At 44.4% G+C, this 288,358-nt stretch overlaps 3 protein-coding genes, 1 long non-coding RNA gene and 2 other non-coding genes across 13 annotated transcripts; 2 read left to right on the top strand and 4 right to left on the bottom strand.

The window, feature by feature from the left end:
- Positions 1-75,826: 75,826 nt before the first annotated feature.
- LOC114815856 lies at positions 75,827-75,964 on the bottom strand. Its single transcript, XR_003763657.1, has one exon. It is a non-coding gene; the product is annotated as a small nucleolar RNA SNORA7 (small nucleolar RNA).
- Positions 75,965-89,594: 13,630 nt separating this feature from the next.
- On the bottom strand, positions 89,595-159,117 carry ANAPC10 (anaphase promoting complex subunit 10). Of its 6 annotated transcripts, XR_003763264.1 has the most exons (6): positions 159,034-159,117; positions 149,489-149,614; positions 141,626-141,716; positions 138,772-138,892; positions 114,996-115,132; positions 89,894-89,968 (listed from the first exon to the last, which is right to left on the bottom strand). XR_003763264.1 is itself a non-coding variant. In XM_007668432.3 (5 exons), the coding sequence occupies exons 2-5, from the start codon at positions 149,601-149,603 to the stop codon at positions 89,738-89,740; spliced, it is 558 nt and encodes a 185-aa protein (XP_007666622.1). In that variant the 5' UTR covers positions 149,604-149,614; positions 159,034-159,117; the 3' UTR covers positions 89,595-89,737. The 6 variants fall into 6 exon arrangements, 5 of the variants coding, with proteins under 5 accessions (XP_007666622.1, XP_007666623.1, XP_001514225.1 ...); XM_007668432.3 differs by lacking the exon at positions 114,996-115,132 and having other exon boundaries at positions 89,595-89,968; XM_007668433.4 differs by lacking the exons at positions 114,996-115,132; positions 159,034-159,117 and adding an exon at positions 152,955-153,000 and having other exon boundaries at positions 89,595-89,968.
- Positions 159,118-159,485: 368 nt separating this feature from the next.
- ABCE1 (ATP binding cassette subfamily E member 1) lies at positions 159,486-180,274 on the top strand. 3 transcript variants are annotated; one of them, XM_029076569.2, is made up of 18 exons: positions 159,486-159,586; positions 166,133-166,303; positions 167,581-167,666; positions 169,135-169,232; positions 170,255-170,372; positions 171,180-171,317; positions 171,449-171,518; positions 171,779-171,875; positions 172,885-172,974; positions 173,686-173,807; positions 174,896-175,117; positions 176,171-176,230; positions 176,331-176,389; positions 177,340-177,450; positions 177,536-177,678; positions 177,819-177,941; positions 179,396-179,507; positions 179,842-180,274. In XM_029076569.2, the coding sequence occupies exons 2-18, from the start codon at positions 166,201-166,203 to the stop codon at positions 179,887-179,889; spliced, it is 1,800 nt and encodes a 599-aa protein (XP_028932402.1). In that variant the 5' UTR covers positions 159,486-159,586; positions 166,133-166,200; the 3' UTR covers positions 179,890-180,274. The 3 variants fall into 3 exon arrangements, with proteins under 3 accessions (XP_028932402.1, XP_007666625.1, XP_016083096.1); XM_007668435.4 differs by lacking the exon at positions 159,486-159,586 and adding an exon at positions 162,401-162,423; XM_016227610.3 differs by lacking the exon at positions 159,486-159,586 and adding an exon at positions 163,263-163,380.
- Positions 180,275-187,173: 6,899 nt separating this feature from the next.
- Positions 187,174-237,117, bottom strand: OTUD4 (OTU deubiquitinase 4). The gene is made up of 21 exons (XM_029076658.2): positions 237,015-237,117; positions 225,834-225,917; positions 221,673-221,723; positions 217,916-217,962; positions 216,464-216,536; positions 215,739-215,820; positions 212,007-212,148; positions 209,523-209,580; positions 209,064-209,181; positions 208,844-208,908; positions 207,555-207,649; positions 205,884-205,999; positions 205,597-205,783; positions 199,674-199,836; positions 198,589-198,709; positions 198,239-198,294; positions 197,912-198,004; positions 196,182-196,320; positions 195,401-195,670; positions 194,364-194,404; positions 187,174-192,428 (listed from the first exon to the last, which is right to left on the bottom strand). Exons 1-21 carry the CDS (start codon positions 237,099-237,101, stop codon positions 191,223-191,225), a joined length of 3,294 nt encoding a protein of 1,097 aa, XP_028932491.1. The 5' UTR covers positions 237,102-237,117; the 3' UTR covers positions 187,174-191,222.
- Positions 237,008-257,692, top strand: LOC114815511. Its single transcript, XR_003763296.1, has 4 exons — positions 237,008-237,089; positions 249,888-249,938; positions 255,684-255,792; positions 257,274-257,692. It is a non-coding gene; the product is annotated as an uncharacterized LOC114815511 (long non-coding RNA).
- Positions 257,693-260,808: 3,116 nt separating this feature from the next.
- LOC114815816 lies at positions 260,809-260,946 on the bottom strand. The gene has a single exon (XR_003763618.1). It is a non-coding gene; the product is annotated as a small nucleolar RNA SNORA7 (small nucleolar RNA).
- Positions 260,947-288,358: the final 27,412 nt, after the last annotated feature.

Below are 288,358 nucleotides of genomic sequence, written 5' to 3'. Positions count from 1 at the left end.
ACAGTGCTTGACACGTAGTAAGCGCTAACAAATGCCGTCATTATTATTATTATAGCTTCAGTTACCTTTCCCTGGGACATCCTTCTCGGACACCAGGCGGAAAGGGCTAGACCAAAAATCACTCCAGGTGGGAGCCAGAAGATGAGACATCTCGAGTTTAGATTTGAAACTCTGGACTTCGGCGCCCCGAGCTGCCATCGCCGCAGTCCGGGATATACGGCTCACGTCTTCCCTGTTTACAGATGAGTCAGGGGGAGGTTACTATTGCAAAGAATCTTTGTGTGAGAGGCTCTGTGTGAGGGCACCACACTGCTATTAATTAAGGAGACAGACGGGCTTCATTTCGTTGCAGGCATCCCCGAGGACCGGCCCTCGCGCTCTCCATCTGAAGTGTAAAGGGGCCAATTAGAAAGCCATGTCTGGAACCATTCAAAATGAGTGCCATTCACTCCGCATCACTTCCCCAGCAGTTCAACCAGACTCTCAAGATGAAGGAGGCGCAGAGCACCAGAAGATCAAAAACCAAGGGAGGCTAGAATTCTTGGCTAACATTCTCTCACCAGGAACAGAAGAATTCTCAGAGGAAAAAACAAACCCCAGCCAGAACCAAGACTGCTTGGTCGCGGGTGAAACGTGGTCACCGCTTTGTAAGAATCCGCAGGGCAAGAGGGCTCCCTCGCCTCCCTTCCCTCCTTGGTGCCTCAGCCCTCAGCAGACAGTGTGAGTGATGCTGTCGGTTGCCTGGGGGACTCAGACGAGGCCACTTGAGTAGCAAAGGCTGGGCCGACCTTCCTGTGCAGAGAGAGCCTAAAGTGGTCTCCGGGGAGGGGGTCTGGCTGCAGGATTGGGATTGGCTCCGGTGAGGGTGCGAAGTGATGGACTAGAAAAAAGGTTAGTTCGCATTCAGGACATCTGGGGGGGCTCCAGAGGGGATGTCTGAGAAGAACACTCAGGTCTTGACTTAAAAGAGACAGAACAAAAAATATCTTACCTGCTTCTCTTTGTTGTACTTCCAAAAGCCTTCTGCAAGCATTTTAAGAACTTCAGCCGGGGTGAGAGCGTGCAGCCGACTCATTCTTACCATAACTGTTTCATTTTCATTTAATTTTTCTTCAGTGTTCCCAAGTGGCGGGCAGTGTGATTTGATGTGGGACACCTGGATTCCTTCTCTGAGGGCTCCAACTAAGCCCCGAGAAGTATTTACATTTCTTCTATCAACTTGAAGCTAAATGGAGCAAAAACATGCCTGCAGGTTAAACTCGGTCTCCAGGGGATTGGGTGCCATCAAGAAGGGGATCTTTCCATAATTGCAAAGAAGTCTCTCTGCTGTAAAGTTTACTAATCATTAACCCACTCCAATTAGGTCTAATTTATTGAATTAATTACACCATTTATTGGCATCGATTCCCCTTCGTTTAAAGGCTAATTGGAAACCTATCAGCGATGGCTCTCCCTTCCACTTGGCCTCATAATGAAGCTGAGGAAGAAGTGTGGCCTAGTAGAAAGAGCACGGGTCTGGGGGTCAGAGGACTGGGGTTCTAATATCCGCTCTGCCACTTGTCTGCTCCGTAATCTTGGGCAATTCACTTAACTTCTGCAAAATTCATCTGTAAAATGGGATTAAATTCCTATTCCCTCCTTTTTGGACGGACTGTATCCAACACGGTTATCTCGTAGCCACCCCCAGCATTTAGAACAGTCCTTGGCGCGTAGTCCTAGGCACATAGTAAGCCTTTAACAAGTATAATGATTATTATTATTCTCTGTGCCTCACTTTCCTCACCTAAGCCTCCAATTTAGACTATAGTCCCTCGTGGGACAGGGACTGTGTCCAATTTGTATCTCGTAGCTACCCCAGGGCTTAGTACTGTGTCTGGCACATAGTAACAGCTCCCCAATACCCTTAAAAAAATGCTATATGGTCAAGATGTTAATAATGATAATAATAATAATATGATTATTATTATTGTGGTATTTGTTAAGCACTGGTTAATACAGTGCCAGGCACATAGTAAGTGCTTAACAAATACCATAATTATTAATATTACAAGTTAATCAGATTAGACACATCCCTATCCCACACGGGGCTGACAGTTTAAACAAGAAGGGAGAACAGATATCGAATCCCCATTTTTCAGATCGGGGAACTGAGGCACACAAAAGGTAAGTGACCCGCCCAAAGGTCACACGGTGGTAAGTGGCACAGTTGGTACTGGAACCCTCTAACTCCCAGGCCTGTGCTCTTTCCACTAGGCTACACACGCACATCCACCACCCAAATACTGGATCTGAAAGCCGCACACCCCGGCCTTGGTGTAAGCCTTCGGTGTTAATTAATCAGCACAGCATCACTTCACTCAATCCAGGCCAATTCCAGAATCCAGAGGGTTTCCCCCGATAATAGGTTTGGGGATTTATGACCCTGAGTTCACACAGTTCTTCTTTAAGGCATCGCGTTCTCCTCTTGTGCCTCATGTTCCTCTAAAGGAGTGAGGCCCTGAATTAAATTAGGAATAAGCAAAATTAGTGAATTTCTGCTCCTTTTGATATCCTGAGAGAAGGTCTATTTACAGAAGTCATACAGAAAACTTTGGGGGAATTGATTCTCTGCCATGCAATGACATGTTAAACTTCAGATTTCACAGAAAGCCAAATTTTCATCTCCCGTCTCCGTTTCGCAAGTTCCACTACACATAGATTAGTGGTTCCAGAAGAAGGAGGAACCAAGTCAGTCCGGCGGCCAAAATAGTCACAGCCCCGCCCACCCACAGGCCGCCCTCGCAGGCTCTCTTCCATGCCCTCTCCCCTGCCCGGGGACTCCCAGCTTCCCTGCTGCCCGCGCCTCCTGACCAGAGATGACCACCCAAGGAGAGCCCGAGAGCTGCCAGATATCCTCGTTCCTCTTCTCAGTTTTTCTACCTCTCACTTGGCCTCCCATTGCCCACACTCTCTATTCCTCCTCTTACAGTGTTCGGCTTTCTGCACCGGGATAGGGATACCAGTAAGCAAACGGAAGAGGACCCATCTGTGTATATCAGACCTACCGACCTCAAAGTAACTTTATCTACTCATGGGTCTTCTCCAAAATTTCTAGCGACCGCTTAGTGGGGACCATCAGTTTCCTTAAAGTCAAACTAGAGCTAAATTCAAGGTCCCAAAAGAGGCAGCCTGTGTGTCTCCTTAGTTTGAAAATCAAGAGAGAATGTCACGTTTTCATGTACCCCAATGTGCTTTCTGCACTCTCGCCCGAAAACATCCGGCAGAAGGACAAAAATCTGTACAGGAGACTATTAGCGTCTCATTTATAATCACAACTTAGTCGGTGCAAGACTGCAGCATTTTGCTACTCGGATGTGTAGCCGTAATCGAAATTTGAATAAAGATAACTAAGTCCTTTTCAAGTGTGCTTCAGAGACCCGATGGCCCCTTTCATCTAAGGACCTTAAAGCACTCGATCCACATTACCTCACCGATCCTTGAAACCACTTGTGTGAAACAGAAGAGAAAAACGAGTGTCTCTTTCCCAGATGGAACGAGGCTGAGACCCAAACGATTTGCCCAGGGTCACTCAGAGGCTGGGCTTACACCTCCGGAAGTGGATTTTTTTCTGGTAAGGAGGGGAGGTCGGGGGAGAGCGGCAGGAATGAAGTGAGCTAGCGACATTGTCCAAATTCACCAGTTAATTAACTGGTGAGCAATTGCTCGGCCCACTATGCTTTGTCTGAGTTGGTCTGGACAGAGAGCCAGAAAGCCAGAGAGCCAGAAAGCAAAAGCAGGATTTCTGCTCTCTCTCCTAATACCAACTTTTGCTTATTTCCTCTGCTTTTGTCATTCATTTTATACTTATGCAACAATTACAGGATCCCCCCAGAGGGAGACTGTTATCAACAGTACCTAAGGGAACCTGAAGTTCACATTTGGAAGTTTTCAGAGTGGTGCAATGGCCTCTTTTTTCCATTTTAAAATGTCAAAAGCTTCCTGACATGCTTAGACCCATGGAAATGGAACATATTTTCTCATTAGGTTAATTAATGGCTCCGCTTGGGTGGCATAATTTGGTATAAGTTTCCTTTCAGAATTCTGTCATACCTAAAAAGGATCTTATTTTTGTTATGTTTTGTGGTGTCTTTAAATTTTTATGACTTCTACTTTGTTTAGTCTGTGTGTAATCCTTCTTTTGAAACCTAATGTTCTAGAAAATTTACAGTTTTCTCTCAAAATTGGCACTTTTTAATATTTTATGGTCATTCCTGTTTCTTTCCTTCTCTCTGAAATACCATACAGGTCCTTAAGGTGTAATTCGCCGCCCAGGGGATTTACGATCGCATCGTCAAAGTAAACTCTCCGAGTGCAATACATTAAACCTGACATGATGCTGTTCATTAATCTCTGAAACGTAGCCAAGTGTGATGTCGTAAAGAACGGCTCCCAGCTGGGAACGGTTGAGCGGCCTCGCTGGCTCAGGGGATCGAGGTTTCCCTTTACCTCATCCGAAAGAGAAGCTACCTGGGTGGGGGCTGACGGGAGCGGGAATCACTTCAGAAAAACGTGGTTCCCCACCTGACCATCCCGAGTCTTGTCAGCCGACGTTCCCTGGCTCCGGCTCCTGCCCTTTCTAGGTTAGGAGAAGAACTTGCCTCCTCCGATAAAGAAAACGCTTTCCCTGGGGTCGACGCTGATTGGCCCGGCATCGGGACGTGATTCGGTCTCTCTCCCCATTAGGGTATGACCTCCTTTGGGGCAGGGAAATCCTTGTCATGCTTCTGTTCTTTCCCAAGGGCTTGATAATTAGTCATAATAATTATTATTCACTACTGCTTACTGTGTGCAGAGCCCTGTACTAAGAGGCAGTGTGGCCTAGTGGAAAGAACACGGATCTGGGAGCTAGAGGACCTGAGTTCTAATTCTGACTCTACCACTTAATAACAGTAATGATAACGACTGTGGCGTTTGTTAAATGCTCACTGTGTCCCAAGTGCTGTACTAAGTGCCGGAGTGGATGTGAGCAAATTGCGTTAGACACAACCCCCTGTCCCACATGTGGCTCACGGTCTTTATCCCCATTTTACAGGTGAGGTAACTGAGGTACAGAGAAGGTAACTGACTTGCCCAAGGTCACACAGCAGATAAGCGGTGGAGACGGAATTAGAGCCCAGGGCCCTGTGACTTCCAGACCCACGCTCTACTCGAGAAGCAGCATGGCTCAGTGGAAAGAGCCCGGGCTTGGGAATAGTCCGAGGTCGTAGGTTCGAATCCCGCTCTGCCACTTGTCAGCTGTGTGACTGTGGGCAAGTCACTTAATTTCTCTGTGCCTCAGTTACCTCATCTGTAAAAGGGGGATTAAAACTGTGAGCCCCACGTGGGACAACGTGATCACCTTGTATCCCCTAGCGCTTAGAACAGTGCTCTGCACATAGTAAGCGCTTAACCAATACCAACATTATTATTATTATTGTTACTTGCCTACTGTGGGATCTTGGGCAAGTCCCTTAGAGTCTCTGTGTTTCAATTTCCTTGTCCACAAAATGGGGATTCGATATGTGATCTCCCTCCTACTTTAACCGTGAGCCCCAAGTGGGACAGGGACAGGTTCTGACCCGACTGTCTTGAATCTATCCCCGCATTCAGTTCAGTGCTTGGCACATCATAAGCCCTTATATCACAATTATTATTATTATTTCTAAGTGCGTGGGAGAGTGCCGAAAGAGTCGGTAGCCATGATTCTTGCCTCCCATGAGCTTACATTCTAGTACGGCGCACGGCGCAGCCAGGGGACGCTTACTATTACAAAACAGCTCACACGTAGGGACGACTCTAACGGTGGGCAGCCGACCTTTCTGGTAGCAGCCCCCAGCCTGGCCCACGGGATGTGGGCACTCAAATTGCTGCCCTAGCGAGTGGGAGCACCGCTTGGAGAAGAAACATGACAGAGAAGGTAAATATTTGGCCTCCAAAAGGAAAGATCTCTTGACTGTAAGCTCGTTGTGGGCAGGGAATGTGTCTGTTACGCTGTTATAGCGTACTCTCCCAAGTGCTTAATACAGTGCTCTGCACACGGTGAGCACTCAACAAATACGACTGGTTGATCGTGGACGGGGAATGCGTCCACCAACTCTGTCGCAACGTATTTCCTCAAGCCTTTAGCACGGGGTCCTGTGCACAGAGAGCACTCGATAAATACCATCGATTGGATTGGTTTGACCAAGGGTCAGTGTTCCAGCCACTGAGAGACTCTGAGGGGCTTCGTCTTTTATGCTATTTTAAAATCTTTATTTCTTCTTCTCTAATGTGTCTGTCTCCAAACACCTCTCAACCTTATCCTTACATTCGGAGCCCCAGGAGAACACCTGTGCGTTGGTTTTCAATACAGTGTTCTGCACACACTAGGTGCTCGATAAACAGTATCACCATGACTGCCATTACTCCCACTCTCTGGCCACGCTTCTGTTTAGCTCCAGCTTTTGGAGTGGGGTGACCAGATTTTGGGGAATTAGGACGGGAGTGGGATCGGGCAGGGCCCAAAACGGTACGGGGCCTGAAAAGGAAGGAAAGACAGAAATGCAGAGAGCTGGAGAGATAATGAAATGGGGAGACAGAGGGAAAGAATAACGACAATAACGATACCAATGGTATTTGTGAAGTGCTCAGTATGTGACAGGCATCGCGTTAAGCACTAGAGTAGATACAAGACAATCAGGTTGGACCCACTCCCTGTCTCACATGGGTCTCACAGGACAGAAACACGGAGAAGTTAAGTGATTTTCCCAAGTGGCGGAGCCGGCATTAGAACTCAGATCTCCTGATTCCCAGACCTGTGCTCTTTCCGCTAGGAAATGAAGAGAAAGAAAACAGAGGGAGAGAGAATGGCAGAGGGAGGGAGAAACAAGCAGACTGGGGGACAGAAATGACACCCACACACCCCCACACACCCCCTCCCCGCAACGGTTGCTGTTGCTCTGCCAGGGTCCGGCGAGCAGGGGTCGCAGCCTGTCCCGCTCCCCAGCCCGCGGGCTCGTCAGGACCCCGGGGGCAGAGGCAGCAGAGAAGCAGGGTGGTGCAGTGGAAAGAGCCCGGGCTTGGGAGTCAGAGACCGTGGGTTCGAATCCCTGCCACTTGTCGGCTGTGTGACCTCGGGCAAGTCACTTAACTTCTCTGTGCCTCAGTTCCCTCATCTGTAAAATGGGGATGAAGACTGTGAGCCCCACGTGGGACAACCTGATGACCCTGCATCTACCCCAGCGCTTAGAACAGTGCTCTGCACATAGTAAGCGCTTAACAGATACCAATATTATTATTATTAGAAGCCCTTGGATCGGGGCCCAGACGGTAGCAGCAGTGGCGGGACCTGAATTTGCCCTTCTTTTGGAGCATCGCCCAGGCACCCTACCAGTACGACCCAGTCAGCGAACGGCGCCCGGCCGGAGTGGTGGCTGGAGGCCGTCGGTCACCTTGGCCACCCAGCCGCCCCACCGCAGCAGAACTGGCCCTTTCTGCCCGGTGATGCAATTTTCCTGGCCTGGTGGGTGGCGTTTTTCCAGCTGTGTTGGAAAACCCTACCACCGGCCCGGAAAGCTTGGTTCAGTCACGATGTTTATGGCGGCGACAGCTGCCGCCGGGGAAGAGTAGGAAGAATATACGGCAGCGGGAAGAGCCTCTCTCCGTCCCCCGTCCCCGCCACGGTGGCTGAGGGGAGGGGCTGTCTTCCATCACCTTAACCAACGAGCATCCCTAACGGAGTCGTACCTTAGGCTTCTTGGGCGGCAGGACGGAAACCCCAAAAACATAGTCATCCCCACCGAAATCAGGCCATCCGGTCACTCTCTTCCGGCCAGGCTCACGTGGCTGCTGGAGGAAAAGAAAAGGTGTTTATGAAAATCCACCACAGCTCAAATGGTTTTCTTTTTGACGCATCGGGAGGCGTAAGATGTCCTGACCCCACCGAGGCATAATAATAATAATAATGTTGGGATTTGTTAAGCGCTTACTATGTGCCGAGCACTGTTCTAAGCGCTGGGGTAGACACAGGGGAATCAGGATGTCCCACGTGGGGCTCACAGTCTTAATCCCCATTTTACAGATGAGGTAACTGAGGCACAGAGAAGTTAAGTGACTTGCCCACAGTCACACAGCTGACAAGTGGCAGAGCTGGGATTCGAACTCACGACCTCTGACTCCAAAGCCCGTGGTCTTTCCACTGAGCTACGACGACCCGACCGTGCTGAGGAATAGTCGCCGGAGCGGGCGTGTCAAACCTATAGACTGTGGGTCACCTGCGGATCGTTGGGAGGTTGCCTGAGGCTTGCGCAGGATTTTGACTCCTGGCTCGGGTTGGGGGCTGAAGTTTGGGCACTGAGGCAGTTACTGGGGGCTGGTCACCAAGGGCCCAGGGGACGACTCTGGATCCCTGAGAGCTGCCGCCCAGCTCTTCCTCTTCATCCCGGATGATGTAGCAGCGAGAAGTTAGGCTTCCGTCAGTGGGAAAACAGCACAGTTAGTTGTGTGTCTTCCTTTTCTGCTCTGGCCATCTGGGTGTGCATACTTCTGAGTCTGAGAATGAGTGGGTGATGTGAAATAGAGACTATCTAGAGCGTGTATGAGAAAGAGAAAGTGTGTGGGCACGTGCGTGTGTATGTGCTTGGTGTGTATGCATGCATGCGCCCAGGACAAGACTGCCTCTGACACCTTTACTAGGCCATGGGACATAATAATGTTGGTATTTGTTAAGCGCTTACTATGTGCTGAGCGCTGTTCTAAGCGCTGGGGTAGATACAGGGTCATCAGGTCGTCCCACGTTAGGCTCACAGTCTGAATCCCCATTTTACAGATGAGGTAACTGAGGCACTGAGAAGTTAAACAGCTGAAAGGTTGGGGAGCCAGGATTAGAACCCACGACCTCTGACTCCTAAGCCCAGGCTCTCTCCACTGAGCCACGCTGCTTCTCGACATGACTTGAATGGAGTAGGTTGAAGTGCAGAAGGCAGGAGGGGAAGTTTGAAGAGCAGGAGCATCTCTCTTTCTGGCAGTCGCTCACACACAGTTCTTTGTAGTTTTGGGACAGTCCCTCAGTTAAAGATAGCTCCATCCGTCCGTTCATCCCCTCCAAGACAAGTCAACGCGGCCCTGACGGGCACTAACCCGTCAGGAATTTGCCAGAATTCTGTAGGCCAGATCAGCACTGTGTGCTGTGGTTTGTTATGGGGATGTGTGTGTTCTTCTGTGTGGATGTGTGTTTATGTGTTTGCAGAGGAGTGTGCGATACAGAAAGAGAGAGACTCTGAGAGAGAACTCTCTCCCTCCTTTTGGTTCTCTCTCCCTTTCTGACCTTTTTCTTTCCCTAAATTTGGACCTCTGTCCCTACCTCTAGGGGCATGCGCCCAAACTCTTTCAGCAAGGTATTAATAAAGATAGTTCCATTTGCCAATTTCAAAATTTTTTAATTTAATCATAATGCATTCATTTGGGAATGAATTAACAAAGAAATGATTAGTACTCTTCAGAGTTCGTTTGGGAGTTGCTCTCCTGAACGAATTCTCTCTCCCTCCCTTTACTTTCTTTCCCTAATCATTCTCACCTCTCTCCCATACTGTCTTTCCCCTTCACCCTCCCACCCCCACCTTTTCCTATTTCTTTCCCTTCTCCCTCTAGGCTTTCAAAAGTCACTCCACACCAATTACTAGCTAATTCACTTACCTCCCCAAGAAGGTGTGTGGCAAAGAATCATGTGCAAAGGACGCATACTAAAGGAATGAGATTACCATCTGAAAATAGACAGTATTTTATTTCAGCAAAATCCTCACAGTTAAAAGCACTGATTATCACAATCATTTTTCCCTATTAGATCATCATTTCAATATCGTACAAGTAGAAATATGTTAAATATAAAGATATAGACACAATTACCTCTGTTCATTTTGCTGTGCTTGTGTGGCCCTATAGAAATTTCCTCTAAGTAATATTGCAGAGACAGAGAGAGAGAGTGTGTGTGTCTAAGGATTGGAGACATTTCTGGTTTGGGATTACATTCAAGAAGACTTGGCTTATGGCATCCAATAAGTGGTTCTTGTTTTCGTTAGACTTGTAACACAGTGGGGCAGTTACACAATACTGTACTCACAGTACATACAACCATTTCAACCTTTTCCTAGGGCATTTTCTGCTTTCCAAATAGAAAATTTGGCCAAGAAATGAATATTTTTCTAGCTAGCTGCATACTTAGAAAGATAATGATTTGGGGAACTAAGCTTGGACCTCGGAAAGAAATGGTGACTTCAGCTCAGATTTCCAGGGGGAGGAGAGCTGGCCACTCAAACATTTGGGGAAGAGGCAGTTTAGCTCAGCCAGCTGAGAGTTAATCTTCCCAGGGGCCTAAGAAATGGATGCTCCAGTGTTGGAGGCCAAAGAAGATGGATAATAACCTGGGAGTTTTCTGTCCAAAGCAAAGGCTACCCTTGAGTTGGGTGCCAAGACATGTGGGGGGGGGGGGGAGATTTCTGCCTCACCTGAAACTTGCCTTCTGGTCCACTGCCCCACCGCCTTCACGACCGTTGTTCCCCCGTGTTCTCTCGGAGATGTTGCGATTCTTTTCCACATGCCAACGAGGAGGACTCGTTAGCGTGCCGAGTGCCAGTTTCTAGAAAGGCTCTGCAAATAGGAAGTAAAACCACACCACCCTGCCCACCGGCCAAAAGCAATAAACCCAGATGGTCCAAGCACCTTCTTGGCTTTGTCAGCAACTCACCCTACTCACTTCTCCCTTTCCTAGCAAAGGAAAAGGGAAAAAAATAATGCCAGGCAGAGAATGCCAGGCAAATCAAACCATGGGAAAAATAACACCTTCAAACTCGGGACAAAACCCTCTTTTCCAATCCCCATGGCGGATCTCCCATCCGGCCTCCTCGGCTGCATACTTTGCTCTTGGAATGAGATTCGCAGTGCAGGTTGGAGAGAAGATCTCTGGGTTGAGGTGCTTTGCTGACTTTCATTTCATATTCGAGACAGAGCACTTTTCCCTAGGACCCTGTCTCCACTGAAACCCGCACCACAGCTTCTCAGAAGGATTCTCCTCCAGTTCATCCTCAGACAATACCTCTTGGGCACCCTCAGCCCCATGACACTCTGGTCTAGGTAAACAAATACAGCATCAGGATGTTCCCCTAGGGCTTGAACTAGCCTGCATCTTCGCAGAGTATTTCTCTCACAGAAATGCACCAGGGGAAGAGATAGACTGTGAGAATTTGTCTCACAGAAATTCATTCATTCATTCAATAGCATTTACTGAGCGCTTACTATGTGCAGAGCACTGTACTAAGCGCTTGGAATGTACAAATCGAAATCAGGTTGCCCCACGTGAGGCTCACAGTTAATCCCCATTTTACAGATGAGGTAACTGAGGCACAGAGAAGTGAAGTGCCTTGCCCAAAGTCACACAGCTGACAAGCGACAGAGCCGGGATTCAAACTCATGACCTCTGACTCCCAAGCCCGGGCTCTTTCCACTGAGCCACGCTGCTTCTCTACGCACCAGGAGGCCCACATCTGCCCCGAATTCATGATTTGTTCCCTTTTCCCGAGACCTGGTCTTGACGGGGGCCAGTCAAGAAGTGAAACCCCCAGGCCGTCTTTGATAGTCAAAAAGTTATGCGTAGAAACCACTCAACTCCTCCTCCTACCCCAGAAATGATTCTGAGAGCTGGTAGATGGGAAGTCAACAGCAGCCACCTAGAGTCTGACAGATAATACCCTCCAAGCAAAGCTGAGGCCCGTGAAGAAAACCAGAGGCCTAGGGACATTCGCAAATATCCAAAGAAAGCACCTGGGGGCTCTACTGTTGGAATCCGTTCAGCTAGATACTTCTTGAACGAGGTGTTTGGAAGGAAAGTCAGAGGACATCATCACTCTGCTGTTGTCTGTGCCCTGGGAAGGTCCGGGAAGAACCCGGACTTGGGAGTCGGAGGTTGTGGGTTCTGATCCCAGCTCCGCCACTTATCAGCTGTGTGACTTTGGGCAAGTCACTTAACTGCTCTGTGCCTCAGTCACCTCATCTGTAAATTGGGGATTAAGACTGTGAGCCCCACTTGGGACAACCTGATTTTCTTGTATCTACTCCAGCACTTAGAACGGTGATTGGCACATAGTAAGCCCTGTATCTACCCTGGCGCTTAATGTCTCCCAAGACATTTTTGGAAGTAGGCTATTATTTGTTTCGGCTTCTTGGGTCTTGGCGTCTTGAAGAGCAGCGTGGCCTAGTGGAAAGAGCATAGGCTTGAAAGTCAGGGTACGTGGGTTCTAATCCTGGCTCCGCCACTTGTCTGTTGTGTGACCCGGGACAAGTCACTTAACTTCTCTGTGCCTCTGTTTCTTCTCTGTGTGAGATGGGAATTCAATACCTGTTCTTCCCTATTACTTGGACTCTAAGTCCTGTGTGGGACAGGGACTGTATCTTACCTGATTAAATGATGTCTACCCCAGTGTTTAGTACAGTGCTTGGCACAAAGTAAGTGCTTCACAAATACCACGATTAATATTATTATTATTATTCTTGTATGGGCCTGATGACTTTTATCTTGTGGAGTTAACTGGTGGTTCCCATTGCTCACTGGCTGTAAGTTAGAGCTCTGACTTCTTCATCCAGTGAAGCAGTCAGATGACAATGATAATAATAATAATTACAGTACTTGTTAAACCTGTACTTTGTGCCAAGCACTATTCTAAGCAGTGGGATAGATACTAGTTAATCAGGTAATCAGCTCACACTCCATTTTTTACAGATGAGGTAACTGAGGCACAGGGAAGTTACGTGACTTGCCCAAAGACATATTACCGTCATCATCTGCGTCATCATCAGTACCTACTGAGCAGAGCACCATGCTAGAAGCTTAGGGAATGTAAAATAGAAGTGAAAGGTAACATCGAAAGCTGTGGTTTTTACCTTCCAGGGGTTTACAGGCAAGTTGCTGAATCAATCTAAAGAACGTGCTTCCCGATGAGTGGGAAATATAAGGACTTAATAATAATAATAATAGTGATATTTGTTAAGCCCTATCTGCAAGGCACTGTACTGAACACTGGGGTGAATACAAGCAAATCAGGCCGGTCACAGTCCCTGTCCCACATAGGGTTCACAGTCTCAAACTCCATTTTACAGATGAAGTAACTGAGGACCAGAGAATAACAATTATGATAATTGTGGTTTCTGTTAAGCGTTTACTGTGTGCCAGACCCCGAACTAAGCACTGAGGTGGATAGAAGCAAATCATGTTGGACACAGTCCTTGTTCCACATGGGACCCACTCTCTCAATCCCCATTTTGCAGATGAAGGGGCCGATGCACAGAGAAATGAAGTGACTTGCCCAAGGTCACACAGCAGACAAGTGGCAGAGAGAGGATTAGAACCCATGAACTTGTGCCTCCCAGGCTCATGTTCTATCCACTGTGCCATGCTGCTTCTCAACTTATAACCTCACAAGGAGTAAAATGATTGCTTCTCTTCAAGAGAAGCAGCGTGGCTGAGTGGAAAGAGCCCTGGCTTGGGAGTCAGAGGTCATGGGTTCGAATCCCGGCTCTGCCACTTGTCAGCTGTGTGGCACTGGGCAAGTCACTTCACTTCTCTGGGGCTCAGTGACCTCATCTGTGAAATGGGGATGAAGACTGTGAGCCTCACGAAGGACAACTTGATTACCCTGTATCTACCCCAGCACTTAGAACAGTGCTCTGCACAGAGTAAGCGCTTAACAAATACCAACATTATTATTATTCAATCTGCCATAGGTTTGCTAGTTGCCCTCAAAAGATCTACGCTTCACCTCCAATCCGGGGCCAAAATCAGTACAACTGCTACGTCCAAACACCGCTCCAAGTACTCGTGTAGGTTCCTAGCTTTGAAGGAGAGCTGAGCTCTAGGATGTCAGGTGTCCTTCGCTTTGGAGGGGCATAATGCAAACGGCTGAATCCACGACCAGATTCTTCCTATACCATCAGAGAAAACCAAGCGGTGAAGACCGGTAAAGCCGTGCCATCTGCCATACCTCCCTTTCCAGTGTACTCACACCCCTCAAATAACTGGGAAAGACGAACTCTAACTCTGCTCGGGTTGCTGGAGTCCATCCCTTTCCCCTCCCCAAAAGGCAGGGAAACACATATGTTTCCGCTCAAAGATCTGTGATTAAAATAGTTTCGGCAATTGGGACGTTACGCCGAAACTAAAACACATTCTTAATGCGTTGTTTGCCTGGAAAAATAAACTGCATTACACGGGGGGAAACGCGGGGCAAGGTAATCATATCGACTCCCAGGCACATGCGAGTTAAAACCCTCGTCCTTCGCAGAACGTTCATGTTTGCATTGCAGCTGCTCTCTGCAAAGTCCGTGCAACTGGGAAGGCACAGTCGCATTATTCCTTAAAAATCCTGCCACCTTGTGGGGCACCTGGGTAGGTTGGACATTTTACCACCGCCCCTCTTCATGAGGGTCCAGGGGTTGAGGGATGATGGAGGTCCCGGGGGGAAACCGAGGTGCCAAGCGGCCTTATAACTTGAGATGGGTTAAAACGCTCCTTACCGTACAAGTCTGGAAATCTCACCAAACCCTACTCGCCCTGGCCTAAATGGAGCTGATGAAGGACGGGACCGAAGACCTGTCGATGGGCTCCAGAGACCATGTGGATCCGTTTTTCGATAGGACGTACCGACTAAACGCGCTTCCTCCTCAACGACGGGCCTTCTAACAAGATTGCAGTCATCTATGGGCTGTGCAGAAAGGATCGTTCTATAAAGGCCTTCTCGGGTTGGCCCCAGGACAGTATTCTCACTACAGGCAAGGGGATCCTCAGAACCGCTGGGCCTGATGAAGAAGCTACTCAACTTAACACAATTTCAATTTCTTAAGAATGATCATACTATAAAGAGCCTTCATGGTTGGGCCGAGGACAGTATTCTCACTACTCAGAACTGCTGGGCCTGATGAAGAAGCTACTCAACTTAACACACTTTCTTAAGAATGATCATTCTATAAAGAGCTATCATGGTTGGCTCAAGGAGAGTTTTCTCACTTTAGGCAAGGGGATCCTCAGAACTGCTGGGCCTGATGAAGAAGCTACTCAACTTACCTCAGTTTCTTTAGAATGAATTTAGCCATTATGTTGCAAAACCCTTGCGACCTTAAACCCTCAGTGGGACCAAGGAAGACTTGGGGGAGAAGCAGGGTGGCCTAATGACACATCTGACTTCCAGGCCCGTGCTATTTCATTCATTCATTCATCCATTCATTCGTCTTTATTGAGTGCTTACTGTGTGCAAAGCACCAAACTAAGCACTTGGGAGAGTACAATATAACAGCAGACAGACACATTCCTGCCCACAAGTACACAGCCTAGAGGAGGAAGACAGACATTATGAGTAAACAGACAAATAAACTCTTGCCCCTAGGCAATATGCTTCACTGATTTCCATCAGTATACTCCCTTTTATTCTCCTGCTCCATTCCTGCTCACACTCTTTGCTTTTCCCAAGCAAAACTTCTAAATGCACTCCATGGGCAATGCTCACATTTCTAACGCACTGATCCTGCTTTTTCTTTGGCTTGAAACACCTTCCTTCCTCAAATTTGCGAACCACACCACTTCCCTACCTCCAAAACCTTCCTGAAAAAACACCTCCTCTATTTTCTAGCCACACCACCTCACTTGCCACTTTAGCACACATGCGTCCGTTTATTTCGTTGCCTACTTTTGTTTTAGTCATTCTTATCCATGCTCTCTCTGCTTCCTTGCTAGACTTGGGCAGTTGGTGCCTGTTGGTCTCACCCACTAGGCTGTGAGCTCCTCGGGTGCAGGGACTGGATCTTTCCCTCGTCTGTATCGTTTGTCCTCGAGGGCCTCATCCAGCACGTTGCACACGGCACAGGTGCCGGGTCCACGGGGGCCGATGGGGGCCATCACCCCCCCATAGCTTTGGAGCTGCCCTCCCTCCCCGTCTCTGGTGTCGTCTCAGGTCGCGGTCAAGGCCGGAGAGTTTTCAGACACGTTTGAACATCCCCAAAATGGAGACCTATTAGTTCTTAGAACCTTGTCCCCTGAATCCCCACACCTCAATAAACCCATCCCATTCCCCCCGCCCCCAACCACACTCAAAAGACCAGGCCCCTGGGAGTCAGAAGGACCTAGGTTCTAATCCCGGATCCATCACTTGTCTGCTGTGTGACCTCGGGCAAGTCACTTAACTTCTCTGTGCCTCAGGACCCTCATCAGTAAAACGGGGATTAAGACTATGAGCCCTATGCGGGACAGGGACCGTTTCCAACCTGATTAGCTTGTGTCTACCCCAGCGCTTAGAACAGTGTCCGGCACGTAGTGAGCGCTTAGCAAATACCGTAATTATTAAAAGGAAAAGTTGACACTTCTCCTCCAAGAGGTCTTCCCAGATTAAACCTTTTATTTCCTCTATCTGTCCTCCCCTCCGCAGGGATTACGAATTTGGCTGTGTTCCCGACTGAGCCCTCTGATAGTCGTCCCAGTCCCACATTACTTACGTAAATATTCTTATACTGTACTATTTCTTCTCTTCCTAAACTCTTTTAATGTCTGTCTCCCCCTGTAGATGTAAGCTCTTGATGGGCAGGGATCCTGTCCATCCAACTCTGTTGTACGGTACTTTCCTAAGCCTTAGTACAGTATTCTACACATGGTAAGCACTCAATAAATACCATCGATGGATTCACTGAATGATCAACAGATGCTGCTGATGACAAAAATGACATATGAAATCTGTTTCTGGTTGCTTTTATGTTGTTTTTTTTTTTTTTTTTTTTTACATTTCAGCTCGTATGGACTCACAGCTACTCATAGCATCTTGTGAACATATCACTTATAATGGGGCTATTTACTGACTGTTTCTTTTGTACTCAGCACTGGAATGAATATAAAATGATCAATAAGGTACAAGTGGCTCACAATCCAGGTAAGGAAGAACAGATCAATCAGCAGTGATAACAAGCAAGAAATAATAAGAGCAGCTTAAATAATTTAATAGCCCGCTTTATAAAATTACCCTTTTTTAGATTTTTACCTTCAAATTTCAGGAAGAGATTTACATCACAAGGGAATGTGTGTATATGGGGAGGAAAGGTTTTCAGGCTTAATTAAAGCTTGGGGAGCACTTTCATAAGTGGATCCGAATTGCAGAGTATTATTATGATTACCATTATTGCCGACATCCTCCTCCTTCAGGGGACCATCCTTTCAACAGATCTCGTTCAACAGTATGCGGCTTTCTTGAGCTGCCACGCAAACCCTGTACCTGTGGGGTAAAAACCAGGATATTAACTCTGTGCCAAATTTTCTGTAGCTATTCCAAGCGATTACTTTCAAAGGGACAAGTGTAGATTACCCTTTTGAATCCACAGAAGGAATTAGAAAGAGGCCCGTCTTTCAAAACTACTTCATCTTCCTCTAAAGTCTTTCATCCACTCCCTTCACATCAGGATTTTAACTTCTTTTTAGACTTCTCCAATTCCATTTTTTCTTAAACCCTCAAAAGAACTATATGTGGTAATCAAGGAAGTGTCTCTGTCCTTATCCCAGGACATCGTTGAATGACCTACACTGATACATGGGGGAATGTTTCATGACTTTTTAGAAAGTAATGTGGTGGATTTTTTTTTTTAATCATAGACATAGTTTCACAGGCCTGAAAAATTGGCATGTTAGTGGCATATTTTGTATATTCAATTTGTTTCTACTTGAAAAAGAATAATATGGGTAACACCGCAGATTATGGGCAATTAATATTTGATCAGACTAGACAAAAGACTGAAAAAACAAGATACTGAGTTATCTAATCCTGGGAAGAATTAGATTTCTCATGTTCTGGAGATATAATTCTTTTCTTATGAGCCTTCCTGCTGTTAGCCTTCCTGCTGTTGCAAAACAAATAACTGAATTTTAAAAATAATTTTATTCTGAAAATTATGAAACAGAGTCTCTCTGAAATAAATTATGTCTGTAAATGGACCTGTTCTATAATTACTAGAAAATTTGGATAAAGTAACAACTGATTTCCAAAATAATAAATAACGCAGAAATCAACTAAAAAATTTGCGAGAGTAGACCCACTTTATGTGGAATCAGAGCATATATAATTCCATAACTTTCCCAATACGTTACTCCTCCAAAAGACTGTTAGCCAAGCCCAGATTTCATCAGTGAAATGACTGATCTATCAGCAAATATTAAATGTATTTTCATCAGTACTAGTTCAGGTCGGAAACCCCACCCCACCCAAACACACACCTCCCCCTTTGAAGAAGTTTCATCTTTCCAAAATGTTCAGCAGATGCAAAATTCAAAGCTGATTTTCCTCCTAACAACATCATACTATCTAGAGTGACTATGACGTCTTCAACTGTGGGATCTGAGATGATTAATGACTAGAACTGAAGCTCTTTCTGAACCATGTTGGGGAAGAAAGGGAATTCACTCAGCACCAGAGTGCAGAAATGGGCTGGTAGTTCTGGAGAGGGGCAATTCTAATTGGCTCCGTCCAGCAGGAGATCAAAGAAACAGTCCTGGTGATTCTCATAGGAGCTGAAGGACCTCAACTCAGTCTGCATGTAGTGATGATGACGATTATTATTCATCATAATAACTGTGGTTTCTACTAAGACCTTACGGGACGCCAAGGACCGTTCACTAGGTGCATCCCCATAGCATAGATGAAAAAGCTGAGGCACAGAGTAGTTTCTCTCTGATCTCCCTTCCTCCTCTCTCGCCCCGCTCCAGTCTATTCTTCACTCCGCTGCCCGGCTCATCTTCCCGCAGAAACGATCTGGGCATGTCACTCCCCTTCTTAAACAACTCCAGTGGTTGCCTATCGACCTCCGCTCCAAACAAAAACTCCTCACTCTAGGCTTCGAGGCTCTCCGTCACCTTGCCCCTTCCTACCTCTCCTCCCTTCTCTCTTTCTACCGCCCACCCCGCACGCTCCGCTCCTTCGCCGCCCACCTCCTCACCGTCCCTCGGTCTCGCCCATCCCGCCGTCGACGCCCGGGCCACGTCCTCCCGCGGTCCCGGAACGCCCTCCCTCCTCACCTCCGCCAAACTGATTCTCTTCCCCTCTTCAAAACCCTACTTAAAACTCACCTCCTCCAAGAGGCCTTCCCAGACTGAGCTCCTCTTCTCCCTCTACTCCCTCTACCACCCCCCCTTCACCTCTCCGCAGCTTAACCCTCTTCTCCCCCCATTTCCCTCTGCTCCTCCTCCTCTCCCTTCCCATCCCCTCAGCCCTGTACTCGTCTGCTCAACTGTATATATTACCCTATTTATGTTGTTAATGAAATGTACATCGCCTTGATTCTATTTAGTTGCCATTGTTTTTACGAGATGTTCTTCCCCTCGACTCTATTTATCGCCATCGTTCTCGTCTGTCCGTCTCCCCGGATTAGACCGTAAACCCGTCGAACGGCAGAGACCGTCTCTATCTGTTGCCGACTTGTTCATCCCAAGCGCTTAGTCCAGTGCTCTGCACATAGTAAGCGCTCAATAAATACTATTGAATGAATGAATGAATGAGTGACTTACCAATGCTCGGACAGCAGTCCAAGTGGTGGGTCTAGGATTAGAACTCAGGTCTCCTGTTTCCCAGGCCCGTGATCTTTCCACTAGACTTTGCTGCTTCCCATAGTCATGCTCCCTGGTCCTTTCTCTGGAAGGTGAGGCAGAAGCACTTCAAAGATCCACAGAGCACTAACATGACAGTTACATAACAACGAGGAAGCGGCGTGGCCACTTGTCTCCTCTGTGTCATTGGGTAAGTCACTTAACTTCTCTGTGCCTCAGTTACCTCATCTGTAAAATGGGGATTAAGACTGTGATCCCCGTGTGGGGAAGGAACTTTGTCCAACCTGATTATCTTGGATTTACCCAAGGGCTTAGAGCAGTTTCAAGCAGTAGACGCTTCCAACAAATACTTTAAAAAGAAAAAGGTGGTTAATTCATTCACCTTCCTAAAGGGAGAGGAATACTAGACACCTTCTCGACATCATTTCCAGCTCTGACTCTCTCTTTACTCACCTAGTAGAGACACAAACTAGATCTAGCTACTTCTAAAAGGTGCCATTTCTCCCGACTCAAATAAAGGTCAAATGGAAAGCTACGCTAAAGACAAGTGGCGTTTGGCAAAAACAAGGGGAAATTTCTCTGCTGTATCTAGGGAAATAGGGTGGGCTGTGCGAGTGTGTGTCTCTTCAGCAGTTCTTACCGCTTCAAAAGTAGCCAACCTTCTCTCTTCCCAGGACCTGGGCAGAGTGTGAGAAACTCATCTCGGGCACGAGTTCAAAATCAGGGTCATCCATATCGGATGGCGGTGAGTTTCTCACGACTGATAACCCATCTACACTGGATGGGGGTGAGTTTACTATGAATGATGCCCAGCTACTTAAACTACACTGGATGTAGTTTCTCACGAGTGATGCCCATCCCTTTAACTCCGAGTAAGTTCATCTCCGCAAAGTAGGACTGAGGCTACTCTCGCTGGAGCCAGGCAAATCCGAGTCTAGAGAGAAGGACGTTAGGAACGAGGAGGAGTGAGCCGAGCACCTCCCGGACAAATTATTTGTGATCTCCCTGAGTAACGTAAGCAGGCTCTTGGCAAACGGCCCCACCGGACCCCTGACAGCCTGCGGCATTTCTGCCCTGCCGTCCCTGTGTAAGCGCCAACAGCACTGGTGGTCCCTTCCTCTCCGCGACTGGAGGGTCTCCCGTGATGCGAACTCCTGTTACTGCTCGAGATGATATTGCGAGTTCATTCCTCAGCGATCTGAAGGAGACTGAGCAGCGGGCCGACGGGTAACATTCAAACCCATGTGCGAGGGCTACGCTGATCGGCTCACTCTGCATTCTTTTGAAATGGATAGGGAAAGTTATGATTGGCTCCATATGACGGGAAAGTGTGATGATAGCATGATTTATAGCCGACTGTGCTGACGTAGCTCTTATTCAGTGCCGGGGACCGAACGAAGTGCGAAAGAAGCTTCTCTAGCGGCACCGCGGCCGAGGCAGCCGTCCAAGGAACGGCGGTGACGGTGGGACCCTGAATTTACGAAGATTCCTCGGAGCAGATCTTGGCATGCGAAGACATACACGTTACGATTAAGGAGGCAACGAAATGCACTCTTTGCGGCCTAGAGAGCCATCTGTCATTTGCACAGGCTCATCTTAGCACCTTTCCCTCTCTGTGTCATCACAGTGCCATCTTTGCATTACCATGGGAATTTCTGGCTCCTCCTGACCTTTCTCTTGCACATATTTCACAGCTCTGCAGGCATGGTGAAATACAGATACAGCTTGCTTGGCCCGGCCGCCTCTCCACATTTGTTTTTCTCTTATTGCATGTCACTCCACCAAAAGATCTTTTTCAGGGGACTCTTCATCTTTCCAGTTGGGCCGCAATCTGGTTCCTGTTTTCTCTTCCTCAGTTGCACTTTCAGTTGTTTCCTCTTTTCCGTCAACTTCCAGATGTTGTTGCTTATCCATTTATTTTCAGCGGATTGTATCCTTTCCTGAACCTCCGCATGATTCTTCCAATGGCACCTCGCGCCCCAGCCTCTGAGCCAAGGCGAGCTCTGGAAACCTGTTCTAAATTACTGGGACTCGAATTGGCTGCTCTTTCCCCCAGCTGGGTGTGCTCAAACTCTTCTTTCTTTTCACCCTTTGAGGCGCGTTTTCGATCCGGCCTCAAGTCGGAGCCACTTCTAAGGTCAGCTCCCAGCTCAGGGCAACATCCTGCTGAGGTCCAAGCCGGGAAGATTCTACTCCATTGTGCAAAAATTCCCAGCGGGGAGGACAAGCCCAGTGGACGTTCAAAATCCAAACCACAATTTGTTTTAGACGGTTTTATGATCTCTTTGTGCAAATGTAAAACCAGAAACCAACAATATTTTAAATTGTCACGAGATAGAACAAAAATACATAGTGCTGAAGAGAATCCCCATCTTGCCTTCTCGAGCTGACATACTTTCTATCATACTTTGGCATTTATTAAGCTGAACCAAAATTAAATTACTAAATATTTGAATGCCTGGGAAAAATGTTGAAGGCTTCTCTTTTTAATAGGTTCTAGTAAAGAACATGCGGTGCTCATTTAGTAGTAGTGTCATCTGAATAATATAGAACATCGAATGACACTAGACAGGGTCATTTTTCAAATTCTTACATTAAAATTCCGCAGGCAAAAGTGAATCTTTACATATAATCTACAATTTCTTGCTAACAGATTGATGATTGGGGTTATGATCCTATCTGTCTGTAAACTGGAGCCCCCGATGTCCCAAAAAAATCAGCCTTAAAATTCTGCCATCGTTGGCAAGTATTTCTTGAATTAAAAACTGCATTTTTTTCCTTTCTATTACCTCTGCACCGAGAGGAATAACATTAACATTATGATTTTTGGAGGTCACTTGTGATCTAGAAAAGGGTTTTTTGATCGTTACTGAATCCCCCTTCTCCTGCAGAATTCCTCAGTCAATAAATCAATGGCATTTATTGAGCTCTTACTGTGTGCAGAGCACTGTATTAAGCACCTGGGCAAGTACGACAGAGTTGGTAGCCGTGATTTCTGCCCACGGGGAGCTTACAGTCTACAGGGGGAGACAAACATTAAAATCGATTACGTACAGGGGAAATAGTAGAGGAGAGTAGATTCCTCCCTATCTTGCCTACTGTCCTGGTTTTGGGGATCTGGTTCAGTGAGGGTAACTGGGTATGAAAGATCAGAAAAGAACAAATCAAGGGACAGCCATCATAAAGGTAGCCACAGTGAAACTCTGCCTCGAAAGCTGCCCAAATATAGGTCAAAGAGTCTCTACACCAAAGAAAATAGGATAGCGATGCCCAAGTGGCATTTTGGCCCTCTTATTTCACACAACCGATGGTAGCCCCAGGAAAATCTTGGGGTTGAGTGAGGGGTGCAGAGACCATATCTCAAATGTGGTTTAAACAGGCATATTTACATATTGTATAGTGGACAATGTGCCAAGCACTGTACTAATCTCTGGGGTATTCCATATCTCACATGATGCTCAGAGTCTTAATTCCCATTTTACAGATGAGGCAACTGAGGCACAGAGAAGTTACATGATTTGCCCAAGGTCACACCATAGATGAGTGGTGGAGCCAGGATTAAAACTCAGGTTCTCTGATTCCCAGACCCATGAGTTTTCCACTAGGCCACGCTGCTTCTCATTTGGTTTTAAAAGTTTTGTTTTAAAAGCGTTGAAGGTCAACTGGAGGTCTAACCATAAAATTTAGTGACTTTAAATATAGTCGCTGAATTTAGCGGCTTTGGAGGGTGGAAGGCATCTCACGTGTCTCATTTTGTTCATTTTTTGCTTGAGGGTAGGTAGGGTGGAATGAAGCAGCAAGGGCCTAGCCCAGTCTCCTCTGATTCCTCCCCTTACAGAGACTTTCTTCCCATTGCTAGACAACAGGAATTGGGTGATTCTCTTTTTGTTCATATTATTTTGCTAGAAAGATGAAGTGAGGAACAGTGAAAAAATGTAGGCCATGGGAATGGAAGGAGAGCAAGTGTGAGACGAGAGAACAAAAAAACCGAAAAAAAAAAAAGAAAACCATCCCAAAACCTTTCTAAAGTGAAAAGGAGACAGGGGTGAACAAAGGAAAGAGGAAAGGAAGAAAAAAAACAAAACTGGATGAAGATTAAAGGGAATTAACAGGAGGTCCCATTTAGCCCTTAATGCCTGTGGGTTTTCTGATGAAGATGTGGTATTAACAGTTTCTGAGTTAATAGGAGACTGATGTGTCTGACAACTTAGAGAAAAGCCAGATGAAGACTAGGATCCCACTTAAGTTAGATTTGGAAGATATGGAGGCTTAAAGAAAAACAAACTATGCAGAGTAATAATTCTTTCATTATTTAACCTTTACTTGACACTCTACATTGCAGATCTATCGCAATTGATAATTAGGTCATCAATCAATAGTATTTATTGAGCGCTCGTTGTGTGCAAAGCACTCTACTAGGAGCTTGGGAGAGAACAACACAACATTTATTCAATCGTATTTATTGAGCGCTTACTGTGTGCACAGCCCTGTGCTAAGCGCTTAACAATAAGCGGACATATTCCCTGCCCACAACGACCTTACAGTCTAGAGGTAGCGGACACGTTCCCCGCCCACAACAAGCTTGTAGTCTAGAGGGGACGCAGCCGCACAAAACTTCCCCGACCGGGCCCTCTTCTCCCCTTTCCTCTCACTCTTCTGTGTTGACTATTCAATTGGTTATGAACCCCTTGAGCACTTCGCTACTCTCCCCAAACCCGACTGCACTTAGTAAAATATCCTTATACTCTATTTCCCCTATCTGTAATTTCTTCTCATGTCTGTCTCCACTCATAGAAACTGTAAGGTCCTTGTGGGCAGAGACTGCATCTACCAACTCTGTCGTTCTGTACTTTTCCAAGCACTTAGTACAATTCTCCGCACAAAGTGAGCGCTCAGTCAATATCATTGACTGATTGATATATAACAGTCCGCCACTCTCCCCACCTTCAAAACCCTCTGAACACCACCTCTCCTCCAAGAGGCATTCCCAGATTAAGCCTTTTATTTCCTCTAGACATCCCCCTCGCTGCATCAACTATGAACTTGGCTGTGCACTCCTTAAGCATCTTTATACGCACTCCAGCTCCAGGCTACCTAGGAAAATATTCTTATATTCTGCTATTTCCCCTGTTCCTAATCTAATGTCTATCTCCTTCCAAAGACTCTAAACTCCTTGTGGTCAAGGATCGTAACTATCAATTCTATATACTGTACTTAACCAAGCACTTAGTACAGTGCTCTGGACACGGTGAGGGCTCATTAAATATCACTGATTGATCGATTCTTGTAGCAAAAAAAGGTAGGTTTGCTTGTATGAGAGCAGATGAGTGCACGCCAGATTGGGGTACATTCCAAAATGAAGAAATCATTGCTTGAGAACAAAAGGAGCAGGAGTGAGCACCTGGGCTTCCAACATTCCATAATTAAAACTTCAAGGGTTAATCGGGAAGTGGACATATGCCACTAATTGCCATTTGGTTAAAATAAATCTGCAGTGCTTTGTTCTCTGCGCCTATTGATTGGTTGGGACAATTTGATTCTAGCACTTGAATATTTTATTTGCCCCGCTCCTCAGCACTTGTATCTACAAATTAATTCAATGATATTCAATCACTTATTTTAATTTCTCTAGCTGTACAGAGTTTCTTATCTGACTCCCCTGTTAGAGTGAAAGTTCCCTGATGGAAAGGAACATGTCACTTCCCCGGGCTGAACTTTCCCTGTCACATAACTTCTCTGTGTCTCCATTTCCTCATCTGTAAAATGACAGCTGAATACCCAATCAAAGACTGCAAAGACTGTGTGCAAAGGCCGTATTAAGCACTCGGAAGAGTACAATATAACAGAGTTGGTAGACACATTCCCTGCCCCAAAAGAGCTTATATTTAAGAGCGGGGAGACAGACATTTATATGAATATAGGATATATTTATGTGTCATAGGGCTGAGGATGGAGTCAATAAAGGGTACAAATCCAAATGCAAGGGCAATACAGAAGGGAGTAGGAGAAGAGGAAATGAGGGCATAGTTGGGGAAGGCCTCTTGGAGGAAACATTCTTTATAAAGGCTTTGAAAGTGGGGAGAGAGATCGTCTACAGAATATGAAGCGGGAAGGGGTTCCAGGTCAGAGTCAGGAAGTGGGTGAGGGGCCAGAAATGAGACAGACAAGATCGAGGTGCAATATGCAGGTTGGCATTAAAGGGGTGAAAGTTTGCGGGCTGGGTTGTAGAAGGAAACAGAGAGATAAGGCAGGAAGGAGCAAGACGACTGACTACTTTAAAGCCAGCGGTAAGGAGTTGCTGTTCGATGCAGAGGCAGATAGGCAACTCACTGGAGGTTTTTGAGGAGTGGGGATGCATAAACTGAATCGTTTTGGAGAACAATAATCCCGGCAGCAGCGTGAAGTATGGATTGAAGTGGGCAGAGACAGGAGAGAGAGGTCAGCAAGGAGGCTGATCCAGTAATCAAGGCAAGGTAAGTTCTACTTGGACTGTAGGCCCCGTGTGGGACGGGACTGTATCTGTCCTGAGTATCTTGTATCCCTCCCAACGCTTAGTACAGTGCATGGCACAGAATAAGTACTCGATACCACAGTTATTATTAAGCACATAGTACAGGGCATTACACCCACTACTCAAATACTATTAATATTACTACTGCTATTCAGATCATTTGAATAACTTTTTTTTTTAATATCCACCCACCTGGCTTTGCTTCTAGTTCCAGAACACTACTAGCCGCTCTAACTGAGGTCCGCTCTCCCGTGGGGCAGAGACAATCGCTGGGACGGCAGGCTGGAAAGAGGGCTCTCAAATTTTTGCAAGAAACCACTTCAAGGATCTGGGCTGGAAAAACTCAACTTCATTTTGTGAGGTCTTTCACAAGGGAGGAACAGTACGTAACCTTTCAAAATGAACGCAGACACATTTGTGCTGTAGTTTATTCAGCTCTTGCCAAATTCTAAACTCTTTTCAGCCAAAAGGTTCTTGCTGATGAGATGAAGGAGGAGACACGGGAAGGAATTGCAGTGGGGCACGTCGGGGCAAAAATAGAAGCACGGGTGGACGCTGGGTGAAACGATTCTCGGAGACACATTTCCACTTCTCTGGCCGGCGAACCGGCACGTTGAGGGACAGCTGAATGAAAGACAGCCACATAGCATCTGTGGTCCCAGCAGGTGTTTCTCAAAATCCCAGCTCAACACCTGAGAGCCACGGAAGGAAACAAAACCCAAGGTTGAGTCTTCCTCTGGCTCGCAAGGACGAGGTCATCGGGGAACGGGGACCATGCCTGTGGCCTTTTCAATGGACCTGAATTTGGAGACAGGTGACCTTGGAAGATGTTGTGTTCAGCTTGGACCGTGATCTGAAAGGACGGGGGTTGGTTGAGGGAGAGAGTGTGACTCATTAGCTAATTCTAAACACATGCAGTTTGGACTCCGGTGGGTGGGTTCATGGCAAGACCAAAGGCTTCTGAGCCATTTTCCCCGGTGACAGCTACGTATGTTGCTTTTTCCACAGGCATCTAGCAGGTGGTCAGCCTTTGGAGTCTCCATTTTCCATTTCTTGAAACAACAGCGAGCAGTCATCCCTGAACATGGCACTTGACGTACAGGATTTTCACGTCTGACCATCTTCTGACGGGCTGACAAAAGTGTCAGCACCACCTCAAACCCACAGAGTGGAGGAATTTACAAATCCACGGATGGGCTGTAGCTGGATTCAAAGTCACCACAGACCGTACCTCTCCCTTTCCTTCCTGGCTTCCGAAGTTCCCCAAATTCCTAAAGTAAAACCAGCAGCTGTAGCAGAGCGTGGTACAAGGGATTTCTTTTCCACCCGCTTCTCCTATTAAAAGCACATATCAAAAGGAGAGCCGATGAGCATCGAGGGAGCAACTAATTGGTTCAGAGTCAGCGCCCGCCACCCCCCCACTCCAGAGCCCAAGTGGACACCCTGGCTCCCCACGCATTCCACGGGGGAGGGATGGGCGCCACCATGGCGACCCTTTGAAGCTAATGACGGACATGGGCACACACCAAAGAAAACCAAAATCCTGGAAAAGAAACCGTGCTAATTCTTGGCCTTTCTTCTCATAACACTGAAAGGTCAAGGAGAACCTGGAAATTATTGCCTTGAGCAAGCCAGGAGATAGGAGTGCGGCAAACACCGTTTGATGGCAAATTTAGGTATAGTAGGAAATTGCTTTAGCTCTTTCTGGCCGCCGTCTTACTCTTCAACAGAGCTCTATAGAGAGAACGGGAGGAAGGGCAGGCAGCTTCTGATCAAGCAGAATTTAGCTTTAAAGTCCACAGTCTTGGACATCAAGAGTCGGCCCTGAATAGGATACTGAAGGCTTTCCAGTTTTTTCTGAAAAAAAAAAAACTGCCATTGCCAATGTGATCTTAGACAACATGACAGAGAGGGTTCATTGTCCATACATCACTGAACTGACAGACACTCTGAAGAACATCTAGGTATCCCTAGTCGACAATTTACACTAGGATTCCGCCAGACAGAGCCCATGGGTGGGCCTCCAGTGGCACATTTAATCAACTTGTTGGTGAGGCACTGTGGGCTGTGATAGCTTCCTCTTGCCCCTCTCTCCAGTATTTCCTTCAGGGAGGAGAAAAGGGAAGAGGAGGTTCCCACTGACCCAGTGTCGACTAGAGTCCTGTTACCTAAGTGGCAGATGGATTAATGTTAGCATCGTGACTGCTTTTCAGAATGTCCGAACTAATAGCTGTAAGGTCCCCGTTCCTACCCTTGGAACTCAGCAACAGAAAAACAAACCACAACAAGCACAACGACTGCCCGTAGCTGTTGAAGGGCTGGAATCCTATCCTGGAAAAGGTCATGGTACTGGTGACATCACTAAGACAATGATGTTGGAGCATCTGAACGCTACTGTGTCCTCCTCTGTTACGTCTAAAACCGAATCCCTCATCTCCCAAATCTTCTCCTCCACTTAGACTATCCCATCACAGCTAACCACAGCCTCAACCTCCGGCCTCTCAAACCCATCACCTGGGCGTTATTCTTGACTCCTCCCTCTCTTTCAACCTCTCCACACAACATTTTCAGAATCTGCCCCTTCCACTCCAACCATCTGGCTGCTTTGCTTGTCCAGGCACTTGTCATATCCTAGCTTGATTACCACGTCGGCCTCCTCGATGATCTCCCTGCTCCAATCTCTCCCTTCCTGAATATGCAGCTTGACCTGGAGGAAAGAGCACGGGCCCGGCAGGGAGAGGACCTGGGTTCTAATCCTGGCTCCGTCACTTGTCTGCTGTGTGACCTTAGGCAAGTCGCTTCACTTCTCTGTGCCTCAGTCATCCTCGTCTGTAAAATGGGGATTCAAGCCTACTCCTCCTAAATTAGACGGTGAGCCCTAAATGGGACAGAGCGTGTCCAGCCTAAATATCTTGCGCCCACCCCAGGGCTTAGTTCAGTGCTTGGAGAAGAGTATGCGCTTAACAAATACCATAGGTAATTAAATTCATTATGCTGCCCATATCATTTCTCCAAAAATCTGTCCTGGCATATCACCCCACTCCAATGATTACCTATTCCTTTCTGCATCAAGCAGAAACTCTGGACCATCGTTTTAAGGCTCTCATATATCTTTCCCCTTCCTGTTCACTCAATTTTCCGACGACATCATATCCTGCATTTTTTGTCCCTCTCAAACTACTCTCTGTGCCGTATTCTTGTCTCTCCCACCACCAATCTCGTGCTCACACCTTTTCTTCTGCCTAGATCTACCTCTGTCTTTACATCCAGCAAACCACTGCCTCTTCCTCATCTCCAAAGCCCTTAGGTATCTCTTGCCTCCCTGTGAGCATTTTTGAACATATCTTTATAACCGCCTCATATCTGTATGTCCATCTCAAGAATCAGTTCTGGATCCCCTTCTGTTCCCCATCTACACCCACTCCCTTAGAGGATCCATTCGGTCCCACAGCTTCAACTACCATCTCTCTGCAGATGATTCCCAAATCTACCTCTCCAGCCCCGATCTCACTTCTTCTCTGCATTCTCTCACTTTCTCCTGCCTTCATTACGTTGCTACTTGGACAGCCCAGTGACACCTTAAACTTGACACCTCATGTCCAGAACAGAACCCCTCATCTCCCCACCCAAACCTGTCCTCTCCCTTTTCCATCGCTATAGACGGCACCACCATCTTCCCTGTCTCACGAAACCGTTTGACATTATCCTCGACTCATCTTCCTCGTTCAATACACACGGTCGATCTTTAATCAAATCCTGTTGGGTCTCCTTTCACATCATCGTTGCTAAAATCTGCCCTTTCCTCTTCATCCAAATTGCTACTACATTGATACGAGCAGTTATTCTATCCTGGCCTTGACTACCCCATCAGCCTTCATGCTGAACTCCTTACGTCCTGTCTCACCCTCCTTCAGTCCATACTTTACTCTGCTCCCCTGATCATTTTTCTAAAAAAAGTTCATTCCATATTTCCCCACTCCCCAAAATCCTCCAGTGGTCACCCATCCAATTCTGTATCAAAGAGGAACTCCTAACCACTGGCGTAAAGCACTCAATCGCCTTACCCCCTCCTATCTTACCTCCCTGATTTCCTACTATAACCCAGCAGGCACACTTCACTCCTCTAATGCCAACCTACTCACTGTGCCTCAATCTTGCCTTGTCTTGGCACATAGTAAGCGCTTAACAAGTAGCATCATCATTACTATTATTATTATCTCACGGCTGACCCCTCGCCCACATTCTCACTCTGGCCTGGAACTCCCTCCCCATCCACCCACAACAGACCACGACTCTCCTCACATTCTCATCTCCTCCAAGAGGCCTTCCCCAACAAAGCCTTCATTTCCCCCACTTCCTCTCCCTTCTGCGCTGCCCGTGCATTTGTATCTGTACCCTTTATTCACCCCAACCTCAGTCCCACAGCACTTACGTTCATATCTATAATTCATTTTAATGTCTGTGTCCACTTCTAGACTGTAACTTCCTTGTGGGCAGCACTTCCTACAGTGCTCTGCGAAAGTATTCAATAAATACAACTGATGCATTGATTTGCACACGAGCAGCAGTGGTGTTTAATTCTAAATCCTTCTGGTGACACTGTAATATTCCTAGGGAGTTTGTGAAACTCTAGAGTGAGTTCTTGACAGAGGTTATCCTCAAACCACTCTCTTACCTCTCTGGGAATATTAGGCATATTCCTGCTTGGAAGAAAGGAACTTGTATTTAATAGCCTCTTGTGGTTCTTTCCAAGTCAGAGTGGCCTTCTAGGAAGAGCACAGGTCTGAGAATCAGAGGACCTGGGTTCTAATCCCGGATAGACCATGTACCTGCTATGTGATCTTGGGCAAGTCACTTAACTTCTCTGTGCCTCAGTTCCCTTATCTGCAATATAAGAATTCAATACCTGTTCACCCTACTACTTGGACCATGATCCCCATGTGCAACTTGATTATCTTGTTTCTACCTCAGTGTTTAGAACAGTGCTTGGCCTAATAATGATAATAATAATAATAAAATAATAATTACTATTATTATTGTACTTAAGTGCTTACTTTGTGCCAAGCACTGTTCTAAGCACTGGGGTAGATACAAGTTAGTCAGGTTAGACATAGTCCCTTCTCCCACGTGGGGCTCACACTCTTAATCCCCATTTTACAGATTAGGGAATTGAAGCACGGAGAAGTTAAGTGACTCACCCAAGATCACACAGCAGACTTGTGGAGGAGCCGGGATTAGAAACCAGGTCCTTCTGACTCCCAGGCCCGTGCTCTAACCACTAAGCCACAGTGCTTCTCAGTAAGCACTTAATAAATACCGCTCTTATTTATTATTCCAGCTTTTTAGCTCCATTGATCCCTACCTACCAAGGAGTCAGTAAGAAAGGAATCATCCCCACTACCTTTAACCCTCTGAATTATAAACTTTCTGCTGATTAACAATTTTTCTCTCAGCAACTGACTTGTAAAAACCTTTGTTCCAGTACCAGTTGAAATCTACTCTGTTCTGTTTTCTCTGAAGTTCTTTATCCTGAATATAGTTTTCACACCAGTGTTAACATTATGTTGGTGTCTCTAGGCAGCTGGGAAAAACTCAACATTTCCCTTCCAAACCTAGGAAGACCTCAAATCGTGATCCAGAAGAAGAAATGGGGAGCAGGTGACCTGTCCAATAAGCCAAGAATAATATCCACTGAATAACACTCACGTTCTAAATCTGCACTGAAAGCCAAGGCCCAGTGTCTCACTGAGTGGAGATCCTCAAAACCCTACGACATGGAAATTCAGCTCTGAAGTTTTCAACTATCTGGAGGAAAAGTTACCTGTCCCTGTCAACCTCCCCTACTAACAAAACTCATGTCAGTAATATTGCAACCAATTTTATTTTCACACTATAGCAGAACTTCAGAAAACCCCTGATAATATGAAATGTTATTGTAGTGCATTTTGGCCAAGACCAGTTTACTCTAAAGTCTGACTATCACTGACTGTTCACAGAATAAAATGAATTTTAAACCCGTGAGGATAGCCAAACGCAAACCACAAATCAGAAAACCACCAACGCGGGCCGTGCTCTCTGCCAAGGTTTAATATGAGCTAATGGGAGGACAACAAGATGTTAGAATTTGATTTTACAATGTTCCATGTAACATTTGGCAATACAAAGGGGTTGGGCCCAACCTCCTGCTCCTTAAGTAAACAGCTGATGTAATATTTCACACTCGCCTCCCAGTCAATCGCAATCTCGCTCTCCAAGGGGATCAGATTTAGAACCTCCCTACTTCACTCACCAGTGGCATTTGCCTCAGCTGGTTCCAGATGTGCTGTTCCTCCATCCACATTACACTGGGAAGGCCAGGTGGGGGATGGGGCCGGGGAAAGAGCAGGAGGGAAGGAGGGAGCCGTGAGCCGCAGCATAACGGGCTTGCACCTCCCCCAACCGTCTACCATTCATATCACTGGTGGGAGGCAGGGGGGCAGGGCTGACGTGAGCAAAATTCCTTCAGATGTGCAAAGCCCATACCAGTTCCACACCCGGGCGAGAGAGAATCAGATCTGGGCTGGGCTCTGTGGCTTCATCCTATTCCAACAGGGTTGGAGGTCAAATGCAGCTCTCTGGCACCATCAACCCCAGGCAGGAAATGCAGGCTCGCCCACGCCCCAGAGACCTCGCACACATTTCACATGCACACATTCACCAGGACACAATGAGGTGAGGGGATCCACTCAGCAAAGCACCGGTAGAGCCACGTTTACAAACACAGATCTCTGAGCCACTTCTATGTCTTTCGGCTTGGGATTCAAATGATTTTAAGACTCGCACTTCTGACTGCTCTGCTTTGAGAAAACTACTTTTCTCCCAGTGTTCAGGAGTCAAAAGATTTTAAGACTTGAATTTCTGACTGCTCTGCTCTGAGAAAACTGCTTTTCTACCAATGCTGAGTCGACAACACTAGGTCCCGAATGGTTTAGACATTTGCCGGCCTGTACACGGGGAACTGGACCAGACCATCTCTTGATTCCAAGATGTCAGCACTGAAATTCCAGTTCATTTCAAGGACAGAATTAACTGAACGAGTGAACTGAAAAAATCACCAACTCTAATGCAAATTCCTGCAAATGAAACCTTCGGAAGTGATGAAAGCATTCCAGTTGCTTTCGTTCAGCTGGGTGGATTTTTAGGAAAAAGAAAGAAAAACAAAAAGAAATGCCACTCCAGTCCTTACTTCACAATATTGCCTGGATCGTTTTTCTAAAAAAAATTTCATTCCACGTCGCACCATTCCCTGAGAACCTCCGGTGGTCATCCAACCACCTTCACCTCAAACAGAAACTCCTTACCATCAGCTTTAAAGCACTCATTCAGCTCTCCCCCTCCTACCTTACAGCGTGGCTCAGTGGAAAGAACACGGGCTTTGGAGTCAGAGGTCATGGGTTCGAACCCATGCTCTGCCACTCGTCAGCAGTGTGACTGTGGGCAAGTCATTTCACTCCTCTGGGCCTCAGTTACCTCATCTGTAAAATGGGGATTAAGACTGTGAGCCCCACGTGGGACAACCTGATTCCCTTGTGTCTACCCCAGCGCTTAGAACAGTGCTCTGCACATAGTAAGCCCTTAACAAATACCACCATTATTACCTTATCTTACTGATTTCCTTCTACAAACCAGTCCGCTTGCTCCATTCCTCCAACGCCAACCTACTCACTGTACCTTGTGATCTCTATCTATCCCGTCACCAACCCCTTGTCCACGGCCTCCCTCTGATTGGGAACTCCCTCCCTCTTCATCTCCGACAGTCCACCACCCTCCCTTTCTTCAAAGCCTTACTAAAATAGGCTATTATGACTAGATAAGTTTCAGGCTCATCGTGGTTCAGAGTTCAACAGTGACAACAGTTGCAGCCATAGCAGAAAGCGTGGTGGGGGCAAGACAAAGTGAACTCCTGAATCCAGTGAGATTTTCACTTGCCAGTGTTCTAAAGGTTCAATCAACCATACTCAATAAATACTTATATACTGGATAATACTTATGTGTGCAAAGACTGCCCTTGGGTAAGTACAATATAACAGAGTTAGTAGACACATATCATGCCCAAAGAGCTTGCAAACTAAAGGGGGAGACAGGCAGTAAAATAAATTGTAAATAAATAGAGAAGCAATGAGGCTTAGTGGATAGAGCACGGGCCCGGGAATCTGAAGGTCATGAGTCCTAATCCCGGCTCTGCCACTTGTCTGCTGTGTGACCTTGAGCAAGTCACTTAACATCTCTGGACCTCAGCTACCTCATCTGTAAAATGGGGATTGAGACTGTGAGCCCCATGTGGGACAGGGACTGTATCCAACCTGATTTACTTGTAACCACCCAAGTGCTTAGAATGGTGTCTGGCATACAGTAAGTGCTTAACAATTACCACGATTATCATCATTATTATTAAATATGGATATTCTTTTTATAGTATTAAGTTCTTGTTACATGCCAGACACCTTACTAAGCGCTAAGGTAGATACGAGATGATCGGGATGGACACATTCCATGTGCCCCAGAGGGTGCTCACGTTCTTAATCCCCATTTTTCCGATGCGATGTCTTGAGGCACGGAGAAGTTAAGCGACTTGCCCGAGATCATAGCAGGCGAGTGGCGGAGCCAGGATTAGAACCCAGATCCACGCTCTTTCCACTAGGACAAACTGCTCCTCTCATGCTTATGTGCTGTGGTGTGGGGATGGGGCTAATAAAGGGCACAAATCCAAGTGCAAGGATGATGCAGAAGGGGAGGGAGTAGGGGAAACAGGGCTTAATCAGGGAAGGCCTCCCACCGGAGGCGTCTCTTTACCCAGAAGGGGCCGAAGCAGAGGCCGCTGGGAAGTCCCACTAGCATGGGGGCAGGGTATTTTCTCTTTCAGATGTAGGTCTTGGCAGCACAGTGGTATAGGGGACTATCGGGGCAAGCCGTCTGGTGGGCAGACAGCAAAAACTTCCCACTCCCTGCACTTCCTTGACGGTCTCCTTCCTGTTCATCTTCCTCTAGCCATTTTATAGCTCTCCTTGGGACAGAAAATCTGGGCGTGATACCAGTCACAATCACCTTTGCTACAGCAGTGCGCGCGTTCTCACATTTGGACGGTTCCAGTCACGGAACACGAACAACATAATCGCTTCACTCAGCAGTATGAAGCTGTCCAAAGCTGCCTTTCAAGTCTTTGAAGAATGAATTGATCTCAGTAAATCACTGTCCTTCCCTACCCCAAGCTTCCCAGCTCTGACTGGGTGGAAAAATACTTTTTTAAAACCACAATTTTTTTTAAAGGATTGTAGAGCCAGATTATTGACATATCTGTGCTAAAAAAAAAAACCAAAAACAGTAGCCCAGAAAAATTTAAGAAAAGGGATGGTGCAACGTCCCTCTGAAAGAGGTATGCGAGTTCTTAATTTACTTGAATGGATCGTCCTTTTCTATCCTCTGATCTCCATCGCAGGAGGAGATTTAGCTGAAACTATTGCTGGCTCGACCGGTATGAGCTTAGTTTCGAACTTGGTGTGATGAAGTATTCTGAAAGAGGAAAGAAAGAGTAAATTTATGAAATTTTCCAGTGTCAGAGACTCAGATTCCTCTTCAGATCAATATCAATAATAGGGCATGTTCCTGGTATATGTAATTGGTAAGATTGGGAAATAATGACTGGCTTTTTGCCTTTTCTTATCTTTTAATGAGAAGTAGCATGGTCTAGTGGAAAGAGATCAAGACTGGGTGTCAGAAAACCTAGATTCTTACTGAGATTCCTCCACTTGCCTTGGGCAAGGCACTTAACTGTTCCGTGCCTCAGTTTCCCCATCTTTCAAATGAGGACTAAATACTCGTTTTTCCTCCTTCTTCGACCATGAGTCCAGTGTGGGACACAGACTGTGATCTGATTATCCAGTGTCTACCCTAGTGCTTAGTACAGAGCTTTGCCCATTCCAAATACCACAATATTAAATATTAAATAATAATAATAATAATAATTTGCTGTCTCAATTTCCCAATGTGGAATTTCCTGCCAGTTGACACAATTTAACTTTAGCTTATTCCCAAAAAGAATGTCTTCTTCTATTCCTTGGAGACAACAAAATGCTTTCTTTGGACACATTATCCCAACTTCATTGACGGAATTCTTCTGAGAGTTACTGGTCAGGAATGAAAAATGGTACGTCAGTGACAGCAACAAACCATTTCTCTTCCTTTATTTGTTCATGGAGCTGCTGAGAGTGTAATCAAATTGGGAAAATGTCAACCAGACAACTGTTATTCAAAGATATCACACACCCCTACACACAAAATCAATTTAGCACAAAAGCTGAAATGGAAAAATGCTATAATCTGGCTTCCAATCCATGTTCAGCATATTTTGTACTCGGAGAAACACTTGAAAATATAATATCTTTTCATGCAGAGTCTAAGTGAATCACTTACCTCAATGACTGTGAAAGAAGAAGTCTCTAATGCCAATCAGTAAAACAAAAGGAAAAATTTAAGAAACTCAAAATGCTGATTAGGAAAGAGCCCGCCTCCTGCAGGTTCTCTATCTGAACCCAAGGAAAGGAATACCAAACCTGAATATCTTAACCTTTTCAGTTATCTGCAGGAACTTCTTAAACTAAGGCGTCATCCACTCAGTCAGCATCTGATTCTTGCCATTCAATTAGAGAGAGTTTCCGGAGCACAGTGGAATTCCAAGCCCAACTTCACGTGAAATGAGGGTTTATAAAGAAACCAAATGTCCTAGAGGGCAGATTGTTCATAGCCGACCACAAAATTGGGGGGTAGGGGCGAGCCACCTCAACGGCAGCTTAAAGTTGGAATGAGGCAACAGAGAGCACAATTGAACCTAGGCCTCTCCTGGGGAGGCAGAAGAGCAAATGCCCTCAATTAAACACCTGGAAAGAAAGAGAACCAACACCAATCCTTCCACTTGCTGCTGCCCACCATTACGGGCCAGAATGAGAGTGGGACAAAACTAGAGGACAGTGCATCAGGTCCCCTTCCTACGTCTTCTAGCTTTACGGGTGAACTAGCTGAACACACCAGCCTCAAGAAACCAAGCCACGCTATGTGACTCCGGCAGCACAGGGTTCTAGTGGAGCGTTAAACGGTACGGGGAGCCTTGGCCGAGATACATACGTAGATCTCAAATAGCTGAAGGATTAGGTATTTTAGAATTTATGATATTTTGTGACCAAGCTGGCAACTGCAGAGGGGCTGTGGCTGTATTATAGTGTAATAAAAACCTAATAAAACATTTAAGCAAACTCACACATCTGTGGACAGATGGGAGGCATTATGTAATACAGGTCATTGCTACAGCCCCCTCACCGGTCTCTGGCTGCTGGTGGAGCAAGGTTCGGGGTAAAGTGCCTCTGTGAGTTTTCCTTCATTTTCGGCATTCGGTGAAATAATTTCTCGCACTCTCTGAAGAGGGCTACCAGAACGGACAACCTTTGACCCACGCCCACTCAGACAAGGCACACCAACACGGAGAGTCTTCAACCTAAGACCAGGGCTTTTGTTTCTTGTATTTGTTTTTAGAAAACACAACACCTCCATGACACACGCTCCTCTGGCTGCCAGAAGTTTCCGTCTCGGTCATATGCAAATGCGGAAAATAATGACGGGGGAGGAGGAAGGGGGCTCCACGGAGAACCCCGGGGGATTAGTGCAGAAACCGTCCAATGATCAGCTGCCCAAACCGCAAAACAGAATGAGAGATGCGTTTGGAATTTGAAAAAAGTGGAACGTGCCAAACTATGTGAACATAGCCTGAAACGGATTCTTGGCCATCTGCAGTTTTCACAGGGTTATTTATTTCGTTTGGTGTATATTTATTCCGATTAATGTCAGCGCAACATTGGCAATTTTCTCCTTACTGTCATCTCTTCTTCAGCGTGGTTCTTTCTGATCAACTCCACCTGGCCCTGAATGAATTACTGTCACTGCTTCGGTCAGGGCAGAGACAGAGGAATACATCTGAGATGAGAGACCCTATTGGCTTGAATCCTGGTGGAAAAGAGAAAGGTGAAAACACTCAGCTCGAGAAGTCACCATGCAGCCTTGAATTCGCTCCTTATCGGGCATCAAGATAACGAAGAGTGAGAGAAGAAGGTTTACTCGCTCTTGTTCCGGAACCCTTTTAGTCCTATTTTGCCTCATAGACAGATTTGTCCCTTAATCTTCTAAAGTAGTCTGAGAACTGAAAATTTCTTTCATTTTTTTCTCTCCAATTCGTACCTGTGCCCCTTCAAAGGGATGATAGGAAAGTCTCCAGAAATGGGATATAATGTTGGTATTTGTTAAGCGCTTACTATGCGCAGAGCACTGTTCTAAGCGCTGGGGTAGACACAGGGGAATCAGGTTGTCCCACGTGGGGCTCACAGTCTTTATCCCCATTTGACAGATGAGGTAACTGAGGCACAGAGAAATTAAGTGACTTGCCCACAGTCGCACAGCTGGCAAGTGGCAGAGCCGGCATTCGAACCCATGATCTCTGACTCCAAAGCCCGTGCTCTTTCCACTGAGCCACGCTGCTTCTCAGATGGGAGATCATTTTTCACCTCCCTACTGCCTGTATCTCCCCTTTCCAGTCCATACTTCGTACTGCTGCCCAGATTGGTTTTCTGAAAAGTCATTCAGTCCTCAACTCCCCACTCCTCAAAAACCTTCACTGGTCACCCATCGACCTCCACAACAAAGAGAAACTCCTTACCAGCGACTTTCGCAACTTTAGGGCACTCAAATCAGTGCTCTCTCTCTCCTATCTTACCTCAGTGATCTCCTACTACAATCTAATCTGCACGCTCCACTCCTCAAATGCCAACCTATTCTCTCTACCTCTAGCTCATCTATTAACTGTATTTTTGAGGGCTCAGTGTGAGCACAGCACTCTATTAAGCACTTGGGAAAGTACAAAATAACAATATAACAGAGATGGTAGACACATTCCCTGCCTACAGCAAGCTTAGGGTCTAGAGGAGGAGACGGACATTAATACGAATAAATTACAGGTGCTGCGGGGCTGAGCGAAAAGTAAATAAAGGGAGCAAATCAAAGGGCTGGAGTGCCACAGAAAGGAGTGGGCGAAGAGGAAATGAGGCCCGAGTCAGGGAAGGCCTCTTGGAGGAGATGTGCCTTCAATAAGGATTTGAAGCGGGGGAGAGTCATTGTCTGTCAAAGGGAGTTTCAGTCCAGAGGCAGGACGTGTGCAAGAGATCAGATGTGAGATAAGCGAGATCGAAGTACAGTGAGTAGGTTGGCATTAGAGGAGAGAAGAATGCGGGCTGGGTTGTAGTAGGAGAGTAGGGAGGTGAGGCAGGAGGGCGCCAAGGTGATTGAGGGCTTTAAAGCCGGTGGTAAAGACTTTCTGTTTGTGGCGGAGGTGGATGGGCAACCACTGGAGGTTCTTGAGGAGTGGAGAAACATGGACTGAATCTTTTTGTAGAAAAATAAACCAGGTAGCAGAGGGAAGTAAGGACTGGAGTGGGGAGAGACAGGAGGCAGGGGGGTCAGAAAGGAAGCTGATAGAGTAATCAAGGCAGGATAGGATAAGAACTTAGATTAACACGGTAGAAGTTTGGAAAGAGAGAAAAGTGAGGATTTTATTCATTCATTCGATGGTATTTATATTGAGCGCTTATTCTGTGCAGAGCACTGTACAGAGGGCTTGGAAAGTACAATTCAGCAATAAATAGAGGCAATCCCTGCCCACACGAGGCTTACAGTCCAGAAGGGAGACCTTAGCGATGTAGTGAAGCCTGAACAGACAGGATTTAGTGACGGATCGAATACGGGCGTTGGATGAGGGAGATGAGTCGAGGATCGCGCCAAGGTTACTGGCTTGTGAGACAGGAAGGATAGTGGAGCTGTCTGCAGTGATGGGAAAAATCTCACTACCGACCCCTTGACCACATCGTCCCTGAGCTGTAATTCCCTCCCCTTTCATAGCTGACAGACCACCTCGAACTCCACCTTCAAAAGCCTCCTAATAACATATCATCTTCAAGAGGCCTTTCCTGTCTAAGCCTTCTTTCCTCTACCTGCCCTCCTGCGTTGCCTATACATTTCGATCCGTACCCCTTTAACACTTAATATTGACCCCATGCTGGCCGACAGTGCTTATGTACATATCCTTATACTCTTGTATTTCCCCTATCATCTGTCCTTGATTTTTAACGTCTGCCAGTTCCTCGTGAGCAGGGATGGTGTCTACCAACTCTATTATATTGTACTTTCCCAGCACTTGGTAAAGGTCTCTCAACGTGAACATCTGAAGGGCCCTCACCCATTTCTTTACGATTTCCCTAAGAACAGCTTTAGAATGAGCATAATTGGGGGATAGGTTTCTATTTTATGCTTGGTAGTCTGTCCTTCAATTAACCAGGTGGTCAAAAGTCCTAGCAGATCTGTTGCCGAATTGTCCATTCCAAGCGCTCAGTACAGTGCTCTGCACAGAGTAAGCGCTCCATAAATACTATTGAATGAATAAATGAAGCATCTTCTAACTCTAGTAAACTCTCCCAGGTGCTTTCTACAGAGCTCTTTACACAATGAGTGTTCAAAAAATACTGATTGATTGATCAAAATGAACTACTTTCTTCAGCACCAAAAGATACCAAAAACCTTAGGAAGTAAATTCCTCAAGAACAGAACCTATGCTTGTTACTTGTGGGTTTTTTTAATGGTGTTTGTTAAGTGTTTGCTTTGTGCCAGGCACTGTACTGAGCACTGGGTAGACAGAATCAATCACTGGGATTTACTGAGTGCTTACTGTGTGCAGACGACTGCACTCAGCACTTGGGAAAATACAATACAAAAGAATCAGCAAACACGTTCCCTGCCCCCAACCATCTTACAGTCTAGAGACAAGCTTACAGTCACAAGCTAATAATATTGGACACACTCTATGTGTCCCACATGGGGCTCACATTCTTAATTCCCATTTTACAGATGAGGTATTTGAGGCACAGAGAAGTTAAGTGACTTATCCAAGGTCACACAGCAGACTAGTTGCAGAGCCAGGATTAGAATTCAGATCCTCTGACTCCCGGTCCGTGCTCTTTCCGCTAGGCCATGCTGCTTCCCACTGTACTCCACGACATCCCAGTATACTGTTCCGCGTACAGTCGGTGCTCAAATAGTTTGATACCTTTGTCCGTTTCACATAATTAAAAACCCCTCTGCACCCCTCCAGCAGATCCCAATCAACAGACTAAGGGCACCCATCCATATTGCAATGGCCTCTCTCTGCAGAGACAATAATTTTGAAATCCACGGTTTTTATTTCCAAATGGAATTACTGAAGTGCTAATGCCGGGTTAGGGGAGGACGATCATGACAATGATATTAATCAGTGGTAACTGTTGGGTGCTTACTGTGGGCAGAGCACGGTACTAAATATTCGGGAAAGTACAACACAACAGGGTCAGCAGACACATTCCCCCCTCACAAGGAGCTTTCAAGTCTAGAGGGGAAGGCAGATATTACTTTAAATAAATTATGTATATATACATAAGTGTTATAGGGCTGAGGGTGTGAATATCAAGTGCCTAAAGAGTTCAGATCCAAGTGCAAAGGTGATACAAAAGGTAGAGGGAGTGGGGGAAAAGAGGGCTTAACTGAGGAAGGGCTCTTGGAGGAGATGTGATTTTAATAAGGCTTTAAAGGTGGGAAGAATGATGACCTAGTGCATAAGGAAGGGGAGGGAGTTCCAGGCCAGAGAGAGGATGCGGGAAAAGCGCCGGCGGTGAGATAGACGAGATTGAGGTACAGCGCAGAAGCCGGCACTAGAGGATTAAAGTATGGGTGCTGAGCTGTAGTAAGAGATCAGTGAGGTGAGCTGAGTGCTCTAAAGCTGAGGGTAACGAGTTTCTCTTTATTAATAATAGTAATAATAACAAGAGTTAGAATTACTCCATTTGTGAAGCAATTACTATGTGTCAGATACTATTCTAAATGCCAGGATAGATACAGTTAATCAGGTTGGACCCAGTTCCTGTGCCACACGGGGCTGAAAGTCTATGGAGGAGGGGAACACACATTGAATCCCCATTTTACAGATGAGGAAAGTGAGGCACAGGGAAGTTAAGTGACTTGCCCAAAGCCACACAGCAGGCAAGTGGCAAACCGGGGATTAGAGGAGACAGGTCTTCTGTCTCCCAGGCCCACGCTATTTCCACTAGACCACACTGCTCCTCTGGATGGGAGAAATGTCGATGAGAAGAAAGTTTTATCTCTCTGTCAAGCCCCACGTGGGGAGGACACGACCACCGCTGCCTCCCTCCATCCCTTCCCATCCAGACTTCCGCCCACCCACCTGCTCTTCACGGCCCTTGCCGGCAGCAGGGGCGGGAGACCAGCCGTGACGATGGTCAGAGTGGTAACATTCAACGTTCTAATGTTCATGCCAGGGGCAGGCTCACAGGAGGGAGAGTCTCATATCCATAGCCAAGATATTTTGGCTGCTTCTGCAGAGGGGTGAGGTGATAGCTTGAGGTTGGGCCCATATATTTAACCTAAAAAACTCGGACGTCTTGGGTGTCCCAAGAACTGTTCTTGGCACCCTGGGACAAACCTCCCAAACCGGCATTTATCCCGGCAAAACCGGGCCTCCCGATCGTCCTACAAAAGGCCCCAGCTCCTCCTTTTCCTTACTAGCAGATTTGTTCTTCTTCTAGGTCATGCCCAATGTGGTAATTCCCTCCCTTGGCACCCAAAACTAATCCTGCCATTTTGAGGTAAGCGAATTAAGCTTTGAGAACCAGGGTGCCACGAGTACACTCATCCAACTGACAGCTTTTCCAACTAAAAGGTTCACTCTCATCTTTTCTAGCTTTTCCAGACCAGCACTGTACAGCTTAATTAAAATACGAGCGGCTGGGCCAGCTGGGCCCCAGCAATCATTTTCTCTGGAGAAGGGACCCTCTGGTCACTTTGCGGGTGAGCACAATAAGTTCTTTCTCTCCCAAGTAGGTAGTGTATCATGTGTAGTACTCACCGATGGAGCTATTTCTATATTTCTTAATGGAGAAACAAGCTGGTGAGGTGGAGTTTCCCTCTTTCATTATTGTTCTACGTTTTATTCTCCTTCCCGGTTCAAACCCGAACGTTCAGATTTGTAAATTTTCGAGCCTGCTGCCAATAACGGTACTGTATACTTCAACATGTTTGCAGGATTTTCTCCAGACACCTGCTGTCAAGGACCACATGTACAAGGCCTGTGCAGTAAATGGCCTCTCATTAGAGAGATTTGCCATATGCCATCATAAAGGAGCCTTTCTTCAGCTCCCTCACTTCACACTGCATCACACTCAGCAGCGCAAACGTGCAAATGATTGAATGTTCCAAACCGTTCTCCAAATAGAATCTTAACCAGTATTGATCAACAAGGAAAGACTATTTTCTTTTGGGGAGTGACTGGTGTCAATGAGCTGCAGCATCCAAACAGCGATGTGGAGTTCCATTTTTTTTTTTTTTTTTATCTCCACACAGTCCTCAGTGTGACGACGTGTGTGTTCCAAGCGCATAAATAGTGGCTGCTGTCTTGTTTATCTTGCAGTACACCTAGTCACTAGGCAGGCATTCATGGAATAATCCAAGCCCACTCATCAGAAATCATACAAAGTAGTCTGACACCCGAAATAAAAGTAAATAGATTGATGTTGAAAGAAAAAGAGACTCACTAGTTCCCAGGAATGATCCACGTGATATATACACTTTTTTTGTTTTTTAAACTCTGGGACAAACAAAAGACATCCCCTGATCAGAGCAGACTCCTTGTTGGCTGCTCACAAGAAAAGTTAAATGGGTCTGGAGTTCACCCAAGTATTACAGGATGGTCAGCCCAAGTTTCCATTTCAATGTGGGCCAAGCTGTTTCTAAAGACTGAGCGCTCTGGGAATAGCCCAAACGTGGAGGGCCATTTGAGTGCCAACCCGTCGACCCAGCCCATACTCCATTTAATGCCCCTCCCGCCCCCCCCCCCAACTAGGTTGGCAACACGAGTGGCCACCAGGATTGAACCGCCTCTGCCCAGAAGGCCGAGCAAACGATAAAGATGCCAGGCCACTGGGTGGACTTCAGAAGGGGTACGGTTTCTGTGGAGTGGAACTCGTGCAATCGGAGTTTCTGTGGATTGGTGATCTCTTGACTGATGTCACTAGAGGCAGGACGATAAGTAGGAAAGGAATAAGAACTATTCCTCCTCCTCCTGCCTCTCTTCTCTAGAACATTATTCTTCCCAGAAGCCTTCTGGGGTCACTGGCCCTATTGGTCTCCCTCCTTACCACTCCACTGGGAATAGTGTTTGCTGGCTGTGAACGAAAGATGAAATAAAAGGACAAACTACAGGGTCAACGTCACCAGATTCAGAAACGGGGCAGGAGGCGACATTGTCTATGCCTGGCTATGAGACAGTGGGGAGGGGAGGTCAGGTTTATGCTTGGCTATGAGATCGGGGTCCCGCAAGACTCCTCAAAGTTGTCAGTCCCCGAGACCGAGGTTGGAGGCACGGAACAGCTGCTTGGAGGAGGCCAGGGTAGGTTGGGTCCTGAAAGACCTCCTCCCTCCAGCTTCTCCTACCCTAGGTGTTTGCTTTCCTGTTTTGACTGAATTTTTATTGAACATCTCCTGTGTGTGCTTTTATTCCATCATTTACAGAAGTATGGAAACTCCTACACTAAAAAACAAAAACCAAGTTAGAGTAAATTAAATCATCTGAATGTCTGAAGGAGGATAACTCACTCTACACTCTTTGATTTAAAAACCACTTTTTCACCTTGAGAAAACCAAGGCTTTATAATGCAAAAATGAAAAGTGCTACATAAAGGCTTGATATGAATGGTTAACAGCAAAAACAAAAACCTATTGACTGAATGGCAATGGGGTCAACATTGCAAGGGGAAAGTTCGTAAGTTTTCTGAGTTAGTTTTCTGAGGAAAATAGAAGCTTAACCAATTGCTTGATCACTGGGCAAATAGGGTAGGTTTGTGGGGTCATTATTCCCAAATTTTCATTCATAGTCCATAGCTCTGACTAGTAACAGAGAGATGAAAAAAGAACTTGGAAATTAGCAGTTGCCCCCTCCCTTCTTCACTCCCTGACTGCCATCTTGAACCACTCATTTTTCAAATGCTTCTTCCCCACTGCATTCAAGCATGCCCATTTATCCCCATCCCCCCCAAAAAACCAAAACCCTCTCGACCTCATGGAACCCTCCAGATATCACCCAATCACCCCTCCTACCATTCCTCTTCCAAATCCTCGATAGAGCGATATACACCTGCTGTCTCCATTTCCCTCCTCCAACTCTCTCCTCAAACCTCTGCAATCTGGCTGCTGCCTACTCCATGGAAACAACCCCCCTTAAGGTCACCAATGACCTCCTTCTTGCCAAATCTACTGGTCATTACTCCATCCTAATCTTCTACAACCTTTTTGCTGCCTTTGACACTGTGGATCACCTCTTTCTCCTGGAAACATTAACTAACCTTCACTCTGACTTCTGGTTCTCTCCTTATATTTCCACTTGTCTGTTTGTGTGACCTTGAGCAAGTCACTTCACTTCTTTGTGCCTCTGTTACCTCATCTGTAAAATGGGGATGAAGACCGCAAGCGCCACATGGGACAACCTGATCACCTTGTATTCTCCTCAGCGCTTAGAACAGTGGTTGGCACATAGTAGGTGCTGAACAAATGCCATCATCATTATTATTATTAGCTTTAAGGTACTCAATCAGCTCTCTCCCTCCTACCTAACCTTGCTAGGCTCCTACTACAACCCAAACCACTCACTTCGCTCCTGTAACGCCAAACTACTCTCTCTACCTTGACCTCGTGTATCCAGCCACCGACCCCTTGCTCACACTTTCCCTCCAGTCTGGAACTCTCCCTCCCCTTTCATATCTGACAGCCCACCATTCTCCTCACCTTCAAAACCTTCCTAAAAATCACAACTCCTCCAAGAGGGAGGGCAGGTACCTTATCTATAATTTACAGATAGGAAATTGAGTCACAGAAAGGTTAAATGAGTTGCCCAAGGTCTGGCAGTAGGTGGTGGAGCTGGGACTAGAACAAAGGAGTTGTTCTCCTCGCTCGGGTCATTCAACTAGAACATGCAGCCTCTTTCTGATAAAACTTGGTGGGGATTGGATTCAGTGCTATACCAAAGATAATAAAATTTTGCTCCTGAATCTTCCCTCTTTCTCTAGAACCAGCTTCAAACATAAAGCCACAGAGTTTTCCATCACCTCCCTAAGGTGGCCACCCCAACATATGTGATACTGCGTGGATTATCCAGTGCCCACAGTGTAACACAATGGTATCATTTAGGACATTTTGGGGTAGTCCACCTCAGCCTACGTCAAGATGATGGTAATAGTAAAAATGAACGATAATTTCTATCTACTCCCAACTAAAACCTTACTCATTGCAGGTTCCAAAATTGCAGTTCTCCAAAAACCCCAAAGAGAAAATCCTCATACAGTGGTGAAGGCCTGCCGTCCCCTCTGACTGTGCATCCATCGGGGAGCAGCAGCCTCTCTTGCTTAACATCTGAAGAGGGCCCCAAATGCCTCTGGGGAGTGAGCAGAAGGGCGATACTCATTCTGCTCTGTTTCACAGACGGAGGAGTTAAGATCTGAGAAGCTTCACTTATTTCCCTTTCTGATGACAATTCAGCAAAAGAGCCAGAATTTTAAACATGCTCCCCCATTCAAGACTACTGTTCTCTATTGAGCACTTACTGTGCTATACTAAGCGCTTGGGAGAATACAATAGAAGGTGAAGACAGGATCCCTGCCTTCAAGGATATTACAATTTAGTGAGGGAAAGAGATGCTAAAATAAGTTGCAGAAGGGGAAAGCAAGAGAGTATAGAGACATATTACTAATAATAATTACGGTATTTGTTAAGTTCTTACTATGTGCCAAGCACTGTTCTAAGCACTGGGGTAAATACAAGGTAATCGGATTGTCGCATGTGGGGCTCACAGTCTCAATCCCCATTTTACAGATGCGGTAACTGAGGCACAAAGAAGTTAAGTGTCTTGCCCAAAGTCACACGGCAGACAAGTGGCAAAACCGGAATTAGAACCCACGACCTCTGACTCGCAAGCCCGCGGTCTTGCCACTAGGCCATGCTGCTCCTCTAATAATAATGACCTTAATGAAGGTATCTGTTAAGCACCTACTACGTTCCAGGCAGTGTACTAAGCGCTGGGGTGGATCCAAGCATACAAGCAAATCAGGTTGGACACAGTCCCTGTCCCATGTGAACCGAAGCCCAGGGAAGTGAAGTGACTTTCCCAAGGTCACACAGCAGATGTGGCAGATATGTACCTAAGTGCTGTGGGGTAGGTTGAATATCAAAATACTTAAGGGGTACAAGGCTTCCTTTGAATTCAGGAACGTTCACTCTGGTGCACATGATTTGCCAGCCCATTTGCTCCAGAGTTAAAACACTAGTTTCAGTTAAAAATATCTCAGTGGAATATGAGCGCTCACTACGAATCTCTTCAAATCTAGTCCAGCTGGGGCTAGAGGATCCCTAGAATGTCCCTCTGCAATGAGATCTACGTAGCCTTCGTGGTGGACCCAGGACCAGAGTCCCGGGCACACTTGGCAAATATTATTTTGCAGTTTAAGGGCCTTCTCAGCCCTCAAACAGCCAAACAGCCCCTAAGATAAAGAAGGACACGTAAAGAAGGAAGGGTGGAGGTGGCTGAAAAGACATGAGTTGCTCAAAAGTCTAACTTGGGCTAGTTCAAGAGGAAAAACTGAGAACATTTTCTTAAAAAGTAAAAAAAAAAAAGTAAAACTTCAGTCTCAATTTGTGCTTAATCCATTTGTGTGGGAATTTTTGTTCCAACATGTAATCACCATAGCAATTCTTACATCACATGCATCTTCTGAAACTCGGAGCAGAACAACATGTGGTAAGTGTTTTTTCTGAAGGACACAGCACAATCCTACACACATTGAGCATCGCATCCATGGCTCTAGTTTCATCGCCGCTTTGAACATAGGTGGCGGTTTCCGCCTAGAGGATGTTTCTCTCCTCATTTCGATCCTTGTTTCCAGTACCTCCTTAAGGACTTGGGAGGAAACCTTCCTGGTCACATTTCAACATCTGAGTTTCACAAAGAGCACCAGGGCCAGAAAGAGAAGAAACCTATTTTGACACCTCGCACCACAGGGTGTTTGGCAATCTTGGCAGTTTCTGCTGGGAAATCTCACGAGAAATCTCCTCAGCGTGTGTGGTGAGCTGTAAAGTTCAAGTTGCGGGCCTGAAGAAACGACCTGTTATTTTACGGACAGAGAGAGGGTGTCTCTCCGGGTCCTCTGTTACACCTGTTATCCCTCACTGAACTCGGTCCACACATCTCTCAGCTCTTCACCTGTGGGATCCCGGCTGGCCGAGTCGCTTCTGGAGGAGAGATGAGGAGATACAAATATCTCCCCCTCTGGATCCCTGAGTAAACATCAATTCCCTCTGCCATGCGTTCTTTGTGTGAGAGTGAGTGAATTCGGGGGCCAAGCCTTATTACGGATTGGCCCGGGCACCTGGGCTTTAATTGACAAAAAGTAATCTGGCAACATGTTTTGTTTTCGGCATTAGAGAAATGTGGTTTAACAGTGTCCTTACTGTAGTCTTGCCTGCAAGTAATCACTTTTCTGTACTTTTCCTATGACAAATTTATTTTTCCTATATGCTTTTATTGGCAAGCGGTGCTGGCATCGCTTGGCTGACGATGAACCAGGAGATCAGAGTGTGGGGAAAACGCACGAATATCGAGCCTTGGCACAGTGGAGGAGAAGCGCACAGGAGAAGCTTTGCATTCCAGCACAGCCCTGTGCACCAGCTTCCCCGCTCAGCCTGTTGGCCTTGGATAAGAAATTTCCTGCCCCGTGTGTTCTGCAGAGGAGGGGGGCTGCAGGTTTACTGTAAAGGAGCGGGGGAGGTTTTAAGAGAATTTCACAATGATAAACACTAAATCTATTTAATCCCATTCCAAGCAGGGGTCATGAATGCCTGGGCTGACTCCACTGGACACTGATTCTATCCTCTAGTTCAGAAGCTAGCCAAGAACTTTAATCAATCAATCACTAGTCTTTATTGAACGCTTTACTGAGTGCCCAGAACACTGTATTAAACCGGTGGGAGAGTACGGTAGTTAGTAGATCCGATACTTGCCCTTAAGTGCTGAGATCCTCTAGAGATCTGTTCTGTATTGTCCACGCCAAACCTTCACCCCAGTTAAAATATTTCCTTGAGTCCTGCTGCTTTTTCATTTTAATCTCACCTTGGAGATTTTGAGGCCCACCCCCACCGCTCGAGCCTCCCGTCGACTACTCAACCCCTGCTGTTCCTATATATCAGTGGACTCCATCACGACTTCCGGAGGATCACATTTGCATTTATACAAAACTGGCATGTAATTCGTTGAAACCACCAGCCTCAGACAATTTTCAAGAGCACTTTTTCTTTGACTCCTGGAAGCTGTTTCACTCACCCACAACGGCAATGCCTGATTTCTCACCTCAGAAATACACCCTGAGATCACGGAGCTGGGAAGACCCAGAGCCAGGGAGAAGACGAGGAAAAAAGTCCCTCTTAGGATTTTTGCTAACCCCTTAGGTTTAGTAACAAGGCTTCAAACAATCTCTGCCTTACTTTCTGTAACTGGCTTTTCTTTAGTACCTACACTTCTCCTTCGTCGGCTTATCTTGCTCACAAGCTCAATTTCTTTTCAAAATCCAACACGTTTCTACTTTCCCTTGCCTGAACATTAGAGCTGGTTTTCCTTTTGTCTTCCAGTTTCATTCAATAATTCTTCTCTCCTGTTTCATCTCAGTGTTTCTACAATGCTTCAATTCATCGACCTCGAACTATGCTCGGAAAAATCATCAATTCAAAGTATATGTAGCATGGCACAGAATAAAGGATACCTTTCCCTGCAGTGCTTTACTTCCCCCCAACAAAAAGTTCCCAGATCTATCAATTGCTCTGAGTAGGAGTATGGTTATTTCCCTGAAAGGAGCCCAAGTGTTCTGAACAGCTAATGTCGGAATTTAAGCGCTTACTATGTGCAGAGCACTGTTCTAAGCGCTGGCGTAGATACAGGATAATCAGATTGTCCCACGAGGGGCTCACTTTTTTTAATCCCCATTTTTGCAGATATATTAGTGACAGGGCAGAGGGCTCATTCCAGGAAACCTACCCTCTGCTTGGATTTTTAACTTGAATGCCATCGCCTCTATCAAGACTATTAGTTTTTCAGTTTCCCCACTAACTATGGAGACTCTATTTGGACTCATTCTCTGAGGAAAACAATTTCATACTGATTAGGTAAGAGGTTAGAAATGGGCCCTACTAGATTTTCATGAAGAGTGAGGAAGAAACTACTACTTTTTCAATATTATTCCCACCCAGATGCAACCTCACCACAAGCAGAGCCATGTTTAAATGCAAAGGACCCCGTGGAATGATGTTCTAAATCTTCATTTGTTCACTCTGGAAGAGCCAACTGCTTGCCTCAAATACAAATTCTGGGAAGCAAGCTAAAAATAGACTTGACAGAATCATAATATGTCAAGATGCAGAGGTACAACTCTTTCTCGAGAAAGGAATTGAACTCATGAGAAGATAATACAACAGGGAAATAAAGAATTGGCTTTAAAAAAAATCCCAATACCTCAAAAGCCAAGATGGATGAGGTAAAATATTTCAGATGCATACAAACTGCATATCAAGAGAACCCAACCCATTTTAATAATGTTTTGAAGTGAAAAAAAAAGTCAGAATGAGAAAGATTGAGAGAAAGACAAGAAAATTAGGAAATCGCCAAATGTATTTCTGAGTAGACAACAGTGAGAAAGGGACAAGGAGCAAAAAATGCAGTTATTCTGTGATTATTTTGAAGAGTGGGAAATGACAAGTTTTTGTGGTGAGAGAGGTTTAGTTTAATGAAACAGCATTGAAAGAAATGACAGTACAACCATTTTGTGTGGTCCTGCTTGTATTGCCATTGGATAGCACAGTGCTGATTTCACCATATACTTTGACAGCCAAATCCAAAAAATGTGATTTTAAGCAAAAATATATGTAAAATATTGTTTATTATTTAGATTTCAAAACAAGCATTGCATTCAGATGGAGAACCACACAGCTGCCAAGTACAAACCCTTTCTTTGGTTGTAGGTTAGTCTACAAGTTTTCTATGTGTTCTTTGATGAACAGTTGAATTTTTAGCAAGTTTTATTTTACCAAACTGCTAGTGTTCCCTCTTTCCTTCAAACGGTCCCCAAATTCCTCACTGGGAACAGCAATACCTCATCTTTTATTGAAGTGCACTCTGTTACATTTAGGATCAACCCTCAATGCCCAAAATTTGAGGGATCAGGGACTCAAAGCAAAGCATCCCCTCTCATCTCTTTATTCCTGGGAATGGTGAAAAGAGAGCGAGAGACAGAGAGAGACAGAGAAGGTAGGCAGAGTGAGCCAATTTTTGGAGTTTGAGCCTGTACAGGAAATAATTCAAAACATTATTTCATTGGGGGTTTAAAAAGGATTGGGGAAAAGTTTTTTTTCTTTTGGTAAATGTAACACAGTGACTACATCTCAGCAGGCTCTCACAAAAATCATACCATAATAATGTTGGTATCTGTTAAGCGCTTACTAGGTGCAGAGCACTGTTCTAAGCGCTGGGGTGGACACAAGGGAATCAGGTTGTCCCACATGGGGCTCACAGTCTTCATCCCCATTTTACAGATGAGATAACTGAAGCACAGAGAAGTGAAGTGACTTGCCCACAGTCACATAGCTGACAAGTGGGGGAGCCGGGATTCGAACCCGTGACCTCTGACTCCAATTAAGTAGTAATACAATTAACTTTTCAGCCACCTCAGCCCTTTTTCTTTCTTCACCAACACCTTAGAGGTGTTCTAACTTCTTACCACGTAACACGGCTCATAGTGCAGCAATAGAAGGTGGGTGGGAAATCAATTGGTCAATAGAATTTTTTGAGTGTCTCCTAGGTGCACAGACTGGCTTAAGCATTTGGGATTAGACAGTAGATAGGGGGACCCTATCTCTGGCCATGAGGTCCTGACAATCTAACAGAAGAGACTGACATAATAATTCAGAGCTAGGTGGAAAGCTCCTTCCCATGCGATAGATATCCCCATTAAAATTCCAAATGTCCTGCCTACAGTTTCACTCTCTCTAGCGTTATTTACCAGACGTGCCCTGGTTTCCAGAACTGACCAACTATTCATAATTCTTGTATCTGATAGACCAAGTGTTTCTAATTCAACTAAAATACTTTGGAATCAAAGTGTTGGTACACGCTGGGTTCCCACTAGCTCTTGGTCACATTATAAATGCGAGATATACATATAGTACATTAAACTATTTAGACGGAAGCTTTCAGATTAACAGGGGTCAGAGAACAGGAAGGTATCAGAAGCATGCTCCAACTTCTCTCTTCATGCAGAGGCAATCAAACATACTTCTTAAACTCTTACTGGATGCAGAGTGCAAACTAGGTGTGAAAAAATATTCCTTGCCCTGTGATTCCACAGCCGAGTAATTAAAAACAAAAATGGAGACCAGGACCCAAACTAACTTGTGTGGAAGGTGGCCAAATTTAAGCCAGTGGGTCGAAAGGGCAGAGATAGTCATTGGTGTTCTTGCTTAGGGAAAATATTTAGGGAATAAGGGTGGACAAGGGGGATGCAGGTAGCTGGCTTTCATGTTGGGGAAACAGCATGGCTCAGTGGAAAGAGGCCGGGCTTGGGAGTCAGCGGTCATGATTTCGAAACCCAGCTCTGCCACTTGCCAGCTGTGTGACTGTGGGCAAGTCATTTAACTTCTCTGTGCCTCAGTTACCTCATCTGTAAAATGGGGTTTAAGGATGAGCTTCATGTGGGACAACCTGATTACCCTGTATCTACCCCAGTGCTTAGAACAGTGCTCTGCACATAGTAAGCGCTTAACAAATACCAACATTATTTACACCTCCTTCTTCCAGTGGAATAGGCAAAAGATTCCTTGATAGGAGGATAGGGAGAAGGGCAGGGAATTTTTGGGAAATTGAGGCCATTTCTATGGGCCCCAGGGCCTTCAAGGGAAGGCTCAACCTAGACCCTTCCTCCACCACCCCAACTATATCTGTCCCTTGTACCTCTAAAACACACACACAGAGCAAAATAATGTAAAGCGAATAGTCCCATGTGGATAGACTGCATTTACTTTCTGTAATCATACTTGGCCAAGTTTCCAAAACACAGCCTCCTTTCTTCCTCAGGTTCAAAAAGTGGGTGGTTCTGTCCAGGCCAAGTGACCCAGCTGGTTAACTGGCTCCACGTGGAAAGCCCAACCGTCGGAAAGTGTGGGGGAATGAAAGGGGTAACACCAAGGCTGGGGAAATAGAGTCTGTAAAGAAGAGGGAGTGACAGATTTATGGTGGCAAAACAAGATAAGGGAACTAGGCTAGGATGGGGAGCTGGAAAGGCACGCGTGAAGGAGCAGAGACAGAATAGACAGTCCCCCGATTAGACCGTAAGCCCATCAAACGGGAGGGACCGTCTCTATCTGTTGCCGACTTGTTCATTCCGAGTGCTTAGTACAGTGCTCTGCCCATAGTAAGCGCTCAATAAATACTATTGAATGAATGAATAAGGAAGGAATTCCAAAATAGCAAATGCATTCACCGGTGTAATCAGTGATATCTCCTGAACACTTTGTGCCGAGCACTGTACGACACACTTGGGAAAGTACAACAGAGTTGGAAGACACAATCCAAGCATCTGTACTCGCCACTCTCCAGGTTTTCAGGCCATCACTAAACCCAGATGTGAAACGTTTTATTCTGAGTCCACCCACCTGCCCAGGTGCTTACCAAACACCATGGGTTTCCCCATCAGCTCCAACAGAGCCCTGGAAGTAGAAGGGGAAGGTGAGGGGGGAGAGGCAGATAAAGGGATCCTAGAGCTTGCTTAGTTTGTGGGGCTTTTTTTTGAGGTATTTGCTAAGCGCTTACTATATTTCAAACACTGTTCTAAGAGCTGGGGTAGATATAAGTTTATCAGGTTGGACACGGTCCGAGTCACATGGGGATCGCGGTCTAAGTCGGAGGGAGGAGTTAATCCCCATTTTACCGATGAGGTAACTGAGGCACGGAGAAGTTAGGTGAGTTGTTCAAGGTCACACAGAAAGCAATTGGGAGGGCCGGAACTAGGAGCCAGGTCTTCTGACCCCCAGACTGTGCTCTTTCCACTAGGCCATGCTGCTTCACAGTTTCTTGTGGACAGAGGGGTGATGGGGGAGAGGTTTGTGAGTCTGCCTGAGGGTCTGGGCATGCCCAAGTATGGTAAGCCTTCAAGTAGAAAAGTCAGCCCCAGAGTCAACTCCCAGAAGAAATTAACTCCCACGAGCCCATTACTCAAGTGGGGGGGGTAGGGGCAAGAAGACCCGGATAATTCATATTGCAGGGAGAGCTTCATGCACATGAAAAATCAGCACTTTGCTAAGTTACTGAGTCGAAAGAAAACATTGATTGTGCAGAGAAGCAGCGTGGCTCAGTGGAAAGAGCCCGGGCTTGGGAGACAGAGGTCATGGGTTCGAATCCAGGCTCTGCCACTTGTCAGCTGTGTGACTGTGGGCAAGTCACAACTTCCCTGTGCTTCAGTTCCCTCATCTGTAAAATTGGGATTAAGATTGTTAGCCTCAGGTGGGACAACCTGATTAGAACAGTGCTCTACACATAGTGCTTAACGAATACCAACATTATTATTATTAAATGCGTAGCTTGGTTGCAAAGAAGCAGCACAGTCTAGGAGAAAGAGCCAAGGCCTGGGAGTCGGAAGACCTGGGTTCTAATCCCAACTCTACCACTTCCCTGCTGTGCGACTTTGGGCAAGTCACTTAACTTCCCTGTGTTAAAAGCTTCATGCTCTTCCTCTCCTTTAGACTCTAAACCCCATGTAGGATTGGGACTGTGTCCGATTTCATAAACCTATCATCTCACAACCCCAGCGCCTACTCCAGTGCTTGACACACAAATGTTTAACAAGTACCATTATTATTAATATTATTACTATTACAGGACATTCCTCTGGACAGCACCATTGTGATAATATGACTGCATCTCAAATAAAGTACACCAGTCCTAGCTGCGCTATTTATTTACTTCAATTTTCTCACCAGGTTTTATGAGGAGAGAGGGAGGAGGAGGAAGACGTTAAGAAGGCGTTTGAAATCTGGACACCAGAGCTAAATTCACGCACCTGCTAGACCACGGAATTCCATATGGAATTTAGTACGTTTAGTAAATATTTAAATATATTTGTTTCACAGTGAATTCAGTCAAGATTCTGGTCCTCTCTTCAATCGGTTAATATGTAATACATGATTAGCATAACTTTTTCCACCTGGAGCTTTATTTGATCTTTTTCCCTATTAAGTTAAAATACATTTTTTAAAAAAGCTGTGCCTGTTGATTAGCTGTTCGGGCAGTTCGACGTACAAAGGTCTGAACACCAAAATAAAACCTGCTGCAAGCAATTATTGGGGTGATTCTTAAAAGAACTCATTAAAATGCCAAACTGCACTACAGCAAACATGTCAAGTGAAGGATTTAAGTTTACTTTATGAAAAAAAAGTGTTTAATGAGGGTTTATAGGGTTTTATAAAAACACCTTAACACCTTACAGACCTAAGGGGGCGGGGGGGAAAGCCCCCTTTAAGTACCCTCCACCAAGAGCAGACCACCCAATTCCGATGCCTTGAAACCTCAAACAGACCCATCCTTGGGAACCCATGGAGAGACCCTTAATTTTATGGACACTTTAATTGTATTTGGGTTATTACCTCATGCTCTAGCAAACACCTCCAGTATTTAATAAAAATGAGAGTAAGAACACTGCTCTAGTTAAAGTATGTATTAAACAAAATCATAAAATAACTATGCTCCGCTTATAAATAACTGAGTGTTTAGTGTTCCGTTGCCTTTAACTTACATTTATTTTATTATGCTGCAGTAATTCTTAACTGTGCACTGAATCAACGTTAATTGACTCATATTCATTTACATGCACTGTACTGAGAAACATATGTGTGTGCGTAATTGCACACAAACACAGGCACTATGTGCTACCCACCACAAAATGACTAAGCAAGTTCAGGTCCTTAAGTACGTCTTTACGCCCTACCTAATTTCTTGCCATCTACTCACTGGGAATCGAAGAGAAATATGACCCAAGACAGAAAGCAGTGTTTACACAGCTCCCACGGGGTGCGGATCACTGTCCTACATGCTGTGGGGAGTTACAAAAGTAGCAAAAGATTTGGTTTCTGTCCTGCGGAAGTTTAATGAGAGTGAAAGCACAAACACATGGGAATTTACGACAGATGAAGTTTCAGGACTGAGAACTTTACAAAGGAATTGATTAAAGAGACACTGGCCCGCCTGGTATCATTTATCTATTCACGCTCGCTTGTCTCTGCCAGTCTTGCCCTGCCGGGGTAGAGAATGCAACGGTGAGCGGGCGACCAGAGGTGCAGCACACTGTGAACGTCCGATCTCTGCCCATATTAGCTAGCTACAAGAAGACCCCAGGTATCCTAATAATAATAACTGGGGGTTTTCTTAAGTGCTTACTAGGTGCCAGGCACCGTTCTAAGTGCCGGGGTGAATCCAAGCGATTCTGACCGGACCCAGTCCCTGTTCCACGTAGGGCTCACGGTCTTAATCCCCATTTTACAGAGGAGGTAACCGAGGCACAGAGTAGTGAAGTGACTTGCCCAAAGTCACACGGCAGGCAGGTGGCGAAGCCGGGACTAGAACCCAGGTCCTTCTGTCTCCCAAGCCCACTCTCCATCCATTAGGCCACGCTGCTTCTCCTGATCCCCAGAGCACTCTCCTTTCCACCAGATCAACAGCATGACCCACCCAAACATATAAATAGGGACAAAAACAAATTTCAGATGCACGAAAACTTTCAAAGTCCGCGAAGGAACACAAAGCACAAAATAAATACAGAGCCAGTCCTTATATGGATATTCTTCTATGCTATAGGTTAAGCATTGAATTATTGCAATATTCTAGAGAATTTTGGAAAGCGCTAAGTCCCCTGGTGTCCAGAAGAACAGAGCTGACTGGGAACCCAGCTATCTTCGGTGGGAAGGAGATGGAGAGGATGGAGAGGAGGGTGGGGAAGGGAAAATAGGAAGAGGAGAAAGGAAGAAGAAGAAATGGGGAGAGGAGGAGGGGCCAGGCCAATACTTTTTCCCCCTTTTCCTGGATGGACCTGTTCCCCCTCTCAGGCTGTGGTGGGTGGGCAGAGGAGGGGGGAGAAGGGCTGTCCCTGGATAAATTGGTCCATCCTGCATTGTGTCATGGTAGCTGAGCGCGGCCTTGATCCACTGAGTCCACGGTTCTGGGACTCCGGCAGCTCCAGAACTCCCAGAGTTCGCAGGGTGCCAGAGCTGTCCCACTCTGTTCTTTCCCCCTGCCATCTCCCCTCCCCACCAAAAGCTAACCCCTTTGCCGCAGAAAGGAAAGGGTGCGCCTGGGTGGACATGCTTCTCTCTCCCAAAACCGACCCCCCTCCTCAATCTGCTGAGATCTCACCAACCGTTTTCCTTCCTTTAGATTTTGCAGGAATCAGAAGTGCCCTGGGAACCTAGAGCAGAAGGCAGTACAGACCCCCGAATTTCAGGACCGCCCCACCTAAATCGGGATGTCGGCTCACCTCAGGGAGGCGATCACTACTTCCCTAACAATAGCCCGTTAGCCGCTGTGATCTGGGAACCAGCTCCCTCCTTCAGAAGGTCTGGTTAAGAAATCAAAGCCCATTTTTTTTCTCGTGGTTCCTCAGTTGGCTTTACATTCCACAACGCTTGAAACCTTGAAGTCGGTTCATCTGAGAGTTGCCCCCCGTCTGATATTTGTCCAGACAGTCTTGGAAAGAGCTGCTGCCACGGAACTTGGCCACCCCCTCTTCTGCCTCCCTGACTCACCGGACAGTGGCAGGATAGAAGGCGACGGGGTGGGTGGCTGCTGCCGTGACCTCAGACCTCACAGAGAACCATTTCTGGTTCTGCCACCCTGGAATCTCCGGCTCAACCGTAAGCTGGAAGTTTCGGTCCGACGCTGCCTGTCTGATTCTGCCTCAGGAGACTCTCGCCCTAATAGCACATTCAAGTGAAGCGAAGTGAACTGAAGCAATTATCTGGATAAAGAAAAAACAGATTATTTAGACTGACATCATAACTCAATGCTTTGGTCTTGTCTTGCTTGGAAAATGCCAATAAAATTAATCACGGAAAAGCATCATCAATCTTGGAGGGAGAATTTGAGAGATGATAGATTTTGTAGGGGGGTCAAATGAAGAGAGAGGATGTGAGTCAGATGGAAATTATAGAAAGAAAACATTCCCGGGCCAGGTTTCCCCTCACAAAATGAAATGATGGATTGATTGATTAGTGAATTGAAAACATTATTCATATTATTAATACAAAATAAGGGAGGAAAAATAATAATAATAGTAATGATAATGATGAAACATAGGGAAGCAGCATGGACTAGGAGATAGAGCACAGGCCTGGGTGTCGGAAGGACCTGGGTTCCAATCCCGGCTCTGCCGCTCGTCTGCTGTGTGACCTTGGGCAAGTCAGTTCGCTTCTCTATGCCTGTTACCTCCTCTGTAAAATGGAGATTAAGACTGTGATCCCTAGGTGGACGCAGTCCAACCTGATTAGCTTGTATCTACCCCAGTGTAAATCGTAAGCACTTAAATACCATAAGGAGGCCACAGTAAATTCAAACTTTGAGAGAATTTAAAGGTCTCTCCTTGAGCATTCAGTTATTTTACGATTTTGTTCAACTTGTACCTTAAATTGATTAGTGGTCTATCATCTTAATCTTTTGCTTTGCCTCGTCTGGTCCTCGGCCTGGTCTGTGGGCCAGTGGGCAGGTCAGATTTGGGCCCAGGTGGGGCATTCTGTAACCATCTCCTATGGCTGGCTTCTTCGGATTTCCTGTTGGTGGAACTGGGCGGTGACCGGGGACTGGACTAGATAGAGACTTTCCCCCACAGCAAGTATGGTAGTCATGTTACTGCCACTCAGGCGTGCATGTGAAATCCATTGCTGGGAAATTCATGGTCCGCTGAGACTAAATCCCAGTGGCACCAGGGAAAACTACCCACATACCCGGAGCATTGTCCAGTTTGAGCTCGACCCTCCTTCTCTTCCCTCCTGCCAGTCAAAAAGAAAATGGGGTCAGGCCAAGTAGGGTCCCCCACTCAACAGATTCAGCTCGGTCAACAGCCTGGAATTTTGGCCTGTTCAATCATATTTATTGAGTGCTTACTATGTGGAGAGCACTGTACTAAGTGCTTGGGAGAAAACAAAGAACTGGTCGATACGTTCCCTTCCCCCAACGACCTTACAGTTCAGGACTCTAAGCTTGTGGACATCTGGTCCCAAAATATTTCCCTTCTGCCGGGAAACCCTAGTCTACTTTCCCTAGTTCTCCCTAGTCCCTAGTTCTCTTTCCCTCTTCAAAACCTTACTTAAAAATCACCTCCTCCAAGAGGCCTTCCCAAACTGAGCTCCTCTTCCCCCTCTACCATCCCCCCTTTACCTCTCCGCAGCTAAAGCCTCATTTTCCCCTTTTCCCTCTGCTCCTCCACCTCTCCCTTCCCATCCCCACAGCACTGTACTCGTCCGCTCAACTGTATATATTTTCGTTACCCTATTTATTTTGTTAATGAATTGTACATCGCCTTGATTCTATTTAGTTGCCATTGTTTTTACGAGATGTTCTTCCCCTTGATGCTGTTTAGTGCCATTGTTCTCGTCTGTCCGTCTCCCCCGATTAGACTGTAAGCCCGTCAAACGGCAGGGACTGTCTCTATCTGTTGCCGACTTGTTCATCCCAAGCGCTTAGTACAGTGCTCTGCACATAGTAAGCGCTCAATAAATACTATTGAATGAATGAATGAATGAATACTTTAGCCTTTCTCATGAATCTTCTCCCAAGTGAAATTCACCTTCTTCTGTACATTACCCTCAGAGACTCAAGATGTTGTCTTGTGATTCATTTAATTAACTATTTCCAAGCTGGGCAAGACTGAGACACTGAATTATGTCAGCATTCTCTGGCTGAAACAAATAGATGAACTTAGCACAACAGCATAGAAAAAGCTAGTAGGGAACCCATGAGCAATGACCAAGTAGAGAGGTAAAGCTGGAGTTTCCACGAGCAAGGAATGGCTTGTTTGTCTCACTAATCAGAAGAGAATGAGCCTCTTCAAACTGGTAATGTTCAGACACCAGTTCTGCTGTGAACTGCAGTCCTTTGGGGGACATAGCCTGCTCTTAAGATAAGTAGAATGTTGCTTTAATGAATTATTCATTCAATATGCCACCCACTGTCTCTCAGAAAATTCACATTAACTAGATTTAATTCATTTGGATTTATTGATTTGTAAAAGCCAAATTAAGCCTTCGGCATTGAGTGCTTCTTGTTTGCAGAGCACAATACTAAGTACTTGGGAGAGCACAGTACAATAGAGTTGAGAGAGTTGTTCCATGCCTGCAAGAAGCTCACAGTCTAGAGGTGGAGACAAATGTGAATATAAACAGATCACAGATATGTCCATAATTGCTGTGGGGTTGAGGGTTGGCTGACTATCAGGGGCTCAAAGAGTAAAGATCCAAGGACTTAGGCGACTCACAAAAGAGAGAGAGCTGAGAAAAAGAAGGCTTAATCGGGAGAGGCCTCTAGGAGAAGATGTGGTTTTAATAAGGTTTTGAAAGTAGGGAGAGTGGTGGTCTGTCAAATATAAAAGGGGAGGGAGCTCCAGGCCAGATGGAAGATGTGGGCAAGGTGTTGGCAGTGAGAAAAGGTTTAGGTGCAGTAGGTGAGGTGATGTTAGAAGACGTGTTAGAGGAGTGAAGTGTGAGGACTGGATTTTACTAGAAAATCAGCAAGAAAAGTAGAAGGGGGCCAAGTTAATGAGTGTTTAAAAAGCCGACGGCAAGAAGTTTCTATTTGGGGCAGAGGTGGAGGGTAAGCACTGGAGGGTCTCGAGGAGTGGGGAAACAGGGACTAAATTATTTTTAGGCAAATGATCCGGGCAGCAGGGTGAAGCATGGACTAAAGCAGAGAAAGTCAAGAGGCAGGGAGTCAGTAGGGAGGCTGATGCAGTAGTCAAAGGTGGGCTAGGATAATAATAATAATACCAATGGTATTTGTTAAGCACTTACTATGTGCCAAGCACTGTTCTAAGCACTGGGGAAGATACAAGGTTATCAGGTTATCCCAGGTGGGGCTCAGAGTGTTCATCCTCATTTTAGAGATGAGGTAACTGAGGCACAGAGAAGTTATGCGGCTTGCCCAAGGTCACACAGCAGACAAGTGGCAGAGCCAGGATTTGAACCCATGTCCTCTGACTCCCAAGGCCATGCTCCTTCCACTAAGCCACGCCGCTTCTTGGATCAATGTAGTAGCAATATGGAGTGGAAACGGTTGATTTTAGTGATACTGTGCAGGGAGAACTGACAGGACTTGGTGACAGCCTGAATTTGTGGTTTGAATGAGAGAAGGATAATGTCAAGGTTACTGGCTGTGAGATGGGGTGGATAGTGATGTCGTTTACAACGATGGGAAGATGGGGAGGGCAAGGATTGGGCAGGGAGTTCTGCTCTGGACATATGCAGTTTGAGGCGTCAGCAGGACATCCAGGTAGAGATGACCTGAAAGCAAGAGGAAATGCAAGACTGCAGAGGAGAGAAGTCAGGGGTGGAGAGGTAGGTCAGCAGTTCAATTTACTGAGTGCTTATTGTGTGCAGAGCACTGTAATAATAATAATGTTGGTACTTGTTGAGCGCTTACTATGTGCAGAGCGCTGTTCTAAGCGCTGGGGTAGATACGGGGGAATCAGGTTGTCCCACTTGAGGTTCACAGTCTTAATCCCCATTTTACAGATGAGGGAACTGAGGCACAGAGAAGTTAAGTGACCTGCCCACAGTCACACGGCTGACTAGTGGCAGATCCCGGATTCGAACCCATGACCACTGACTCCCTCTTTCCACCGAGCCACGCTGCTTCTCTAGTATAACAGAGTCGGTAGACACATTCCCTGCCCTCAAGGAGCTCATTGTTGGGCAGGGATTGTCTCTATCTGCTGCTGAAATCTACTTTCCGAGCGCTTAGTACAGTGCTCTGCACACAGTAAGTGCTCAATAAATTCGACTGAATGAAGCAGCTTGTAGATTTGGGAATAATCTGCACAGAGATGGTAACTGAAGCCATAGGAGCAGGTGAGTTCTCCGAGGAGTGGAGATGGAGAATAGAAAGGGACCCAAAACTGAGCCTTTTGGGACTCCTACTGTTGACCTCTCAATCAAATTTATGTCAATCAAATTTATTGAGCACTTACTGTGTGCAGAGAGCTGTACTAAGCACTCGTCAGCTGCCTTTGACACTATGGACCACCTCCTCCTTGAAACATTATCCAACCTGGGCTTCACTGAGAAGGAGTGGCCGGATAGACAGGAGGAGGATCAGGAAAGGACAACGAGGTCAGTGAAACCAAAGTTAGAAAATGCTTCCATGAAGAGGTTGTCTACAGGATCAAAAGCATGTGAGAGGTCAAGGAGGATGAGGATAGAGTAGAGGCCATTTAATTTGACAAGGAGAACATTGGTGACCTTTGAGAGGGCAGTTTCTGTGGTTCAGGGATTGTGTCCAATCAGTATATATACTGTATCTACCCCAGCACTTACTTCTGGGCTTGGCACACTGTAAGTGCCAACAGTTATCACTATTATGATCATTAATAAAACACACGGTGCCAGAGCACTGTGCTCCTTGCCAGAGTAGATACAAAAATAGCAGGCAAAACACAGTTCTTTTCCCATATAGGGTTCACAGTTCAGCAGGACCCATGACTTCTCATTTTTGTTGCTTACTTCAAAAGACAGTGATTAGATATTATCGGAGAACAATTTTTTTTTTTTTACTCACTCGTGAATAATGAGTAGCTCTCCATGGTTCTCCTCTCTTGTCATCATTAATGCACTATGTATCGAGAAACCAAGCCCAGCAGGAATTTAGAGGCAGGAAATTAACCTGAAGACAGTCTCTTTTTAGTTCATTTTTATCCAAGTTCATAAGAGTAAAATCTCACAAGGGTGAAGAGAAGGTTACTTCCTCATTTAATCCAACTGGTCTTTCCCTTGAGCCTATCAAAATCTCAGCCCTCAGTAATGGTTCAGATAAAAGAATACGCCTATGTTCCGCCTCAATATTTTTGTAGTTTGATAAACCGGTAGCCATAGGAATTCATTATTAGGGCTGCAAACTTTCAGTTACGCTTTTTGTTCTGAGCCAAAAGGGTTGAGTAGCTTCAATAAAGGACGGAGTATCATAGCTCCTACATTTAACTCTACTGCATGGGTCCAAACTACTTCACATATTTGGTCTCTTCCGGGTCTAATTCTAATCTAAGAGACAAGTGGGTAGAAGGCTAGTCAGTTCAATCAATAGCATTGATTGAGTGCTCGCTGTGTGCACTGCACTGTATTCAAGGCTTGGAAGAGTGCATTTCCTGTACTCAAGAAGTTTCCAAATTAGGTAATTAATCCAGGTATCCCTTCAGGGACTCTGAAGACAAGTACCTGCAAAATTTTACTCAAGCTGATCTCCCCACTAGGAGATCCAGAGGGGATCCACTTGCGAGTGGAGCCAAGCCCTGCCCCCATTTTCACTTCCCAGAATCAGGGTCATCTCGGGTTGAGGGAGTTGGCTCACTGTTTAACAGTCCCAACACATAGAGGTAGGAGTCAGGTGGGAAAGGGAGGGTCGGAAGAGAGACAGAAGCAGGAAGGAATTGGGGAGGTGGCTGGAACATGCTGATTTAAGGAACCTTAGAGGAAGAAGGGCATACGTAGGAATTCCTGATACCCAACAAACATCCACGCTGCATCAGTAAGGTAGATTACGAAGGGCCTTGAGCTTGAATGTACTAATTATCATCTAAAAAGAATAAGCAAAAGAGGATTTTCTAAAGCAGATGGTACTGGTGGGGACAGGAAAGCCAAAAAGAATTGAGAGATCGACAGTCAGAATTACCTAATCCCCTCAGATCGAGAAACACAGAACTATAACTAGCAATTTACAGTATGAAAGATTCAGAAATAAAACTACACGGCTAATAGCTACCATAACACTTCACTCATGGGCCTGCTGACATTAACATTCAATAGCATTCCACTTTTCCACTGAAAAACCACCCGATTTAGCACCTCTAATACAAAAATGGAAACTCAAAGAAGTCTGGCTATGGGTGGACAAATGGTGAAATCCAGAGTCTAGCTAATGCCATAGGAAAAGGGATTAACAGTCTCAGTCACCAGAGAGTATGAAAAGTGACAACAGCTCATCTAAGGCAAGTGCAGGTCACGGAGGAGGTGGGAGAGATTTTGTTGCCATTTTCTTTTCTCTAAGTTTCATTCAAATCAAGAGGGGAGAAATGTATTTTCAACAATCAACTTTCTTACATTTAGCAACAAGCAGGTGAAAATATAAACAACGTCGGCTACTTTCCACCATACGTATTTCACTTCTTGGGTGGCTGAAAGCCCTCAGATCCCCTGTGAACCCAAAGGGTATATTAATGGCCTTGAACAATGAAGTATTTTAATGCTATATTTACTGAAGCACTTAATCTACTCCGTGGAGGTGAAGAGATCAAGTGTATTCCTGTTAAACTACACGTGCTCACCAAAGACAGCATAATGGCTGCTGCATTCTGGAGTCCACAGAGTCGCTGGGTGGCATGTGGATAACCTTGACTTGTCACCGTTGTAATTTGTCACGAGGCATTTCGAATTGGAGCAGGAGACACATCATCAATACCTGTCAATTCACACTCGGCAAAGAAAGCCTTACAGTGTAAAGCAGAGGATTTAATTTAACGGCCCTGAACATAAAACTGTCAGGAGTTGCTTGTGTGCGTGTTCTTTCTCTCCATCTGTCTGTCTCTCTCTCCTCTCTCCCCCCACCCCCCCGTAACAACCACCTCCTCACCACTACCACCAAATACTCAAAAAAAAATAAAATAACCCCACAGGATTCGGAAGATTTGCTTTCTGATCTAGAAGAAATCATTAGCGCTTAACAGCACTCAATGTATCTGGTCCAAACTTGTTAGACCAAATAAGACATCTGATACCCTGCCATTTTCTCTTGGGTTTATCCCAGATTCAATAACTCAAAACTGAGCCAAATTTCCCCAGTTTCAACCAGATTCGGGGACAACACCCCAGAAATACTTTTCAAAATGTTGGAGCTCTTAATGCAAGCATACAGGTGAGGGCACACGATTTAAATTCAATTTACTGCTCTGAGTATGTAAAGATTGGAACTAATTCATTGTGGTCTTCAGAGAAGTAATCATAAAATAAAAAGAGAATCTAAATAAATATCAAAATTTAGAATTATTCCTCAGTGAAAGAAAATCATTCACAGCTTTCCCTTTTCTTTCATATAATTTACCACAGACATAAGAATGAATGGATATTTGGGCCCATAGTAAAGTTACACTCATTAAATTTTGAACACGACTCCCATTTCGTTATTTTTAAGCACTGTGTTTTAAGTCAACTCCCAGAAAATTGAATCCTCTCTGAGTAATTCCGGAGTATAGTTAGGATGGGCACGTATCAATTATGATTCTACTTTCTCTGGTGTCCATGCTAAACTTCTAACATTCTATCACTAATTTTTGCAGACATCACCAATGAAGAATACCACAAAATACTGGCTTTGAGGGGCTCTTTCCGAGGGTCTCTCTAAATCCTGCTCTCCTTGGACATCTGTGGGATGCACAGAACCTGTAGAATCTAGGTAGCTCAATAATAATAATAATAATATTGGTATTTGTTAAGCGCTTACTATGTGCAGAACACTGTTCTAAGTGCTGGGGGAGATGCAGGGTAATCAGGTTGTCCCACGTGAGGCTCACAGTTAATCCCCATTTTACAGATGAGGGACCTGAGGCACAGAGAAGTGAAGTGACTTGCCCACAGTCACACAGCTGACAAGCGGCAGGGCCGGGAGTCGAACCCATGACCTCTGACTCCGAAGCCCAGGCTCCTTCCACTGAGCCATGCTGCTTCCCCTACGGCTTTTGCCGCCAGTCTCCCATTCACGAGGAGGTTGCATGGTTAAGTCTCTAGGCAGTGACTTAGAATATCTTCTGAACTTTGAATTCTCACATTAGATTGTGAGCTCCATGTGTGAAACTTAATTGTTTAGTATTTACCTGGGTGCCTGACACAAACCAAGGACTCAATAAACACCATTACTTCTTCTCAATTGCCATTACTGATTTTAAAATTACAAACTCAGCAGTGGGGTTGGGCTATACCAGAAGGAATTTGGGCATTTTCCTAGTGGCCTGAGAAGCAGTGTGACATAGCGGAAAGAGCACGGGCCTGGGAGTTAGAGGACCCGGTACTTATTAAGTGCTTACTAGGTGCCAGGCACTGTACTGAGCACTGGGGTAGATTCAAGATAATCAGGTCAGAACAAATCCCTACCCCACATGGGGCTCAATAAGCCCTTATTTCTTCTTCTCTCACTCCCTTTCTGCATCATCCTTTTACTTGGATCTGCACACTTTATTCTCTCCTCCCTTAACCCCACAGCACTTCTATACATAAGTCATAATTTATTTAAATTATTGTCTGCGTCCGCCTCTAGACTGTAAACTCCTTGTGGGCAGGGAATCCTTCTACCAACTCTATTATACTGTATTCTCCCAAGTGCTTAGTACAGTGCTCTGCACGCAGTAAGCATTCAATAAATACCACGATTGATGGATCCCCATTTTACGGATGAGGTAACCGAGTCACAGACAAGTGAAGTGAATTGCTCAGGGCCACACAGCAGATAAGCGGTGGAGCCGGTATTAGAAACCAGGTCCCCCGACACTCAGGTCTTTGCTCTTTCCACGAGGCCACCCACCCTCTCAATTGCCTGCTGTGTGACCCCAGGCAAATCACTTAACCTCTTGGTGCTTCAGTATCCTTATTTGTAAAATGGGGATTTAATACTTGTTAATCCTTCTACTTGGACCGTAAGCCCCATGTGGGACAAGGATTGTATCATCTTGCACGAACCCCAGCACTTAGCACAGTGCTTGGCACACAATAAGCCCTCAACAAGTGCTATTATTATTACTATCATCATCATGTCTAACAGCCCTTCTATGTTGCACTTTCCCAAGGATTTACTACAGTGCTCTGAATGCAGTAAGCACTCAGTAAATACCACTGCTTGATTTATTGCCTAGTGGAGGTTTTTGACTCTGCCTAAATAGCCAAATTCCTGGATTTTTGTTTTGCAGGAAATGTTGCACAAGACAATCTGCGGGTTTATCAATGCCTTGGACACCCAGAACACGTAGAGAAAATGAGAGATGAGATGGAATTCAATGACTGCCTGCTAGCAGAGTATCTCTCTCTGCCACTAGTTTGTCCTCCATCCCACATAAACCTTATTACAAGTTTGGTTTCCATAAATTTGAATGGATACCAAATATTAACAATGTGACATCACATAAATATATTTCCAGATACTTGAAATCGAAGAATAATATTTGTAAAACACTTAACTCTGAGCAAATGGGAGCACATGATAATTTTCATATTTATGTTTTGTTTTTCTGGTTTACATAAATAGAAAATGGAAAAAAAAGTGAATCAGTAAAGTGCTGACCCACTACTAAACCAAAATACTTGATTTGGACAATGTCTCCAGGAATTCCCCTTTTTCTATTGTTCTTTTGAACAACATTTTGGGAGGGCATCAGCCCTTTATTCCTCCAGATAACCAAGTAAATAATAAAAATAACTTTTACGCTTTGCATTTCATGGGGGTGAATTTTCCTTCAATAGTACCATTATTCCTTTAATATATTTTAAAATTCTATTTGTCTCTATTTGTAATTTCAAGTTACCATATTTTGCACTGCTTTTAACACACGTTTAGTGACAGTCAAGTACAAAATTTGGAGACATTTAAGATGAATCTAAAAGATAAAAGCTATTAATTGGAACACCCGTATGACTTTTTTTTGGATATGTGAACCTCTCCATGAACGTTAAGAGAAAAAAATTGCTTCATGGTCCTCCACAGGGTCTAGTTTAAACTGAATTAAGTCATTATGCTGATTTGTAGCTAGTCTTAATAACCTAATCAAAATCACAGAAACATAAAATGGACATGACTCTGTTGTGAAGGTTCTTTCCCAAATAAGGACCTTCAGCAATATACCTGGAGAATATTTTATTAGATGATTTTTTCTTCAGACAAGCAATCAGCTTGTCTAGCCAGAAATGTGGAGGGGTCATGTAGTTGGGCAAATGTCACCATCTTACATACTCCCTCCCCAATTCCCAACCCCAAAACACAAGTAAACTAACAGTGGTGTGGGAAGTGAATGGCTTACATTTTTATATTTGACTAGGGCACAGTTGAGAAATCCAGAAAAATGTTCCCCTTTCGTTCTTCTTTCGCACAAAAATCAACAAAGCTTGAGTACTATGTCTTCGGGAAACCATGTCTACTATTATCAGTAGTTACTCTTCCACACTTCAGGCTGCTTAATTGTCTTAGATATTAATTTCTTCAATTACTCATAGCTTTCTTTGGTGACCTCACATATTCTATATCTTGATCCCACACCTCATTCAGCGTCACATTTCTTCCTGCCTCTAGGAAACCTCAATATGGTGACCCACCAGCACCTTAAACTCAGGCCCTATGCCAGCTAACTCCTCACCTTTGCACTTTCTTCTTTCTCTACATCTTGGTTTCTAATCTTTGCTCCTACTAAGATAACCTATGAGTCCTATCTCACTCTTGATTCTCCTATGACCACTACTTTCATCTTCCCCACTGCATCCTACCCCACCTTCGAGGCCCTCCTAAATATACACCTCCTCTAGGATGTATTAACCCTCTCCCCGCTCTGTTCAATCGATTAGCCACCTTGATAGATGCATAAATATATCAGCATATTTCACTTATCAATTTTTTTGGTTGCTTTTACCAGATATAGCTATATTATCCTTTCCATTCCCAATGTATATTTGCTATCCTTGACCATCTCCACCATCAGATTTTAAACTCTTCTAAGGCTGGGCCTGTGACTTTTACTTTTATAACCCATCTCGGAGGTCTTCTTTAATTATTTTAATAATAATTTCACCTTTCTTTAAAATGGATGCAAGACTTCTTAGTCCCAAAAATATTAGCTGGTGGTGGAGGACCATAATTTCTTCATCTGTTTTGGCATCCCATCTTGGCCAAGCATGAAGACACAATTCTTCTCACATCAATACAGTGGTATTTACTGAGCACTCACTATGTGCAGAGCACTATGCTATGCACTTGGGCGAATACGACTGAATTAGCAGTCACTTACTCTGTCTATAATGTCCTTACAGTCTAGAAGGGGAAAGAGACAGGAATATAAATAAAATACAAATATATCTCACATCACCGGTAACCTTTGCCTTTGGTAAAATGGATGCCCAGCATTGACAATGCAGTTTCAGCGAGCCTCCTAGGTAAGGCCCCAGACTGGCAATGTGAGAGTTAGTATCCTATCCTCTGTGTTTGTATATATAGTATCTGTGAAATGCTTGCTATGTGCCAGGCACCGTACTATGTGCTGGGGGTAGATACAAGCTAATCAGGTTGGACACAGTCCCTTTCCCAAATGGGGCTCACATTCTTAACCCCCATTTTACAGATGAGCTAACTGAGGCACAGAGAAGTCAAGTGGCAGAGCTGGGATTAGAACCCAGGTCCTTCCGATTCCCAGGCCTATGCTCTATCCACTAGGCTTCTCGTTGTTCATCACAATTGCTACAGCCTTTCTGTTTTCACAGGGAACAGCTCATCTTCCTCTACGCTTCATCAGCTTCGGGACACTTAAGCTGACGCATTAACGCATACCTTTCACCTGAAGCCACCTTATCAGACCTCTAAGAACGTACCTTAACGAGTAGGAAAGCGAAGTGCTGAGCTCCGCGCTTTGGGAGCTATGACCGACTGCTTTCTCATTCTAGGGTGGGTCAGGGGAACCTGGAGGCCCCAACCCATTGCCTCCAAGTAAAATCTGCTGACGCTCTGACTTTGGCAACATTTGCGACTCTCAGCCTTCCCATAAAAACCTAAAAGCGTCAAGGCAGGAAGTGACAAGGCAACTGATTCAGAGAAAACGAGACGGCCTGCCCTGAGACATTCGTAAACTGACATCTTGGCTTCAGAAGTGCCTGCAAAAACACGGATGGGTAATTTAGATGTCAAGCAACTGCTCTTACTAGGGATCCTCGATGCCAAGGGGGTATCGGCTTGCGTGTCCAAAGCTGATGTGTGGAGGGGGTGAGAGACGAAGTCTGAGGAACTGGAAACTGGGCTGGGCTTACATTTTAAAAACCACATCTGGTCCTACAAAACCAAATGTGGCACTAGAAGAATACCCAGCAGTTTCAGATGAAATAATACTCAATACACTAGGCTGCTCCTCGTAATTACATTCATCCATATGGGCCTTACTTGCATGAACTTATGCTCTCAGAGGGCCAAGGGATGTTATCAACACAACCTTTTATGCTTAGAACCTGAAGGAATACCAAAGGAAGAGGGGATGCTCATAAAACACATTATGGTAGTTTTTTCTCAGACTGGTGTTTGGCTGAGGTAACTAAACATTCCCCGTTGATTCCCTCTGACCCTGGTAGCAGGGTCTCCAGTTTTAGAGTTTAGAAGCAGCGTGGCTCAGTGGAAGGAGCACGGGCTTTGGAGTCAGAGGTCATGGGTTCGAATCCCGGCTCAGTCACTTGTCGGCTGTGTGACTTTGGGCAAATGACTTAACTTCGCGGTGCCTCAGTTACCTCATCTGTAAAATGGGGATGAAGACTGTGAGCCCCACCTGGGACAACCTGATTCCCCTGTGTCTACCCCAGCGCTTAGAACATTGCTCGGCACATAGTAAGCGCTTAACAAATACCAACATCATCATTATTATTATTATTATTATTAGAGAACAGCCACCTCAGCCACGTTGACTGGCACAAGGAGAAAATCAGGGCAGCACCTAGCTTCCTTCCCCGTGAGGGGATTTTGAATCTGGAGTGAAGCCCTGCGTGGGTTTGTAAAACCCAAGTTTGAGGCTTTATTGCCCAAGGATTTGGCTAAACAGAGAAAGAGCCAGGGACAAGCTACAAGTTGGGTTTCACTTGGGAAGAATCACTGTATCCATGTGTTTGTTTCAGGGGCTCCTGGCAATTAAAAGGGGGCTATCACCAAGCTCGGCATCTGCTGGTCTCAATTCCATTTTAGCTTCCCCTTGGTCTCAGTTAGACAGCCTCCTGCTGTCTCGCTGCATCCTCCCTAGAGAAGCAGCATGGCTCAGTGGAAAAAGCAAGGGCTTAAGAGTCAGAGGCCATGGGTTCTAATCCTGGCTCTGCCACCTGGCAGCTGTGTGACTTTGGGCAGGTCGCTTAACTTCTCGGCACCTCAGTCACCTCCTCTGTCAAATGGGGATTAAAAACTGTGAGCCCCACGTGGGACAACCTGATTCCCTCGTATCTACCCCGGCGCTTAGAACAGTACGTGGCACATAGTAAGCGCTTAACAAGTACCAACATTAGTATTATTATTCCATCATCCAAAAGGAAGAAAGAAGAGGAAGAGGAGAAAGAGATGATGGGAAACTGGGTCTGGACTTGGCTCAAGCCCAACTGGGTTCAACTTTGTGCTGGTCTGACTTGGCAAGATCACTTCAAGGTCTGTTGGCAAGGTCTGTTGGCACTACAGTCTCCTGGTCAAAACCCACTGATAAGCCCCTCAAACCTCTTTGTGATCCTGAAGCAGGATGGCCTTGTGGAAAGAGCATGGGTCTCTGCGTGTCTGAAACCTGGGTTTTGATTTGCGTTCTGCCACTTGCTTGCTGTGTGAAGTTGGGCAAGTCACTTAACTTCTCTGGGCCTCAGTTTCTTCATCTATAAAAGGAAGACTCGATATCTGTTCTCCTCCCGGTTAGACTGTGATCTGTATGTGGGACAGGGACTGTGTCTGACCTGATTATCTTGTATCTACCCCCGCACTTAATACAGTATTTGGCACACAGTAAGTGCTAAATAAGTACCACGGTTATTTCTCTGACCCCGATAGCAGTGTCTCCAGTTTCAGAGAACAGCCACCTCTGCCGTTTTGACCATCACAGGAAGAAAATCGGAGCAGCGCCTCGCTTCCTTCCCCGTGAGGGAATTTTGAATCTGGAGTAGAGCCCTGCATGGGCCTGTAAAACCCAAGTTCTAGGCTGCATTGCCTGAGAGTTTGGCTAAACAGAGAGAGAGAGACACAGTTATTATTCAGTAACATGTAATCATCCTCAGGCCCTCTGCCTCCCAGGCTCGTGCTCTTTCTACTAGGCCATGCAATGCCCAAACTAAGGAAATTGCAATCTGGGATTTTGACTTTGGCTCCTCTGTGTCACTTCATTTTTCCCCACTTGTGTTGACCTACTGGTTAAATAGCTAATAATGTAAGTCCACAGCCCAGGAGTAGAATCATTATTTTATGGTATATAGACTTCAGTTCCAGAAGTCTCTTTCTCCCAGCACAAAATACATTCAGAAAGATCAAACTTAGCACAAAATTCAGACCCATCAAAGACTCACCTTCATACCTACGCTAGTCACTAACACGCTACAGTACGACAATGCCATTTGTCAAGTAAATAACTATTTTGCCATCAGCCACTTCAGTGCCAATTATGGAATTGTAAATTATTTCAGGAGGTTTTTCTAAGAATTCCAGATCTATCTAAGCCTCTGGAATGGCTGAAGAATCCTGGAGTGATCCATACTAATAATAACGGTATTTGTTAAGCACTTACTATGTGCCAAGCGCTGTTCTAAGCGTTAGGGTAGATACAAGGTATTCAGGTTGTCCCACGCGGGGCTCACAGTCTTAATCCCCATTTTACAGATGAGGTAACAGGCACAGAGATGCTAAATGACTTGCCCAAAGTCACACAGCTGACAAATAGCGGAGCTGGGATTAGAACCCACAACCTCTGGCTCCCAAGTCTGTGCTCTTTCCACTAAGCCACACTGCTTCAAGACCAGAAGACCAGGCACCCTGACATTGAGACCTCTCAAGCATGCTCCCTTTCAGAAAATAATTCTTCACTTAACAGGGTTCCTGTCTCCATTATTATCATGGTATCTGTTAAGCGCTTACTTTGTCAAGCACTGGAGAAGATACTTGCTAATCAGGTCGGACAAGGTGCCTGTCCTATGTGGCACTCACAGTCTAAATAAGAGGGAGAACGGGTCTTTGAATCTCCATGCAGCAATATGAGCCGCAGCCCTTTAACACATAAATCGATTGTATTTATTGAGTGCTTACTGTGTGAACACTGCACTAAGCACTTGGGAGAGTACAATATAACAGAGTTGGTAGACACATATATATATATCAACTGTATATATCTTTATCACCCTATTTATTTTGTTTAATGAGATATACATCACCCTGATTCTATTTATTTGCCATTGCTTTTATGAGATGTTCTTCCCCTTGACTCTATTTATTGCCATTGTTCTTGTCTGCCCGTCTCCCCCGATTAGACTGTAAGCCCGTCAAAGGGCAGGGACTGTCTCCATCTGTTGCCGATTTGTACATTCCAAGCGCTTAGCACATAGTGAGCGCTCACTAAATACTATTGAATGAATGAATGAACACATAAACAGCCACCCCACAAGAGACAGAACTGAAACAACCTCTATGGTCTTGGTATCATATCCAGGTTACGGCCACCACATGGCACATATAGCCCATTATTGACACTGTGACAACACAATGCACAACTGCAAGATGCCAAAACAGATGAAGAAATTATGATCCGTCCACCCCCTGCTACTATTTTGGGACTAAGACGTCTCGCATCCATTTCAAAGAAAGCAGGTCAAATTCTAAAAATCTTTAAAGAAGACCCCAACGGAGAGAAGTGTTCAAAAGTGTGAAGAGATGTTCATTGAAATACCAAGGCCCACTCCTGACAACGAGAAGGTTGTTGTTCACTCTACCATGGACAAACTTGTCACTAAAGCTGAAAAATCTCTCCACTGTCAGCACAAGTTTCTACTTTAGCAGCCTCCTGCAAAACCATATAACTCCTCATTTAGTTAAATGAGATGTTATCATTCAAATTACTTTAAAAACCCTTGAACAATATTTTAGTGAAGTTCATTGCAAGTGTGTAGCGTGCAGAGCAATTCCATATTCTCCAATGGGATCCAGGCCAAAAAGTTCCGGAAAAATATGAAAGTCCACAAGAACAACCCGCGTGACAAAATCATCCGTAACACACTGACATTGCCAAGGGAGATACTGCCTCTGTTTCATGCTGAACGTACCTGGCAGCACACATGGGGTAAATGCAGGCTGTAAGTTCCTTGTGGGCAGGGAATGTGTCTTCCAATAGTGTTATATTGTACTCTCCCAAGTGCTCAGTACAGTGCTCTGCATACAGTAAGCACTCAATAAATGCCATCGATTGACTGAACGTGAGCTTGTCTTTAGAGTGTGCTGTGGGCAGAGAATGTGTCTACTGTTACGTTGTACTTTCCCCAGTGTTTAATACAGTGATAAATACGACAATGAATGAATGAGGTGTCTACCAACTCTTCTACATTGTCCTCTTCCAAGTGCCTAGTGTAATGCTCCGTTCACTCAATAAACACCACTGACTGATTGAATACGGTGGATATTTAAGGGGAACTGGGCTGAGGCAAAACAAGCACAACATACAGCTACAAAAATTGATGAAAATCTAGGCAAAACATTAATGCTTCTACACCTGCCTGGTGCACTTCTGTTTCACCTCAAGTGCAAAGAACAAGACGATGGAGGCTGTAGTGCCTCTCCTGAGTTCTACTAACGGTCTTCAAAGGCCGTAGTGCCCCTGACTTCATCAAGTTCTAAGGGCATTCTGGGTCCTGATGTTAGGGATCTGGGCTGTAGGCATAGGCAGAGGCAAACGAGAAAAAAAAAGCAAAACGATACATAAGGCTGGGAGCGGGGCCTCCGACCTGAAAGCTTCAAACCTTCTGGCAGAGCCTTGGCATTTTCTGAGGGAAAGCCTCTACTTTTTTTCTGGATAAGTGGTAACGGTGGGGGCTGGATGGCCAGGCGCTACTCCAGGGAGCAAAGAGGCCAGAGTAAGAAGGTTTGGAGCCCTGGCACAACGGACAGAAGTAGCATAGTGGAACTCCTGTTCTTCAATCCCCATCCCACTCCCACACAAACACCCCCAAGGCCGTTTCAGTCAGGGGACACCGGAAGAGGCATCAGTCTCCATCATCTCAGCACCCTGCCTCGACTCCGACCCGTAGCGACTCCGTGGACACATCTCTCCCAGGATGTTCCGCCTCCATCTGCAAACTTTCTGGTAGTGTATCCGCAGAGTTTTCTTCGTAAAAGTACAGAAATGGTTTACCATCGCCTCCTTCCGCGCAGTAAACTTGAGTCTCCGCACTCGACTCTCTCCCATGCCACTGCTGCCCGGCACAGGGGAGTTTTCCCTTGAGGCAGATTGCCTTCCACTTGCTAGACACTGGCCAACCTAGGAATGGAATGGATATGCCTCTGCTTGACCCTCCCTCTCCTAGCCGAGACTGGGAGAGTACTGGAAACTCTCCAGGTGCGATCCTGAGAGGAGACCTCAGCATCACTCCGGTATAAATTAAGTACTGGGGGAGAAGAGTGGTGCGCTGCAGGCAAATACAGAGATTTCCTGAATGTTACGAAAGGGCACCGAGCCATCGGTGGGGATTAAAGTTTCCCAAGCATAGCAGGTTGCTAGAAAGGGCAGTGATGCTCTCTGCAAAGAATTTCAGTAGATTCCTTAGAAAAGAATAAAGGTCAGGGGACCTCTGGATGTGGACTTTCCCACACTAGAATCCAGAACATCAGGGGGTACCAGGTGCCGGAATAGTATAGCAGCAAAAACCCTGGGGGGCGAGATTCTGAAGGAAAAAAAAGAAAATCGGGCCATTAAATTCAAAGCAGCTGTTCAATTGTCCCCGGCTTCAAGTTAGTCACTGGAGACAGGTGTTGATCCCGCAGGATTACAGAAGTAGGATTGAGAGCACCAAGTGAACCTCCTGATCAGGACTAGAGTAGGGTGAACTCGGAGTAACAATATTAAAATCACTTGGTTTCTACTTCAGCTGGAACATGTGCAAAGATCATTTATGTCTTTCTGCCACCCACAAATTATCCTTACTTCCCAGTGATTCAAGCCACGGGTTCTCTACAGGAAGATATACAGTGTGCCCACGTAACGACTTGTCAAAAGTTAACTTTTAGGGGTTCAGTCTCAGTCAGGCAACCCAATTATCTAAAAAAACCAAACACCTATCCTAACCTGGGCTCAACTCTGGCTCTTAAGAGGTTTTTTGATGATGGAGGCTGATAAACTGTCATTTTCAATCTGCAAAAGGATGTGGCTTGAAGGGTGCCCAGTACCTGGACCTTACATTTTTGGTGGTGAACAATTCACTGCCTCCCTTCCCGCACAAGTGCTGCTTTAACCGGTTTCCCAGGATCAGAGCTGGAAGGAAAATTACACTTTTCTCTGAAGGCCAAAGCATTTTACCTAAGAGAGATTCTCTACATTCAAGAAGAGTACACACTTCTCCATAACCTGAGGACAGAAGATGACTTTAAAAAAAAATGGTATTTGCTAAGTGCTTACTACGTACCAGGCACTGTACTAAGCGCTGGGGTAGATAAAGTTAGTCAGGTTAGACACAGTCCATGTCCCACATGGGGCTCACAGTCTTAATCCCCATTTTACAGATGAGGCTACTGAGGCACAATGATCTTAAGTGACTTACCCAGGGTCACACAGCGGACAAGTGGAGGAGCCCAAATTAGAACCCAGGTCCTTCTGACTCCCAGGCCCACGCTCTATCCACTACGCCACGGCTGCTGTTTTGGTAATCCAGAGGTGAGGCGCCTTTACTCACAGCTCCAAAGGCTGCTGACATTCCAGAACAAATCTGTGTAGCTTTCTCTTCAAAGAAACAGCATGGGAACCAGAGGTTATGAGTTTTAATCACGGTTCCGCCACTTGCCCGTTGTGTGAACTTGGGCAAGTCACTTAACTTCTTTGTTCCTCAGTTACCTCATCTGTAAAATGGGGATTAAGACTATAAGCCCCACGTGGGACATGGACTGTGACCAACCTGATTAGCTTGTATCGTTCCCAACGCTCAGTACAGTGCCTGGCACGTAGTAAGTGTTTGAACAAATACCCTTTTAAAAAAAAGAGCCCGATCAATAATAATTGGAAACTCAGCTTTTTCCAGAATTCAAAGGAGGCAGTCAACAAATATTAGTGATTGGTGTGGCCAAGAAGGGAGAGATGGAGAGCAGGGTGCCAAGAAAGGCTAATGAAGATGGCGGGCTCCAAGTATCTACAAAAAGAGACCGAAAATAAGGGAGGGGTGCAAACTGGCTGGTAGAGGGAAAGAAAGAAAATTGAGATTTTAGGGTTACCACAAAGCCTTTGTGGGTTTCCAGTTAGCTGAGGTTATTGAGAAAAACAATCATAAACCACAGGTAGGCATAAAAATACATCTACTTATAGCCAGACCCACAGATTAATAAGATACATGGCTACAGTTACTACTTGGCACAGAAAAATGTGTTCTGATTCCATGAGAATTAAATACAAGTAAACCTTCCAGTTACATTTAAAAAAAAGTAAACTCTTTCTGGCTATTTTCCAAGGGTACAGTTAATGAAGGCTTAACAAGGAAACCACCTTTGGAGGAAATTGGAAAATTGGAAAAGCATGAACCCAGAAAGAACACGGCTCTCATGAAGACTTTAGGAAAGACAGAGCAATTTCTAGTACCACCCCTTTCTCTTTGGGACCTGGGAGTAGTGAAGGAGAGAAGGAGTTCATTTTAAAGACTGTTCAGGGCCTGGCACACATCAGAGGAAAGATTCCATATACATTTTTGCACATAAAGTAACCTTGTTAAAACCAAATTTCTTTATGAAAAGGCTTCTCACACCAGCATGGATTCTGAGTTACCAATTAAACCCATAGTGCTCTATCTATGATCTCTAATTCTCTTGGTAGCCTGAGAATTAGGTGTATCCAGTCTGGGAAACTGTCAGGGAGTTAGCTGAGTGATTCCCACTAGTCACATGGTAAATCAATATAGACCTAGGACGGTGGTCTAGGATTAATTCCAAAGTCTCTTGGCTCCCAGTTCGCTGCGTTACTAAAGAACTACTTTGCAGCCTTGTACTTGAAAAAAAATGAAAGAAAATTTGAGCCAGAGAGGCAGTTTATTTGATCCATCATTCCTTCTAGAATGTTTCCTGCAAAAATAGAATTGGTTCATCTCTAAAGAAATAGAGCACGGTCCCATTTCTCTTTTCTGGTCATAAAGGGCCATAAAATACCACATTTTGACTCAGAACTGCAGTAGAGCAACATTTAACCAAGATGACCAGCCACTTTTCCAGTCTCTCTGTCTCTCCCACAATATTAATCTGGACGACTATTTAACATGCAATTCTTAACGACGATGCTTAATGAACTAAAAACGGGATGTGCATCAGTTTCTTGGACAGTTTGTTACTTGGTAAACAATTAGATTTTGATACTGCTACAGGAATAACAGGAAATGATCTGTGATAATCTTAGTCTCCAGTTGTAGATGAGTGCCAGTGCAAAGAGGATATCTGGCCTGATAATAAAGCCTGTAAAAACAGTTTAGGGAGTTATTTATGGTTCTATTAGGATGGGATTGGGATCCAGGCTGAACAGAAAAAAATGAAAAGCAGAAGTTAAAAAAAACCAAAACATTCCTGGCTTTTAATGATCATCTTTGGAATTGAGCAAACAAAATATTGTTTACCTAAGATGTCTATGCACTAATGAGACTGACTGAATCAGCACAATATCATCGTTTCCAGGTTTTATATTGGTATTACTTATAACAAGCTTCCTGAAATACAATGAGTTTCAGAGAAATCCTTTAGTTGGTAAAATATGAACCTTAACTTTCCTATCTGCTGAAAGATGTGACATTTATCTAAGCACAATATCATACTGAGAAGATGTGCCCTATGCTTTCTAACCTCAATATGAAAAAAACCCCAAAACCAGTGTCTGATCAGGGATTCCATTACCAATCTTGAGTTGGGCTCAGAATAATTTCCTGGGAGCTCATCTTCAAGATAAGGAATAGGGTTTCAAAGACACCATCCATCTTGAACACACTCCATAATCAAAAATATTAGTAGCCTGCTTTTTATGATGAAAAAGTACACTGGGTACTCTGCTTTTATTGTAATCCAGCAGCGTGGCCTAGTGGATCTGGGTTCTAATTCCGGTTCCCCCACTTGCCTGCTGTGTCCTTGGGCAAGTCGATTAACACCTCTTTGCCTCAGTTTCCTCAACTGTAAAATGAGGATTATTTGCCTGTTCTCCCCATTTCTTAGACTGGAAGTCCCAAGTGGGACAGCCATTGTGTCTGATCTAATTAACTTGAATCTACTCCAGTATTTAGAAAGGTGCTTGATACATAGTAAACGCTAAACAGATACCACAATTATTTACTCATCCCCCAGTAAGTATATTTGACTAACAATGATGTAAAAATTCATTCAACTTCATTTTAAAATGGCACAACTATGCAATAGTGCACATTTAACCTTCATCTTGTGTGTTTGTATTTTTGTTTTTTCCATAACTTTAAATTTATGGATAATTATATTCTTTAGGCAGCTATTCACTCTCCTTTTACTTTGATTTTTGTCAAATCTTTCATTAAACGAAGGATGAGTGTCATCCTCAAGTGATAATTTGATTAGTCTACATGTCTTGTTTTAGTACACTAGTATCAGTATCATTGGTATCATTTGTAATCTGTTATATTTCCCAAATGATAAGCTTCACAAAACTTAGATGATTAGAGTATCTATACTCAATTTGCTGAAAAAGGCTTTCAAACAGATGGAAAATATCTATAGATGGAAAAGCTAAATGTCAATATTTATAATGTGTTACCTACCAATTAGGCTGTTAATAGGACTGTGTCCAACTCAATTTGCTTGTATCTGCCTCAGCGCTTAGTACAGTTCCTGGCATATAGTATGTGCTTAACAAATATAATAATGATAATAAAACAGTATTTTAAACTGTAGCCACAAACTTCATATGTTAAAAAGTATTACTCAGGATACAGTGTATCCTTATAAGACACACTTTAATTTGTTTAAAATATATCGTTATTTTTTGAATTCATGATCTTGTAACGGTGACTACCCATTCGAGTGGCTGGGTGTTCTCAAAAACCTCTTAATCCTTTTCTCTTCCAAAATGCCAGAGATACTCAAAATACTCAGAAATTAGGCTATGGGATAGTAGTAACATGAGGCAGAGCCAGGCAAAAACAGCTTTAAAATATTCCATGCAGTCAACTGCCAAGAAAATGTTCAAAAACTCACATGGCAATACAGATGTTAAATACAATATATATTCTTACAAAAATATCTTGAAATCATTCAACGCCCGAGAGATTCTGGACAGTTTTCTTTGTTGCCCTTCCCTATTTTGACACTGTAAAATCAATTAATCGATCACTGTTATTTATTGAGCAGCCATGTGCCCTGTACTAAGCCCTTGGGAGAGTACAATAGAACAGTTGGTAGACATGTTCCCTGCCCACAGTGAGCTTACAGTCTAGAGGACAAGCTTATAGTCTATGGACTATCTGCCTCTTCCGATAGAGTGTAAGCTCCTTGGGGGCAGGGACCCATCTCGGGCTTCTGATGCACTTTCACAAGGACTTAATACTGTACGTTGCACCCAAAGGGTCCTTGATGAACACTATTACGTAACAACATCAAAGAACAATAACACATAGTCAGAATGTCAAATTCATTCTCAACCAGATGATTTTGTTCTGAATGTAAATACTTCTATGAGCATAGTGTGGAAGCACAATGGCCAAGGCCCTGCAATTGTCCCCCCTTTTTTCTCTGACCTTTCCCCTTCGAGTCGTTTCAGTCTTAGTTCTGCTTGACCACCCTGGGTGTGCCTGACGACTTGGTTTACTTAAGCCAAGCCTAGTGTGACAGACTCGAATAGCTTGGTTATTTGATTCGCTCAAGTCGAGCAGCCAAGCTCGATCTGAGCCAAGGTCGCTATGACGTATCCTAAACATGATGAGGCTACCCCCCAGGAACTAATCAAGACTTCTGGCCCTACTTATCAGTAGTGTTAAATCACCTAGAACAAAGCAGGTCTGGGGAGGAACAGAAAACGCCCAAGGGATTTATTGCTTTCTATCCTAAAGTATTTCTCTTCTACTGTTTTTTTCTGATCATTATGAATGTTACGCCAACGGTATATAAAGAAACTCTGTAATGCTTGAAGTTGAACTGGCCTTGACTAGCAGGGGGAATCTCTGCCGCTCAACCGTCTCTCCCTATTAGTGCTGGAAGAGCTAGTAGTAATAAACCTGTCTCTGACATACCTTTTTAAACACAATGCAGACTCTGTGAAGTTTTTCTTCCACAATACAATGGAAATACAATGTATTCTTCCACAGTACAATGGAAAGGATGGCCAACCGCTCACCATCTCGCTGCTCATGTGTCTGGAGATACCACCGGGTTGGGATTGGCTGGGAGAGATTGGGTCAGCAGCACGCATTACGAGTTCACGAAAACTAACCTTGCCCCTTTCCGCCTTACCCAGATCTGTCCCTCGGAGACCCTAATCAACATAATTTGGAGGGAGAGCTAATTATATCTTTTCCCATTCCCACTGGCTGCAGCCCCACTCCTACTAATGATCGTGGCATCTGTTAAGCGCTATGGACCAAAAACTGTACTAAGCACTAGGGTAAATACAATATACAGGTCGGACATAGTCCCTGTCCCTCAAAGGACTCGCAGTCTAAATAAGAGGGGGGAGCAGTCATTTAATCTCCCATTTTACAGATGAGGAAACTGAGGCACAGAGAAGCTAAGTGAGTTGCCCAAAGTTACACAGCAGGCCGACCCAGACTCTTATTAAACTGTAGAGAATGAAGGTCCACAGACCCAATAAGGAGCCGCCTCAGCCTCTTCCTCTCACATATCTCAAAAAGATGCCAGCACCACACAGAGTCACACAGCCCGATACGCTAGCTTACAGAGAGATCCACAGCACGAAGCAGAGTTTGAGTCAAGGGAACAGGAGATGTTCAAGTTAAAAGAGACAAGAGCAGTTATCACCATTATTGAAAATATCCCTGCAAATAATTACAACAGGCTCTGTTGAGACGTGTGAATACACATCTGTGGGTTTTTCTGTCGTCTTCAACTGTTTTTCTGTCATCTTCAACTGTGTTTCCCCCTTTCTGGTCTGGCCCTCTGATTAGAGAAGCTGCGTGGCTCAGTGGAAAGAGCATGGGCTTGGGAGTCAGAGATCATGAGTTCGAATCCCGGCTCTGCCACTTGAAAGCTGTGTGACTGTGGGCAAGTCACTTCTCGGTGCCTCAGTTACCTCATCTGTAAAATGGGGATTAACTGTGAGCCTCACTTGGGACAACCTGATGACCCTGTATCTACCCCAGTGCTTAGAACAGTGCTCGGCACATAGCAAGCGCTTAACAAATACCAACGTTATTATTATTATCTCCCTGCTGTCTCCTCATCCTCTAGTACTTTGTCCCTCTCATACCCAGACAAAACACGGCTATTTTTTAACTCCCTCCCAAGGAGCTGAATAATATGTCTTTCTCCCTAACAGGTGAAAAATGGCAGGCATAAGATATTCACTTGATTAAAGAATCTTCAAGTGTCTGATTTCAGGAAAGATTATGAGTCAGACTGCAAAAATGCTTGACAATTTCAATGTCATATACACTTGCCAGGAACTAAGGAACTTCCCAACACTTTAACAGAAGTTATACACTTATCATATTCAAAATGATAATGGGGGTTCAACCATTAGGACAAGAATGAGAACTCATCCACTGAAATTTCTTTGTGTCCCCAACTTATCTACTGAAGGTCCCATTCCACCAATGGCTCTGGTAAGGGGTGGAGGGGGAAAATATGGGTGGAGTTAGATATATGTGTGTGTAGAGAGAGAAGTGGGTGGGGGGGAGGATGGTGGTAGTAGGAAGAAGTGACTGAACGGTGCCTGGGTGCAAGGGCAAGTACTGGGAAGGAGGAATGTATGAAATTGGAAGTGGATGATTGGGGTGAGGGAAAAAGTGGATTTCAAGGAAAACCTTGCAACTACAGGGGATGGTTTCTAAGAATATTGCCCAGTAGAATCCTGCAAGGGATTCTGGTCTTCAAAAACAGGTGTTTAAGATTATCTTCAAGAGACTGAGGCAAAAATAGCAGCTGGCTTTAGAGCACTGTTCTAATATTTTTTTTTATAGTTGACATACTTACCAGTATATTTTGCACTTATAATTATTTGAAAGTATATTTACCAAATATAAATCACATAACTCTAATATGTCTATAATATTTGATTGGGGGGGGGGGAATGAACCACATAAGAATTGAATTCATGTCTAAAGTGCAGCCATTAATATCTTTCCACATGACCATAAAATCAATGGTACTTATTGAATGCTTATTATGTGGAGAGCACTTTGTTACTGGTTGGGAGAATACAAAAGCTAATAGTATCCCTGCCCACAAGGAGCTTACAATCTGTGTTAAAGGTAATTATTTAGTAAAATAGTGGTAACAAAGTTTCAATTTCTACTTTTAATCATCTTTAATACCCAAATTGTGATAGAGTTGTGAATTCAGTGCTTATGAACTTTCAAGTCAGTCATCACTTCTGGGTGAAAACAGAAGGTTTTAATAATGACTAAATAGGCTTTTCGCCCTTTCCTACTGTTTCAAACAGCTCTATCAAATTGGACTTGTATACAGGATTTTGGCTGACCATGAGCACACAACGGCCTGCTTCAAAATTAACTGCAGCTTTTTCTGTGTAAGGAGAGGTAGGACTATCCTCAAACTGTAAGCCGCACAACGGACAGGGACTGGGTCAGATCTGATTGACTGTATCTACCCCAGTGCTTGGCACACAGAAGGGTTTAACGACCACGACAATGATAATGATTACTATTATTATTACAAGGAACGTGCAGAAACTCAAATGAGGCATTTGAGGTAAACAAATTGGACTGGGCATGAAATGACGAATCTTAGCACATGTGGAAATTGGAATAAAATGAAAATATCAAAATATGCATATACCTCTACACTAATGTCGAGGGTGTCTTCTTCAAATACAAGGGACAACCATATAGACTTATTTTAAAAGCCCAGAAAATTAGATAGGTGAAAGTGTTGCCTTGTTATAAACTCCATATCAAAGGCAGGGTGGGAGTAGCCACTTTATGCGAAGAACAACGCAGACGGTAATAACATTAAAAAAGTACAGGAGAGACATGGATCTTTAGGAAGAAATCATAAATTTAAAAATATTTACAGTGGCCAAGCTACGGAACATGCATAAGAAATGACAAGACTGGGGAAACTGCAAAACTCTGGTCAGTAACAAGCGAGGCATTTCAATTACTGCCATGTTGATTAACTGAAATGTTTATCAGGATGACACGTGGGGGAAGTTTTTGGCTGGCCTCGGCGATCGTTTTCTGGAACAACTAGTCCTCGAACCCATAAGGAAAAATAATTTCCAGTTGTAGTATCTGGTGAAGGATGTTTGTGGAGAGCCACTCTTGTAATAGTGTTCACAGAACGATTTGTTTGAAGTCCTTGCCAGGGAAGAAAGGCCAAAATAACTCAACAAATGGATACTGCGTTTTAGAAAAAGGAACTAAGGATAGAATATGAACTTGGGATTGGAAAATAATTGAAAGAGGACTGGAGGTGGTTTAATCACATTAGAAACTCAGGTAAAATACGTGGCTCAAAACCAAGAAGCATGATGCTAGATTGGGGAGATGGGGGGGGGGGGGGCCTGTGGGAAGCAACGTGGCCTAATGGAAAGTCAGGACACTGGATTTCTAAATGCAGCTCTGCCGCTGGCCTGCTGTTTACACAAGTCATAACCTCTCTGGTCCTGAGTTTCTGGCTGGGCATCTCCCCTCTACTGGCCATACTTCACTGAAGTGCCCAGATCGCTTGCCCTAAACGTTATTTTACACGCTTCTCCCAACTCCTCAAAATACGGTTACCCATTCATTCCCCTCAGAGAAGCAGCGTGGCTCAGTGGAAAGAGCCCGAGCTTGGGAGCCAGATGTCATGGGTTCTAATCCCGGCTCCACCGCTTACCAGTGTGACTTTGGGCAAGTCACTTCACTTCTCTGTGCCTCAGTGACCTCATCTGTCAAATGGGGATGAAGACTGTGAGCCCCACGGGGGACAACCTGATGACCCGTATCTACCCCAGCGCTTAGAACAGTGCTCGGCATATAGTAAGCGCTTAACAAATAACCAGCATTATTATTAAGCAGAAACTCCTGTGCGTCGGCTTTACGGGTTTTGCTCTATTCCTCCTGCTTATACACTCTTTGCTCCCACTCCTCTCCCTCTGACCATCTTCACTTCTATCGGTTTAACCTTCGTAATTGTGCCTTGTGCTCATCTCTCCCAACGCTATCTTATCCTTGCCCTTTGTCCCTGCCTAGGATTCCTTCTAGACCGTAAGCCCGACGTGGACAGGGAATGTATGTGTCATATTGTTGTATTGTACCCTCCTATGGGATTAGTACAGTGCCCTGCACACACACTGAGCGCTCAATAAATTTGATTTCCAGTTCAAATGCACCAAGACCACAGTTCTATCTTTAAAGCCTTTCTGAAATTCTATTTCCTTCAGGAGGGCTTTCCCAATCGACTAGTGCTGTTCTCTCCAGTTTATATGCCTTCACAACTGCCTCTGGTACTTTTGCACTTATTTCATATGCCCTATTACTTAAGCACTAATTTATGTGGATATTGTTAGATTGTGCTAGTCACTCCGTGGTGACAGCTGTGTGTTTTTGAAACAAGCGATCCGAGGTCCTGTGAGAAAGTGGCAAGTTTTCAGGGAAGGAGGGTGGTCCTGGACAGAGCAGAGCATCAGCTTTCTCTGGGGAGGGACCGAGACCAAAAATCTCAAACTCCTTTCTCCTCGTGCTGCTGGAGTGAGGAGTGACTCCCTTAGGCTCTTGGAAGCAGGTTCTACATGGTAAAGATGTCTCTATCACCTAATTAAGATGAATAAAGGAAGACAACAGAAGCGTGGGTTAGTAATATATTTGAGGGGCTTCTGGTTTAATCTTAGTTTGTGGTTTTAAATCTCTATTTCAGTTTACTTTCCGTTCTTTCCGGTTGTACCTTCGATTAGAATTATTGTGTTAGTAAACGTTTAACCGGAGAAGCGGCTTGGCCTAACAGAAAGGGCATGGTTTTGAGAGTCTGAGGATCTAGGCTCTAATCGTGCCTCCACCGGTTGCCTGCCGTGACCTTGGGCTAGTCCCTTAACTTTTGTCATTTCGTCATCTGCAAAATGGGGATTCAATGCCCGTTCTCCCCCATTCTCAGATCGTGAGCTTCACGTGGGACAAGGACTGGGTCCGACCCAGTTGTCGTGTCTATCCTAGTGATTAATGCAGTGCTTGGCGCGCGGTAAATGTTTAGCAAATACCACAAGTAGTTATTTTATAGCCTTCAAAGGATTTAAGCAGAGTTCCCCTTCAGTTTCAGATCAGATCCTACATCCCCTTTATTCCTTTGGAATGCCTGGATTGGAGAATGGCTCTTTTTACTTCTCATTCAAGATACTTTAGCCAGGTGCCCCTAAATGACAAGATATATGCGTATATCACAGGTTCACTTTTCCTTCTACCCACCAATAAATTATTGTAGAGTCTGCCTCGCCGGTTAGACTGTAAGTTGATTGTAGACTGTAAGTAGAGTATGCTTAGTTTCCTACACGGCCATTCATAATTCTATCTGACAAAACTAATGCTCTTAATTTGATGTGCTTTTGATTAATGGGGCAGTTTTCTCTATTAGGTAGCAATTTCAGAATAGTCTATTTTCCAAGAGTTATGATCACCACTCAATCATTACTACCGGCCCTCATCATTTGCGCAGATCATTAGTCGGGTGTCTCTCCGAGGAAAACAGGCAAGCATACTATTCTTCTGTTATTATTCTGTCCCAGTCACTGGTTAGATTGTAAGCTCCTTGTTACACCACTGTACTCTCTCAAGCACTTAGTTCAGAGCTCTGTCTACTGGAAATGTTCAGTAAAAACAGTAATGATTGTCTCAAGTGCAAAATGGGGATAAAATGCCTGCTCTCCCTACTTCTGAGCCTGGAAACCTCTGTCCTATCTGACCATCTTGAATCTTCCCTATTGTTGTGGACTCTATCTAGACGGAAAAATTCAGCTCCTCTAGCCACAGCTAACTAATGACTTTTGCTTTTATTTTGTGTACTGCCTATTTGTCCTTTTTACCATTTTATCGCTTCGCCGGTCCCGTGTGGCTCCCTCCAGTCCTCCCCACCTCCACTCGCATAGATAATCAATCAATTGTATTTATTGAGTGCTTACTGCATACTAAGCACTTGAGAGAATATGAGCCTCTCAAGGGATAGGGTTCATGTTTAATTCCCACCTAGATATTCTCTCCCAGCACTCAGTACACAATAACTGCTTAATAAGTACTATCATTACTACTTCCCCCATCTTGTCACGGGGAAACCGCGTAATAAAAACCATAGTTATTATTCTATGTCCCTTTGTTTTGCTGAGGGTCAATGGTATGAACACACACCTTACGGTAAGGAGCTTCTTCTGAAGTTACTGAAGGAGCTTCAGTTTGCAGCTTGACTTCCTTTTGTAGAGAAAAGGAATCTGGAAAGGTTGAGCTGCCCTGCTTGGAGCCCCTGGGAGACTAGGAATCTCCTGGAAAGTCCCTGATGTCCAGGAAGGCTAGTTTTGCAGCTTTTTACGACGGCACCAATTCCTCCGCAGTCCGGATACTTCACTGATAAGCTGATAAGAGCCAAACACTCCTATGAAGGAGAAGAACAAGAAGGTACATCCATGCCTAAAATACTAAAAGCAGTTCTGTTCACCAAATTTTAGGAAGGATATAAAATAGCTGGGGAAGATTCAGAGATGGGCAACCATGATGATTAGTGAATCCATTTAAGGAAAGACTGAAGAGATTAGGTTTGAAGGGTAATCAAAAGGAAGGCTAAATGAGACGTAGCTGAAGGGTACAGACAGGGAGAACACAGAATCGCTAGTAATAACTGTGACCTTGTTGTTGAGTAAATCCCAAACCATCAGGATGAGGAAGAACCCACTGGAGTTCGAAGGAGGCAGAAATAAAAACCAACAAAAGGAAACTTGTCACACAAACAATATACAACAGAGTTGCACAAGGAGATTAAAAGCAGGGGGTGAAATACCTGAGTAAGAAGTCCAGAATCGTCTGACAGAAGAGAAGATATAATAAAAGTCAGAGACGGTAACCCTCACGCTGCTCTCCAAGCGGAACAGAACATGGCGATAAAACACAGGGTTGGCTGAACGACTGATCAGCCAATCTGGCTTTGCTTCTGAACTTATTCTCTGTCCCTCACCTTCCCTCAATGCCTTGTGTGGCTCTCGACTCAGACACAATAGTCAGGACTTGTATCCAGTTCAGAAGTGGACTGCTTTGCATTTCTGCTTTAAGATATTTCAAAACAATTTTCTAGGAAATAGGAGTATGTGGTCTGTACATTCCTTAGATAACATTTACATCATTAACCAGTCTGTAGGAGCAGGCCATATGGAATACTACTTATACAGGAAATATAGGAAATACAATTTAATAATATGGCCATATGAACTACAATGAACTTCCACTTCCACTTCAAGGTCTACTACAGAAAAAAAGAGTAGTTGAAATAACTTTCTCTACAGAAGACATGCATCACGCCGCAATGGATCCTTTTCAAAATATACAATTGCTAAAGGATTCATTCTATTAAAATAACAAGCCTTTCCTAGACAGAAAAAAAACAGAAAGTGACCTATTAACTTTGAATTTTGATCCAATTTAAACCCAAATGTGAAAGCATTTTCAACCATCTGGTAAGTGAATAAAAACGTACACGGTTCACACTGTTTCATTCCTCAAACTTTATAGTGTAAAACAAATACGACAATTTTTGTTGCCCTGTTGCTGAAGTAAATTATTTTAACATTATTCATAGAAATTCAAACAAATATGTTATTCCACACAATGAAAAAATCAAAAAAATAGCCATTTGTAACCCAGAAATTGTTTTGTCATATTATTTATTAAAATTACAAAACCAAAAAAATGTACACGTAAAATTACAAACATGATTTTAAGAAAACTGAAACTGACAGTTAAAGAAAACGGGGCCTTTTTCTTTGACGACTTCCTATTTCCAAAAAAATTCACCTTATTGAACGATACATCATGAAATCAATCGTTGTGCATCTAGGAAATTTACCAATAGAGCTCTCTTCCACAGGAGTATATACTTTAATTTGTCTCATATGAGTGTCTCTTCCATTTTGATGATTAGCTAAAACGGCAATCTGTATCATAAATGTGCGAATTGGCTTCTTATGAGCATCAGTTAGAGGAACATGAATCCACCCACTTGGTTCCACTAATTCAAGTTGCTGCCAAGAAAAAACAAAAGCACAGATTATGTTTTCCTACGATGAATATAAATTATTGCATAGCAGTAAATCAGATCTACAAAAGACTGTGTCTTAGGGTTAATTATATCTTCAATGATAGGAGTATTCACATAGCCCCTTCAAGCCACTTTCAATATGTCTAAAAACTCATTTCTTCCATAATCCACTCCACGAAGCTTCAGGATGAAGAAATCAGGAAAATTCCATCTCCAAAGGTGATCAAGGTCTTAGTGGTTGTATATGAATGTATGCTTGTCTATCTCATTAGAATATAAACTCCGCGAGATCAGGGAAAGTGTTATATACTCCTTCTGCGTATTCCCCATGTACCTAGTGAAGAGCTGCTCCACTCAAAGTTTTTCGAAAGATGCTAAGTGCTTTCGACTCGTGATCAGACTGAAAGAGACTGAAGATAAGCTTCAACCGGTGCCTGACATCACTATTCCTACTCCAGTGGGATTCACTGAGCATACGTAGCTTAAAGCCACGGCTTCGAAGCAGCCTGGCTTAGTAGAAGCAACCTGGTTTAACGTCAAGAGCCCGGGCTTGAGGGTCAGAGGTCGTGGTTTCTAATCCCAGCTCCACCACTTGTCAGCTGTGTGACTTTGAGCAAGTCCCTTAACTTCTCTGTGCCTCAGCTACCTCATCTGTAAAATGGGGATTAAGTCTGTGAGCCCCACGTGGGACAACCTGATTACCATGTACCTACCCCAGTGCTTAGAACAGTGCTTGGCACATAGTAAGCCCTTAAATACCATCATTATAATTTTTATTATTATTATTATTATTAAAGCTGCTCCCTGGGCAGCATGATTTCACTTCTTTTATTTAATGGTATTTGTTAAGGGCTTACTATGTATCAAACACTGTTCTAAGTGCTGGGGTAGGTACAAGTTAATTAGGTTGGACACAGTCCTTGTCCGACATGGGGCACATATCTCAGTAGGCAGGAAAACAGCTACTTAATCCTCATTTTACAGTTGAGGAAACTGAGGCCCAGAAAAGTGAAGTGACTTGTCCAAGGTCTCACATCAAGAAACGGGCCGAACAATTGGCAGAGCTGGGATTAAAACCCAGGTCTTCTGACTCCCAGGCCTGTGCTCTTTCCATTACTAAATGCTGCTGCTTTGTTTGTCTTATTGATAACCCCACCTCATGACCAACCGACGTGGTCATCACAACATTTGGAAAGCTAGAAGCTTGTTCTTGGAAAGGTGAAGAGCGAGGTCTACGCTTGCCATGGTCATAGCGGCACGGTTAGGGAGCTGGGAGGCCCGGACAGCATACCGACAACATATAAAACAACTCAACTGTGTTCCATCTGCGATGAGGCAGGTAGCCCCGCAAAATATGGCAACGGCGCATCCCAAATCTGAACTCCTGTAAACTTGCCGCATCACGGGCACTGAGGAAATGATGATCAGAACTCGGATACGATGGGGTGGTCTAATACAGACGTACGACAGATAAAAAGATCTCCGGGACAAATTTTTACGGAAAGCTCAGCACTGAAGAATGGGATCCAAGGAAAAGATCCCAAGAGGTTCTGCAGGTCAATCAATCGGTCAATTAATGGTATGTACTGAGTAGCTTCCTGTGTGCGGAGCACTGCACTAAGCACACGGGAGAGTAATAATAATAATGTTGGTATTTGTTAAGTGCTTACTATGTGCCGAGCACTGTTCTAAGCACTGGGGTAGGCACAGGGGAATCAGGTTGTCCCACGTGGGGCTCACAGTCTTCAATCCCCATTTTACAGATGAGGTAACTGAGGCACCGAGAAGTGAAGTGACTTGCCCAAAGTCACCCAGCTGCCAAGTGGCCAAGCCGGGATTCGAACCCATGACCTCTGACTCCCAAGCCCGGGCTCTCTCCACTGAGCCACGCTGCTTTACAACACGACAGAGCCGACAGACCCATTCCCTTCCCGCAATCAGTTTAGAGAGGCGGACAGAATATAAATAATTTATGGATAGGTACATAAGTGCTGAGGGGCGGAGGGTGCGGCGAATATCGAGTACTTTAAAAGACACGGGGTCAAACTCCGGAACTTCCAATGATACTAGTGTTAGGGAGCTTGCAGCTTGGGGCAGGTCCTTTCTGGTATCACACCGACCATCTGGCTAGTCAGTCCTCTCGGGACAAATGCCCTGTGGCAGAGGAGGAGAAACGGCTAGGGAAAAGGTTGCAGAGCAATCAGAGCTGACCTTCGCCTACACAGCCTGCAGTCAGCTGGGTATCTCAGAATAATAATAACTGTGGTATTTGTTAAGCGCTTACTATGTGCCAAGCACTGTACTCAGCACCGGAGTAGATACCAGGTAATCGGTTGGGCACAGTCCTGTCCCTGACCCACATAGGTCTCACAGTCTTAATCCCCATTTAACAGATGAGGTAACTGAGGCCCACAGCGGTTGAGTGACTTGCCCAAGGTCACAAAACAGACAAGTGGCAGAGCCAGGATTAAAACCCAGGATTAATCAGGTTGGACCCAGTCCCTGTTCCACATAGGGCTCCCAGTCTCAATCCTCATTTTACAGCTGAGGTAAGTGAGGCACAGAGAAGTTCAGTGACTTGCCCAAGGTCACACAGCAGACAAGTGGAGGAGCCAGGATTAGAACCCAGGTCCTTCTGACTCCCAGGCCTATGCTCTTCCACTAGGCCACGATGTTATACCTCAGCCTCCTTGCGCACCTCAATACATATTGGAAGCAACATTGTTGACAGAAGACTCGATTTGGTTTCATCGTGGATCTATACTGCTTGAAAAATACTGTAGATTACAATCTCTTTGGTTATGCCAATATACATTCTAAGACAGCAGGCACTGCATACACTGATTTCACCCCTACTTCCAACTCTTGGTAGCCCAATCCAATATTTTAATCATCCATTCGGTCTGGGACCTTCTTCTGAGGCCTAGATAACACAGCAACATAAGCCCAATTCCACTTTGAACATGGAGAAAAAATTCATCTCCCCCACCTCTTCATAAAATTCTTGGAACAGTCAATCAATCGTACTTATTGAGTGCTTACGGTGTGCAGAGCACTGTACTAGGTGCTTGAGAGAGTACACTATAACAGAGTTGGCAGATGCATTACTTGCCCACAACAAGCTCGTCATTCATTAGTTTTCTTTCCATCATGCCAAACTATTCCCTTTTTCCAAACTCTCCCTACATAAGCCTTCAAATACAGGACTTGGTTTCTAGTCCAATTATTTTTGTCACGTTTCTCTGGCCTTTCAGTTTCTCCTAATTTTCAAAAAGCGTTCATTAAAAGGGGACACAGTTCATTATCGAGAGTCAAATAAATGTAGAGAATTCTGGAACAATTTATTCTCCTGCATGGCATATGTGTATGCTTATTTATCTATATTAATGTCTGTCTCCCCCCTAGACTATGAGCTTATTGTGGGCAGCAAGCGCTTAGTACACTGCTTTGGACATAGTAAGTGCCCGATAAATACAATGAATGAATGGCATTATCCTACTAGCAGATCCCTCTCTCATGTCTGTGTCTTTAAATTATAGCACCTCACTCCTGTCTCAACTATGACCAGGTGGGTGTTTTTAAATACATACTTTTGCAATGTCACACTTTCCTTATCCTCTGTTTGAGACCGAGTTTTATACTACCTTCCTCTTCATCCTGCTCTTGAAGGACCATTTCCTTTCATTTAAGATGTCCTTTCAAGAGTTTCCCTCCTGTCTTCCTACATTTTAGCAGTCACACCTAAATTAGGATCACTTGCAATTTAATGAGCATTTTCTCAATTCCTTTTTCAGGTCACTGATACAGCACCCTCTCTCCCAAGAAGCATTTTGATTATTGGATGAATAATTTGACGATTAAGCAACTTTGCATTTCATGTGAAACTAGTCTGCCAAAAGGTAGCATTTTTCAACCAAATATCAAGCGCTTTTGAAAATACGAATTATTCCTCTCTTCACCCCTTCAAGGTATCCTCACATCACCCATCCGAAAGGGGAAATGGAAGAATAATGAAGTTAAAGGAATCTAGAACACTTGATTCCTAATCTTGTGCTTTAATTACCAGAGAGATGAAAAAAGGGAAAACTAGGTAACAAGATATGTAACAAAGAATAAACTTCATATCCCAAAGTTCTTACGGTTACAAGTATGTTTAAACTACACCTATTTTTTAAAAGCCAATTCAATTATTTATTTACCTTTTATGCATCGGGTGCAAGGTCTGCTTACTTAACACCACAGCGTGGTGGAGAAGCAGTATGGTCGAGTGGATTAGAGCCCGGATCTAGGAGTCAGAAGGACCTGGGTTCTAATCCTAGCTCTGCCACTTGTCTGCTGGGTGTCCTTGCATAAGTCACAACTTCTGTGTGCCTCAGTTATCTCATCTGCAAAATGGGGATTAAGACTGTGAGCCGCACCTGAGACAGGGACTGTGTCCAACCAGATTAGCTTGTACCCACCCCGGCATTTAGTACAGTGCTTGGCCTGTAAAAAGCCCTTATCAAATATCATTAAACAAACAAAAAAAACAACACCCGCCAACCGAACACCAGTGAGTTCAAAAATCAGTCAATGGTATTTATTGAGTGCTTACTGTGTGCACTGTGTACTGTACTAACTGCTTGGGAAAGTACAATATAATAGAGTAAGTAGACATGATCCCTCCCCACAAGAAGTTGACAGACTACAGAGGGAAACTGACATTAAAATAAATTACAGATGGATACGTACAAGGTACTGTGGGGGTGGGGTGAGTCACTCTACCGGACATAATAGTAGATTCTGTTCTGCTCCATGAGTTATTACGATGACCAACAATATGTTGCTGAGTCTCAAATATTCAATTGGATTTTCAGATCTCAGGATGATATTCCCACTTGTGGTTTTGAAAAATCATCTTTTGAAACAGTAAAATGAGGCTGATATGAAAGTCATCACATAAAATAAAAGTCAGCCCATATTCGACATGACACCTTTAAAAATAAAACTGCCATTTTAATTGGTGAAAATTAGCCCCACGACACTTTACATGTCTTCGGCCTGTGCAGTAAATCTCTTTTTGGTAGTCTGGGAGAAATCAACCAAAATGGGACGGTGAATTCCAAAGAGTACCCCAAAAAAAAAAAACCCAAACAAACTTGGGACTCTCAGTCCAATTCAGAATTGAAATGCTTCTGCCAGATTTACACATTATTCCTATTGGGATTTCACAGATACACTCTGTATATTTTAAATATTTCAGTATATTAAATGCCATGTCATGATTTTTACAGTATGTAGGATTTTAGCGTGACATTGCAGGGAAAGTTGTACAATATAGCTTATAAAACAAATACCACAGTACAAATGAATTCTTCAGACCACATCATAAAATTAGTCCATTTCATTTAGTGTAAATACATAATAATTTAGCCGTTAACCTGCCTCAAATTGCCTCACTATATGGAAGTAATAAACACCTATTCATACGTTACACTTCATTCTATTGTGCCACGGTTATAGTTCTCTGGAAACAGCAGTCGCCAGCAAAAAGCCATTATTCTGACATTGTCCCATTTTAAGTGCTTTTCTGGATTTTTTTTTTTTGAAACTCAGACCACGTGGCTATCAGTTTTTATGAAGCTTTTCATCACATTAACTAAAGGTCATGGAACAATTTTAAAAGTCTGTCCAGACAGTACTATTGTAATCACGGTGGAAAATAAAACCAGAGATCAAATTTTAATTTAAAGTATTTTAATAAAGAAGTCCTCCCAAAAGGACAGTCTACCCAACTTCAAGTGTATTCCCCTTCATTCCTCTCTCAGATATGTAAAATGTTCATTATCTTTTAAAATTAAAGGTATTTCTTTCCTCCTTTAGCCATGTTGCCTAGTTTTCCTTTCACTTTGAAGCTCTTTTCTACTAGAACAGCGTAAGTTGTCCATTATCTATTCTAGCTTAGATGCTTTTGTGTATTTTTCGTAGTTCATTTCCCTCTTCACTGGTGCCTTCAAGCTGTGATCTGGGGGTCCTTGAGGGCCCAACAGAGTTTCCAGGGGTTCTTTTTCATCTCCCAGCTGATACGTCTCTCATCTCCCCTCTCTCTTCAGTCCCGCTCCCTCTCGTATAGGAGATTGGGACCCTCAATAGTGAGTGGCCGAGAAAGGGTGGACACAGAAACGGATGTTTTGTGGGTAGCAATAAACAACACTGGGTTTGAAGACTGAGGTGAGCAATGCAAATTACTGTACTCACACATAGCTTTTATGTTTAGGGTACCATGAGAAAATCCTAGCGAAGACCATGCATCTAACTGAATGAATCATTTTCTTGGTGTTACTAAAACTTGATCCTTCTTTACAATAAGTTTATGACCCTCTTCTGGCACGTGTAATATTGGCTCATAGGAACTACTCCTGAAATTCCATTTATTATATTTTATGTCCCAGTTACTCATTTTTATTATCCCTTTCCCTACGAATAAGGAACTGGTTGCAATAGAAATGTCTACGATACCTCAGCTCCTTCAGTTTTTGAAGCCTCTCGCTATAATAGAAAATTTATCTACACGACAACAGAGCTTCAGCAGTTTGGAAAATAGTACCACAACCCACTCCCCTCCAAAAATACAGCCGTGGGTCATAATGCGGGGAATTCTACCTTATTTCAACTTCGAAGGTTATTTAGAGACTATTTAAAAGTAGAACGTAACTTTTACGAGAAAAATTCTGTCTGGTTTCCAAAAAAACAATTATGTATACGTATGAGCATGTGTTGAATTTTGTGAAATGCCAAAGAATGCTGGGCTAATTATTATGATCCTAGTGGGGGCCACTCCTCTGTGGTTCCTTTGGCTGCAAATTAATATTCTATGCAAATTTCTTATATGTACTTTGCAGTGTCCTGCACCCACTAGTCCCGTACTAACTTCGGCTCTCTCAATGGGGAAGGCGACAGGCAAGGACTAGCAGAACTGTAATCAATTCTGGCACTGTAATCAGTCCCCAAGAGCATAATAATGTTGGCAGTTGTTAAGCGCTTACTATGTGTCAAGCGCTGTTCTAAGGGCTGGGGTAGATACAAATTAATCAGGTTAAACACAGTCCGCATGGGACTCACAGTCTTAATAATATTTGGTGACTGGACTGTTGCTCACGTACTTCCGGTAATAATAATAATGATGGTATTTGTTAAGCGCTTACTAGGTGCAAAGCACCGTTCTAAGCGCTGGGGGGCTACAAGGTGATCAGGTTGTCCCACGTGGGGCTCACACTCTTTATTCCCAGTTTACAAGATGAGGTAACTGAGGCCCAGAGAAGTGAAGTGACTTGCCCAAAGTCACACAGCTGACATGTGGCGGAGCCGGGATTCGAACCCATGACCTCTGACTCCCAAGCCCGTGCTCTTTCCACTGAGCCACGCTGCTTCTCTTCATCTTCAACAAAATTAGGCTAGAAAAGGCATTTTTCAACCTCCTGCGTCTACTTTCATCCCATTTTAAGAGAGCCACTATTTCTCAGAAACCAGGTTGCATAGCGTTTGTAGTATTCCAACAATACCCGCTCCGGTGGGCCTGGGTCTCTCTAGCCACTAACTCCATTCAGAAGCATTTGCAGCTGAGTCCTCACACAGCCAATCAATCGACCACCTCATCAATAGCCTTTGAGGAGTGACTACTACGTGCACAGAACTGCACTAAGCGCTAGGGAGAGAACGACTCGAAGACGTGATCCCTGCCATCGAAGAGCATACAACCTAGTGGGGGGCAGACACACAGACGAGACATCTAGAATTTAAGATGGGGAGAAAACACCTAAGCTTTCTTTGAGAGACTCCTGAACGTTAGCAAGCTCTGGAGAGCTGAAAGATATCGGGAAGAGGCCAAAAAGAATTACAGAAATTCACTGGGTTCCAAGCTCTCTCCCTATGCCTTCATCCTCCCTTCCATATAATTCAGTGCCTTTTTGATAGGTTCCAAGTAATTTCACTTGGTCCTCGCCAAAATGGGTTCTCACAAAAACATATCTGCAAAGGTATAAGATTGAAATAGTTTCTCATATCAACTTGAAATGAATACTTCTTCAAAACCTCAACCCATCGCTTGACCACAGTTGCTTCTGAATGGCCATACGACGTCACTGCATATGTTTTTTAGGTGATCTCCTGGGGCCTACTGAAAGACAAGGATTCGCTCTGTTGGCAGGAAGGTCCTAATGTCCTGAACCACAGTGCAAATTCCGTGGCCAGTACTGGGAATGCTGGATAACGTCTGGGCAAATTAGATACCTTCTCCCACTATGCACAACTTCCTTCCTCACTTCAGCTACCATTGAGAATCCTCCCCGCATCCCTGCACTGTGGGAAAAATCTTGCAAGGGATACTGGTTTCAAAGCAATGCCATTAAACTGGCCCTCAGCCTAGCTCTTGGGCATCCTGTATGCCACCGATACTATGCTTATTCTTTACTCAACAGTCAGACTAATCTTAATTTCCAAAGCAGTAGGTATTTCAGTAAACATTACGTCCTTCCAAGAAGAGAGTGATATATATATATATATATCATACGTATATATGTATATATATGTGTATGTATAATTCACCCCAGGGTAAAGAAATCTCACTTTCAAAAAATAGAAGGCAGTATCAATGAACTAAACCTGTCAATTAAGAAAGAAAATAAACGATGGAAACTGGGGGAAATTTTCTTTTTTCTGTTTACTTGTCCTTTCTTGTTGCTACACACACAGCAATCTCCCTACCCCCTGCCCCCAACCAACAGTGAGGGGAATAAAGGCCAAATACCAAGGTTGTTAGTGAAAGGTGATTTTCTTTTTTCCCCTGAACTGCCATCTTCCCCCATGTAGCTACCACAGCTGAGCCTCAGTGGGATACTGCATAATTCCAATACTGGAACTGTCAACACATGAAGTAGCACATTCTGGATTTCGGCCATCTCTTCACTTAGGAAGGAAGAGAACCAGTTAATAGCAATGATGCACCGGTTCCAGCAAAAAACGTTACCTGATCCAAGAGAAACTTCAGAAGTTCCAAGTGAGTCAAAAGGAGGAACACCACAAGAGCGGCTTAACAAGAAACACAGAAGCTTACTCCGTCAAAGAGCCTACTGTGAGCAGCAACATCTTCTGCCTAGTGAATAGACGACCACCTATGAAGGTGAGTTTGTGACCATCGCCAGTCCCCTCCGCCCTAGATGGTAGAGACATTCTCCTTGGACAGATAAATCTGGGGAGGTTTCAATGCAGAGAAGAGTTCCTGGAGAGTCTCAGAAGGAAAACGTCCAGCTTTCCAGACTTGGCTGATGTGAAAGTGATTGCGGAAGGCACAGTAGCCTCAACCTCACAGCACTTATGTACATATCTTTAAATTGCATATTATAAATCCTTGATTTATGCTGTCTGTCTCCCCCTCTAGACTGTAAGCTCACTGAGGGCAGGGAACGTACTCATTGAGGCCCCCAAGGAACGTACCTGCTAACTCCGTCGTACTGTCTACCCAATGATCTTATATCTACCCCAGCGCTTAGAACGGTGCCTGGCATAGGGTGAGCGTTAAACAAATACCACAATTATGAGAGGTAGCATAGCCTAGTGACCAGAGCACGGGCTTGGGAGTGAGAGAGCCTGGTTCTAATCCGGCTCTGCCTCTTGTCCGCTATGTGACCCTGGGCAAGTCATTTAACTTCTCTGTGCCTCAGTTACCTCATCTGTAAAATGTGAATTAAGACTGTGCGCCCCACGTGGGACAACCTGATTACCTTGTATCTACCCCAGTGCTTAGAACAGTGCTTGGCACACAATAAGTACTTAACAAATACCACCGTTATTATTACTACTGTGCTCTGCACTTAGTAAGCACTCAATAAATGCCATTGTTTGATTGGCCAGCAGCATCCCTAAGAATTGAAAAATAAATACGAGACGAAAGTGTTACTGGGCAAACCATCTTGGCAACAAAAGAAATAAATGAGAACGAAAATCAAGGGATTGGAGTTAAAAGTTCCTGTTGACGGGTCTTGCTTAACCTACAAACTGGTCTGCCGAAGAGAGGAAAGTGGCCAAAAGAAACGAACCGTATGAAAAAAGCGTAACTACGTCTAAGTAACAATTTAACATTTCAATAAGGTAGCAACTGGTAAATGAAACTGACAGATATGAAGTAGTCTACTAAATGTTTGGCCCAGTAATGACTCAAAGAAATATCAAAATGAATGGGCGTTACTGAGACCCAAAACGTTTGGAAAGGGATCCCTAAAAGTAGATTAAGAAATGGAAACATGGTATTTGTAATACTGCTAATTTATAGAGTACTCCTTGACTTTTTTCAAAACGCTGGCCCATCAGTCATTTTACTTGTCCACACAACTTCCTGGAAATAGGTGGAAGAAGGAAATTGAATTTGTCATCTTACTCATGTGGAAACTGAGGGAGGGAGGTTAGGTGACTGGCCTGAAATCACCCAGGGAGTCAAATGACAGGATTTGAGATTATAATCCAGGTCTCTTTCCAAACAGAAACTCCCTCCTCAGACTACTGAGCCATTTCGGCTATGACGAAGTGGTTGAAGATGCCAACACTGTGAAAGATGTTTGGGAGTTAAAAGAAAAAAAGTGACTCTTACCACATAATAACTGTGGTATTAGTTAAGCGCTTATTATGTGCCAGGCACTGTACTAAGCACTGGGGGATACAACCAAATCAGGTTGGACATGGTCCCTGCCCCACGTGGGGCTCACAGTCTCAATCCCCATTTTAACACACCTCCAGGAGGAACTAGAATATAAATTCCTTGAGGAACGGGATCTTTATTATATTCTCCCAACAGGTTAGCACAGGGTTCTCCACAGAATCAACTTTCAGTAACTGCTACTGCCTGAGGAACTGGCATTTTTCTCAGATGAACGTCTCAGGAGAAAGTTCTATTTCTGGACAAACCTTACCCTTGGAATCTAACTCACATGCACCGTGAGAGGCTGCGTAGGTATAAATGAAGATATACATCCGTTCTATCTCTTAAATCCTGGACTACAGATACAGAGACCTGGGGCAGGGGAAGGAAACCAAGAAAGATCAGCAGAAAATCAGAGCCTTTTCCCCCTTTTTTCCCCGAGCAACACGTCTCTTCTCAGAAACCCTGTCATCACTACTTTCATCTCACTGATGGGAAACATTATGGGTTTTCCCAGATTCCCCACCCCTGGAGCAATACTCTGCCGCTACTCTGGGTGGCCTTAGGACACTCAGAGTCTAGCAATCAATCATATTTATTGAGCGCTTACTGCGGGCAGACTGTTTGGAAGAGTGCTTGGGAGAGTCGATAGACATGTTCCCTGTCCACGAGAGGCTTACAGTCGACAGGAGACACAATATAAATGAATTGCAGATACGTACCTAAGTGCTGTACGGTTGAGGGTGGAGTGATTGAAGGGTAGAAATCCAAGTGTAAGGACGACGCAGAAGGGAGAAGCAGTAAGGGAAATGAGGGCTTAGGTGGGGAAGGCCTCTTGGAGAAGATGTGATTTGGGGGAGAAAAGGTGAGCGAGGAGCCAGTGCCTTAGATCATTATTACCAGTTGAGCTTAGTTGTAGGTCATTCTGGGAGACAGGCATAGAAGTTACACAAAGGACCTGGTGCCTGGCCTGCCAAGGCCAAGCCAGGTGGAACTGCAACAAACAAAATTAGGTATCAACTTTCCCTTTGTGGGACTGGTTTGGGGACTAGCTCTATGGGGAGCCTTAACGACCACTGGTCATTAAGTAGCAGGCAGTACCCACTCAGATTTCCCTCCCCTCCGCCATAAACTGCCACGCAAACTGCTTGGGCAGACACAATAATGGTTCAGTTCGGTAGAGAGAGCGCTGTCGAGAGTCTCGGTCAGGACTAATCAATCCTTTTAAGCTCACGGGTCAGCCACCCCTTTTTGCACAGCCGACAATGAAGAGTCGGAAAGCGGACGTTTAAACTGGGGAAGTGCATCCCTCTCAAATCTCTCCAGGTCCGATCCCACCGCAGAAACATCAGGAACTGCTGCACGTCGCTATTCTCAGAGTTGCCGCAGGCCAAGAGGTTGCTGGCAAGGTAGGTGCTGTTGCAGATAGAAGCATCCGCGTCAGGTTTACCCGAGACGAAATATATAGCTTCGGGTGGGTTCCTTAGTTTCTGTAGCCCTTGCTCATGATACAGGAACAACGATTCCTATCTAGTTCATTCCTCTCTGCTCTAATGCATGTTTTTATTATGCCATCTGGATAGAAAGCGGTGGAGGAATAGGAAGCATCATCCTCCACCATGTGGTTGAACTAGTTCACAGTCTGGTTCTGCAAGAAAAGCTAATCCATGCAGGTGATGGGACATCCATACCGACGTCCCGCCAGCATCCTCCCTTTCAAATCCACACTTCCCCCTAGCTTTCCATCATAGGTCTCCTGGTGGAAGTCCAAGTAGTAGGCTGACCTTCTCCATAATGAGAATAACTATGGTACTTGTTAACCACTTACTATGTGCCAAGCAGTGTACTAAGTGCTGGGGTAGATACAAGTTAATCAGTTCTCACATGGGGCTCACATTCTAGGTAGGAGGAAGCACAGGTATTGAATCTCCATTTTGTAGACGAGGGAACTGAGGCACAGAGAAGCCCGGTGACTTGCCCAAAGTCACACAGCAGTAAGGGGCAGAGCTGGGATTAGAACATAGGAATCCTCTGACTCCCAGGCCCGTGTTCCTTCACTCTTTTCACTAGGCCACACTGCTTTACTGGGCCCATTTGTCCATCTGAGATGCCGTTCATCTCCATTTCATCCTCACCTCCTTTAACTTGGTCCTCTGCCCTACCCAGCATTCTCCATCCTTGCTGACTCCCATGCCAATGCCCTCACCACTTGTTTCAGATGTTTAACTCCCTTCTCAAACCCCCATCCCCTATTTCTTTCCCCTAAGGCCTTGACCAAGTACTTTAATGAGAAAATTGAAATCATCAGGCATGCTCTCTCTAAAATTTCCCTTATTTCTCTCCCGTCCCTCCTCCTGCCTCCCCTTTATTTGACTCTCCCATCTTTCCCAGCAGTATCCAAAGAGATCTCCCACCTCCTCTCCAAATCCATCCCCTCCACCTGCACCGCCGACCCCAGTCCTTTGCATCTTACCAAAACACTTGCCCCCTTCGTCCTTCCTCACTGATGGCCATCTTCAACTGTTCACTCTCCAAAAGCTTCTTCCCACTGCTTTCGAGCATGCTCAAGTATCCCTATCGAAAACATCTCTCCCGTGACCCCCACGGCTCCCTCCAGCTATCACCCCCCCCCCTTTTTGCCTCCTACCATTTCTCTCTAAACTCCCTGAGTGAGTTGTTTATACTTGCTGCCTCCACTTCCTCTCTTCCAATTCTCCCCCCTCCGATCTGGATTCTGCCCCTTTCAATCCACGAGCTGTCCTTTCAAAGGTCATCAATGATCTCCTTCCAACAGTCTCTCTCCAACCTAATCCTCCTTGACCTCTCAGCTGCCCTTCAACACTGTGGGTCACCCCCTTCCCCTAGAAACATTATCTAACCTTGGCTTCATTAACACTATCCTCTGCTGGTTCTCCTACTAAGTTAGGACCAAACTGCAACGGTAACGAGCTTAGCGATGGAATCACCCATTGATAATGATGGATATATCTGGGTCCTCAAATTCAGGACCAAAACTCAGAGCTATGATCTTTCCACTGAACCGACATCAAGGCTATGGAGAGCGTCGGTCCATCATACTTATTAAGCACTGACTGTGCAGGGAGCTGTACTGAGTACTTGGAAAAGTACAATATAACCAAGTTGGTAGATGTGCTGCCTGCCTAGGAGAAGGGAGGATGAGGAAGACAAAGGTAAACGAAGCACCTTGGGTAAAGCCCACAAGCACAGAGCAAGGGTTCGAACCTAAGGACCAGATATTCCAGAAAGTAAATGGAGATTGAAATCCCAGAAAGTAACTGGGATGCGGGAGGGCAAAAAAAAAAAATTGTCTATCCGGGGCAAAGAACAGTGTTTTCTGAAAGGATGATCTGTGATGTCGTGCCCTGAGATTTATGCTGTGAATGGAAGGACAGCCCCCATAAATGATTGGTCCTAGGGTTTTTAGAAGTAAAGAAAACTCTGCCAGTCCAGACATCAGATATCGGCAGTTTTTTCCAAGATAGGCACAAGTATCACATATGCCCAGGGTTTCTCTCCTTCTCCTGTGGCCAAGGTCAGGGGCTAGCTAAAAATACCTCAACTCCTAAACAAGCCCAGCGTTGGTGGGGAAAAGGGGGACTCCCTCCTAAGTGATAAAGTCTCACCCTCCCCTATGAACTCTCTCTGTCTCTCTCTTGGATTACTCTTGGCCGCAAACCTTTCACACCACAGAGAATCCAATAGTGAAGCAAGAGAGCCATCCAAGAAGGAAATAATTTCAAAGTTAATACTGCTGGGAAACAATGGCTCTGGACACTTAAATAGAAGCAGTTGTGAAGTTTCTGATGTACTGTTCATTTATTTGAAACACAATGGTTCCTGAAATGAAGCTTCTCAACCGTATTCCAAATATCATCATGTCCTGATGGATCTGTCAAATACATTTCCGAATGAACACATCAATTACACTTTATTTTACAAATGCCGCAGCAGAGTAGCTAAAGCACAGAGACCTAAACAGATGCTTTATGCACTTAAAATCTTTCATCATAAAAATGGGATGATTTTAGGCTTTTAGACAGCTGAGCAATCTCAAAGAAATCCCTTAAACCAGTCTATCCCAAATGGTACCCTCTGAATAAATCCTAAGCTCACGAAAGACTAAAACTACCATCCCAAGATCACATCTTATTACAATCAATGGGAGAGGAAACTAAAGGCACACAACTAAAGCAATCCAATCCAGTCTCTTTGGACAGACAGCTCCTCACTCCACCAAACCCTCTGGATGCTCTTTTAAAATATTCACAGGCATTTTTAAGAGAGCAGATGATTACAATAAAATACACTTTTCATACACAGTAAATCTCATCATTTCTGAAATACCCACCACAGCAAGGCATGTCAACAAGCAATAGCTCAATCTTAACCAAAACGAATCTTAGTGATTAGTATAAGAATATCACAAATCAGCATTATTATAACTCCATAAAGATGCTGCCCATAAAGCAGTTTTGTGACATCGCAATATAGAGACAAGTCCCTTTTTAGACAAAGGACATAATGGGTTTCCTCAATCTGAACTAATGAAAACTGATGCTATAAAAACTATTTCACTTTATAATTTTTCCCCGAGACCCCACGAAGCAATGCACTTGTTCAGTTCCGAGATGCGGATGTGACTCCACTGAATTACGAGGCTATATAACTCAATTCTAAGAGAGCTTACTGAGCAAAATGTGATCACAATACAGAAAACCATGCCAATCAATAGGCATCTACATCTCCAAAATCCAAAAGGTCATGCTATCTAAAGGCAGAAATGTGTTTATGGTCCATCCATACAATTCACCATTTTTCAACAGTACTATTCAAATTTATATGGTTTTCACCAACATGGCGTTTTCGCCAGATGGAGCCATTCAATTTGCTTATTTTACATTTTCCCCGATCGGTGGTTCCCAACCTTTTTTGTGCATTACATAACTAGCAGAGCACTCCTAATTTTTAAAAGTTCCTTTCTGCACCATATACATACCCTTCCCCCATAAGAAACTAAATTACAGGTCACTTTGGGCTCAGTTTACTAGTTACCTAGGCCAACTGCATATAAGCACATGCAATCCATGTAATTCGCTTGCACGGAGACCAGCTTTTCGGTAACTTTGGGAGTGAAAGGAGAGGCAAGGTTTAGCTAGGGGAAATGCGGGAAGGAGTCTGGGAGTGGCTGGCTTGGAAGCTATCAGTCTTTATTGGATTTCTTCTTAGATGGGCGAGGTCTAGGGCCTAACCCAAAAAGAGAGTGGGCGGGGAGGGAGCATGGGGGAAATCAACGGTTTCACTCACTCACCCACACGACTGGAAATTTAAAGAGGTAAAGGCTCCCATCACTCCACGACGTTGGCTCCTCTGCTTGTTTGAGGCCACTTCTAATGCGGCGCTTGCGAAGGAAGTTCCATAAGGACCTGCTTAAGCTACAGGTATTTTTGCCGGGGGGTTAAACGGAACGTGTTAAGGACTTACTACACGTCAGGCACTGTTCTAAGTCCTGGAATACATTCAAGACAATCAGACTGAACACAGTTCATGTCCCATATAGGGTTCACGGTTCTAATCCCCATTTTACAGATGAGGTAACTGAGGCCCCGAGAAGTTAATAATAATAATGTTGGTATTTGTTAAGCGCTTACTATGTGCCGAGCACTGTTCTAAGCGCTGGGGGAGACATAGGGGAATCAGGTTGTCCCACGTGGGGCTCACAGTCTTAATCCCCATTTTACAGATGAGGGAACTGAGGCACAGAGAAGTGAAGTGACTCGCCCACAGTCACACAGCCGACAAGTGGCAGAGCCGGGATTCGAACGCATGAGCCCCGACTCCAAAGCCCGTGCTCTTTCCACTGAGCCACGCTGCTTCTCCTAAGTTAAGTAACTTGCCCAAGATCACACAAAGAACAAGCATTAGATTAGATTAGAACCCCGGTCTCCTGACTTCCAGGCCCACGCTCTTTCCGCTGGGCCACGCCGCTTCCCATAGAGGTTCCCAATAAGCAATGTTTCGCCAGTTCCCGGCCTGATGCATTTCTTCTGACTTTGTCTGGGCTACCCCTGGTTCGCCAGGTAACGACTGCCTAACTGTACCTCACTTTTGCTCACACTGTTCTAACCTGGAACGCCCTCTTCAAATCCAACAAACCACATTCCTCCCCACATTCAGAGTCCTCCTAAAAGCCTATCTTCTCTAACGTGCCATCTCAGCGTGGCTCAGTGGAAAGAGCCCGGGCTTGGGAGTCAGAGGTCATGAGTTCTATTCCCAGCTCCGCCACTTGCCAGCTGTGCGACTTTAGGCAAGTCACTTAACTTCTCTGGGCCTCAGTTATCTCATCTGGAAAATGGGGGTGAAGACTGTGAGCCCCATGAGGGACAACCTGATCACCTTGTATCCCCCCAGCGCTTAGAACAGTGCTTTGCACTTAGTAAGCGCTTAACAAATACCAACGTTATTATTATTATTTTTCACTCCCTCCATCCTAATCAAATGAGTCTATCAGTCATCTCGAGCATTTTCACGTGTGCTTACGCTCATTCAATCATATAGTCACTTATTTTAATTTGGCATTTATTACTTTCCTCATGTATTACCTATCCTAAAAAAAAGCCTCCTTTGACCACATGGCTCCCTCCAGTTGCCTCATCTCTCTCCTACCATTCCCCTCCAAACCCCTTGAGAGAGTTGTCCACCCCCCGCTACCTCCACTTCTTCATCTCCTATCTTCTCGTTGACCCCCTCCAATCTCCCACCCTCTTCGTTCCACAGAAACTGCCCTCTCATAAGTCATCGGTGATGTCCTACTTGATGAATCCAATGGCCTCTACTCCATCCTAATCCTCCTCGACCTCTCAGCTGCCTTTGATTCTGAGGACCAAGCGCTTCTCGCGGAAACCTTGTCTAAAGTTATCTAACCTTGGAGTCACATCTCCACCAGGTGGCCTTCCCCAAATAAGCTTTTTTTTCCCCGGCTCTCTCTCCCTTCTGCATCTACGCACTCGGATCCGTGGTGAAACCTCGGTTCACAATGCCCTTTGGGCATTTGATATTCACCCACGGCATTTACGTAAATATCTTTAAATCATATATTTTAGATTATTTATATTAACGTCTGTCCACCCCTCTAGACTGTAAGTTCGTTACGGGCAGGGAACGCGTCTGCCGACTCTGTTGTACCGTACTCTCTCAAGAGCTTAGTACAGTGCTCTGCACATAAGTATATGCTAAATAAATACCACTGACCGATAAGTTTGACTTCACTGACACTGTCCTCTCCTGTTTCTCCTCCAATCTTTCTGGCTACTCATTCTAGTCTTTTTTGTGGGCTTCTTCAAGGTTCATGTCTGGGTCCCCTTCTTTTCTCATCTTCACCCACTCCCTCCCCTCTCTATATGGGTGATTCCCAAATCTACATCTCCAGTTCTGATCTCTCTCTTTCTCTGCAGTCTCGTATTTATTTCCTCCTTTTAGGACATCACTACCTAGGTGCCCGACGCCTCAAACTTAACATGTCCAAAAGAGATCTCCTCATCTTCCCACCCAAACCTATCAATGAGGACAGCAACACCTCCCTCCCTGTCTCACAAGCCTGTAAACTTGGCATTAACCTCGGCTCATCTCTCTCACCGAAGACCCACAGCAAAATCTGCTCTGTTGAAAATCTGACGTCCTTTTTGATGCAGTTTAGTAAAACTCTGGCAAAGATTTTGTACGCTTGTAAGGAGTGCTATTAGGCAGAAATTTGGAAATTTCAGGCAGTGTCCCCTCGTATCAGACAGGTCACATCTCCCCCCACATTCAAATTCCTCCTAAAATTCCACCTTCTCCAACAAGCTTTCCTCAACTGATTTCCCATCACCCTGAACAACATCATCGGGCCTGGGAGTCAGAAGGCCATGGGTTCTAATCCCAACTCCGCCACTTGTCTGCTATATGACCTTGGGCAAGTCACTTCACTTCTCAGTGCCTTAGTTACATCATCTGTAAAACGGGGTTTGAGATTGTGAGCCCCGCATGGGACAGGGACTGTGCCCAACTTGATTTGCTTGTATCCATCCCAGGGCTTAGTACGGTGTCTGGCAAATAGTAAGCACTTAACGAATATCCCAGTTATTATTACTCAAGCACTTATGAAACTTATGAACTTACTCACATCCTCCTCAGCTCCCCTGTACATATGTCCTCATTATTTATTGCTGACCTTTTTGGTTTTAAATACCTGAATGTCAGTTCCCTGCATTGGAGCGTAAGATCCTTATGAGTAGGGAATGTGTCATTTAATTATTTCTGTACTTCCCAAGTGCCCAATATAGTGCACTGTACCAAGTGGATGCTCCGTAAATGCCACTACTATTAATATCATCTTTGTACTTTCCCCAACAATTGAAGTCCACTTATTCACCATAGATAGAAACCTCCTGCTATGACTTATTTCTGTGCCACGTTAGCCCCGACTCTGCATCTTCGAGGTTTCAAACGGCATTTTCGACGACTTACTAAATCACTCTTGGCTGAATGTGACTTTTGTGATTTTTAGAGGAATAGGGTCATTATGGAATACTTTTTACATTTTGTCTATATTGAGTCTGTTTGCCATCCTCTATCCATTACCATCTCTTAGTGCCATCAGGACATCCGCTTTAGCCTCGGATCTCTTGCCACTCCCGCAAGTTCTCCATTTTTCTTTCTTAACTCTCGGTCTTTTAAAAGGGTCCTGTGTTTCTAATTTTGCTGGGGGTTCTCATGCCTGCTTTTTGCAACTTCATTGGCAACGTCTTCCTCCTGACCCTTCATTTCTTTTTGGAATGATCTTTACTTTGGTCTTACTTATAGATTGGGTTTATTTATGGGGAAACAAGTCAAAATCATTGCTATATTTGAATAATATTCAAGTCTTGATTCACAATATTCAGGACTCGATAGCCCGATGTGAACTGTCAGGGTTCTTCCCGTGTCCAAAACCTCTCAGAGGTTTTCCCTCCTTGGGCTGGGGACAGTCATGAACTGAACCCCAATGGTTAGTCCTCGTATTTTGCTGTCACCACCGCCCTGACTTTCCGTTCAGAGTCCTGAACCGTAAGGAGATTAATCAGGGCTCGGCCAGTCAGGCCCTGCTTCTAGAGGGCTGGTTGCTGATAACTTGGGGATGGTTTCTCAGCTTTCCCTCCTCTTTCTCAGTGGTGGGATTCTTCCCCAGCAAGCCTGGATCCTACAGTTTTTCTGCTGTTTTGTTTTTTGTTTTTTGGATTGCATTTGTTAAGCGCTTACTATGGGCCAAGCACTGTTCTAAGCGCTGGGGTAGATACGAGGTAATCAGGTTGTCCCACACGTAGGGTTCACAGTCTTAGTCCCCACTTTACAGATGAGGTCACTGAGGCACAGAGAAGGTAAGTGACTTGTCCAAAGTTACACAGCAGACTAGTAGAGTAGCTGGGATTAGAACCCACGACCTCTGACTCCCAAGTCCGGGCTCTTTCCACTAAGTCACGCTGCTTCTCTTAAACATCCACGTGCCCCGGTGAGTCAAGCCATTGTCAATTTAAATTGTGAACATCATAAACCTGAGAAGCAGCGTGGCCCAGTGGGAAGATCCCGGGCCTGGGAGTCTGAGGACCTGGGTTCTAATCCCAGTTCCGCCAATTGCTTGCTGTGTTACCTTGGGCAGGTCACTTAACTTCCCTGGGCCTTAGTTCCTTCACTTGTAAAATGGGGATTAAATACCTGTTCCCCCTCCTACTTAGACTGAGAGCCCCATGTAGGACAGGGACTGTGTCCAACCTGATTAACACTGTATCTACCCCAGCGCTCAGAACAGTACTTGACACATATTAAGTTCTTATTACTGCCATTATTATAGTAATAATAACTGTGATACTTATTAAGCACTCACTGTGTGCCAGGCACTGTACTAAGAACCGGGGTGGATACAAGCAAATCGGGTTGGACACAGTCCCTGTTCCACTTAGGGCTTCCAGTCTCAATCCCCATTTTACAGATGAGGTCACTGAGGCCCAGAGAAGTGAAGTGACTTGCCCAAGGTCATACAGTGGACAAGTGGCAGAGCCGGGAGTAGAACCCATGACTTTCCGTCTCACAGGCCTATGCTCTGTCCACTACACCACGCTGCTTCTCTAATCATCCTCTATTTATTCTCTATTATTACTATACCAATTCATTCATTCGAGAATATTTATTGAGCCCTTACTACGTGCAAAGCACTGTACCAAGCGCTTGGCAACAGAGACGATCCCTGCCCAATGACGGGCTTACGGTCTAATCGTTGCCTAGCCCCAGCTTAAATAGTTGATAAAACATTTATTAAGGGAGTAACTCTTCGACTTGCCTTCACTATTCCAGTGCCCTGCCTACTTTCCTGCCAAGCAGTCCAGGTTTCTTCCTGCTGGACACTCCTCTCCTGCGACTTCCAGCTTCCCCTCCCGGGACCAGCTTCGTACGTGCCTTTCCTTAGGAACCCCTCGGGTAGCTCAGGATGGTCATGTTGGAACCTGTGGGGAATGAGGTCTCTTGCCCAGAGAGCCAGAACCTCCCTAAAAACTACAAGACTTAAGCCCTCCTGACTCTCCTCTCTGATTAGCTTTTCTCTGTCAACTGGGGATAGGCCAGCAGATGAATGACGTAATTCTAAATGATTTATTTGATCGGAGCGGTTTTAATGGTGGCATTTGCTAAGTGCCAAGCCCCGTATTGATTCCTGGGGTACATACAAGATATGCAGGTAATCACCATGATGATATCTGTTAAGCGCTCACTGTGTGAGCGCCGTTCTAAGCGCTGGGATACAAACCAGGTAATCGGGCTGTCCCACGTGGGGCTCACAGTTTTTTACAGACGAGAGGGAACCGAGGCGCGGAGAAGTGACCTGCCCAGAGTCACACAGCAGGCAAGTGGCAGGGCTGTTATAAGAACCCAGGTCTCCTGAATCCCAGGCCTGTGCTCGCTCTGCTAGGCCACACTGCTTCTCAGTATCCACTGTATTAAAATCAACCTATTCAAAACAGATCTCTTAATAACTGAAATCTGGCTCCCTACCTGCTACGTTTCTCTTGAATAAGCAGCGTGGCTCAGTGGAAAGAGCCCGGGATTTGGAGTCAGAGGTCCTGGGTTTTCGACACCCGGCTCTGCCACTTGTCAGCTGTGTGACTGTGGGCAAGTCACTTCACTTCTCTGGGCCTCAGGTACCTCATCTGTAAAATGGGGATTAACCGTGAGCCTCACGTGGGACAACCTGATTACCCTGCATCTACCCCGGCGCTAAGAACAGTGCTCTGCACATAGTAAGCGCTTAACAAATATCAACATTATTATTCTACCCATACTGTGCCATTGTATTTCTTTATAAACAGCCCTTCTAATCAACACCTGACATCCTGCCAGTTCTTTATGGGTAGGGAATGTATCTGTTTATGGTTGTATTACACTCTCCCAAGTGCTTAGTACAGTGCTCTGCACACAGTAAATGATCAGTAAACACAACTGAACGAACGGATGAAACTTTTACGTTTCTTTTCTCAAGAAATCCTTATTTCTCCTTTTTCTGACGTTTCGCCTTTTCTCATATACCTCATTTTCCCGTCCGCTTCCTCCCTGTCTCGTGTACAGGGCCATCTAGGTCTAATAAGGACGCAGTGCTCGGGCACAAGTACTTCCTCAGAGTATGGAAACCGTGGCGCTGCCATCATTATTATTATTAGCTTTAAGAAAAAAAAGCAAAATAGACTGGATCAACTGAATCCCCCGTAGGCCAAGCATAGCAGAGCCCCGACTTCAGAAACGGTCCAACTCTGGTGGGAGGCCAAAGCGGTCTGGAATCAAACGGCGCGCCTGCAGCCGTGAGGAATGTGAAGGAAGACTCCTCTTTCCAAGAACGCTTTCGGCTACTTGGTTTACACTGCCACCTTGGATTTTTGATTTTGTCATTTATTTTCGTTTGCCGTTTCACCGTTCCGGTTCCATGGCTCTCTTTTCCTTCGTTTTAGGTTGTGTGACCAATGTGGGAGGGGGATGGGTTCTAATCTGGCTACCGTGCAATTACCAAAGCGTCCGGCCTAGGGCTTCGCCTACCGGGAATGCTTGAGAAGCACCACTACTAGTATTCTACTACCAGTGACTCGAACGGAGATCTTGCCCACCGAGCCCCTCTGGGATCTGAAGCTCCACCTCGTGATTCTTCGGCAGTCTGGCTCGGTGCCGGCAGTGCAGGGTAATGAGAGGGCTGGAGAGTTGCTGCGGACGGTGATGGTGGTGGGGTCGGTGATATCTGTGAGATTTGGTGGCACTGAGAGAGCCTGTGTGGAAGCAGGGTACCTTCAGCCGCTCACCATCTGATGGTCTCTTCCCCACAGCCTTCAAACATACTGCTCCAACTTCTGCTAAAAGAGCCCACTTCGGGTTGTCTTGCTTCCTCCGGCTACTGTCCCATCTTCCTCCTCCCGTTCTCGCCCGAACTCCTTCAAAGAGCTCCATCCACCCGCTGCCTTCGCTCCCTCTCTGCAAACTACCTTCCTGACCCACCCAAGTCAGGTTTCACGAGAAAGAGACGTACGCTCCAAAGCCACCACTGGCCAGCCGAGTCCAACAGGTTTTACTCTAGGCTAACGCTCCTTGATCCAGACGGTGAAGTACTGCAATACCCTCCTTTGGTTTCCGAGGTCTTTGGAAAACTGGCAAATCAAGGCAATGGGGCGCTAAACTTGCTCACCGAGAGGGAAATGAAAGCCGTAACCTTTGCTGTCATTGAAAAGAACAGCCCAAACAATATGGAAGACATTGGAGCAATGAGAAGGATCAACTGAGAACTATTTTTTCAAGCAAAACACATGCAGTTGCATTAATATTTAAATCCACCTTTGTTCCACTTACGTATAAACATTATTTAGTATTTTTAATTTTATTTCCCCACAATTCAGCTTTCACGTACGAAATCAGGTCACTCCTACACCAAGAGAGAAGTCAGTAAGTTCATAATAAAACCTACATAAACACGTACAATGCTTTCGGGACTCTTTTCCTTTGATGTGCGAATGGCAATTTGTGAAATATATCTCGTGAGATTACCCCTGTACACAGATCCCTTCACCAATTTTAAAACACAGGAACAACAAATGTCCCTCTACACTCAGAAAACACAGAGCCTTTATTTCCAAGAGGAACTTTGGGTAAAAAATGATGTGTGAACAGCAGACACTGATGTTCACACAAGCATACTGCACACAGACCAGCAGGCGATTTTCTGTTATTTTTGGATCGTGCTTTGGAGGTGCTTGGCACAATGGAATTTCAACGCCATAATTACTTATTTCTTTGTGTGCCAATCTTAGAATTTACAGGTAAAGAAGAAAAGTAAAGGAATCATCAAATAAAATGCCTTTAAACTCTCTTCAAGCAGTGTAGTTTATAACCATTACACAAATAGAGACATACAAAAGGGAAAGAACTGAAATAAAGTAATGTTCCAAAGGTTCAGTTTACAAGGACCTCACACAAAGTTTTTTTTTTTTGGTGTGTGTGTGTGTGTGTGTGTGTTGGGTGGGTTTTTTTTCCCCCCAACTCTTACTAGAAACAGCATTATTTGCTAGGAAAAAAAAAAAACCCTGGCTGCCAGAAGCTATGGTCCATCTAAAGCAAACATCTTTAAGATGGAAATAGTGTGTTAATACTGAAAAAAGGCAGGACTGAATACACAAATTTCTGTAAAATCTGTTGCAAAACACTGCACTACAGTTCGAAGTTCGGTTTTTGCGTCTGAGAAAAAGCGATTGTGTTTACGGACAGAGTGCCTGAAACATATAGCACTGTATCACAACAGTACTAGAAGTAATCAAATTTTCAAACTTTCTAATTAAACCTTTTCTCGTAGGTTATTGGGAATTCAACACTGGTCTTGGTTCACAGGATAGAACAATGGGAAAATTTTCCGAATGGTTGAACACTAACCCTGACAAGTGTGGAGAGCCAACTACAATACATTATATGGTAGCATAACCTGCCACCCACGTTGCTGAGAGAACAGCTTTCAAACACATGCACTGAGCTGTAAAACCACAAAATCCCTTATTACACATTGTCTTTTTTACTCTGGGTGCAATATACCATCAATTCTTTCCAATATAAATCTCTTTTCTATTTATTTTTAAAGCTTACTCACAATCACACATTGTCCCCTTCAGACTGATGCTAGCTAGCTTTTTCAAAAAGGACATACAACAGGAAAACAAATTATCATTTCTAACAGTATCTCAAAGAAGTCTAACATCTGCAGCAGTTTCCCATAGCCTAGTTTCTGGAGCCCTATTACCTTACGGGAGTCTTTAGCCCGGCTTCTCTTTGCAAAAAAGGACAAAACTCCGAGGTAGGTGAGCCAGGCTCCTCAGAAAGCATCTGAAATCACTTGTTTCAGGACCGAAGAGTATAAATTTGCTTTTGGAATTCGTTCTTGAAAGAAAAAAAAATAGAGTCCTACTCAACATCAGAAAACAAAAGAGGAAGGCAAATCTTGGAAATTGGTCACGGTGTATTTTCCTTGATTCTAGACATATATGTCGCTTAATTCTCTGGGGTAGAGAGACTTTTTACATATTCAGGGGCATCCTGCAGGCATGATTTGTATGGCATTGGATATTAGTGTGCTTATGTAAATGAGCCAAGACCGTATAATGACAAACATACTCCAACCTCATTAGAGCTTCGGGCTTGCCAACCAAGCGTTCTTGTCTTTCAGAGGAGGATGCATTTAAAAAGGCAAACTAACAAGGCAAATTTATAAGAAGAGGTTTGAGACACAGCAGTGACGCTTACAGGGAGATCAGATGAAACGTGATCACGACTGCAGTTATTTTATATATTTGTAGAGTCGACGCCCTAAAATTACTCCTAAAGCTATTCCCACCCCCCCCACACATCTTGCCTATTTAATGATTTCCCCCTGACCCCTGCCTCCAGCCCCCAGTCTGCTGACTGAATCATAGCATTCCAGGATAGCCAGAGGACATAACACAGTTTCTTTTGGGGTTTTCAATTGCAACTTTTACTGGCAAGAAGAATTTTATTTGTGAGTGTTTCTATTATACTGACAGGGTCAATTAGTCCAGTGAACTATTGGTCATTCTGCCCGATAGCTCAGCGAATTATTCGAGTGAGAACTTTCGTAACCTATAACTGAACGCAGCCAATTACCCTCGTAAACATGACAGTCTTAACCGTCCGGAGGGATTTCAAGTTTATCTTGGTAGCATACCACAGCAGTGTTATTTTCCCAGACTGATAGCATAATTAGCTGATTGGATCTTTAAAAAATTATAAGACTTTAAGGAGACTGACTCCTTCGGAAGTAAAGGAAAAAACACACATCCACGGAAAGCTGGGAATCATGAGTTCTTGCTTCTCCCCCAGGAGGGGCTGGGCTGGGGCTGGGTTTGCCCTTGGGCTGGGAGGTCTCTTGAGAATATGGTCCCAGATATATTGGCAATAGGTACATTACCTTGGAACATGTGGCCTAGTGGATAGAGCAGGGGCCTCGGGAAATCAGAAGGACTTAAGTTCCAATCCTGCCTCTGCCAGTTGTCTGCTGAATGACCTTGGACAAGTCACTTAACTTCTCTGTGCCTCAGTGACCTGTAAAATGGGGATCAAGAGTGTGATCCCCCTCCCCCAGCCCCGATGTGGGACATGGACTGTGTCCAACCTGATTAATTTTTATCTACCCCAGCATTTAGTACAGTGCCTGGAACACAGTAAGGGTTTAACAAGCGCCGTTAAATAAAAAAAGGGAACACTCTCTCACTGCAACAGACAGACAGTCGTCTCAAAGAGGACAGTGGCTTTGATTCCTGCTGCTCTCCTCCCTTCTCCACCAAGGATGCTGCCGATAGTGTTTTAAAAGAAGGGATGAGGAAGAGAAGTGCGTGCACATCTACATGTGCACTTCTGAAGACCAAAGTCAGATGAAATCGATTTCTAAGTTTCCGCCCAGTGCTCTATTTACTTGCTCGATCTCGAGTCGAATATAATAAAAATAATAATAACGATGATATCTATTAAGCACTTACTATGTGCCAAGCACTGTTCAAAGCGCTGGGGTAGATACCAGGTAAACAGGTTGTCCGAAGTGGGCCTCACAGTCTTAATCTCCATTTTACAGAAGAGCTAACTGAGGCACGGAGACATGAAGTAGCAGAAGCGGCGTGGCTCAGTCGAAAGAGGCCGGGCTTGGGAGTCAGAGGTCATGGGTTCGAATCCCGGCTCTGCCATTTGTCAGCTGTGTGACTGAGGGCAAGTCACTTAACTTCTCTGTGCCTCAGCTACCTCATCTGTAAAATGGGGATTAACTGTGAGCCTCACGTGGGATGACCTGATTACCCTGTATCTCCCCCAGCGCTTAGAACAGTGCTCTGCACATAGTAAGCGCTTAACAAATACCAACATTTTTTTTTTTTTAAAAGCATCCCCTCTCTTTTCCCGCTACACCACAGCACACACAAACACACACTTCATTCCAGTCATGCCAACCTACTCACTAGCCTCATTCTCACTTTTCCGACCTCTTGCTCACGCCTTTCCTCCTATCTGGAACTCCTCTCCCATCACATCTAGCAGATCACTGCACTCCCCATCTTCAAAGTCCAGGTGTTTACCAACTCCGTTGTACTGTACTCTCCCAAATGCTCTATCACGCAGAAATTAGCCAGTAAACACCATTGATTGACTGATCTGAATTACCTTCAGGCAGCTTTCCCTGATTATTCTCTCAAACAAGATTTATTGTACACTTACTCTGTGCAGAGAACCACACTTAGTGCTTGGGAGGGTACAATGGATTTGGTAAGTCACCTATCTCATCCACCTTGCCACTGACCCTTCACATCCCTTCCTACCTCTGGCCTGGAACACCCTCCCTCTTCATATCCGACAGATAATTACTGAAGCGTGGCTCAGTGGAATGAGCCCGGGCCGGGGAGTCAGAGGTCATGGGTTCGAATCCTGGCTCTGCCACTTGTCAGCTGTGCTCTGCCACTTGTCAGCTGCGTGACTGTGGGCAAGTCACTTCACTTCGCTGGGCCTCAGTTACCTCATCTGTCAAATGGGGATTAACTGTGAGCCTCACGTGGGACAAACTGATTACTCTGTATCTACCCCAGCACTTAGAACAGTGCCCTGCACATAGTAAGCGCTTAACAAATACCAACATTATTATTATTACAGTCAAAACCTTATTAAAAGCACATCTTCTCCAACAGGCCTTCCCCCAACTAAGCCCTCATTTCCTCTTCCCCCACTCCTTCCTGCACTGCCCTTTCACTTCGATTTGCACCCTTTATTCACCCATCAGCCCCGTAGCACTTACGCACAGAGCCGTATTTTTTTAATTCATATTACTGTCTCCCTCTCTAGACTGTAAGCTTGTTGTGGGAAGGGAACATGACTACCAACTCTTATGTTGTACTCTCCCAAGCACTTAGCAGAGTGCTCTGCACACAGTAAGGGCTCAATAAATACCACTGAATGATCGACTGGTAGACATGATCCCTATCCTCAGGGAGTTTACAGTGTAGCAGGGAAGACAAACACTAAAATAAGTAATAGAGTATAAAGATACATTCAACAGTGCTACTGGTGGGGGCAAGGGGGGACAACAGAGGGTAGTGAGTAAAGAAGGGCTTGGGTGACAAAGAAGTTCTGAAATGGCAGTAAGTGGTGGTAGGTGCCGGGGAGGGAGGGAAGAAGGTAGAGAGATGAAGATTAATTGCCCCACCTTATTTCCCCCAACTACTATTTCGGTCCTTCTTGCATCACTAACAGATCTCCCATTGCATTTATACCCAATGTCTTTCTACTCTGCTTCCTTCTACCAGCAATTGATTTTATTTTAAGAGTCTCCCCTGCCAGATTATCATCATCTTAAGGGCAGGGATCATGTGTATCAATCCCTCTGTACTCTTCCAAGCACTCAGTACAATGGTCTGCACACAGTAATTCTCTATTAATGTTAGTAATTAATGGATTTTAGCTGGGCTGGAAAGATGGGATTAAAATTGATCCTGGCTGCGGGGTCCTGGTCCCTGGGTATTTTTAGCATGTTTCTAAACCCTACTTTCTATCACACCATCAGCTGTGGGTTGTATGTCATATTATTTGTGGAATCTGTATAGTTTTAGATTCAGGAGAAGCACATTGGCTTGTTTGGGTTTTTTCCCCTTTAAAAAATTATGAAAGATTAATTTTCAGGTGGGAGCTTGTTCCTGATCCATCCCGAACATCTTCCTTTCAAATGGGATGATTGAAAGTCCCACGAGGGCAGGGATTATGCCCGTTTACCCTATAGTGCTCTCCCAAGAGTTTAGTGCAGTATTCTGCACAAAATAAGTGCTCAGTACCACTGACTGAGTGGCGTCGTCATTATTGACACGGCCGAGTGAGCAGTTACTGGGGGCAGAGTATTGCCCTGGGAATTTGGAGGACAAAGAAATAACAAAAGACAAGACCCTGGCCCTCAAGGAGCTCACAAACTGCCAGGAAATGGACAGATGTTTTATCTTTTCTCTGGATCTTTTAACTACAGATATACAATTCCACAAGTTGTACAACCCTGCGATATTGCCCCCCCCCCCTTTTCTGATGTACTTGTAACCAATCATATTTACTGAGGGTTTACTGTCTGCTGAGCACTGTACTAAGAGGTTGGGAGAGTACAAGGTAACAGAGTTGGTTAACACATTCCCTGGTCAGAAGGAGCATACAGTCTAAAGGGGGCAGGGAGATATTAAAATAAGAGATATGTCCTAAGTTCTGTGGGGGTGGGGTGAATAGCAAGTACTGAGAGGTTACAGAGGTTTCAAAGGAGGCATAAGTCACGCAGAAGGGAGGGGGAGTAGGGGAAATAAAGGCTTAAACGGGGAAGGCCTCTTGGAGATGTGATTTTAACAAGGCTTTGAAGGTGGGGAGACCGGTGGTTCGTCAGATATGAAGGGGTAGAGACCTCCTGGTCAGAGACCACATGGGTAAATACTGACAATCAACAGGCGAGGCTGGCTACTGGTTAGTGTTTTTGTTCAGGGAAAGATGAAGTGGTTGGCCTACTCAATCGATCATATTTACTGAGTGCTAACTGTGTGCAGAGTACTGAACTGAGCGTTTGGGAGAATTTAACCCAGTTGGTAGACATATGCCCCGCCCACAGCAAGCTTACAGTCTAGAAGGGAGACAGACATTAAAATAGATTTAATTACGGATATGCATGTAAGCGCATAAGTGCCGCAATAATCAGACACGGCATTGCAGAGTGGAATTTTACGTATACTGGGATAAGGTATTTCTTTCCCATCGCCTTCTCTATTCCCAACAGTATTCCTGCCCCTCTCAGGGTTCCCTTTATATTGACTGTTTTGTATGATGCAGCGTTTCCTCCTTTTCTTACTTAGGCGCTTGTTCTGCTCTCCGGAAGTGGACAGGTGAGCCCACTGCTTCAAATCGTTATAGGTGGCTACTTTAAGTCAGTCTTCTTGAGGAGGGTGGGGTCACTCAGGGGAATGAGTTTCTCAGCCAATTTTAGCCGAATCTCTAAAGGGTATGGGCCAAGTCGGCTTTAGGGCCGGGGGATCTTGAGTTTACGGATTGGCACGGACCGGGCCAATTCACCTCTAGCATCCCTACAGTCTCCATTTTTAAGGACATTCAGGTTGAGGGGGTGGAAAGATTTGGGGGGGGGGGGCAGCGACTGAATAAATTGGCATCCAGAAAGCAGATCCATTATTAGATCCATGCCCAGTGGTTTCAAATCAATTTATCACATTTATTGAGCAAATAATGTGCAAAGCACTGTACTCAGCACTTGGGAGAGTACAGTACAAAAAAAGACACATTCCCTGCCCACAACGAGCTCACAGTCTAGAGCTCATTGTCTCTGAGGTCATGGGTTCGAATTCTGGCTCTGCCACTTGTCAGCTGTGTGACTTGGGCAAGGCACCTAACTTCTCTGTGCCTCAGTTACCTCATCTGTAAAATGGGGATGAACTGTGAGCCTCACGTGGGACAACTTGATTACCCTGTATCTACCCTAGTGCTTAGAACAGTGCTCTGCACATAGTAAGCGCTTAACAAATACCAACATTATTATTATTAGTTTCAAACATGGCAGTTACTTTGAGCTGTTGAGATAAGAAGCCAGGAGGCCACTGTACTCTCGGTCAATGGGAATAAGGAGCAGCGTGGCCTAGTGAATAGAGCACGGGCCGGGGAGTCAGAAGGACCTGGGTTCTAGTCCCGGCTCTGCCATCTGTCTGCTGTGTGACCTTGGGGAAGTCATTTCACTTCCTCAGTTCCTCAATGAACTCATCTGTAAAACGGGGATTGCAACTGTGAGCTCCTTGTGGGTCAAACTGTGGTATTTGTCAAGCGCTTACTATGTGCCAAGCACTGTTCTAAGTGCTGGGGTAGATACAGAGTAATCAGGTTGTCCCACATGGGGCTTTTAATCCCCATTTTATAGATGAGGTAACTGAGGCACAGAGAAGTTAAATGACTTGCCCATGGTCACACAGCAGAAAAGTGTGGAGCAGGGATTAGAACCCATGTCCCCTGACTTCCAAGCCCGTGCTCTTTCTACTAAACAGTGCCTGGCACATAGTAAGCACTTGACACGCACCATTTTTTAAAAAAAATTTGCACTGGTTCAACCGAAGCCAGGGCCTACTGTTTATCCCACGCAGGCCTGGTCTGCACGATTCTGAGGCTGCACTTGAACCGGGAATCTTTAGCCCACACAGAGTTCCGGGACCTTTTCCTTCCCAACTTCACGGGTCTGTGAGATCCACCGACGAGGAAATAGACTGCCCGGCCGGTGTCAAAAAAAAAAAAAAAAAGAATGCCTTCAGAATAATGCTAATAATAATAAGTATGGTATTTGGTGAGTGCTGAGTGCCAAACACTGTTCTAAGTGCTGGGGTAGATACAAAATCAGATCCCACGTGGGGCTCACAACCTAAGTAGGAGGGAGAACAGGTGCTGAATCTCCACTTTGCAGATGAAGGATCTGAGGCACACAGAAGTTCATTCAATAATATTTACTGAGTGCTTACTATGTGCAGGGCACTGTACTAAGCGCTTGGAATGTACAATTCGGCAACAGAAAGAGACAATCCCTGCCCACTGACGGGCTTAGAGTCTTGAAGTGATTGGCCCAAGGTCTCACACAGCAAGTATGCCGCAGAGCTGGAATTAGGACCCGGGTCCTCTGGCTCCTAGGCCCCTGCTCTTTCCACCGGGCCATGCTACTTCTGAAGTGCTGCTTCGGAGGTGGGTGCCGACTTCACGGTAAGAACCGCAAATTAAACTGAATAGCATTTTATATCCATTTCCATTCATTTCAAGAGGTGAGTCTTAGGGCCGCGTTTTCCCGATGCAGCACGATACCCATAAATTTTCAGCAAACAAAAACATACGAGGCAGCATCCAACCGGACATTTCCAAGGCAAACGTCTGAATCAGGTGCAACTGTCTTTAAACAAAAGTACGTGTTCACCCGAGGCAAAACCGTTCTGAAAGCCAAAGGTTTGTTTAGGCGATACCTGCCCGCTGCTTAAATTTCTATGGGTTAGTTAATGCTATTCTCTCACTCCCACCTCTGGGAACTGTCCCTTTGATTAGATGATCTCGTTAGCATTTTCAAAAATGACGTTGGCTAAGTTCGCTGACAGTATGAAACACAAACACTACAGTTTTGTAAAGGTTCATGCCTCGCCGCAAAGCTCTGCCAGTGTTGACCGCGTATGGTTCCGCTCAAGCATAAGGGTTAAGAAGTAAAATTCAGTATGGCCAAGGACCGGCCTAGCTCCTGAGACTTCCACAGCTGTCCCATAAAGAGGCAGTCCTGTTTTATATTTATTTTTATGTGGGCCCACTGACGTTAATGAGCAGACCCTTTAGTCAGGTGCAGCATAAAACAGGAATGTCAGATTGAGTCACAATCTGCTTCACCCCGAGTCCCAAATACAAAGCTTACTTCTCCCCTGAAATAAAACGTTAGCATGAAACGAAAATGACTTCATGAACAGTCTCTGCTCTGGTTTCTCAGGTACTTTTACTCCTGACTTTAGGTGTCCCGAAGGCTTGGGTGAAGATTCCAATTTTCCCAATGGTCGAAGATTTATGCGTTCATTTTAATCTCGAAAAATCAGCCCTTTTTTTAACCTATGATTGGCCTTTGGCTACCTCTCCACACGATCTCCTTTAAGAATAGGTCGGTGAATAACGGAACCATACATTATAAATGGTGGCTGGTCTCTTAAAGATCTCTAGGGATGGGCATCTCTTGGCTAACTACTTAAATCCTCTAGACTGTAAGCTCCTCATGGGCAGGGAACAGGTGTACCCACTCAGTTACACTGTCCTCTCCCAAATGCTTAATTTGGTGCTCTGCACTCAATAAATTCCACTGGTCGACTGAAAAGCTTCTCCGTTACATCCAGTCTCCCTCGGTTTAATTTAAGCCTACACGCTCTTCAGTCCTCGGTGGATATGGAGAACAACTGGCCGACATCTTCCCCATTAAAACATTTTATCAACGAGAAGCAGCGTGGCTCAGTGGAAAGAGCACGGGCTTAGGAGTCAGAGGTCGTGGGTTCTAATGCCGGCTCCGTCACTAGTCAGCTGTGTGCCTTTGGGAAAGTTACTTAACGTCTCTGCGCCTCAGTTAGCTCCTCTGTAAAACGGGGATTAAAGACTGTGAGCCCCACGTGGGACAACCTAATTACCTTGTATCTCCCCCAGCGCTTAGAACGGTGCTTGGCACATAGTAAGCCCTTAACAAATACCATCATCTCATCATCAAGCATACTCCCAATTCTAGGACATCAATAAGAGCACTGAAATAGACTGGATTCCAAGACCAATCTCTGTCATTATGTCACCAAACCACTGTCAGTATGTCTTAACTGTTGTACTCAACTCTTAGTGTTCTCAAGCTTAAGTGAGTTTACACAGATTACATCTACTCTGTCTCCCATGTCTACATAATCTATTACAATTACAGGAAATAATAAATTAGCCCGGGGCGATTTGTTCTTCAAAGGGCTTCTCTGGTTACCCCGGTATCTTATGCTCTTCTAAGTGGTTACAGATTCATTGTTTGAACATTTGTTCCAACTCTTCCCACCTATCGGATTTTAAATTGCTTATGTGATTTCTAGGGCTTGTCCTTTAAAAGATGACTAGGTATCCTCCAAATTCTCAAAGTTCTCTTCCATGAATTTACTGCTTCTGAAATAACACATGCCAATTTCTGATGTACTCTAGGCTAAACTTAAATACAGCTAGTGATGGGATGTTGTGCCTTTTTAAAGATACTCTTTAACCTTAAACTGACTGATTAAATACTCCTATTTTCAGTTTGGCTTTCCAACCTTCCACCTCAGGCAGGATCCTGAGTAGGAGTACTCTTTGGTTCATTTTCATCCGGCGTATTCACTAAGCGCCTGTGTGCAGAGCACTGCACGGTGTTGGACCATCAAACAGAAGTTGAAAACTGGGTCCCTGCCTTTGAAGAGATGGTTTAAAGATGATTTCTGTTAACATGAAAAGCCTCTACCTTTCCCAAGTCACCTATAATAAGCTTCTTTCTGATCATCCTCTTCTGAGAATTGAAAGTTGTTCCGGTTACCTCTTACGCTTCATAAAGCACTCAATCAGCTCTCTTCCCCATAATTACCTTCACCCTTCTCTCAACACACCCCACCTCACAGGCTTTGTTCCTTTCAAGTCAACCCACTCATTGCTTTGACTCATCCTCTCCTCTTTTGCTCTCAACTTCCTGCTTCACCCTCCCTTCTTGGAACTTCCATCCCCTTCAAATCCGGCAGACTCCTGCTCTCCCCAAACAAGGCTCTTCTGAAACCACATCTTCTCCGGGATGTCTTCCCTGATTCATCTCCCACCTCGCCATTCTATTCACCACACCACAACTTTTCTGCATCACCAATGCACTCGAATGCTCGTTCTCTAAGCCTCCCTTTATTTCTCTTTCTAGGAAATTTTCCACAAAGCAATCCAAAACGCTATATGACAATCCGCGGAACTGCTTCTTCGGTAAATAATGTCGGTCGAGTCTCTTAAGGCTCCCAGAGCTCGACTCAAAGTTGCGTTCGTGTGGTAACGAGGAGAGACTTTACCCAATTATCTGGTTTGAAGAACTAGAATAGGCGCCCGCTGTAACATCACTCCTGTTCCATTTTTTCCACTTTAATCCAGACTCTCTGCCTCTTCTCTGAGTGTCCACCCAGGCGTAGCTATCTATGTTAAACAGCCAATACCACCTTCCTCTCCCCCCGCTCAAGTGTACCGAGCAACCGGTAACCTCGACAATTCAAAACACCAACTCTCTCCATTAATTTACAACCCCACTGTTTGTCCCCTGCGACTCATTTCATACGTTCATTAATATGTACATCCGAGACCTTGGTAAATAATCTCCTCTTGCACTCTGAACTCTCAAGTCTCCTTGACAAATAAGTAAATAAGCGTAAAGTGCTAAAAACGCTTTAAAAAAGACTAACCCCAAAGTATCCAATAACAAGAACGACAAACAAAATACGCTTTCAACTTTTTGAGCGCCAAATCCAAAGCAGCATCTAAATGACCAATTTCTCAGTGTACATAAACCCCATAATATCTTGACAAATTGGATGCAAGAATGAAAGCGAATAAAAATAAGAGCTATAGGTTAAACTGGTAAAATTGTGATCCGTGGACCTTCGTGCCATAAGCCTGTACTTTCCAACCAGTGTGCTGAGCACGTTGGCAAGCCTCAGAGAGCTTCCTGGTGCGCTGTGAGAATTTTGGAATAAGAAGAAAGCTCTCCAACTGCCTGGTGCTAATGAATCAGGCACGTCTGCGAAACACTCCCGGCATGTGTTGGCTGTTGGGGGATGAGCAGTTTGCAAGTTTCTAAGCTCTCAGTTCACGCCATAAAGCTGAAAAACGTTTACACGTGTCCCACAGAATGAGAAAAAGTTTAAAAGCATCCCTACATGTTATAGCTGTTACCAAACTGTTTGAGAGTGCTAAACTGTTTCCGCTTGTATCCAAACCAGTAACATCAATGATTCTCTAGTTGCAAGATGTTCCACGAAGACCTTGTAATACCTAAAATGGTAGACTTCACTTCTAAATAATCCCTAAAACAAATTACTTGATAAAGTCAATATGGGGGTGGGTGGAGAAGGAATACCTTCTCCTTTGAAGTTTAACCACACCATACATATTGTGTATTTATCTATAATTCTATGTATCTATTTACCTATTTATTTATTTTGATGGTATTGATGCCCGTCTACTTGTTTTGTTGTCTGTTTCCCCCTTCTAGACTGTGAACCCTTCGTTGGTTAGGGATTGTCACTATCTGTTGCCGAATTGTACTTTCCAAGCGCTCGGTACAGTGCTCTGCACAGAGTAAGAGCTCAATAAATACGACTGAATGAATGAAATGAATGAACCGCATCTTTAACCTATTTCAATCACCAAGGAAGCTATTTTGTGAATTAATTCAATTCTGCTACTCTTCCTACAGAATGAATTTTAGAGTACAGACAAGGAGAGGAGGCAAGCTATAGAACAGGGCAGAGAATGTGCCTGTTTACTGTTGTATTCTCCCAAGCGCTTAGTACCATGGCTTTGCACCAAGTGCTCAGTAAATACTGATGAAAAGTGCTCACTAACATATTCCAAAAGAGATGGACTGATGAGGTCAACAGGGGGAAAAGATGAAAACAGAACTAATCACCCATCTCTCTACTTCTCTCCTAAAATCGTCCACAGTGCTCTTCACTGAAAAATAGTCAAAAACCCGGACTCTAATTTCTAAAACTGACTGAACCAATTTACTTTGCTCCACATTTGGGGAACTCTGTGTACAGTGGAGAGAACCCCACATCTCTGGGGAAAGAGCAGCTACAACAGACTAGAGACTTTACTTAGGTTGAGTGGAGTTCAGCGATCAAAGCTGTTCCAGACACTACTCACGCTCACGGTCTTAAGGAACATAAGGATGAATGATCCCACAGAAGGACGCAGAAAAAAAAAGTTTTAAATGTGTATTCACTAACAAAATTATCCAAGCATCACTCTCAGTAACATGCCACCCAAATACCATTATTGTTGCTGGCTAAAAAGAATTGAGATATGGCTATAGGGAAGTGAATTAAAGCTATTTCACGATTAAAATGAACATGTAAAAACAAGACTTATATTTAATAGCTACAACCGAAGCACTCATTTTCTTCGATGAGGTTTTTTATCATTCTAAAAGTTAGGAACACTGAATCTAAGCCCTTGAGCCCTTTTTATTAGTCAGGGACTCATTCCTCATCTTGTTCCCAACTGCAAGCTTAGAGATTCTTTTTTTTTTTTTTTTTTTTTTTACAGAGGTGCCATCTCCATTTTAGTCCAACTGAGGAAACTGACGGCATAGTAGAAAAAAGACTGCTTATTCGTTCTTCAAGATAGTAAGCATTCCTGTAGTCATCACCAACTCATATCACAGAGGTGTGCTTCTGCTTAACTGCTACTTTAGCTCTTCTGGAGGACAATCTCAAGGACATTCAAAGGTGATCAAAGTTAATTACATTGAAAGAAGCAGCATGGCCTAGTGGATATAGCACAGGCCTGGGGGTCAGAAGGACCAGGGTTCTAATCCTGGCTCGGCCATTTGTCTGCTCTGTGACCTCAGGCAAGTCATTTCACTCCTCTGTGCCTCAGTTGTGTCATCTGTAAATTGGGGATTAAGAGTGTGAGCCCATGTGGCACAAGGACTTGTGCCCAACTTGACTGACTTGTATCTACCCCAGCACTTAGCACAGTGCCTGGCACAAAGTATGCATTTAAGAAATTTCATTAAAAAAAAGACCACACTGAACAAACTATTCAGGTAAAATGGCTATTCATTATTAAATGGTCCCCTCTCTTAAAAATCATTAAAAATCAAACTATCACCACAAAAGTTATAGATTTTTTTTCGAAGACTGAATATAAGCCTGAAGATTCTAACCCTGGTTTTCTTTTGATGCTGCGAAGAGTGATGTGCTTATAGACAAAGAATTAGAGAACTCAAATTAATAACTAACAGTCTGGCATACCCTGAAGCCCTGAGTCCTCTAATCTTCTCATACTCTAATTCCTCTCTTTCGGAGCTCATCCGCTCAGGGTTTCAACTATCACGGGTACCCAGATAATAAAATTATTGGAAGAAGGGTTATCACTGTCCTTCAATCCAGAATTCCACCTTCCGACCTCTTGGCCAAATCCCTTTCCCCTATTAAAACTGTAACAAAAACTCATCTCCTCATGAAAATTTCCCAAATTAAATGGACCAGTCCTGAGAACCCCAATTTCCATTAACCACTGGATACAATCTCGTCAATCTCACCGCCGACCTCTCGCCCACATCCTTTGACCTATACACCCCTGGTTTTCATATCTGACAATTACAGTCCCCACCTTCAAAACCTTAATGAAGACACACCTCCTCCAAAAGGCCCTCCCTGACTAAACCCTCATTTCCTTGTTTCCCACTCCCTTCTGCATCGCCCTGACTTGCTCCCTTTATCGACCACCTCCCTCCCGCCAGCCCCATGGCACTTGAGTACATTTCCATTATTTATTTATTTATATTAATGTCTGTTTCCCTCTCTAGACTGAAGCTCGTTGTGGGCAGAGAATGTGTGTGCTGTATTGTTGTGTTGTGCTCTCCCAAGCACTTATTACAGTTCTCTGCACACAGTAAGCACTCTATGAATATGATCGATTGACTGATGTCAGTATTTGAAAAACTGTAATTACAGATTGCAAAATGCAAGTCCTTCTCTCGAGAACAGAGGTAGAGCCTCTAGGCAGCACCTACTACTATTCACTTAAAGTCAGCAATTTCCATCAATCAGTGTGGTTGGGGCCTTCATGCACATATTTACGTTCTTGAAAATCAAGAAAACGGTGTCAGTGGTCAAGTAGGCTAAAGACAAAAAGGAAGATGCATATCCCCTAAAGAGTCCACTTATTTTTCTGCCACATTAAATGGCTACTGTCTATCCCCTCTCCGATTAAAATAAGGTAGAACTACTAACCAAACAAGATGCTTTCGGGAGAAAAGTACTGTAGTGCCATTTCAGAAAAACATTTTATGGAACTGGAGCCCACCAAATTTTTATGGAAGTTATCTAAATGAAGATAAAGGGCCAACTGAACCACTAGGGAAAAATGAAACAAAACTGCCTGATTACTCTTACCCTGATGAGTCAGTTCCCTGGATTTGTGCTCAATGAACAAATATCAGATGCTGAAAACCTCATTTTAAAAAAGTTGATGTAAATATATAATATTGAAGTTTTTCCAGAACATATGCTGAAGATTGGCAGTGCAGAGTTAAAATGTGCAAACTTGAAAGGAAAATAAAATTTGGAGTCTATCAATCTCAGCCCTCTCAATCTTTGACTTCTCTATGTAATCAGCACAGGTAAGGAGCTAAGAAAGAACTGCTCTGCCTTTCTGGACACAATTTACCACAGAAAGCTGAAATGTGGTACTTCAGAAGTTCCAAGGGATCTAAACCTTCTTGCATTAAATGGGTCATCGCAGAGGAGGTAAGATTAATTAGATTCTAAGTTCAATGGACAGAGACAGCACCTTTCTCTGAACCTTGTTATTGCATCACTAAAGCACTCAAATGTAATAATAATAGTAAATGTTATTGTAACTGAAGAACTGATGGATTAACCACTTTTGTCAGAGGACCATATATGGATTTCAGCAGTAGTGTTACTCATTTAAGACACAAGGTAGTGAGCCAGAAGGCTTTACCGAAAGAAAAAAATGGGAGGATGGAAGGTCAAGGGGAGGGGAAGAGGAACCACTATAGCTCTTTAGAATAGGCCTATTGCTTGAAAACTTTAAAGAAAAAAAACCCGCTCACGGCTTTTCTAAAGAGCAATTGAAAATGATTTCCTATATTATTAACAGTACAACTGTTTTATAACAAAACCTTTTACAAGTTTTACATATGTATCAGGAAAAAAAAAAACTTTGTTACCTCCTAAGCATTTTGAATATTTATTACCTGCTTTCCTCCTATAATAACATGCACACTAAAGCTGCATGAATTCATTTCTGGCATTCCCAGCCCTCCCTCCCAATTTGATACAATCAGGTCTAAAGAGAAATTTGTATTTAATAAATTAAACTGGTTTCAAATAGTCACTTAAAATTTTGAATCATCTGGATACCATACAGTAAACTAATGAGAAAAGACCTTGAACACTGTTCTGGCTTGAAAATATTCCATAAAAAGAATTACTGATTCATTCACTCATTCGTAGATTCCTACTACTACAAGCATGTAGAAGATCTAATAATACTGCTTAAGCAATTAAAACAATAAAACTATAATGGCTCAGTGGAAAGGGCAAGGGCTTGGGAGTCAGAGGTCATGGGTTCGAATCCCGGCTCCGCCACTTGTGAGCTGGGTGACTGTGGGCAAGTCACTTCACTTCTCGGTGCCTCCGTTTCCTCATCTGGAAAAGGGGATTAAGACTGTGAGCCTCACGTGGTACAACCTCATTACCCTGTATCTACCCCAGCGCTCAGAACAGTGCTCTGCACATAGTAAGCGCTTAACAAATACCAACGTTATTATAAGCTTTCATGTTTTCATGACAAATTTTGATCTGGAGATGATCCTAGAGGCGGTAGAGATGATCACATTTTAATAGCTAAGGGAAGGGAAGCAATGCGGCCTAGTGGAGAGAGCCTAGGCCTGGGAGTCAGAGGACTTGGTTTCTAATCCTGGCTCCGGGATTTGCCTGCTGTGTGACCTTTAACTTTTCTGGGCCTCAGTTTCTTCCACTGTAAAAGGGGGATTCAATACCTGTTCCTCCTGAATTTGGACTCTGAACCCCAACTGGGACCTGATGATCTTGCCCCAGTTCACATTACCCCAGAATTTAGTACAGTGTTTGGAACACAGTAAGCCCATGATACCATTATTATTATTACTATTAACTCTAGACTGTAAGCTCATTGTGGGCAGGGAATGTGTCTACCAACTTTATTTTGTACTCTCCCACGGGCTTAGTAAAGTGTTCTGCCCGCAGTAAGTGCTCAATAAATAATTGATTGATGGATAGCTTGGCACAGTGGGTAAAAGAAGAGCGATCTGGGTAAGGAGAATGGCTCAGGGGTAGAACATCGAGCGTTGGTGACAAGGAAGCTTGCTTAAGTATAGCTGAACTGAAATGGGGCATTCGCAAAGGATGGTTGCATGAAATACCTGGCCAGCTTCTCTAGTTTGTATTTAATATGCCCTAAACACTGTATGCAGAAGCATCTAATTCAGAGACTGTTCTCAAAATGAGCCCCTTTATGCCACCTTATTAAATAAAATTAAATAATTTACAAAGGGGCCCTGCTATATACTGCTCCCGACTACAGCATGTGATGAAAGCAAAACTTTTCCCCCGAGTTCACCAATCCCGGCGTGAAATTTAGTATCGGCTTGCTCTGGCTCTGTCTTGAGTTCGGTAACCATCTTCTACTCTAGATTCTCACGGGATGGAAAGCCTGTGCCCCCGCCCCCCATGCTTCTTATCAACTGCCCTGCTCTCAAACCAAAACACTGAGCCTTCTTTCCCTGAAACTTTTTTTTGTTTCGTTTTCTGAGAGAACAGAGCTTGTACAGTGATATGGTAGGACTCTGCGGTATCGTGGCCTCGGCGAAAATTTCTTTCAAAATCGGGAAGCCCATAAATAGCAGGATCCTCCTGTATATGACATTTGGCAATCAGATTGATGTTTCTCTCCCAAAATGGTCTGTTTGAAATGAAATTCCAGCTGTAAATACCTTTAAACTGTTAGAGCAGGGAACCCAGACTTCATTTCCATTATAAGTCCTTCCCCAGGCTTATACAGTTGGAAGAGACACAGAAGTAGTGTATTTATTCAGTAGTGTGAAAGGAATTGCCTCATCTCCCAGCAGTGATCGCCCCAGCTTACGAAAGGGTGGAACAAATTTTGAATGAATACCACACACACCTCGGTGCCACCATTTCACTATCATCATTCCAGTTAAGAAAAGGAGTGGATAAATGGAAAAATAAAAGAGGGTGAGAAAGAGATAAAAAGAAGAGGGAAAGAGACTCTGACTCCCTGTGGCTCCCAAAAAGGAGAAATTCAATTTCTCTCCACTTCCAACCACAACTTGGAAAAAAAAAAAAATTAGAAATACAGCAAACCATGGGGACAATCCAGTCTTGAATTATTTTTCAAATAAATGTATAATTGTTGCTGTTCAAAAATAAAATACATTAAGGAACCATAGATAGGATCCCACCACATTCTTTGCACTGGGCTAGCATTCATGGAAAAATATAAAAAAGATTTTGTTGAATTTTCCACTCAGTTTTTAATCAGTCCCGCAACCAATGTAATGAGTCTGTGTGGTTTTGCTCTAAAGATCTCATTCACCTTAATTTAAAGACTTGCCTTAGTCATTGAGTCGAAAGAATCAGAGGTAAAGAAAAATTAAGAATTTGAAAGTTAAAACAAGAACCTTCTTTTCTTTTTGAAGGAAAATGGGTTTGCCACAGATTTTTCTCTTTCCCAAACTAGTGGAAAAGAAGTAAAATGGAATAAGTGATATGGTACACAACTATTTAGCCAAATGATCTCCCACATTAAATGGCACTAAGGTGTTAGCCACTAATATTTTGGAACAGCACCGAATATTTTGGTCATCAGTGACCAATTGAAATGTTTGTTCTTCAAGCTTGGCATTAACAAAAAACAAAGCCATATTATCTCCTGGCCTCTGGCATTATTGGATTCCCGAGGTGTGCCCACCGAAAAGAGACATTCACACACTTCTTCGACGAAAATCAAGGCGCTACCTAAATACGGCGTGGCTCAGAGGAAAGAACCCGGGCTTGGGAGTCAGAAGTCACGGGTCCAAATCCCGGTTCTGCCACCTGTCAGCTGTGTGACTGTGGGCAAGTCCCTTCACTTCTCTGTGCCTCAGTTCCCTCGTCTGTAAAACGGGGATTCACTGTGAGCCTCACGTGGGACAACCTGATGACCCTGTATCTCCCCCAGCGCGTAGAACAGTTCTCTGCACATAGTAAGCGCTTAACAAATACCAACATTATTATTACGGCTTAATCTTCGGTGGGAAAAGATGTCCGCGACTCATCCCGGCCAACAGCCTCAAAAATTCTGCCAACGATGAGGAGCACTAACCTCAAAGGCACTACCAAGACCTTTCTGAATATAATGCAGGGATGTCTTTTCTAACGGTAACCAAGAAGGGGGAACTAGGAGAGTTTTCTGAAAGAGCGCTCCTCCAAAACCATACTGAAACTCATTTGGCCATAAAGACTGCAAGCCCGTCGATGGGCAGGGACTGTCTCTGCTGCCCATTTGCCCATTCCAAGCGCTCAGTACAGTGCTCTGCACATAGTAAGCGCTTAACAAATACCAACATTATTATTATTACGACTTAGTCATTGGTGGGAAAAGATGTTCGCGACTCATCCCGGCGAACAGCCTCAAAGGTTCTGCCAAAGATGAGGAGCACTGACCTCAGAGGCACTACCAATATAATTAATGTTGGTATTTGTTAAGCGCTTACTATGTGCCGAGCACCGTTCTAAGCGCTAGGGTAAATACAGGGTAATCGGGTTGTCCCACGTGAGTCTCACAGCTAATCCCCATTTTACAGATGAGGGAACTGAGGCACAGAGAAGTTAAGTGACTTGCCCACAGTCACACAGCTGACAAGTGGCAGAGCTGGGATTCGAACTCATGACCTCCGACTCCCAAGCCCGTGCTCTTTCCACTGAGCCACGCTGCTTCTCGTAATATATTCTTTGAATATGTGTATTTTATATGTAGGGGTATAAATATATATAATGTATACATAATCGACTCTGAATATAACGTAGGGATGTCTCTTCTAACGGTAACCGAGAAGGGGGAACCAGGACAGTTTTCCGAAGGAGCGTCCCTCCGAAACCGTACCGAGACTCATTTGGCCGTAAAGACCGGAAGCCCGTCGATGGGCAGGGACCGTCTCTGTTGCCGATTTGTCCATCCCAAGCGCTTAGTACAGTGCTCTGCACACAGTAAGCGCTTAACACATACCAACACTATTATTACGACTTAATCTTTGGTGGCAAAAGGTGTTCGCGACTCATCCCGGCGAACAGCCTCAAAAACTCTGCCGACGACGAGGAGCGCTAACCTCAGAGGCACTACCGATATATTTTTTGAATATACGTATTTTATATGTAGGGATATAAATACCTATAATGTATAATTGACTCTGAATGTAACGTAGGGATGTCTCTTCTAACGGTAACCGAGAAGGGGGAACCAGGAGAGTTTTCCGAAAGGGCGTCCCTCCGAAACCGTACCGAGACTCATTTGGCCGTAAAGACCGGAAGCCCGTCGATGGGCAGGGACCGTCTCTGCGGCCGATTTGTCCATTCCAAGCGCTTAGTACAGTGCTCTGCACATGGTAAGCGCTCAATAGATACTACTGAAGGGATAAAGGGTCAGCACTCGCCTTTAATGCTGCAAAATTGACTTTCTCTCCAATTAAGCCAAGAGACGAGCAACCCGGACCAACAGTGACATCTAGTGGCCATTTCCCAAATAGCCCGCGCAAACCACACAGAAATTGCCTCAATTTCCCCCCCCCCGCCACCCACACGATGCCACCCTGGAAGAACACAGACTTATCGAAAATCTTAAAAAGCACCCTATAATCACGCTGGTATTCGTTAAGCGCTTACTATGCGCAGAGCGCCGTTCTAAGCGCCGGGGGAGATACGGGGTCAGCCGGTCGTCCCACGTGAGGCTCACGGTTAATCTCCATTTTCCAAACGGGGTCACTGAGGCCCAGAGAAGCGAAGTGACTCGCCCACGGTCCCCCAGCCGACAGGTGGCAGGGCCGGGATTCGAACCCATGACCCGTGACTCCCAGGCCCGGCCCCTTTCCGCTGAGCCACGCTGCTTCTATAGTAAATCACAAGATCGGACAGCTGCTTAAAACAACTCGACTGCTTCGACCAGGCCTCCGGCGTTCAATCTCGGATCTGCCCCCGAGCGATTTCCGATCATTCCTTCATTCGATAGCAGTTACTGAGCGCTTGCTATGTGCGGAGCACCGTACTAAGCGCTTGGAATGGACAATTCGGCAACAGACAGAGACGATCCCTGCCCAGCGACGGGCCCACGGTCTAATCGGGGGAGACGGGCGGACAAAAGAGCAAAACAACTTAATCACGGTAAATAGAATCGAGGGGATGTACACCTCATTAATAAAATAAATAGGGTAACAATAAAAAATAAATGGTGGTATTTGTTAAGCGCTTACTATGTGCAAAGCACCGTTCTAAGCGCTGGGGGAAGCAAGGTGATCAGGTTGTCCCATGTGGGGCTCGCGGTTTTAATCCCCATTTTACAGATGAGGTAACTGAGGCACAGAGAAGTTCAGTGACTTGCCCGAAGTCACACAGCTGGCGAGCGGCGGAGTCGGGATAATACTATCTGGCATCGAATGTTCAGTCTCAGATCTGCACCTCAACGATTTCACATAATAATAATCATACTACACGCTGGGCACCGTTCTGAGCGCTGGGGTAGAGAAGCAGCGTGGCTCAGTGGAAGGAGCCCAGGCCTGGGAGTCAGAGGTCATGGGTTCGAATCCCCCCTCTGCCATCTGTCAGCTGTGTGACTGTGGGCAAGTCGCTTCATTTCTCTGGGCCTCAGTTCTCTCATCTGTAAAATGGGGATGAAGACTGTGAGCCTCACGTGGGACAACCGGATGACCCTGCATCTCCCCCAGTGCTTAGAACAGTGCTCTGCACATAGCAAGCGCTTAACAAATACCATTATTATTATTATTACAGGGTAATCAGGTCATCCCGTGTGAGGCTCAGTCTTAATCCCCCTTTTACAGGTGAGGTAACTGAGGCCCCGAAGAAGTTAAGTGACTTGTACGTTCCAAGCGCTTAGTACAGTGCTCTGCACATAGTAAGCGCTCAATAAATACTATTGAATGAATGAACTTGCCCGAAGTCACCAAGCTGACAGGTGGCCGAGTCGGAATTAGAACCCATGACCTCTGACTCCTGTACCCTTGCTCCTTCCACTGGGCTGGGCCGCTTCTCAGATGCTCCCTCAGATAATCACCTATCTGCCTAAGGGTCTCAGATGAATGAGGTATGTTTCTGAATATGTTTTGAAATTTGTTGTAAAAAGAAAAGCAACGGTTCCAGAGGAGAAAGCTATGTACGCGGACTTAGAACAGTGCTTGGTACACAGTGCTTAACAAATGTCATCATTATTACTAAAGGGTGGAGACTGTCTATTAGCAAATGAAAGTTCTTAGCTGATTAATGACAGCTATGGTGATCAAATAATCACTATCTCTACAAAAATAACCCGGCTTGAAATTCAGCAGAAAAGATTTAGATTAGGCCCAAAACAGAATCTTTTGTCAGAGAGTAGACTAAAAACTAGAATGGGTGGTGGAACTTTAAAACAGGATAGGTATTTGTTTGGGTGAAGCTTGTCTAAGGAAGATGAACCCTGGAGTCACCTCAGGTCTCCATATTCCTATGTTTAGCAAAAATGCGGAAAGAAATCAAAGGTTTTATATTTTCAAGAGCCCGGGCTTCCAAAAAAAAAAACTCTAGAATCGTCTTGTTACCCTGGAATGAGTGAAACTCAAGAAGCAATGAAAAAGGGGAGAATAATAATGTTGGTATTTGTTAAGCGCTTACTATGTGCAGAGCACTCTTCTAAGCGCTGGGGGAGATGCAGGGTCATCAGGTTGTTCCACGTGGGGCTCACAGGCTTCATCCCCATTTGACAGAAGAGGGAACTGAGGCCCCGACAAGTTAAGTGACTTGCCCGAAGTCACACAGCTGATAAGTGACGAGGCTGGGATTAGAACCCATGACCTCTGACTCCCAAGGCCGGGCTCTACCCACTAAACCACGCTGCTTCAAATTTATCCAACAGCCTATAATTCAGCAAGTGCTCAGTCACTTCAGTCAAATTCAGTAGCAACTGTAACAGTTCTCTGCTGGAAAAGAATAAAAAGGAGGTGAGGGAACTTCTCAAAGTAAGATAATCTTGGTTTTAATTGTTTCGCCCCAATGTCCTGAGGGAACTTATTGGGACACCTGCTGGGTTACCAACAACTGAGAATGCTTTTTACAGACAAGATGAAAAAAATATCGATTTTTAAACCTTTTAAGGACAATTTTACATACCGTTATATGGTAACTAGGTATCATCGGTAGGCAAAGCCCAGTGCCCAGAAAACAGGGTTGGAGCTGCAGGGCATGCAAACCCAGGCGTGGAGGAAGAACTAATCTAAAAATTGTCTACAAACCAGAGTGTGTGTGTGTGTGTGGTGGGTGTCCATCACCCCCAACCCAGTTTCTCCCCTTCCCACAGAGCTCTCAAGTGGTTATCCCCCTGCCAACTGACCCGAGGGAAGGAGAAAAAGGTTCCGAAGATGCTGGGAGGAAATAGGGAGAATAGAGGGGAGGATGGGAGGATGGAAGAAGTGAGGAGGGGAAGGAAGGAAGGAAAAAAAAAAGAAAAAAGGGAAGGGGAAAAGAAGAGAGGGGAGGGAGGAGAAAAAGAAGTGGAAAGGGGAAAGGCAAAAGGAGAAAACAAAAAAAGATGAGGAGAGAAGAGGGGAGATGAATGGGGAGGAAGCGAAAGGGAGTGTGTAAAGGATCCCCCTTTCCCCTTCCCTCTCCTCACACCCTGCAACCAGAGAGGGACACAGGCCGCGCCGCATCACTTGGTAAATGGGGAGGGGAAGGCAGAGCCAGGGCTCCACAAGACGGGGGGGGGAGGGCCGGGGTGGGTGGGAAGAGGAGGCGGGGAGCCAATCTGCCCCTGGGAAGTGGGAGCCGAGGCCCGCGGCACAGTGGGAAGGCAGCGACAGGCTCATCGGTCCGAGGCGCAGCTACGGCGACGGGTCCGAGGGTGGAGGGGACGAGGGGCATTTTGGCTCAAGCTCCTGAACCGGTCCTTCGGTCGCCGCTGGCTGGCTGGGGAGGGCCGGGGAGCACGTGGAGCTCCCTCCCCGGCTTCCAGGAAATGGAGTTGCCTATTGCTCACCGTAGCTCCAAGCAATCACCGCCACCCCACACCCCCGGGCGGCAGGGTTCGCCGCAGGGAAGCTTCTAGGCCGGCAAATGGGATTCTTCCGGCCACCACCTCAATATGGAGGCCGCCTGAATTTATGACCGTGACCAACCATTTTTGAATCAAGACACCCAGGGGGCCTACCTGACATTCCCAGCCAAAGTCCACCACTCCTAACCGCCAAACCCGGGGTGGCTCTGAAGCTCCATCCCACCACCACAAGGAGCGAGAGAAACCAAGAGTTGGATTCGGGCTGACCGGCACCTCCATTAGGCCAGGCCAAGGGGCCAGGAGAGGGAAGAAGGGAGAAAGGTCTGAGGGCCCAGGCCAGTCTCTTTGTCCCCAACCCGTTGTCCTTCTTCCCCCCACTCACCTTCTCTCTCCTCCACCCATCCCTCACCTCCCCCGCGACCTACCCGCAGTGACAGAGAGGCACAACTTCAACCTCCCTGGGAGGGACCGGGTGCACCTCTTACAAGCGCCAAGGGGAAAGGAGAGGGAACGGAGTGCTGAAGCAGCATGGCATAATGGTTAGAGCACAGGCCTGGGAGTCAGAAGGTCAAGGGTTCTAATCCTAGCTCTGCTACTTACCTGCTGTGCGACCTTAGGCAAGTCACTTAACTTCTCCGTGCAACTTGCCTCCGTTAGCTCATCTTTAAAACGGGCATTCAGACTTTCGGTCCCATGTGGGACCGGGACTGAGTCCAACCCAATTTTCTTGTACCCACCCTAGCGCTTAGTACAGTGCCCGGCGCATAGTATGCACTTAAATACTATAATTATTAAATTATTATTATGACAAGGAGGAATCCCGATTTTTCCTTTGGAAAACCTGTTCACACGACACATCTCTGGAACTAGAATCAACTTACTCGGATTTCTTGAAGGTTGTGAAAGTTATTTCCTACTCTGACAGATATCTTGCTTGGAGTGTAGCTTTCATCTGATTTGTAGTCTGCATAAATACATAATGTCTTCACTGTGGTTTTTCTTCTGTAAGTAGTTAAGCAAAAGAAACCAATAAAAAATACAGAAAAATAATAAAAAGAGCCCGTTTACATTTTAAGTGTAAGACAATTACGTTTCGTTCTTTCAGAGGACAAAAGTAAGTTTGGGGAACTGAGATTGATGGAGAGTTTGCTAAATAGTGATAAGTGTTCCCTATAGCCAAATGTGTAATGGATAATTTTTTTAAAACACATCGAGAGAGTACACACCATGAACCTAATTCTTTCCTCACGCACTGGGGCTGATGAAACTTCTACAAAGAAAAATTCAGTTTAGTCCCGTCTAGAGGGTGCCTGGTACTTCAAACAATTCAATCGTATTTATTGAGCACTTACTGTGTGCAGAACACTGTACTAAGCGCTTGGGAGAGTACGAAATAATACAGCTGGTAGACACATTCCCCGCTCACGACGAGCTTAACGTCTAGAGGAGGAGACGGACCTTAATATAGAAAAATTAGGGATATGAACGTAAGTGCTCTGGGGCTGAGTGGGGGCGGCGAATAGAGGGAGCAAATCGGGTCGATGCAAAAGGGAAAGGGGGAGAAGGAAATGAGGGCTTAGTCAGGAAAGGCAAAGGAGATGTGCCTCGTATAAGGATTTCAAGGTGGGGAGAGTGACCGTCTCTCAAATATAAAGAGGGAGGGTGTTCCAAACCAGAGGCGGGATGTGAGCGAGGGGTCAGAGGTGAGATAGAAGAGATCGAGGTACAGTGAGTAGGTAGAGAAGCGAATTGGGTGGGCTGAGTTGTGGTAGAAGAGCTGGAAGATGAGAGAGGAGGGAGCCGGGCTTTAAAGCAGATGGTAAGACGTTTCTGTTTGAGGCGGAGGTGGATGGGCAACTACCGGAGGATCTTGAGGATTGGGGAAACGTGGACTGGAAGTTTCTGTAGAAAAATGATCCGGACACCAGAGTGTAGTAGGGCCTGGAGACGGGAGAGATGAGAGGCAGGGAGGTCAGCAAGGAAGCTGATTCAGTAATCAAGGCGGGAGAGGATAAATGCCTGGATTAACGTGGCAGCAATTTGGATGGAGAAGAAAGGACGGATTTTAGCAATGTCATGAGGTTGGACCGACAGGATTTAGGGATAGATGGAATAATAATAATGGTATCTGTTAAGCGCTTACTACGTGCCAGGCACTGTATTAAGTGCCGGTGTACTTACGAGATAATCAGGTTGGACACAATCCCTTTCCCACACAGGGCTCACAGTCCCAATCCCCACTTTACAGATGAGAGAACTGAGGCACTGAGAAGTGAAATGACTTGCCAAAGGTGACACAGCAGGCACGCGGCAGAGCCGGGATTAGAACCCAGGTCCTTCCGACTCCCAGGCCCATATTCGATCTACTAAGCCACGCTGCTGTGGGCTGAATGAGGAGAAGTCAAGGATAACAACAAGGTTACAGGCCTTTGAAACAGGAAGGGTGGTGGTGATGTCTTACAGTCAGATGGAGGACAGAGTTCGGGTGGGAAGATGAGGAGCTCTGTTTTGGACAAGGTAAGCCTGAGGTGACAGCAGGAAATCCAAGAAGAGACGTCTTGAAAGTAGGAGGAAATGCAGAGAGGGAGAGATAAGGGCTGGACATGTAGATTTAGGAATCATCTGCATAGAGGTGATAGTTGAAGCCAGGGGAGCGAATGAGTTCTCCAAAGGAATGGGTATAGATGGAGAATAGCAGGGAAATAGCGGAAATGAACTCTGAGGGACTCCCACAGTTGGGATGGGAGGCAGAGCGGGAGCCCGTGAAGGAGACTGAGAACGAGAGGCCGGAGAGATGGGGGGAACCAGGAGGGGACGGTGTCAGTGAAGCCGAGGTTGGATAGTTGTTTCCGGGAGAAGGGGGTGGCATGGAAGGCAGCTGAGAGGTCGAGGAGGATAAGTAGAGGCCGCTGGATTTCGCAAGGAGGAGATCATTTGTGACCTTTGGTGGTTTCTGTGGAGTGAAGGGGATGGAAGTCCAATTGGAGGGGGTCAAGGAGAGCACTGGGGGAGAGTAAGTGGAGACGACGGAGCGAGTGGTAGGCTGGTAAGAGGGAGATATGGCGATAACTGGATGGAGGCGAGGGTCAAGGGAGGGGTTTTTTTTTAAAGATAGGGGAGAGTATACAGCTCTTAATCAGCTAGAGTGTACTATGGGCCTAAGCAGCCTGGAAAGGGATAAGAGTAAGCACAGAAAGTATGGAGCAGAGCTGGGTACAATGAATTGGGTACACACAGCTATGACTGTTCATCAAACAAAAATCATCACTCAAGTGCTTTCTGCCTTTGCCAGTGAATTATCACTGAGTAGGGGACACAGTCAATGAAAATTACTAACAGGAATTCTGCGATCCGCCCAATGCTTAGTACACTGCTCCACACAAAGTAAGCTTTCGATAAAATCCCACTGATCGATTGACTCGACGACCAGCAGTTGCCCGCCTGATACCCCAAGAGTTCAACCCATCCACTCCAGCTCCTTTTCAAGTCCCAAAGGCACATACCCAGGTAATATTGGGGACGAACAGCCCACTGAAGGACCCTACACCCCAGAAGAAATGAGAACACCCTACCACCCCCAGGCAACCCCACAGAAGGAAGCCCTAAAAAGAAGTCACCTCAACTAAATTTAAAAGACATTGTGCCAACCGTTTTACTCGTCTGTAGCAATGAAACTCTGTGCAGATCACGGTTTTGGAGTTTAATCACATTTTTTTAAATTAAATAATTTAGTACCTGAATTGGATGTTCACCAGATGAGGCTGTGACCCATCAGACTGCCAGTAAGTTTCTAGATTATCATCTCGTAACTGATCCACTCCAAATCCTAAAAATGAGACAGACGTTAACGGCGAATAGACTACTCTGTGGCTAAACTCTCTCAAAAGGTTCTATTTTCATACAATAAGTGTCAGAAGTTACTATTTTCTGCAGGAATTTCAAAACTAGAATGAATTACCCAAATATGGGTTTCTGTACGGGTACCACATCTATCAATCACATCACAGTTCATCCAACAGCATTCGTTACAGTGACAAAAACGATACGAATCATTAAATATTATTTTAAGACTCCCCTCGACTCTTAATAAGCCACTCTGATTTAGCAAATTCGACAACGGTTTACGGAACGGGTGAGACCTTGGTGATATTCGCTGCTTTTGAGGTTTCGCGATATTATGATCTGTGACCACAGACGGCACCGTTTCTCCCTTCCAGCTAACTTACGGTGCTTTCCGCTTAGCGTCTGACCGATGCTCACCTCAAAAGGCATGGAGCCAGAGAAGTTGCATTACCATAATTCAACGGACAAAGTGAGTAAGGGTTCCTCTCAAAGGCACGCTCGTACGCCTTAACGATGCAGTCTACCATTTGGCAGGATCATTCTCACACCGAAGAACTACTGCTACAAAGAAATGAATCGGCCGGTACTTTCTATAAGTAATTGTGCTTCTTTTTAAGTACTCACTATGTGCCAAGTACTGTACTAAGTGCTGGGGTAAGCACAAGATAATCAGGTCCCATATGAGTTCACAGCTTAAGCAGGAGGGAGAACAAGTATTGAATCCCCATTTTGCAAATGAGGGAACTGAGGCAGATAGAAGTTTAGTGACTTGCTCAGGGTCACACTGCAAACAAGTGGAGGAACGGGGATTTGAACGCAGATCCTCTGACCCCTACGCCCATGCTCTTTCCAGCAGGCCAGGCTGTCTCTCAAATAGTTTCCCGGCAGGACCCCAAATAGTCACTACTAGAAGAAGGAATCAGTGAACTGGGTACAAACAACTATGACTGTTCATCAGACAAGAAATATCACTCCTCAAGTGCTTTCTGCCTTTGCCAGTGAATTATCACTGAGTAGGACACACACTCAGTCAATGCAAATTACTAAGATCTACTAAAAAGCAAATGACCACACTGGAAACATTTCTAGTTCCCGAATCATTTTTCTACAAAACCATTCGGGACATGTTTCCCCACTTCTTAAAGAGCTCCAGTGGTTGCCCATCCACCTCCGCATCACATAAAAACTCCTTACCATTGACTTTAAAGCACGCGATCAGCTCGCCCAGACCTTATCTTGCTTATTTCCTACTACAGCCCAGCCCACAAACTCTGCTCCTCTAGCGTGTAACCAGCTCATCGTGCCTCGATCTCATCTATCTCGCCGCTGACCCCTTTCCCAAGTCTTCCCTCTGACCTGGAACTCCCTTTCCTTCATAGCTGACGGACCACCTCTCGGCCTACCTCCAAAAGCTTATTAAAATCACATCTCCTCCAAGAAGCCATCCCCGATTAGGCCCTTTTTTCCCTTACCTTCTCTCCCTTTTTGCATCACCTAGGCGGGATTGTGTCCAACATGATTATCTTCGATCTATCTACCCCAGGACTTAGCACAGTGCTGGACCCATGATAAGGACTTAAAAAATACCACAATTATTACTTTTATTCTTCTCATCTTTCCCTCTTACTTGGAAAGATTGAACAAAGGCAAGGGATGGGATTTAAGGGGAAAACAATGAAGGTTCATTTCATATAGCGAACCCAGACATTTCTAAAATGCAAAGTTGAAACCAAAAGACAAACCACCAAGCCAGTCAGATTTAACACAAACACAAAAACGCTTTTAGGTATTAACCTATCCCTGATTCCTGAAAATAAGGTGGGCAGCTATCTGCAAAAGAACAAAAGAGAATTCTAAGGATCAATGGGAACAGTAAATTAGATGAATACATTTTGTTTTAAGAATACTGGTGTGAGACTCACGCCGACTGGAATGAGCAAAGAGCTGGGGATTTCTCTGAATTGAAGGAATCGGAGGGAGTATTGGTGTCTCTGGAGATAGAATAAATTCCTCTAGAAGTTTAACATTCTCCAGTAACTCAGATGATGTTATACATCCAAACGAAATAAACCCCCTTTCATCTCATTATAAAGACAGCGCTGCAGTCGGTACCACGTTAAATGTGGAAAAATATAAAGGCTCATGATCGAATGCCACGTCCCCAGCAAAAATTTAGGTCAGAATGCCTCAAGAGGGATGAAGGGTACCAATAGGGGAACTAAGAATCATCCAGGCACTGATGACTCTATCGCCTTTAGAAATACAGAATACTAAATACTATCCTAAACTGATAATCTACAAACTCGAGAAGCAGTGTGGCCTAGTGGATGGAGTACGGGCCAGGGAGTCAGAAGGACCTGGGTTCTAATCCCGGCTCTGCTGCTTGTCCGCTGTGCGACCTTGGGCAAGACACTTCACTTCTCCGTGCCTCAGTTGCCTCACCTGTAAAATGGGAATTAAGACTGTGAGTGAGCCCTATGTGGGACAGGGACGGTATCCAACCCCATTATCTTGTATCTACTCCAGCGCTCAGCACAGTGCCTGGCACGTAGTAAGCACTTAACCAATACCACAATTATTATTATTATGTAACTCTATATGAAGTCCTTTATCTCAACTCCTGGACGCCATAGTCATAATAATTAAGATGGACTCTCCTGTCAGGAAAGATAGAGGAGCTTCTCTCCTGAGGTTTCAGGACTGAGAACCCTGCACGGAGGAATCAATTCTAGTGCTAGAGACTTAAAAAAAAAAAACCTTAGTATTTAAGTGCTTACTTTGTGCCGGGCACTGTACTAAACGCTGGGATAGCTGCAAGCCAATCAGGTTGGACGGAGTCCACGGACAAGGGGCTCGCAGTATTAATCCCCATTTTACAGGTGAGGTGCGGAGAAGCTTAGTAACTCGCCCAAAGTCACGCGGCAGAGGAGTGCTAGAGCCAGGATTGCGCAGGAGGAGTCACAGCATTTCAATCAACGGTATTTACGGAGTGCTTCCTTTGTGCACAGCACTGTGTGCTAAGTGCTTGGGAGATTACAGTATAATAGAGTACAGACATGTTCCCTGCCCAAAAGAAGTTTACAGCCTAGAGGGGATTCTCTCTTCCCTACCAGGCATGATCCCACTGGGGCACAGATCACACCAAGGGTTATTAGGCAGGAGAGGGGTAGGTGCAGGCTTCATCCGTGATAAGAATCTACCGGCAGAACCGGACCATCACTCAGCTCTCCTAATCCCCACACCGGTACTCGGTCCATCGGGCCGACAGCACGGCCTTTGTAGGATGACGTCTCGGGAGACGCTGTATGGCCGAGCTGAAAAGGTACGGTCCTGGGTGTCACCGGGCCTGGGTTCTAATCCTTCTGCCTGCAGTATGACCTTGGGCAAACTACGTAACCTTCCAATGCCTCAGGTTTTCGCATCTGTAAAATGAGGGTTCCCTCTCGGGGTCGCACTGGAGATTTCCGGTACCAGTCTCGACGACAGGAGGGAGAATCAAGCGGAGGCATACCCATTCCAGTCCTAGCCTGGGCTAGCGAGTGGAAGGCAGCCTGCTTTAAGTCAAAACTCCCCTGTGCTGGGCAGCAGCGGCACGGGAGAGAGCCGAGGGCGGGGGCTCAAGTCTACGGCGCGGAAGGAGGCGCCGGTAAACCACTGCCGTATTTTGACCAAGAGAACTCCACGGATCCACTACCAGCACGACTGCAGATCGGAGGCGGGGCGTTCTGGGAGAGATGCGTCCATGGCGTCGCTACGGATCGGAGACGACCCGACAGCGTAAGACGAGACAAAATGAGAATTATATACCTGCTCTCTCCCATATGGGGGACGGGGACTGTGTCTGACCTAACTTGCATCCACCCCAGCTCTTAGTAAAGTGCTTGGCATACAGTAAGTGCTTAACGAATACCAGAATTGGCCACCATCACCAATGGTATTTACTGAGCGCTGTGTTCAGAGCATTGTACTCGGAACAGTGTTTGGCACAAAATAGGGGCTCAACAAATACCAGGATTATTATTCTACAATTCTTACTAAGGGAAAACCCAAACTGTAATCCCCATAACGTCCAACACCATGCGCACGCGCACAACCATTTCTCCCAGCGCCATGTCGCCTCGTATCTGAACAGGCTCACGCTGTCGGGTCCAGGATCCCTATCGACAGATGGTATTTTTTGAGTGCTTCCTGTGTGCAAAGCCCTGTGCAAAGTACGTGGGAAAGTACGCCAGGATTGGTAGACACGATAACTGCCCACGAAGAGCCTGCAGCCTACGGTCCCTAATGCTGCCCTCACATTCTAACCAAGGGATGCAACGCGTATTTCGGGAGAAGTGCGGGAACAGCAAAGAGTTTCCTGGGGAATTCGGGGCAAAAATCCGCATCCACTTGCTCGGGCCGCCAGAGAGAACCAGTGTGCAGTCAGCAGGCTTACTCCCTACCAGACTGCACGGGTTTTATCCCCGCCCCTATGACTACTGATCAAAACCTTGCTCATTCTCCATCCTTATCAGCTCAAGCCCAGTACCACTCCTCGTCGCAGCCCACCGTGGCCCCAGGCTGATAAAGAAAAGTACAGAGCGTCACCAGGCCTTCTCCTCTTTTCTGGGACAGACTGTTTTTCTGATGGGCAGCGAGGATCCCGTTTTGCTCCTTCTTCCCAGAGACGACCCTGCGGTCAAGTCACCATTGGGAAGACAACGATCCAGACAGCGAAAGCGGGCAACGGGGTGAGCCATTTCACACGCTGTATCCTTTTCCATCCCACTCCATTATAGATACGACGGGCACTCCTGTGTCCCATCCCCGGGGGCAGCGCGGAATCAGCCGTTGAGAGCGTGCGCAGAGCGATTCTGGTTGCCAACAATTACACCTGACCTCCCGATGAACGCTCTGACAATTAGTACAGCGGATGGGAGTGTCGCGCTCAACAGTGTACAAACCAGACGAAGTCCCAACAGAGTCAGGTGCTGAGAGGGCGCAGAGACATACGCCGTACCGACCAACCGTCTTGCAACATGTGCTGTTGTCTCCCGGGCAGCTGGGGAAGAGAGTGTGGCTGGCTCGGTGCCAGCGATCGCCACTGATGAAAAACGCAACCAACTCTATTTAAAAAGCTGCACCCAAAGTCCTACGTGAGTAGGGGGATCAGGATAATGATGGCATCTGTGTCGCTAGGCGGTATCCTGGACGCATCCCCACTGAGGAGCGCGGTGCTCACACCAAGCGGGGAAGGGGAACAGGAAAGATGTCCCTACAATTGTCTGCCTTACCCAGACAAAACTGAGCTCACTGGAGGACTGCAACCGGTAAACCGTACCCTTGAGATGCCAAAAACATAACTAAAAAAAGACATCCTGCAACACAGAATACCAGGATGGCAGTGACAATAAAAATACTAAATAGCCTCTAAGAAGCCACAAATCGAAGGGCTCGCTGTCTTTCCCCCCATTTTACAGATGAGGTATCTGAGGTTCAGAGAAGTTCCCTGATCTGTCCGTGGTCACACAGCAGACAAGTGGCAGAGCCGGGATTAGAACCCAGGTCCTCTGACTCCCAGACCCACGCTCTATCCAGTAGGCCACGCTGCTTCTCAACCCCGCATCCCAACTAGAAACCGGGAGCCGGCTGCTGCAGTTTAAAGAGCCGAAGGTCCGCGAGGATCACGAGACGATGGATGAGGCGGCGGCAAAAGCAAGTGCGGAAAACACCACACAAAATATTACAGCAAAGGGCCAGTCTATGTGCGCGCACGACGTGTCTGGGACCGGGGGTCCTACCTTGGCATCCACTGGGAAATTGTACGTTAACGGCTTTTCCATTCAAATACGAAGGCCAATGTTTATATTCTGATATTTTCACTTACATTCTCTTAAGCTACATAAACGTGTACGTGTATAGACACGATTACGTCATTCTTTTCTGATCTCATTTCTGGAGTTCAATCACTCTTCCTCTACTTGCTCGTTGAGCTGTAACGCTCTGAAGTGGGTTAAAAACAGTTCACAAGAGAGTCCGAATCAAATCCAATGAAAATAAAACCAGGGCAAAGTCCGAAAATGAAAGAGATGCTAGATAACCTCGGGCACGGGCATGAGGCTCCATCATTCCTTCGTTTCTACTGTTCGGAGGTTTCCTTCTGGGACCGGCAGCAGCAAAGGCAAACAGGTACAATCTCCTTTTTTCTGCTACTCGATTCAGAAGTAGAGCAGCCTGGCCCTCCGGAAGCCACGCCGTTTCCTTTCTTCTAGCTCGCGTGCCCCTCGGCCCGTGCCCCTCTGCAGGTACAGCTGAGGGAGAAGGAAGCCCACGACGCCAGCCCATCGAGCGGCTTAATCCGGTCCGGCTCCCGGCCAGCCCGCTTCCCCACCCAGCCGTTCCTCCCCGACCGGGCGCAGATAATGCTCGGCAGCCTCCTGGAATGCAGTCTCCAAAACCAGTGAGAATGCAGGGGGATTCTGAGGGTCTTCATGGTTCATTCAACGGTATTTACTGAGCGCTTACTATGTGCGGAGCACTGGACTAAGCGCTTGGAATGTACAAATCGGTAACAGGTGGAGACAGCCCCTGCCCTTCGACGGGCTTACGGTCTCATCGGGGGAGACGGACGGACAAGAACAATGGCGATAAATCGTTGGCTCAGACCCCCATGGAAGGTCACCACCGCTGCATTTCTGCAGTTTAAATTCCTCACTTCCTCACTGCGTGTCAGGCCAGGAGACAGGCACACAGAGAACTATGCGACCCATGAGCCAAAACAACCGCTCACCACTGAGGTAAACCCTTTCCACCAGGTGACTCCCCGCCTCTACTAAAATGGGCTTTTTTTGGGGGGGGGGGGGGGTACTATCTGCCAGCCACTATACTAAGCCCTGGGGCAGAAATAAAATAATCAGCTTGGACATAATCCATGACCCACCTGAGGCTCACAGCTTTAATCCTCATTTTACAGCTGAGGTAACTGAGGCACAGAGAAGCTATCTGCCCAATGTCACAGAGCAGACAAGTGGCGGAGCCAGGATTAGAACCCAGGTCCCCTGACTCCCAGGCCTACGCTCTTTCCACCAGGCTATGCTTCTCCTATGACTCTGTCGGAGAGGACACCTCATAACTTTTCTTGTCCGTCCGTCTCCCCCGATTAGACCGTAAGCCCGTCAAAGGGCAGGGACCGTCTCTATCTGTGACCGATCTGTCCTTTCCAAGCGCTTAGTACGGTGCTCTGCACAGCGTAAGCGCTCAATAAATACTATTGAATGAACTCCCGAAAAGTAGTACCGAGGCATTCCAATGAAGACAAAGGCATAAAGATGGGAAGGGACAACATGTGTCTGGCTGAATCTAGTGTGGTGTCAGAGAAACGGCTGTGAACACGCACATACCGCGGGCCACGGGATCGGGACTACTGAGAACACTTTCCTTCCCACCACGTTCCGCAAAAATGCAACCCTCCACATTACAGGAGGACTGAGAGAAGTAGACGTCTGAACCGAAGAGGTGGTTACCGATGTTATTTTCTGTCCCGGATCTTCTTCTGGCAGAACTGCGTCTCTCAAGTGGTTGCAACGCCCACTCGGTTTTATCCCTGGATTTCAACAGTTCACGAAGGGCAGCGGGGATTAAAATTTAATCTACGAATAGTCATCGAGAAGGCAGGTTTCTTCTTCGGGGCCATCACGGCACAGTTCAAGGTGGAAGGAAGCGCCTAACTCCGCCCTGAGTTCAGTGGAATAATGATTCATTAATTTCTCAGTTTACCTGGTTTACAGGATGACAGTGACCAGACGGCTTGGGATCCTATTTCTCGGACTGTCCCCGTCCTTTCCAATTGCTTGGGGTCGGCACCGGGCGGTGTCTTGTTTGGGGTAGACATTTTTCGCTATTCTAAGAAAGAAAAAATAACCTTTCGATCAGACCAAAAGGAAACGTCGACCAGCTCGATTCATGTTTCGGTACCAGTAAATTCTAGCAATACTTCAGTACACCGGTCCCCTCTCAGGAAGGATGAGCTTGTCGCGGCCACAATCTTGGCCCGGAGGGGCCGGGGCCAGAGTGCCAGAACCACATTCTTTCCGCCATTTCTAGAGAAGCAGCGTGGCTCAGTGGAAAGAGCCCGGGCTTGGGAGTCAGAGGTCATGGGTTCTAATCCCGGCTCTGCCGCTTGTCAGCTGACTGTGGGCCAGTCACTTCACTTCTCTGTGCCTCAGTGGCCTCATCTGTCAAATGGAGATCAGGACTGTGAACCCCACGTGGGACAACCTGATCACTCTGTATCCCCCCCAGCGCTTAGAACAGTGCTTTGCACACAGTGAGCGTTTAACAAATGCCATCATCATCATCATCATCACCACGCCACCGCGGGATGCAGGATCTACTGGGGTCCTTGGCGTCAGAGCGGCTTCCCGCTCCTGACCATCACGACAGGACTGCGGTCCCTGCTCCCACACGGGAGCCAGAGAGCAACCGGAGCCTGCCTTGTCGATGACGGGGACATCGGCGAGGCTGCGGCAGTTTGGTTACAGAAACTATTCATCTCCTCATCTAATCTTTTCAATTTTTATATGGCTTAAATGCTCCCACTGTCTGTAATTTGTTGCCTCTATTTTATTCCATTGTTCTCTAGGCTGTAAGCTCACTATGGGGGGGGGGGGGGGGGGCTTATCTATCAATCGCTTGCACCGCACTCGCCCAAGCTCTTAGCACAGTGCTCTGCACACAGTCAACACTCAATAATTTTGATTCTTTGTGTCTTTCCCCTCCCTTTCCTAGATTGTGAATGGCTTGAGGGACGTGGGCTGTATCTGAACTGCTTATCTCCTTATTTTTACCAAGCGGCTTAGCACAGTGATTGACACACTGGGGACATTTAACAAATATCAAAATTAACATCCAGGTCCCGAGTCAGAGAAGATGCGAGTCCTTTACTGGTAACTTTTCAGGTACCCTTCGTGAAGTTTGAGGGGTTTGGTCCCTAGCCAGAAATACACCATCTCAGACGAGCTGGCTGGCTACTCAGACAAGCCTCAGCAAGGGAATGTACCTTTCGGTTCCTAAGGGGATACATTTTTCCAAAAAAAAAAAACCCAAAAAACTAAATAAATTTAGAAATAATTTAGTTCACTAATTTGGAAGAGATAAATGATCAATTTTTAAAAACTCTCCTTAGGGCTAACATTCCCCTACCTACCCAGTAATGGATTGTGAAAGTGCTTACCATTCATATCCATATCCAGAATTTACTGTTACTTAGGATCTACCTTGTATATCCAAATATTTTTGATAACTGGAAAAGGAGGAGACATCAGACCCTACCTTTTCACACGGAATGACATCTGGGGCATCTCCCTGGACCTCTACCAGGACCTCCACCAGAGAAACAGACCTCCACCTCTATGTGTCGGAACGAGGACTCGAGACATCCCTTCTTTTGCCTGCGGTTACAGCCTCGGGCAGAGGTGGGTTTAACACAATAAAATTTGAAAAAGGGATTTATCCCCCTAGTCCAAGTCCAAAGTTGGCAAGTGAGTTCCCCTACCCCCCTTTCTGATCCAATTTCCGTCTTTCGTCTTTAGCTACTCATCTTTTACTGTGTGCTCTGCACATGTAAGCGCTCAATAAATACGACTGAATGAATGAATGCCCTCCCTCCTCACATCTGCCAATCTCTTCCCTTCGTCAAAGCCCTAGTGACAGCTCACCTCCTCCAGGAGGCCTTCCCAGACTGAGCCCTCTCTTCCCCTCTGCTCCTCCTCTCCTCCCCATCGCCCCTACTCCCTCCGCCTACCCCCTTCCCCTCCCCACAGCACTTGTGCATATTTGTATATATTATTTATTACCCTGTTCGATTAATGATGTAAATATAGCTACGATCCTCTTTATCTGTTTTGACGGTATTGATGCCTGTCATCTTGTTTTGCTGTCCGTCTCCCCCTTTTAGGCTGTGAGCCCATTGTCAGGCAGGGATTGTCTCTATCAGTTGCCGAATTGTACATTCCAAGCGCTCAGCACAGTGCTCCGCACAAAGTAAACAATAAATACGACTGAACCAATCACTAACCAAACCAATCTGTTCAGAGCACTGTACTAAGCAGCTGGGAGAGTAGAATGTAACAGAGTTGCATTTTTTCTTTGAGAGGAAAAAAATATACAACATACATAAGGATATTCTTAACATCCTCGATTCCTCCTGCATCCTATTACATCTATCCAATTTGCTTCAATCCACTACAACGTCCAGCACAGTGCCCGGCACAGAGTAAGCGCTTAACAAAAACCATAATAATAAACGAAAAGAGTATGGGGCAGAAATGGCATAGATCAGCTTAACGCGTCGCTCGGCACACACACCTCTCTCCACTCTTCAGAACCTTCCACAGGCTACCCGCGTCCCACTGTATCGAACAAAAACTCTCAACGACGTTTGATTTCGTGGGTCTCTCCATCAGCTCTTCTTCTTACACGTCCGCTTTCTTCATCTGTAACTCCCCGACTGTTCACAGACCGTGAGCCGCTCGAGGGGCAGGGTCCACGTCTAATTCCCCCTCGTCACTCTTTCCCAGTGTTTAGTAATAAATACAATTACTGTTACCGCTTCCCTCGACTCTCCTGCCTCCATTCCCTCGTTCTTTCGGCTTGGGATTTCTCCCCTCCCCTACTCCTACGGACCCCAGCCATATTCAGAACTCCCCTAAAATCCCACTTCCTCAAAGGAGGCCTTCCTTAATTAATTTCCACAACCTCGAACGACAAACTCATCGGTCACCTCTACTGCCTATGTATTATCTGCACCCATCCTCAGATCTTTGGAACGTGCTTACTCGTACAATTGCTTTATTCTGGTGACCATATTGGTAAATATTTTTGTCCGCCTCCTCCATTGAAGTATCAACTCCTCGGGGGCAGGGAGTATAGGTCGCTTTTCTTCCTTTTGTACCTCTCAAAGCGCTTAGCGTGGTGCACTGCACCCCGTGAATACTATTACTACAACTAAATAACAAAACGCCAATAAAAATCCTCTGACGTGACCGAACATCTCTGCTGTAATTCGCACAGTAGACGTCGCTCAAATCCAAGAGTCTGGATTTCACTACGTGCCCGAACCTACTTTTATAAGCCTGTTGCATCACAAGAAAGTCACCGATACTACTGACCCGTCACATCCTAGACAAACCGAGCGGTGCTCCGGAGTTTTCAAAGAACTGCGCCAACTGAACGAGATACGTACCTAGGCTGTAAAACATGAGAAGCGGCGTGGCTCAGTGGAAAGAGCCCGGGCTTCGGAGTCAGAGGTCATGGGTTCGACTCCCGGCTCTGCCACCTGTCAGCTGTGTGACTGCGGGCGAGTCACCACTTCTCTGTGCCTCAGTTACCTCATCTGTAAAATGGGGATTAACTGTGAGCCTCACGTGGGACAACCTGATTATCCTGTATCTACCCCAGCGCTTAGAAGAGTGCTCTGCACACAGTAAGCGCTTAACAAATACCAACATTATTATTATTTTACCTCCCACTTCGGCCAGGTTTCTAGTACCGACTTAATCCCGGGCCCTCGAATAACTTCTGTGACCCCGTGGGCGATCCACAGCGAATCTGTCGTCGCAAGCATTAAAAACGCCAGAGCGGATGCTACTGGAACACAGTAAACCGATTTGGCTGGGGGAAGAGTTTCAACTTTCAAGTGGTTGGGATTTACGGCTATGCTCTGTCCCCTCGTGCGCTCCCACACTCGGTGGCTCCTAGGTACTCATCATAAGTAGTCTGGTCTTCATATTCAAAAATGAGGCCGCTGACAGCACCGACCCGTTCGTGCCTGTTTGGCTGAATCGATAATCCCTTCTAGTGTGACGTGAAGCCAAGGACCCCCCCCGCCCCCCGTTTCCGGGGAGGAAAGGATGAGTCGACGACGCGACATACGACGGAGAACGTGCGGCAGATGAGCGCAGCTGTGGACGGCACGTCTCCTCTGCACAGAGTTCACGCTCTGTAAGCGCTATAGATTGAGTAATCGGACCTCCTTAACCTAACCCACCTGGAAAACCAAATCACGTGCCCGTCCCTTGGAAGCTGGGGCGGATCAATCGAAGGTATTTACTGGCAGTACGTGCACAGCACTGTACTGAGCGAATGGGACAGTAAAATGTCACGGAGTTTGCAGTCGCGTCCCCTCCTCCCAACGAATTTACGGCAGAGCGGGGGACGCCGAGAGAGCACAGGCCGCCAACACCCGGACCCACCGCCTGGCGAAGGGCCAGTCCGTCCGCTGGATTCCAAAGTCATAAAGACCCGGGTTCTGATTCCGGCTCCTGATTCCGCCGCTCCGCGACCCGGGGCAAGTCACTTCACTGTGCCTCGCTCGCCTCCTCTGTGAATAACAATAATTAGAATAATGGCATTTGTTAAGGGTTTCCTATGCGCCGAGCACACGGGTTGGACACAGTCCCTGCCCCCCATGAAGCTCCCGCTCTTAAATCCCCATTTTCCAGATGAGGTAACCGAGGCCCAGAGGAGGTACGTGACTTGCCCAAAGCCACACAGCAGACAAGTGGCGAAATGGGGATCAAGCCAGACAATTACTCCTCTCCCCCCCGCGGTTCAAAGCCTTTATTTAAGGCGCATCGTCTCCGAGACACCTTCCCAGACTGAGCCCCACTTTTCCGCCCCCTCCACTCCCGCAGACTGTGAGCTTGCTGTGGGTGGGGACCGTCAGCCCGTCGTTGGGCAGGGACCGTCTCCATCTGTTGCCGATTTGTCCCCTCCAAGCGCTTAGTACGGTGCTCTGCACACAGTAAGCGCTCCATCAATACTATCGAATGAACGACTGTCCCTATCGCTGTACTTTCCCAAGCGCTCAGTACAGCGTTCGGCAAACAGTAAGCGCTCCGTAAATACCACTGAACGGAAAGGACTGCGAGCCCCATGCGGCACATCGACTCTGTCAACCAACCGTCTCTATTATTAACAACAATAATAACCGCGGTATCTCTTAAGGGGCTTACTACGCGCTAAGCACCGGGGCAGTTACAAGGTAATGAGGTTGCCCCACGCGGGGTTCAAAGTTTTCCTTCCCATTTTACAGATAACTGAGGCCCAGAGAAGTGAAGTGGCTTGCCCCAGGCCACCGCAGCAGAGAGGTGGCGGAGGCAGGATTAGAACCCACGTCCTCCGACTCCCAAGCCTGTGTCCTTGCCACTGAGCCACGCTGCTTCGCGTGGCGCTGTAATAATGATGGCATTTGTTAAGCGCTTACTGTGTGCCGAGCTCTGTTCTAAGCGCTGGGGTAGACTCGAGGCAAAGAGGACGTCCCAGGTGGGGCTCACAGGCTTCATCCCCATCTCCCAGATGAGGTAACCGAGGGCACGGAGAAGCCGACTAGCTCAAACTCACCCAGCTGACGAGTGGCGGAGCTGGGATTAATCATTAAAATAATAATGACGACGGTATGCTGTGCGCTTTCTATGTAATAATAATGTTGGTATTTGTTAAGCGCTTACTATGTGCCGAGCACTGTTCTAAGCGCTGGGGGAGACGTAGGGGAATCAGGTTGTCCCACGTGGGGCTCCCAGTCTTCACCCCCATTTTACAGATGAGGGAACTGAGGCCCCGAGAAGTGACTTGCCCACAGTCACCCAGCCGACAAGTGGCAGAGCCGGGATTCGAACTCACGAGCCCTGACTCCAAAGCCCGTGCTCTTTCCAGTGAGCCACGCTGCTTCTCTATGTGCGAAGCACTGCTCTAAACGCTGGGGAGGCTACAAGGGTATCAGGTTGTCCCACGTGGGTCTCCCGGTCTTGATCCCCATTTTACAGAGGAGGCAACTGAGGCCCAGAGAAGTTAAGTGACTTACCCAAAATCCCACAGCTGACAAGTGGCGGAGTTGGGATTAGAACCCGCGACCTCTGACTCCCAAGCCCGGGCTCTTACCACTGAGCCACGCTGCTTCTCGGCATTTCTTAATGATGATAATGTTGGTATTTGTTAAGCGCTTACTATGTGCCGAGCACCGTTCTAAGCGCCGGGGGAGACGCAGGGGAATCAGGTTGTCCCACGTGGGGCTCCCAGTCTTCATCCCCATTTTACAGATGAGGGAACTGAGGCCCAGAGAAGGGAAGTGACTCGCCCAAAGTCACACAGCCGACGAGTGGCCGAGCCGGGATTCGAACCCACGCACTCTGACTCCAAAGCCCGTGCTCTTTCCACTGAGCCACGCTGCTTCTCTTAAGCGCTTACTACGTGCCGAGCACTGTTCTAGGCGCTGGGGGGGGGGGTATACAAGGTGATCAGGTTGGCCCACGTGGGGCTCCCGGTCTTAATGCCCATTTTACAGGCGAGGGAACTGAGGCCCAGAGACGTGAAGTGACTCGCCCAAAGTCACCCAGCTGACAGGTGGCGGAGCCGGGATTAGAACCCGCGACCTCTGACTCCCAAGCCCCTGTTCCTTCCACTAAGCCGCGCTGCTTCCGTGCGTACGGCCCTGTCATCCCTTCGGTAGCATTTATTGAGCGCTTACTATGGGCGGAGCACTGTACTAAGCGCTTGGAATGGACAATTCGGCAACTGAGAGACCATCCCCGCCCAATGACGGGCTCCCAGCTGTCCTAAGCGCTTGGGAGAGTACACTGTAAGAGACGCATTCCCGCCTGGTGAACCTGCACCTTCCCCCGGCGCTCAGTACAGCGCCCGGGACGTGGAGAAGCATTCAACAGTATTTATTGAGCGCTTACTATGTGCAGGGCACTGTACCGAGCCCTTGAGAAGCAGCGTGGTTCAGTGGAAAGAGCCCGTGCTCGGGAGTCAGAGGTCACGGGTTCTAATCCCAGCTCCGCCGCTGGTCGGCTGTGTGACCTTGGGCAGGTCACTTCACTTCTCCGGGCCTCGGTGACCTCATCTGTGAAATGGGGGTGAAGACTGTGAGCCCTACGCGGGACAAAAGAGCCCGGGCTTGGGAGTCAGAGGTCACGGGTTCTAATCTCAGCTCCGCCGCTTGTCGGCTGTGTGACTCTGGGCGAGTCACTTCACTTCTCCGGGCCTCGGTGACCTCATCTGTAAAATGGGGGTGAAGACTGTGAGCCCTACGCGGGACGAAAGAGCCCGGGCTTGGGAGTCAGAGGTCACGGGTTCTAATCTCAGCTCCGCCGCTTGTCGGCTGCGTGACTCTGGGCGAGTCACTTCACTTCTCCGGGCCTCGGTGACCTCATCTGTAAAATGGCGATGAAGACTGTGAGCCCTCCGTGGGACGAAAGAGCCCGGGCTTGGGAGTCAGAGGTCCCGGGTTCTAATCTCAGCTCCGCCGCTTGTCGGCTGTGTGACTCTGGGCGAGTCACTTCATTGGGCCTCAGTTCCCTCATCTGTAAAATGGGGACTAAGACTGTGAGCCCCACGTGGGACAACCGGATCACCTTGTATCCCTCCCGGGGCGCTTAGAACAGTGCTCCGCACATAGTAAGCGCTTAACAAACACCACCATTATTACTGTATCTCCCCCAGCGCTTAGAAGAGTGCTCGGCACATAATAAGCGCTTAACAAATACCAACGTCATTATCACTTCACTTCTCTGTGCCTCAGTTATCTCATCTGTCAAATGGGGATGAAGACTGTGAGCCTCACGGGGGACAACCCGATTCCCCTGTATCTCCCCACGTTGTGGGCGCCAGTGTGGCTCAGCGAAAAGAGCGTGGGCTTCGGAATCGGAGGTCACGGGTTCGACTCCCGGCTCTGCCACTTAGCTGGGCGACTGTGGGCAAGTCACTTCACTTCTCGGGGCCTCGGTGACCTCATCTGGAAAACGGGGATTATCCGTGAGCCTCACGTGGGACGAACCCAGCGCTCAGAACAGCGCCCTGCACACAGTAGGCGCTTAACCCGTACCGACGTTATTAACTGGACGCGGGGCGCCTCGGGGGCAACTAGTTAAGCGCTCGCTATTCATTCGTTCATTCGACGGTATTTACGGAGCGCTTACAAGGCGCAGAGCACTGTGCTAAGCGCTCGGTACGTACGGTTGGGCGGCAGAGAGAGACCATTCCCGCCCAGTGACGGGCTCCCAATCTCAACGGGGGAGACCGACAGCAGGGCGAAAGAGAACCAAACAAGACCGCGTCATCGAGAGAAATCGAATCCAGGGGATGTACACCTCTCTAACAAAATAAAATAGGGCGTTAAATAATATATACAAAGGAGCACAGTGCCGGCGGGGGAATGATAATAATAACGTCGGGATTTGTTAAGCGCTTACTATGTGCAGAGCGCTGTTCTAAGCGCTGGGGGAGATCCAGGGTAACCGGGCTGTCCCACGCGAGGCTCCCAGTCTTCGTCCCCATTTGACAGATGAGGGAACTGAGGCCCAGCGAAGCGAAGTGACTTGCCCACAGTCACGCGGCTGCCAAGCGGCAGAGCCGGGATTCGAACCCACGACCTCCGACTCCCAAGCCCGGGCTGTTGCTGCGGTTCTTGTCTGTCTGACTCGGTCCGTGCCTGAGCCCCGTTCTAGGCGCTGGGGATAAGACCTGAAGCAGCGTGGCCCTAGCGGCAAGAGCCCGGGCTTGGAGTCAGAGGTCACGGGTTCCAATCCCGCTCTGCCGCTTGTCAGCCGCGTGGCTGTGGCCGAGTCACTTCACTGGGCCTCGGCTCCCTCGTCTGTACATTCCAAGCGCTTAGTACGGTGCTCCGCACATAGTAAGCGCTCAATAAATACCACTGAATAAATGAATCTGTAAATTGGGGGTGAGGCCCGGGAGCCTCACGTGGGACATCCTGATCACCCTGCATCTCCCCCAGCGCTTAGCACAGTGCTCGGCGCATAGTAAGCGCTTGGTGAATACCAACGTTATTGTTACTTATGGCATCTGTTAAGCGCTTACTATGCGCCGAGCACTGTGCTAAGCGCTGGGGTGGATGCAGGATAATCAGACTGTCCCCCGTGGGGCTCACATTTTCTCATCCCCATTTTTGCAGAGGAGGATCTTGAGGCCCAGAGCGGGGAAGTGACAGGCCCAGGGTCCCCCGGCCGCCAAGTGGCGGAGCTGGGATTCGAACCCATGACCTGTGACTCCCCAGCCCGGGCTGTTGCTATTGTCCGTCTCCCCCGATTTGACTGTGAGCCCGTCACTGGGCAGGGACTGTCTCCGGCTGTTGCCGATTTGGCCATTCCAAGCGCTTAGTCCAGTGCTCTGCACGGAGTAAGTGCTCAATTAATCCTATTGAATGAATGAATGAATGAATGAATGAATGAATGAATGTTGCCACTGAGCCCCGCGGCTTCGCTGATGGAGGGTGGGGAGGCTGGGGGGAGGCGCTGCGAACTTACGACACCCGGGCCGGACGGACAGACGGTCGAAAGGCCGGGGCAGGCGGTCGAAAGGCCGGAGCAGGCGGTCGAAAGGCCGAACAGACGGTCGAAAGGCCGGGGCAGGCGGTCGAAAGGCCGGAGCAGGCGGTCGAAAGGCCGAACAGACGGTCGAAAGGCCGGGGCAGACGGCCGAAAGGAAGGGGCAGACGGTCGTAAGGACGGGACAGACGGTCGAAAGGCCGGGGCAGACGGTCGAAAGGACGGGACAGACGGTCGAAAGGCCGGGCAGCTAAGCGTCCGGATCTGGTCCCCGACGTTGGAGCCGCCGCGGGCGGCGCGGCCCGATGACGTCACCGGCCGGCGCCCGCCGTCCCCCTCGCGCGCAGGCGCACTGCGGGCCCCGCCCCGGCTGGGCGTGAGGCGGCGGCCGGGCGCCGCCATTTTGGGCGAGCGGGGGGGGGTGGACCGGCGGGAGCACGTTGTGCGGCTGGCCGCGAGGAGGCCGGACGGAGGCCGGGCGGCGGCGGCACCTCTCCCAGCCCGCCGCGGGGGGGGGAACCCTTTCGTCTAGGTATGGACCCCGGGACGGGGACGACGGTTGCGGAGGTCCGGCGGAGGGAGGGGGATGGGGGGGGGGGAAGGGGCGCGCGCGGGAGGCCTCGGTTAGGCCGGGTGCGTGGCTCGAGCGCCGGGGGGGGGGGGGAGCGCGCGGCCTCCTCTCCCCTGCGCACGCGCCCCCTTCCCCTGCGCGCGCGCGGCTCGCCCTTCCCTGCGCACGCGCCCCCCTTTCCCCTGCGCGCGCGGCCCCCCTTCCCCTGCGCGTGGCTCCCCCCTCCCCTGCGCGCGGCCTCCTCTCCCCTGCGCGCGCGGCTCCCCCTCCCCTGCGCCCGCCCCTTTCCCCGCGCGCGGCTTCCCCTCCCCTGCGTAGGCGCCCCCCACCTCCCCTGCACGCGGCGCCCCTTCTCCTTACGCGCGCGCCTCCTCCTCTGCGCTTGGCCCCCTTTCCCTGCGCGCGCGGCTCCCCCTCCCCTGCGCACGCGCCCCCCTCCCCCTTTCCCTGCGCGCGCGGCCTCCTCTCCCCTGCGCACGCGCCCCCCTCCCTTGCGCGCGGCCCCCTCTCCCCTGCGCGCGCGTCCCCTTTCCCTTGCGCGCGCCCCTTGCCCCTGCTCAGTCTTGTCTTTTCGATGCCCGTAAATCTTCTTGAAATTTCAGGTGGATGTTAGTAAGTCTCCATTTACTCACACGGCTAAGCGAGGAAGTGGAAATTACCTGAAGGAGTAGCAGTTTTTCCAAACAGCTGAATGTAGAACAACAAAAGCGTCGGTGCAGAGGGCGTCTGGGACTTAATCCCTTTGACATTCAACTGGAGCCGGGAGTGATATTAAAGAGAAGCAGCGTGGCTCAGTGGAAAGAGCCCGGGCTTTGGAGTCAGAGGTCATGAGTTCGAATCCCGGCTCTGCCACTTGTCAGCTGGGTGACTGTGGGCAAGTCACTTCCCTTCTCGGGGCCTCAGTTCCCTCATCTGTAAAAGGGGGATGAAGACTGGGAGCCCCACGTGGGACAACCTGATGCCCCTGCGTCTCCCCCCAGCGCTTAGAACAGTGCTCGGCACATAGTAAGCGCTTAACAAATACCAACATTATTATTAAAGCCGAAATTTGGTGTTTACACGCTTCGCCTGGCGGAGTCATGCACCGAGAAGGATGGGTGAACCTCAGTCCCGAGGGCTTGGGATAAAGGATCCACGGAAAGGAGTTGTTTATAGCGATAGTGGTTTGGCACAGTATTTCTTGTGCATGTTAAGTCGATCGTTGGCATTTACCCAACGTGTACTGGGTGCAGAGCACTGCGCGGCACAGTCGGGTGAGTGCGATGTAACAAAGCCGATAGATATATTCCCTGTCCATAAGGGGCTTATAGGAGGAGGAATAAATTTACAAATAAATAAAATAAACTACAGTTAATCTAAATCCTGTGGGCTTGAGGATGGGGTGAATATCAAGGGCTTCGAAGATGTAAATCCAAGTGTCCACAAAGAGTTTACAGTCTAGAAGGGGAAACAAACCTTAAATTGCAGATAGGGGAGATGGCAGAGTATAAAGATATAATAATAATGTTGGTATTTGTTAAGCGCTTACTATGTGCAGAGCACCATTCTAAGCGCTGGGGTAGACACAGGGGAATCAGGTTGTCCCACGTGGGGCTCCCAGTCTTCATCCCCATTTTACAGATGAGGGAACTGAGGCCCAGAGAAGGGAAGTGACTTGCCCACAGTCACACAGCTGACAAGTGGCAGAGCTGGGATTCGAACTCATGACCCCCTGACTCCAAAGCCCATGCTCTTTCCGCTGAGCCACACTGCTTCTCTGTGTCACAACTTCTCTGTGCCTCAGTCATCTCAACTGTAGAATGGGGATTCGACTGTGGGTCCCCATCCGGGACGTGAACTGTATCCAATTGGCTTGTATCGACCCAGTGCTTAGTATAGTGCCTGGCACCTATGTGCTTAGCAAATACCATTTTTTTAAAAATGGATGTAAATGCTGGGAAGATGGGGTGACTAGCAAGTGCTTAAGGGGAACACATCCAGAGAAGCCGCGGGGCTCAGTGGAAAGAGCACGGGCTTGGGAGTCAGAGGTCATGGGTTCGAATCCCAGCTCTGCCACCCGTCAACTGTGTGACTGTGGGCAAGTCACTTCACTTCTCGGTGCCTCCGTTCCCTCATCTGTAAAATGGGGATGAAGACTGAGCCCCACGTGGGAAAACCTGATTCCCCTGTGTCTCCCCACCGCTTAGAACAGTGCTCTGCACATAGTAAGCGCTTAAATACCAACAACAACAAAAAAAGCGTGTAGGCGATGGAGAAGGGAGGGCACAGAGGGGAAACGAGGGCTTAGAGAGGACTGTAAGCCCGTCAAAGGGCAGGGACTGTCTCTATCTGTTACCCATTTGTCCATTCCAAGCGCTTAGTACAGTGCTCTGCACATCGTAAGCGCTCAGTAAATACTATTGAATGAATTTCTTGGAGGTCTGATTTAAGTAAGACTTTAAAGATGGAGAGAGTGGTGGCCGGTCAGATAGGAGGAGTGGGAGAGTGGGAGGATTTCCGGCCAGAGGGAGGGAACGTGGAAGAGGGGTCGGTGGAGAGACAGGTGAGGTCGAGGTACGGGGAGTAGGTGGGCATGAGTAGGAGAGAGAAATTTGCAGTTTGGGTTGTATAGAGCGGTGAGCTAAGGAGGGAGAGAGCTAACTGAGTGCCTGTGGTAAGGAGTTTCCATCTGATGTGGAGTTGGATGGGGAACCATTAGAGGTTTTTGAGGAGTGGGCAGACATGGACTGAATGTCTTTCCAGAAAACCGATCCAAACAGGAAGTATGGACTGGAGCGGGGAGAGACGGAGGCAGAGAGGTGAGCGAGAAGGCCGACGGAGTAACCGAGGCAGGATAGGGTGGCTTGGAGGGAGAGAAGAGGGTGGATTCGAGAGTCACGGTGAAGGCAGAACCGACAGGTTTTAGTGACATCCCGCATACGTGGGTTGAATGAAAGGGATGAGTCACGGATAACGCCAAGGTTACGAGCTTATGAATGGGAAGATGGTGTCTATAGTGCTCTAAAAGTCTGGGGGAGGACAGGGCTTGGATGGGAAGATGCGTTCTGTAAGCTTGTTGTGGAGAGGGAATATTCCTATTAACGCCAGTATTCTTTCAAGGAGTCATACATTGCTCTGCGCACAGGAAGCATTCAGTAAATCATCTGCAATCCTATTTATTGAGCATTTACTATGTAGAGGGGACTGTACTAAGCACTTGGAAGAGTACAGTATAATAGAATACCCCCTGCCCATAACGACCGTACCACGGATCGATCGCTTGGCCGTGTTCCTGCTGCAGGGCAGATCGCGGTGGGCTCGCAGGCAGGGATTCATTCAGTTATATTTATCGAGCACTTACCGGGCCCAGAGCACTGCACTAAGCGCTTGGGAGAGTACACTGCTACAGTAAACAGACACGTTCCCTGCCCACAGTGCATTTGAAGGTTTTTTTACGAACAAGACACATCGACAGCCTGAGTGGCCATAGCGTAGTGTGGTGCTGTCATTTCTCACCACGAACCAGGTGGTTGCCTCCATAGCCTCTGCAGTCTCTCTGCTATTTTCCAGGGTTCCCGCGGGGCCTGTTGACTTGGCGCGGCGCCTTCGGTGATTCGTCTTCAGTCGGAAACTTTCACCACGCGGGGCCGAGCCCCAGCAGGCAGAACCGGGATGACGTCCCGGGTCTCTTAATTCCCAGAGCGGCGCTCTTTACGTTGGCTGTTCACTGTAACGAAAAGTAACTGGAAATACTGATCCGATTTGACTTTTTTACGGTAAAAGTTAGCCTTTACTGTTGGCCGCGCACTGTGGTAGATACAGGTTGATCAGGTTGGGCAGAGTCCCTGTCCCACGTGGGGCTCACAGTGTAGTATGCTCCCTTGCAGCCCACTGGACTGTTAACTATTTGGGCAGGGATCTTGTCTACTTTATTTTACACCCCCAAGCACACAGTACAGTGCTCTGCTCACAGTAAGCACTCGATAAGTGCCAGTGGTTTAATGATTACTTTTTTTTTGATGGCTTTAACCTGTGAGGCTTAATTGGATAGGATCACAGAATATAACCTAATTTTAGAGAGCACACTTTTGTTGCACTTATTACACTCTGCCAGGGTTGCGTAGTCCATGAAACTTGCAAACAGCTGGGACTAATCAAGCTAACTTAGTTGGATGATCTAAAATGGGAGTACACCCAATTTTGCTCGTTTCAGTTTTATAAGGATATTTGAATAATAATTGTGGTTTTTGTAAAGTGCTGGGAAAGATACAAGTTCAAGAGGTCCCACGGGGGGTGGTTCTTAGTCTAAGTAGGAGAGAAAACAGGTTCTGAATCCCCATTTTGCTGATGTGGGAGCTGAAGCACAGAGAGATTAAGTAATTTGCCCAAGGTGACACAGCAGACAAGTGGCAGAGCCAGTTTTAGTACCCAGATTTCTGACTCCCAGACCTGTCTGTGCTCTTTTCACTAGGCCACGCTGCTTCCTTTCAGAGTAAGTGCCTTTACAATATGCACTCCAGAAAAGTTTTCTACAAGAGACTTTGATATTTTACTTAGTCACCCAGATCAAATTATCAACTTTGTTTTAGCCACATGGCTGAATAGTGGATCTTTCTTTTAATGTCATTTTTGATTACTTTGAACTGGCCCTCTGATGGAAATGTAATTGAATCAATAATTATTAAGCCTGCCCATGCTTTCTAGTAATCGTAAAGTCTGAGGCCTGAGTTGTGGTCTGTATTGAAATTAATTGGCTTTACTGGCATTTACCTCTATTGAACTATCCCACGGAATTAGTACAATATTTTATATTCAGTAGATAAAGTACTACTCATTGATTTTCTATTTTGGATTCTGAGGTCTCCAACAGATCATGTTGAAGTCAGAATCCTTACTGACCAGAAATGGCAACTTTTAGAGTGGGTTAATCCGACTGAATGGAATTAATTTTTCTAAAAAACCATTCTGTGCCTATCTTCCCACTCTTCAAAAACCCATCCATCTCTGCAACAAGCAGACACTCCCCTTAACTGGCTTCAAAGCACTTCATCAGCTCTCTCCCACCTACCTGCTGTCACTGCTCTCCCACGACAACCGAGCTCACAAACTTTGCTCCTCTAGTAATCAGTCATATTTACTGAATACTTACTGTGTTCAGAGCACTGTATTACGCACTTGGGAGAGTACAGATTCCCCATCCACAGTGAGCTCCCAGTTTCGAGGTAACTCTAACATCCCCTTCTTAAATACCTCTCTCACCATCATCAATCCCTTACTCATGCCCTCCCTCCTACCTGGATTCCCTCCCCCCATCATGTCGAGAAGCAGCGTGGCTCAGTGGAAAGAGCCTGGGCTTGGGTGTCAGAGGATATGGGTTCGAGTCCCGGCTCTGCCGCTTGCCAGCTGTGTGACTTTGGGCAAGTCACTTAACTTCTCTGCGCCTCAGTTGCCTCATCTGTAAAATGGGGATTAAAAACTGTGAGCCCCACGCGGGACAACCTGATCACCTTGTATCCACCCCACCCCCCCACCCCCCGGCGCTTAGAACAGTACTTGGCACATAGTAAGCGCTCAACAATGTCCAACAGACCCAACTCTCACCATCTGTAAAACCCTACAAAAGTCATATCTCTTCTAGACTAGTCTCTCTTACGCATCACCTACCCACTTGAATTCATATCCCTTGAGCACTTTGATGCTCACCCTTCCACACTCATGTACACGCCCGTATTCTCTTTCACTTCCTCACCTTTAATATATTATAAAGTCTGATACCCCTCCCTTCCTCATACACCCACAGGTCATGTCTGTCCTCTCTGTCGAACTCAGTCAGCACTCAGTAGATAGGACTGATGGATAGGAAGGTGAAAAGAAGTAAGAATTGGAGTGACTGTTCCAGAGGAGAGGATCAGGGATTGATTGACAGGTAACTTGTGACTGATCCAAAGGAAAGGATCAGGGATTGATATATAACTTGTTGGAGAAGAAGTGCCGGGTCAGTGCTAGTAACATTGGTAAAAATTGAGAAGCAACGTGGCCTAGTGGAAAGAGCACACTCAGCACTGGGAGTCAAGAGACCTGGGTTCTAATCCTGGTTCTGCCGCTTGCCTGCTCTATGACCTCAGCCAAGGCACTCAGAATCTTTGCCTCAGTTTTCCCATTTATAAAATAGTGATAAGATGCTTGATCTCCCTCCTCCTTAGACTCGGAGCCCCATGTGGGACAGGAACTGTGTCTGATCTCGTATCCTTAAATCCATCCCAGTGCTTATGACGGTATTTAACACATAGTAAGTGCTTAACGAAACACCACTGTTATATTAGCAATGATAGTACCTACTGTCTATTGTCCAGGTTTCATGAAAATATCTTTTTTCCCCCTTTTAACCTATCACTACTGCATTGAAAACAAATGTCTATCTTCAGTTCTTATAAATTCCAAAGCCAATTTTATAGACTTAACCCATATCAGTATATGTTATAGTGCTTTATATTTTGTAATAACGCCTTCTTTTTTATCATTTTATAGACTGGGTTCCACCTACATCCACCTCCTAGAAAGCTTCTGACTGTATTCGTGAGCCTGCGTAGATAATTATGGCGGACAAATTAACTAGAATTGCTATTGTCAACCATGACAAATGCAAGCCAAAGAAATGCCGGCAAGAGTGCAAAAAGAGCTGTCCTGTTGTTCGAATGGGTAAGACATATTGTAGCTTGTTTAACTGTGTGAAAAGAAAATTTATAACTTCTCAAGGAACTCTGTGCAACATTAAATAGCTTTTCATTTGTATTGATACTGATGAGATAGGTTAAAATACAACACAGTACAATTGGCACATTTAATGTGGGAAAATTTCTCTAAGTTACTTCCCTAAATGGAGATGGAGTTATTTTGGATTTAAATAGTAAGACTGCATGTAATTATAAAAGTTTTAAGTATACTTGCATTCATATTTTTGTCACTCCTCTGAGTTTAGATAGTGATTTTCATCGTTTTAGTCATCAATATTTGTAATATTCTGTAAGCTTCTAAAAATTCCTCATGTTTAGACAAACACCTTGAAATATTTATAAAACACTGGCAAATATTTCAATTGTTGGCTAGACTTACTGGAAAATCTGGAATTTTAAACGTTCAGTGAATAATTTGTCCTCTTTGTGTTTAGTTCCTGACCGAATTTAGCCACTGAATGAAAATTAGCCAATGAATTGTTTCGTGTTACTCTAAACTCACTGGGCTTTTAATACCCACACATTTCTTTTTACTGGATTCACATCCTACAATTGAAGTCAGTTAATCTCTTAAGCATTTCAGTATAGTTACCTAGATTGTAAGTGTTTAAATTATTTGCATTTAGGCTCTCAAGGGAGCTTTTTCAAACCTGCAGGTATCGCCCCTTGACCGTGAAAGCAAGATTGCTTCCTCACATTTTTTCAGTGTAGCTGTCTAGATTCTGATGGTCCTGTAGAATGAAATTACTGTTAAGGGGGAAGTATGTATACTTTTTGAGACTAAGGGCAAGAGGGGAACATTTTCCAAAGACGACAAGATGACAGTTCCAGAAAAAAACGATTCCCAGTGTTAGCAAAAGAAATTTGATGTGTCAAGAGGCGGTGGCTTTGGGCAAAAGCTGTTCCGTGGCTGGATCTCTACAGGAAGTGGTGCTCTGAGACCCCCCCCCCAGCCTCTAGCAGCAGAAGGGCTCCCTGTCAAGACCCAACCACTTACCCTTTGAGCCCTGGCGTGTGTGTTTATGTTCCTTTTCCCCCGCTTGCCTCTGACTGTGCTCAAATATCTACCTCCGAAGCTCTATGTGACTTCATGTCCCTGGGTCTCATTGTGTGTGTGTGTGTAGGGCCACCTCCCCGTACATGTCTCAATCGATCATATTCATGGAGTGCTTACTGTGTGCAATGTACTAAGCGCTTTGGAGAGTCCACTGTGACACTAACAGGTTCCTTCTCTTTCACCAGGAAAGCTGTGCATAGAGGTCACTCCCCAGAGCAAAATAGCATGGATTTCTGAAACACTCTGTATTGGTTGCGGTATTTGCATTAAGGTAAATGACTGTTATTTTCTCTCAAGTGTGTAAAAGGGACAAGAGAAAATGTTTTATGAATGCCCATTTGTCCATGAAATGCCTTAAAAATATGAAACTGTTCTTTAAAAAGTATAAAGTGAATACAGTGGCACCTAACCTGAATCCAGATTTATACTACATTCTGATGTTCAAGTTGTTAAATACTGTCAGCTCTAAATTCTGCTTTTCCGTTTAAAAATTACATTGGCTGTAGCTATTGTAGTTTCCCATAACCAGTCCAGTAGCCCGTTCTCTTTTCGATCCCCGCTTTCTAGTTTTCTGAAGTCTGTTTCTTCTCTCCAACCAAAATGAATGTTTTAAACATATTTGGAATGTTGGATAAAATTGGGGGAAGTGTATTAAAGTATGGACATTTGAGTATTAATGGGTTTTTACTTTCAAATTGTCCTAGTTTTTTCCTTTAAAACTTCAGAAATATCTTAATGCAAAAACATAGTGGATGCAGCTTAGCAGTGGCAATTACATATGGAAATTAACTTGGTTTTTTTATGGCCTAGAAATTACATAAACCGTAAAGTCTGTTCAGCTTAAGGAAACTCTTGAGTTTAGACTGAAGAATTTAAATTTGTTATGGGCCAAACAGACTAGAACAGATGAAATTAAGCATTATTTTTAAGGCCCTGCTCTTATAACCTTACCTTCAAGTCCTGATATGGCTGTATTTCTTTTGCTTGTTTGAAATTTGTATATTCCCTCCTTCTGGTAACTGCCAGGTTTCTTTAGTCTATTGTATGAATGTCATGAACATATTTTTGTTGATGAGAAGGTGACTCTCACTGCCCAGAGGTTCGAATCCTGACTCTGCTCAAGATAAAAATTGCTCTTCATTCATTCATTCAATCGCATGTATTGAGCGCTTACTGTGTGCAAAGCACCGGACTGAGCGCTTCAGAGAGGACAGTATAACAATAAACGGACACGCTCCCTGCCCACAACGAGTTAGCAGAATGTCTGACAAATAATTTATATCTTTCTATAAATTCAGTAGCCCCTGCCTTCAGGCAGAAACAACTCCAAAACCAATGGGAACCAACAACTCTCATTACTATTTTAACCACCACCTGGGAGGGTATGTAGCCCTCCTCTACTAACCCATTGTGATTCTCCATGATGGAGTAGCCTTACATCTTGTTGTTTAAGCCTATTTTTCTAGTCTTGTCAGAAGTGAATATAGAGAGATTGGTCACCAATATATGTTCAGTAATTCTTCATATCCTTGAAGATAGTAAATTTTAGCACTTTGCCCAGACTAAACACAACCTTAATTTCCTATCTTTTTCTCATAAGTCCCATTTTCTAATTCTTGGATCTTTCTGCAGCTCTTCCCTATTAGAGACTTGTTAAATGCATGTAATATGCTACATGTTTTAGCATATGTTTCTCACCGGGATAGAGTAAAACGTAGATTTTCATCTTTAAATTCTAGAAATGCCCATTTGGCGCCTTGTCAATTGTTAATTTACCCAGCAATCTGGAAAAAGAAACAACTCATCGGTATTGTGCCAACGCTTTCAAACTTCACAGGTATGTTTGTGAGCCATGGTGCTCCAATTTCTCTTAACTACTCTAAGTTTTTCTTTCTGTTCAAATTTCTAAACTTTTCAGATGCCAGGCTGGTGGGAGACGGGGCAAGTTGTGTCTTAACTACAAAAGGGAAACTATAACGGATTAACTGAAAATGCATCAAATTGAGTACATAGTGTCCGCTCACCCAAAATAGATTATTTGTTCGGTTGGGCTTTAGTTTCCCACAATTCATTCATTCATTCAATAGTATTTATTGAGCGCTTACTATGTGCAGAGCACTGTACTAAGCGCTTGGAATGAACAAGTCGGCAACAGATAGAGACAGTCCCTGCCGTTTGACGGGCTTACGGTCTAATCGGGGGAGACGGACAGACGAGAACAATGGCAATAAACCATCAGACTTCATTGTAAATAATTTCTCCAAACATTTCTCCAAACATTAATTATTAACAACATCAAACGCCCGTGCTTATAATTCTTCTGTGCTCAATCCTAATGCTTTGAATCCGGGGATCTAGATTTCCTAGTGGAAAGGGATGTCTCGACCTGCCAGGTTCAAGGGGCCCACTGCAGCAGGGGGATGAAGTGGAATATTTCTCATTGATGTGGCACTTCCTCCTTGTAAGTAAATTGGCAGGCCAGACAACAGACTGCGTGGGGTTGCACATGCTCAATATAACTCTTGTATCAAAACGTTGCGCTCTTATCTTAGAACAGTTTTTTGGGAAGGGTGAATGTAGTCATTTTAGAAGCGATCCTCTCCAGAAGCAAATCGAGTAACCAAAATTAGGAGTTGTAGTGGTCAAGGGAGGATTTCTAACAATTAACTCTTTTTGATGTGGTTAGTCATCTGGCTGTTTTTTTCTAATTGCCAGTTACATCTGACTTGTCTGTTTTCTGCCGGCTGGTCTTTGCATGAAGGGTGGGAGTGCATCAAAGTAGATGCAGACCAACAAAGTAGAGTTATTGGGCCCCACACTTAATTATATTCAGTACGAACACTTTATATGCTTATGCAGGTTGCCTATTCCTCGTCCAGGTGAAGTTTTGGGACTAGTTGGAACTAATGGTATTGGAAAATCCACTGCCTTGAAAATTCTAGCTGGAAAGCAAAAGCCAAACCTTGGAAAGTATGATGTATGTATTGGTTTCTTGTTGAAGTTACTGTTTTGGTTGCTTTCATTACTCATCATTTTTATGACCTAAGTTTATTGTCTTGACTCTATTTTATGAGGGGAATGCACTAATCCTGGGTCTTAATACTGCATAGTCCAAGCATTTTAAGTTCATTTTCATGTTAGGATCTGTAAAGACTCATGTCAGAGAACCAGCGTGGCTCAGTGGAAAGAGCCCGGGCTTGGGAGTCAGCGGTCATGAGTTCGAATGCCGGCTCTGCCACTTGTCAGCTATGTGACTGTGGGCAAGTCACTTAACTTCTCTGTGCCTCAGTTACCTCATCTGTAAAATGGGGATTAACTGTGAGCCTCACGTGGGACAACCTGATTACCCTGTATTTACCCCAGCGCTTAGAACAGTGCTCTGCACATAGTAAGCGCTTAACAAATACCAACATTATTATTATGATGATGATGATGATGTCATTAGCCAAGATGCCCCACCATTCTTTCAACTACCAGTAGACTTCAGCCTTTCTCTTGTAACCAATCAGTTTCTGTCCCTGTCAGTTTCTGGAGTAATCCATTACTCCAGCCTCACATACAGAGAAACAGTCTTCCCCAAATCCACTTTTTCTGTTATTTCATTCTTCTGCTAAAGGTCCAACACTTAGTCCCTACTTCATTATTACTTCCCAAGGTCAGGTCCTCATGCAGCACTTACCAAAATTGTGCCACTTATCTTTCAATTTTAAATATCATTAATTTGACACTTAACTGTCAAAACTGTAGACAGCGAGGCCTCTCAGTCTTATTATTTCTTATTTAGGATCCACCTGATTGGCAAGAAATATTGACTTACTTTCGAGGATCTGAGTTGCAAAACTATTTCACCAAGATCCTGGAAGATGACCTGAAAGCCATTATTAAGCCCCAGTATGTGGACCAGATTCCTAAAGCTGCAAAGGTCAGTAAGCCATTTAGAGATTTAAGTAGGGTTTTTAAGATCTGTTGAATTTCACTTATCTTATTTTTATGTTTCAAAAAATATAGTTTTGTTTTTGTTTGTTTTTTTTAAAAAATATCTAATCGTTCCAGGGAACTGTGGGGTCTATTTTGGACAGGAAGGATGAAACTAAGACACAGGCTATTGTATGTCAGCAACTTGGTAAGTGACTTTTATAAAGTGTTCCTAAGCCTTTTGGCCAATTCAAAAACACTGTTATAAAATTGTAACTGGACTGGTAATATTGAAACTGGGTGTCAGTTCTGAAGCTATATTTTCTCTTTCATGTAACATTGCATTTCATAGAAATTACAGGAAATGTAAAGCAGCAACATGTAAATCTTCCTTGTACTGACGTATTTTGCGTTGTGAATGTTGGAAACTGTGTTTTGAAAGGAACTGCTCTCTGATTTTTCCTGTAGACCTGACGCATCTAAGAGAACGAAATGTTGAGGACCTTTCTGGAGGAGAGTTACAGAGATTTGCTTGTGCTGTTGTTTGCATACAGAAAGCCGATATGTATGTTCCATTTTTCTTAACATTAATGACTATTTCGGGGTTTTAGTTTATCACATACTGCTTAATATATGAGTGCTTTGAGGAGACAACAACTTTAGAGCTGTTTTCGCCTGAAGTATTGAAACAATCATCTGGACACTTAGAATACATGGACCTCCAGTCAGTTCCCTCTTGCCAAAGAAAAGCAAATGAAGCAAAAATACCAGATTGGCCAGAATGGGTTATGTAAGGCTGTTTGATTGGCGGTGTTAGAGGGTTAGGTGGAATGGCGTGATGGCCACTCCTCTCCCTCTTACCTTAGTAGTTTATAGCCTTGCAGTAAAAAGAGCTGGCTGTACTTTTCCGGCATCCAAATACTATAGTTTGCAGCTGCTCTTTTGGGAGTGTGTGTTCATATATGCTCCCAAGAGAGTATGTATGTATATATTTGAAGAAGACACCTTTGACGGTAAAGTTCGTCTCCCCTTGTGTGTGGGACTGAAAAAGCCAATGCAGGATCCTCAGGTCGTTCTGCAGGACGGAATTTTTCCTGATCTACAAACCATGGGCAGGGAGAAGGTTTATTTTTAAAAGAATATAACTGCACCAGACTCTCCCTTCTCCCTGAATGTATTGCAACTCAGTAGAAACCTTCAGTTTGTTTTAGCCAACCATTCAAAGGCACTTCATGGTCACTTTCAGACTCAAGGGTACATTTCTTCTCCCCTTGGCAATATTTGGGGGGGGAAAAAGGCATAGAGCACATCTTGGGGAATTTTGCTGTCATAACCTTACCCATTTCTTTCTCTTTTACATGCTTCTCCTTGGCTTACGGTCATTGCTTTAATAACACAAAATTTACTGTTTCTGATGGGAAGTACTCTTTATTCTGAAATTGTACATTTGTTCTCCCCTTATAATGTTGACGGTGGTTTAAATTATTCTTGATTGGTTGTAAGGTTTGGGATTTATAATTTGTATATTATGATTTTTTGAACAACATGTTTTTGGTTTTTGTCTATCTTGATAGTTTCATGTTCGACGAGCCTTCTAGTTACCTAGATGTGAAGCAGCGTCTAAAAGCTGCTATTACAATACGGTCTCTAATCAATCCAGATAGGTAAGTTCAGGTTTGAAATGTGCCTGTTTCACTTCTTCATTTTTTTCGGCTGTTCTTAGATTGTAAATTCCTACAAGGCAGCTCTTTGTCCTATTGAACTGAGTGTCCAATATCAGGTTATCTAAATGGGGACATGTATGTGCAGATATGGCAGGGCAGAGAAAAAGGAGGAATTCCTCTATAGAAGTGGAATTTTCTTCACGGCCTTCATTCAGAGTTTGATAGGTAATAGCATTCAACTGTATTTCCTGATCTATATTCAGGATAGGCTGTGGAACCATTTTGCTAAAATCTCTTGGAAGAATAAAGAGTACATTTTGGGTCTCTAAAGTGAGCTTCAGAGGATAGTGGGCTTTACTGCTTCAAGAAAGAACTTAAAACCTGTCTTCAAGTATTGAGCTAGAAAAGGAGATAAATGTAGTTTGAACTACAGTGAAATTCTCCTTTCCTTTCCTTGTGCAGCTATAGCTGATCACAGATGGAGTTCTCTTTTGCTACCTGAGAAAAGTTATAATTCAGTTACCTCCTCTGTTGAAGTCTTTCCCCTATAATCAAATTCCTTACATGTGATGCTTAGCTATCCTGATTTTTATGTACTTTACTCTTTCCAGTGAACAATACGAAAAGAAATGTCTGTGTACTTTCACTGTCTTTTTTATGTAAAATAAAATCGGGGGGAAACTAAGGTGCTTTGGGTTTTATATTTTTCAGGTATATCATCGTTGTGGAACATGATCTAAGCGTGTTAGACTATCTCTCCGATTTCATCTGTTGCTTGTACGGTGTGCCAAGTGCCTATGGTGTGGTCACTATGCCTTTCAGCGTGAGAGAAGGTAACTCTTAAGCTCCTCCCCAAATTCTCTCTCCTCTCTTCTCCCGAATTAGAAAAATGTACATCAGTGAAGTCTTTTGACTATTTTTTAGGCGTCAAGCCTAAATATTGCAGTTTATACTTTCTGTAGCCATTTGCCCTGTTTTGCAGCTTATCCTGTATGGTCAGTGAGCTATCACCGCCATGCTATTTACTCAGCACACTACAAATGAGTCATGGCACGGCTTTAGGTCTTGCCAAAAATTCACTGAAAATTAGCAGAATCTGTCTCACAATTTAAAATACATATAGAAAAGTCCAACTCTCCAACACTGACAAAGTCAGCATTCACACTAATAATAAACAAGGAACCATAAAGTAGTTGTTGAACACTGAAAGGCATTCACCTCTCAAGCCACTCTCCCTCACAACCAGGGATCTGATGGTAGGATAACCTGTGGTTTGCTTCCAAAGTTTTAACGGTCGGCGAGAGTTGACTTTGATAATGATATATATCAGTGGGAGGTGGAGTAGATACCAGGTGATCAGGTTGGATATAATCACTGCCCCAAATATAAGCCCACAGTCTTAATTCCCATTTTACAGATAAGATAACTGAGACCCAAAAAAGTTAGGTGACTTGCCCAGGGTCACACAGAAGGCAAGTGGTGGAGCTGGGATTAGGACCCAGGTCATTTGACTCTCAGGCCTGTGTTCTTTCCACTAGACCGTGCTGCTTCTTTGGAGACAAGTGTAATGCTTCTGTTTCGAGCCTTTGCTGTGGCACATTTTGGGCCCTGGTAGTGTGGAATTTGAAATGGTGTCCATCGGCCATCATTCCCCCTGAAGGGCATCAACTCTAGGAGAAACTACAGGTTGCAGTAACAGTCGAGATTCCTTCAGAGTGTGACCCCATTATCCATCATTAAGGATTCAGAGAGTCTGGGGCTATTTACCTCTCACTGGTGGTAACAGCTGTTTGCAGTTTTCTTGCGGCAAAATTCCCACCTCTGTGAAAGACTTCCTAATCTTGTGGTCCATAACCATACTGACAAAAAAATTTGAGTTCTTTTCCCCCCGTTTACTGTGATGTTCCCTTCTCTTCGACAGGCATAAACATTTTCCTAGATGGCTACGTTCCAACGGAAAACTTGAGATTCAGAGATGCCTCCCTGGTTTTTAAAGTGGCAGAGACAGCAAATGAGGAAGAAGTGAAAAAGATGTGCATGTACAAATATCCAGGGATGAGGAAAAAGATGGGAGAGTTTGAATTAGCAATCATAGCTGGAGAATTCACAGACTCTGAAATCATGGTGATGCTAGGGGAAAATGGTAGGTTTATGACTTTGAAGAGCCTTTGCACTTGTGCTTTAAACTGTGAAATGAAATTTTCTTGTTGCTGGGGAACTAGGTGGGGCTCATACATTGTTTCAGAGTTACCATTTAACCATAAATTACGTGGTTATTTCTGGAGTCTGTGTCCCTTTGGAGACGGCATCGCCGTGCGTGTTGAGACTTGCACTCTAGTCCCAGCTCTGCCACTGATTTAGACGCGAGGCGTCTGCATGGAAGTCTTTGCCTGGTGCCTCCCTCTTTAAAACAAAATGATCCAAGTCACTTCTTTCTGTATTTTTAAGATCAAGTTTGAATGAATCTGGGTCTGCTAAAGGATGTACGATATACATTACAAAATTATTGACTCCTGGAAAAAATTTCTCAATACTTAGAAATAGAAACCATAAATACTTATATAGGCATTAAAAAGTGATCTGGCTTACATCTGTTATAGAGGTTGAAAGCATTTTCAAATTAAAGTTAAAATTAATAACTCTAACTGAACATTTTAATTTTAGCATCTCCTTCTAAATCAGTAAAATTGTGGGTGGATGCTTTTTTTACCCCCTCCATAAATCTACAGTGCCTAGAAATGTCTGTGCATGTCACCTCTTTAAAATATCTGGAACATAGAGAATATATTTTTGATACATTTAACTGATTTAATTGAAAAATCAAGTAGTTACTGCAATCTTCTGGCAGCAGTCTAATCTAGGATTTTACATGCTCCTCTCCTTCCCTACCGTCCTTTAGTCAGCCGTAGTCTCTCCCCTTCCTAAGTAAAAGATCACACTCCTTCCTTGGCATCAAATAAATGCTTTATCTCCAAACTATTATATGTACTAGAAACCCAATAAAAACTTCTGAGTCTGGATTGGCTAGTCAATCCAGTGAAGCCCGAGTTCTGGAACGATAAACAATGATTTTAAAAATACCTGTTTTTGTGCTTAAAATGAACAAGACGACGCAGGGTTTTGTAGCAATTTGGAAAAGTTACTCAGCTGTTCATATTTACATGTTGTTCACTTCCAGTACTTTTGTCATTGCCAGGTACTGGGAAAACTACATTCATCAGAATGCTTGCAGGAAGACTTAAACCTGACGAAGGGGGTAATGTTTCAGTCTTATTGATTATTATCACATTTAGTTTGGCGTGAGAGGCACGTTTTGACTATGTGGACTGGTTTTTGGTTTGTTTTTTTTTAAACAGGGGAGGTGCCAGTCCTAAATGTCAGCTACAAGCCACAGAAGATCAGTCCTAAATCAACGGTGAGTTTGCCCCTTTTTGTCATTTAACTACATAATAAGATCCACTGGTACATGACTTAGAGGAACTTTGGAGGAAATTACAGGTGTAATCTAGGCCTATTCATACAATCGTATTTGAGCACTTATTGTGTGGAAAAGAACTCTACCAAGTGCTTGGAAGAATACAGTGGAAAAATAAAGACACATTCTCTATCCACAAACGAGCTTACAGCCCTACGAACCCATCTACACAACTCCATTTTCTGCTTCTTGGTCACTTATTTACCACATGGAGCCCTTCATCATGGTGGTATTTGATGGTATGAGTGCTTACTGTGTGCAGAGCACTGTACAGAGAAGCAGCGTGGCTCAGTGGAAAGAGCACGGGCTTTGGAGTCAGGGCTCATGAGTTCGAATCCCAGCTCTGCCACTTGTCGGCTGTGTGACTGTGGGCAAGTCACTTAACTTCTCTGTGCCTCAGTTCCCTCATCTGTAAAATGGGGATTAAGACTGTGAGCCTCACGTGGGACAACCTGATTCCCCTGTGTCTACCCCAGCGCTTAGAACAGTGCTCGGCACATAGTAAGCGCTTAACAAATACCAACATTATTATTATTATTACTAAGCACTTGAGAAAGTACAGTACAGCAGAGTCGGTTGACATGTTCCCTGCCCACAGCAAGCTTCCCCAGTTAATTTTATAGCCACCGACTCTAGCACTTATGAATCGATTTAGTCCTCTCTTCTCTATATGTGTTTATTCACTTGTGCATTCAATTATCGATTGTGTATATCATTCAGTTCTTTACGTAAGAATGTCAGCCACTCATGAGCAGAGATTTGCTGTTTATTTTGAACTTCCCACTCACTAAATATTACTGCAAGATGCAATATCCCCCCCATAAATGCCATGTATGTTTTTACCCATATTAAAAAAAATGCTTAAATATTTTTCATGATATTTTAAACAGGGAAGCGTTCGTCAGTTGTTACACGAGAAGATAAGAGATGCTTATACTCACCCTCAGTTTGTGACTGATGTAATGAAGCCTCTGCAAATAGAAAACATCATTGACCAAGAGGTACCAACTCACCTGATCCACACTTTGGTATTGATGGTTCAGAAGGTCATTCTGTGGTTTGCTAAGCTCCTCTTTCTGTGAACAGGTGCAGACGTTGTCTGGGGGTGAATTGCAAAGGGTCGCCTTGGCCCTCTGTTTGGGCAAACCAGCCGACGTCTATCTCATCGATGAACCTTCAGCATATTTGGACTCCGAACAACGTCTAATGGCAGCTAGAGTTGTCAAACGGTAATGTGTCTTTCCCGGGGAGGGTGACGGGGTGTCTGTGTGGCACTTTATCGATGTATTATCTTAGAATACTTGGAATAACCTCTTGTGAACATTTTATATATGCACGTGAAGATTTCAAAGCCTCACTTTATTTCTAGTTTCATCCTCCATGCCAAGAAGACAGCCTTTGTTGTAGAACATGACTTTATCATGGCCACCTACTTAGCAGATCGCGTTATCGTATTTGACGGCATTCCATCCAAGAATACACTTGCAAACAGGTAAGACCAAATGAGAACGTTAATTTCCAGTGAAACGGTTCAGAATTTATATTCAACACTGCGGGCCTTCTTCCCATCATTGAAATCCCTCCAGGGATCTCTGAGGGGCAGCAAAATGCTATCTCATTAGCTCCAAAGCCGCTTTATGGAACCCAGATCTGGCTTAGTGGATAAAGCACAGACCTGGGAGTCAGATGGTCCTGGGTTCTAATCCCAACCTCAATACGTAGCTGCTGTGTGACCTTGGACAAGTCATTTAATTTCTCTGGGCCTCAGTTACTTCATCTGAAAAACGGGGATCAAGACGGTGAGCCCCATGTGGCACAGGAACTGTGACCAACCTGATTGACTTGTATCTATCCCAGCACATAGAAGCGGTGCTCGGTACATAGTAAGCGCTTAACAAAGTACCATTACTATTATTATCTCTGTCATGGAAGTGAGGAGGGGAGTGTGACCAAATCAGAAGTGTCCTACGATGCTAACCTAACTTCCAGGGTAACGTCGATCAGGCAGGAGGTGATGGAGAACGAGAGAGGGCTTCAGCCTCTCCTCCCTCCTTCCTATCTATGCAGTCAGGAAGTTTAACGAAGCGTCAGGTACCCAACAGGACTGAGGGGAGGTCGCCGGCGTGCATCGTGGAACAATAGTAATAAAATTAATGGTATTTGTTAAACGCTTACTATGTGCCAGGCACTGTACTAAGCACTGGTGTGGAGACAGTTCTCAATCAGCCTGGGGTGCCTTGTTCTTTCAAGAGCTCTGGTATCAATTAATACATATTCTAAGTAGGCCACGTAAGTCATCAGGCATGATGTGATCACGGTCTGAAAGAGGAACGTGTAAGAACTGAGTTCAGTTATTGTTCTGTCGTTATAAAATTCCTTTTTGCTGAGTATCTTAAAGCATTCATTCCACACTCAAAGATCTGAGCACGGATGGTTGTCTCCATTTTCGAAGACTGGTAAATCAGGCAGAGGACACAGAGCAAGTTAGAGTTGATTTGTAGATCTTTCCGTTTTAAGTAGGACATAATGCTTTAAAAAAAATTCAGCAAGCATTTCAAGTCCTCCTCATCTTCCCCTTCTACAAAAGATGCTAGGTAGGTCAGGGTTGAACAATGCAGTAAAATACCTCTCTGCCGTCTTATTCCCAGCCGGGACATTGAGGTAGTTGAATAATTTAGGCCAATTTGTGTGCATATTACTAATGAAAAGCTCCGAACTTCTAGACTCAAAATAAGTTTTTGCCAACTCTGTTTCTTGTGTGTTTTCTGGGAGTTTGAACATAAAGAAAGAATGCGTGGTGTTAGACTGGAGGAGAGACATTCCCTTAACTCTCAAAGATGAAGCTGCATGTGTTCTATCGTAATGCCTTCCCATAGAAGTAGGCACCTAATCGACTTTCACGTGTTCAGACCGTTTCAGCGGTGACCCATTTTTCTCTCTTTCTAGTCCTCAGACCCTTTTGGCTGGTATGAATAAATTTTTGTCTCAGCTTGAAATTACATTCAGAAGAGATCCAAACAACTACAGGCCAAGAATAAACAAACTCAATTCAATCAAGGTATGCAGACGTACTGGAAAGTGAAGTTTGGAGTTTTACCTGAGATGGATTGGAAAAATAGATCACGCGTAAGCCTGCGATAGTAGAAAGACTCCTGGCAGGCCTGTCGTTTGTCTTTTAGTGAAAAAGGCACTGTGGCCGATCGACGGGGGTTTAGAAAAGTGATAATGGTCCTTGGCATTATTTATATTCCTGTGTCCCCAGAGAAAGGGTAGGGATCTGCTCTCACGAAAGGAGGGGAGATGGAGTAGGTTGCCTGTTAATGTGTACAAATCGTCTGACTCTGTATTTTTGTAGCCATGTTATTAATTTGCTTTCTTTTTACTTTTCTTAGGATGTAGAGCAAAAGAAGAGTGGAAACTACTTCTTCCTGGATGATTAAGTTGAATTTGGAAATAGATAACCCCTAACTAATTGGAATATTGTATAAAACTAATCAGGTTTTAGAATGCCCCACTTACCCTGGAGCATGGAAGTGATTTGGTTTATTATACCAGGAACTAATAAATTGCATTAAATTATCATTGTTGACTAGAAACTGCCACTTTTTGTTGAACGGTCTAAAATGAAAACCTGTAGAGGGTCTAATGTAATTTATTCACCCACCAACCACTGATCAAAGATTGATTTCCAATTTTAAAAATTTAAGAACTTTATCTGTACAAGGTGGTTTACAGAGTATGTCAAAGCATCTAGACAGCTCTCATTTTCAAAGCGAATCAGACTTTGGCTAAGGCTCTGTTAAATAAATATCCAGCAAAAGTACAGTTCACGTGTTCTCATTTAAGTCTCCAGCTGGGCTTTGTAATTTGTAGAGAACGTATTTAGGTCAGTTCAACTCTGCTTCCTCATATGTTGCCTGCTAGGCTTTCATAACTAGATTCAGACAAACAGCCTAAGTTTGAAAAAAAATCATTAATTTTCTCCTCTTAATAAAAGTATCATTCTGAGGACTAAAGGCAGAAGTAGCAATTTGTCGTTATCCATAAAAGGTAGTGATCCAGCTTTTTCAAGGATGATATTCTGAAACTAGTAGGTGTGTGATCAAACCAGCTGTGTGACCCTGGGCAAGTCACTTAACTTCTGTGCCTCAGTTTCCTCATCTGCAAAATGGGATTCAATACCTGTTCTTCCTACAGTCTGTGAGCCCCAAGTGAGACCTGACTCTCTCATGTCTACCCCAGTGCTTAGTACAGGGCTTGATAATGCACTTAACAAATAACTACTATTATTACTTTCCTACATAACTTTTAGTCTGTTAAAAATAAAAACTATTTGAAAAACGGAAGTTTTTGGAAAGGCTTGCCCTAAAAACAGTTGAACAGAGGAACGATCCTAATGTAGGTATTCCCTTTAAACATTCTCCCGGTCTGCGCAGTCACTGTGCCCTCTGACGCCCACTTTATTAATAAATTAGATCTAAATATTTGTTCATAGATCATAATTCTGGAGGAAGAATTTACATCTTTCAAATGGACTATCCTCTTATCAAAACACAGGCCGGGGAGGGAGAGTAGCGGAATTTTGCGTTACATTTCTTATATGATTCCCTCCCCACTCTCACTTTTACCCCCAATTTGCCCTGGGTCCTGTGTAAGGGAGAGCCATGACCATTATTAAATGGCTAGAAAATAAGTCGTAGGCGCTTAACACTGGTGTTAAACCGGTCTGGATCGTGGTGGGAGTTACAGTTGCAAATAAATAACAATTGACTCATTTATAACTGCTAATAGCCCTTCCCCCTCAGGACTTGAAGCTGGAAAATGGGAGGCCAACCAAGGGGGTACCTCAGCTCACTTCCCTGAGGCTTCCATGTCTTGGCTGGGGCAGTTTTGCATCTGGAAAACATCTGACAACAGTAATACAACCTCCTGCGCCTTTCGGGAAACTGAAACAGCTTCTGGAGAAGCGGCATGGATTAGTGGATAGAGCCCGGGCCTGGGAGTCAGAAGCACCTGGGCTCTAATCCCTGCTCCGCCATGTGTCTGCTGTGTGACCTTGGGCAAGTCACTTGGCCGGACCTCTATAAAACGGGGATAAGAATATGAGCCCCATGTGGGACAGCGACTGTGTCCAAAGTGTTTAACTTCTATTTAGAAGAGTGTCTGGCACACAGTAAGTGCTTAACCACCACCATAATGCTCATCGTCATTCTGGCCCCCAGTAGCATGTTCCAAATTTGGGAGAGTCCGGGTTTCCAAGCTCCTCTCATCAAATTACACGCAGAATTAGTCACACGTGCCCATTAAACCAGCAATATCATTAACTGCTACGCAGTATGGCTCTGACACTTCCTTAGTTGCTCCTGGGACCCCAGAGTTGGAAAACTGCTGTGCAGTTTGAGGGCGAGTTAAATGATGAAGACTCCTACCTAACACTGACATTGTGAGAAACGGCGTGGCTCAATGGAAAGAGCCCGGGCTTGGGAGTCAGACGTTGTGGGTTCTAATCTCCACTCTGCCACTTGTCTGCTGTGTGGCCTCGGGCAAGTCACTTAACTTCTCTGGGCCCTCAGTTGCCTCACCTGTAAAATGGGGATTAAGAGTGGGAGCCCCACGGGGGACAATCTGATTATCCTGTATCTAACCCAGCGCTCGGAACAGTGCTCAGCACATAGTAAGTGCTTAATAAATACCGTTATTACCCTGGATCAGAATGTCAGCGTGGCCGATAGTTGGCTTCCTTACTTGGACCCTGAGTTCCCGAAAAAAGGAAGCAGCCCGGCTTTGCCCAGTGTGTCTTGCACCCCTGACACTTCATAAATAGGGCACCTCACTGAAATACTCAGCCGAAAACATTAATCGCCCCTCTCCAAACCAGGCATTCCAAAGAAATTATGGAACTGCCTGGAGTATTTTGAAGACTTAATTCGCTCACAAGTAATATTTGAATCAGAGATATATTGAAAATGAGCAAAAGTAAATTCAAACATTTAAGCCACGAACTAAGTATTGACGCCCAAAAAGGCCCCCAAATTGATCACTCTTTACCTTTTTCCCAGGTCTAGCAGTGGGCGGAGAAGATGTCAAAGCGTTAATTTGATCTCATCCCGAGGATTATTCAAGAAAGCCAATAACTATAAAAGTTACTCTGAGCTTAATTAAGGATTTAGCCATGTGGAGGCAGCTCTGCTGTGGATATGGATCGGGAAGGAGCCACTTCAGGGAAAGCAGAAATTCTTTTTCAGCCTTATACAAGTGGGAGCTTGTTGCCCCAGGGAGGAACCAACCCCTATTATGGGGCAGAGAGGTCATGAGTCAGTAATAATCATAATAATGTTGGTATTTGTTAAGCGCTTACCATGTGCAGAGCACTGTTCTAAACACTGGGGTTGATACGGGGTCATCAGGTTGTCCCACGTGAGGCTCAGTCTTAATCCCCATTTTACAGATGAGGTAACTGAGGCACCGAGAAGTGAATTAAGTGACTTGCCCACAGTCACACGGCACACAAGTGGCAGAGCCGGAATTCAAACCCATGACTTCTGACTCCCAAGCCCGGGCTCTTTCCACTGAGCCACGCTGCTTCTCATAATGTTGGTTTTGTTAAGTGCTTACTATGTGCAGAGCACTGTTCTAAGCGCTGGGGTAGATTCAAGGTAATCAGGTTATCCCATGTGAGGCTCACAGTTAATCCCCATTTTCCTGATGAGGGAACTGAGGCAAAGACAAGTGACTTGCCCACAGTCACACGGGGGACAAGTGGCAGAGCCGGGATTCAAATCCATGACCTCTGACTCCCAAGCCGGGGCTCTTTCCACTGAGCCACGCTGTTCCTCTAGTTTCTCCTTTCTTTCCCTAGTATCCCCTTGCCAACCTTCAACGGGTTCTTTTGAACAATAAAGACTGACTATATCGAGCACTGCCAAACAATACGTATTTCCCTTCCTCTCCCGCCTTTCTCTTGCCCATGCCACCTATAAATGCTATTTAGGGGATAAAACCAACCCCAAAAAGCACGCCTGAAAACATCTCAAGCGTTCAGATTCTGAAGGGAACGGCCAGTTGACCTCCACCAGGCACAAATGTTCTGTGATCATGGAATTGAGAACCTTTAAAAGAGGGCCTCAGTCTACCCAATTTTCGGAACAACTGCTCCGAGAACCGAGGCCGGTGCCAGCTTTTAGCGTTTGCAATGCGAGCAGTCCATCACGTGGCCTAGAGCGGCCGGCCCGACGGCTCGTTAAAATCACCCGAGAACCAATACGCACAAAAGGAGGGGAAAGACAGGAAACCACCTCTGATCTGGGACACCATGAGGCTTCCAACTCCAGGCCCACTACAATCTTCATTTGCGCATACTTTTCCCTCACTGGTACAAACTGTCAGCACAATAATGGGAAATCAAGAAATGTGAACAGAAATTTCGGCAACCATATCTTCTAACAATATCCAGGCAGTCCACCGCTTGACCCAGCAGAAAGCTGAAGTCCTAATGCGATTTAAACAGCAAACCGCTTTGTGCTCGTAATTTTCTCCAGTATTTCTAATAGAAGCCCAACGTCGCTGCGCCAATCTGCAAAAAGAAAACCTCTATAAATTTCCTCTGGAAACTTGCACACGACTTAGTTAGCGACGAGGTGTTTCTTCTGGTGATCGAGACAGGAACAGAAAGAATCAAGCCTAAGACCTGACTTTATATTTGCATATGTGACCATTAATATTGCTCGGTAACACTGCGTTAACCAGTCACCCACCCCTGAGCAACGACCTGTATAAAATACGAAGACTGGCTCCCCGGCATGTTTTAATTCCCTTATTACCTGGCCTCAGATTAAACAACGAATGGATCTCGGGGGAAGATTTGGCCTTACGTCTGATTTTCGAGGTGTTGAAGAGACCCCTGAGCGCAAAACAGATGGTGCTGTTGAACCGGAGAGACGACTTATTTCAGCAGTGGGTGGAGAAGATGTCAATGAGTTAATTTGATCTCATCCAGAGGAATTATTCAAGAAAGACAATAACTATAAAAATTACTCTGAAAACAAAACAAGTGACTGTCAATATAGAGAAGCCATGAAGCACTGGATCCCACTCCTACGTAAATATAAGGAGACGGGATCGTCAGATGACCGACCAGACTGAAGTACTTCGTATACTTTTCGGCACGTGACGTTGGACGGAAAGATTAACTCGGTTATGCTCTCCCAGTCTAGAAGTGACGGATCGTTTTTCTCCAAAAACACTGAGGAGCAGCGTGGCTCGGTGGAAAGAGCCCGGGCTTGGGAGTCAGAGGTCAGGGGTTCGAATCCCGGCTCTGCCACTTGTCAGCTGGGTGACTGTGGGCGAGTCACTTCACTTCTCTGTGCCTCGGTTACCTCATCTGGAAAATGCGGATTAAGACTGTGAGCCTCATGAGGGACAACTTGATGACCCTGTATCTACCCCAGCGCTAAGAACAGTGCTCTGCACATAGTAAGCACTTAATACCAACATTATGATTGAGGACAGGTCACCCCGCTCCTCAATAACAACTCATCCACCTCCACATCAAACATAAACTCAACACCGTCAACTTGAAACAGCGTGGCTCAGTGGAAGGAGCACGGGCTTTGGAGTCAGAGGTCATGGGTTCGAATCCCGGCTCGGCCGCTTGTCAGCTGGGTGACTTTGGGCAAGTCACTTCTCGGTGCCTCAGTTACCTCATCTGTAAAATGGGGATTAAGACTGTGAGCCCCAAATGGGACAACCTGATTCCCGTGTCTACCCCAGTGCTTAGAACAGTGCTCGGCACATAGTAAGCGCATAACAAATACCAACATTATTATCACCTTGCCCCCTTCCACTTCACCTCGCTATTTTCCTACAACCCAGCCCCCGGACTTCACTCCATTAATACTAACCTTCTCTCTGCGCCTCGACCTCAACTGTGTCGCCGCTGACCCCTAGCCCACATCCACCTCTGTCCTGTAACGCCTGCCCTCCTCAAATCCCAAAGACAATTATTCTCCCCTTCTCCATCTCCACAGGCCCTACTGAAAGCCCCCCACCTTTCATCTCCCACTCCCTTCTGCGTTGCCCTGACTTGCTCTCTTTTTGCTCTTCCTCACTCCCAGCCCCACGGCACTTACACACATATCTGTAATTTTATTTATTTGTATTGCTGTCTCTCTCCGCCCCCTGCCAGACTGTAAGCTCGTTGTGGGCAGGCAATGTGTCCGTTTATTGTACTTTACTCTCCCAAGCACTCGGTATAGTGCTCTGCACGCAGTCAGTGCTTAATAAATACGACTGAACGGATGAAGCAGTGGGAGGCTGGCGTGATCGGAAATGGTCTTCAGGGACTCGTGCCTCGTCGTGGTAATCCTCGGGCACAAAACCTGGATGTCTACTTCGCAAAAGGTAACGAAAAGAAAGCATCGCCCCATAATGATACACGGGATGTGAAAGGTCCCTCACGTGCTCCTGGTCATTTGGTCCCGCTGCTTCTTCCAACACACTGGAAATAAAAGCAGCGTGGCTCAGTGGAAAGAGCCCGGGCTCGGGAGTCAGAGATCGTGGGTTCTGATCCCGGCTCCGCCAACTTGTCTGCTGTGTGACCTTGGGTAAGTCACTTCACTTCTCTGGGCCTCAGTTATCTCATCTGTAAAAATGGGGATTAAAAGACGTGAGCCCTCCGCGGGACAATCCGATTACCCTGTATCTACCCGAGCGTTCAGAACAGTGCCCTGCAAATAGTAAGCGCTTAACAAGTACCATAATTATTATTATTATTAAATGTTTTCAAAGGGGCTAGGGACCACCTGAAAGTTCAATCTATAGTATCTATTGAGCACTTACGGTGTGCAGAGCGTTGTACTATGCACTTGGGAGAGTTCAGCATAAGAGAGTTGGTAGACACGTTCCCTGCCCACAACGTCTATTAATATAAATTAGAGATATGTACACAAGTGTTTTGGGACTCATGGAGTGAATAAAGGGGACAAATCCAAAGCAGAAGGGAGTGGGAGAAAAGGAAATGAGGGTTGAGTCAGGGAAGGCTTCTTGGAGGAGATGTGCTTTCCAAAAAAGGTTTTTAAGGAGAGTAATTGTTGTATATGAAGAGGGAGGGTGTTCCAGGCCAGAAGCAGGAGGTGGGCAGGAGGATGGCGGTGAGACAGACAAGATTGAGGTGCAGTGAGAACACTGGCATTAGAAGAGGCTGAGAAATGCTTGCCTAAATGAAATCAGGCTGGCAGCCTTTTGAAAAGACCAACTGTCACTGTTCTTTTTTTCTTTTTTGCTTGGCTTTAAAGGAAGTCTGTGGGGAAATCTGGAAATCTGTGAGGGGACTCCTGAGTGCATTAAACTGGTTGTGTTCTCTTTGGCTAGTGATACAAAGGGAAAAGGAGGCACTGGTAAAAGTCAAGGGGGCACAATGCAAATTTTGTGATCTGAATAGAATTTTTATAACTGAATCAAGTTTAAAAACGCCTCAAGAATTTAAGATCTCCTATACAAAATACATAAACTGTCAAAGAGGTGAAATTTCCTTAAATGTTTCTATGCTAGTCGGGAAAACCTCATTTTCCAATTGTGGTGAAAACCTACTGCAAGATATTCAAAGATCAGAAAGCCGCTCAAGCAACATGGCCAAGAAAACCCCGGAGATCTTACCCAACCAACTCTTCACTCTGGTAGGCCAGCGGCAAGTTTCTTTTTGTTTTTGAATCAAACTTCAGGCAAGATTTGAGACAAACAAAATTTAATATATGCACACAGTTTTATGTACAATGCAGCATCACACAATGTAGGGCATTAATCTCCTTTTATACATTCAGATACTTTTGAAACACTTCTTAAGGCTACAAAACAGAACATAGAAAAATAAACAGGAATATATCGAACACATACAAAAGTGATGATAAAGAATATAAAGTACTATTTTCCTTTCAACACATCAAAAGATATGTGTATATATACTTATTTTTTTTTACAAGTAACATCACAAAGGATCACATCTTCACATGCTTAAAGTATTATCTGTACTCAGTGTAAGGCTATTACGTTCTTTCATATATATAAGATTTTTCCCTAGGCCTGAAACAATGCAATCTCTATACCATTCAAGTAAATTCAACCCAAAAGTTGCTGTTGTCCAGTATTAAGCCATGTGCCCACTCCTTTTCTATGCTGTGTACATCGAGCTCCTGCAAAAATATTTGCTTGGAAAAAAACAAAAAAACCCTTACTCACGGAAAGAGTAAATGGCTGTTACTACCTAGCAAAACGCTCAGTTCACTGAATCGATACACAGAAAACTATCAGCTAGTGATTCCTGAACAAAACACAGTAGCCTGCAGGCATAAAATTGGGAGAAAATGCAGTAAACAAAAGTAATGTAGCCACGATGTGCAGGATCCCCGGCTACACCACTGTGGACCTTGCTTAGTACCGGAAATGGAAAGGCAAAAGAATTACCTCATCAAAAACTGAAGGGAGAAGAAGTGCATACAATAAAGTGGGCATCATTTATGATGCAAATCCATAAATATTGCTAGTTTCAGGGTTGGCTGAAATGGTTTCTAAGCCCGAAGTGATTAGCAAAGAATTTTATTGCACCAGTCAGTCTGAAAGAGCTTAGCAATTCACAGAGATTTTAGCACAAATGACCCTCAGTTAGACTAAAAGCAACACATAGAAAAGAGTACTGAAAAAATGTAGAGCAAGAGGTGTACCATGGTCATCGCTGGCCAAATTAAGGCACGCTTTGAGCATGGGAGAGTCACCTCACATGGGTTCAAAAGAAAGGAACATGTCTAAGGTGAATGAGACTGAAGCAACGGTACGAACGCACAAAAATCTAAAGCAAAAAAGGAGAAACAAACAGAATACTACAAAGCAAGAACAGACTACAAACTCAGCTTCAGTACCTAAAAAAAAAAATCAGATTAACTTTGAGCAGTCCTGGAATAATTGCATTTTAAAATGTTTTTTCCCAATATGTTGAAGTCCTATCATTTCCTACTCAAGGTATAAATGAGGCTCTTATCTCTTAGTTTTGTTCATATCAAGGAGGTCTCACCTTTTGTGCACTCTTAACTTTCACATTCCTATGTGATTTCTAGACAGGCTGAACCTCAGGAGAAGTTTGCTCACTTTACACTTCTCTGACCTCACTAACTAGGGTTAATTAATCTAACCCTAGATTAATAAACAGCAATTCTAAAAACCTCTCTCTAGAATACTGTTTAAGCCACAGCTTTTAGCCTGTAAGTCACCTAAAGAAGTACCATCTTCTAAAACAATCTTTGAGTTCTGTTTCTACTTTCTTCCCATAAGACCGGTAACGAGAGACAATTCAGTGTTTCCTTTGAAAAACAGAATCCAGACTATCCTATGGGAATGAGGTAAGGCAACAGGTGATAAAAGTGAAAAATGCTCTCTCTCTAATATTAAACTTAAAACATCCCGATACTGATTGTACAGAGCATTTGTCCCAGAGATAAAAGGATCAGGAAACTGTACTTTCTGAACTCCTGAGATCAAAACCTTTAATTTGAACTTTTACCTATATTTAAACCTAGAAATCTAAACATACTAATAAAAATGGCTTTTAGTGAAATCGCGTTGAAATTTACACGCTATATAAAAGTTGGAGTCTATAAATAGAGGTGCCTCAAGTCTTTCGTAATTTAACTGACCACTAAACTTGTACTGGGATACAAAGGCTTATGTCGTAGGTCTTCAGCATGTTTGAACTCACAGGATCTTAATATGAATCCCCTTAAACATCTGTTTTAAATATTTCTCCTGCACAAACAACAGTTACAATTTCTACCAACTTCCACCTAGGACCATCTCAATAAAATGGCATCATTCAACGTTTTTCTCCAAACTTGTAGAATTTTCAGAGCACCTAAATGTTAGTTGCTACTCAAATCAGTAGTAATTGGGTTCAAGGACTTAGCTAATTCAAACAGAGGTAAATAGGGAGAAATACAAACCGGCAAAGATTTACCAAATCTTGCCCAGCATTTAAGCCTCTCTGAAGGTTTCGTGTGGACCAGAAAAGCACAGGCTCTCAGAGGAAAGTCAGCGCAAGATCTTTAAAAGGATATCTGTTAAGGTGGGGGTGGTTGACTGTTTATTTCTGGCCAGGTATGTAATACGTGACACGCAAAAAACATTATGGAACTTGCATAGCAATGTTTATCACTCAAGCTTCTTCCTCAAAAGGTAATGTATAAGGAGCATCTTTTATACCAGGATGTACATTACATAAAATTCAATCCCCAGGTCATTTTACAAAACATCCTAGCTGACTGAATACTGTGTTATTTCAGAGAGCCAACTCTCCAAACTCCGAGCGCACCATGCAAAGGCAATAACTAGGAATACTGCATGGGCTGAGGTGGAATCGTGTGGAAGGGGAAGAAAGGAACGATAGGTTGTCAAAAGAAACGAGTTACCCAAGGGGATGGATCATTTTAAAATGCAAGGCGAAACCCAATTTCTAGCAGCCTCTATAAAAGACCTCCAAGTCAAAATCTTCTGGGTTTTATAAAGTAGTTTAAGCTATGAGACTAGACACGCAAAGTGTAACAAACATAACAAACAGTGCAAGGAGTAATAAACACAGTAGATTACCATTTAAACCTTTGTCAAGCCAAAGCAAAAAAAAAAAAAAAACAACAAAAAACCAAAAAAACAAAAAACCAAAAAACAAAAACCCCTCATGTTTATGCATCTCTTCTCACAAAATATTTAGACTCTTTGTCAGTGCATTAGTGTTAAAGTGGCATTTAAAAACTTCTGTGGTTATAACAGGTACAGAATTCTTTTCAAAATGCATAGCATCTACACTCCATTCGAGTAGGCACCATTATATTTGTCCCAGTGCTGTGAATTCTTGGTGGGAACAGCCGTTTGATTACATTTCCTATCAATTCATAAACATCTATTCTTAACTGCTGTCTAAAGTCTATTTCAACAATTTCTTTCTTAAATTCAAAAATATACCCTATGAATATTAAAAGAACTATATACAACATTTCTAAGACACAAGTTAGTTGGCTGCCTTAGGTATCATAAAGACAAGATATTCAAGTTTGACAGAACTGAGATGAAAGGCCTTTGGACTTGGAAGCATTTCAAAAACAACAGTGCTATAGGCTGAGAATTTCTTTAGCCCAGTTTATGTCTAAGGCATTGTATAATAAAATATATATTTTCTATTTGGTGCAATGTTATCTATTTTTGGAATCTACGGTAGGTCAAATGCTATATTTCTGTCACTTCAGTAAACATTTCAATTGTTCTGAACATTTATCGAAAACAAACTCTGTGAGAAAAAAATCAACAATAAATCTGTTTTATATTTTAAACATCTTATTTTTATACTTGATAAACAGGTGCTGTTTCTGCTTTCATAGCTGAAAAACAACCACAACAAGAATAACCTACAAATAACTAAACCAAAAGTAGCACGTCAATGCCAAAAGCTTGTAATGCCAAGGAGCCATTTGCCCCTAGGCTTCACTCTGAGGTTACTAGTTTGTTCCAGAGAAGGGGGAAAGAGGGGAAAGGGGAAAGGGAAAGAGGGGAAGAGGGACAGAGAAAGAGGGGAAGGGGGACAGGGAAAGAGGGGAAGGGGGACAGGGCGGAGAATGAAGGGCAGGGGAGTGAAATCCGTTTTGAGGTGTTTATATAATAAATAAACCGACAACCGTTCGGAAATACTAAGGGGGTTCCTCTTCAGAAACCCTTTCTGCTTTGAAGCCCGCACGGACGATTTCTAAGGGTGTTGGTGGTGTCCCCTGTGGCTATCTCCCATCGCTGACTTTCTCCTGTCACCCCGAAATGGCCGCCCTCTAAAATTTCGATGATATTGAAAGCCTTCCTCTCTGCTTCGGTTGGGAGGCCCTTTCCAAGGCTCCTCACCTCTGGGATGGGGATACCCGCCTCTGCCGGAATAGGCCCAGTCGTGCCTATACTTCCTATTTCCGTAGGTCTGATTGTAAAACTGCTTGGATCTACCACTCTTCAGAATATCAGACACCTCGTTTTCGTCTTCAGAACTCTCTTCCCTTGGTTTCTGTACTCTGCTGTCAACTGAACTGGCCGTGGTTCCCGTGGCCTTGGACTCTCTCGATTCCTCTGGTCTCTCCTTAGCCACGGAAGTGGTACTTTTAAGACGAGCGTCTGGAACCAATGGCAAAGTCTTCCTTTCCACATGTGGAACCGGAAGATGAAGGTGAGCCTTTACCTCCGAGGCAGGAGGGCAAACGGCAGGGGTTTGCTCCGCTTTCTTCTCCCGGGTCGACTGTTCGCTTTGGACGCTACCCTCTCTGGGAGCGGTCGAGAGGGGTAGGGCTCCTTCCCTGTTGGCTTCCTGGTCTGTCGAGACTAAATCACATTCCTTCGGTGTAGCTGGGTCCTCCAGGGGGAGGGCTAGTGCCCCCTTGTCCTCAGGAGAGATGACAACATCATGCCTCACCACGGTATTCTCGACGAAGCCCTGAAACGGATACCCATACCAGAAAGGAGGGAAATACGGAGGTGGCATGGGAACAGCTCCTAAAAATGGACCGGGACCAAAGGGAGGCTGCGGAAATGCGCCCTTGCCCTCTAGCGACTCTTCATAATTAGCATGAAGAGGCTGTCCGAGATTCACGGATTCTATATCAACCTGGTGAGATACCGGTTCTTGACATTCAGACCCCTGAGAAGGAGGTACAGCCATGGGTGTGGTGAAGGATGTTGGAGGTGTAGGCTCAGCCTGTGCACCCTGGTCATTTGCACTGGACTCATTCTGTTCGGGAAAATGTCTTTCTGTACAGGCTGAATCGTGTTCACTTTGAGATGAAGGAGCTTCCTGGAACCAGTAGTTGTGAGGATATACAGGAACTGGAACCTTCGCATACACTCTGCATGGAGTGAAATAAGCCTGATGCAATGGATACAGATAGTAATGAGGAGCCCACATGGGGTAGCTGAAGGCCTGAAAAGCAGAGAGAAAACTGACATGAGAGAAAGATAAATGGCTCCGACATATCCCACTTGGAAAACCTCTGCCTGAAGAATCAGGCAACAGTACCTACTTAATCTGTTATAAAAGGAAACGTTTCCCTATTTCACCTGCCACGTAAGCAGCGACTCTAGACCAAAAGCTGTTTAAAAAGAGAGAGGCAGAAAGAACAAAACCCAACAACAAAAAACCCCCCAAAACTTTCCTCCTAAGAGCTTGGTTCCTGAAGGTAAGATAGTGCATGCATTACTAACTTCCAGCATTTCACTGCCACCTTTTGCTTCCTTTCTGTAAAAACAGCAATGAAGAACCCTCCTTCCTTGGGCTGGACCTACAAAACCATTAGCTCTCAATGGACAGCCACCATTCAGACTGCCTTTCCCAACCGTCACCCTCTTAAGCACTGTTCATTGAGCATCGCTTTTCACAAAGCAATCGGCCAATCTGCCCAGGGATAGTAATCTGATGACACTGTATTGCTGCCTGGAACAACCCTCGCTGCTCTGATGCTCTTGCTGTTTCCGGTTCCAGTCTTACTAGTTGCAGAAAGGACAACTGTCTTGTTGTCGGTGACGATGTTCTCGGTGTGTTTACTTTTGATTTTTTGCTTCAAACCTGGTTTTTGTCTGAGTTTTATACTCTAGGACGGTTCACCGAGTGGGTGAGGGCACAATAGTAACTGCTGCTGTGGCAAATGCCCAGATTGCACCCATTCTCCCGCCAGCCACCTCACAACAAGTGCCCCGGGACACAAGGTTTAGGGTAAGAGCCGGTGAATGGCTCAGTGGAAAACCCCACCGTTACTGCAATGAACAGTTCAAGTCCTCAGCGGGCTGGCAGTAGCACATCCCCTTCCCCTCTTAACCACTGGTGTCCGAGCATGACACGGGGCCAGAAAAAATGTACTTCTAGATTTTCACGGAGGTGGTATACAAGTGTGCAGGAGTGTGCAGGAGATTCTCTCACTAGACTGTAAACTCACTATGGGCAGAGAACGTGTCTGCTAATTCCACTGTATTGTACTCTCCCCAGGCTTAATACAGGGCTCAGCGCATAATAAGCGCTCAATAAGTACCAGTGATTGACTGATTGAAGATAATAATGTTGGTATTTGTTGGTATTTGTTAAGCGCTTACTATGTGCAGAGCACTGTTCTAAGCGCAGGGGTAGACACAGGGGAATCAGGTTGTCCCACGTGGGGCTCACAGTCTTAATCCCCATTTTACAGATGAGGTAACTGAGGCACAGAGAAGTTAAGTGACTTGCCCACAGTCACACCGCTGACAAGTGGCAGAGCTGGGATTTGAACCCATGACCTCTGACTCCAAAGTCCGTGCTCTTTCCACTGAGCCACGCTGCTTCGCTCTCAGATGCAGTTTCATCATTCGCAGGGTCATCTTCAAACCAAAGGACAACTCCCCTACCCTACCCTAAGTCCTGTATTGCCGTCCACTGGGACAGAGAACACCTGAATGCTCCTGCAGAGTTCCTTCTCACGTCATCTTGCATATCTCCATTGGTTTTTGGGACACTAATGACTGTTTCAGGCTACTCTTCTTCCAAGGGGAAAAGCAAGTAGCTGGAGAAATGGAAGGAGTAAGGCCAGTGTAAATGCCTTAATTTAGGGGGCATACACAATTTCTAACAGGCAAGTGGTACAGCTCTTAAGGCCCCCAACCACATAGAGTTCACTGGTATAGAAAGAAAAGACATACAAGGACAGGATCACTCAAGCATAAAGTGCATTTCAAAGACTTAAGGATAAAAATGCAAATTTCAAAATTTACGACTGACCAGTACAATGTTATCAGTATTGCAAGTTTTCTTAACATAATTCCAACCTAAATTGATCAACAGCTCTAACATCCGTATGTGAGTAAAATATAATTTTTACTTAAAAATAGCTACCTTCACACCAAGGTTGAAGAAAAACCGGAGGACGTTTTTATCTATGGAAGATAGAACAATGAATATAATTAAAATTGTATTCACACAAAAAAGAAGTTCATTTCCTGCCCTAGACTTGCACAATATCAGAACCCATTCTAACTCAAGGATTTTCACTTTTGCAAAAAAGATTTTTGCCTGTAATATCAGTGATCTGTTAAACATAAATCATGAATTTTAGTTTGACCATCTCCAAAAACTGGTCTCTTGTTACTATAGAATGGGAAATAGTTAAAAGTTCACTCAATTCTGCAAGAACTGGGGGTTTTCGCTTCATATTTTGCTTGAACATTGTTTGGAAACTGGGGAAGGTTCGCCTGACAGTACGAGCCGATAGTTCTTCTGTATCTCAGGGGTTCTGTTCTTGCAAAACCTTGTGATGAGAGAAATGTGCGTTGAAGTCAACAGAGTCCAAAACTACGCACATACGTACAACCATTGTCTTCCTAAACTGTAGCACATTGTATCTAAAACACATTCACGTTAGTAAAACACTCCCTAACTCCCTGACAGTGTTTTAGCCAAACATATAGTGAAAACATAGACCACGACAGAAATGAATGCACATACATCTTCTCCAATCCTATTGTTTTTATAGATCAGAAATCACAGAATGACAAAACAGAACTCACAGATCAAAAATGGGGATGCCAAACATTGTTCAAACCTCTGCTTAAATGAAAGTCACAACTGGAAATTGGGTTTCATAACTCTGAAACACTGAAATGATCCAAAACAACAAACCTACTTTAATAACGTACATAAAGAATCAAAGGAAGCTCAAGTTTAGAGCAGGGACATTAGGTCATCATTTACTCTTATTTGAAAGAAAAAAATGGGACATGGTTCTTGTATAAAAATACACTGATAGTTTTAAGTTATTTTTGTTTATCTGTGAATGCCACGGTTTGCATATTCCGACCTCTCAACTCCATTTCTTTATTCCTGACTCCTCTCTAAACCAATGATGACTAATGGAAACTGTTAAAGGCGCTTACCTTTAGGTAGATCATCCCCAGTATTACACAGTGAATATGCTGGTGCTGTGGCTCGCTCTCCCTTTTCATTCAAAGGAAACCCAGGGAAAAGTGGGTCTTGATAAAGGCTCAAGGTCTGAGGCAAAGGCATTATAGGCTGGTTAATTGCTTGGATAGGCAGGGGAACTGGAGCAACAGGAGTGGGTGTTAAGTGAGCCTGTGACACAGTAGAATCCAGTCCAGGGGTCAGAGTCTGTGTCACCGACAAAACAGGAACTTGAGAGGGAACACCTAAAATGAGGGATAAAGGAAGAATCAAAAGCCCCGCATGCCATGAGTAAATCAAATGCATGCTATTAGTGCTCCTCTTGGGGTTGCGGGAAAAACTGTTAAAAGTAAATATTTACTAGGGGAAAAAAACGGAGACAACTGAGAAATAATAGTAGCTGACAAATGGTCACACTACATCCATCAACAGTATTTACTGAGATGCCACTGTAGGCTTAGAACATTATACCTGTCAAACAAATAGAAACAGCAACCCTATCATGGCTGGAGAATGAATTCCAAAAGTACAGCAAAGTGGAACCCCCCAAAATCCATGAGACCTAGGTAACTAGGAGTCTGAGGGCGAAGAACAGCGTCACTGGAGTCCCCTGTACACCTGAGAACTCCCAGTTTTATATCACCCCACATTTCCAACCCAGTAAGAGGCTACGCTCCATTTTTAATGATTTGAGAATCTAATTTAACACATAAAGGAACAGGTCTTTAACCCCAAACACTGATTTTCTCTTCAAACCTGTAGGTCCATAAGCTGCCGGGTCACACTGCCACGGTGGCACAGTAGCTGGCAAAGAAGGCACAGTGGGAGGCAAATGTACCTCAGGAGGGACTAGAAGGACTGAAGGATTTGCTAATGACACAGGTTCTGCTGATTTCTACAAAAGGAAGAAAAAAAAATTAAGCTTCATGACATTCCACTCATTTACAATCAATTCCCCTCTGGCTAAATTTGGTTTCTGGATGCACCTGTGAACTTTCTTCTAATCTTAACCTTCTCAGATCTCTGAATTAAATGATGTTGTAAATGAGATTCATAGGTAAATGGTACTACACAAGTGCAAATAGTTTTACCAGTCAGTAGCTGCAATTTCCTCATCCTAAAATGAGGATCTCAGATTCAAGAGGTTAAGGGATTAAGGTGATGAACTGATTCATTAGTATTTTCACATTATTATCATCTGGTAGACTCAAAGTACTAACGAGTTAACTGGCATGGAAGTAAACCACTGCTTCAACCTTTCCAGGTGAAATGCTGTCCCTTATATGAGGGATGAAATGTTGACAGGGTATCCAGGAGAAACCTGGAAGGTATTATTCAGAGAAGCAGCATGGCCCAGTAGACAGAGCATGGGTCTGGTAGTCAGAAAAACCTGGGTTCTAATCCCGACTCTGCCACTTGGCTACTGTGTGACCTTATGGCAAGTCAATTAACTTTTCTGTGCTTCAGTTACCTCATCTGTAAAACAGGGATTAAGACTGTTCTCTGTGGGATCTGGACTGTGTCCAATGAGATTAGCTTGTACTTATCCCACTGCTTAGTACAGTGTCTGGCACTAAGAACGTACTTAACAAAAGACCATTTTTAAAAAATTACGACTCCCTATTTTTCATATTCTAGGAATAAAAAAAAATTCAGACATACAGGGCTAACAAACTCCAAAGGGTCATAGAGAACAAACTCAATTCTACAGTTTGTTTTCTGAAATTAATCTAGTTGATACAATTTAATCTAGTTACCCAAAAGAGTTTGGGACACCAAAAAAGAATGGGTTCAAGAGAGTCCAACCAAGTGTTTGTTACTCAAACTTTAGACTATCTGACCTAGTTTTGATTCTATTTAAGCTTTCCTCCGCACTGGCTTTTTAAAACCCAAAAGTATCCCACACAACATATATTCTGGCCAATTAACCTGAAAAGTCATGTTATAAAACTGCCTACAAGTGTGGAAAATTGTAAGATTGCAGATTTTCTATTTCCCAGAAGATGAAAGCACTGGAGATATATTAAGAGATTAAGTTTTTACATTTAAAGGACAGTACAAGAAAGAATCACTCAATTAATGGTACATGCGCTTGGTACAGTGCTCTGCACACAGTAAGCAATCAATAAACACGACTTAATTTATTGAGCATTTATTGATTGCAAAGTTCTGTACTAAGCACTTGGGAGATTACTATACTGTAGGTAGACAACAACCTCTACCCACAAGGAGTTTAATAACTAGAGAGGGAGTTGCTCTGATTCACAGCACCCTCCTTCTTCTTAGGGGCAGAGTCTGTCTCTTGCTTCTCTTATACTTTCCAAAGAGCCTAGTACAGTGCCCTGTACCTCCTGAGTCCTCGATAAATGCAATTTTTACTATTTCCATAATAATTAACTCAATTGATTTCTTCTCTTAAATTTTCAAATACATATGGCTAGTTTGCCAATTCCACAGCAGAAGTAAATCATCAGTACGCTTCTTACTTGTTCAGCAGGACACAGAGGTTGTGTTTTCTTCAATTTTGAAGGAGTTGAAGCTCTCAGACATTTACTGCCATCCCCATCATTCTTTGGAAACTAAACAGAGCCATTTTGTTATTCCTACAGTTATTCATAATCCAGTTCTATTACTCTCTTTTTATTTTGTATCCACCACGCCACAAACTCCCTCCATCTTAAAACCCCCCAAAATGACAGTATCTAGTAGCTTTCCTACCACGCTGGCGACTCCCCTCAAGGACACTACCATAAACAGAACGCTACAGAAGATCAAAGAAATCCGAAGACAAATAAAAAAATTAAAGCATTTACCTCAGAGGTACTTTGCTCAAATTTCTGATCTAAGTGAATCTGCTTGAGATTTGCATCTGTGATAAAGGCAAAAAACATGAGTAAGACTTCTAGTTAAGTTTGTATATAAAACAAAAACTTGAAGATATAAAAACCAAAAGAACTGATATCTATACTGATCTTCCGTGTTTAAATACTGCTTTTTAAATGTAAATACATTATTTTCATCTAATGATTTTTTTTAGAAACGTATTTTTCTGTTTCAGTTCAGAAATAGTTATTTGTCCCAAACCACACTCTTGGAAACAGAGACGTGAGAATGACTTCTAGGCCTCCAAACTTGAAGCATTAGCTTTTACATCATTACTTACCCTTATCTCTTTGTTCCTCTATATCCACTCTTCTCCTGTTCCCTCTTCGTTCATTCCCTGGTAGCTTTCTCTGGCTACAAGTATTAGTAGTCTGAGCAGCTGTCTGACAAACCGATGGGCTCTTGAGAAAATAAAACAAACTCCATTTTGGATTGAAGATTTAACCACCGAAATAGCATATATCATCAATCAATCAATGGTATTTATTGAGCAGTGACTGTATCCACAGCACTGATCTGTGGCACTTGGGAGAGACAACAGATTTGGTAGATGAGATCCCTCCCCACAAGGAGCTTACAATCTTCAGGGGAAACAGACACTAAAATAAATTATATATAGGGGAAACAATAGAGTATAAAGATAAGTTCATAAGTGTTACAAGGCTGGGGTGAGTATCAAAGTGGTTAAGGGACATTCAACTAAGTGCAGAGTCAAATGCAACCTCACACACTCTCTACCACAAATCTCTAAATGCACTTAGTTATGCATCTACCCTTGTTCTCATTCATTTGATCCCTGTCTATTCTGTGACCCCCTCAGGGTAGAGCTATATCTAGTTCCTCTAAAATTAACAGGGCTCCAAAAGGTGTAAATGAGTTACAAGACAAGAGTTCACTTTGTGCAGAGAACCTGAATTTGTCTTGGGTCTTCATCCTAGATCCAGGTGAACCTTACAGTACCCCACTGCTTCCTTCTTTCTGGTCCACTGTCTTCCCCTCATGACTTCACCTACAACATTCTTCAAGCTGCCCTATTTCCCAAACTCCTCCCAATACCCTTGCAGGTGTCCATTACAAATAACATCTTCATAAGCAATTCATAAAAGGAAATGAAAAACCACCGCATAATTTTTAGCATATTCTACGTAACAGCTACCTAAAGAAGAGCACTCTAGAGTAAGGATGAAAAATAGCAACAGGTGCAAAATCTACCCAATAGATCAGACACTCATTCTTTGCATCAGGCCACTAAAATCGATTCTCTCTTTCAAATTATGAATAATGTAATACTTGGGGTAAAACCAAATGAACAGAATATCAAAACCCTCTCATTGGCTACAAGCAATAAAGTAGATTTATACATACAGAAAGGGCTGGGAAGGCCTTTTCATCTCGTTGTTGAATCTCATAAAGCAAGCGAGATTCTTCTATTGCCTGTTTCTCTCTGCGCTCTTTTGGAGAAAGGCCAAAATAGTTACAGTCTCTGGTAGCCTGGTCAGAATCTTCAGTTCTCTCACGTTCTGGTTTTCTGCAGGGCAAATATTTTATTCATTTAAAAATTTCACCAAACATAATCGGAATATTCTAACAAATGTATTTCCTACCCACATCCCAAGAATACGATTACAAATGACTTGTGAGGGCTGGTGGGAGGAAAGTGGGGGAAGTAGAAGAATTAAAGTTAAAATCTGATGTATTACCTCTTTCTTATGAGTGTACAGACAGATGGGCCTGCAATATCAAACCTGGGCTAAATCTGGGGAGGGGATTCAGTATTTCCTTGTCTACCTCCTCAAGAGGAGGAAGGATGGAAGGAAACAGTGGTGATGGAAAGATGATATTACCATATTAGGCTGTATCATTAGAACCAAAGAGCAGGATTGAGAGAAAATCAAAAACTTGTTTCAGTGCACAAAAGTTAAAGTTGGAATCCCTAAAAATTGCTTTTTAAAATGTCAATTTTGATTGCAGATCTCAAAGGACAACAAAAACATATCAAAATATTTACCTAACCCACTTCACAAAATGTCAGGCCCTAAAGACAACATGTGCTTTTGAGTTCAAATACAGAAAACCCAAATTAAGGACATTTTCTTGGCACAGAATAGATAAAATTAACTTTGGTCTGTAATAAGGGAAGCAGCGTGGCTCAGTGGAACAGAGCCTGGGCTTCAGAGTCAGAGGTCATGAGTTCGACTCCCGGATCTGCCACTTGTCAGCTGTGTGACTGTGGGCAAGTCACTTCACTTCTCTGTGCCTCAGTTCCCTCATCTGTAAAATGGGGATTAACTGTGAGTCTCACGTGGGACAACCTGATGACCCTGTATTTCCCCCAGTGCTTAGAACAGTGCTCAGCATATAGTAAGCACTTAACAAATACCAACATTATTATAAGAGGGCAGAAAGCACAACCCTAAAAAAGCAAAGACTTAAAACCCAAGAAATCTAAACAGTTTTTATTTTATACCTTCACCTATCATGCACATAAAACCTAACAAGAGATCCCTTACACAGCTCTAAATATTTATTAGCATATCATCTGATAATGATAAAAATGTTAGAAAAACAATCACTGGCCAAGATCCTCAAAGTGCTGGGTCTTTTGAATCATAAATCTGAGCAGTAGCAGGTCTCAAGCTATTTGAGCTTTAATGAAGATACTCAGAGTGTTACTAAAGAGAGGAAAAATGTTCCCTCCCATAAATGCATTATACCCATCCTCAGCATTTATCCATGTATGTATAATCAAGTGTGCATTCATTAAGTCTGATATTGTATTCTGACAATCACACTACTCTTATCCTAGTGTCTCCTCCTATTCCCACAGTTTATCATTTTTATCAGTCTCTCTCCTCAGTCATATTTGTTGAGTGCTTACTGAGTGCAGAGTGACCATACTAAGCACTTGGACAATTGAGACATACAGAGTTGGTAGATATGTTCCCTGTCCACAAAGAGCTTACAGTCTAGAAGAGGGAAATGGATGTGAAAATAAATGATGGATATGTACATAAGTGTTGTGCGGCTGAGCGGGGGCTGAATAAATGGCACAAATTCAGGGGTAGGGACAACTCAGAAGAGAGAGGGATTAAGGGTAAGGAGGGCTTATTCAGGGGAGACTTCTTGGAGGAGATGTAATATTAGTACGGTTCTGAAGGTGGGGAGGGTGATAGAAGGTGACCATCTGACGAATAGGAAGAGGGGAGGGAGTTTCAGGCCAGAGGCAGGACATGGACAAGGGGTCAGCGCTGAGCTAGACGAGATCAAGGTACAATGAGTTATCAGGTTGGCGTTAAGAGGAAGTGAGCATGTTGGGTTGTAGTAGAAAATCAGCTAGGTAAAATAAGAAGGGGGGAAGGAGACTGAGTGCTTTAAACCCAATGGTAAGGAGTTTTTGTTTGATGTAATAATAATAATGTTGGTATTTGTTAAGCGCTTACTATGTGCCGAGTGGAAGTGGATGGGCAACCACTGGAGAAGTGGGACAGAGAAGCAGTGTGGCCTAATGGAAAGAGCCCGGGCTTGGGAGTCAGAGGACGTGCATTCTAATCCTGACTCCGCCACTTGTCTTCTATGTGAACTTGAGCACGACACTTATCTTCTCTGTGCCTAAGTTACCTCATCTGTAAAATAGGAATTAAGACTGTGAGCCTCACACAGAACCACCTGATTACCTTGTATTTACCCAGCTTTTAGAACAGCGTTTGGCACATAGTAAGCGCTTAACAAATAACATAGTTATCATTATGTGAATTCAACTTTTTTTGTTTACAAAATTGATTGAGGCTTCTTTTGTACTCTCCCATGCATTTAGAACAGAGTTTTGCCAGAAGATATTAACTGACTGAAGATATTGTTTAGGACATTGTAACAGTCACCTATTTCTTTTTTTAAAATGTTGTGTGTTTAGAAGACTATACAGAGAACAGAGAACAATCTATCAATGGTGTTTATTGAGTGCTGATGGTGAGAACACTTTACTAAGTGCTCAGGAAAATACACAGAGTTGGTAGGCACATTAGCAGTACAATTAGTTTTATAAACTCGGTTATAGAGTAAAAACTCCTTTACCAGATTTGGGGTTTAGTATATATAGAAAATCCAATTATCTGAATTTGGGACTTTATCCAGAGCAAAAGGCAGATTTAGATTAGCATGCTTGCTATTCTGCTATCAAGCTGCAGGATCCTGAGCATTATCTGACCTCGACAACAGAGAAGCAGCGTGGCACAGCGGAGAAGGCACGGGATTGGAAGTTAGGGTCCTGGTCCCATGTATTCTGAATTATTGGGTAATGGTGGATTAACTATTACAGAAATTCAATACCAAAATACAATTTAAGAAAAGAATAAACAAAAGCACCCAGGTCAAACATTTCTCCCGTCCAGCATCAGGAAACACACACATGGGAAAAAGGAACAGTAATGTGAAAACAACACATCCCCTACTACGATGGTTACTGAACTGACTGAAGTCACCATCATCAAAATCCAATTTTTATAGCCCCAAATATAAACTGTTTCCAAAGTACTTGCCAACTCCAGTTTTTAAATCTAGCGCAGAACATTCCACAGATGACATCACAATAAGGGACGTTAAATCAAAACAGAGATGGAGCGAAGGGAATGGGGCAAGGCAGCTTGTTTTGGGGCTACAGACGTAGATTTCTACCTCAACCTACCCTGTAAAGATAATTACCATAAAATACATTTCTCTAGGTTAAAGTCCCAGAAAGTGCCCTCTGAAAGTCTACAGTGTTTAAAATAACAAATAACACCCCCACAAAGTTTTCTCTGCTCAAAAGTTAAAAATCAGAAAATTAGTTCCATTCTCCACATTTTTGGAGGAGAAACAGTCTTTTTGGACATCATTTTTACACTGCTGGGGAACATTTTCCAGAAGACTAACACAAAAAACTCTCAAAATATTTTTTTCTGGAAATACATCATACAATTATTTTCCTATTCCTTCATTTTGTTTTACTGTCTTGTCTATTCTAAAAGTATCACGTTATCTTCCAAAAATAAGAAAATCAATACAAAGATAGTCATGAAAACTTCAATATCCAAATCAATTTTTCAGAAAATTTACTTGCAATATGCTAATTTACAAAATGTTGTTACGGGAATTTTAAAGTTGCTATTTTCTGAGACAGTTACAAAAATTAACTGGAAACAACACATAATAAGGGCCACATGAAAGATGCCCTAAAAGTACCCTCTTATGGAAATAATCTATTACTGTCAAATATAGGATTGGATCTGAGAATTACACAAATATCTCCCTACCATTATATAGCTTCTAGGCCAGTGCAAATGAAAACAAAATTAAGAGCAACTTACACAAATTTTTCATTTGCTGAAGCTGAACTTGTTACCCTAATATTATTAAATAATATTTCTTAAGCACTTACTATATGCCAGGCACTGTACTAAGTTTTGTGATAGACACAAGGTAGTCAGATTGGACACAATACCTGTTCAAAATGAGGCTCATAGTAGAAGGAGGAAGGAGAAAAAGTATTTAGTCTGAGGAAACAGACTCGGAATGTTAAGTGGCTTGTCCAAGGTCACACAGCAGGCAAGTGATGGAACTATACTTAGAACCCAGGTCCTCTAACTCCCAACCCCATGCTCTTTCTACTAGGCCATGGTTCCATTTCAGTATCCATTTTTTCTCTCTCCTCCTCAGATGCTCAGAATTAATGCCTATTTTAACAGGTAAATGACAGCTTTAAGTTTGACAACATGAATAGCACATTTGTGTTATTACTAGTTAAAGATCCGTGGCTGCCAAGAATAGAATGACTATTTTTGACCAGAACCTTTAAATTGTATTATAACCAACTCATTGTCTAAATATAGATATTCAGAATTTAAAGATCATCAAGATTTGTTAAATGTCTTGAGCTAAATGGTCTTATTGATGAATATGAAATTTTTAGCAATTTAAAAAAGGTATAGCCAAGATTTCAAAGCTTCTTGACCGTGGTTGTAAGCAACAGTATCTCCATTCCACGTTATGCCACTATGTTATGCCATAATCACCCAGAGGCCTAGACAACAAACTCCATTTTAAAAAAGCCCACTGCTATCATGGAGTTCTTCCAGTGACAGAAAAACTCAATTTTCAATTTTCATGAGTATTTTCATATACAGAAAAAACATTTTGTTAGGGTAAAAATATCTATTCTAGAATTTTCTCAAGTATTTCAAGATTTTCAGGATTCTACATTGATCGGGTCACTTCACAGTAAATTGGTTTATTTACCCTAAATCTAACACTGCAAAAACATAACAGCCCCATTCCACCCTAAAAATCCCAGTTCACTCCTCTCCTAACTTATGGCCAACATTTCATTACATCTCCACCATCCCACCTCTTTTTTCCGGTAAATATTCCACTCTTGTCACAATTCCATGCCTGATAACTTCTGCCTCAACCAAGCCTAAAAGTGAAAGCTTTATCTGCTGTGATAAAGCAAAGAGAAAAGAACAAAACAGAAGCTTGAATGCTCCTACTTTTTCAGCTACATCTGTGATAAGAAAAACTGATAAACTGGAAGGGTTTTTTTAGCAGATGACAGGTACTAAGTCCTTTCAGTTCATACCATATGATTTGACCTTAAACTACCTTCGCAATGGTAATTTAAAAAAATCAATTATGCATGGTGGGGAAATCAAAGGAAAAAGATGGGGTTTAGGCAGTTAAGACCTGGGGGATGAGAGGCTTAACACTTTGGGGTGCTTCCTCTCCAGAGGTAACTGTGTCAAACACCTAGCCATGGAAGGGTGAGGCCTATCAAAAGGGTCATTTCCCCACATATGTGAGAAGACTCTACGGAAGGCTACCTTAATGTCAACAATATGCCCTGGTATATTCCAAGTCCTCTGATAAAAAAAACTAAGAAACATCTTGGTCCAAGAAGAATCCCTACACAACTGCCAAGCTCCAAAGCACCATCAGTAAAAAAGACTGCAGTAGCTAAAAAAGAGTGTCAGACTCGCTGTGGGCAGGGAACATGTCTACCGACTCTATTATATTGTATTCTCCCAAACACTTCCTATAGTGCATTACACACAATAAGCATTCAAATGCAACTGACTGATCATAACAAGATGTAAGATATTTCTGAAGAAGCAGTGAGAATTATCTTTGGGTTACTGAAAAAGTTTTTAAATCTGAAATCCTCATATAGGGTTTGTTTTTTGTGTTTTTTACTACAAGACCACATTAGACAAGTGCCATTTGCATATTTAAAATGAATAAAAATGTATAGAAAAATTACCTTATACCCTGGGAAGGAGTCCTGCTTAGCAATTTGTGCTCGGTTGAGGCCTGCTGAGGAGGTGGCCCATGGGACTGACAGGAGAGGGCCTGCTGTTTAGTTACAACAGTTTGCTGAAGTCGAGGAGGTAGCGGTGACTGGGATTTTATGGGCTTGCTTGAACTTTTTGGCCCTCTGCAATCTGCATCTGCGATAAAAACATGAGACGTTTTCAAGACGATTTTCCACAATATTCTAATAGGTCACATCATCTGGCAATTAGATTAGTAGAAAAAAGATGTTACTACCAGGCTGAAAATTTTGTCCAGGGGTTGAAGAAGGCTTTCTTATCTTCTTCCCGTAGACAGTGTTCCATCTTTCTGTCTGAGGAAGTGGTTTGAGGTTCTTCAGAGAAACAGAATATCTTGACGGGAGATAGAAATAATATGATTCACCTCTTGACTAAAGTAGGCCATATTAATATTTGAAATCAATCCTCTCCCATTTCTAAGGGAGTGTGGGGGTCATGAACATGTCTTTGTGTAGCAAAATTGAAAAAACAAAATGGAGTTATTGTTTGCATTCAGTAGTACTTAATGGCTTTCTATGCAAATGCCAATGAATTATCTACAACGGGTCTAAAAGGAACTGAGGTCAGAAGTCACAATTGAGTAGAAAAGTAGTTAATTATAAAGAACCAACAATCAGTCAGTCACATTTACTGGGCCCTTATTCTGGGCAGAGCTCTGCAATACGGGCTGCGCTCGGAAGAGTACAACAATATAAGAGAGACATTCCCTGCCCACCATGAGCTTACAGTCTCTACTTATCAGCTGTGTGTGACTTTGGGCATGTCACTTAACTTCTCTGTGCCTCAATTACTGCATCTGTAAAATGGGGATTACGACTGGGAGCCCCACGTGGGACAAGCTGATTACTCTGGATCTACCCCAGTGCATAGACCGGTGTTTGGCGCATAGTAAGGGCTTAAGAAATACCACTATTATTATTACTATTATTACACAAGAGTTGAAACAGAGCAAGGTGTCAAGGACAATATCAAGGTTTTGGAGTTCAGTGAAAGAGAGGATGGAGATGGTGCTGACAATAATAAGACGACTAGGTGGATGAAAGCATTTACGTAGAAAGAAGAGTTCAGTTTTAGACATAGTGAATTTATAGAACTGGTGAAATATCCATTTGGAGATGACCTGGAGGCAAAGAGAAATGCAGGACTGCAGAGGAGTGGGGTCAAGGCTAGCTTGGTAGATTAGGAAATTAGTCATCTAGAGATGGTTGCTGAAGCCACGGGAGCAGATGAGATCCTTGGGGTTGTGAGTATAAAGAGTGGAGGGTTTAGGACTGAACTTTGAGGGATACTCACAGTGAGGGGATTAGAGGCAGACGATGAGCCGGTAAAATGGAAATTGAGAAAGAATAGCCAGAGAAGCAGAAAGAAAATTAGGAAGAAAAATGTAATGTGTTGATAAAACCAAAATTAGTGTTTCCAGGAGAGGGAGAGGTCTAGTGTTAAAAGGTTAAAAGGTGAAGGGGGATTAGGTAACTGGGATGTTAAGGAGGATTAAAATAGAGTAGAAAGCATCCAATATGGCAACAGAAGTCATTGGAGAGTGTGGACTCAGTGGTGGAAACCAGATTATAGTAATTACTGTAATATTAATAAAATGAATATAAACCTATTCTATCCTATGAAATGGTCCAGACAGGAAATTATTTTTGTTTTAAAGGAGCCATACCATCTCATTTTGATGCAAGGCTATTATGAAGCCCAACTGGCCAAGAAAGAGGCGCAACAGTCAAAATAGAGATCACAGCAATCTCTTCAGTCATCCTTGCACACACAGGGAAACACCATCAGAAGCATCCTCAAATATATGACTTGTATCTTCTGTGAATACAGATATTTAACACAATATATCCTCACATTCTTCTAACTGCGATACTTAAAGAATACATACTTCGCTCCATGTTCCTCTTCAAAAACTGGTCCATTCTCAGAGTGAGTATCTTGACTGTGTGCATCATGAAACTTCCCATTTTGATTTAGACGTGGCTACAGAATAACAAAGAATGAATTTAAAAAAAGAGAAAGAAAAAACAATCCATAATTCCTCAGGGTGCCCTGACCTCAAAGAAAATTAGACCTTTTTGTACATATCAAATTCTTGGTCTAGTGAACTTTGTGAGTGCACTGAGGCTCATTTGTCATTTAAGACAGGAGACTACTTCAGCAGCAGGGTACCAGGAGATAAATTCACAATCACTTTTAAGAGGTTACCTTGTAAAAACTTAATCTGCATTTTAAGAGAAACAACACACTACACCGACTGAATTTCTTTTTTCCTTGAGAGTACCTAAAAGATATGCTCTCAATTAAGAACTGCCACTAATCAAAAAAATGAGGGGGAAAAAACTTTTAAAATCTCTCTACAAGAGGTCTAAAATTTTCATACTCAAATTTGCTAACTCCTATTTTAAGGAATTTTTTCAGTTGTCATAATTTAAAATGCTGGGCTCAAAATTGCACCTTAAGAAGAGTTTCTGGTTTTTTTCAGTGGAAAGAAAACTAATTGCCCCACTACAGGTTTTTCTTCTTTTGGAAACCTTTAGGAAGCAGGAAAAGAAACCAATGACCATAAATATTTGGTTTTTTCCAATGAAAAATTTTTATTTTTTCATTAATGCCTTTTAATGGAAAGACTATATATTAAACACAAAAATTTAACTGTTTTTCTCTAGAATAGTTGGCTCAAAATCAACTCATCCATTCCAAATTCTCCTTGACACCCTTTATATTGGATTTAGGCAAGACTCAACCTACTGAACAACTCACCAAAATCCATTTTGGTGTCGACAGAGATTTTTTTTCCTATCAAAGGCAATAAATATGCTACCAAATATTTTTTGCTATGAACACTGCCAAAAAATGTAGTACCTTAAAGACTAGGTCCGGATAATTTCTAAAGGCATAAACAAGCCACAATATGCTAAAACATGGGTGCATCTCTTAATCCCTTGACATGGACTCACAAACAGGTATCAAGAGGGTTTCCAGTTCCCCCAAATAGCAACTGAACACTTATAATGCAATTATTAAAATGCAATTAAATTCTGAACTTTCACAGTAACTAAATCTAGTTCAAAATCAAATACAAGCAATTGCAAAGAAATAATTTACATCATACAAAATTTCATAATTTCAAGAAACCTCTCCCATTACCTCCCCATCAATTGTCCATTTACTTACCTTAAATTTGTCTCCAACATCATACTGCAAGCCAGTAGCGAGAGAAAAGTCACTTTTTTGCTGGGCTGTAAACAACGTTGAAATAATATTCAGAATTTATCAACAATTATTTTATGCTTAAAACAAAAACTGATTAAACACTACACTCTACAGGAAACGCTCCCCCTTCCCACTCGCAGCAAATATTTTGGCACTTAGACAATGGTTTATTCTAACTCACCTTGTTTGGACTGAAGCCAGATTTCATATTCAATATTTCTATAGACTTTTGGATTGAGTGATTTGAGAACCTTTCTCGATACGGGAAGGGAAGTAGAGTTTCCATTGTTCCTAAAATGCTGCACAAACAGAGCCAAAGAAAAAGTGTCTTCAGAATACAGTTTTCGTGTGGCTTGTGTAATTCAGAGACTGAATAAAAAATTTCCATAGCAAAGCCAATGCACAACAGAAAAGAAAGAACTAATGACCAATTCTTTCTAAATGAGGGGAATTGGTAATAAAACGTCAATGGTGGGTTACGTGAAATACATTAATTTCCAGGTGCAAATTACAAAGATCGGCAATTATATAAATGGCTAGTGGCCAAATACCATGTTTACAACAGAGAAGGACAATATACGACTATAAATTCACTATTGAGAAAGTTGAAATAAAAGAAATCTTAACCATTAAAAAATACCTGGTTGCCTGATCGAGACTTAAATCCATTCACATCATTAGCTGCTGTAATTTTACTCCTACAAAGAAGTAACAACACTGTAATTAGAGTTTTGCAAATTAAAGGCTTCAGAATTTCTTCCAGAACTCATGCACAGAGTTAATTCTACCCTTTTGAGCAAACTACTGCACACTACAATGAAAACACAAAATACATTTCTTCCTAGGGTAACACACTAAACCAACAATATCAGAGCAAGCATGAACACAATAATAATATGTCTAGCTATTTATCCAGCAGTAAGAGAATGAAAATATGAAGAAAAATCAGAGGTATTTATTGAGCAATTAATCTGCAGTGCACTGTACTAAGCGCTTGGGAGAGGGAAATATGAAAGAGTCAGCAGACACATTCCCTGCCCACAACGGTAGAAAAGGACAACCCAACATTAAGCACAACCTTATTGATGACCTATATTCTCTTCATTGGTTTTATCGTCATCTCTATTTTTGAGATAAGTTATAAGAAACTGACCTCCTCTTATTCTCTACAGGGGGAAAGCCTACTAAGTATTGTATATCAAGAGTCATCAAGCGGAGAGCTGTGGTCCAAATCCAAATCTGCCTACTGTGGGCAGAGTACTGTACTCAGCGATGGGGAGAGTACAATGCAACAAAATAACAGACATTTCCTTCCCACAACAAGCTTAAAGTTCAGAGGGGAGACACAGACATCGGTATAAATAAATTACAGATATGGACAAAAATGCTTTGGAGCTGAAGGAGAGATGAATACAGAGAGCAAATCACAAGGCGATGCAGAAGGGTGTGGGAGAAGAGGAAAGGTGGGCTTAGTCAGGGAAGGCCTCTCGGGAGGAAATGTGCCTTCAGTATGGCTGTAAAGGGGCAGAGAGTAATTGTCTGTTTGATACGAAGGGGGAGGGCGTCCATGCCAGAGGTAGGAAGTGGGCGAGAGGTCAGCGGCGAGAAAGATGAGATTGAGGTACGGTGGGAAGGTTGGCGTTAGAGGAGAGAAGTGTGCGGGTTGGGTTGTAGTAGAGTAGCGAGGTGAGGTAGGAGGGGGCAAGGTGATGGAGGGCTTTAAAGATGTCCCGTGCAAGACCTGAGAAGGTAACGGGGACTTGCCAGGGTCTCCGTGGCCCTCTGAATACTTCAACAGAATGCTCGATGAAGTGTCTGGTGAGCCAACACGACGTGGTGATTTCAAAGCTGAAGCAGACCCTCCCTGGCTTTGGAGTCACCTAATGTTACCCTTTAATTTGTGCAACCCCTAAATAACATTAGGCCACCTCAGTTCCTCGATCTCCTGGAGCACTTCTTTAGCTATATAAATATATACAGAGTTTTCCCTATATCTGTAATTTTCAAGTCTGTTTCCCCTTCTAGACTGTAAGCTCTTTGAAGGCGTGTATAATGTCTTCTAATTCTTTTGTACTCGACCAAGAACTTAGTACAGTGATTTGGAGACAGTATACACTCAAATACTATTGACTGATTTAGAAGATGCCATCAGAGAAATGATAACTTTTAAGTTTTTCGGTATAATATTTTTCAGGCACTGTGGCCCCTGATAAGTTTTAACGACCTAATATAATGGACAAAGGTGAACCAGTGAGATCCTGTTAAAAGGTGATGATGCTTGTAACCAGGTTACTTTTCTTATAAATGTATGCCAAAAAAACAAAGTGAAAAGGCCACCATAATTAATCCAGCTCTCCAGGCACTGTTAACATTCAATACAACCTACCAAAGTAAACATCTTTTAGGCAATTGCATGTAAGTCCTTTCCAGCCACTGCACAAACAATGAAATCTATTCACCAAGAAATTTACTTAGAGAAGAAATTCAAAGCAGACAAGGCTGTTGTCCAAGAGACTGGGGAACAACAAAAACGTCCTCAGGAATTCTCTGAATGATACCTCTATTTAACGCCACAAAATTAATCTTCTAACCTAATAATGACTACGGTTAATTATTAGAAAACAAAAAAATTAATTTTAAAAACAGTTGCAAAGACTTTGCTCAGAAACGAAGATGTTATTTATCATAGCTGGCCCTTATCTTTTGCGTTTTCCTTTCGTTTTTCCCACAGCCAAGCTTGCTGCAGCAAATTCCCTCAATTTTTCAGTGTTTTACACTGAAGATTAATTTTTCACAGGTTTTCTCTGGCCAGTCTTCTGGCATAGCTTCAATCTATCAACAAAAACTTGGTCACCCCAACTTCTGCATAGCTTAAAATAACTTGTTTTGCAAAATATCTGTTCCATGGGGCACAGGACCTGTTTGAACTACTTTTTCCCCATACATTAAGTTAAAAAAAAATCAATATTGGATGATCACTCAAGTGATTTGATGTTTTCTTTAAATGAATGAATTGCTCTTCAACTATTCACTGTTCAATCATTCCATTTTGGCAAAGCAGGGTCCCATTGTTCCCTGAAAAGCAATCATTTCAAGTATTTATTGTTTAAGAAATCTTCCTTACCTGTAACTGTCATCATCAGAATCGGATATTTCACAGTTATCAGTACTTTCTTCAACTACCTCATCAGAAGTATAAAGTTCCCTCATGATTTTACTAACATCCACATGAAATACCTTCTCATAAAGCAATTCATACAGAAGAGCTGAAATTAAAAAAAAAAATGAATGTTAACTTTGCAGTCCTTCAACAAAGGTAAAAAATTAATGAGATTTAATGATCTGTTTTCTTGACTTCCCAATTAGATTCCTATATTTTAGAGATATTCTGATTAAATTAAAAGTTGGAAACCATGTTATAAAATTACAAAACCAATCATAACAATAATAATGACAATAATGATGGTTTTCATTAAGCATTTACCATGTACAAAACAGTGAATAGATAATAATAATGATGGTATTTGTTAAGTGCTTACTATGTGTCAAGCACTGTACTGAGCACTGGAATACATACAAGCTAATCATCTTCATTTTGGGAGCTTTAGAAAAACCAAATGACAGATTTTAAATATGGGAAGATTCCATTTGGATTAATTCACAAAACGTGTCTTAATTTTCTAAAGCATTCTAGCATAACTGTCTCAGCTGTCCTTAAAGCACTGTTGAAATATGGAGGGACAGGCATTAACTTCATTCTGAGATGAGGAAATGGAAGCTAAAAGAGAATAAATGACTTTTCCAAGGTCACAGAGAAAGTCAGTGATAGAGAATAGCAAAATGCTCTTCCTACCCACCACCTGGGTTCTTTATAAATAGCTTATAGCAAGGTATATAAGGGGAAACAAAAAGGTTGAAAATAACTTTAAACCCAGTCTCTTCTATTGCCTCATTCATTCAAGTACCATATATCGGTGCAATCTGGTAAAATGGGGAAGTTAATAAATAATTACTATGTTTTCAGATAAACTATAAATTTCTAAAAGAACGAAGGGTAAGTCTGAAAGATGGTTTCAACTATAGGTTTCTAACAGGACAGGGGGTGACACCCAGAGAGAGTGGATGCAATAAGATCAAAAATATCTTAAAAGATGAAAGGAACCATGAGCCTGACAATGAAGAATGGACACAAGGGTGGAAATCTATCCAGACTACGGATGGCCACTGATGAAAGAAAAAAAAAATCAACCAAAAATCCAAATATATGAAGGGCCATCAGGAGACCACAATGGACTGGCAAATGAATCAGCAAGAGGAGGGAGCTGGCAATACCCAAGGTGAACTCAGAGTGGGGTGACAATTGAGCTCTCAGAGACATTAGGCAAAGCAGCAGGTTCTAACTGAGGGTAGAGGGAGATCAGGAATAAGAACCATGAAAAGAGAGTGATCACATATTACATGGTTATGCTTTAATACGTTTATAATGGATCATCTAGTTGTTTTTGGTGTGGCCTTTACTTCAAGAAAGGGAAATTCCTGCTCAGTCTTTGGGATGGGAAAGATTTCAAGCCCAATCAATTACCAGTGAAGTTAGGACTAGAGCTGAGCTTCATGACTCCTAATTTTATACTGTTTTCCAACAAACCATGCTCCTTCTCTGAAATGGTATGCGCTTTTCTTGTGGGCAAAAAAAGAACAGCAAGGAGGAGGAGAAGAAAGATGAGGAGGAGGAGGGGAAAGAGAAAGGAGGAGGTAGAGGAGAAAGAGGAGGAGGAGAAAGAAGAGGAAGAGGAAAAGGAGAGGGAGGAGGAAGAGGAGAAAGAGGAGGAGGAGAAGAAAGAGGAGGAGGAGGAAAAGGAGAAGGAGGAAAAGGAGAAAGAGGAGGAGGAGGAGAACAAGAAGGGGGAAAAAGAAGACAAGGAGAAGAAAGGAAGAGGATTATCAGAAAAAGGAGGATGAGGAGAAAGAAATGAACCTGGTAATTTTTGTTTAATTCAAGCTCAGCCCAATGAAACTAAATTTTGCAGCAAATCACCTAAGAAAGAATATCCCTATAGGTCAGGTTCGGAAGGATTCAGTCACATTTTGGCTGACTGAAAATGGGTGTGGTCGGTGCCAGCTGAAGAAAGCTTAAGCCCCTGACAGTGGAGTGACTATTCCTATTTTATTACACGCTGGGGGAGCCTGTGGCCTAGAAGCGGACGCAAGAAGAGCCTTTTTGCCATGAGGATATAAGCTAGTAGCCAGAGCCACCACTACCCACCTGTAAAATAACAGTGAGGATATTCTTCTATGCCGCCATGACTCACTAGGAGCTTTTTCCCCCTTACTCCTCCTCCCACATGCAAATCTAACACACTACAAAACAAAGGAGACTCTACTATGAGCTAGAAAACCATGGTAATTAACAACAGTAAAACTACTGACTGTGTGCACAGTAGGTCCGAGGACCAGGCATTAGTTTCAAGCTGTGGGGGTGGGGAGAAAAAAGAGGGTGCATTAAAGGTTGTGCTGTAGGCATTAATCCTAAAACTGGCTTTACTCAGTAGCTTTAGATTCCTTCACCTAGCTTTTTCAACTAACTTTCAGGCAACAGGAAAGTGGGCTGGATTTGAAACACTTCAAAATATAGAAATTGTAAGAATGACATTTATCAAGCCCTATTTGCTAGGCACTGAAATAATAATTATGCCATTTGCTATACACTTTGCGTGTCAAGTACTGTACTAAGTGATGGGATATATACAAGACAGTCATGCCAGGGACAGTCCCTGTCCCACATGGGGCTCACAGTTTAAGGAGGAGGGAGAAAAGTATCATATCCAGGCTGAGGTAGTTAGAAGATAATCAGATCATGTCACCCAACAGGCAAGTGGGAGTAGTAGAACGGAAGTTCTCTGGTCCCCTGACTCTCAGACTCAAGATTCTTTCCAATAGGTCATGTTGCCTCTCAATTCAAACTGATTCAAAGCAACTTGAATAAACTGAAGTATCCCAACTGAAATGCACTCTGACTATATAGGACCAGGCACAAGCAATGCACCTGGTAAGAGAAAGCAAACAACGTGAATGCAAGACAAGGAAAGACCTACTATGCACAACTAAAGCATAAAGACATGAAACACACTGTCGATCAGAAGCTGAACAGGATTCAGCAACACAAAGCAGATTTTTTTAAAAAAGGACAACATGGAATCAACAGGAATGTGACATGTTCTCTGCATCACAGCAGTCTTATTGTTATTAGAGCACAATGTCCAGGTTTGTTCACTATATTTTAGTAGGGAAAAATAGAAAAGCTGGAGAAAGTCCAAAGGAAAGCAAAAGAAATGATTAAAGGATGGAAAATAGGTTGCTATGAGAAAAGGTTAAAAGAATGGGGCTGTTGAACTTAGGGAAGAAAATGCTATGTGGTGATAAACATTCTTTTTCAAATATGGGAAGTGGTTTTATGGAAAGGCAATGCTGGCTAATTGTTCTCCAAGTCCACTGAAAGCCAAATAGAAGAAAAGGTTCCAACAAGAATGATTTGGTTTGTTCACAAGGACAATAAAACATGGGAACAGGCTACCAACAGATGTTGGAATTTATGCTTCTGGAAATCTTTAAGGAAAAGAGTAAATACGCATTTTATTTTGGATGATTTAGCTATTTACCTTTCTATGGGGGGACAGGGAAAGATGAAAAAAAAGACCTACCTTTCTCTGAGTTAGAATAGCCAGACCCAGTTCAGCCAAGGTTGAGGAAGGGGTAACATTATGAGGCCCAGAAATCTCTGCTTTCCCCACCACTACAGTTGAAAAAACTCTGACATATCATTTTATAACATTATTCTATATTGCATAGCAGTACTTACATTGGCAAAGAGCAGAACTGTCTTTATACTTTATGGGATAAACTATATCATAATGATTTCCATTTGAAAAGCACAGAAATACCTGAAAGAAAAAAGATATATTCCTTGGTACACACCTCAGGATTTGTGATTTCAATTTAGGGGAAGGGCTGTTCAATCATTTCAAACCTTTATAATAAACTTAAACTTTAGTAGATAAATTTCTAATTATAAAAGACATTATAGGATGACGTCTCCATTAAATCAAATATAGTCCCAAGGAACACAATATGTCCTGGGAAATTATCTGCACTTCATTACCGCTGCCACATTAACTTAGGTGACCATCTACAAGTGACTTAACATCCATAAGGCTTAGCTTCAATAAAACGGGGATCATATTTGACGATAATGGTTAGAGGTATTCAAATTTTAAATGAAAGTTAATTCAGTAACATAATTTATGAGGAATGATATACTCTGAATTTTATAAATATATTGTAATAGGGAAACTGAAAGATCAGCATAATTATAGCATTCAGGGCACTTCTGGAAATACACTCAGAATTATACTGCAAGTCAAAAAGTGACCTCATTTCAATACTTTATAAAAACCCCACCAAAAGACAATTTCCTCCATTCTGACATCTCTAAAATTTTATCCCATTCCAAAGCAAAGGCAGTTCTTTCCTTTATAGTTCTTATCTTTGTCAAAATGTATAAAGATATTGAGAAATATGTTTTACCTTTTCTGGAAAGCTATTTTCAGTTACATGGGAAGGAGAAACATTTGGTTTCTGATATATTATAAAATCTCTCCTAAAATTTAAAAAATGATAAAATTCATTAATGCTTTCTTATGGAAAATACACAAAGGAATTAGGTTTACAACTTCAAAACTAAAATCAGTAATTTACATGTGAAAAAATTATCTGGGAAAAATAACAAATCAAAAAGATAAAAACCTCATAGAAAGCTGAAAATACCCCACAGTTTCTGCAGATCACACTCTCAAAGCAACCTTGCCCGTAATTTCTAAGATTAACTGACCTAATTGATTTGTATGTACCCCAGCACTTACTACAGTGCTTGACACACAGTAAGCACTTAAATACTATAAAAACAAAACAAAGAGACTTATAACAGTCTACCTTCTGAAGTACAAGATTTAACAGAAATTGATTATTTCTTGTCTAGTGCAAATTATTTCAGGTTCAGATTGGCTATTTGCAAAAAAGTTGGAATGGTACAAGATTAAACATAAAGGTAAAACTTCACTGATAACATTGTATGTCTGGAACTCGAAAAATTATCAAAAATTAAGAGTTGATGTAGCTAGGAACCTGCTCTTTTAGACCACATTCAAACTCTTGCACGTGGTTCCAGAAGCAAAATGAAATTAACTTCACTAACAGTGCTATTTTAATTGCATTTTTCACTAAAATAATGGTATTTGTTTAGTGCTTACTATATGCCAAGTGCTATAGTAAACACTGTGGTACAGGAAAGATAATCAGGTCCTTCATGGAGCTCGCAGTTTAAGTAGGAGGGAGAACAGGGATTGAATCCCCATTTTGCAGATGAGAGAACTGAGCCACAGAGAAGTTAAGTGATTTGTCCAAGCTCACAAATCAGACAAGTTGGTAGAGCCAGAATTAGAACTCGGGTTCTCTGACTCCCAGGCCCGTGCTCTTTCCACTAGGCCACAATGCTGCTCAAGAAGGGCATCTTTAGGTATGTTACCCTCCTGCAGGCAATGAACAGTTTATTATGCAGTCTAAAATATTTTGCAACCTATCAGAATTCCTCTGGCCACATGATATGTATATTAATCCAAAGCTAAGGTGCTAATTACAGTGAATAATAGATGAATAAAAGTACTCAACAATGGTTCTGGTTTTGGATGGATTTTCTATATATTTCATGCTGATTGAGTCACATCTAGTTTAACCATAGACAGGTTAAACAATGGGTCCTGCAAAATATAGGTATTGTCCTAACTGTGGTTATTAGTGGGAATTTAAAAATGAGCCATAAATTTTTCCAACCTAACCTTCAACATGAAAGGTGCTTTATTTATGCAACTATAATACATTTTAAGCATCAAATTACATAATTCTCTAAAATAACCTTACAGATTAAGCATTTTGATTAATGTTAAACTGTTAAAATGTTATACTGGAATTATTATTTCTTACTTGTACATAAGAGAAAGGGCACTTATCTCCACTTCTCCAACCCATTCCTGTATTAGGAGGGGAAAAAAGAAAAAATTGTACTTATTATCTCTTCTAGCTTTTTATAATGTCTTCGGATAAAACAGAATTCATTGCCTTGTAAAACAGCCATCATGTACCCGAGGGTTCTGTTCCCAAAAGCTTTCCACTCTCAAAACCCCACACATACAGCTATTTAAGATAACAATTTTAGATCAGGCTGTAAACTCATTATGGGCAGTGAACATGTCTGCCAACTCTGCTGCGGTATACTCTCCCAAGCGCTTCGAACAGTGCTTTGCACACAGTAAGCACTCAATAAATGCCACTGAATGTCGGATTGATTGATAATGCCTCTTACTTGGTCTCCACTGAAGGAGAAGCCCTGATGAAGCAACTGGAAGGGAAATGAGAGAATGGGGCAGGAGATGGGTAGGACAAGGCAGGCTATCCCTGGAAGCCATTTCCACACATAAAGTAAAATTCAGAAACTCTGAAGCAAGAATAGGCTGATTTATTGATAATGGTCCCCTCATCCTATAAAGGTTTATCCCTATGTCTTCGGTATATGTAGCATGGTTCAGCTACAGTTTTGGTTGCAATGAAATATAAGAATCTTTAAGACCTCTAAGTGCCAGGACCCCAAACAAACCATTCCTTCCAAGAAAACTGAAAGAACTGTCTTCTGGCATTTATTTCTATGATGGGAATGCATAGGCTATATGGTAAAAATGCTACCTTTTAAAAAACTTACAGTCTTGTGAATTAGCTGAATTATTGATAGCAGTAATTCTATTGCTCTGGGACCTATTCCTCTGAGGCCCATTCCTTTTAGCCCCAAATAGGCTAAAGCAGCAGTTGTTTGGCAGACCAATAAAACTTGGCACATAAATGGCCTCGCAAAAGCCCTTCTGAGTTTGTTGGGTTTTTTTTTTTCCAAGAAATTTTCTACCTAGTGGGGCAACTCCCAACCAAAAATAACAAACGATTGTGTCTTTCCACAATCAATCAAGAAAAGGGTGAACCAACATTGTTCAGGTCAGCATTCCCCTCCATAGAAGGCCCATAGCTAAGAAGTACATAGGAAACCTCAGCCCAGCAAAGGCCAAAATGCTCAGGTTTGGCCCTAGCTGAGCCCTGGAAAATTATCATTATTATTACTATTATTATATTGTTAGTTAAGCACTTATTATCTGTCCGGCACTTTTCTCAGCCACTGGGGTCATTACCAGTTAATCGGGTCGGACACAGTCCCTGTCTCACACGGGGCTCACAGTCTAAGTAGGAGGGAGAACAGGTGTTGAATCCCCATTTTACAGTTAAGGAAAAGAGAAGTGAAGTGCCTTGCCCACGGTAGCATAGCAAACATGTGGCAGAGAGGGTATTTGAACTCAGACTTCCTCTGACTTCCCAACCTCAGTATCTTTCCACTAGGCCACACTGCTCCCCAGGTCTATAGAGGCCTATATCAAGATTGGGAGGCCCAGCCTCACTTTCAAATGTCGCCGAATTGTACATTCCAAGCGCTTAGTACAGTGCTCTGCACATAGTAAGCTCTCAATAAATACTATTGAATGAATGAATGAATGAGTGAAATGGAGGCACAATGCAGTATCCCTTTGGGCTCCTGGAATTTCCAGTCTTACTGTGCATGTATTTCCATTACTCCAGGGGCCACATCAGGAGGAAGCCCAAAGAACACCACTACCTACCTACCTGAACCTAGCCACTCAATTACACCACCACAGGCAACTCAAATAGGGTACTGCTGTTCCAGTGATTACAAATAACTTACTCCTCAAATCACTGCAGCTCAGATTAACGGCCACCAGAATGCCAGAAGAAAAAGTATCAGTACTCATTTCTTGAGTCCTTACCAATTAGGATTATTTCTTAAACTTCAAGTTCTGCAGTACTATCCCACTTCCCTTTTGGGATGAGGTATGGAAAAAAACAGATCATCTTCACTTGTTTTGAAAAAGTTCTTTTACAAAGTTATTCTTTCCTCATGTTATCTGGTTTATAACAATTTCTTCATGAACCTTAAGGAGAAATTTAACTGATACCCCTGGCTAAGAACAAGCATTAGTGAGCAAAGTGCATGCCGAAATTCCCGAAATATTTTTTAGTCTCCTATTTTAGATAGGGGAGAAAGGAGACTTCGCACCCTCACGATTAGTGTTGTTTCTTTCACGTTTTCCTTAGCCTACTGCAGAGAGCATTTGCCTGGGAATAAGAGGACTGGAATTCTGATCCCTGTTCTGCCTGATTCTGGTTTCCCCCATCTGCAGAATAATCCCATCTTCTCCACTCAGAGATGTCAGAATGAATATTAATTCATTTGAAAGCATTCTAAAATTTAAGAAAAAAATTTTACAGCTTCACACTTGCAAACTCTAATTTCATTTTTATTCTTGAAGTCCTCCAGATCCCAATCTCATGATTTCAGGTCCCACCCTATGTCGAATTAGATTACACTTTGATACACTTCCTTTTAATAGTATCTATTAAACGCTTACTATGTGTCAAGCACTGTTCCAACCGCTGGAACATTGCTCTAAGCACTCTCCAAGCATATCACGAAATTCTAGCAAGGCAACAACACAATCCTTTTGCATACACAGTGTCACGATAACAATGTCTAAGTTAATTTTCTTTCTTAATTCAGAATTGCTGGCTGCATTTTTCTTTAACCACCATTCATGCAGCACAGTTTCACATGTATAATATGTATTTGCCACAGGAAACAGGTTTTTCTAAGAATGGCAAGTAAGTGGGGCATGGAGGGGGCAAGAAAGCCATTTTTTTTTCCAATAGGCTGATAATCTGAAGCTGCTATGACCCTGTAGACTCCTGAATGATCCACACCCAAGAAATGGTTCTCTCAGGACCTGCAAATTTAGATTTTGCACAGCAAAGTGAGGTCCCCCACCGGCCCAAGCCCAAGAGATGGAAAAGCACTAAATACCCGATTATGTCTTTTTTTTTTTTTAGTTTCACCTCCAGAGATAAAGCTAGAACAAAAAATAAATTTAAGTGATTTATCTCTCCAGCTGCTGCTGGGGCCTGGAATTCTCAGCAGCCAAAGCCCTGGAGCAGAATTTAAAGGGATCATGAACTTTTTACAGATAATTCCTGTTGCTCACTGGCAAAGCATCTTAAATTTTGTGGGTTGGGCTATTTTCAGGTCAGGTTGAGCCTATAAAATCTGGCTCTGGCAAGACTACACATTACTTTGCAAAAACTGCAAGGTGGAGCTGGCTCTTGATACTCCATTTCCTGAGCTCACAATTGGGATCAGGGCTAAGGCAATGTTAGGAAAGGTTGGGGTGACCCTTATTAGTAGCCCAACTTTTTTTTTCTATTCCTCCAGCACCAGGCAAAAGGGAAATGGGAAACAGAAAAGAGAAGGGCTGAAGTTTGGAAAGTGAGAGGATCAGGAAAGCTGGGAAATACAATGGTACTAGGCTAGGGAAGATAGGGAGAACACAGGAGTGGAGCCAGAGGGAAATAAGAATGGAGAGGAACATCATTGGGAAGCAGGCAGGTATTCAGAGAAACCATGGCCGGTAATTTAGCCTAATGGCAGCTAACTCAAATTTTTTGCCAAAAATATAAAATTGAATATATAATCTCATCAAAATGTGTGACTTAAAAAGTTCAAAAAACATTTAATAAGCTACAGTCCAATCCAATTAGAACTGGTCATTTCTATATCGTTAAACTAAAAAACATCTACCTGTGGATTTTTCAGACGTTTTAAATACTCTTCAAATGGCCCCTCCACAAACTGAAAGAAAAAAAAATGTTAGGGAGATCATCCAATACCTATGTTAAAAAGAATTTAATTACACCAAAAGTATCTTTGGGTTACTATAATTGACCATTATTTTATGACAAAATTCATTCACACAAGACAATTTTCTAACTTTTCACTTCTTACTCTAAATATTATTCATGAGGCAATAACATTCATTACCGTAGCTTGATTCCTTCATATTACAGGAAGGAAATGAACAACAATGTAACATTTTAAAATAGTATTTATCAAAGTTTAGCTAAAACTGCAGATTTATTTACAGCAGTGCATGAGGTTTATAGAAAAAAATTATACCTCTACAATTGTGATTCTGTTAAAAAAATCACCTACAATGGTTCATTTATTCAGAATGTGGCTTTTCATTCCAATGAACCTAAAACACTTGTGTACCTCTTGAACTATTTCGCTATTTCCAAACTGTCAAATTACCACACGCATTTATAAAAAGGAATTAAATATCCAAATGTCATCATTGTTATTCTGAATTAAATCAAAATAATTCTTCTTACACATTTACTATGTACCAAGCGTTCTACTTAGGGCTGGAGTAGATACAACATAATTGGATTGGACACAATCCCTCTCACACAGGCTCGCAGTATAAATTAACATATTTTAGTTGATATTTCCCTATAATTTTTGATACAATACATCATCAACAGAATGTGAGCCCCATGAGCAAAAGGTACCATGTCTAAATCTTCCCTGGGTATTTTCTCCCAGCACTTAGTACGATGCTTTGCACATGGCAAGCACTTAATAAATACCATTACTACTACATAAAAGTTTTAGAACAAATTGTCACAACACGTACAGATAAGGAAGTTGGCATTCATCATGTTAAGGAAACAAACAAATAATTACATTTTCCTCCACTTAGAAGCTGACAACAGGAGAGATATAGCAATAGAAAGTTATACCACAATTAATTCTGCTGTATAGCCTTTAACTGCTACTTCTACGCAGACAACTCTCAAATCCACCTCTCCGGCTCGACTACTCTCCTTTTCTGCAATCTCAGTTTCTCCTTCCTTCAGGACATCTCTATTTGGATGTCCGAGCAACACCTCAAACTTACAAGACCAAACTGAACTGCTCTTCTCCTCAACTAAACCCGCTCTTTCCCATGACTATCCCATCACTGTAGACAGCACAACCATCCTTCCCATCTCACAAGCCTGTAGCCTTTGTACTATTCTTATTTCTTTCTTTCAACTGCAAATTTGTCACCAAATCCTGTCTATCTTCACAAACTCTAGGATCTGCCCCTTCCCTTCCTCTCCATCCATACTATTATGATGCTGGCCCAAGCACTTATCGGGTTCCATCTCAACAGCATTAGCCGTCTCACTGACCTCTCCCCTCTCCAGTCCATCCTTCACATTATTGCCTGTATCCTTTTTCTCAAAGATCATTCTGCGCATATCTCCTCACTCCTCAAAAACCTCCAACGGTTGCCCATCCATCTCCGCATCGGACTTCTGACCTTCTGCTTTACTCAATCCCCAATCTCCCTCGTATACATGGGGAGCCGACATTAAAATAAATTACGGAGAGGGGAAGCAGTGTGGCCCGGTGGCTGGCACACGGACCCGGGAGACAGAAGGACCTGGGTTCTGATCCCGGCTCCTCCACGTGTCTGCTGTGTGAACTTGGGCAAGTCACTTCACTTCTCTGTGCCTCAGTTACCTCATCTGTAAAATGGGGATTGAGACTGTCAGCCCCAAGGGGGACATGGTCTGTGTCCAATCTGATTAGCTTGTATCTATCCCTGCACTTAGTACAGTGCCTGGCACACAGTAAGCACTTACAAATGCCATAAGGGAGGCAGAGGGGTGCAGAGGGGAGGAGAAATATGCCGATATTTACTTAAGTGCTGCAGAGCTGGGGGTACTTGAGGTACTCGGCCAAATGCTTAATCAATGCAGAGGGGAGGGTGGACTGGAGATATGAGGACTGAGGGAAAGACTTACAGAGGAGATGTGATTTTTAGGAGGGTTTTGAATGTGGTGGGTGGTGGACTGTCAGATGTGAGAGGGAATTACAGGTCAGAAGGAGGACGTGAGCAAGGGGACAGTGACAGGACAGGTGAGATCAAGGTACAAAGACGAGGTTGGCATCAGAGGAGCAAAGTGTGCTGGCTGGGCTGAAGTAGGAGATCTGGGAGGTGAGGTAGGAGAAGGAGAGTTGACTGGGTGCCTTAAAGCCAATGATAAGGAGTATCTGTTTGCCGTGGCCTTCACAAATGCTTAGTACAATGCTCTGCACGTAGTAAGCACTCAACAGGTACCACTGATTGACTGACTGATGTGGATGGGCAACCACTGGAGGTTTTTCAGGAGAGGGGAAAAATGAAAAATGATAGAGAGCAGAGTGAAGTGTGCACTGGGGAGGGGAGAGACAGGAAGCAGGGAAGTCAATGAGGAGTCCCATGTAGTAGTGAAGTAGGCATATGATAAGTGCTTGGACCAACATGGTAACACCTTAGATGGAGAGGAAAAGGCAGACTCTAGAGGTGTGAAGGTAGAACCGAAAGGATTTAGTGACAGACTGAATAAATAGGCTGAATGAGAGAAATAAAGGGTAGGGGCTTGTGAGCCAGGGAGGATGGTGGTGGTGTCTACAGGAATAGGAAAGTCAGAGAGAGGACCGGAACAACAACTCCCCATTCCTATCCGACAGACCACCATTTGCCCCACCTGCATGAGCCTGGGAGTCGGAAGGTCATGGGTTCTAATCCTAGCTCTTCCACTTGTCTACTGTGTGACCTTGAGCAAATCACTTTACTGCTCTGTCCCTCGGTTACCTCATCTGTAAATGGGGATTGAAAATGTGAGTCCTATGTGGGACAGGTACTGCGTCCAACCTGATTTGCTTGTATCCACTCCAGTGCTTAATTCAGTGCCTGACACATAATAAGCACTTAAAGACCATCACCACTAAAATCATATCTCCTCCAGGAAGCCTTCCCTGACTAACCTCTCTTTTCACCTTATTTTTCCTCTCTTCTGTGACACCTATACACTTAATAATAATAACAATAATAGTGGTATTTGTTAAGTACTATGTGCCAGGCACTGTATTATGGCACATAGTAAGCACTTAACAAATGCCATAATTATTATTAATAAGCCCTGGAGTGGATATACGCAAACCGGGTTGGACACAGTAAGAGAAGCAGTGTGGCTCAGTGGAAAGAGCACGGGCTTTGGAGTCAGAGGTCATGAGTTCGAATCCCGGCTCGGCCACTTGCCAGCTGTGTGACTGTGGGCGAGTCACTTCACTTCTCGGTGCCTCAGTTACCTCATCTGTAAAATGGGGATGAAGACTGTGAGCCCCACGTGGGACAACCTGATTCCCCTGTGTCTACCCCAGCGCTTAGAACAGTGCTCGGCACATAGTAAGCGCTTAACAAATACCGACATTATTATTATCTCACATGGGGCTCACAGTCTCGATTCCTATTTTACAGATGAGGTAACTGAAGCCCAGAGAAGTTAAGTGACTTGCCCAAGGTCACACAACAGAGCCAGGATTAGAACCCATGACCTTCTGACTCCCAGGTCCCTGCTCTATCCACTACCTCATGCTGAGCCTGTACCCCCAAGCACTTTGATATTCACACCACCACCACAACACTTAGGTACCCATCTGTTATTCTACTTCTATTTTATTTCAACGTCTGTCTCCCCTACTAGATGTAAGTTACTTGAGAGCAGGGATCAGGCTTACCAACTCTACTGTGTTCTCCCAACCACTTGGTACAATCCTCTGCACACAGTAAATGCTTAATACTACTGATTTATCATGCAATAGGTATTGATGGCTTTAGGTCCAGCATATGCATTTAGGCAAAAAATGACAGAGGTCAAAAGTCAGCCTGAATATTCCCCCCAAAGGATCTAAAAAATAACAACAACCATGGGCTCCAAAAACTTCCTAAAGCTCAAAGACGGCAGAACTTGTTTTTTAGGATCATTTTCAACACCTTTTATTCTTAAGATTCCTCTGCAAATATGACTGGGATTTCAGAATTGAACCAAGGCCAGGAAAATCTTTACATTGACATAAAACAATTACCGCTTCAAATTTTTCTCTGTTCTTCTGAAGATAGTCTATACAAGCCATCCTGACTTCGATATGACGGGATTGAGAGTGCAATACCTAAAAGAAAGAGTTAAAAAGCAAGTCAACATATTTTCGACAGATAAAACATAAGTGAGTTTCAGCACTTCTTTTCCCCACATCCAAAGCCAACTCTAGCCTGCGAACTCCTGGAATCATCACCTTCTCCTGCTATCTTCCGAATCCTTCAAACTTCACCTTCTCCTGTAACTTGCTAACTATAACTCAACCTCTTTATTATCTAGCTCAAGCCTCCTGGTATTTTATTACCTCTGAGGATAACATTTTTTAATTTATGTTTTCCATATAAAGCTTAAACAAAGTAACTCTGAAATCTTTACAATAATTAATAGTTATAACATCAATTCTGGTTTTAAACAAATCTAAGTTTAAGGAATGTTTGTGGATGTGTGTTCCTCAGTTTCATTGGAATTTAAAGGGTTCCCTGAAATTCACTATAAATGTTTATTGAGACAATATTTATTTTCCACTCTAGCCTAAATTGTGATATTCTCTCCTACCACTGCTTGTTTTTGTCCTTGTTTCCTATACCCACTTATTTTCTCTCTCCATTCCTTATGTTTTTGAAGAAATTACTTCATCCAAACTTCTCCACCAAGAAAAACAGGTCAGAGTTCATTAGGTCAATGCTACAGCCCTAAATAACCCAAGAGTCTGGAGCTCATCCAGTGTCAATTGTACGAGGGCCACACCTGAGTCAACACCTGGCTGTACAGGGCCTAATCCTCACTCTCCGAGAAAAGCATTACTGGGATGTCGGTGCCCGGTGTGGGGTGTTGACAGGATTTCTCTTTTGGGCTGATGGACATTTTTAAAACAAGTCTCACTTTTCAGAGCATATCAGAGGCAAGAACTTATCAGAAGCAGAAATCTCCCTGGCCTGAGGATGTCACGCAGGAGACGGCCAACCTTTTTTTTTTTTTGACCCTGCCTAAAAATCCGCTGCTCAGTTTGAGCCAGGACAGGACTCAAACACAGACTTCCTCCCAGCAACTTGAAAACTTTCCAGAATTCACTCTCACCTCACCCGCCATCAACACTTTCACAATCACAATCACGATCAGCTGACATCCTTCCTTCTGCCTAGAAACCTCTCCTCCTAAATATCCAACAGACCACCACTCGCCCCATTTTCAAAGCCCTACTGAAATCCTATCTCCTCCAGAAAGCCTTTTCTGACTAACCTCTCATCCCCTCCACCCTCTTTTTCCTCCCTACTGCCTCACCTACACACTTAGTCCCACACCCACAGTATTTATGAACATACCCTTATCCTGGGTTGCTTCTCTTACCTGTAGTTTATTTTGTTTCGTACAGTGTAAGCACCTTCAGGACAGGGATCATGCCTACCGACTCTACTGTACTCCCCCCAAGTGCTCAGTACACTGCTCTGCACAAAGTAATCACTCGATAAATATCACTGAGGGATTAATCATATTTTCCACCTCACCAAAGTACCGAATTCAGTTCTCCTTGCCCAACCCCTACAGTAACGTCACACATCAACACACAGTAACACAACAGAGTACGGTTTCATGCAACATATATTCCTCATCCTGGAGATTATCATGCTGGAAGCACCACGTGATCCACCCATTAAGGAAACAGTGTACAGGAGCTAAGTAATCCTACTCTTTCTCTACTATTCTGGATACTATTAAAGTCCTCAGGGAGGAATTTCCCCTTACAATTTTAAGACATTTCAAGGCATCCATCCCCTTAATCCTCAGTTTGCAAGCTTAGAAGGCATTCAAGAAAAAACTATCCCCCGCCGCAAAGCATGACCAAATGTCAAACTGGAATTCTGTCCAGTTCCGCTGGTCCCGAATCAGCTGCCCAGCAACTCCAGTTATCCTTGAATCCTGTGGCATCTTGGAAGTATCCCAAGATCATCACAAGGGGTTGGGATGGATTTGGGACAAGCTTCAAATCACAAGATTCCCTGGAGTTCCTGGGCCAGGCAGAGTTTGGCTCTTTGAGAATCTCTTTGAAGGAAATGCAGCAGTTCTGGTAGGCTTTTGGCAGGGAGGGAGAAAGTGGGTCCCAAACCAAGAGGGTTTATAGCCAGAGCTGATCCACTAAAATCACTTAAGTCTCTGGTAGTCCCGCGGTACCAAACTTGCTGGTGCCAAACATTTACACTTCGGAACGTAAATACTCTTTCAAGAGGAGAGGTATTTACACCTAAAGTTAGTCACGGTAAAATGCCAGTTAGTCTCGCAACTCTCTAAGCTTGTGGGCTACTCATTCTGCATATGAAATATTAACTTCTATTAGCATCTCACAGAAAGGAAATCCTTTTTTTAAGTGCCTACAATGAGCCAGGCACTCTGCTAAGCACTACATAGGGCTCACGGTCTTTATCTCCATTTTACAGGTGAGGTAACTAAGATATTGTCAGCCAAGTTAAGTAACTTGCCCATGGTCACACAGCAAACAAGTGGCAAAGCCAAGATTAAAACCCAGGCCCTCGCTTTATTCATTAGGTAACGCAGGGTCTCTAATCTTAAATCTTAAAGCTCAATTAAGGTCTCTTCCAAAAGGTTTCCTTATTTTCACCTCTTGGATATCAATTGTTTGTTGTTTTGGGGGCTGGTTGAATGAGCAAGTAACAGAGTTTAAACATCAGAGGGTTCACACTCCTTACCATTATTATCACTACCTAATTCTTAAAAACAATTATTTAGAAGAGCACCTTGCTATTTTGAACAAAAGTGAATGTGAAAAAACAGCAGTTAAATTTTAGTGTCCTTCTCTAATCCCTAGAGTTGGGAATCCCTACGTGACAATCACAATCAGGTTTCGTGCCAAAAGATGTTACTGGACTCCATGGGAACAGGAGAAAGCTAGCCCTCTCTTCTGAATCACCATATGGCAAATTCTGCTAGCATGTTTCCTTTAACCTCAAGGGAAAATGACACACACACACACACAAAAAAATCCAAAAGATAAGCCAAAGGCAGCACTAGTGGCATTTTGGAGTGTGCCATCTGCTCATGAATGATCAGTGGCATTTTTCCTATGCCACTTTCGATCAGCAGGAAAGAAGTCTCAATAGCAGAGCACCAATCTTACTTGTTCTCTTTAGTCACCTGCCACCAGACTACATTCCCATCAGAGCAGCATGAAACAAAGCAGATCAATATTTTTCCAAGTCCTTGTACGACTAATGTACCCGCTATAAATTTTCCTTAAATAGTCATAGTAGTAAATGATCCTTCCTATCTAGGCATAGGAAACCTTGGGGAACTATTTTCATGCATTTCTTTGGATACTATTTTCCATAAACTTTGTCCTATAACGAGAGCCAATGGAAACTCGCCTTGTAAAATCCTCAGTGAGACCTCTGAATTATCAGTTTCATTTATCTCAGATAATAGAATAATCAGTACTACTTATTGAATGCCCACTGTGTGCAGGGCACTCCTGAGAAACTGGGAGACTGAGTTAGAAGACAAGAGCCCTCCTGTCCTCAAGTAGTTCACACCCTACCGACTCCACTTAGCATCCTGAAATTTAGAACTAGCCGCTATATTTTGCGTTTCTCAATACGGCACAACTGAGCACACCCCCATCAACAGAATCATAAACTTACTATTTAGGCATCTTGTATTTTGCTTCCAATGTTGACGTCTCAAGATATCCAAGAGGAATAAGTGAAATGGCTCTTAAGAACATCTGACATACTATGAGTGGTTTTAGTACGTTAGTCGTTATTAACTCATCCTCACATCTGCCTAATATAAACTAGAGGGGAGTGCCATGATTTGAACTGGTGCCTGAGAAAAATAACATTAAATAATAAACAGCATTGTTTCCAATGCCATTATCTTGTATCTACCCCAGCACCTAATACAGTGCCTAGCACAGAGTAAGCACTTAGCGTTAATGCAGCCAATCAACAACACTAACTAGTGACTTTGTGTACAACACCGGCTAAATTGGGGGAATAACAAAGGAAGACTTGGTGCTTAATCTCCAGGAGCTAGCTTTTATTGGGAGAAGAAATGACCATAACAAGAACACAGACAGTTCATTTACAAAATAACTCAGACACAACAGAGACAAAAAATTCCCATTTATGCAGATATGTATATGTATATATGCTAACCGGCATACACACACACACATATATACACACATATATGCTAACTGGCATCAGAAAAGTAGTTCATTTTGTGCCAATTACACACACAAATAGGCATCTCAAACTAAAATTTTCAGTCTCAGTCCTCTGGACTGTAAACTGTTTATGTGTCTGCTACTTCTGTTGTACTCTTCCAAGCTCTTACTACAGTGCTCTGCACACAGTAAGCACACAATTCATAAAACTGACTGATAAAACTGCTGACCATAGGCTTCGATGCTCTCCACCAACTGGCTACCACAGGGTATAGACCTACCTGCTTTCTTCATCTCTTGGCACCTGTTCTTCACTTGGCTGATGCAAAAACCCTCTCATAAACCCACTCTCCCGGCTCTTACGTCTCATCTAAATTCCCTCCTTCTCCCCCTTCCCATCTTTCAAAAATATACTAAAAATCTCCTCTTACCTGAATCTATCCCTTCAATCCTGGCTAAATTCCTCCGACTTTCTCAGGAGAGCTCCATAAATTTTGTGCCAATGTTAGTATTATCCATACTATTAAATTCTACATCCCTAGCATCTGCACTTATTTCAGGTTAAGTTTCTGTTTTTGCAGTTTGTCTCTCTGGTCGAACACGAAATCCTCCAGGTCCCTGTCATTCTTCCTTTGTACTCTTTGAAAAGGTTAATCTGGGTGAACATTATGGAGATCATGAATTTTAGAAGAGCTTGTAGTTGGCACTGGGGTAGTGTTTATCATGATCACCGGCTGCAATATGTACATGCCTTACATACCCTATTACTTCAAGGGTAACTCCTGTCTCTTTTTCATTCTTCCCCCCTAACTGCCAGTGATTTTGGTGTCCGTCTCCCCTGCTGAACTGTAAAACTCATGAGGCCAGGGATCCTGTCTGTTCATCTTCTGTGCACCCCCAATCACTTAGTACATTGTTCTAGTGAGCACTTAAATACTATTGAACGGGTCAACATTCCTGGCCAAAGAGCCCATTCAATACAATCTTTACTCTAATTTCCCTCTTATTTGTTTGCTTAAACAAAAAAGTGTCATCTGTTTTAGCATCTTGATTGTTAGCAAACTAAAGCTTGATTTAAAGTCCTTTCACCTAGCAACAATTGGCAGACCGTTAGTATATACATTTTTAAAATGGCAAGCATATGGTCTTTTTCCCTTTCCAAAGCATGATTTGTAATCTGTTGCTCACTTCCAAATCATGATTTTTAGTCTGTTGCTCGAAACAATAATGATGGGCAGATTCAGAGCACGTCCAAAGAACAGATATTACACATTTACCGGCATATCATCTCCACCCTGCCCTGCCCCAATTTTGGAGGCAGGAATAAGAGTTTATTTTTTGTACCTCTTAACTATGAGCAGTGATACACTCCAGAAGAGGAGGGGAGTGATAAGTTGAGAACACATCAAGGAGGGCTGGAGAGTTAACTAATTAAGACTGCCGTGATCCCTCCATGGCCGGGTCCAGGAAAGGAGGAGGAGCACAAGAGCAAAAACACCATAATGGGGAGCGTTAACTCACTGAGTGCCTACTGAATACAGCACTTGGGACAGTGTAATAGAAGGAAAGCGGTGCAGTCCCAAGTACACTCTTCTGTATTTTTCTTCTCTTGTTTTCCCCCTCCTCCCCAGTTGTTGGGCCTAACATGAGAGCCCCGACCTTGTTCTAATATTACAAAAATTATGCCAAAAGGTTGGACAAAGCTGCAAGTAAATTTGGTGCATAAATCAAAGTATTCAAGATGGGAAGGGAGGAGATTTAAAAACACCTCAAACCACCACTTACGTCAGTATAGTGTTAATTACTATGAAAAAGTTGAAAAATCTTGTTATAGCAGGTTAATCTAAAGGTAGCCTATTTTTAGCCCCAGAGCCTAGGGCAGGTTGAGGTCTGACTTGTCAGTGACATCTTGGACAGAGGCAGGGAAGAGAATACATTCTGAACATACTGAAAAGTGTAGAACTGTGATAATACCAGATTTTAATCGAGCATATTTTAGCTTCATCATAATTCTAGATTTAAACACTCCAAAATTGCTCCTAAATCACTAAGTACAATCAATCAGAAACCTATACTTACTTCACAGGAATGCTTCAGGAAACATAATCAGAATTCCAATAACGGCAATTTTTTTCGCATTTTTTAATTTCTAAGTCCCTGCTTCCTGAGCCCCAGAAATTAACTTTCAATTTAAATCCAGAGTGCATAGCTGTAAAATTTCAGCTGCCACAAAAACCCCAGGATATTGCTTCATTTTCATGTTTATTAAATGATTTCAAAAGAAACTCTTTACATTCCCTAACTAATGAGATTCTTAGATGCTAAATGTTCTCAGAAATGTGTATAAATATCTACAAGAGAGACGTGTGTATGTGTGTGTGTGTGTGTATATGAGAATGAATGACACTGAATCAGGAAAATATGGAATCACAGCAAACCCAGATAATCCAAAACAATCTTAATTTCACCTATTTACCCAACAAAACTTTCCCAAACTATTAAGTTGTAATAAACTGACTAATTCTTCCACCTGCAGAATCTACAAGCTAGCAGACCAACCAATGAAATGTACAGCCAGATGAAAAATAAATCAACTGAAAGTTACTGAATCCCTACGTCAAGAAGAGAACTGAAGAATTAGCAAGGCAAATCTGGCATAGCATCCGACAGAGTATGGTGTACTTGAAGGTAAAAGGACATGCCCACCTAAAATGGTTTAGAGATTTTTTTTTTAAAAAAAAACTTTCCCGTGTCGCCTTTTTTGTCTCCTTTACTGGGAGGCCTTGAAACTGAGAACCCTGGATTTTTTAAAACCACCTACTAACACACAGCAGGAAAGATTTTGACTCCCAAAATGTGTGGGTGTCTCGAAAAAATATTTATTCTGGGGTAGAATTAGGAGTAAAATGAGATGAGAAATTAATCACAGACTCTCTTCCCACTTATAGTTTATTCCCGACAACGGAGTAGCACTTCTCAAGAGCAAAGTGGATAGAGACAAGGTAACAAAAAGCAGAGTTCTGCCATTACATAAAAATACGATTTGTCTGCAGCTGGAATACCCTGTGCCTTTCTGATTGCTGCATTAAGGCACAATAACTGTGCACTCCATTATTTAATTTGATGACTAGCTTGAATTTTTATCACCGTCTTCCCAATTACAATTTAATCTCCATGTGGACAGGGAAAGTGTCACTTTATCTGCAACTTCCCAAGTGCTTAGTACAGTTCGCTCTACCAAACAGTGCTCAATAAATGTTCCTACTACTAATAATCAAGTTGGAGATGGTACAGAGAATGATTACCAAAATGAAGAGGTGCAACTTCCTCAAAAGGATAAAAATGAAAATATTAGGACTATTCAGTCTAGAAGGTAAAAACTGAGAGGGATTATGACTGAAAGCTATAAAATTTAGAAGGATGTGGTTAGGATGAACCACGGCCCTGGTTTTCACTGTATCCCACAAATCAGGACTAAGGGCATCCACTGACCTCTGAAGGGACTACACGGAGAAAAGAAGGAAAAACTACCAAGCAAGTCATAAGTACAGGGGATTCATTATCTCAGAAAGTTGTTCGGGTCACCAAATATGAATAAATTAAGGGAAGGGCTGGAGATACCATTTAAGGATGAGAGGCCATTCTAGGTAACTAGCGGGGAGAATTAGGGATCGATCAAGCGTATTTCTAGAGCCCTTACCGTGTGCACAGCAGTATGCTTGGCAGAGAACGGAAAAACAGAGTTGGTAGCGATGTTCCCTGCCCACAGGTCTAGAGGATGTTACCAGAAACGTCCTGACCATGTAGTCGGATATCAAAAACACTTCCTCCAAACTCCCTTTCGGTGCCACTGCCAGAAGACTGGGCTGGACGGTATTTCTTATGCTTCGGTGTGCACAATCACATCATGCTTTCTGCCATTTTCGGTCATTTCATTATCCAGTACTATCCCTAAAGAGTCGGAGCAAACAGTGGCGAGGATATTTTTCAAATATGTCAATCGGTGGTATTTACTGAGCACTTCCTGGGAGCAGAGCACTACAAAAGTGCTTGGGAGCGTACAAGACAGTAGAGTAGGTAGCCATGACTCCTGCCCTCAAGGAACCTAAAATCCAAGGGAGTCGACGGTCGACCGGAGGTCCAAAAAACTACCCTAAGGGCCTACGTGCAACAGAGAAGCAGCGTGGCTCAGTGGAAAGAGCCAGAGGTCAGCTGTGTGACTTGGGGCAAGTCACTTCACTTCTTCATGCCTCAGTTACCTCATCTGTAAAATGGGAATGAAGACTGTGCACCCCATGTGGGACAACCTGATCACCTTCTAATCTCTCCAGCGCTTAGAGCAGTGTTTTGTACATAGTAAGTGCTTAACAGATGCCGTTAAAACTAACGTTTTTTTTAAATTGTCTCTATCTGTTGCCGAACTGTACATCCAAGCGATCACTACGGTGCTCTGCACATAGTAAGCGCTCAATAAATACTATTGAATGGATAGTAAGCGCTTAACAAATGCCATCATTATTATTATTACTATTAATAAAGACTCACACACCCACGCTACAACAGGAAAAAGGATCCGCTTCTCCACCCGGGCCTACCCGCACCCCTCCGAGGGCCTCTTTAAACCCGTATTTTGGAGCATCGACCCATCATTTAATATCAGTTAAACAGTTTGGGATTTGGGGGCGGTGATTTCGACACATTCCATCTGCCCTTTCCTTGAGATAAGGGTGGCATAAGCGCTTACTATGGGCCCAGCACTGTTCTAAGTGCTGGGAAAGGATCGATTTGGGGGGGGCGGGTAGGGACGACACCGATCCGACAGGAGCAAAAGCCAGTGTACGACGACTTCTGTGGCCTCCTTCGCCCAACGGTTTGGTAGGAGCGGGAGCGGAGGCCGGGATTGCCACCCCACCTCCATTCAGTAGTATTTATTGAGCGCTTACTATGTGCAGAACACTGTACTAAGCGCTTGGAATGTACAATTCAGAAACAGAGAGAGACCATCCCTGCCCAATGACGGGTTCACAGTCTACAAAGACAAGGGAGGGAAGGGGGTCTACAGCCTATCCTCCCTTGCATTTTTTCTTGAGGGGTGGTCTATCCTCCCTTGCATTTTTTTTTGAGGGGGGTCTACGGACTGTCCTCCCTTGCCATTTTTGAGGGGGGTCTATGCTCATCCTCCCTTGCCATTTCTTTTTTTTGCGGGGGAGGTCTACGGCCCGTCATCTCTTGCCATTTTTTTTTGAGGGGAGTCTACAGCCTGTTCTCCCTTGCATTTTTGAGGGAGTCTATGGCCCGTCCTCCCTGGCCATTTTTTTTTGAGGGGGTCTACGGCCTGTCCTTCCTTGCCATTTCTTTTTTTTTTTTTTGAGGGGGTCTAGGGGCCTGCCCTTCCCATTTTTTTTTGAGGCGGGGGTCTACGGCCTGTCCTCCCTTGCCATTTCTTTTTGAGGGGATCTACGGCCTGTCCTCCCTTGCCATTTTTGAGGGGGGTCTACAGCCTGCCCTCCCTTGTCATTTCTTTTTGAGGGGGGTCTCTGGCCAGTCCTCCTTTGCCATTTCTGGGGGGCAGGGGTCTACAGCCTGTCTTCCCTTCCCATTTCTTTTTGAGGGGGTCTACAGCCCGTCCTCTCGTGCCGTTTTTAATTTTTTTCTTTTCCAGGGCGACAGCCGTTCTCGTCGGGCCAAAGCCCCGGCTTGTCCCGGCCCCCTCGGGCCATCCGGCTCCACTGGAGGACCTCAACCGGACTCCCTTGCTTCCCAACTAATTCTCCTCCCCTCTTCAAAGCTGAGAGCTCACCTCCTCCAAGAGGCCTTCCCAGATTGAGCTTCCCCTTTTCCCTCTGCTCCCTCTCTACCCCCCCTTCACCTCCCCTCGGCTAAGGCCCTTTTCCCCCCCTTTCCCTCTGCTCCTCCCCCTCAGCACTGTGCTCGTCCGCTCAATTGTATATATTTTTATTACCCTATTTATCTGGTTAATGAGATGTCCATCCCCTTGATTCTATTTATTGCTATTATTTTTGTCTGTCTCCCCCCGATTAGACTGTGAGCCCGTCACTGGGCAGGGATTGCCTCTATCTGTGGCCCAATTATCCATTCCAAGCGCTTAGTCCAGTGCTCTGCACATAGTAAGCGCTCAGTCAATACTACTGAATGAATGAATCGTCTTTAATAATAATAATGTTGGTATTTGTTAGGCGCTTCCTATGTGCAGAGCACTGTTCTAAGCGCTGGGGGAGATACAGGGTCATCGGGTGGTCCCATGTAGGGCTCCCAGTTCATCCCCCTTTTACAGATGAGGTCACTGAGGCATAAATGTTGGTCTTTAAGCGCTTCCTATGTGCACAACACTGTTCTAAGCGCTGGGGGAGATACAGACAGGGACATCGGCTGGTCCCACGTGGGGCTCCTGGTTGATCCCCATTGTACAGATGAGGTCACTGAGGCACAGAGGTTGGTCTTTGTTAAGCCCCTTCTATGTGCAGAGCACTGTTCTAAGCGCTGGGGGAGATGATACAGGGTCATGGGGCGGTCCCAGGTGGGGCTCCCAGTGCATCCCCATTTTCCAGATGAGGTCACTGAGGCACAGAGGTCGGTCTTTGCTAAGCGCTTCCTATGTGCAGAGCACTGTTCTAAGCGCTGGGGGGAGATGAGAGAGAGTCATGGGGCGGTCCCAGGTGGGGCTCCCAGTGCATCCCCATTTTCCAGATGAGGTCACCGAGGCACAGATGTTGGTCTTTGCCAAGCGCTTCCTATGTGCGCAACGTAGTTCTAAGCGCTGGGGGAGAGTACAGGGTCCCGGGGTGGTCCCAGGTGGGGGCCCCCGCTTCAACCCCATTCTCCCGATGAGGCCCAGAGAGGTGAAGTACCTCGCCCACGGGGGCACAGCCGACAACCTAAGCGCTCGGAAGGTCGGGCCGGACGCTTCTCCCCGACATCCTGGTCCGTCCCTCTTTTGCGGGGGAGGCTTAGGGGGAGGCCCCGGGCCCTTACCTGCTCGGCCACCGCCCTGAAGAGGCAAGAGCCGTCCTTGGCGACGGGTTGGCGGTACAAGCCCAGAGACCGCAGGTAGGCGTCCATGGCCGCGCCGCCGCCGCCGCCGCCGCCGCCGCCGCCGCCGGGAGGGGCCCTGCCCGCGGCCTCCATGTTGGCGGCGGCTCCGGGGCTTCTTCTCTCCGCTCCGCTCCGCTCCGCTCCGCGCCGCTCAGCCCCGCATGGCCCCCGGCCCGGGACCGGCCGGCCTCCCGCCCAACGCGGGCATAGGCACGGCCGCTCCCCGGGGCCCCGCGCCGCCGCCGCCGCCTCCGCCGCCTCCGCCCCACAGAGAACGCGCAAGGCCTGAGGACGCCACGGGAAACGAGGCCGGCGCGGCTCGACCCCCCCCAACCCCCCCCGGCCTCCGCCCGCCGCCCACGCTTCTGGGAAATGGAGTCCGGGGCCGCCAAGCGCGCGAGGCGGGAGGGGGCGGGGCGGCGGCCGCGCGAGCTTCCGCCATGGGCCGCGCGACCCGCTCGAGGGGGCGGGGCCGACGGCGGGCGCGTTACCGCCGTGGGCCGCGCGAGCTCCCCTGAGGGGGCGGGGCTGAGGCCGCGCGAGCTCCCCTGGGGGGCGGGGCGGCGGCCGTGCGAGCTTCCACCATGGGCCGCGCGACCTCCTCGAGGGGGCGGGGCCGAGGACGGGCGCGTTACCGCCGTGGGCCGCGCGAGCTCCCCTGAAGGGGTGGGGCGGAGGCAGCGCGAGCTCCCCTTAGGGGGGCGGGGCGGAAGACGCACGCGTTACCGCCACGGGCCGCGCGAGCTCCCCTGAGGGGGCGGGGCGGCGGCCGCGCGAGCTTCCGCCATGGGCCGCGCGACCTGCTTGAGGGGGCGGGGCCGAGGACGGGCGCGTTACCGCCGTGGGCCGCGCGAGCTCCCCTGAGGGGGCGGGGCTGAGGGCGGGCGCGTTACCAACACGGGCAGCGCGAGCTCCCCTTAGGGGGCGGGGCTGAGGCCGCGCGAGCTCCTCTTAGGGGGCGGGGCCGAGGACGGGCGCGTTACCGCCATGGGCCGCGCGAGCTCCCCTGGGGGCGGGGCGCGCTCCCGCCATGGGCCGCGCGAGCTCCCCCTAGGGGGCGGGGATGGGACCGCGCGAGCTCCCCTGGTGGGAGGGACTGGGGCCGGGCGGGCTCCCATTCATTCATTCATTCTTTCTTTCATTCATTCAATAGTATTTAAAATAATAATGTTGGTATTTGTTAAGCGCTTACTATGTGCAGAGCGCTGTTCTAAGCGCTGGGGGAGACCCCATTTTACAGATGAGGTCACTGAGGCCCAGAGAAGTTAACTGACTTGCCCACAGTCACCCAGCTGACAAGTGGCTGAGCCGGGATTCGAACCCCTGACCTCTGACTCCCCAGCCCAGGCTCTTTCCACTGAGCCACGCTGCCTCACTCAAATCATGGCTCAGTGGAAAGAGCACGGGCTGGGGAGCCAGAGGTCGTGGGTTCGAATCCCGGCTCTGCCACTTGTCGGCTGTGTGATTGTGGGCAAGTCACTTCACTTCTCTGGGCCTCAGTTCCCTCATCTGTCAAATGGGGATGAAGACTCTGAGCCGCACGCGGGACTACCTGATGACCCTGTATCTACTCCAGTGCTTAAAACAGTGCTCGGCACAGAGTAAGCGCTTAACAAATACTAACATTATTATTAAATGGGTGGGGCTGGGGCAGGGCGGGCAAGAGGCCTTCCCACACTGAGCTCCCTCCTTTTCCCTCTGCTCCTCCTCCTCCCCTCAGCACTGGGCTCATTTGGACATATTATTTATTACCCTATTTATTTTCTTAATGAGGTCTACATCCCCTTGATTCGACTTCTCTGGATGATGTGCTCTCGTTTCTCTTTCCTTCTCTTTGGCTCTGCCGTCCGTCTCCCCCGATGAGACCGTGAGCCCGGCAGTGGGCGGGGATGGTCTCTCTCTGTTGCCCAATTGTCCATTCCAAGCGCTTAGTCCAGTGCTCTGCACATAGTAGGCGCTCAATAAATACTAATGAATGAATACTATTGCTATCGTTTTTGTCTGTCTCCCCCGATTAGACTGTAAGCCCGTCACTGAGCGGGGATTGTCTCTACCTGTTGCCGAATTGTCCATTCCAAGCGCTTAGTCCAGTGCTCTGCACATAGTAAGCGCTCAATAAAGACTAATGAATGAATGGGGTGGGGCGCGCTCCCGCGATGGGCAGCGCGAGGCCGAGGTCGGGCGGGTCGTCCCGCGTGGGGCTCACAGTCTTTATCCCCGTTTTACAGACTAGGTGACTGAGGCCCAGAGAAGTGAAGTGACTTGCCCAGGTCACACAGCAGACAAGTGGCGGAGCCGGGATTAGAACCCACGACCCCTGACCCCCAAGCCCGGGCTCTTGCCCCTAAGCCACGCTCCTTCTCGACTCTCAGCTTCTCGAGATCCTCGAAGGCGGGGATCTCGACTAGGAATTTAGAATACTTTTATTAACGTCCATCTCCGCCTCCTGACTGTAAGCTCGTTGTGGGCGGGGGGCGTGTCTACCGACTCCGTTATACTGTACTCTCCCAAGCGCTCAGTACGGGGCTCACAGTAAGTGCTCAATAAATACCACTGATGGAGGGACTGATTGACACCACCGCCATCCCGCCCCCCATCTCACAAGCCTGCAACCTTGGCCTCATCCTCGACTCAATCTCTCTCGTTCCATCCGCGTTTTCAATCAACCACCAAACCCGGCCGGTCCTACCTTCTTGTCAGCTGGGTGACTGTGGGCAAATCACTTAACTTCTCTGTGCCTCAGTTCCCTCATCTGTCAAATGGGGATTAACTGTGAGCCTCACGTGGGACAACCTGATTACCCTGTATCTCCCCCAGTGCTTAGAACAGTGCTCTGCACATAGTAAGCGCTTGACAAATACCAACGTTACCTTCACGGCATCTCTAGAATCCGCTCCTTCCTCTCCACCCAGATGCTACTACGCTGGTCCCAGCGTTTAGCATATCTCGCTTCGGCGACTGCATCAGCCTCCTCACTGACCTCCCTTCCTCCAACCTCTCCCCTCTCCGGTCCACACTTCGCCATTCGGGCCCATAAATTCTGTGGGATCGGGGAGTCGGGGCGGGGGGAGTAAAAAGCACTTAGGGGCTACAGACCCAGATGTAAATATTTAAGATATCTAAGACAGAATGAATAAGCCTTTGAGAAGCGGGGAAACATACGCAGAACGTGTTTTTAGCAGCTCTGTGCAAGATCCATGATCATCGGATAAGTCACGGTCCCTAACCCACATGGGTTCACAGCCTAAGGGGGAGGAAGGACAAGTATCTCATCGCCATTTTGCGGATGAGGAAACTGAGGCGCAGACCAGTCCAGTGACTCGCCCGAGATTACAGAGCAGGCAAGTGAGCGAACGAGAATTAGAATCTAGGTCCTCGGACTCCAAAACCGCACTCTTTCCACTGGGCCATGCGACTTCCCTAAAGAGGCAGATCCAGGCGAGTATAATTTAAATAGCTGCACTTGCAAAAGGTGGCAATGTCATTCGGTCTAATCTTTCATCCTCAGAGAGCCTGAGCCTCTACCTCTATTCCAATTCCCAACCAAATAAATCATTTGTAAAATGGAGATACCGTAGACGCATTCCTTAGGAAATTCTTCACTTCTGTCAGGGATAGAGCCTTGATTGACGTGAACCGTGTAAGTCAGGTGATTGGGAGTTGAGTTCTGTTTCCCACTGGCTTGCTGTAAGCAAGTTACTCGGGCAAATGATTTCACCCTTTCCATATTTATTTCCATACTTCCCCGGTTTGTCTAGATTTGCAGAGATATTCTGTTCCGTGACCACAGACTTGCGCCCATTCTGCCTACTGACCGTCCCGCAGCGCACACCGCCGAGCGCTGGGCTCCCGGGCAGGAGAACGTGGATGGCTCGGCACAAACCATCACCCCTGCTGCAAAAATAAATTCCCCGCAGGTTCCGCTAGCAGTAAGACCCCACCTTCCCCTCTTAATCACTGGTGTCTAGAGACAGCTCACCCAAATGACAAGAATCTAGAAAAGGTGCTTTTTTCCAACAGTATTTGTTAAGCACTTATTATGGGCCAGACACTGTACTAAGCACTGGGGTAGATACAAGCTAATCAGGATGGCCACGGTCCCTGTCCCACGCCAGGCTCACAACCGTAATCCCCCCTTTACACAGATGAGGAAACTGAGGCCCAGAGAAGTTAAGTGATTTGATCGAGGTCACACACAGCAGACGAGTGGCAGAGCGGAATTAGAACCCAGGTCCTCCTGACTCCCAGGCCCGGGCTCTATCTACTAGGCCACGTTACTTCTCCTAGGTGCACTGCAAGAGTGCTAGAAGAGTCAGGAAGCAGCACGGCTCAGTGGAAAGAGCCCCGGCTTGGAAGTCGGAGGTCATGCGTTCGAATCCCGGCTCTGCCACTTGTCAGCTGCGTGACTGTGGGCAAGTCACTTCGCTTCTCGGTGCCTCAGGTACCTCATCTGTAAAATGGGGGAGGAAGACTGTGAGCCCTACGGGGGACAACCTGATTACCCTGTATCTCCCCCAGCGCTTAGAACAGTGCCCTACACATAGTAAGCGCTTAACAAATACCGACGTTATTATTATTAAGTTGGCAGCTTCTTCTTTGATTCGAAGAACAACGCTACTGTATGAGTGAGGAGGAGCACAGCATACACGGCTACAAAATAGGTGTCATAATTATTTCCCATATCTGCCAACAATCAGGAGGCTCAGTTACCATGGATTAATCTGTTATTCTCTTTGGATTGCTTGGACAAGGCACAGGGTTCATTCATTCAATAGTATTTCAATAGTATTTATTGAGCGCTCCCTGAGGGGGGATAATAACGATATTCATTCATTCAATAGCATTTATTGAGCGCTTACTATGTGCAGAGCACTGTACTAAGCGCTTGGAATGGACAAATCGGTAACAGATAGAGACAGTCCCTGCCCTCTGACGGGCTTACGGTCTAATCGGGGGAGACGGACAGACGAGAACGAGAGCGATAAATAGAATCGAGGGGGTGAACATCTCATTAAAACAATAGCAAATAAATAGAATCAAGGTGATGTACATCTCATTAACAAAATAAATAGGGTGATGAAAATATATACAGTCGAGCAGACGAGTACAGTGCTGAGGGGAGGGGAAGGGAGATGGGGAGGAGCAGAGGGAAAGGGGGGAGAAGAGGGTTTAGCTGTGGAGAGGTGAAGGGAGGGGTAGAGGGAGCAGAGGGAAAAGGGGAGCTCAGTCTGGGAAGGCCTCTTGGAGGAGGTGAGCTTTAAGTAGGGTTTGAAGAGGGGAAGAGAATGAGTTTGGCGGAGGGGAGGAGGGAGGGCGTTCCGGGACCGCGGGAGGACGTGGCCCGGGGGTCGACGGCGGGATGGGCGAGACCGAGGGACGGCGAGGAGGTGGGCGGCGGAAGAGCGGAGCGTGCGGGGTGGGCGGTAGAAAGAGAGAAGGGAGGAGAGGTAGGAAGGGGCAAGGTGACGGAGAGCCTCGAAGCCTAGAGTGAGGAGTTTTTGTCTGGAGCGGAGGTTGATAGGCAACCACTGGAGTTGTTTAAGAAGGGGAGTGACATGCCCAGATCGTTTCTGCAGGAAGATGAGCCGGGCAGCGGAGTGAAGAATAGACCGGAGCGGGGCGAGAGAGGAGGAAGGGAGGTCGGAGAGAAGGCCGACACGGTAGTCTAGCCGGGATATAACGAGAGCCCGTAGCAGTAAGGTAGCTGTTTGGGTGGAGAGGAAAGGGCGGATCTCTTGAGTTTCTCTTGAATTTCTTGAGTGCCTACGGTAGGCAGAGCACTCTAGCAATTAGGAATATAGAAGAGTAGGGAAAAAAAATTGGCCCCTGCCCACAGGCGAGGCGTAACTGGAAAAAAAACCCCAACAAAGCAGACCATTAAACAGATGGAGACACGAGCGCTAAGGGTGACTGTCAATCAATCTAAGGGCACATGGAGCCTCCTCTTTTGGGGTGCCAAGGTGCCCATAGAGAGGCAGAGTGGCAGCCCCCCCCACCAGCTGTAGCTACCCCCACCTGCCCCTTGAAGTTGAAAGGGATCAGAGGTGACCTTTAGGTCTAAGCAGATAAACCAACAGGTAATAATAATAATAATAATGTTGGCATCTGTTAAGCGCTTACTCTGTGCAGAGCTGTTCTAAGCACTGGGGTAGACACAGGGTAATCAGGTTGTCCCACATGAGGCTCACAGTCTAAATCCCCATTTTAAGAATAATAATGTTGGTTTTTGTTAAGCGCTTACTATGTGCAGAGCACGGTTCTAAGCGCTGGGGTAGATACAGGGTAAACAGGTTGTCCCACGTGAGGCTCACAGTCTTAATCCCCATTTTACAGATAAGGGGATTACAGATAAGGGGATTTACTGAGGCACAGAGGAAGGGAAGTGACCTGCCCAAGGTCACACAGCTGACAAGCGGCAGAGGCGGGATTCGAACCCATGACCTCTGACTCCCAAGCCCCGGCTTTTCCACTGAGCCACGCTGCTTCTCTATCAGGTCTAACGGGTCCACGTGCTTTACCCTTTGTCATAGCTCTTCCTGCTCTGGTGACTTCTTCAATAGTTGAAACAGGGGCCATGCCCCATGTTCAAAGGTTTTCTCATTCATTCAATCATTTATTGACCACTTACTGTGCAAAGCACTGTACTAAGCGCTTGGGAGAGTACGATATAACAATGAACAGACACATTCCCGGTTTTTTAATGCCCTGAAGGACATCGTTGGATGTCGAAGAGAATCTTGCACTTTGATAATTATAGAGTTTGGGAAAATTGCGGGGGGGGGGCCCTCAAGATTTTTTTTAAATCTGCGAGACTGACAGTAAACATTCTGCAGAACGAGGCCAAAGATTTGTTTGTCAAAACTGCGTTCTTGTCAAACAAATCTTTCGCACCGCTAATACAACTGACCTACGAAAACTAACTTCACTTCGGTCAGACGGCCAATGTTTGAATGTCTAGGGCTCGGGGGGGGGGCAGTACTAGACAGAGAACTGTTCGCAAAGGAGAACTACTGCAATCAATTAACAAATGAATGGAATTTATTGAGGGTTTACTATATGCCGAGCACCCCTGGGAGAGTACAACAGAATCAGCAGGCACGTTCCCTGCCCCAAACGAGCTTTCAGTCTATCTTCTATAAATAATACAGTTGCACAGACAAACCATTAAGGACTCTATGTTTTCAATTTATATTTACTACACCCGCAAGCCTGGAAATCAGAAGGCCACGGGTTCTAATGCCGCCTCCGTCACTCGTCTGCTGTGTGACCGTGGGCAAGTCACTTCATTCAATCATATTTATTGAGCGCTTACTGTGCGCAAAGCACCATACTACGCGCTTGGGGGAGGACAATAGAGAAGGAGCATGGCTCAGTGGAAAGAGCCCGGGCTTGGGAGCCCGAGGTCACGGGTTCGTATCCCGGCTCTGCCACTTGTCAGCTGTGTGACTGTGGGTAAGTCACTTCACTTCTCTGGGCCTCAGTTCCCTCATCTGTGAAATGGGGATGAAAACGGTGAGCCTCACGTGGGACAACCTGGTCACCTTGTATCCCCCAGCCCTTAGAACAGTGCTTTGCACATAGTAAGTGCTTCACAAATACCAAATTATTAGGTGATTGAACGAATTTTTGGGAAGCAGCGTGGCTCAGTGGAAAGAGCCCGGGCTTGGGAGTCAGAGGTCAACGGCTACCTTACTATTACGGGCTCTCGTTATATCCCGGCTAGACTACTGTGTCAGCCTTCTCTCTGACCTCCCTTCCTCCTCTCTCGCCCCGCTCCGGTCTATTCTTCACTCCGCTGCCCGGCTCATCTTCCTGCAGAAACGATCTGGGCGTGTCACTCCCTTTCTTAAACAACTCCAGTGGTTGCCCATCGACCTCCGCTCCAAACAAAAACTCCTCACTCTAGGCTTCGAGGCTCTCCATCACCTTGCCCCTTCCTACCTCTCCTCCCTTCTCTCTTTCTACCGCCCACCCCGCACGCTCCACTCCTCCGCCGCCCACCTCCTCGCCGTCCCTCGGTCTCGCCCATCCCGCCGTCGACCCCTGGGTCACGTCCTCCCGCGGTCCTGGAACGCCCTCCCTCCTCACCTCCGCCAAACTGATTCTCTTTCCCTCTTCAAAACCTTACTTAAAAATCACCTCCTCCAAGAGGCCTTCCCAGACTGAGCTCCTCTTCCCCCTCTACTCCCTCTGCCATCCCCCCTTTACCTCTCCGCAGCTAAATCCTCATTTTCCCCTTTTCCCTCTGCTCCTCCACCTCTCCCTTCCCATCCCCACAGCACTGTACCCGTCCGCTCAACTGTATATATTTTCGTTACCCTATTTATTTTGTTAATGAATTGTACATCGCCTTGATTCTATTTAGTTGCCGTTGTTTTTACGAGATGTTCTTCCCCTTGACGCTGTTTAGTGCCATCGTTCTTGTCTGTCCGTCTCCCCCGATTAGACCGTAAGCCCGTCAAACGGCAGGGACTGTCTCTATCTGTTGCCGACTTGTTCATCCCAAGCGCTTAGTACAGTGCTCTGCACATAGTAAGCGCTCAATAAATACTATTGAATGAGTTCGAATCCCGGCTCTGCCACTTGTCAGCTGGGTGACTGTGGGCAAGTCACTTCACTTCTCTGTGCCTCAGTGACCTCATCTGTAAAATGGGGATTAACTGTGAGCCTCATTTGGGACAACCTGATAACCCTGTATCTACCCCAGCGCTTAGAACAGTGCTCGGCACATAGTAAGCGCTTAACAAACACCAACATTATTATTATTATTATAACAAAGAGACATATTCCCGCCCACAATGAGTTCACTTCTCTGGGCCACAGTTATCTCATTCATCCATTCATTCGATCGTATTTATTGAGCGGTTACTGGGTGCAGAGCACTGTAGTAAGCGCTTGGAATGTACAATTCGGCAACCGATAGAGACAACCCCTGCCCAACGACGGGCTCACAGTCCAAAAGGGGGAGACAGACGGCAAAACAAAGCACGTAGACAGGCATCAATGCTATCAAAATAAATAGAATCATAGATATAGACACATCATTAATAAAGTAATAATATGTACAAATATACACAAGTGCTGTGGGGAGGGGTAGGGGGTAGAGCAGAGGGAGGGAGAAGGGGCAATGGGGAGAGGAGGAGGGGCAGAGGGAAAGGGAGGGCTCAGTTCTGTAAAATGGGGATGGAGACTGTGAACCTCCTGTGGGACAGGGACTGTTTTAATAATAATAACAGTGGTATTGTTAAGCGCTTACTATGTGCCAAGCACTGTTATAAGCGCTGAGGTAGAGACAAGGTAATCAGAGTGTCCCACGTGGGACTCACGGTCATAATCCCCATTTTACATATGAGGTAACTGAGCCACAGAGAAGTTAAGTGACTTGCCCAAAGTCACACAGCTGATAAGTGGTGGAGCCGGGATTAGAACTCATGACCTCTGTTTTGGATTTGTTCCATTCATTCATTCAATCGTATTTATTGAGTGCTTACTAAATGCAGAGCACTGTCCCCAGGTCTCCTGATTCTTTCCACTAGGCCACGCTGATTCTCAATTCGTTCATTCACTCAGTCGTACTTATTGAGCGCTTACTGTGTGCAGAGCACTGTACTGAGCACTTGAAAAGTACAATTCAGCAATAAAGAGAGACAATCCCTGCCCACAGAGGGCTTACAGTCTAGAAAGAGAAGGGCAGGGGGCGGGGAGTGTTGAAATCCCTCACCCCGTGAATACATGTGGATAAGGAGAAGGAAAATCAAGTGCTAAAAAGAGAAAGTTCTAGATCTTTTTTTCCCTACTTTCTATTTTCTACCTACATTGGTCCATATCCTTCTTTCCCTCTCCCCTCACCCCAAGTCCCACCTAAAGTGCCCCTCTTCCCCTTCATTTTCATCCTTCCCATCCTGGTTATGAAAAGCAATGAGATGTATACGTAAATTTACAAAGCTAAGGTCTTCGTGGGGAACCCATCCTTCTTGCTCGTCAGCATCGCTTGAAAGTGAATTTGAGTACTGCCTTTGGATAGGCAGTTTATTTTCCAATAAAACTACTGGACCTTCAATTAGATTAGAGCCTTGTTTGGCTACCTGGGCTCACTCTCCCTTCTTTGAGTTCAGTAGTGCCAGGTTTAAGACCCCGCAGAAGCCCAGGCCCAATTCATAGCCACTTTGAATTTGGGGGCGTTTCGGCTGCTCGCTCGATCCTTCGAACCGGAGGAGTTAATTTAATTGCTTTCTCTACTCTCTTCCTGTCAAAACTAGAGTGAAGAGAATTATTGCCTGCCTACACTTATAATCGGGGGCAGTCAGCATTTTTTCACACTTGTTAACGTATAACCAGGTTGATCATAAATGGTTATGATTTTAGTTTAAGGGCATCCTGTCGACGAGATCCCTTTGCTCTTCCTCACCCTCTCCCCGCCCCACAGCACTTATGCATATATGTATATGTCTATAATTCTATTTATTTATACTGATGCCCCTTCAAAAGTTCTGATTTCCCGACTGTACATCAATGAGTACTTTAACTTATCAGTGCCCGTGGTGCTTAATGAGGCAGGAGGAAAGAGCCAACTTATCTAGCAATGGCTCTTGGGAGCTGTAATCTTTTGCCCATGGTCCATTTTCTTTTGGTATAGTATCTGTCAATTGTTTACTGTGCACCAAGCACTATACTAAACCCTGGAGTAGATTAAATATAATCACGTCCAACATGGGACTTACACCTAAGTAGAAGGAAGAAGAGTTTTTACAAGGAGGCAACTGAGGCATAGAGAAATTAAGCAACTCACCCACGTTCCTATGGCAGGCAAGGGACGGAACCATGATTAGAAGCCGGGTCCTCTGACCCTCAGGCCCGTACTCTTTTCACTAGGCCACGCTGTTTCTCCTGTTCCACGTATCCCGGCGCACACTCAGCGTGGCTCAGTGGAAAGAGCCCGGGCTTCGGAGTCAGAGGTCATGGGTTCGACTCCCGGCTCTGCCACTTGTCAGCGGTGTGACTGTGGGCAAGTCACTTCACTTCTCTGGGCCTCAGTTCCCTCATCTGGAAAATGGGGATGAAGACTGTGAGCCTCATGTGGGACAACCCGATGACCCTGTATCTCCCCTAGCGCTTAGAACAGTGCTCTGCACATAGTAAACGCTTAACAAATACCAACATTATTATTATTATTACATTCCCGGGATAGATATTACATTCCCGGGATAGACCTAGAGAGAGTCTGCACTCGATCGGTATTGGAGTCAGATCAAGCCCTTTAACTCTGACACAGTCATATCAGCCAAATCATCATGAGGGAGCCTTAGAATCTTTGCTAATTTTGGGGGGGCAATGTTCCAGTTAGCAGAAAGAACCCGTGCTTACTGAAGTTGGGAAGTGTTATGGTGAGATCAGTGAAAACAGTGAACGATCTGAAGGCTTTTCACTGCGCTCTGTATCCGGGGTTCAGCCAAAGTTGGAACCTCTGTACCATCCTAAACCCCCAAATAGTCTGGGCCTTTTCCTCAGCTCCCCCTCCTATCTGCGTCACCTCGACTCACTCCCTTTGCTCTTCCTCACCCTCTCCCCGCCCCACAGCACTTTTGCATATATGTATATATAATTCTATTTATTTATACTGATGCCTGTTTACTTGTCTTGATGTCTGTCTCCCCGCCTCTAGACTGTAAGCCCACTGTGGGCAGGGATTGTCTCTCTTTATTGCTGTATTTACTTTCCAAGCTCTTAGTACAGTGCTCTGCACGGAGTAAGCACTCCATAAATTCAATCGAATGAACGTATGCATGAATTAATGTGCCACTTACAGGAGGCCACAGCTGATAATGTGATGCAGTAAACAGATTAGAAGGGCCCTAGAATTTTTGCCAGCAATAAAGAAAATGGAAATTTCATAAAAGTGTCTGTAGTTAGCTTTTCTCCTTTCGTCTTAAATAATAATGAAAATAATAATGTTACTTCTTAAACACTTACTATATGCAAAGCACTGTTCTAAATGCTAGGGTAGATACAAGATAGGTTGGACACAGTCCCCATCCCACACAGGGCTCACAGTCTTAATCCCCATTTCACAGATGAGGTAACTGAGTCCCAGAGAAGTGAAGTCACTTGCCCAAGGTCACCCAGCGGACATGTGACAGAGCCAGGATTAGAACCCATGACCTTCTGACTCCCAGGCCCATGCTCTATTAGTGGCAAGAGCACGGGCTCGGGAGTCAGAGGTCGTGGGTTCTAATCCCGCCTCCGCCACTTGTCAGCCGTGTGACTTTGGGCAAGTCACTTCACTTTTCTGGGCCTCAGTTACTTCATCTGTAAAATGGGAATTAAGACTGTGAGCCCCACGTGGGACAACCTGATTACCCTATATCTACCCCCGTGCTTAGAACAGTGCTTGGCACACAGTAAGTGCTTAACAAATATCACAGTGATTATTATAAGTCACGCTGCTTCTCCTAAATGAAATTGATAAAGTTCTTTAAAATTCTGTGACATTTCTGTTACATTTCCTGACTGTATCATAGCATGAATGAAAGATCTTGTGGCCACCTAAGCAAGATATCCTCCATTTGTTGGAAAACCAAGGTAGGTTTGTCATCAGATTAGATCATTTAACCATTCTGCCCAGCACTGACTGTGGTGATGTCGCCTCCTGAATTGGAAGAGAGGCCATGTCTTTGTAAGTTGGTGGGTTTTAAAGGCTAAACTAGGTGATTTTCTATGCTATGAAAGGCCTTATTCTTGATGAAGGCCTATTTGGGAGGCTGCTGACTTTTTTTGCCATTCCTGAAGGTGACGATTTTCCCATTCTCTTCCTAGGTGTCGATTCTGGAATCTGGTCCTTCAGAAGCTGACTTGCTGTACAATGCGGTAACGAATCCCTTATAGTCTCCATACCTTCTTTTTCCCTCTTAATAAGTGAGGATCATAGTAAATACTTCTGATGGAGGTCAGGTGAAATGAAGTAATGCTTGAAAGTCCTTTGAACTATTTGGAGCAAAGCTGATGACTCACTAAATAGTTTAGGTGCCAACTTTTCATTTGGCCTGCAGATGTGAACCTCAGTGGGAGGTTTGAGAGACAAGGCTTTAAGGGGATGGCATTTCATGGGGCCTTTAGGAAGAGGAGAAAAGGACAGAGAAGATAAATGGAACAAAGAATCCCTGCTGGCACTGAAGTCGGGTAGATGGGGGCAAAAAAAAAATAAATCTCTATTTAGGTCTTGGCAACCAATAGAGACAAGTGAGGCTGGCCTTGGAGCCCTGCTGGGGAGAGAAAAGTCATAGACCAAGCCCCAGAGCCCAGCAGAAGACACCGAGAGATCTTTAACCGGTCCTGGAACCCCATGGGACTACAGAGAGTCTTGACCTGGGCTCAGAACCGAATGTTTTAAGACCCGAGGGATGAGGGATTGTCTATGGATGTGGATAGAGCATGGACCTGGGTTCTAATCTCGGCTCTGCCGCTTGTCTGCTGCGTGTCCTTGGGCAAGGGACTTAACTTCTCTGGGCCTCAGTTACCTCACCTGTAAAATGAGGATTCATTCTGTGAACCCCATGTGGGCAGGGACCGTGTCCAACCTGAATAGCTTGTATCTACCCCAGCTCTTAGAACAGTGCTTGGCACATATAAGTGCTTAACAAATATCATCACCATTATCATTATTAATAGGAGCCCCATCTTCAGAGCCTAGTGAGAATAATAATCATTGCAGTTGCAGCTTGCCAGGAGGGGCACAGTCAGAAATAGACCTGTCATCTTGGGAACTCCACTTCCAATTAACCCATCCAAGGGCAGGACAGGCTAGCTACCAATCAGCCAATTAACAAATAATATTTATTGAGCATCTATTGTGTGGACAGCACTGGACTAAGCAGATAGAAGGATACAAGAAACAAAAGACATGATCCCTGCTATCAAGGAGCTTACCGTCTAGCAGGGGAGACACACAAAGTAAATTACAGATAGGAAGGTGAAGAGAACATGTGTCTAAAAAAGTGCTTTAAGTAACGGAGCGTATAAATCGACGCAGAAGAACTAGGGAGGTGACACTACCCTGCTGAGGTGGTAGGTGGGAGGATATGACCTGAGGAGAAGAAAAATTAATTGAGGAAAGTCTCCTGGAAAAGTTGAGATTTCAGAAAGACTCTGAAGATGAGAGGCAGTCTGGAATATCTGAAGGGGCGGGAAACGTCAGGCAGGAGGAAGACATCGTGGGTGGGTTAATGAAAGAAATGAGGAGGGCAAGCTGGGGTGCAGTGGGGGAAGAGAGTGGATAAGTAAAAGGAAGAGAACTGATGGAGTATCTTATGCAAATGAGGTAATGAGGAATGCTAATCAGAAGTTTCTGCTGGATGCGCTCAATAAATACTATTGAATGAATGAATACCGACAGGAATGAGTAAACAAGTGCAGGGTGGACTGACCCCTCTTCCCCTCCCTTTCCCCTGCCCCGGGCCTCAAAACTATGAGAGCAAGGTTAGTGAGCTTGCCTTCGTGATGTCAATTCCAGGTGGTGATGAGCCCCTTCTCTTACGTGGAGTCGATACCTGTGCTTTATGGTTTTAATAGTAGTAAAAAATATACACTCCTCAATATTCAGTCTTCATTTAAAGGAGATTGTTGGCTGTACATCTGCTTTCCTCAAGTGCTGTAGGCCTTTTGTTGCACTGGCAAGGTTATAGATTACAGAAGTCTACTCTGATAGAAAGTACTTCTATCAAAAATTACTTGCTCAATAAAGGAAAATCAAGGATATACTGCTCTTTCTAAAATAGTTTTCAGACAAAAGCAATATTCCTTTGGGATCATTTTTTGCCAGTCAAGAGCATCCTTCATTACCTGATATATTTTCCAGATGATCAGATTCTACATAAATTTCTGCACCAGCTAGGAGTGAAACATTTTGTTTGAGGGGAGCCTATATATTAAATGCTTTAAATTTAACCAGGACTAGATTTAAAGGAAGTGTTAGTCAGATCTGTAAGGTAAGGCTATTTAAATGAATCCAATCAGATTCTTTTTTCCTCTGAATTTTTAAGTGCAGGTTAAGGTTCTTAGTTTATTTTCAAAATCCCTGTAAGCTCCTCTGTGATCCAGTCATCCTGGAAACATTGACGATTGGGATCCTCCCTGAGGTAAATCTCTTTTTTACTTTCCACGTCGGCAATATAGTATATCTTTTTAATCATCCCTTTGTTACCTCTGGAAGCCAGTACCCCAACCGACAATAATCCCTTGGCAATCATTCAGGATCCTAAATAATAACTGTGGTTTTTCTTAAGTGCTTACTATGTGCTAAGCACCGTACTGAGCGCTGGGGTAGATACGAGATCATCAGGTCCCACATGGGGCTCACAGAACATGTCTTGAACCCCCATTTTGCAGATGAGGGAACTAAGGCTCGGAGAAGTTAATTTAGTACACTAAATCAAGAAGGGAGTTACAGAACCCGTCAAAGGGCAGGGACTGTCTCTATCTGTTACCGATTTGTACATTCCAAGTGCTTAGTACAGTGCTCTGCACATAGTAAGCGCTCAATAAATACTATTGAATGAATTAATTAATTAATTATGTGAGCTGTGCTACTTAAATGTGTCTGATTAAATAGAAAGTGAGGTTTTCTGATAAATCCCCTCTTAAAATGTTTTCCTATGATCTAGCTACTAAAAACATAACAGATAAAACTGGAAAGGAATGGAAAATTACGATCATGATTATAGGACATAAAGTTTTTAATGTATCATATTGAAAAACATTGTGAGAATTTAAGAGTTTTCTGAATTTATTTATTGCTGGGTGTCTTAACAATTCTCCAATACTAGACCTCAAGATAAATATCTATTTTTATGGATCATAAGGTCACCTTAAATAAAAGTAGCTAAAAATCAAAAATGTAACCCTGAATATTGGTAAGGGTCAATATTAATTAGCCAAAAGAAACTCTTACTGCTTTCAAGGTCAATATTTCATTCTTTCTCTTTTCTATCTGGCAATTCGATACATGCTTCAGCACAAAAGTAACGATGGTGTGAAACAGCAGGAGCTGGAGGAATGGCAAGGGAGAGAGGGTATATCCCTAGAACAACTGTTTCCGTGACATTGTTACTTTAGCCCCATTTCTTGTATCTCCATTCGTTACTCCTCCGATACATGAATTTTTTCAACTAACATAACAAATGAACAAGATGTTTTTTCAACTAACATAACAAATGAACAAGATGTCAATGTAATCAGTCGATCAGTGGTATTTATTGAGTGCTTACTGTGGGCAAGACACCATACTAAGCACTTGGGAGGGTATAATTTAGAGTTGGTAGACGTATTCCTTGCCCACCCGGAACATACAGTCTGCAGGAGGATAAAGGCATTAAAATAAATAACAAATATGTACATAAGTGCTGTGGATTCATTCATTCATTCAATAGTATTTATTGAGCGCTTACTATGTGCAGAGCACTGGACTAAGCTCTTGGAATGTACAAATCAGTAACAGATAGAGACAGTCTCTGCCCTTTGACGGGCTTACAGTCTAGTCGGGGGAGACAGACAGACAAGAACAATGGCAATAAATAGAATCAAGGGGAAGAACAGCTTATTAAAACAATAGTAAATAAATAGAATCAGGGTGATGTACATCTCATTAACAAAATAAATAGGGTAATGAAGATATATACAATTGAGCGGACGAGTACAGTGCTGAGGGGATGGACGGGAGAGGGGGAGGAGCAGAGGGAAAGGGGGGAGAAGAGGGTTTAGCTGCGGAGAGGTGAAGGGGGGGTAGAGGGAGCAGAGGGAAAAGGGGAGCTCAGTCTGGGAAGGCCTCTTGGAGGAGGTGAGCTTTAAGTAGGGTTTTGAAGAGGGGAAGAGACTTGGTTTGGCGGAGGTGAGGAGGGAGGGCGTTCCAGGACCGCAGGAGGACGTGGCCCGGGGGTCGACGGCGGGATAGGCGAGAACGGGGGACAGTGAGGAGGTGGGCGGCAGAGGAGCGGAGCGTGCGGGGTGGCCGGTGGAAAGAGAGAAGGGAGGAGAGGTAGGAAGGGGCAAGGGGATGGAGAGCCTTGAAGTCTAGAGTGAGAAGTTTTTGTTTTGTGCGAAGGTTGATAGGCAACCACTGGAGGTTTTTAAGAAAGGGAGTGTCAAGCCCAGAGCGTTTCTGCAGGAAGATGAGCCGGGCAGCGGAGTGAAGAATAGACTGGAGCGGGGCGAGAGAGGAGGAAAGGGAGATCAGAGAGAAGGCTGACACAGTAGCCTAGCCGGGATATTACGAGAGCCCGTAGCAGTAAGGTAGCCGTTTGGGTGGAGAGGAAAGTGCGGATCTTGGCGACATTATAAAGGTGAGACCGGCAGGTTTTGGATCTGACCGTGGGGTAAATATTAAGGGCTCAAAGGGTACATATCCAAATGCAGAGGGGATGCAAAATGGAGAGGGAGTAGGGGAAAAGAAGCCTTAATCAGGGAAGGCCTCTTGAACGAGATGTGATTTTAATAAGGTTTTGACGGTGGGGACACCGGTGGCCTTTTGTAGACGGAGGAAACGGGAAAGATCTGGGCAAGGACCTGGACGAGATGGAGGTACATTGAGTAAGTTGGTGTTAGAGGATTGAACTGTGCAGGCTGGACTGTAGTAGAAGTTCTGTGAGGTAAGGTAGGAGGGGACGAGCTGATTGAGTACTTTAAAGCTTGTGGTAAGGAGTTTCTGTTTGATGTAGAGATGAATGGGCAACCACTGGAGACTCTTGAGGAGTGGGGAGAGGTGGACCATGTTTTTTTTAGAAATATGATCCGTGCAGCAGAGTGAAGTATGGACTAGAGTGGGGAGAGACAGAAGGCAGGGAAGTCAGCAAGGAGGCCGAGGCAGCAGTCAAGGCAAGACACGGCAAGCGCCTGGATCAGAGTGGTAATAACCTGAAAGGAAAGGGAAAAGGACCCCAGCGATACAGTGAAGGTAGAACAAACAGGATCCAGAAACAGACCTAACAGCCTATATAAATGAGTGAGATGAGTTGAGGTCAACAGCAAGGCTAAGAGTCTGTGAGACAGGGAGGACAGTGGTGCTCTCCACAGTGATGGGAAAGACAGGGGGAGGACAGGGTTTGGGTGGGAAGATGAGGAGTTCAGTGTAAGGAAGAGATAAGCATGGGAAAAGTGTATTCTTTGTCATCATCATCATTATTCTTTTAATCTCCTAGCCCAGTCTCCAGCCTTTCATTCCTTTGCTCCTTTCTGCAGCTCATTTGATTTCAGATTAGCTTCTAGGAAATACGGGCATGCCCGCTTCCGAGTCCTGGGATGAGAGGATTTAAAAGCAGAAGCTCTTCTACTTCTCCCCTCTGGTTTTCTGAGTGGATCCTATTGGTGCTTTGATTGCTCTGCGCTTCGAGCCAGTAAGGAAGCTTTTGGAGCCAGACAACATCCAAAGTGGCTCGTACAGGCACTGGTCCCCTGAGATTTTTCCAGGATCATGATGGGCCAGGCCAATTCCACAGAACTACCTGCTTGCAGCAGTTAGGATAGGAGTTACTGTCCTTAAGATCAGAACATAAAAAGCAGCGTTGAAAACTGTGAATGCTAACTGCATTAGTGCAGCAAGTGACCGTCTTTGTATTTGTGCAGCGGAGGTTGGGGTGTCAGTCAGCCAGTGGGCTTTTCAGCCTCAACCACCCAATAGTTATGACCTCACTTCTGGTGATATCTTCAAAAAGGAAGGACAGTCATATGACGGGTGAGTGCGCATACACTAATATTGTGGAGAAATCAGTACTACGCTTTGCATTCATTTAAGAGAATCCTATTCTGCCAAATCCTGAAAAGTGGCATTCATTCTACAACCATGCCACTTCCAATGCAACTCTCCTTTTTCCTCTATCTCAATAGAAATTTGCTATTTCCATAGTATTCTATATTATGAAAGAAGGCCAAAGACTTCATTCATTCATTCATTCAATCGTATTTATTGAGCACACTTAATATTTTCATGACAGACTTATTATGATTTATTCTTACAGGATAGTTAAGACCCTCCAAATTAAATATGTCATGTGATGAATTCAACATTCATTCATTCGATCATATTTATTGAGCACTTATTGTGTGCAGAGCATTGTACCATGCACTTAAACAGTAAAGACAAAATATTGAAACTTTTTTTCCAAGAAATATTGTAGTTTGACTATCAGATATGGTAATTTTGTGGCAAAATTAAACTTTTAAATCCACCAGTGGTATTCACTGAGCACTTAATTGTGTGCAGAACACTGTACTAAGCACTTAGAGTGCAATACAGCTGTATTAGACAAATTCCCTTCTCACAGCAAGCTTACGGTCTAACCTTTTAAGTTACATAAATGAGGTATAAAGAAATTGGCCAATTCACATGTAGTTCTAGCTGAATATTTGGGCTTCTATAAGTAGTCAACTGTAACTGCCACCCTACAAAATTAAAATATTTTTATCTAAAGTCTTGCTATAGAAACCATTTTCTTGTGTATCTTTGCCCGGTGGCAGGGGGCAAGTGTAACTTCTGAGGTGATTTTGAAATGTCCATTTATGGGCAGAGTCTGTATGGGGCAAATGTAACAGTGGGTGCCAAACAAATATTTTTAAGAGAATGTACCGTGCAGACGAGGGAAATATTTGGAGAGTTGTGTGCCTCAGAGCCTGTCCAAGGAATCATGGCAGCAGCACAGATGCCTGATTGATAAATGATAATTTGGATTCTTTCACCCCAAGTCTTCTCTCTCCCCAAGCCCCACCCTCTCCCTCTCGCATCCTGGGGAGCCTCAAGGCAACCGTTGATGCCCAGTCAGGCTGGCGGAGTGAGAATAGCATAGAACCCCAGCACTCCTATGTCAATCAAGAAGAATGCACAAACACAGCCAAAAACCCAAGTCTGCACAAGCTCAAACAAATGGCTTTCAGCTGATCTGGAAGCTTACCACAGAAAGTGTTACAGTAAAACCTGGTTATAATGACATTTAAGGGGCCTGAGAAATGAAGTGTTGTCCAAAAAGAAATAGTGTCCCATACCTTGCACCCTGTGGCTAATTCTTTGAGACCAGGCTGGGCATGAGGCTGAGAAATGATGTTATAACCCAATTCTATTTTAGTCAAAAATCCCAATTTCATTGGCTAGAAATGGGACTGTTTCCTTTTGTGTTGTTAAGAAATGTGGATTTGAAAGTTGTTTTTTTTTTCTTTTAACAGAGACTGGCTTTAGTACATGGAAACTGAGAGATGGTCGGTATGTGTTATGGAGCAGTAGAGGAAAAGGATTGCATTTTCCCCATTTTTGGTTTGTGCAGAAAATTCTTGCCAATCTGAACTTTCTGCTTAGGCTAGTTACATTGTCTTACCTATTTGGAATGCTTCTGCCAAATATTTCAATATGATGCTTTCTCTTCCTTCTTTTTTTTCTTTAAATATCAAGCCAGCCCGCCATAATACATTAAATACCTCCATAATCATTCAGTGATTTTGAGTTAATTTTGTCTATTTTGATTGTGTTGTGTTTTAATATTTCATCACTTCTATTGTGACTGTCTCGATTCCTTCTCCCCACTTGAAGTTTTAGATTGTGAATATCACAAGGAACAAGGACCATGTTTAATTCCCACCTGCGTATTTCCTACCAGCGCTTAGTACAGTGCTCTGCACACAGTAAACACTTAAAGAAGAGAAGCGGCATGGCTTAGTGGGTAGAGAAAGGGCTTGGGAGTCAAAAGGACCTGGGTTCTAATCCCAGCTCTGCTACTTGTATGCTGTGTGACCTTGGGCCATCGCTTCACTTATCTGGGCTTTAGTTATCTCATCTTGGGGAATCAAGAGTGTGAGCCTCTTGTGGAACAGGGACTATGTCCCACCTGATTAACTTTAATCTACCCCAGCCCTTAGAACAATGTCTAAGTACCGTTATTATTATTATCAAATATCATTACTACTTCTACTACTACTAATAATAATGATTCCTGCCTTCAGTCGCAGTCCTCTCTCTGTCAAGTCTACACTGATGTTGGTAGTGTATATCTTTAGGAGAGGAATATTCTAGGGAAACCAGGAAATACTGCCACTAAAGGCAGCTCAGAGTTCAGGCAGCGAAACAGAACTTGACACCTATTCACTTTTAGTTTAATCTTATGAATGAAAAAGTTGTTTGTGTTGTAAAACCTGCAGTAACTGATTTGCTTTTCAAGGAAGACATACGCAATTGACACCAATGATGTGTCTTTTAAATTAGTTAAGCAAAGTACTTCACATAAGATTGAAAATTCCTTGTGGGCAGAGAACCTGTCCCTCGTCCTCAGAATCACACCTGGAGAGTTTCCAATACTCTTCCAGTCTCGACTATGGGAGGGTGAGTCAAGCAGAGACATTTCCATTCCTAGCTTGGGCAGTGGCTAGCGAGTCAAAGGCAATCTCTACAAATCAAAACTACGGGAGAGAGTCGAGGGTGGAGACTCGTTTACCGCACGGAAGGAGGCAGTGGTAAACCACTTCCATATTTTTACCAAGAAAACTCTAGGGATACGCTACCAGAACGATTGAAGATGGAGGTGGAGTGTTCCGGGAGAGATGTGTTCACGGTGTCGCTACGGGTGGGAGGCGACTTGACAGCATAAGACAAGAGATCCTGTCTCTATCAAGCGCTCAGGACGTTGTTCTGTACATAAGTACGCATCAATAAATGCAATTGATGGACTGATTCACTGTAGTTGAACTCCATTTCTTTTCTTTCTATAAATGATTCTGCATTTATCTTGAGATCGTTTTTGATCGATGTTTTCACTTATTAAAGCTAGCTGTATCATTGATTTTTATTTGTAAATTTTGTTCATTTCATTTCTTCGTGTAATATTAGGGATGTTTTTTTCAGCTGACTTGGTGAAATGAACATACGTCATGATGATAAAGGAGGGGATTAAGGGTGGTATTGTGAATCAGAGAAAAAAGAAGGGGCATTAACCAACCAATCAATCAGTGGCACTAAGGGCTTGGGAAAATACAACAGATTTGGTAAGCGGGATCTCTGTCCACAAAGAGAGTACGGTCTATAGGGAGAGACGGACATTAAAATAAACTACTAATAGGAGAAAGGGTAGAGTGTGAGGATATTGCGTAAGTGCTGTAGTGCTGGGGTGAGTGGTAAAGTGCTTGAAGGATACAAGCCAAGAGCACAGGCAACACAGAGGGAGGGTGGATAGGGGAATGAGGGCTTAGTTTGGGAATGCCTCATGAAGGGCATGTGATTTTAGGAGGGTTTTTGAGCAAGGTTTAGTAGATCAGCGAGGTAAGCTAGGAGGAGGAAACTGAGTACCTTAAAATCAATGAAAGGGAGTTTCTGTTTGATGAGGAGGTGGGCGGAAAACAACTGGAGGTTTTTGAGGAGTGGGGAGATGTGGACTAAACAGGTTTTCATAAAAATGATACAGTCAACAGAGTGAACTATGAGTTGGTGAAGGAAGAGACAGGAGGCAGGAAAATCAGGGGGGAGGTGGATGTTGGGAATTAGTCATGTTGGGAATTGATAAATGCTTCGAACAGCATGGTAGCACTTTGAATGAAGAGGAAAGGGTGGGTTCTAAAGTTGGGAGGTAAAAAGATTTAGGTAGTTCACACAATAATCTCACTTTCATGTAGTAATATTAGAATGGATTGTAAATATTCAGGGTTTTTTTGTTAAACTTTGAAATAAACAGGCTTAGCTTCACTAGAAAACTCAACTTCATGAGATTTCATGAATGTTTCACACATCCCAAGTAAAGTGAATTGATTGTAATTCAAATTCAATTAGCAGCTGGGTAATTTTAAATTCATTAGCACAACATTTTTTTAAAAGTTGATGATTAGGAGGGCAGTTAATTGCTACAAGTAGAAATAAATATGATATTTTTCTTTATTGGACCAACACGTACACACATTCATATCAACATTTCACACCCCAAATTTATTTTTTATTCAATATTTTTCTACAGATAATTATTAGATGATGCTAAGTATATGACTGAAACTCCACACTTGTTTTCTTGTTGCTAACAAGACCTTCTTCTAGAACTTCTTTCGGCTCTCAGTTTGGAAAGTACTATTTTATCGACTGGGAAGGAATGTGGCCTGGTGATTGGACACTGATTCAGGAACTCAGATAACTAATTTTGAATCCATTCAAATTAGACTGTGAGCCTCATGTGGGATAGGGACTGTATCTAACCTGATTAACTTGTATCTACTGCAGCACTTAGAACAGTGCTTGACACATACTAAGCACTAAAAAAAAACCATTAAAAATCTGGAAAATGGAATTAGCCATTCCAAAGATTTAAAGAGGGATACACAGAATAAAATATTTCCAATTGTAAATGGGTGCTCCATATAAAACAGGCCACATCATCTTGAGGAATCTACTTGGGGGTTCAGCTGACAGGAAAAATTTGTAAAAATAGTCCAAAATATCTCTGTTCAAACACACAAATCCAGCACTCTGTACTATGCCGTGGACTGTGCACAGAACAGATGCTCAGTAAGTATTGTCTTGTCTTATACCATCAAGTCGTTTCCAACCCATAGTGACATCATTTCTCCCAGAACGCTCCGCTCTCCTTCTGCAATCCTTCTGGGAGTGTATCCACAGAGTTTTCTTGGTAAAAATCTGGAAGTAGTTTACCACTGCCTCTTTCCACGCAGTAAACTGGAGTCTTCACCCTCGAGTTTCTCCCATGCTGCTGGTGCCCAGCATGGTTGAGTTTTGATTTGTAGCAGATTGCCTTCCAATCGCTAGCCACTGACCAACCTAGGAGTGGAATGGGTAGGCCTCTGCTTGACTCTTCCTCCCATAGCCAAGACTGGTAGAGTACTGGAAACTCTCCAGATATGACCCTGAGAGGGGTCGATAAGTATTACTGATTGAAATTTAGGCACTTCACCGCCCCCCAGCACACCCCTCCTAAGTGTGGGGTGTTGATTTGGGAGAGGCTGTAGCTGTTTTTCTTTTAAAGAATATCCTCGTTATGTGAGAGCCGTTCAATTGAATTCACTTCAAAAGAAAATTGGCAAAAGGGATTTTGCACTAGAACTTCAATGCTGGCTGGAAGAGAAAGAGCAATTTAGATGAGCCTTAATGTCGGAGAGTCAATTCAGAAAGATAGTAAACTTCCCTACTTGCAGGGAAAGCATTACTTAGTGTGGCTGAGTCCTTAGTAGTAAATGTAAACACCACCATCCTCAGATACTCCATAACTATGCAGATAAGAGACTGGGTATATCCAGTGTCTAACTGAAAAGAATATCCTCATTATGTGAGAGCCGTTCAATTGAATTCACTTCAAAAGAAAATTGGCAAAATGGATTTTGCACTAGAACTTCAATGCCGGCTGGAAGAGAAGGAGCAATTTAGATGAACCTTAATGTCGGAGAGTCAAACCAGAAAGATAGTAAACTTCCCTACTTGCAGGGAAAGCATTACTTAGTGTGGCTGAGTCTATAGCAGTAAATGTAAACACCACCATCCTCAGATACTCCATAACTATGCAGATAAGAGACTGGGTATATCCAGTGTCTAACTGAAAACAGAACGCATTGAGATGGGAAACACAATGAAATTAAGTATACACTAATCCTGCACAATGATAAGACCTCGATTACTCAACTCGGTACAGAAAATATGTCTTTTTTACTGTATGCTTCCAAGTACACACATTGTTATCAGTAATCACTGATGATGATGAAATCTCACTTTCCACAGTGAGACTCTTCTACAATAATATGGAGAAGGTAAAAATTGTTCAATCTAGAGTCCTGAAGGCTTTCCTGGTACCTAGGAGCTATCATTAAAGAGTCTCTATATGACTATGAAGACCAAAAGATATCTGTTTTAGAAACCTTGCCTGGATCCCACCATCACAAACTAGTTTGGTATTCTGGCACTGAGACGAAAGTATAGCAGTTCATAAAACATAACTGACCCCACGTCCTCTGCACATATTTGGACAGTTTTGAAAACAGATTTAAATTATCTTTGATCCCTCAACATTTTCACTGGCTACCCCAGCTCACACAGCCACATCCACACACGCTCACGCATACATACTTTTGCCCTTCTCCAAGTCACAGAGGAGACAGAAATACACAGGCAGCCAATAAATTCAGTTCACCCTGAAGGTGATAATTTTCATTTCGAACATTAGGGTATGAAGGGGTCAGGGACTATAGGAGGGGATGAGGACTGGGAGCAGGCAGAGATAATAGGCCAAAAAGTCAGTATTTTGGATTATTTCAGTCCCGATGGGAAACTCTCAGATCTTTCCAGAGACCCGGGTTGAGGAAATCTGGGAGTCTAACTCAGATCATCGTAGGGAACAATCGCCCTTATTGTACTCGTGTAATAGACACCTCTCTTCCCTGCAAGCTTCTTATGAGTAGGGAGCATGTCTACCAACTCTGTTGTATTGTTATAATAATAATAATGGTATTTGTTAAGCACTTATTATGTGCCAGACACTGTACTAAGTGGTGGGATGGATACAAGCAAATCAGGTTGGACACAGTCCCTGTCCCTCATGGGGCTCACAGTCTTAGTCCCCATTTTCCAGATGAGGTAACTGAGGCACAGAGAAGTGAAGTGACTTGCCCAAGGCCACACAACAGACAAGTGGCAGAGCTGGGATTAGAACCCATGACCTTCTGACTCCCATGCCTGTGCTCTATCCACTCTGCCTTGCTGCCTCTGCACTTGTACTTTCTCAAGCTCTTAGCACAGTGCTCGGCACACAGTAAGCACTCAGTAAATACCACTGATCGAATGATGGATTGTTCAGCCGGTTGATTCCCACACTGGCCTGCATCCCCACCATGCCTCCCTGGGCCCTCGCTCCCAGCTGCACCGTGCCTTTGGGGTTCTGGGAATTTAGGCTGCAGTACTTTACAGCCTATACAAAATTTGGGAAGCTTTGATCGTGACTAGATTCTCGTCGGCCTGGGCAGCAAAAAACCCAGCACCCCTCCAGGTCCCTTTTACCGCTGGACTCCGTTTTTAGCTTGGTCGTATATTTATATTATTTCATCTTTCCTACCGTGTCTGTCACCAAACCCTTCCTCACTTTATCTTAGACTGTGAGGGCCTGGAGAGACAGGGACTGCATCTAACTCTCACCTCTGTATATTTCCCCAGTGCTTAATACAGTGTTCTGCATGCTCATCCCATAATTAATCCTATCCCACCGGGATTACTGCATCAGCTTCCTTGCTAATCTACCTGCCTCCTGTCCCTCTCCACTTTGGTCTACGTTTTTGTGCGCTGCCCGAGTCATTTTACTACAAAATTAGAGAAGCAGCGTGGCTCAGTGGAAAGAGCCCGGGCTTGGGAGTCCGAGGTCATGGGTTCGAAACCCAACTCTGCCCTTTGTCAGCTGTGTGGCTGTGGGCAAGTCACTTCACTTCTCTGGGCCTCAGTTCCCTCATCTGTAAAATGGGGATGAAGACTGTGAGCCTCACGTGGAACAACCTCATTCCCCTGTATCTACCCCAGTGCTTAGAACAGTGCTCTGCACGTAGTAAGCGCTTAACAAATACCAACATTATTGTTGTCCAATCCAGGTTTCCCCAGTTCTCAAGGACCTCCAGTGATTGCCCATCCACCCCTACGCGAAACAGAAACCATAAGGGCTTCAAACACTCAAACACCTTCTCGTCTTACGTTACCTTGCTGATTTCCTCCTACCACCCAGCCCTCTCTCCTCTAATTCCAACCTACTCACTGTACCTTGATCTTGTCTATCTCATCTCCAACTCCTCACCTATGTACTGCATTTGACCTGGAGCTCCATCTTCTTATCCAACAGACGATCACTCTCCCCACCTTCAGAGCCATAATAAAAGCCCATCTCCCCCAAAAGGCCTTCCCCGAATAAGCCGTCATCGGCTCTCCTCCCGCTCCTTTCTGCATCTCCCTTGCACAAAGATTTACACTCTTTATTCACCCCTCCCTCTGCCCCATGGCACTTCTGTACATGCCAGTAATTTAATTAATTAAATTTATATTCATATCTGCTCATTGTGGGCAGGGAACATGTCTACCACCTCTGTTATACTGTACTTCCCCAGATGCTTAGTAAAGTCGTCGTCACACAGTAAGCACTCAATAACTATGATTGATATTGAATGCTTACCGGGTGCAGAGCACTACTAAGAACTTGGAAGAGTATAGCACAACAATATAACAGACACATTCCCTGCCCAAAACAAGCTCACAGTCTAGGGGACAAGCTTTTGAATGATTGATCTGCACTCAGTAAGTGCTTAATAAATATACTTCTAATATTACTACTTCTCGTACTATGTTTTATCTGCCCCATAGGAGTCATGACTACATGGGAGCAAATCTAATGAAAAATTATTTTCCTAAAAATGCCTAACTATTCTGACTTTGGATGTAGTATATGATTTAATAGCAAGCTACCATTAAAGGTGTTGATTTGGGTCTGATCCGATTAACTCGCACCTGCTCCAGCACTTAGAACAGTGCTTGACATATAGTAGGCAGTAAGCAAATGCCATAATTTCATTAATTCATTAATTCATTCAATAGTATTTATTGAGCGCTTACTATGTGCAGAGCACTGTACTAAGCGCTTGGAATGTACAAATCGGTAACAGATAGAGACAGTCCCTGCCCTTTGACGGGTTTACAGTCTAATCGGGGGATAATTAATTATCATAATTCACATTGGAAGGACAGAAAAGTGTAGACTGCATTTGAGAATAGAGAATGTACTCTTTTCCCCATTAGATTGTGTCCTTGTGGCTGCCTCTGAATTAGCCCGGGAGATGGCTTAGTTGACAACTGCTTTCTGGATTTGACTCATGCAGAATTAGAAAAAAATTGTAAATTGCTGAGAGAAAATTCCTTTCAGAATATTGTTTGTCTTCACATGCAGACATGATCAAACTTCATGAAAACTTTAAGAAGGAATGAGAATAGAGAAAAAAAGATAGCATATTTTTTTTTCTCCTTTCCCGTCGATTGCTTGTAGGCCACTGCCCAATTATTTTAGTCTTTGACACGTTAATTTGCGTTAGCACATCTGACACTACCCTCTGAAAATTCCACCCCCGCACAATAACATTCCAAAACTCACTTACTACTTATTTTTAAATTGTGAATGTCTATCAGAACAAGCGTTATTATCACTGACTCTTAATTTTCATAAACTATGAAAAAATTCACAGAAATACTTCTCTTAATTTGGCTGAAGAACAAAAGTTCTATCTACCTTGGACTACATCGCAGATCACAACATATTTTGAATGCAGTTTAGTCTTGACAAACCTTGTCTCATTTTGTAGGAGATATAGATATCAAAACTGAATGTGGAAAGCACTGTAAAAATTTGGAAGTGTGGACTTTCTTTTATTTATTTAAGCCAAAAAACAGTTTTAGGAGGAGACTTCTCAGGAAACCTTTTCAGCTCTAAGTCAGCATATTCTTGGACATCTCATTTGATAGATTTTTCGGAGCAAAGAATCCAAGTGGGACAGGTAGGTCAATGATCTGTGTTCCAAATTCATGTAGTGACCTGGCCAAAATCATAGGCATTTTCAAATTGATTGCAGTTTCCTCCATGAAATCACACAACCAATGAGTGAGGACCAAGTATCAAAAAAACAAACAACTAAAAAAACAAAAAAAAGACCACCCTCGGTCAGAATGGTGCATACAAAATGCCAGATGTGAAGCCACGATGTAACCCTTGTGCTTCTTGCCAACTTGAAGTCTGTAGGTTCCAAGTTTCAGAACTGAACTTGAGCTTTTGGGGTTCAAGTTTCACAGAGCTATGGTAACACTCAGCTTTCTTCTTCAAAGAAGAGACAACTTGAAAAGAATTTTTCTGTTTCTTGGACTTCAAATGTTTTTTTTTTAACCAAGCAGTGTTTTGATGAGTTAAATATAAATGAATGAAAAACATCTGTATTTTTTTAAATGCACATGAGATGTAAAATTAAGGATGAAAAGGGGCCTGGCAAAATTCTTCTGGACCTGGCCAAAAAGGAATTTGGAAAATAGTCTTGTTTGGGTTGTTATGTAGAAAAGCACATATCGCCAGGTCACTCATGCCATTAATTTAACTGGGCAGCACCTTGACCTTGGGCCAAACTCGTTAAACCAGGAGAATTAATAACAATCCCCTTTAACTTATAAGGGGCAGGAATATCAGGTCAATGAAAATCAATCAGTGATATTTATTAAACCCTTACTACGTGCAGAGCACTATACTAAGTTTTGGAAGAGTACAATACAACAGAATTAGCAGAAACATTTCCTGACCATAATGAAGTAGAAAAGAAGAAGTACTGCCTAGTGGATAGAGCACAAGCCTGCAAATCAGAAAGACCTAGGTTCTAATCCCAACTCTGCCACTTGTCTGCTGGGTGGCCCTGGGCAAGTGGCTTAACTTCTTGGAACCTCAGTTACCTTATCTATAAAATGGGGATTAAGACTCTGAGCTCCACGTGGGACGTTGATTGTGTCCAACCTGTTTAATCTTGTATCTAACCCCAGCATTCAGTTCAGTGCCTGGCGCGTAATAAGCACTTCATAGATACATTAACAAAAACAAACAAAAAACAAACAAGTTTACGGTCTAGACGGGGAGACAGACATTAACTTAAGGAAATAAGGCTTCAGGACTTAGTGCTATATTACCCTGTGGCTCTCTAAAATGACCCTTGGTTGGGGTGACCTCAAGAGTTAATTCAAATATGTATCACTTGATACTCTGATATTGGGAACGATTTGTGACTTACCCCTTCTCTCTAATGATGCTAAATATCACTCGACACAGCTTTGCTAGCCCCACCCCACACACACAGTACTAGAGAATTGACCAACCATCTGAAAACCAGATGAATTCCCCTAAGTACATGTCATAATGTTCCTAGAAAGATCTTTTTTCCAAGCTTATAGGAGATTTTGATATTCTTTAGCTCTGTGGATTTGCAATTTACAATCATTGCCTTTAGGTGGTGATAGCTCCACGTGGATTTTATTTTAGCAACAGACTTTACTCTTCCTTTAGGGACTAGAACAAATTAATACTGAAGTTGACAACTCTGGACTTTACTTTAATGTGATGTGTGATCTTCTTGCCAAATCTTTCTTCCTTTTCTCACAGTCACTTTTTCTCCTTTCACTAGTTCGTTGAACTGGAGAACTTTCACCAGTTCTTTGAACTACCTCTAGATTGTCAGCTCGATGTTGACAGGGAACATGTCTACCAACTCTGTTGCACAGTATTATGCCCAAGCATTTAGTGCAGGGCTCTGCACACAGTTAGGACACAATAAATACCATTGATAGATAGATTGATTATAATGAACTGGATATTTTTAAACAAACAGTTCTTAAAATGTTCTGAAAATTCAAGGGGAGGTTATATATTGCCAAAGGATAAAAATGTTAAAATTATTGGAATTATTTGAAATTGGAAAGCATCATGGCTTAGTGGATAAATCACGGCCCTGGGAGCCAGAGGACCTGAATTCTAATCCTGGTTCTACCGCTTGCCAGCTATGTTTAGATTGTGAGCTCATTAGTGGGTAGAGATTGTCTCTGTTGCCGAATTGTACATTCCAAGTGCTTAGTACAGTGCTCTGCACATAGTAAGCGCTCAATAAATACGACTGAATGAATGTGACCTTGGGCTAGTCCCTTACCTTCTATGTGCCTTTGTTTCCTCAACTGCAAAATGAGGATTCAATATCTGTTCTCCCTCCCACTTGACTGTGAAACCCATAGGGGACAGGGACTGTATTCAGCCTGCTAACTTTTATCTACCCCAGTTATTACAACAGTATTTGACCCAAAGTATATCCTTAGCAAACACCACTAAAGATTATGTGGAGTTTATTTCTTTCCTATAAGCAAGGAATCTCAGAAAGACGATTCAGCATTTCCAATGCCATTTCCTCAAAATTCTGGGAGATTGTAATATTGAAGATTTGGGAAAAAGAAAGCTTAAGAAGGAAAGCAGTGAGGCCTAGTGAAAAGAGCATGGGCCTAGTAGTCAGAGGTTCTGGGTTCTAACCCAAGCTCTGCCACTTGTCTTTTGAATGACGTTGGGCAAGTCACTTAACTTCTCGATGTCTCAGTTACCTCATCTGTATAATGGAGGCTCCCTCTAGACTGTAAACTCGTTATGGGCAGGGAACGTGTCCTTTATATTGTACTCTCCAAAGTTCTTAGTACAAGTGCTCTGCACATAGTGAGGGCTCAGTAAATACGATGGAAATGAAATGAAAATGAAGCTCCCTCCTACTTAGACTGTGGGCCCCGTATGTCCCCTAATCAGGTTCTCTGTCCAAATTGATTATCTTGTATCTAACCCATTGCTTAGTACAATGCCTGGTACATAGTGAGCACTTCACAAGTACCTTTAAAAAAATAAAGGAAAGATTAAAATGAACCACCATTAATGAAACCCATGGGGAATGTATCAATTAATCGATCAATCAATCGCGAGCACTTTCGGGGGAAGAGCACTGTTTTAAGTGCTTGGGAGATTGTAATACAATAGAGTTGGTTGAGGGAGCGAAACATTAAAATAAATTATGGATATGGTCATAAGTGTTGTGGGGCTAAGGGTAGGGTGAATATCAAGGGCTTAGAGAATACAGATCCAAGTTCGTGGGTAACGCAGAAGGGAGATAGAATAGGGGAGGTTGAGGGCTTAGTCAGGGAAGGCCGTTTGGATGAGATGTGATTTTAATGAGGCTTTGGAGGAGGGGAGAGTGGCGGTTTCTCAAATATGACGGGGGAGGAAGTTCCAGGGCAGAAGGAGGTCATGGGCAAGGGGTCGCCGGTGACATAGATGAGATTGAGGTACAGTGAGTAGGTTGGTATTGGAGGAGCAAAGTGTGCCAGCTGGGTTGTAGCAGGAGATCAAGGAGGTAGAGTTTAAAGCTAATCGTAAAGGAGTTTCTGTTTGATGTGGAGGTGGATGGGCAACCAGTGGAGGTTTTTGAAGAGTGGGGAGATATGAACTGAGCTTTTTCTTAGGAAAGTGATCAGGGCAGCAGAGTGAAGCAAAGACTACATATAAAATCTATGTCTCTATGGGGTTGTTATTAATTGGTGGTTCAGTGGTAGAATTCTTGCCTCCCACGCGGGTCACCGGGGTTCGATTTCTGTCCAGTGCAATGTCTTAGAGAAGCAGCATGACCTTGCGGCAAGAGCACGGGCTTGGGAGCCAGAGGCCGTGGGTTCTAATCTAGCCTCTGCCACTTGTCTCTGCTGTGTGACCTTGGGTAAGTCACTTAACTTCTCCGTGCCTCAGTTACCTCATCTGTAAAATGGGGATTGAAACCGTGAGCCCATGTGGGACAACCTGATCACCTTGTATCTACCTCAGTGCTTAGAACAGTGCTTAACAAATACCATAATTATTATTATTACCATCCTGACACGAGTATTCTTTCCCTTTCTGCAGCTGTGTTTTTGACAGTGATGCAGAAGGAATGTTTGATTTTCAGGCTTTATTCACTTTTGGAAATTAATTCCCGAGTGATATTTTTTTTCTTTGTCACTGGGACATCAAGTGCTTAGCCCAAGGTCATATCTCCAGTGACTTTGTGGCTCAGCCTGCCATACACCGAAGGATTCATCTGGCTCCGAGATCTTCGCTCTGTCTAGCCGCTAGACCACATCGTCTCCCAGATGAAACCAAAGCAGTGCTGAAAGCCGGAAGGAACCTCTCATTCTGCACAAGAACTCATTTGATTGTTTGTGTGAAGATATTCCGGTATAACAAGGTCAGAAGAGCACAGGAGACAGGTTTAAAGGTAGAGAGCTGGACCAGGAATGAGAAGACCTGGGTTCCAGCCCACACTCTGCCACTGAGGCCCGGTTGCTTTGCCATGCTAAACCTCAGGTCCTCCCTCTGTGAAATGGTAATAATTATACCTACCTCCCAGGGATCCTGAGAAGATCAAAAATATAATAGTTGTCAAAGTGCCTGGAACTCTCTGGAGTAAAGGGAGAAAACCAATACAGTTGGATTATGTATTTTCTTCAAAATTTTGGGCATTGTGATTGGTTGTATTGTGAGGTACATACCATTATTATTAGTATTGAAATTTATTATTATGAATCTAAATGAAGCAATTCAAGATAGCATGGCCTAGTGGAATGAGCATGGGCCTGGGAGTCAGAGGAGCTGGGTTCTAGCCTCGGGTCTGCCAATTGCTTGCTCTGCGACCTTGCTAAGTCTCTTAACTTCTCGGTGCCTCGGTTTCCTCAGCTGTAAAAGGGGGATTAAATCCTACTTCGACCGTGCATCTTATGTGGGGCAGGGTCTGGGTCTGAAGAATTAACTCATATCTACCCCAGCACTTAGATACATAATCGGCACTTAACCAATACCAAAATAACAACAATAAATAAATGAGAAGTTGTCCTCCCAACTTTCCTCAGAAATACCACCATCCTTCCTGTCTCCCAGGCTTGCAACCTTGGCATTATCCTTGCCTCTCTTACCAAATCCTGTCAATTCCATATCCACAGTATTTCCAGAATCTTACACTTTTCTATCAAAGCAGCATGGCCTAGTGGATAGAGTACAGGCCCAGAAGTCAGAACCACCTGGGTTTAAATCCTGGCTCTGCCACGTGTCTGCTCTGTGACCTCTGGCAAGTCATTTAACTTCTCTGTGCCTAACTTACCACATCTGTAAAAAGGGGATTAAGACTGTGAGCCCCATATAGGACGTTGACTATGACCAACCTGAGTAACTTGTATCTACCTCAGCGCCTAGTACAGTGCTTGGCACATAGCAAGTATTTAAGAAATACCATTAAAAAAATCCACTGTTACCAAGAACTCATCATACCCTCATCTCGACTACTGCATCAGCCTCTTCACTGACCTCCCTGCCTCCTACAGTCCACACTCTGCAGACCATATCATTTATATAAAAAAAAGTTCCATGTACATCTTCCTACTGCAACTCATCGTACCTCTATCTTGCTGTTGACTTCTTGCTCACGCTTTTCCTCTTGCCTAGAGCTCCCTCCCCCTTCACATTCGATAGTCCACCCCTCTCCCCATCTTCAAAGCCCACTGCAGTCTCATCTCTTCCAGGAAGCCTTGCTTAAGTCATCGCCTCATTCTATTTTCTCTCCCTGATCCCCTTTATGCATTTCTCCTAGCCGTTAAACGCTTAGGTACTCACCCTACCCCCACGGCACTTCTGTATACATCTTTATGCTTACTTGCTTCTCTAATCTATCGCCTGTTTTAATGTCTGTCTCTCCGACTAGGTTGTAAGCAATTTGAGAGCAGGGATCGTGTGCTCCCCCAAGGGCTTTAACGTAGTGTTTTGCAAAGTCTGCGCTCAGTACCACTGATTGATTAATTGTAATACAATTGAGTCTCTGCAAGTGGCTACCAAAGTAGAAGCTTGTTTTGCTGGCCGCGGTAGTGGTTTCTCAACTTAAGTGAAGAACTTGTCCATCTTGGGTTGAACAGAAGGCTGTCTTCAGGTGGTCTATCAAATATGAAAGGGGAGGGAGTTCTAGTCAGGAGAAAAGGTGTGAGCAAGACGTCAGTGGCGAGATAGACGAGAGTGAGGCAACCACTCAAAGCGCGACATGCGATGCATCTCCAGAGCGGGTGGGGATAGTGGGGCGGGTACAGTGTCAGAGTGGGCGAGGGTCAGCTAAAAATTTTGAAGTGTCCAGCCTGATTAGGAAGCAGATCTTGGGTTTACGGGGACATGGGAGGGGAATGGCGCTGTAGCACTGGATGGGGCGGGCAGAGGGCGGATTAAGGTGCCTTGGGAGAAACGCTTGAATTCACTGGCGTCTATATTCTATATAATATCAATAGGTTATATGGCCTTGGAAGGGAGTGTAACTGCCTTCTCTGTACTTCCTTAGTCTTTATTTGAAGAGTCTTAACTTCTCTGGGCCTCAGTTACCTCATCTGTAAAATGGGGATTATGACTGTGAGCCCCATGTGGGCCATGGACTGTGTCCAACCTGATTACCTTGTATCTAAGCCAGTGCTTGGAACGGTGCCTGGCACATAGTAGGTGTTTAACAAATACCATAAAAAAATAATTACTGGCCCGTGCTCCCACCCTCTACCTCTCCAAAGCAGTTCTTGAAATTGTGTCAAGACATTTTCCCAAGGGAGGGGGCAGAAGCAAGTTCTAATAACCCATGTGCCCTAGCTTCACCCACAGCACGCACTCTAAAGCCTGGGATGCACACTCTGATCAGCCACACTGTGTCCTCAGGCTCTGCGTAAAGCAGGCACCCAATCTTTCCCACACATTCAAGTTTATTATTGCCTCGGAAAGTGATCTATTTTAGACTGTTGGGCCTAATCTTACTAGAGAATTAGTTGAGGTCCTTTGCTGACAAAGAAGATAAACCACTGGGTACAATATAAATTTGCACAGCATAAGCCAAATGTGATGCCTCAGACTATCTTCTCAGTCACTCAACCACACTCACTCAAATAACACACATAGCAAAAGGGCGGATAGAGGTGGGGATACATTAAATGGTACCTTTGAAGCCTGAAAGAACTCATTTAACTGAAATGGACTCGTACTACTATCAACTCAATTGAAGAATAGGTCATGTAAATTTATCGCATGAATACTAAATGTTATGCAATGTACTTTGCTCATTACAACGAACGATGTCTCTCCTTCGCTACCCTTTTCGATATAAACCTAAATCACTTCCATTAAATGCCATTTTTAAATTATTCTTTGTTCCGCAGCATTCCTTAAAACATTCAAAAGGATCTTATATATACATCTATATATATGACTATTAATTTAAGAAGAGCAGATCGGTCGGTCAACAAGTATTTACTGTGTGTCTCTAGTCTAAGTGTTTGGGGGATGAGTTAGAACGAAAAAAGCAGCACTGTCAAGGAATTTACAATATAATAGGGAAGATAAGGCAGACGACACAGATACACGTGTACACGCAGTCTATAAGGTGTTGTGGATCCAAAGAGTTCCATTGGAAATATAGAGTTGGCCTTTGGTTCACACATGACACTGCTGATGCTGAGTCTGTGTCCTTGGATATACATGTCGCACTAATAAATCATTATTGGGTGGCTTGTAAATATACCTATCTAGGGCAAACCTTTGGAACATTCTCACACCCACAGATTACGCTTTGGTGTCACCCAGGTGATATGGAATAGCCTGCAGTAAGGTGTATCAATCAAATTTATTGAGCACTTATTTTGCTCAGTTTGCCCTACCAAGCCAGTGCATTTCTGGGCTATCCTAAAATGGAGTTCTTGATTGGGTTAAGGAGGCTCAGTCCATTCAGCTGTGATATTCGCATTCACGTGTCTAATATAACCATGAACTTCTAAATTTTTATAGTTTCCCAAACTTAATTTACTACAGTCATGCAGCAAGGATGTCCAGTGGTTATCACAAACTCCGGCACCTGGTACAGGCATGGGGAAAATTGTATCGAAAAGCTATAGTGGAGCAGTGAGAGACTTGGCTCATTCAAAGTGAATCTCTCGCTACTTGGCAGAAGGCTTGGGATTGGTCAGCAGAATCAGATCTCCCAGATGTCTCACTGACCCTTCTGCCTCTGTCCCAAAATTTCCCTGAGTTTAGTACAATGCTCTGCACAGAGTAGGTGCTCAATAAATAACCACTGATTATTTGGGCCTCTCCTACAGTCAATTTTGTCATCACTCTCATCGCTCCTGCTGGACCAATGACTCCTACAGTACTGAACTCCCTTACTGTTCCTGCCCCTAATCAATCGTATTTATTGAACACTTATGGTGTATAGAACACTTTACTAAGTGCTTGGGAGAGTACAAAATAATAGAATCGGTTATCATTCCATGGGATCCTAAAATGATCACAGCGAACACCATTTCCCCATCACTCTTCAAGGAGTAGAATCAACATTCCTACCCGGACTGGAGGTGCTAAATGACGTATAACCTTTCTAGTTTTGTCCTAAATGGTTTCCCTGTGACTTGAAAAAGAAATAGAAAAGGTTTTCGAAAGAGTTCATGAAGTTTCCAAAATTGTCTGTCTTACTCTCAGGGAACGTCACTGAGTCCAGGGAAATTCTGACTAAGCAAACTTAATGGTCTCTGAGTTCAGTGATACGACCCAACTGTTCAACTTATACTTTCCCCTATTTATGTACCAGCAAAATAATACTGTCCTCTAAAACTGGAAATGTTTTGGGGCACCACTAAACAGTAAACACATTTAGGGAAGTACTGTTCATTTATACTGACCTATTTGCAGGGAAGCAAAAGTGTCTTGCATGAAATGAAAGAAATACTTGGTTTCTTTAGTCTAAATCAATCAATCAGTCAAACAATGATATTTATTGGGTGCTTACCATATGCAGAGCACTGTACTGAATGCTTGGGAGAGTATAATTCCAAAGAGTTGGTAGATACTTTCCCTGCCCAAAATGAGTTGATAGTCCAGAGAGGACAGACATAGTCTCATCTCGGAGTTTTATATACACTTATTATCAAAGCCCAAAGAAATCACCTAGAGGAGGAAAAAATATTCTTGCTATTCAATATTAACACTAGCAAGATGGAAATGGTATCTGATGAATAAATCAACAAAAAAATTATTAATAGAAGACAGCGCATTGCAACAAATTTGCTTGTTTTTAATATCACTTGGACTTCTGAAAGTGAGTTTGTTCAGGTTGATTTTTTTCCTGATAGTATTTGTTAGAATTACTTTTTATGCATTAGATTTTAGAAAATGATTTAACTTAATAATAATAATAACGATGTTGGTATTTGTTAAGCGCTTACTATGTGCAGAGCACTGTTCTAAGCGCTGGGGTAGACACAGGGGAATCAGGTTGTCCCACGTGGGGCTCACAGTCTTCATCCCCATTTTACAGATGAGGTAACTGAGGCACAGAGAAGTGAAGTGACTTGCCCACAGTCACACAGCTGACAAGTGGCAGAGCTGGGATTTGAACTCATGACCTCTGACTCCAAAGCCCCTGCTCTTTCCACTGAGCCACGCTGCTTCTCTAACTTCCACTGCTACAGATTCAGCTGACTGCCACTTCAACAGTAATGCCTTCTACGGTTCAGAGAAGAGAGGTTGGTACTAGTGAGATACATTTCAGAGTCCCGGCTCTGCCACTTGTCAGCTGTGTGACTGTGGGCAAGTCACTTCACTTCTCTGTGCCTCAGTTACCTCATCTGTAAAATGGGGATTAACTGTGAGCCTCACGTGGGACAACCTGATGACCCTGGATCTACCCCAGTGCTTAGAACAGTGCTCTGCACATAGTAAGCGCTTAACAAATACCAACATTGTTATTATTATTATTATTATTATCCACAAGCAGCTTGAAGTTGGGGGTGGTGAGCACCACTGGGGTGTAAGGGTAAAGTGAGAAGAGAAAGGGATAGAGACACCTTCAATTCAGGGACCAAAAGCAGTGACAGTGACTAAGCAGCGTGGCTCAGTGGAAAGAGCCGGGCTTGGGAGTCAGAAGTCATGGGTTCGAATCCCAGCTCAGCCACTTGTCAGCTGTGTGACTGAGGGCAAGTCACTTTACTTCTCTGGGCCTCCGTGACCTCATCTGTAACATGGGGACTAAGATTGTGAGCCTCACGTGGGACAACCTGATTACCCCGTATCTATCCCAGCGCTTAGAACAGTGCTCTGCACATAGTAAGAGCTTAACAAATACCAACATTATTATTATTATTAAGAAGGGTTAATCAGAAAACCTGGTTTCTAATCCCAGCTCTGCCACTTGTCTGCTGTGTGACCTTGGGCAAGTCACTTCACTTCTCTGTACCTCAGTTACTTCATCTACAAAATGGGAATTAAGACTATGAACTCTATGTTCCCAGACTGTGCCCAATCTGATCAATTTGTATCTGCCCCAGCGTTAAGCACAGTACTTAGTAAGTGCTTAACAAACACTGTAAACAAAAAAAGAGAGAACTGCACTAGCAAAATCAAGGATAGATAGTGTAAAGGTAAAAAAAAAGATATTTATTAAGCATTTATTATGTTTCAAGTACTTCTGCCCCCGACTAGATTTTAAAGCTCCTCGAGGGTAAGAATCATGTCTACTAACTCTCTTGTACTTCCCCCCTGTGCTTAGAACAGAGCTCTGCACAGAACAAGTGTTCAATAAATATTATGCCCCAAGTACTTAGTACAATCCCTTGCACACAGTAAGTGTTCAATAAATACCACTGACTGATTATTAATTGAAGAGGTGCAAAGATGAGACTTGGTCACAGGGAGGAGAGAACTATCTAGTATAATTTAGCTCTAAACAGGCTGCATCTCTGCAGCCAAATATTTCAAGGTCTCTTCTGATCTCTCATATGCTCTCCCATGTACCTAGAACAACGGCCATCCCCTCAATAGTATTTGTTGGTTGATTGCTGTTGACAAGTCAAAATGACTAATTGAGCCAATTATCCCAGTAAATATTGCCTATCTAGTTAATGACCTTAATTCCTCTCTTTCACTATTAGCATGAGTAATAGTTTCATAAGGACCACTACTTTAGAACTTCTGAACTCAAAAGCATTTAAATCATTTATGTGGAGGTTAGTGTTAGGAGGAAAACTATTTTGTGGATTTTTTTTTTCCCTCTTTACTTAACACAAGGTTACCTTGTTTTAATTTCAGATATGTTATTTTAAATCCTTAAAAATTTTAAGCATCAGTAACGGTTTCTAAATCCACATATGTTTATCGTCTAGATTTCTCCCTCCCTTCTTTTTAGTCACCAGCCACTTTCTCCCTTTCAGGGCTTCTGTTTCACATTTAGGGTATGTAAACTCTCTAACCTATTGATTGTACTTCACCATTCAGTGCTTTAAGGTTTCACGATTTAACACCGTGTTAAACTAAATTATTCATGTGAATTTGTTTCTCTACAGTGTGCTGTAGCTGGCCGTGCTTTAAACTGTGACAAGAGCTAACCTAGAATTTAGTCTGATGAAGATTGTTTTTGCATTCAACAATCAAATAAAGATAATGATGAAAAGCCCCAGATAAGTTTGATTAGACTGTAAGCCCGTCAATGGGCAGGGACTGTATCTGTTACCGATTTGTCCATTCCAAGCGCTTAGTACAGCGCTCTGCACATAGCGCTCAATAAATACTATTGAATGAATGAATAAGTTTGGAACACTTACGGATGGCAGGAGCCATAGATGATATTTCTGTTTCTCCAATTACTAGAACTAGTTTGAGGATCAGTCGCTCGGTGGTATTTATTGAGTGCTTACTATGTGCAGAGCACTGTACTAAGCACTTGGGAGAGTATGATACGACGGAATCAGTGGACACGTTCCCTGCCCATAATGAGCATACGGTCTAGAGGATGTGCCCGGAAGGCCCTGGAAATCCAACGGAAAGATTTTGAAGTCTGAATGGGAATGTGTGAGCGAGTCTCGTTCCTGCAAATTCTTCCTCTTTCCAACCGGCCCTGAGAGGAAATGGAGGTACCTCACGGAAGACTATTTCCAATCAGTATTGTATCTCTGTTGCTCCTAGATTTCCTCTGGCATTTTTCTCACTGTGCATCCCCCGCCTTTATTGGGTTCGATGCTACTGGGAACTCAAATCCAACACCAGTAAGCCTCTAGATCTGTGGGCAGAGAAGACTCATTAACCTACTCCAGCTGCGTCCTGTTACAAATCTTTGGCCCAGTAAGAGCTGGGGTGGAGATCCTGGTTTCTACTTTCACTATGGTCAGGGAGGGGGCTAGACTTCTGAAAGTAAGAGGTGTGGAAGGGGGGTAGTACGATCAAGACAATAATGTCAACTCAAGAAAGGTACCAAGGAAACCAGTCTTGTTCACAACACCGGAGGCTGCGACTGTTAGCAGTCCCGAAGCAAAAGGATGTTTCCAGTTCCAGTAGCAACAGAAGGGAGAGAATCTCTTCTTCCAGTTTAAAAATGAAAGTTACCCAAGGCCCACGTGCGAGACTGGAGAAATAACTCTCTCTTCATCCCCGTTCCTCACCCCCTTCCCCAAGGTTTGCACCCTAGCTCAACCTCAGTCCCTTAGCCCCTTGAGGGAGCAGTGAGTGGCTGGCACATGTAACGGGAGCTAGGCCGGCAAAGGAGTTCTGCTGATTCCGCCGATAGTTTAGAGGCCAGTGTTGTACTGCCCTGACAACAGCTTCACTGCACTGTAGTTCAAAGAGGACAGGAAAGCGATAATGCTTGCCAAACGCCATGGAAACTACCACTTTGAGAGAAAGATTGTCCCTTCACTCTATGCCAAAACCTAGCTAAAGGACAAAGGAAGATCACACGGGGTCAGCCCTATCTGGCACATCCCTGATGTAATCAAGCGTCCCTTAGGCAAAAGCACCCCTGTCTTGTTCCCACCAACATTTACCACCCGCTTTAGCAGAGCTCAGCACTTGTGCATATTTGTATATATTATTTATTACTCTATTTATTTTAATGATGTATATATACATCTATGATTCTATTTATCTTGATGGTACTGATGCCTGACTACTTGTTTTGTTTCGTTGTCTGTCTCCCCCATTTAGACTGTGAGCCCGTTGTTGGGCTGGGATTGTCTCTATCTGTTGCCGAACTGTACATTCCAAGTGCTTAGTACAGTGCTCTTCACATAGTAAGCGCTCAATAAATATGATTGATTGAATGAATGAATGAATGAATACTTTAGCCAGTCACCGAAGAGTAATCAGAATTCTTTCCTTCCTCTCCCTCAGCACTGGGGCAGCGTCAGAACCCGTGAAGAAAATGGGTCTGAAACCTTCTTGGGAAGGCTAAACCAAACTCCTAGGTAACTTAGGTGATAAAAATCACCTTCTTTTCTATTTTCTCTGTAACTGTACCGCATGTTGTGAGTGTTCAATGGATACTACCGATTCGTCATCGATCATCATGACAAAAGAGTCAAAGTAACACTGATTTCATAGAGTACCTAACATCACATAATTTTTTTCTCATAATGAGTCTGGTTCTCCAACCTGTAGAAAAGAGAGGCTCTAAGATAGAAATTCTTTCTTGATGCCATAGGTAAAAAAAGACTAGTGTTTCTGAGTTGCGGCAGGGTTTGGATGAAGGTCAGAATAACATTTAGTTCTTGAGAGTGTGTTAATTGAATGCCATAAAAATGTTATTGATGGCCTTTTTAGCTGTATTTCCTGTGACTGTGGACACTGAAGCTGCGATGCACTGGATATGAACAAATGATCCATAGGTACATAGATCCTGAAGATATAATCCCATGAGCATTGTTTTCTAAATTTATCCCATTATTCAGAAGCCTCTATCTAGAATTCAGAGTCTTTTCTTCCAAAATGGTCAGCTAGGGAATAAAAGATAACCATTTTCAAGGCGTTAAGAGACAGATACATACTTCTGGGAATAAAGGCCAAATAAAATTCAAGAAAACTAAGATATCTGCATTTGACTCAGCAGTCAAAAATAAAGCTTAAACTCTTCAATACCTAAATAATCAAATGAAATAAAAAATGATTTTAAACAAAACAACCTTCAACCAAATTATACCAGTCTATAAAACATGAATATGAACTAACTTCCAGAGGGCACATTGTGTTTTCCTGGTTCTTGCAGTGAGAATCATGTACAGGAAAAGATGACGTAATGATTGTATCACTTTCATTATTCTCTCCCAAATGAATAATCTTCCCCAGTAAGGATGAGCTCATTTACTATTAGTAGAATAACATCTGTAAACTATAGCTGAAAGGATTACTGGGTTTGAGGCTTTATAGTAGTATAAAATCCATAGTTTTGTACGTGGCACACATTTGAGGTACACTCCATCATTTCGATCAGGAATTTGATAGAAAGCGGAAAAAAGCACAGCTCTGTTGTAGGTTGTGACCTGGGACTTTTCCTGGTGAAGGAGGGCAATCCAAGACTATTATTAGAGTAGAATATCTAAAACATGTGACAGATGCCTCTTCCCCCTTCAGCTAAAGCTCGGATGTTTGCCATAGTGGTCTAAGTTTAAATTTCAAACCGTGGTAAGGAATCTCTCTCCTTCAATTTCCGCTCCCATTCTTAACTTCCAGGAAGGTATGCTGTACTGACAATTGTGAATTTTGCAGGGTAACCGATCTAATAGGCTTACTGTAAATGATGAATCATCCTAGTATTTATATCAAATGAATAAGGTTGTAAGTCAATTTGATATTTAAAGATGCAACATAGCTAAGGTCATCGTTTAAGTGTGTTACTACAGATCAATGTGGATATTTGGAATATGCACAGTGGGTCTGTCCTATTGGTCATGAAGTAAGAACAGCCTTGGGAAAGTCTGCTGTGTGTCAAAGGCTTAAGGGAGACACGGTAATTTACAATCCTGGCTCGTAGTGACTTCACTTAAAAATGTATTTACCAAGTCAACAATTTCATTTCTTAGAAAAAACTCATTCAGCCCAATATCTCACCCTTTTGGCCACAGTCTTTCCCATACGAACCCAGCACTTAATGCTGATGATTCCAGTTGCTGGGTGGAAGAGATGGGGTTAATTGCTTCTTCTTTGAACACAGGAACTCTGCTACTGCCTGCTGCCATAGTGACCTGAAAGCTCTCATACCCCTGGGACCTGGTGATGGGGATGTGCCTAGGAATCAATCATTTTATTAATTGATTCTATTTATTGAGCACCTACTGAATGCAGCACAAAGCATCGAGAGTTTGGGGAAGTACAATAATATTAGTAATCACGATCCCTACCCTCCAGAAGCTTACGACCTCGTACGGGAGACACACAAAAGTAAATTGCAGATAGGAGGAAGTAAAATAATTTCTAAGATATGTACATAAACACTTCCAGGGGTAGTGAATACTTAAGTGCTTAGGTGGTGAGAAAGTGTTGACCTAGCAGCTGGGAGATATAAAATGGAAAGACTAGAAATTAATGCAGGAAGGTCTCCTGGAGGAAGTGTGAGTTGAAAAGGGCTTTGAAGCTGGGAAGAGCTGAGATTTTTTTATGGTATTTGTTAAGCGCTGACTGTGTGCCAGACACTGTTCTAAGCACTCGGGTAGGTGCAAGATAATGAAGTTGGACACAGCCCCTGTCCCACATGGGGCTCACAGTCTTAATTCCCATTTTACTGATGAGATAACTGAGGTATGGAGAAGTTCAGTGACTTACCCAAGGTCACACAGCAGATGAGTGGCAGAGCCAGGATTAGAAAGCAGATCCTTCTGACTTCCAGGCCCAGGTTCTTTTCACTAGGCCACGTTAGTTCCAGAAAGACCAAGGGCTTAAGCAGAAGTTCAGTGGCAGGAAAGAGGAGAATGAGGCTTGAAAGGAATGAAGAGTGTGAGCTGGGGTCTAGTAGAAAAGGTGAGTAGTTAAATAGGGGGGAAAGAGTTGAATGTTTTACTGTGAGTGTGACCATGTGGACGGGGAACATGTCTACCAACTACTGTATTGCACTCCCCCAAACACTTAGTACAGTGCTCTGCACACAGAAAGTGCTCAGTAGATAGGACTGCATTTAGATCAGCATTTCCTGCTGATTTAAAAGGTCAGCTCCTAGAGGGCAGGCACTATTTGGTTTGTTTACTCCTTGTCTATTCTCTTCCCCTCTTCAAAGCCCTACTGAGAGCCCACCTCCTCCAAGAGGCCTTCCCAGACTGAGCTTCCCCTTTTCCCTCTGCTCCCTCTTCTACCTTCTACCCCCTTCACCTTCTCTCAGCTAAGCCCCCTTTTCCCCCCCTTTCCCTCTGCTCCTCCTCCCTCCCTTCCCCTCCCCTCAGCACTGTGCTCGTCCGCTCATTTGTATATATTTTTATTACCCTATTTATTTTGTTAATGAGATGTACATCACCTTGATTCTATTTATTGCTATTGTTTTCATGAGATGTACATCCCCTTGATTCTATCTATTGCTATTGTTTTTGTCTGTTTGTCTCCCCCAATTAGACTGTAAGCCCATCAATGGGTAGGGACTATCTGTTGCCGATTTGTACATTCCAAGCGCTTAGTACAGTGCTCTGCACATATTAAGCGCTCAATAAATACTATTAATGAATGAATGAATGTTCTATATGGCACACTCTGAATGCCTAATCAATAAGAAACCCAGCAAGAAGGATCAGAAGAGATCTTCGCTAAACCACTAATGGCTCAGTTGGTAGGGGCTGAAGAACAATGTTTTTACCTTTTCTCCTTAAGTCACTCTGCTAATCTTGATGAATCGATTCCTCTGCTTTCCTTCGGACCCCTTTCAAGTTCTGCACATCTTGTTTAAGGGAACTGTACTATATCTGGGTCTACACAGCACAGATTAAAGTAGCGGGTTAACAATTACCCGATTAATCCGGGGTGTTTCTGCAACCTTCAATTAGCGGTGCACCCTCAGAGCACTAATAATAATAATCATGATGATGGCATTTGTTGAGCATTTACTATGTGCAATGCATTGTTCTAAGCACCGGGAAGAATACAAGGTGATCAGCTTGTCCCATGTGGGGCTCACAGTCTTAATGCTCATTTTACAGGCGAGGGAACTGAGGCACAGAGAAGTTAAGTGACTTGCCCACAGTCACACAGCTGACAAGCGGCGGAGCTGGGATTCGAACCCATGATCCCCAGGCTGTGCTCTTTCCACTGAGCCACGCTGCGTTTCCCTAGTTTACCAGCATGTATGTCATGAGACACTAAAGCAAAAGCTCTTCTTAAACCAAGATAGATTATGTCTATTGGTCTCTTGATCCATTAGCTTTTCACTCTGTCATAAAAGAATATGAGATTAGTCTGACAGGATTTGGGCTTTACAAAGTTATTTTTCATTTTATCTAATATCCCATGACCTGAAAGTTGCCTGCCAATCAAATTCATCGATAATATTTTTCCAGGTATAAAAGCTAAATTAACTATCCTATAATTTTTAGTGTTCACCATGGGATGAGAAGCTTTTGATATTTTTATTTCTACCTCCTTCTCCAGCCCTCAAATTAAAATTAAAAAAAGATTTTGAAAGAGAATCTGTACTGTGGTATCCTTTAAGTCCAGAGATAAAACTGAATATTTGCATTTCTACAGAGAAGCTGGTGTTTTCAGTGTGACTTTAACTTCCACAAATGGTCCTCTGGTCCTCCAGGGTGGGAGAAAAGTAAGACTAAGTTCTGCCTCTCGTTGTGAGACAGCAAAGTACCATTTCAAAGGGCATGCTGGGGAACAGAGAATTTTTTTCAGCCTCACGAGGAAGTGGCATGTCCTGGTTGAAAGACCTGGGTTCTAATTCCGGCTCTGCCACTTGCCTGCTGTGTGACTTCAGTTTTCTCAACTGTAAAATGGGGATTCAATATCTGTTCTCCCTCCTACTTAGACTGTAAGCCCCATGTGGGACAGAGTACTGTGTCTGACCTGATTGATTTGTATCCGCCCTAGCACTTAGAACATAGTAAGCATTTAATAAAATAATAATAATAACATGACATTAACCTCTGACCCATGACCTCTTTTCTTAATGATGCCCAGCATGTGCATGTACAGTGGCTAACCAAAACAAACTCGGGTTCAAAATTCTAACTGAACCCAAATCTTTTCCAATGTTTAGCCAACTCCACTGACCTTTAACAATATGCCAAATTCCACATTTCTTATGACACTTTCTGATTTTGGCTAATTCACATCCTGAAATAAAAGAAGCTACCAGGAATACAATTATTGTACTTGGTCCAACCCAGCTGGAACGAGAACAAGTACCAGAAAGACAATTCTCACCAGGTTTCGGATTCCAAGAGTTGAGATACGCACTTTTCGCACGTTCAAATTTTTGGACAACAAAGCCACCTGAACTTCCAAATCCTCATCTATCATTGACTGTGATGAGCCTATGCCTCTCTTGCCCCAGGACAGACTTCCTGAGTTTCAGTTTCCCACTGAGACATCGTTCCATTTCTGGCACTGCTTGTGTATTAAACAGAGAAACGCTGCGTCTCTCAGAACTGCGGCTTGTTTCCTAATTTTAAAGTACTGACAGCTAGAACGAATTTGCCCCCAAATACAAGGGGAAACTCTTTGTTAAAATAGGTCTGAACACTGCCTCATTCAAAGAATTAAAGGTTTTCTCGAGATATTTTTGAAATGAAAAAAGGAATCTGTAGAGAATAGAATCGGCACCCAGTTCTGCTGCTTCTTTGAAAGCTCCCTGGTTGTTCAGTTACCTCTGGTCTAGAGGGCAGGCCAAAATAGGGCCTGAGGAAGAGGCCTAGTCTTCCCAAAATGAGATAGGTCTGTGAAAAGCTGGAAAAAAACTAGGGTCAGATATGTCATCCTGGTTGGAGGATCCCGGGCTCGTCTGCCCAAAGTCAGAAGACGGCTCAGGCAAGGACTGGGCGGCCTAAACCCTAGGGCTTTTGATCTCTTTGGGCTAGAGGAACGGCAGTTTAAGCGAGCATGGTAGCCATGGTGACATCTTGCATTAGCTCATGGCAGGACACTTCAACTCTGTGCAGAAGATCCTACACACCCAGAGTCCAGAAGCTCAGGGAGGGGGTGCATTTATATCAGGGCCACACTAATAATAATAATGGTATTTGTTAAGCGCTTACTATGTGCCAAACACTGTTCTAAACAGTGAGGTAGATACAAGGCAATCAGGTTGTCCCACTGGGGCTCACAATCTTAATCTCCATTTTACAGTTGAGGTAACTGAGGCACAGAGAAGTTAAGTGGCTTGCCCAAGGTCACACAGCAGGTAAGTGGCTGAGCCGGGATTAGAACCCAGATCCTCTGACTCCCAAATCCTTGCTATTTCCACTAAGCCACACTGCTTCTGCTTTTCCCTAAGTTTTTCTCTACAAGCCTGCTATCTCCTTTAGGGCTGGCATCAGGACAGGACATCCTGCCAAGCACAGAGGTGGACACTGTTGGCCCTGAGGACACCCAAAGTGTGTGACGTCCTACGTGTTATGCCAGGCTAGTATTCTGTGGAAGTACATCACGTTCGTCCAAATTTAGAGCTTGTCTTCGGGGGGCCTCCTGAGCCTCCTCCACCTTCGTTCCCTTGCTTCAGAGTCTTTGCATTACACATCCTGGAAACAAGGTGCCACTTCTGAACGACAGAACTTGGCAGCAGGAGCTGAGGCGGAGGAAAGGCAAATACCAGACATAAAGGGGAGTGGGGCAGATCGGCTTATTAAGACCAATAAATGGCTCCATTCATAGCCCTGACCCTGGGTCCAGCAGCCCACCTGGGTGATGCGTTGCACATAAGGAGTGCAAAGCCTGCTTCTGAGGAGCAACGGGCCTAGCGGAAAGCGTCGGAAGACCTGGGTTTTAATCCTGACCCTGCCACACGTCTGCCATGTGATCTTGGAGAAGTCATTTAACTTCCCTGTGCCTTAGTTACCTCATCTGTAAAATGGGGATTAAGACTGTGAGGCACATGTGGGACAAAGATTGTGTCCAATTCTATATAGCCTGTATCTACCACAGCGCTTAGTACAATGACTGGTACAAAGTAAGTGTTGAACAAATACCTTTTTTTTAAAAAAAAGCCCTCCCTCCCCTGAAGTTAGATGGGGCTGGCATGAGGTGAGGCACAAGCCCTGCACTCCAGATACTTGACCTGGGCTAGGATGCATCAGGTTAGGCTCGGCCTGGTGGGCTCAAGATTCCCAACCTGCACCACTACGATTCCTATTATAGAGGAGATGCTCAATCCCAGGTTGTCCTGGAATATCATAAGTAGGCAATGAATAGGGCAGTGAAGATGAAATGTGACAGGGAAGAAGACAAAAACTTCTAGTTATGTGTTGGGAGACCGATGTAGTCCATTTTAATTTGTTCAAAATAATTATGGTATTTACTGAGTGCCTACTATGTGCCAAGCACTATCCTAAGCACCAGATAATCAGATCAGATATCGTCCCTGTGCCATTTAGCAGTACTTGACTAAGGAGGAAGAGAAGCTGTGTGGCCTAGGAGAGGTAGTGTGGCCTAGGGGCTAGAGTCCGGGCCCGGGAGTCAGAAAGACCTGGATTCTAATCCCATCTCCTCCACTTCTGCTGTGTGACCTTGGGTGAGTCACTTAACTTCTCTGTGCCTCAGTTACCTCATCTATAAAATAAGGATTAAGAATGTGAGCCCCATGTAAGAAGCAGCGTGGCTCAGTGGAAAGAGCACGGGCTGGGGAGTCAGAGGTCATGGGTTCGAATCCCAGCTCTGCCACTTGTCAGCCATGTGGCTGTGGGCAAGTCACAATTTCTCGGTGCCTCAGTTCCTTCACCTGTAAATGGGCATTAAGACTGTGAGCCCCACGTGGGCTCACACCTGGTCTCCCCAGTGCTTAGAACAGTGCTTTGCACACAGTAAGCACTTAACAAATACCACCATTTATTTTTATTTATGTAGGACATGAACCGTGTCCAACCTGATTACCTTTTATCTACCCCAGTGCTTTGAACAGAGCCTGGTACACAGTAAGCACTTAACAAATTCCATAAAAGCATAGGTTAAGTGGCTTGCCCAGGTCACCCACCTGGTCAGTGGCAGAGTTGGAATTAGAACTCAGGTCTCTTGACTTGAGGCCTGACTCTTTCCACTGGGTATACATTCTATACTTTTTGAGGGGCAGATTCCTGTTACTTGAATTTCTTTATGAGACCGCCAGCTACGTTTTTGAGTCAGCTTGCTAGGCAATGAAAAGAGATCTTATAGGTGGCCATAAAGATTCCTGTCAAGTAATACTAATAATAATTACTAAGCACTATCTGCCAAGCACTGTGATAGATAAGAGATAATGGTCAGCCACAGTCCTTATCCCATATGAGGTTCACAGTCTAAGAAAGAGGGAGAACAAGTATTTTAGCTCGATTTCACAGATAAGAAAATTGAGGCAGGGAGAAGTTAACTGACTTGCCCAAGATGACACAGCAGGAGAATGGCAGAGCCAGAACTAGAACCCAGGTCTCCTGTCACCCAGTCTTGTGGTCTTCTCACTCTGTCACGCTGCCTCCTCAACTTCTCTTCATCATTAAAAAGAGAGGCCTTGATCAATAGGAAAAGGGAGTGGCAGTTATTCTATTTATTCTGATGGCAAATCTTTCTTGAGTAGGTTGAGAAGACTCCTGAACTAATCAGCTCTAACAGAGATGATGAACAAAATTGCTTACTCCCACTTCAGAATCACATGAGTAGAGAGAATGACTCATGGGATATGTTCCTGAAATGTATGGGGAGTTAATAACCTCTGCAAAATGGGATAAGATACTTTGGCAGCTCTCTGCAAAAAGGGAAGAGTTTTAACTTCGGCCCTTTTTTTTACGGTGTTATCTGTCTAAATTCTGTATCTGACAGAAAGAGAGCTTCAAAAACCTGGACATAATTGGGTTAGATAGGTGTACTTTGCTTCAGTTAGTAATTAGAAAAGGAGCATATGTACTCTGTTTCGTGAAAGGAGAGAATGGTTGCTGAAGAAGTTGTAATTGGACAGGGGTGAGAGTTGGGAGTGGGTGCTTGCAGGGTCTCAGGAGAATGTAAGTAGCAAAAAAGAGCCACAGAATTTCAGGTGTCCATAGAAAACTCTATTTTAAAAGTGATGGAAGTGGGCAATGAAAAGTTTCAGCAGAGTAGATATTAGACTTAGCAGGTTCCCTATATCTACAAATTAGAGAATGAGGGCAGTGGGCAGTACACCAGCAAGCCAAAAACATTTTTAAATGATGAACCTACAGCACTTCTCCAATTACAATGTTAAGTCATGTAAACTTCTCTCTCTCTCCGTGTCTGTCTCTTCCCTTTTCCTTTCTGAGAGTCTTCTTCTCTGTTCCTTTCCGTCTTTCTCTCACTATCCCTTTCTACTAACTACTTTCACTTTTACTATCTTACCTGTTATCAATCACTCTTTCACTTTCTCCCCTATCTCCTCCTCCTCTCTCTCACTCTCACTCACTCATCTGAAAAGACCTGGACCTGTGAGTCAGAGGACTTGGTTCTAATCTTGGCTCTGCCCCTTTCCTGCTGTGTAACTTTGGGCAAATCACTTAACTTCTCTATGCCTCCTGTTTCCTCATGTGCAAAATGGTGATTCAATACCTATTCTCCCTTCCCCTTAAACTGTGATCCTGCTGTGGGAGAGGCGTTCATTCATTCATTCAATAGTATTTATTGAGCGCTTACTACGTGCAGAGCACTGTACTAAGCGCTTGGAATGTACAGTTCAGCAACAGAATTGTTGCATCCAATAATTGCATCCAACAATTGGGTTGCATCCAACTTGATTATCTTGTACCTACC

The sequence above is a fragment of the Ornithorhynchus anatinus genome, chromosome 12, assembly GCF_004115215.2.
Source record: "Ornithorhynchus anatinus isolate Pmale09 chromosome 12, mOrnAna1.pri.v4, whole genome shotgun sequence".
NCBI lineage: Eukaryota > Metazoa > Chordata > Mammalia > Monotremata > Ornithorhynchidae > Ornithorhynchus > Ornithorhynchus anatinus.
The sequence above is the reverse complement of the archived record's forward strand: the minus strand, read 5'-3'. Positions and strand labels throughout refer to the sequence as shown.

Bases quoted from the DNA above. Each gene is read 5' to 3' on its own strand.
- ANAPC10 (XM_007668432.3), bottom strand. From the start codon at position 149,603: ATGTCTACCCCAAACAAGACACCGCCCGGTGCCGACCCCAAGCAATTG. The intron at 138,893-141,625 runs GTACTAAATTAT...AACTACTTACAG, and splicing joins CTGGTGAACATCCAATTCAG to AAGAAAAACCACAGTGAAGA. The intron at 89,969-138,771 runs GTAAGTTGATTC...TTTTCTTGGCAG, and splicing joins ACAACCTTCAAGAAATCCGA to CAACTTGAATTAGTGGAACC.
- ABCE1 (XM_029076569.2), top strand. From the start codon at position 166,201: ATGGCGGACAAATTAACTAGAATTGCTATTGTCAACCATGACAAATGC. The intron at 166,304-167,580 runs GTAAGACATATT...CTCTTTCACCAG, and splicing joins CTGTCCTGTTGTTCGAATGG to GAAAGCTGTGCATAGAGGTC. The intron at 176,390-177,339 runs GTGAGTTTGCCC...TATTTTAAACAG, and splicing joins AGATCAGTCCTAAATCAACG to GGAAGCGTTCGTCAGTTGTT.
- OTUD4 (XM_029076658.2), bottom strand. From the start codon at position 237,101: ATGGACGCCTACCTGCGGTCTCTGGGCTTGTACCGCCAACCCGTCGCC. The intron at 216,537-217,915 runs GTAAGAAATAAT...TTTAAATTTTAG, and splicing joins GCCCTTTCTCTTATGTACAA to GAGAGATTTTATAATATATC. The intron at 194,405-195,400 runs GTAAGCGCCTTT...TATCTTCCATAG, and splicing joins TGGGGATGATCTACCTAAAG to ATAAAAACGTCCTCCGGTTT.